The sequence below is a fragment of the Aythya marila genome, assembly GCF_965140915.1.
Source record: "Aythya marila genome assembly, chromosome: 2".
NCBI lineage: Eukaryota > Metazoa > Chordata > Aves > Anseriformes > Anatidae > Aythya > Aythya marila.
In genome coordinates, this window is record NC_139043.1 from 112,469,000 (window position 1) to 112,757,357 (window position 288,358).

Genomic DNA, 288,358 nt, shown 5'->3' on the forward strand with positions numbered 1-288,358 from the left:
TCTGAAGGTAGGGTGAATCTCACAGGTCAACTTCCTGCACCAGGCAGCTAAATTTCCTTAGCAGCCAGGCGACGAGGCGCAGCGCTCCTGACACGATCGCCCTGAAACGCGCTTCATCTGCTAGATGCGAGCGTGCAGGGGGCTTTCCACCAGCCCCAAGGAGGCCACGACCTGCGCTGGGATCGCCCGAAAACACTCGCACACACCCCAAAACCACCCCCACACGCACTCGCGGGGCTGCGCCTCGGGGGAGCGCCCGGAGGGTGGAGCGAGAGGGCTGGGCTGGGCTCGGCTGGACTCAGCGCGGCGGCGGCGATCCGCGCTCCCCGCCGTGCGGCCGGGCCGGCACTTTTTCCTTTCCTTTCCCTTCCTTTCCTTTCCTTTTCGGAGCGGGGAGGAGCGGCAGCTGCGCAGGCGTTGCTCGCACCCTGTTGATTAGTCAGTGCCGGGATGGCGCTTCCTGGGCCAGGCGCGGCGGCGGCGGCGGCGGCAGCGGGCGGCCCCAGCCGGTGCCGAGGGGCGGCGGGAGCAGCGGCAGCCGCCCGGCCGGCCTCCCCCTTCCCCTAGCCCGGCATGTCCCGCATCAAGCGGAGCTGAGCGAGGCGAGCTCCGTCCCCCCCACCCCCCCCCGACTCCTTTTTCCCTTCCTTCCCGTCCCGCCGGCGCTGCCCGCCCTGCTCCGGGTGGGAAGATGGACCCCGGCCCCTGCCCGGGCTTCAGCCTGAAGGACGTCAAGTGGAGCGCGGTGGCCGTGCCCTTGGACCTGCTCGTCAGCACCTACCGCCTGCCGCAGCTCGCCCGGCTGGACAGCGGTGTGTGGGGCGCCGGGGTCGGGAGCGGGATCGGGATCGGGATCGGGCACCGAGATGGCCGGGGGGGAGCAGCGGGGGGCAGCGGTGCCCGGCAGCCGCCGTGCTGCACGGGGGATGCTGCAGGGGGGCGGCAGATCCCGCACCGAGGGAGGCTGTAAAGCAGCAGGGGCGGCGTGAGGAGCCCCCGGGAACTTTCTGTCGGCGGTGGCGTGGCTGCCCACCTGCAGTTTCCAAGTCTGCGTGTGTCTCTCTCGCTGCTCCAGGACGTAAGCCGGCAGCCCGGGTGCTTGCTTTAGGAAGCAGCCCGGCCGGGGGACTGGGGGGGCTCTCCCCAAAAACTCAGACGGCCGCTTGGCGATAGCGCTGCGTGGCGGCTCCCCGAAACCCCTCCGGCCCTCCCGTCTTTGCGGGAAAGCTGACGATAACTCAAAACCGAGATTTTTGGCCGGGTTTGGTAATGGGGGGTACCCGATGGAGTGGCCCTGTCGGTGCCCGCTGCCGTGGGTCTGATAAAGTTTTCTCTTCGTTTGCAAAGTGACAGGAGAGTGTGGGCATTGTCCCCTGTCACTGCCCGTTGTGCCAGCGAGCCCTGGGCTGGTTTATTGCCTACCTGCAGCTCCCGTCATCCACGGGCGATCCCAGCCAGGGCTTTGGTGACTTTGTCCCTGGGTTGTGCAGTACTGGTGTTTCCTCAGAGCTGGTGCTCGGGAGCAGGTTAAAGGAAGGCGTCTTTGCCATCTCAACTGCAGCCGGCTGTTTTGGCACATCGGTGAGCTTGTGCTGTCCGGCGACAGCGGCCAAGCTGCCGTATCAAGGAGGACCTCCTGGTAAAACCTCCTGTCACTGGAAGCAGCTAAGATGGCCTCCAGTCACTGCACTTCAGGCTGTCAATTTGCTTGAGATTCCTGGCAGTGATTCAGGCTTTGACAGGGTGTATGTATATTGATGACTTATTAATTTGCCTCTCTGTGTCTTAGACTTCTTCCCAGTCTTCCCACTCCTCTTGAATCTCTTCATTGGGAGGGACCTGGAAGAGCCTTGTGTGGGTTTTGAGGAGAGGAATTTCTCCCCTCTGCCCCTTACATGGCCTTTTTTTTTTTTTTTGTTGGGGGGGGGGTGGTCTAGTGTCAGACCCAGTGAGAGGAATGTCTCTGAACCGAGACACGATGTTGCTGAGCTTGTGCATGGGCTGTTTGCTCCTGGTGTGCCTTAAAGCACGCTTAAAGCACGCTTAGCTTTCTTTGGCTGTGTCCTGGGATGGCCAGACGGGTGGCAGCTGTTGGTGAGCTGTCCTGTGAATGAAGTTTGACCCTATGCTAAGCCCTGCTAGGATAGAGCATGGAGCTAGCGTGGCAGAAAGGCTTTGGGCTGGAGCTGGCCGAGGTGTGGCCGGTTCAGAGCATGGGCAGAGGTTCCCGGGTCTGCTTTTACCTACTTGTACAGACATACCTTTATAACCCAAGGGACTACAGACGGCAGACAAATCAATACTTCGTAGAGAACATAGGCGCCGTGGTCTCGGTGGTGCGAAGGGGATGCTTTTCCCATTTCCAAAGGAGGCTGTCTGGCAATAAGAGGCAGCAGCCACGAGTCAGCGCATAGTGTCCCAAAGGAGACAAGTTGGGAATTGCTTGGTGCAGTACTGAAGGAAACACACGTCAAATCCATTCCAGGTGCATGTCATGCAATGCTTCAGCAGTTTAGGGCTACCCCTATTAACAAAGTAGTGTCTTCTGCGGCTTTTGTCGGGGTACAGCCCTGGTCTCCACATTGCTGAAGGCACAGCTTGCAGATAACCAACACACCTGAGTTTTAGTTGTGTGGAAGTGGCCTTGTCTGTGCTTTAAGCACTGAATTCCTGCTGAGACCAGCGGACGCTGCAAGTGTTCGGTGCTGTTGGAAGTCAAACCACCTGTAGATGTCTGTCTTCAGTCACCTTTCGGTGCTGTAGCTGGCTACCCTGTCTGCTGCAGCAGGTTGTTTCGAGACTGGTTGTTTCAGTCATGGTGAGGTTTTGTGACAGTCAGAACTTATTTCTTGTGGAGGACCAGGGTGTAGACAGAAAAACTGGAGACGTATTTTCTTAAGAAGAGGCCAGCCTTGCTGTGGTGTTTCCATACTTAATGGAGTTTAGCAGTGTAGGGGTAATGTTCTTGGATAATATGCACGCAAAATCTCCGTTTTTTCACCGTTGCCTCACCTTCAGGCCTTTCAGCTTGAAGGGGGAGGATGGGTATGATGAATGCAGTTTCATACTTCGAGTCTGGATGTGCAGCTCCTGGAAGAATGCCCTTAAGTAGTTCAGTTTGATTTCTTGACAGAATGAAGTTATGAAATATTTATGTGCACTAAATTTGGTCCTCTGCTAGGAAGGGAGGATTTTTCTTGATGATATGGGATAAGGGAGGAATGGGAGGAAGTATTCTCTTGTGCTACATGAAGGTACAGTTGGAAGTAATTAGGCAGCAGTGCCTACCTATCTGTCTATAAATGATAAATACGTGAACTTCTGTTTTTCAGGTGAAATTTTAGGACTGTACAGTTGGGTTCCAGGTTATTCTTTTGGATGCCAAGCTAAGTTTCTTAGATGGCCATTTTGAAGACGGCCTATGCCTCCAAGTTTGTTTGAATCAACTTTGTGTTTCACTATTTTGCTGGTGAATATCGTTACGTTAATTGGGCAAAGAGAATACAGAATGAAAATTCTGTCACTCCTGAGAGGAAGCAAATATTTTTCCAACATATAAACAACTTAAATATTTCCAGGGGACGGCTCAAACGCAAAGCTGCTGAAAGAGTACTAAGCACCATCTGAAAGAAAATGAATGAACTTTATGTAACACTGCATAATTCAGAGTGGGCTGCTGCAGATGAAAAGAAGCAAGATCCAAAGAGCGAGAGGCGAGCGAGCTTTGTGCTGTGTTTTTCCTGCCCTCTTCCCCCGGCTGCCCCGAGTTGCATTGTCACAGCGCAGTCCCACCCCAGTGACACTGAGAGGCTTGTGTCCAGGGTCAGCAGGGAAAGGATTTCGCTCTGGGATCCTGCAGCAAAAAGAGCTCTTGTCCGAGTTCTTGGCCATTGCAGGAGGGCAGAAGGTGCATGTAGCTGGTCCCTGGGAAGGCATGGATGTGGGTGCAGGCTTGGGCTGGCTGTCTTCAGGTTGTCGGCAGGAAAGGCAAAAAGTGAAAACATGACTGTTTTTTGGTAATTTGTAATGCTGAAATGATGCTGGCTATGATTATCTCAAGGCTTTAAATTTCTGATGATTATTTTTCTAAGGATAACTTTGGAGGGTAAAAGAGAAATGCTATCACAGTTAAGATCTGGAAAATGTCGTTTGCACAGAGCTGACCTTCAGGCCAAACTTTTCTTTGTAAGCTCCCTGCTTCAGGCTCCAAGAGTCTGTTTTCTTGTACTTGGTGGGATTCCCTTTCACCCTGCCACGGCTGCTGTTTCTGTAAGCAGTTGAAAAGCAGACTTTGCTAGAAGATAGTTTTGACCCACAGATTGGCTACGAAGAGTTCAGGCCTTGTGTATGAAGGCTAAAGTTTATGGGATTAAGAGGGCATCCTCTGGTATTTTATTTTTTTCACAGGGCTTAAACATATTTGTACATGCCCTAAAAATGTGCTTGGGAAACCAGTGCTGTAGGGATCAGACGCTGTGGCACTCAGCTGCCTAGGGGAAGACCTCAGCTTGTGGAGAAGTGATTCCCTGCTGTGCGCTATGAAAAAATGATGGTGAATTTTTCTGGAAGGGAGACTGAGGATCACTGCGAGCCATTAAGACTCCGAAGGAAATTCTTTTCTCTGCGGCATAAATGTGTGCTTGCTTTAAGATGAAATGACAGAAATAGTGGCTATTTAAAAAAAAAAGAAAAGATCTATACAATGGGTGACAATCTATTTTTAAAAAAGTGGCTTCTTTTTCGTACCCCTCACTAACCTCTTGTGAAGAGCAGTGCTGGGGTGAATAGTGAGTTTGTGCTGCTTGCCACAAAGAGATTGTATTTACTGTAGGTATTCAGGTTCCCTTTTTCTCTCCTTTCACTGTAATATCTGTCTACTCCAGGCATTTTCAGTGGCTCGTTGTTCCCTGCAGCACGTTATTGTAGGGCTTATTCCAGTTCTAAATATCTTGAAACCGAGCACCCTCGCATCTTATCAAAGACATCGTACTACAGAGGACAGCTTGGCCGTGCACATAATGAAAATTTCATATTGCGTCACTCCACAAACGCGGGTTATCTGTGCAGCTGAACAATGCTTGGAAACTACAAAGAATCTTATTCTTTTAAGGTCTGGGTGCTGCTGTCCGTGCTCTGATTGTCTTGAATGACCTCCTTCTTTCGAGAAGCTGTTACTGAGTGTCTCAGTATGCCTGCTGTTGATACAAGGGGGTAGGAATCACGCCGGGGTGGGACGAGGCTTTCAAGTAGACCAAAAGAAGGTTTCAGATATGCTCAGACTTGGGGCAGATGCCACGATCTGACTTCCCACTCTGGGTATGGCTGTCTGTTATCTTGGTAGGTGACACTTCTCGTATACTGTGCAGATGGACAAAATACCTATCTGTGTGGTGGTTTTGTGTTGTTGTTATTTGTTTTTTTGTAGCCTTCTGATCTCACAATATGTTTTATCCATAAGGCTCAATTTCATCCTGTTGTGCTGAGCAGCTTTGAATCTCCACCTGCTTGCTCTGTATGTTCTGCCATTAAAGCATCATTTCGGATCATCATTTTCTTGCTTTCTCTTCTTTCCTACTTTACCTTGTTGTCTGTTGTGTCTCCATCAAGACAATTGAATGAAAAAAACAGTTGACAGGTTGCCACTAACCACTGCTACTGTTTTGTGTTTTTTTTTTTCCTTCCCTTTTCTCCGGTTGGCAGAGATGTGTTCCAGAAACATTTTAGTGAAAAAGCTTTTAATTCATTTAAAATCTGCAGCTACCGAACGGTGTCTGAGAAAATTACCATGCCCTCCTGGAGATGGAGTCCAGTAACTTGGCAACACCCATTCCCAGGAGTAACGCTGGCTTCCAAGTGAGGCAAACAACAGTTCAGCAGCATACCTGTTTTACACCTAAAAATCTGTGGTGTTTTTTGAGATGCTTTCATGTTTGGCACTGGTTTCACGTGTACTGTGTGCTCTCTAGCCACTGTGCCATTTGCACTGCACCAGGTCTTTGGTCGTGCTGTAGGGCTGCTAAGATGCAAACAGTTGCCTTCCTCTTGTGGCAGACTTAATAAATGTTCAGATTTCTTACTGATGTGCATGATGATCTTGATATTGGCTTCCAGATTTCTGACCCAATTAGACAAAGCCTCTGCATATGTACCAGAGAAAACTCTTCCTGGACAGTTAAGCAGTTCAGGTGTTGGCTGGTGAAGTGTTGCTCTTCTTTTCCTAACTAGAGTTCAAGACCCGTGTCTTTCAATCCTTGGCTGAAGTCCTAGGGGAAGCTTAGTGTCTTGGCTTTTTGTTGTTTGTTTGTTGTTTGTTTTTTTTTTCAATTTAAATTACTTGTAGCTTTTAGATAAGGCACAAGATGTACATAAAATGAAAATAATTAAAGTGTCCTAAATGGTTACTAAAACCCTTAATCTTAAAACAAATGTGGTGTGATGAATCATACGCTGTTGTTACAAAATAAGCTAGTGAGGAATGGTACACGGCTGGTGTAGGAGAGAAGGGCTTTGTTGTGCTTTTTTTTTTTTTCTTATGCTTTGTCTGTAAATGCTGTTCTGGGACTAGGTGTTCCTGCTTCAGTGATTACACGGGTTGGCACTCCCTGTAATGGCCCAGTGAAGGCATCCCAAGGGAGTATGCCAAGAAGTAGTGCTGAGAGATACTGGACAACGTGGTCTGGTGCTCCAGGATTCGATGTGACCTGGGAGGAGAGCTGCGTTGTGTTCCAGTCATTCCTGCAGTGGTTTGTCAGCAGCAAAGGGCATGGGTGTTGCTGCATTTCCTCTTGGCATTAGGAGCAGTAAGTCGGTTGGATTAGGGAAGCTTAAGTCTCTCCCCTATAGGAAAATATTCATCAGCGTAGTGTGCATTGCATATGAGTCAAAAACCAACCTCCGTAAAACGCAGTGAGCCAATATTTCACGCCTGAAATTTGGGCTTGGAATGATGCTCCCCGTTGGAATGAGTTTTATGTGGCATGTTCAGCCTGCTTTTTTCATACCATTTATAGCAGGAGCAGCCTGGGGAGCTGACTTCGCTGCACCTTCACCTGTAAGCCAAGGCTGCTCGTTAGAGCAGCTGATGCTGGGATCTGAAGGCACGGTGCAGGGGCATGAAATCGAGCTGGATGAGCAGATTGAAGAGTCAGGGCCACGTCTGCCTTGCAGTCTTCGTGGTGGTGCATGCATGTCAGCATAAAACTTTTAATGCTGTGTCTCTGCCAGAGCACCTGAGCTCTTGGGTGAGGCACGGCATCAGCCAGAAGAGCTGCTCTGCCTCCAGACCTGCAGCACCCCGCGAGTGCATCTGTTATGGAGGCTGCAGGTGGTGGGGAAGAAATCCTGTATCCTACAAGATTTGGCTCTGGACCATATCCCTTGTCTGAGAAGCGATGCCTCCAAGCCCTGCAAAACACACTCAGCATCTGGATCGGGCCCCGGCACGGACCTGATGAGGTTGCTGTGAGGAGTTTTGGTGTGGCAAGGTGTGCAGTGAAGACTTGTGCTCTTTGCTCTCTGGGCTTTCTGGTGCGGAAAGGCGTGTGCCGATTGCTCTCGTGGGGCTGCCTCCGATCCCTGTTTTATTCCCCTGCGCCCAGACCTTGCTTCTGGGTACGTAGCCAAAAGGGGCAGGTTTGGTCTTGGAAGAACAACAGGGAAGGTGCTCTGGTGGTAGTGTACGGTTGCTTGGAGCTTCCTCCAAGTGCTCATCTTCAGGAAATGCAAAATTGTTTTAAAAGTGCTTGTTGTTTGTTGGGTTTATCCTTCCTGCTCTAATTTGTGCAAGATGTAATCACGGAGAGCTTGGACTTACGTGTGTTTCCGTGACCTGTGAGCATGTCATTGGGCTCCATTGAGAAGAGACATGAATCCTTGGTTCTCTTTAGAAGATTTAAACGCCGTCTCAGAGGCTGGAAATGCCTGAGAGCTCGCTTGGTTGCTGAAGTTGATCCTGGAATTGCCTCACAAGTTGGCTGAATCTCAGTGACACAAACATAGATACTATCTAAAACACAGCACGCTGCAAGAATACCTGCAAAGAGAGCAGGGGAGGCTTTAGTGGTGGCAGTGAGGGAGCTGGGGGGTTTCTCTTGGCAGCCCAAATGGGGGAACCCAAGCAAACCCAGAGACCGAGATCCCTCGGGATCACGCATTGTTCCACTTTGTGTCTGCGCAGTCAGGACAAAACTTGCAGCTGGTTTGGGCGAGGAAATAACTCGCTAGGCTGCAGCTTTTCCAAAAAGGACCCCGGGGCTGGGGCTGCTCGCTGGCTGAACAGCAGTTGCCCGTGCCGGGGTGCTGTGCAAGGGCATGCGGTGCCGGGTCATGGCTCCGCTCTGCAACTCAGGCAACTGGGATATTTTGGGGAGGATGTGGGCTGATCGGAGAGCATGGGGAAGTAACAGCCCTGAGCTGTTCATTCACAAGATGTTTTCTGCACTGCTGGTACAGGAAAAAAAAGAATAAACTGGTCTTTGTAGGATGGCACAGGGAACTGAGAGGGCTTTAGCTGTATTCAGATTTAGGTTAAACATTAACCACTTCCAGAAATTCTTTCAAAGTGCTAAAAGGCTGAATCCTGCTGTGCTGGGATGGTGCTCAGGGCACACATGGTGTGTTTCTCCCTCCTCCATGGAGGGGCCGAGCGCTCGGGGTGAGTCTCTGGGTGCACCCCGGGTCCTGCTCTCCCCTGGCCTCTGTCCCAGTGTTGTGAGGCCTTGAGAGTCCCAAAAAGAGAAAAGAACGTGTTTGACCATATTGTTTTTTGTTTCTTTTTTGGAGGTCTTAGGTTGCTGTTTGAGCAGCATGTAATAGGAACCTCTCAGTGATGTGATATTTAAAGGGCTGTCTGCCAAACGAAGCAGGTGAGAAAGCTGCCTGTGGTTTTCTGGACAAGTTCTCTGCTTTAAAAAAAAAAAAAAAAAAAAAAAAAAAAGTAATAAAATAAAAGCCACTCCATAACTGCACAGTAGTTCTCATCCTTTAGGGCAGTTCAAGAACACTTTCTCAACTCTGTAGGAGAGTGGAGAGTGACTGGCTTCCCTGGGTAATGAGTACAGTAAAGTTAAACTATGTTCATTGTGGGTCACTGTGGTCCTGGATCAGATTTTTTTTTAATTATTTGTGGATGTGCCATAGTTTTGCACGTGCTGGCCTCTTTACAGGATAGTATGTCCAGAGCTCTCTGGGAATGGAATGAAGAAGTGTTCAGCCTCTGTGAACTGGAAAATCTCCTTGTACTATGAGTCCGCCTTTCAAGAACAATCGCTTTGAAACTTTGTTGGCCTCTTTCCTGAGGAGAAAGACCGTGCATGCCCAAAACTGACCTGAGAGTGCAAGTGGAGAAAGGTAGCTGTGTGTGCCTTCGGCAGCCGTTTCCAAGTTGTGCCTGCTGGCCTTATCCGGGAGCCTGTGCCCCTCACTCGGCTGCTGAGCCTGCTGCTGGGCTGCTGGACCCAAACAGAACACAGTCTCTTTACATCTAGGTTTGTAAGAATCATGTAGTCTAAATACTTAATTACTAGATTACTTCCAGGAACTATTTTAAAGTAATCCATACATCCTCAGATACCCCCTGCCATGCATTAGTTTTTCTGTTTAGCACCTTTTTATTTTTGCCTTTCCCCCCCCCCCGCCAGTGGCAATTTTCACATAATTGTCCCAATAAAAGCATGCACTGAATATTTGTGTTGCTTTCTGGCACTTGAGCATTTTGAGGATGAAAGAGGGAAGGTTGTGTTTGTGGGAAGATGCCTAAAGGAAACCTTTTATCTGCAAGCAAGAACTTTTTTCCTTAATAGGTATTAAGAAAAAAAGCCAAAGGTGCACAGATCTTTCCTTCTTGTCCAGAGATCCTGTTGCCTCTTCTGATGGCTCCATCTCAGAGCATGGCTGGGTTCCAGGAGCTGCTGGCTTTCCTGTCAGCACCATTCAACCTATGCCCTGCGTTACTGTCCTGCACTGGTGGGCTTCCAGTAGGTGTTAGGAGATATCTGCAGGCATTTCCAGGGTTGCTGTAAGACAAAACAAGCAGTACAGTCTAGCCGTAGCAGAATGGAGCAGTGCAAGGAGCTGCTGCAGGTTTTCTGTTGCCCTCTCTTGCTTCCAGATAGGACATTCCTCCTTGTCACCTCTTCCAGCAGTACTGGTACATTGCTGTTGGTCCTGTCCTGTCCTCCAGCTTCTTACAGCTCCTGTGCAAACTCTGCTTCTTATTCCCTCTGTGCCCTCATCTTTTCCTCCAGCTTTGATAAGATCAGGGATGAGCATCCAGAACTTGTTTCTTGGCCCAGGCAGCAGCATGGTGCTTGGCTGTGGGTGTACCAGGGGTGATAGCTGTGCCTGTGCTACCACAAGTGAGAAAGCGTGCAGGGAAAGTCCTTTCAGACACTGCTAGAAACTTGAAGGCTTCTAGTCCCTGTGACCAGAAATTCAACCTTCAACTGGTTGCTGTGGGAAGGAAGCAAGTATTCTGGACCTTGCAGCAGAGAGGCGGTATGTATCAGTGCAGATAACATGGGATCTCCCTTGGCTTCTACTCTTTTTCATATGTTGACCTGCTGTTTGGTGTAACGTAGTAAAGGCGATTTTGCTGGCAGGACTCAAGCATGAGTTGGAAGGTTTTGCATGTTGTGCTTCCTTTTCTCAGCCAGCACTGGCTGCTTGCTTGACCTGCAGCGAGCGAGTGGAGATAACTGTGTGTTTGTAAGAGCAGTACTAATCCTGGTCCATTTGTTATGTGGTGTGACTGGCTGGAAGGAGAATTTGGTGTGTGTAAGCCACCACTCTTCATTGCTGAGAGGCCGGTTACTAAAACATTCAATTATTCCTGCTTCTTTCCTAACAGTTCTGCTCAGGCATCTATTTAGCAAAAGGTCAAAACGCCCCTTTTGCCCTCTGCAAGAGGCTATCAACACACATACTGGCGAATTCCCGTGCTCCTATCTGAGATGGGTTTATGTCATTTGTTTTATGGTCGGACTATTCCTGCCCTTGTCTCCAAATATGGATCTGCATTATACTGATACATCCTGTGTTTTCCTGCTGTATATGTGAGTCGCAGAGCTGTTGGGGCTGTGTATGAAAATACAAAATGTGACCAGCTACATATGCATGGTGTTGCAGTCAGCGAACCCAGGATGTGGCTGCAGACAAATAGCAAAGCTGCAGTACCACTGCAGCTGAATGTAGGGCAATCCAGAGGAAAAGATCGTCTTTGTTGCGTGCTTTATGGGTTTTATTGTCAAGTATCATTTGTGTTCCTGTCAATATGTAACGAAATATCTTAAGACTGTGTAGCCTGTGGGCAAAGATAAATTTATCCTCAAGGGGAAAGTGAGGCATGATGGGGTTTTCTTAACTGTCATTTCTGTATGCTGCTCACCAAACCTAGAAGCTTTCCCTCTTCACAGGAGGTACATTCTTTCTTTTTGTGCATTGTGAAGATGATCAAGGTATCACCAAAGGGACAGCGTTCTCTTATCTCTTATGTTTTATTAAAAAAAAAAAAAACGCATTCTTTTTATGCCTTACAGTTGGTGTAGGTTTCTCTGACACAATAAGAATTAATTGTGCTCGGGATTAGGACTGTTCTTGGCCGGGAAAGAAGGAGGTGCAGCTCTGGCTGCCTTTCTCACGTTAGCGTTCCCATATCGCTCAGATACTCCTGTACCCGCACGTAACCAAAGCGAGCAGGTGGGTACCTAATTACCCTCGAACACCTACAGTCTCTGCACACGGTCAGTCCGGCTTTGAAGAGGAGGCATTGCCCTGCTGTTGGTGACTCTTGTGTTTTACCAGGAGGAGCAGGACTGACGGAGCTGAAGCACAGAGACAGAGAGCAGCCCCCAGCGAGTGGGCGCCGCGTCCGTGCCCTCGATCGATGCCCGGGGAGATGAGGCGGTCGGCTTGGATAGCAGCCAGCGGGCAGCCCAGCTTCGGCACGGAGCTGAACTTCTTGCTTGCTTTCTTCCAGCTGGTTTTATTCCTGTCCTTAGCCCGGATGCAGAAATCGAAGGCAAATTGGAAGATGAGTTCTTTCAAAGCCAAAGCAAACTATGCATGAGCAGCTCCTGCGTTTTGGCTACTTGCTTTTTAATTGGGAGTTTGTCCAAGATGCCTGAAGTTCAAACAGGGATCACTGCCGTGCAGCACAAAGAAGCACAGTGTCTCTTTAGGGCTTGGATAGATAATGAGAGGACTGAGCATGCCTACTTGGCTAGTATTTTAAAATATCATCTAATTATAAATAACTGACAATAGGCAGCTCCCTGGCTCTCATGCTGTGCCCAGGAAAAGTCTGAATGAATAGGCTGCTTTTCTATCTGCCAGGGCAATCTAGAATCACATTCTAGATCTTAAAGCCAAGAGGTTGGCAGGGTTAAAGGTCTCTTTGTGGGCACCCTGAACCTAGAGAGCTCTAGCCAGACTTCCCTGACCAGGCTCCAACCATCCCACCTGGGGAGAGACAGCTTCTGCAGCAGCAAAGTTGTGCAGCTGCCTTTGGTTCCTCAATTAAAGCAACCATTTTGTTGCTGTACTTGGAAATAAATAGGAAGCTAGTGAAAGCGTGTAGTGCAATGCTAAATGCTGACCTCCCACCTCTAAGTATTAAGCTTCTCCAACTAGGCAGCCGATGTTAAACAGGCACTTGGAAGTGTATCCTCCAGTGGCCCTCTCAATATTTATAGATGCTTCCGAGCAGGAGCTTCCTAGCATGAGGAGTGCTTGCCTCTAGTAAAGGAAAACCTCAGCTCTCTCAATGAGGTATTTAAAGGAGCTGCTTTGGATGGCACCGTGCTGCTCAGATGTCCCATTGCTGCCGTGCTTTGCTTTTGGTCAGGTAGTGCTGTCCTTCTCTTAACCATACTGATCAGATCGCTTGTGAAAGTTACTGTTTGGGGTCTCAATTTATAGATTGCCTGATTGCAAAGCAAATGTTTTAAATCTCCTTTCCTTTGTCAATGAGAATTAAAAAGGGAAAATAAACTAAATGTTATGTCTACATTTAAATTCCTGTCTCCTTGTCTCTATACTAACACTAAAGTAGGCTGGAGCCTGCCTTGCATGCAGTGAAAATTGTTCAGCTTTTTCATTCTCAGTACTATGAACCTGTGAATATTTTAAGTGTAGTTAAAGCAGGGTTCTCTGCTCTTAGTCTTACAGCTTCAGATTTGTGAAACAGAAAATTTTCTTCCGTAAGAATCTTGGTTTTCAATTAATTGGGTAATTCTCAGATCATTTTTTCCCTTCAAGTCTAAAATACAATGATAAATAGTTAGCACTATTCCACATGTTTTTGGGTATTAGAGCATTTTAAAGAATTGCTGAGGCTTTCTACAGTAGTTCATAAGTAACCAGGGTAATGGACTGCTCTGTTGGATCAATCTTACAGCTAAATCTGTGATGCAGGTACAACAAATATACAGTTACGTTTGATGTTCAGCATTAATAAGAGTAATTACGATAGTGACAGAAAGTTACTGTGTTTTGGAATGCACATGTGAAGAAATTGTTGTTCTGAGTGTTGTTTTGTTGTTATTTTTTTCCCCCATGTGGGGGTGGAGAGCAGGCTGTGTTGAAAGATGTGCTTTGGCTTGCTTGGCTGCAGTTCATAAAAAGTAAGGTTTCTTGTTCTGGGATGTTTGCTCTGAAGGCTTGAAACAAACGCAAACAAAACTCGGTGAGATCTGTGGTGTTACCCTTATTCTTTTTTTCCACTGGTTCTTTCTGAACACAAAGAAAGCACCATGCCAAGGTTCAATCTGTGGGAGTGATGAAGTCAGTGGAGCATTCCTCACCGACGGCAGTGCCACCAGCATTCAGCTTTGTGTTTATTTGAAGTATTTGTGCTCCTCTTCCCCGCAGTAGGTCGAACAGGTTTTCTGAGACTCTCAGAGATGATGTCTCTCTGCATTTGCAGCTAGAGGAAAGCTTGTATTGGAACAAACTGGATTTTTCAGTGGATTAATCTGTCCCGTAGCCTTATAACAAGATTATGGTTTATGCTGATTTGTTGCAACAGTACTGGTATATCTAGTTGTTCCAATAGCAAAATGCTAATCCTGAAGAAATAAATCTGTCTTCTTGCTGGCAGGCATAAAAAGAATAGGGGGATGGGAGTCTCTGCTCTCTTTTGGGGTATTAGTGGATGATAGCCTGAGTTCAGCATCAGTTGGATTGAAGCAATTTGATTGTATCTGTCTTTTGCAGAGGGATTGGAAATTGCAGAAGCAAAGCCTTATCTCCTTTCTCTTGATTGTGAAATATTTAATGGTCACCCAAAGCAGTGTTTGATCACAGTGCTGTGAGGCTGAGGGATTACAGAAACACAGGAAGCGCTGCAAGAAGTGGTTGGGCAGTCTGAGGGCAAGGCTGTCCTTGCCCCTTGCTTTGCAGGTAGGGTCAGTGAGGCAAACTGGATGCCCTGTTCTTGGGATACCGCCAAAGATTGTTGCAATTTGGCCGCCTGTAGCCAGCAACAGTTGTTCCAGCCAAAGCAAAACTCCTGGGGAGCTTGTCCTAAAGCAGCAGGAAGATGCGGCGCCTGTCCTCCCACAGAGAAGCATCGCTGTGTGGTGTGCATTCGCCTTGATGCTGTGTGTTGTGGTGCTTGAAGCCAGGTTGATCCAGCATTAAGAGAGAGACAGAGAGACTTTTGTGGCCTGTTCCCAGCCGTGCTGCGGGTGCAGCCTGCCGTGGACAGCTTCGGAGCTGTCTGACTGTGCTGCAGAGGAGCGGTGTGCTGGGAGCACTGACTGACTGTGGGCCAGGCCTTGGCCTGCTGCACTCCCTCCATGGCCTCCCTGGCAGCGAGCACAGTGTTTGAGCTTTGTGGCCTTTGCTAAAATTGGGTTTGGGATTATGGATACCAGGCACTACTTGGCATTCAGCTCGTTGAGTTCTTGGCTTATTTGTGCCTTGCTCGTGAAACGAACACAGGTTCCCTTCCTCCGCCATCCGAGGCCGAGGGAAGCGTCATTGCTGGTACCGGGCCGTGCTGCTCTTGTGCTGTCAGGGGAAGCCTGGAAGAGCTGCTGGAAGATGTGGATCTGTGCAGTTGACGACACTTCAAATCAGCATTGTATTTCTTTTGAGAAAGAGGGGTTTGATAGGAATTTGAATCATGACAGAAATAGTTCTTGGTCCAGGTAACAGGAACCAGTACAAATGAATGTGCTGCTGGGATGAAATAGTTGAACAGAAACATCATCAAAACTACTCAGCAAATTAAGAAAGGAAGCTGAAAAGTGAGGTTGATTATCAACAGTCCTTGATAAAACTGCAAATTTTATTCCAGATCTCCGTGTTGCTTGCTCAGAAGGTTGTGCAGCTGGGGACAGAGACCTCTACTCCCATCCACTGTGCTCAGACACAGATGAGACCACAGTCAGGCTTCCCTAATGAATTGGCCCACTTTAAATTAAAAATTTAGTATACTACACTTTATATCCCAGAGATGATTAAATGTTAATGTGTTTTTTTGTTGTTGTTGTGTGTTTTTTTCTCCACCTTGCTCCCAGAAACTACAATATTTACCCTTCTAACTCACTGGCAGTCTGCATTAAGATTACACATGATCCACCCCCATGCACGTTGTTTTGCTTTTCTTTAAACAAAGAAGTTTATCTGATCAGCTAGATAATTCTTACTTTTTTTTTTTTTTTTTTTTGATGTCTGTATGGAATGACAAAGTGAGACTGATAACATGGAGAGGCTTTCAAGGAAGGTGTGTTTTTGTTTTGTTTTCCCAGTAGTAGTGTTTTCTACAATTCAGTGCTCTTTTACTTTTCTTCTATTACACATTTAATGCAACAGTAACTCTTCCAAGCCTCTGTTCAGTCATAGTGACAAAAAAAGTAACATTTTCAATCCTTGTAGATTTCCTGTTCGCTAGTGTTGTTAAAAGTGGAGTTCTTCATGTACCAAAATAGTTGTGAGGTTTTCTTTCATTCCTTTGTTAAGAAAAATTAGAAGGATGTGAAATTTTTCCATACAAAACCCTATTGCTGCTTCAAAATGGAAAATTCAGACGTTGTTCTCATCCTATTGAACTTTTTTTCTCTGACCTACATTTAGACAAGTTTTATTTTTGCAGAAAGAATAGCACTGGCAGGCTGAACAGCTCATTGAGATTTGACTCAGTAACCAAATACACTGCCAAAGTTAAAGCAAGCAAACCACCCTAACTTAACACTTACTGCTCTTTGACATTGAGTTATGTCCCTATAGGTGTATTCCCAACAGATAGGCTAGAGTATGATGCAGCATGCAGAAAACAAAATGTTTGATTTCCTTCCCCAACCCTCCTTCAAAGTTCAGATAGAAGTTATTTGCCATGAGGAGTATTTCGGTGAGCAGGTTGCATGATCTGGTATTTAAATAAATATATATGTGTATGTATATGTCATTATCCTAATTTGAATATTCAGACTTAACAAGGAGTCTCTGTTTCTTCCCCTAAATGTAAAGACCAAACTCAGCATTACAAAAGAAGAAAGCTTTAACTGTAGGAGAAGAGGCACCTGTTCCAGTAAAGTAATATGACTGAGAGTTGGGGATGAAAGAATATATGCTGTGGTAGCATTGTGGTAGGTTGCAGGTTGGATTGATCTGTCCCATGTGCTGGTACAGCTTCAGTCTGTCTGAAACTGTATGACCGTGAGATGACTTCAGGTGAAGTCAGTGCTTCTGAAGCAAAGAGGACATTTGCTCACTTGTTTCTCTCCTCACCTTGATGGTCTGTTGACAGCTGCCTTCAGATCGTCATGCACCACAGCACTGTAGGTATTTGGATAACCAGTAGCATGTAGTTTAGTTCGTCTTTTGAGTTGTCACGTCTCATTTCTTTTATTTTTCCTCCATTGCATGTATCTAAACCATCTTTGGAGTGGGAAGCACTGTGCTTGTGTGCTGGGAGGAGCTGCAGCTTTTACCTGCTGTGAATCTGCCAATGACTTAAAAAGAAACCAAGTTCATCTTAGGATGCTGCCTCTGTAGGAGCTATGTGACTAGCAAATATTGGCAGAAACACAAGTTGGCCTTTTCAAAAAACAAGACAACTTTTACTAGTTGACTGGCGTACAGTATTGTAGATTCTTTCTTTTGGAGTGGAAAAGCAGGGCTGGCATTTCTATTTGTGCTAGCAGTGTGACCTCCCTCTGACCTGAAACATCTCTGTGCAGAGCCATGAAGTCAATAATGGTCTCTCTCTTTTTTTTTTTTTTTTTTTTTTTTAATAACAATGGATTATAATTTCATTTTATCCTGGCTGGAGCTATGCTTTGTTTTTCCGTGGTGCTGTAGGATAAAGTTGAGGTGTATATTAACACATGGCTTCTTGTTTGGCCCTCAGCCAGGGAAGGAGTCCCTTCTGCTTGTCCAGTGCAGCAGATACTGTGCAAGTAATGCTCCTCAGTGCTATAATAGCATGATAAATAAATAAGCACCTGTCTTTTTATTTTTATTTTTTTTCCCAGTTTCTAATCATTCTGCTTTCTGTTAGCTTCCAATTGTGGCAAAATAAGCCTTATTTGATCGTCTCTCATGAAATTAGCCACGTGCTGACAGGTCTTCTTAGTGATTTCATAGAATCATTTGGATTGGAAAAGACCTCTAAGATCATCAAGTCCAAACATTAACCACATTTCACCAGGCAGCCACCTCTTCGCTTTCCTCAAATTGACCCCTCCGTCCTAGCAACTGCTGGTACAAGCTCCAGCGAGAGACACTTGAAGCTGCTCATTTGCGTGTCTTTTTGTAGTTACCTGGCTGAGCACCCACTGAAGTGATTTTTAATGTTGCTGAGATTTTCCTGTATAATGTTATGTTATGTGATTGTGGAACATTAGATGGGGTAATTAAAACCCACCACCTACTTAACTGACCAAGGCAGCCTGGGTGATGCACTTAATTGTACAGCAGCTGTTACCTGGATGCAGATGGAGTTCACACTTAATGAAAACACATGGCACCAAGTCTTGATGAATTTTCCCTGGGGTTTAGCAGGCATCTTCTTCACCACCTATTTCACAGAAGTGATCTTAAGATTGTCACGAGCTATTTTCTGTAAGCCTTTTTGTTCCAGGAAGAGCAGATTCTGCATGCTTGAACTAATGTGCAAGGGACAGCATTAAGCTCGCTTTACAGTCCTCTGTGATGAATGAGATGAGAGGAATGTCTCCGTAACCATCTTCCTGGCAGGAGCTGATGGTATCCAGTTCATCTGGCATGTGTAAATGCTATCTGTTATGTTGATGGAAGCTTGCATGGACTTCCTCTTTCTTTGAATCGCTCTTTACCTACTATTCTCATGCCTCCTGATGAAAAGCTTGTGTTTTAAAGGGAGTGATGTCAACTCCCAGCCAGGATGGCAGTGTGTGGCATTATAAAAATGTTTATATTCGTGTAGATTGCTGCTTATTTTTAGAAGTGTAGTTTCTGTGAGTGAATGAGTCATGGTATTCTGCACATTCTGCAGTGACTTAAATGTCAGCCTCTCAATACTAGAATGAGAACCCTAAAAGTTTGTGTTTTTTTTTTTTTTCTGGTGTTTTTTGTTTGATGTTTTTCATTTGTTTCATTATTTTTCTTTAGTGGTTAGTGTTGAAAAGTCACTGCTATCTTTGGCAAATGAGACTATGTGAAACCAGGGTGAATTTTCTTTTATGGGACTTATTTAAAGCTTGGCCCGTTGTTGATCCAGAGGGAGGTGAAGAAGAGATGGCAGTGCTCAGACCCTTCAATACTGGAGGGTCTTCAGCTCTACCTCAGAGCCTTTACCCTAAATATTTAGAAATTGGGAAATACCAAAGGAAATAAAAGTGCACGTCCTCAGAGGGTAAGTGGTTACTACAGCTTGCAGGGAGGTCGGTTCTTCCTTGTGTGCCGCAGCATTGCCACGTACAAGGTCAGGCCCAGCACGCAGCCAGCTACTGTTTCCTCATCTGGTTCTGAAAAACTGCAAGTGAGAACAGAAATTCATCTCTGAACTTGTAGATTGTAGCAAGACCGGGAGCAGGATAGCTCAGCTTTTAACTGTTCATCTGAGAGTGGAGTGTTTACAGTGACAGAGCCAAGCTTTGGCAAACGCGGATGATACCGTTTTGGAACTGGAAAGAATTATGAAAGGTGTATTGGCATTTAATGTAGGTGGTATTTAATAAGCATGGGAATCTAGATTAAGCAATTACCTTTTTTTATTATTATTATTTCGTTTTTCAACTGTGCCAACATGTGAACAATTTTCCTTCCGTGGTCAGCATTCCCTCTGCAGTAGCCTTTGAACAGCAGCGTGCTTTGCAGTATTTATGGTTTTCAGGAACTGTGCGGAAATGAAGTTTTGCCAATTATATAACTAAAAATGGCAACATGCCTGATTCAGAATGAATAAATGAGCAGCTGTTGCGATGCTGCTTAGGTGATCTGTGATGAAATAGCCTGCATCCTGCTCTCAGTCGCAGCGCTTATAGGATGACAGCTTGTTTAGGAACACCGGCTAACTTCCCAGCTCAGAGGTGTGAGGCTCTTATTGCAAGGCACAGTTGGGTGCCGATGCTTTATTTAGGATTTACACGCTGTTAGCGAATCATGGGTTTCTTAGTGTCGGGCATTATTATGAATATAGGTGACTCATGTTTTGGAAAGGTAGGGAACTTGAGGAGGGGTGGGGAAATGCATGTGATAATTCATTGCTTCTGACTTTTATTTGGGAGAAAAAAAAGTACTCAAGTATTTGCCTGTAGATTCTTTGTAGTGGTTTAATTATATTGCAGGCATTCGGGGTGGGGAGGAGAGGGTGAGGAGATACAGCTAATCCATATTTGATCATAAGAGACAAAACTGTTACTAAAGATGAGTGGCCTGTGCTCTATTTTCTCATGGCGTCTGGCTTTATGTAAGCAGTCGTGTAGGAGGATGTTGAATAGGTGAGAACCGAGTTGCATAGCTTGTGGATGGGAAGCCTGCTGACTTCTCTCCCACATAGCTGAAATGTGATTAATGAAAGGCTTGCATAACCTGCGCTACTGAGACGGGGGAAGATCAGATTGGATGCGTGTGGCTGTTTTGCAAGGTACGGTTTGCTGAGAGAAGTGTAGAGGGCGAAGCCTGGGCTGTGCTTGAGCCGGGACCTGAGCAGCACAGCCTGCTTCAGAGACATCTCCTGCCTGAAAGGTTCATCTCTCCAGGAGGAGACTGGTCTAAAGGCACTGAGCAAGTCAACGGAAGAAAACAGAAGAGCTTGCACCGCCACACTCTGTTGTCTCATTCATGTTCAACTCTTCCTTGTACTTGTGGTTTTGCTAGTCCATTAATCCCTACAAGGAGCATCTTTCTATAAAGCCACCCCAGGCAGCTGATCCACCCACAGCTACAGGATATCAGGACGTGGTACTGACAGACCTGCCCTTGTGCAGGAGGCTTGCATCCACCCCCCTCCTCCGCTCCAGCTCCATGGCAAAGTGCAGAACTCGTTTCCGACTTAATCAGCGTGAGCGAATGATTGTTGTAACAGGAATTGTGGTTTCCAGGGTTCAAACAGGAAAAAAAAATGCAGCTACTTCCAGCTGCAGACTTCATTAGGTAGTCACTCGTGGGCCTGCCTTGGTAATATCTTTTTACACTCACCTGTCCCACCCAGTTTTCAGAGTAACCACTTAAGCAGATCATGGCTTGTGAGCCACGGCTGGAAGCTCCTTTTCATAATGGGTATTTTTTTGTTGTTGTTTTTCCTGAGAACGTCTTTCTCAGACTCTTGGAGGATGACCCATACTATAATTATTTCCCTGCAATCCTGGCTGGTACAATTCAGCCTTTCTTTAGGTAATGGCCTGAAATTACAACTACAAATTGTAAGGCATGGAAAAGCATACCAGAGATGCTTTGTATTTTCTTCAAAATTTGTTTACCATTGTCAGTGAAACTAGTAAAATACTAGTTCTTCCCTTAGGTGTCATTGGTTTTGTTTTGTTGTGGGATGGAATAATTACTTGTTGCCATGGATTATAGAAAGCAGGAGCGTAAGTCTCTGAACTGAAACAGGAGTTTGAAGTAACACCATGTATTATTATCATTGTGTTTTCCGACAAAATTTCGACTGTGCTGCAGTAAGACGAGGAGACTTTTTATATCTATTAGGAGTCGCCTTGTGAGCAGAGAGCAGAAGATGCTCAAAGGCAGGTGATTTGGTGAAATGTAGCAGGTGTGTGACTCCTTTAACAAGTACCTGACCGTCCTTCCAGATACTGGAGGGACTGCAGAGCTTTCCTGTGCTGCCTGGCCCTTCTGTCACTCAGCCCTAGGCTTTCCGAGGTCCCCTCCATGCTCCCAGCACGGTGAGGGTGCCGGTGTGGAGACATGGTCCCAAATAGCTCTTGGAAACCAGCTCATGAAATATTGTGCTTGTGTTGTTGGAAGCTGCACTGTCAAAAAGGAGCAAATTTGGAAATGGGACCTCCACGGGGCAAAGAGTAACTGGAACTGATGAGCTCCATGTGCCTTGGGGTTGCCCACCCACTCCTTTAAGTTGAAGCCCCACATGTGCAAAATGGGAACAACTTGTTTTAAGGTCTAGCAGAGCCTGGGAAGCCCTGAGACGGGTCTGCCCTTAGGTGACCCCCATCCACGTTTCTGCAGAAATCAGCCAGAACCTGGCGGTCCGCGGGTGGCAGAGCAGTCGGTGGCAGTGGTCTCTCCTGACATGAAATCCAGCAGTTCTCACACCCGCCAGCTGCCGTGTTTTGATTCGTGTAGGAGGGCATTTCTTGATAGAATGAGAGCATGAAATCAGGCAGGAATGGAGGGTGCAGTAACCACCGCACGCGGGGGAAAAGATTGCCTGGTGTGGGCAGAAGGAGCACAATGGGAAGTCTCTCTCCTGGTGTCGAGCCCGAGCGGGGAAACGTCTGCTGCTTGAGACAGAAAGCCTGATTCTTCCTCTGCCTTAAAAACATGGGAGGACAGGGAGGAAGAAGTGCAGTTTGCTGCGGCAGCTGAAGGGAATGGGTTTTGTCCAAATGTGATGCCAGGGCTAAACCGAATGCTTTATTTCTGGCTGCAACAGCAGAGGGTCGGTGGGGGAGAGCAAAAATAAAAAGTAAAGCTTTGTTATTCTTGGCCTGTGGTTAGTGTCTACCAAGTGTTTCTGAAAGTTCATGTGAGTGCTTTCAAGACACCTTGAGAAAGGTGTCCTGTAGTCTGTATGTGAAAGACCAGGAATGCAGGAGAGCATTCTGCTATGGTATCCCCTGCTCTATAAAATTTTGCGCCTGTATCATCCTTGGTATGTATATCTAGTACTTTGAATAGTCTAACGTGGCCCTTGCAGTCACTGGAAAGCCAAGTGAAGCAGTGTTGTCCAGGTTAGGCACTGCAGTCAGTGGAGGAGGAGAGGAAGGTGCTTGTGGAAATACAAAAGATTTGGGACAGATACGTATAAAGGAGAGCCCTCTGTCTTGTGGTGCTTGGGATGGACTTGGCAGGCACCAGAGCATGAGAAGGGGCATTGCAGGGGTGAGGTAGGCATGATCTGTGGGGGCTCTGGGTTGCATTTATCTCTCATTTATCTCGACTTTGGTGTGTTAACATTTCCCACTCTGCTCCTCCTTGTCCTATCATTATCTGACCGAGCAAAAAGTTGCCTTCCATCTTTTTATAAGCCCCCTTAATTAATTTTAGATATATGCGAACAGCTGACTACCTAGTGACAGAGCTGAGATCGCTGTATCTGCAGGTTAGGTACCCAGTTTCTTAGTAGTGATGAACAAGGTTTGGCTTCAGGTGGCTATAGGTTAGTGTGGTGCCGATCTTTTAACATACAAAAAGGTACTTTCCTCTTGATACCTCCAAAACCTCATAACTGATATGTTTATTTATAGCTTTCCTTTATCTGAAAGTTAAGAAGTCTCGAGTATATGTATTAAGCGAGATAGGCAGACATAAACAGGGATATGAAAAGTCTGTTCATGCAGAAAACTGAAAAAGTAGCCTGAGAGCCGCTGCTGAGTAATCAAGAGTACATCTCTGTGGTGCTTGTAGGCAGGCACTGTGTTGTGTTGGGTTTGTTTCTCTTAAGATAAAATGCTTACACTGCAAAATGAATACTGCTTAGAATTAAACTTAATTGGATTTTTAAATATCAAAATGTCTGAAAAATGTGCAGTAATAAGAATATAAAATGCTTCTTGTGAAGTTTTCCTAATTCTATATGTAATTAATTAAAAAAAAATACATCTGTTTTGCAGGAGAAACTGTAGAAGGCCTTCGAGAGAGTGATTACCTTCTGATTCATTCATGTCGGCAGTGGACAACAATCACAGCTCACAGCCTGGAGGAGGGCCACTATGTCATAGGGCCAAAGATAGAAATCCCTGTACATTATGCAGGTAAAGTTGTTGTTAACTTGAAATACAAATTCAAAGAGAGTGAATCACCTACCACTTACATTGGTCACTTTAATTGCTGGAGTGAAGCTAAGTCTCTGGTATCGGTGACCATGACCTTTTGATAATGCTACTGAGCACAAGAGAAACTGATGTACTCCCAGAGGTACTAAATAGATGTTTGTCATTGGGCAGCATGCTTAGAGAACACAGCTATGTAGAGTAATCGGGTTTAATTTGAGCATAACAAATTGCCAGCCTTTTTCATCTGTGAACATGGTAGCAAAAGTATGGAAGTTTGAAAATGCACTGAAATATCAGTCATAGATAGAATGGGGGTTGTGATTAATTACATACTTGAGCTGGAGGAGATTTTTACTTTTTTTTAATATATCTGTGTTAAAAGGTAGGGAGCATTCATAACAGTACTGCAGGGCGCTCCTTGACATTTCTTTGTTGCTGCCTGCCTTTTTGGATGATGCAATAATACCGTTGTTCCCAGTAGGTAGGTATGGCACCACTAATCAATATTTATTTTACAATTTCAAATTAGTTTTCCTTTCCTAAGAAATTATTTTAATAACTTCCCACTGCTTAATGTCCTTATTGACAAGCTGAATAGAGCAGTACTGTCTGATTGGGATGTACTTATCTTGCCGCAGTTAAGATGCAAAAATGTAAAAGGCTGGCAAGTGTAAACTCAAGGAGCCATGGCTACAGAGCAAAGGTGTGTGCTTAGTACTGTGCTTTCTCTTTGTCTTCCATACGGCCAGTTGTCAATTGATTAATCAATTCAGTTGTCTTGCTGTCTCTTTTTTAGATGTTGGTGTAATGAGGGTGGGATGAGTTGTACGAGAGCTGACTGAGATTTGCTTTAATCGCACCAGTGCTGCAACTGCAGTGATGCACTGTATTTCGGTGATGGAACTTGCACTGTTTTTCCTTGGAGCTGGCTTCTGGAAGGTTAAATGTTTTAAGACATGTTTAAAAACTTCGGTCTGTTAGCACACAGCGTCATAATGTACATGGCATTAAAATTCTATGAATTTAACTTTTTTAGTATAAGCAGTTTCTAGTGTATGTGCTTAGTAACTATTCTTTTTTCACACCTCCTGACTCCATAAGCTTCAGTGCGATGGCCAGAAAAACACCTTTCTTCTTTCAGACTGAATGGTGCATTTTAAAATTCTCACTGATTCCTGGAAGAACAGAAAATAAACTGGTTTTTGGTGTAGAAGAAGGCTGGACTTTTAAGGGGTTTACTAAAGCTTGGTTCTTAATTTGTAAAGAACTTAACAAAGATCTGCGAGGCAGGGTTTCCTGGTTCTTCGTGTTTCGTTCATGCTTGGCTTGATTTTGCTGATATCTATGTAAACTCAAAGTCTGTTCCTTAGGATATTGCAAAAGCCATTGATGTGGTTTTCTTCCTGGCTTGCGTTAATGCAGGAAGAGTGTGTTTAGTTGACAGAACACATTTTGCTGTCAAACGATCTCCAGAAAGTTCCCTGCTGTAAACTCCTCATTTATGAGACAAAAATACAGGAAAACTTCAGAAGTTGCCATGTAGTAAAGGCTCATACTAAATAAGTGGTGCGATCCAGTGCTGCCAAAGGAACCTCACAGAAATGCTCAGGGCTAACTTGAGGTATCAGATCATGCAATACAAGTTTGCCTCTGAGAAAGGAGAGATGTGTCTAAGGATGTGAAGGCTGAGCTAGAAGAGCACTGCAACCAGGTGCTTGGGTGCTAACCTCCAAAAGCATTTAGAGGTATCTTCCATACACTAAAAATTTATGCTGTCGTGGAATATGATACAGGGCTCTGTAAGGTAACGCTAAGTGAGTTGTCAGGGCTGCATTGTGCAGTGCCTCACAGCATGGTTTTGGGATCCAGAACCCCACAAGAAAGCGGCCACGCTTCATGTTGCTGCTGCAGAAGGCTTCTTAGGCTGGGGACTGCCCTGATACATTTATGCTTCTAGCTCAGGAGCCAGGCTGGGCATCTGCTCTGTGGTAAGCCATGAGAAGGCTGGGCAGTGGGAGCGCTCCAGAATCATGGACAGGATCTGAGCAGGATGTGCTGCTACCAAAAGGCTGGATGTTCAGCTGGCCAGAGCCTTGTGAGCTCGCTGACACAGCCCTCCGTTTACATGCAAGAACTTCCCATCTTTGAAGAAAACACAACTGGAACAGTTGACAAGCTGTTTTTATGGGGTTCAGCCATTAGTATCTGGTTTTAGGGGTGGGATTTTTGTCTTCATACAACAATACAGTTTACACACATTTGCCTATAAGTTTTGGATTATGACTGCTGATTTTTTTTTTGCACGCTTTCACTTTAAACTTCTGTCAAGTAAGACATCAGCTACAAACATGCAGTTGGCATTGTTGCTTATACTGCCTACCAGAAAGGTCTTTAGACATTGAACATAAACATTTATTAAATGACCTTCCAGGTTTCTTTTATATTTAATACAATAATTTAATTCCCCTCCAGATTTTAAAGTAGCAGATCGTAGCATCATTTTGGTTGTTACTGTTTAGCAGAAAGGGAAGTTGAAACTGATTTTATTCCCCTGAGATTATGTGTTTAAGTACCACAAAGTCATCAGTCTCATATATAAATACTAGTATAACGTAAATCTTATTTTGCTATTTGCTAAATCGGGTTTTGGTACATTTATTAGACCTAAATATAATAAAGCCTTGTTAAAGAAAGAAAATGCTGTATTTCACATTTATGTGAAATTTCATTAGCAGAACCTCTGTTCTGCAGTCCTGTTACTGGGAAGCTACTACCCCAGTTGTTTCATTTGGGGGTGACTTACATACAGTTAATTTTTGCTGTTGCTGTCAGAGAAGACTCATATATGACAGCTGCTAGTCTAAGCATTCCCTCTTGAATACTCTTTCCAGTCTGCTTCTCTTTAGAGTAAAAGCTAAAGTCAATGTAGCATCAAGTTCAATTCTCATGTAATTAAAAACGAATGGCTAACGTGTTTCTGACTCCTAAAACAAAGGAGGTCTTCACGTGTATGTGATATGAAGAGTGGATCAAAATTACTGTCCTGGTAGTCTCCTGCCTTGCTGTAAGAGAGCAGACTTCACAAGAGTCCATGGCAAACCACTGCGGCGTACAGGCATTGCTTGGGTGTCCTTTACTTTCCCTCCTCAAGTTCCCGTAATTCACACCTGATACTTCTAACAAGGCCTTACCTGCTCGCTGTTTGAGCTAGCTTTATATCGTTCCTGCTACTATATCCCTAATATTAAATTTCTACTCCAGAAATGTGTGCATCATCTATACCCTCCAGCTGACAACAAATGTTACCACTAGTTCAGGCTGAGGCAGCACAGATAAACGTCTCCTGTAGTAACCTCAGAAAAATGCTGTTGTATGATCTGAATTTGGTATCTTACAGAATTAAAGTTTGCTGTGCTGCTTCTTGTCAAGACAAATGCCTCTTATCCTCTGTGCAGAGGTATCTGTGTGGGGAGCTGCAGGCGTTCGTGGCTGCTGCTTGCATGTATTCTGTGATAACTGAAAGTGATTGAAGCCTCCGTCAGAGGGCTTGAACACCATGGGCCTCAGGTGATGTCTGATCCTTCTTGTGTCAGGTTCTGGGGCTACAGAGCTCAAACCAAAAGCGTTATCACAGAATCACAGAATCACAGAATTTCTAGGTTGGAAGAGACCTCAAGATCATCGAGTCCAACCTCTGACCTAACGCTAGCAGTCCCCACTAAACCATATCCCTAAGCTGAGGTTTTATCAGCTCAAGCCCCAGAGGTCCCCTGCTCTGACTCTAAAGAGCCCAGGTTCAGGCTGTTGTATGTGCCTGTGCTACGTGGCCACAGTTTGTACTGGGTGCAGATCACTGCTTCGGAGTTGGATGGAGCTGGATGTGGTTACCTGAACTTGCTGTACAGGTAAAGCAGCACGGAGGGCAGCGGAATGAGACATGAGCATGTCCGTACTCTTATCTACAGAGCACAGCCTTTTCTTTCAGAGGCTGAACTAATATTGGTGACCATATGCAGTGAAAGAAGAAATACTGTGGGATGAGCTGGCAGCACTGAGGTTACTTTGCCCTAGATACTCCCATGTTTAATCAAATCATAACAGGGCCTTTACTGTTGTTTTCTAGTGCCTTATCTCTGTTGTTGTAACTGATGGTTCATTTGCCCTCTTGTCCTGTCTGTTAGAGGGTTTTCCCTTCTGTCAATCAAAATGATGACTTTAAAAAAAAAAAAAAATTCAGCCTCCCTACCACTTATTTTTCTTCTAATCAGCTTTGTCCAGAGTTTGGAGGGAAATAGCTCTTGCATCAGTGCTGCCATCTGTGTGTTCGTACAAGGCAAGTAATAAAGAAAATACTTCTATTAAGACACTAGAAAGTAACACCCTATTCCAGGGTGTGCCGTGTTGTAACATATCCGGGGTGTTGGAAATACTCTTCCTGTGACCTCATGCCTCCCAGCCACAAAGTGAAGGTGTACAATTACTAATACAGAGTAATCACTTGTGCCCTGTCCGGCTGCTTGCCTAAGAATACCGATAGCTTTCTTAATGTCTTTTACATGAAGAAATACACGGCCTCATCGTGTGAGCCTTCCCCAGGTGGGGCAGCTGGTGGGAATGAGTCAGAAATCCCTTCTCTGGTTTTTGAACCAGTGTGAATGAACATCCTACTGAAACCTGTTCCTACTAGTTTGATTTGTTAATCATGGCTGTGCCTCGCTGCATCCTGTTAGCACGGAGGAAGGCTCTCTCTGCAGGTCTTCTCAGGAGTGAACTTGCCTTTGCAGCTGCGGAGCTGCAGGACTCCCTGAGATGCTGCAACGTGCAGCAGCAGTTCCTGCCTCCTGTCCCAAGGCATGCCCGCCTCTGAGGCAGTTGTGCAGTGCCACCAAGCCTGCTGCCTGCTCTGGGATGGTCAGAACATGGACACAGGAGAGTGCTGAAGTGTGGTGTGAGTTAGGCATCTCCTAGTTGTCTTGAGGTGTTGACAACAGGTCAACCCTTGAATCTCCTCTACCCAAGATGTGGAAGAGTGTGATGATGCCAAACGCTGTTAGGTGTTTAGTGGTATGTTAGTTCTGCTTATTCATGCTCTGTGGCTCTCTTCATGGCTTTGGAGAGAAGAGCAGACTCTAGACTGGTGAACATTCATTGCTTAATGACTTTAGGGTAGCTATTGGCAGCCTGAATCCCTTTGGGGACAGATGGGGTGCTTTGCTGGCCTAAGTTCAGTTCGGGTAGTGATGGACATAGGGCCCTTTTACTCACCTTTGCCTCACTGTAAACAGAAGATGGTGTCAGGAAGAGGTAAGCTTGTTCTTTTGTGTAAGTGGGGGAGTACAGCTCTGATGGGGTAACTTTTAAGTTCAAAGAAGTGGGTGAGAGCTGAAACAGGGAGGGACACTGCTTTGGAGTAGGGAACTTACTCAGGTGAGTCCTCTCCAGCAAACAGGTACACCACTCCCTGATATGAAATGTGTTTTGCATTTTAATTTGTGTTTTGCTTTGAACTTAACCTGGCACCCAACTGTTACGTAGTTCTGGGGCTTTTATGCTGTACAACGGCATACGGCTTCTAGAGAACAGGGCCTGAATTCAGCAGCTCTGAAAGAGGCAGGCTGCCATGTGTGTATGGGCTGGTGAATGATTAATGAGTGTGTGTCCTCAGAAGAAAACCAAGACAAAAAACAACCCCCACGTTTAACCCCCCCCTCCCAGTACTCAAGTTTTGTTTTCGTTTTGTTTTCTTCAAAAAGGTTGTTTGATCTTAAAAGCAGTCAGAGGTATGAAAGCTTTTTTTCACAGGTACTGCTAATAAAAACACTGCCACCAGTATATGGTCTTCATGGGTTTAAAACAGAAATAGGAGGCTTGTAACACTAGATACTTGATTTTGTGAAGTTTCCTGAGAACTGCGACCCTTTTATCCCCATAACTGAAGAGAAAAATGTATCTTCCTTATTCATTTAAAAGTGTCATTGTAGAATAGTGCCTGGGTATTGCAGAGTTTGTCTCTTCTGTTGGTTAGTCTGAGAACAGCAGTCTCCAAAACACTGCTCACAGAGCACCATTCCCTGCTTTCTCTGACAGGGCAATAACTATCTTAATCTGTATTTATCTACTTAGTTTTCTTATTTAGTTTTTCTCTTCTTTTTCCTTGCCAAAGACTCTGTTTTTCTATTCTAGGGAATCGAGGCCTTGAGGTCTGTCAACTGTTTTCATATTCCTGTTTTTTTAAATCTGTCATTGAGGAATAATGTGCGAATTGCTCTTCCATACATGAACAAATCTCTATATTCTTAATTTTTATGGTGTTATTTTTTTTTCTTCCATAGACTTACCGTAAAGTTAAGCTGATGTCAGACTTGCCATGATTCACCACAGCCCTATCTGTTTGTTATTCTACATTTCTGTGCCTTTTAACCTTTGGCAGATGTTTCTCCATTGACCATCAGTGCAATGTCAAGTCACAGGATAAAAAATGCAGGCACAGAAAATTCTGGCAAAAATTTCCCATTTCTTTCACACCTCCAGGATCGTATTCTCCCTGTTCCATCATCCTTCCCCGGCCCACCAGCACCCAGGCAGATGAAGTAGCAGTATTATACAAAAGTTTTAATGAAATATTCCCCTTTTGTCTGACCACCTTTATTGGAGAATCTCTTTTTTTTTTTTTTACCTATTAAGAATATGTACAGGTGTTTTAACACTACATTTTCATGCTGGATGGATTTTTGTTGAGCAGTTGTATGTCCTGAGCCCGAGTAGTTAGTTCTAAGCATGTACAGTACTAGCTTTCTAGTATCGTGTGCTGGCAGCTTCCCAGGATGCACGCAGAGGTATTTCTGTGGATCAGAAATATCTCTTCTGTGTGGGGAGATAGTTCAAATGCAGCTTCTAGTGGAACAGCAGTGTACCATTCTTCATCAGGTTGAACTGCTGATAATCTTCTGAAGTACTTTCAACTTCACATCTCTGAAGTCAGCCAGCCTTTTTTGCAGTGTCCAGTTTCTTTAAAATTATCATCCTTATTAAAATTAGCAGACCGTGACACAGACTGCTTCTCTCTTTCTATATATACGATCTAATTTCTATGAGAGACTTGTGGAGTCTCTCACCTACAGAATCTGTAGATTTCACTTGATTTCCAGGGTGGTTGATGGAAGTATCAAAGTTCATATTCAGCATATTGGTGAAACCCCCTTCAGCTCTGCCTGAGCTCCCATCCACCTCCAGTCCTGCTACCTGGACCAGCTGAAACATCTGAAACTGCTGTGGAGTCTGCAGCCATCGCTGCTCTGTGGTGCAATCCGAAAGGTCAGGTTAGTTCACGGGGTGGGATCTCTGCCGGGGATGGACGGAGAGTCGGATTATGTCCCAGAAGTTCACAGAGAAAAAGCACCTGATTTTTCTGTCCTCCTTTCCAACCTGGGAGAAGAGTTTGTGTTTTGTAGACTCAAGTTTGTATCAAATTTAATTTGTTTCATGGGATTTGCTTTGTGCCTCAAAAGAAACAAAGACTTGTGATGATAGTGATATTTTTCTATAGTGTTTCAGTGGCATATTAGGCAGAAAGAGGTGTTTGTCTTTAGCCGTTTTCCTTTTCTCCACTTTGTCTTCTGAGTGCAGCCTTACCCTTTGTAAAAAGCCCGAGGTTTGCCTCGGCATTGAACTTCATGTTTTATTGGTGAGAGGGAAAGGGAGTAGGAGGAGAGAGGAAAACTTGCAGCTTTTACAACTGCTGATTTGAAGTATCACATGTTCTTCTCAGACTTGCACGCTTCTTGGCTGTTACTCCAAGTCTGCAAACTAGCAGCTTGCTGAAATTCAGCTGTGACCTTAGAAGCATTCACTGTGAGGTTTTTGTTTGTTTGCTTCAGATCTCTGGGGGCAGCAAAGAAACTGATAGGAGCTGCATCAATTAGGAGAGAACTCCAGAGGCTTATACAAAAGAAATTAACTGGGGAGGATGACTTCTTAAAAGATTGCAGTTGAGGGAAGGTTAGAACAGCAGCCAGGAAACTGGTTCCCAGAAGACTGGGAGATGGGCTAAATCACACAGGATTTGCTCAGCATTGCTTGAATTACTTTGCCCTAGCTCTTGGCTGGTACGGTGGAGCACTGGGCTCATCTGCATGGCAACAGAAAGGCTGAAGTGCTCTTAAAAGTTGCCTAACACAACTGCTAGGAAGCTCAGGGGAAAAGGCTAATCCATGCCAAATTTCAGGGTGTATTTAGGGCTATGCTGGAGGTTCCGGTCTGCTCCCACGCTTCCAACCACTTGAGACAACCCAAAGTACTGGCTACAAGGAAGCTGGAAACGTGGCTCCTGAGTTCCCAAGAGGAAGCTGTTCTCTTCTTCCGTGAGCTGTAAATTAAGGCTTTAAAAGGGAGGAGGTACGTGAGCACTGCAGCCTACCTGGTTGTTAACCTCCTGCTGGTTAAGCTGGGGAGGGACAAGCATTTCTGGATGTGCATAGGTTTCCAGATAGGACAGCTGGAGATGGAGATACACCTGCAAAGCAGGACCCTATGTTCTTTGCCATAATACCTCCTTCCTGCATCCTGGGAGTGGGATAGGTGGAAAAAATGTCTGTTTTAGGCGTCATTTGGGAACAAGACATGAACTAAGTGCGAAGCTGTTTCATCCTTTCCTACCCTGAAGTAGATCTTTAGGCAGGTTTAACCATACTGTTAGAAAACTTGAAGGATAATTAGAAGCTCAAAGAGAGAAGCTAGTCTGTAATTCACACTAGTTTTCCTAAAGTAGAAGAGTGCGTGCACGCGTGTGTGTACATGCCTGTATAATATATCACAGAGTCAGAATGGCTGAGGTTGGAAGGGACCCCTGGAGATCATCCAGTCCAACGCCCCTGATCAAGCAGGGTCATCTAGAGCACATTTCACTGGATCAGGTCCAAGCAGCAGGCTTTGAATATCTCCAGAGAAAGAGGCCTTCTGGGCCTCCACAACCTTTCTGGGCAACCTGTGCCTGTGCCCTGTCACCCTCGCAGTAAAATTTTTCCTCATGCTCAGACAGAACTTTTTGTGTTTCAATTTGTGCCTCTTGTCCTGTCACTGGGCACCACTGAAAAGAGTCTGGCTCCATCCTCTTGATGCAATTCCTTAAGATATTCATATACATCGGTAAGATCCCCTCTCAGTCTTCTCTTCTCCAGGCTAAACATGCCCAGATTCCTCAGCCTTTCCTCATGAGAGAAATGCTCCACTCCCCTGATCATCTTCGTAGCCTTCTGCTGGACTCACTCCAGGAGCTCCCTGTCCCTCCTGAACTGGGGAGCCCACAACTGGACCCAGCACTCTAGGTGAGACCTCACCAGGGCTGAGTGGAGAGGGGAGGATCACCTGCCTCGACCTGCTGGCAACACTCTTCCTAATGCATCCCAGGATACCATTGGCCTTCTTGGCCATGAGGGCACGTGGTTGACTCATATAGGCACCTAACTTTTCTATACCATCTATCTGGCCTCAAAGATGGATGGCCCTTGATGAAAGAAGAGAATGAAGAGAAGTCAGTTGTAAAGGCACAGTCACAGTTTAATCTGTAAAATACATTTACCTTCTCTTCTGTGCAAAACTTGAATTTTTGTTTGTTTGCTTTTTGTTTGTTTGTTTTTTAAAAAAGACTTTCAGCTGAAAACTGGTATGTTTTGAGTTGATAGTTTGTCTCGATAATGATGTCTTTTGTTAATCTCTTAACTCCAGTGCATGAAGTTGGGTTCTGTGCTTTTGTATGACTAGAGCAGCAGGTGCAGACTGAAGAAAGCAAGCACGCATGACTGCTGTAAAATCCTTGCAAAGAATGATGCAGTCACCATTTCGACTGTCACATGACTCTTAATCTTACCTGGATCGTACTGCATGCTGGTCACAGATTAAAATTTTTGCGGAGAAGTACAATCCTTAATGTTTAGGGGATTGCGATATGGTTTATTGTATACTTTTTATTGTATACTTTTTTTTAAACAAACAAAAATAACTTTATTTGGCTGTTTCTTCTGCACATAGTTTTACTTTGCCTCAGGTTTGTCCCCTCTTTTCCTTTTGCTGATATTCTGACTTGTTGCACAGTCTAAATCTACATGGGAATTTGGGATGGAAGAAATTGCCGTCAGGTTTTGCGATTACTCTAGGAGATCCTATAGACTGAGTGTCCCTTTGCTCCTCAGGCTTGGAGAGGAACTGTTGTAGCTGAGCTAACATGGCAAATAAGCAAGCCAGAAAATATGAATGTCTTTCCCTTCCTTAAATACACAGCCCAGCTGGCAGGAATCTGCAGCAGGGTTCTCGATAGGTTGTGTGCGCTCTGGGGGGAGCAGCAGAGAAAAATGCTGCACAGGATGATGTCATCTTGTGAATTTCGGGATGCCAAAAGGCATTTATTTTTTTCCCTGGAGCCAGTATTTGCCGCTCAAAACAACTGATAGGAAGTGTGGTAGGAATTCTTCGGTCAGCATCCTCCCCATGGAAACCAGCACACTCCATGTCTGGGAGCGAACACTGGTCGCGTCAGCGCTGCCTATTAAAGCAACTGACATCACGGACGGCTTGGGCTTCGGCTGAACTACTGTACCTATTGGTGCCAACAGTAAAATAAAACCGTGCTATTTAAGCCCTGTATAACTCTGTTTATATGGAGAATGTAATTTGTGTGTTTAATTTAGCCTGTGATTCAAGGCGGTAGTTCTGCTGTGTCAGGGAAAGGCACTGCTGTGAGCTCTGACACTTCGAGGAGTGGAAGAACTGGCTTTTTTCTCTGCTGTGAACCGCTGTGTGGAGACTCGCTCTTCTCAGGTGGCAGAGATTAACTTGTTTCCAGGGTGTGCTGGGAGGGGGGAAGCTATTAAAGCTAATAGTAAAGGTGACCGTTTTTACCTGACTGGGAGCAACAGAGGTAATTATCTTCTACTTCTGAGGGACCTAAGCAACAGCTGGAAACTGCAGCCTGTGCCTTGTTTCCTCTGCCATGGGACTTAACTTTTCTTGTGAACCAGAGTGTGCGGTTTGATCCCAAAGGAAAGCAAAGCCAGGACAAAGAAGGAAACACAAAGCACCTGTATATATGGTATGGGGGCTTTCACGAGGGTCCTCAAACTTGGAATGCCTGCCTGGTAAGCCACCGTAGCCTACATGGAGTAAAAAGGACCATCTACCAGAAAGGTTATGTTTTTCAGGGGAGTCACCTTCATTGCAGTCTCTTTGTCACTTGTTCAACCTTTTCTGGTCCATCTCACACGAATTTCATGCTGCAATAGACTGGGAATAGCCAGCCAGGGCTGGCTGCCTTTGGGTGGCTGGAACAATTCAAGGCTGTTCACTGTTGCCTTGTAGCACCGTGCTCACCTGATCCCTCTCCTAGCAGGTGTGTGGACCAGCTCGCCACGTGAAAGGTCCTGTTTTTGTCACAGTGGCTGCACACGTGCCGAAGAAAAGAAGAGGAACAGGCTATTAGGGTGCACAGTCACACCTGAAGGTTTCTGAAGGTCTTCATCGAAATGATGGGAACCACGGTTGTCATCTTCTGCTGGAAGAGAAAATTTTTTACTTTATTTTTGCATTAATAAACTTTTAAGCAGAAGCGAGTATGGGATGTATATCTGTGGGGGAGAAAGGAAGGAGGAAGTTGCAACTGGGGAAACCATCTCTGATAAAATACAAACCATCTCTGATAAAACGCTGCCCAGGCCCCTGCTATGTAAATAAGGGCTGTGTAGGCTCAGTGGGACTTCTGCAAAGCTTGATAGGAAAAACGAAATGTTGGTGAGATGGGCGTGCAGGGGAGCTTGCATAATCCAGTTCTTTAGCTACTGTGTTCCTGCTCATTGCTGGGGTTCAAAGGGGAGTAGGGGTGGGGAATTACGACACTGTGACGCTTGCTGTACAAATGGCATCGCCAAAGAAAAATGAAGCAGTGCTGCCTTTGACCTTGGTGTCTGAGTTGAGAGATTACTAGGGGTGTGACATGGAAACCCAGATCCAGCTACTAGGAAGGATGTGCTCCTCACACAGAGGAGGGGAGGGAGAGCAGTGTATCCTGTGGTGTGCGATGAGAAATACTATGAGTTGGAGTCTCAGTGTGACAATAAATCAGCTCTCGGCTTCTCTAGACATTGCTGAGATGTTAGATGGGTGAGGTGGTCGTTTCTTGTAGCTGTGCATGGTATCGGTTTTCCTGTGAAGCACTTTCAGATCCTCCAGGAGGACAGTTGCTATAGAGACATAACAGGAATTTAGACAAACTTGCTAACTGAAAATTGATGGAGAACCCGAATTTGACTTCAGACTGGCAGTGTCTTAAAACAGTATGTAAATAGAAGAGACTGACATTTATAATAAGATCTAGCGTGCATATGCTCCTATCTGAAAAACTGCCTTGTCTTAATCTAAAAAAGAGGCTTAGAGATGTACTTGAAATCCTAGGGTGGATTTTCTATGCTGTTTCTGTTGTTGTTATTTAATTTTTTAATTTTTCTTTTTGACACTTATTTGTGATAATTGACAGTTGCAGCAATCCTATGGATGCCTCTGAGTTACCCGTGTTTCCCCGCTGCTGTGGTGATACCCACGCTGCTGGAGATGCACAGGGGGGACCTGAAGGCCCACCAGAGCTGCTCTGGGTGCACGGTTGGGAGCAGATGTGTTTGTGCTGCCTTCCCAAGCCGGGAGCACAGTGTGCAGGCTGCTCGGTGGCAGACGAGCTCAGCTGATCCTGTTGGCTTACACTGCTGCAGTCATCGTGCAGGGTGTGGGAAAGAGCAGGGGAAATGCTACAGCGGTACTGGGGAGGGAGAGGGATGAAAGGGAGGTGGTGGTGGTGGTGGAAAGAGACAAAGCAGCAGTCTGGGTGGCGATGGAGAACAGGAGCAGGAAGAGGTGGTGGGACTGAAGCTCTTTTCTGGTACCGTTTTAACAAAAAGTGGCTTTGCTAATCTCTATTTCTGGTTGGAGCTCTAATGACTAGAATTAGTCTTGTCTAGAAGAAAGAGACATATGGCAAGCAAATGGCCCTTTTTAATGAGCCTCCCACTCAGCAGTTGGCTGCTCATCCAGTTTGTGTGTGGCACTGTTAGAGCAGCGTCTTATTGCCAGGAAAAAAAAAAAAATCCTGCAACCTTTTGGTGGGTTTTCTTTTGGGAAGAGGGGGAACAGATCGTAATACATGTGTTAGAGGGAAACAAAGCCTCATACTAGCTTCTTCAGCAATTCACTACCCAAACTATTAAAAAAAAAAAAAAAAAAAAAAAAAAAGATCCAGAGTGTAGTTTAGAGATCTGGAAAGCACACATTCTTTACCTCTTACTGATCGTCAGGTACTGTATGTACCTTTTTACAGCACGTGGGGTTTTCTAATGATAAATAAGTAACATAATGCCTGACTTCTGAAAGTCACGGTAGTCCAAAAGGGCTATGGGATTGCAGCTGGTCTATCGAATCATATTAAATCAGTTCATGAAGTACTTAATGGAAAATATGGTATTTGTTAGACAGCAGTGGGTGTGGAAAATTGATGGGACCATTGTTCCTAAACTATAGGTGCCACCAGTATGGGAGAATAAGATTTATGATGACCATTCTTTGCTTTTGGTAATAGCTGGGTGACTGAGCTAAGAGCAATCCACTGCCAAGGTGTAGCTGCATAAGGAGTCATGCAAGTACCAGCGTATTTATTTATTTATGCCAAGCTTCCTCATTCGGCCTTATGACTTTATCTGAACTTGTAGCAAGGTCAGGCTGTCCCTCAATGCTTAACCTCGCCTGGTAAGGAATATTCAGTATGCCACACACTATGGCAATGGCTTTTAGTGTTGGATCTGAGTTTGTTCTCCAAGTGCAGAGAGTTTGTGTGGAACAAACAGGGAATGCCATGCTCCGTCACCCTGCTGCTGCCTCCGAAGCACTGCTTCATCCAAGGTTCAACAATGTCACTTTTCCTTCTGGTTGTGGTTTCTAACACTTCTCCCTGCCTCTCAAGGATTGTGTTAAAAGTGCAAAGTACTTTGCCACCTTCTGCTTGCAGCTGGGGGCTTCCCAGCCCTCGGCTACAAAGGGAGGGCTTGTTTTGCAGGCTGCAGCTTTGAGCAGTGCCACCACATGGCGGTTCACTTGGGTCCTTTGTCACTGCTAGGAAAGAGCCTGGGTGGGTATTTTTACAGGAAAACAAGAGTTATGGTTCAAACCTGTGTCAGTGGAGCTGCCTGTGAGAAGAAGGAGAGGTGTGGAGTTGAGCTGGGTGACTGGTGAGTACGCGCCATGAATAAAATGCTTTTTGTTCCCTCACGAGAAGATGTGAAGCAATTAACAGTGGTGATTGTGCGCATCCCGCTCCCTTGATAAGATAGGCACTAGCTGTTGCAACTCAAAATAACTTCTCTGAGCCCATCTTGTTAGCCCTGTGGTTGTTATCCGAGCAGCCTGCGAACGGAGCTGTGCTGCTGGCCTCAGATGCTGCCAGGGCTAGCGTCTGACAGACCGCTTTGAAAGCTGAGGACGAGATTTCAGCTGGCCAACACCGTCTGGGTATGTTGTTGTTTTTTGTTTGTTTGTTTGTTTTTCTTGGAGGCTGCTAATCTGCAGCCTCGCAGGCTTTTCTTCTAGCTGCATGTGACTTCTGTGTGCTGCTCAGCTCTGCCTCCCCAGACCTTGCCTGGCTGTGGGCCAGCTGTGCGCGTACTTGCAGCCCTTGCTGCTTCAAACTTCTGGTGACCGATTACAGCAGGGCAGCACGGAGGGGAGGGGGGGGAAGGCATTTGACTCCGTCTATTTGCCAAGTCATATTATCATAGTAAGGTGTGAGTAATAGCCACTATATATATACACACACACACAAATGCCAGATCGCGCTGTGATTTGATTTCCAAGGTATCCGTATGCCAGAAAGCGGACTGCTTCCAGATACCTTTTCTTCATGCTTGAACAGTAAAAAACATCCAGTGTCAGTGGGTTGAGATCTGGGGGACTGAGACGGGGGCAGGTGTTTATAAAAAATAAATAAATAATAATTTTGTTTTTAAGGAAGTTACGCACTTCCCTCTTAGGGAAAATTGACAAAGCAATACATAATTTTGCCGGTGTGGCTGAGATGAACTGTGCTTTTTTGCTGGGATGCATGTAAGGATTTTTTTTATTTATTATTAAAAAAATGCTTCTTGTTCCATTGTAAACCATAAAGGGAATGTACACATTGATAGCAAGATAAGTTAAATAAGATCAAGGAGGAGTTGCTACATCCTTACTGTAACCTAAGTGGTAGAAAGTCTTAGTAGTGACTGATTCTTTCCTCTCTGGAATAAACTAATCAGGAAGCTTCAGTAGTTTATTTCCACTGCCCTAAATTAATCTGAAAAGGGCAGGATAAACTTAATGCAATACAAAAACAGGCTTTTAAATTTTCTGTATCTGTGGTTACTCAAAAATAACCAGAAGAAGTGTCTTTGATATGCAGTTTTCAGTAAAACTACAGTTCTTCAGACTCCTGGAGCTAAATGAAATCCTAAAATTCATTAATGTCAAAAAACTTTAAGAACTTAATTACTGTGTTTGGGGGCTATGGGCATCATAGGAATCAAATGTGTGCCATCTGATATTCACTGTTATCTGTGTTGATGGTTACTACTGATTGTTTTTAATAGTTCAGCATACTGGATAACGTGGAGGAGAAAAATTACAACTACAGATGGAGGTCTTACCTTGGAAACAAAAAAAAAGCCTTTAAAATCTGAATTGCAAGTTTCAGCTATTGTATTTGGAAAGGCAGCACTAGAGTAATACTTGATCATGGTCATAGTTTAGTTGGATCAGGTTAAAGCAAACTTTTTAAACGTGGGTTTAGGTGTTTTCAAAGCTCAAAATCTTACCTGGATAGCTATTTGGAAGACTAAAATGTGGGAACTAATTGGTTAATATTTGCCTTAGGCTGCAGTGTCATCGACTTCAAAAGAAATTAACAATAGAAATGACTTGGCTGGTTTTGGCAGATGAAGTTTTTGTTTGTTGTTCTCCTTGGTTGGAGGGATGATCTTGGGAGCTGAGAACACTTGTGACTAGTGTTGCTATAAGTGGTGGTCTCCCCTCCAGGAATTCTCTGTACCAAACAAACAAACAAAAATGCTTTTCTTAAAGAAATGTGCCCTTTTATGTGAGGAACCATTAAAATGAATACAAAGATGCGTTGTTACCAGTGTCCTCAAATGTGTTTGTGTTTTTTTGAGACTGATTTTAAAATAACCTTGTGTGCTGATTTCTTTTATTTGAGGTTTGTTCTCTGTATGCAGCCACAGCCCTGTGTTATTGCATGATAGCACATGCCATATCACGGTTTCTTAGACAAGTTTCATGAGTGATTTGTCTACAATTAATAAATGCTGTAACTCAGAAATCGAATGATCGTTTTTGTAGTTCTAGGGCTTACTAACCCTCGTTGGGTAGTTCTTCATGAAGTATAATCTTCATTTAAATAGTTCATGTGTCTTTTATCTTGGTCATTCCTCTTTGGAGGAGAAAATTCTTCTTTTTTCTTCTGTAGGAGGAGAGTGATTATGGTTCATGCTTCATGGCAGAACTCTTGGATAATATTTGGAGTAAGTGAAAAAATAAGCAGCATTAGGGAGTGATTAGATGAAGCTCTTAGCTGGCTTCTCAGGTCAGAGGAAAGCTCTCTGTACTCTCTCTCTTGTAAGTAATCTTACAGAAGTATGTTTCCTGAGTTGAGCCATGGATTTTTTTTTTTCAATAGAGTAAGAAAAGTCTCTCTATTTTCCCTGGGAGCAGAGCTAGGTCACCAGTAAGGGCTCTCAAGAAGAACTTCTTTCTGAGTATTTGAAAATACTTGAGTTCTCTGGCATTCTGGTGATACTACTACAGTTCAGAAAGTGAGAAATGTAAGGAAGCAATGTGGATGCCTTTCGGTTATTTGAACATGCTGCCCTGGATCTGGGGGCTTATTGCCATGAAAGGAGGGCAGAGGTTATGAATGAGAAGGTTTTCAAATCTTTTTGAGAAGCTATTAAGATTTGAAACTTAATTGAAGTTTCAGATTACTACTTCAAAGTTTAAAATGATCTAATCTAGAAGCTACAAAAGAATGTCCATCTGTATCTATGTAGAAATAAGTTGTAGCTAATCAGTGTAATGCATAAGGAAGGGTGTAGCAAATACACATACAGTTGTTCAGCTGATTCCATGCTAAATGCATTTCAGATATAGTGGCAACAAGAAAAACGTGTGCCTACGAACTAAGTACAATTATTCCTTTTAAATGCACTGAATTAGTGACTCCCCACAACCCACAGTCATGGATTTTTGGGTATTACGTTCTGGAGCACCAAATCTATGTTCCTTACTCTTGCTTCTGCAGCTTGGAGATGTCTTAGGAGTGAAGAATAAATGTATTTTCCATGGAAAAGAGCAGGTGCAACAGCATGTATAAAGGACTCTTATTATTTAGTAAGAGCACCTCTTCTCATAAGGGTTGGGCTGCAGACTAAACCATATCCAATCAAATATTTAGAAACAGATGCACTCCCCTGTTGTGGCTCCTCTCTTCCAGTTGATGCAATTGCACATATTAAAATGAGGTGATAAAGATTATTTCGATGTATCTCTTTAATTGGGGGGGCATGCCAGAATGGTGCTTTACATAAGTAGTCAAATCTGCTTGTTTCATGGCCATGTAAATTATTACAAATTTTATCATGAAGGGAATGTGTTTGATACAGAAGTTATTAGACAGTAAATGTAAAATCCCACAGTACTGTTTCCATAGACCTCTTTCAATCTGATGATAGATCTTTGGATGGAGATTTTGGGTTTATATTTTCAGTTTCATTTATGAACTTTTATTATATTAGGAACATCTTTTGGAGTTTCAATTTGTGGACACCTAATAAATACAATGCTTGACTATTCCAGAATGTCTGACTAATAAAGATGACAAATTTGTCTGCAAACAGTCACAGATGCAGGAGTTCACACTAACATGAAAATCAAGCTTTGGGTGTTGACACCAGTATTCTTTTAAATTGTGTAAACAGCCAGACAGATTATTCTTTGTAGTGATTTACAATCCCACCAAAAATTTGATTACATCCAGATTATAATGCAACATACCCCTTTGAGCTGCAAAGTCAGAATTATTTTATTGCAGAGGTTGTTAGATTATCGCTTTTTTTTTTTTACTGTCATTTTGAGCATGTGTGTGGTATCACGTGAACGTTTTTGACTGTGCAACAACCTCATGTTAACTAATACTAAGCTAAAGATGTGAAGAATGGCTAAAAGATTGCTAGACTTTGTATAGAAATTTGGTAAAATATCTCGAAAGAAAGAAAGCTTTTCTTTTCTGTTTGGCAGACCCTTTTACTAGAATTTTTCCACCTTATGCTATCAGATTGTTTTTTTGTTGTTGTTTTTGTTGTTTTTTTTTTTTTTCCCTGCAGTTGTATTGCCTTCAGGCATCTGCGACTGACCCGAGTTATATTTGTGGAGTTGCTGTCTGTATTGTATCGATTGTGCTATTCCTAAATATAGCAAAGTCACTTTTAGACTGTTCTCTCCCGTTTGTTTTGAAATCGTTCAGGGATGTATGTTCTGCTGTGATCTCTTAAGCACCACCATCCTGCACGTTCAGTACGTTACTGGTTAGGTTTTAAGTAAAGGCATTACCTTGAGAACTGTGAAAGGTCACAGATTAAATAATATCTTTACACTGTGGCTGATTAGAGAAGTTTTTAATGATCTTTCTGAATAGCCGTTAAGTGTGAGAGTGGTTTCTAGGCCGCTCTCACGTGTAAAAAGATTAAACACTTCCCCCTTTCACTGTGCAGTTAACGAGACCTGTAGGTTATTTGGGCAAAGGTCATTATTACTTCCCTAATAAAAATAAATAAATAAATACAGGGATATGGTCTTAAAGGCTGCTTTGTGTTAGAATAAAACCTGCTCAGGTCCAAGATGTTGTCAGTAGGTTTCCCGTGGCTTGTTCAGTTTTGTCAGGCTTTCCAGTAAGAGACTATTTGTTGGTGCAGTCTTGCAGGGATGGGACGGGGTCGTTCTCGATGCTCTTTGCCGGGTGCATTGCTTCCTGACAGGGAGCCTGCCTTGGAGGTTTGGATGTGGATGTGTCTCAGCCAGTGGGAGGAGATGGAGAACTTCGAGGGGAAGCAGGAGGGTGGACGAAACTGAAATCCCTTAAGGCTGGACTTTTGTAGCAAGGGAGGGTCATAACCCATATCTAGAGATGTGGCTTCTTGAGGCTGAGAGGCTGTATTTTTGTACAGCAGGTGGTGAAAGATGAGAAGGAATTTCTGACTTTAAACTGAAGTATTTATGTGTGCTTGTGCTGGAGAGACCCAGAACTAAGGATAGCAACTAAACTAGCCTGATCTGAATGGAGACCTGATGTAGAAGCGCTTAGTCTAGAGGGGAATATTTGTGAGAGCAGTTACAATCTGGCACTGAGTCACAGAGCATTCATGGACACAAATGAAAAACTAGCATTGTCATCACATAGCTGAGAAAGAAAATGTCTGTCCAGCCACCAACATCTCAAAAGCAGCAGGAGCTTTTGGCTGCGTAGCCCCAGGGTCTGGATCGGAGCTCCGTTGGCGCGCCTCATCTCCATCGGCATCCTGCAGCAACTGGTCGGCAGAGGTGCCCGGAGTAGGACACCTGTTACAAAACCTTCGTGTGCTATTTCTGTTTGGTAAACAGAATGTAAATCACTAGAGGAAGTAGTAAAGACAATAATTTATAATCTTGAATTCATGATGTAATCAGGACGCATACAAGAGGGGATTTTGTAACCGTGCTTCCTGTTTTATTAGTATTATCTTGTATTGCAAAACTGTTCCTATTACAGCATCTGTTTGTAGGTGTGTTTATTCTGAAGGGTTGGAACTTTTCTTTCATCCACAAATTAAACTGTTAATGTCTGGTGTGTTTAGGTTACACCCATTTTGCCATTTCTGAGTTCTTGGAGGATTCCAGTCTGCGCTTTAACATTGTCCACCAACCACGTAGCTTCAGAACTGGTTTAAGTCTGATATATACAACATTCTGCTTTCAGAATAACAAATAATCTAGACAGTTAATTTCCTCTAAAAATACTTAATTCCAGACCCTTTTCCATCCCTTTCTTCCTCCTGCTGAAGCTGGCCAGTAAAAAGCCTTCGGGTCTGTATGGAGCACTTGCAAAAATAATAAAAAACTGTTTGATGTAGCAGTTAGTTACAGCCTGCCTTATGCCAAACATGTTGACAAAGTTTTTAAGCAGTGCTAAAATCTACCCAACAAGGGCTTAAATCATACAGCTAAAGTATATGAATGTAAAAGGTGTCAAGTTGTAGTCGTAATTTTTAAATAACCCTTTAAAAAATGTTGGTGATTTGCTTGCAAGTTTTTCTTGAGGAACTTCTTTATTTCTACAACAGAAAGTTCAGGATTATCCTTAATGGGAAAGGTGTTTGGGCTAGATTTTATTCCCCCCAGCTTGGAACCTAATACGCCCAGAAGTACAAATACAGTGTTGAAAACATTCTAACCTTGTGCTGTGAAAAATTAAGGCTGCCTGGAAAAGTATGGTTATGTACCTTCAGAAACCTCTTTAATTAAACTGTGAGTGGTCTTAATTTGTATGTAGAGGCAATTTTCAAATTAAAATAGTACTTTCACAAGTGGGTTAGAAGATAGAGCTATGAAACTGTTTTTAATGACATGTGTGGACCCTTTGTGCCATAATATGTAGTTATTCTTTTTAAAGAGAAGTGAGCATCTGTATCACATCTGATTTCAAACTGGATTTTAGTAGAGAGTTGGACAAAGCTTTATTATTTGTCTTCACAGAGCAGTCATAACATCTTAAGGACCATTTGGATACATGGGCAAATAGTCCTTGTGGAGCAGCCGTATCTTGAGCACCACTCAGATACACAGGCAAATAGTCCTTGTGAGAAATGTCCACCCCACGAAAGGCACATGACATGGAAGAGGAGGTGGCAACAGAGTACATCAACGTAGTGCTCTGGGTGCTGCGCAGATCTTGTTTGAGTGCCTGTATAATTTGATATAAATTTTTTTTTTTTTTTTTTTTTAAAGCTGGCAACCTCTTCAACAACTGAGTGATGCTTCCTGCCTCCCTTTCTTGGTAGGGAATCTGTGTGTTCTGCCAGAAAGCAGCTGTCATTTGACACAATCTGTTCTGTGCTCTGGCGTAGGCTGGGTGCTCAAAGGGGAGCTCTGTTGATTCTTACACATTAGGAGATTAGAGAGTGACTTCAACCTCCCTTGGTTATTAGGGCTTAACGACCAGCTGCAGAGTGAAATATTTGGAGCCTGTTTCACTAGCTTGCTGCAGTGAAGTGGGTCAGGGTTATGTGTTGAAGGAGGGAGGGATATGCTATTCTGACATCTACAGATGAATTAAGCATATCACGGTGGGTGTGGAGGTGGGAAAAATTGGGGGATTTTTTTTTTTTAAGGGTTTTATGAAGTCGGATATTTGGTCGAAGGGCTAGGTCTATGTTTTTATATATATGTGTGTGTGTATATATGCTTGTGCATATATAAAAATATCTAAGTTTGTATATATATATATATATATATATGTAACTATGATTACTAATTACTGCAACCTCTTTTAGTGATCCTTAGCAGTTTGCAGTTGTGTGATGCTGCTGCTGAAGACCAATTTTTTGTTACAGAGAACTGACAAATAACAGGGTAGTAATACCGAGAGCTTCCTTAATAATAACAAGTGAAGGAAAAAAGTATTTCTGTAAAACAATTAAAGCTGTTGGGAAGGTAATCAGCAGCAGAATCACATGCTAAAGCCTCGTTGCAGACAGTTTGAGTTACAAAAGACACTTGGATATGAGCTTAATTCTGTAAAGTAAGCCTCAATTAATAATTGGCAGTATGCAGAATTTTGCCATCTACCAGAACTTCTGAGCATTCTGTCTAAAGTGTTTTTTCAGCACTACTTTGGGAGAGCCATTAGCACTTACCCTATTTGTACAAAATTAATTTAGTTAAAGGTTAAAGGCTGGGTTTCAGTGACTCCTAGAAGAGTCATACCTACAAACAGACTTTCAAGTCTGATATGAAAGTAGCAATTTGGGGGTATATTAGCTAAATTTCTCTGCAAGTCAGCATAGCTGAATGATATAATGAAAACTGATTATTCTTTGGCACTTTTGTCACTTCTACAGCTGACTGAAGAGGAATTTTTTTTTTAGTCTTTAGACACCCTTACATTTGCAGTGTATGCGGTCTTAAATTGAAGAAGTCTTGTGATGAAGACACCTTTTTATGCTTAACATTTATTTTTCTGTGCAGAGAGAACATAGGTTAAGTGTACTAGTTAAACTGAAATGATTTGAGTAAGTAATGTGAAAAACCATATGTTAGATTGTTTCAAGTTCTCCATCAGTCTTAAAGATGACTGTATAAATTTGTCCATTTATTCCATTAGGAAAGCTATTAAAGACAGTGAGTGAATGACTTTTAACTTGGAAAAAAAGATGGAAAATATACCACATAATGCAAACAGCTTAACAAAATATAAGTGTTATTTTCATTGACATCCTCATGCCTAAATGACAAACTGTGGCATTTGCTTGACATCTTTCAAAAGAAAAAAAAATAATCTCGGTAGTCTTCATCTCCAAGTTGTGAAATTGAAGTTTGTCACAATAATTCGGAAAACTCGTGAGTTCCACAGACATTGTCTGTGAATGGCTCAGCTGTTCAACTTTGTTAGAGATCACGAGATCAAATCCTTCTTGCCTTTCTCCCACCCCCTTCCTTCTCTTCTGTCTGTAAAGACTGTTTTGTTTGTATAGTTTCTTGGAACAAAATCCACTGACAGCAGTCTATGCAGTAGATTTAGTAAGCAAATACAGTGGCTCCTTCTGTAGCTTCCTTTCCTGTATCACGCCTGTGACCCTTGGAGTTTTTCCAAGATAATGTCAGTCCTAAGCATGATAGTTGGATACATTAATTATGCTTATGTGGAACCGGGTGTCTTAGACTTCATTCATTCATTGCTACTCTTCACTAATCTACCAAGTTAACTAGTTCTGGGAGGTGTTGGTTCCAAAGCAAAAGGTTTTCAAGTTACAGCCTGTGGCACCACTGACTTGGTGGTCTCTGGAGAGTTACCAGGTTGGTGACACCATTCTGTTCCTCGTTTCCAAACTTTACCTAACATTTGGAGGTTAATAGTAGTGCTGTTGTCTCATTACCTGTAAGTGGCAGCTATGCTTGCTGTATTCTACAAGATAGCAATAGGAAACTGGTCTGGGATAATTTTCTACATTCAGCAATTACCCATTTTGTGGCATTGGCCCGTTTTACCATTGTAAGACGATTGCACACCATTGCCCAATGTAGCTAGTGAATTGTTTGACTTTCATGCATATAATTTTAATCCTGTGAATCCTTCATGGATGGCCTGTCTTCCCTTCTAAGGAAAAGCATCTTTCATCAAACCCGTGAGGGCCACCCAGGAGGCTGTTTCAGTACAGCAAACTCATTAAGTTGGCGGGCAGACTTGTGGAGTTGGATATGGCTATTGTAACTTCACCAGCATGGCCCGACCTCTTACCTGCTGCTGAAGTTGTACAGGATTCTCCTTTTAATGTTGTGTCTTTGTCGACCTATCTGAATATTTTTCAGCAAAGATCCTGGTATTTCTGTGGATAGTTTAGGCCTAATGACACAAAAAAACTGATTTTCACAATTGTCTTAAATGTGGCCAATGGACCATTTAAAGCCTTTGTTGCAAACAGTACAAACTTGGAAATCTTCCCTTTTCCTTAGAACTCACTTGTGTATTGAACTGTTCGTGCTCCCATCAAGCATCTTCTCTACGCCTCTGCAGCAGAATATAGGTAATTGGTAGAAAATTAAATACAAAGCAAAAATTAAGGGTCACACCTCACTGATTAAGCATACTTGAAACAAGTATTTTATTGTTAAGCAACACGATACTCATCAGCCGATCCTCAAGCCAGTTAAGTAGGGTATTTTCCCCCCTATTCTCCTGTGGTAGATGTGAGCTATTTAGTTTTAGACAGTCCTGAAAACCATCCCCAGCTGTGTCCGTTGGGTATATTTTCACTACAGTACTGTATCAAAGTGAGAATTTAAATGATAATAAAGTTGAGATAGTGATGGAGATGGAGAAAAACTGGCAATACTAAATGTTGACATGGTGAGAATAGGAAGCCTGGCAGAGTAGGAGGACAGAACCAGATTTCACTTGCTAAATATGTTGTTTGCTGTCAAGCTCTCTGCTAGTCTGATTCTTCCTTACTGTGGGAGTAGGATGTAGAGTTCATTCTTCTTTAGAGTATTTAATATATCAAAACTGTAGCTGCTGTGCAGGCTGAAGTGTGCCTGCATCAAGAAAAGGATTACGCTAGTCTTGGATCATGAAACTTTTGTTTATGAGTATTCTTGATTGCATATTGACTCAGTTATGCCTAGCTGATTGAGATGACACTATACCAAATTAAAGTATTTGCATATTACTTCCGGACTAATCAAGGATAGCTTTAACTACCAAGTACTTGATTTTTGTCACGTCAGTACTCTGAAGCATAAAGTTTTTGTAGTGTGTGTGCTAGCTTTTACTTAACAGGAATGGAGAAGGGTACATTTCCTAGCTCAGAGTTTTTCTGGAAAAATCATTTGAGAGGGGTTTTAGCTGAAGGTGGTACTTGTGGATACTGGATTGGCTTTATGACTTTCAAGGTGTAGTTGATGAGGCAGTCTGTGGTGTATGTTGATTGCTGCCAGTAATAGGAATTGTTGGGGGCCAGCCAAAACACTGTTATCTAGCTTTTTCCAGGTGTGTTTTTGTTTGTGAGTTCTCTTACTTTACTAAATGCTTGCTAAGGGCTTTGCTGGAGACTGAAATGGTGTCTGTAGTCTTATAAATCAGTTTATAAACACATTTAATTAAAATCTGTCTAAGGACCTAAGGTTTATAGGTAATTACAACTGTTTTGCAGCAAATAAGAAAGATGTCTAACAATTTTGCATGGGTGGATAAATATAAGTAGACTTGTTAGAGCATCCACAAAGAGCTTAAATTCACTGATTGTCCTCAGTCTGAATTGAAACTGGGTGGTCATGGCTTGAAAGTGATGCATTGGTTCATGCACTTAGGCTGGAGATCCTGTCCAGGTGAACCAGATTGAGGAATATGTGCCATAGTGAATATTAACAGGAAAATAAGCCTTTGAGGGGTGGCCACCACCTTGTTGGAAGAGGTGAGGAGGTCTTGGCCTGCTGTGGTCACAGGAGAGACTCCAGCCCTATGTGTGGGGCTGAGACTTCAGGATGCTGACAGGTTACTCTTACTTGGCCTGGTTGTAGGACAAGAGTGATGTCAGTGTGAAAATAAGGCTTAGGGAGGTACATCTGGTCTGGTAACAGTGGTAGGGACCCTACCGTAGGGACCCTACCGTAAGGACCCTCTAACCCTGGTCGGCTCCCCCTTCTGAAGGGTCACACAGTTAGGGTTGGCAGGCTGCTCACAGGCAGGCCGTGAAATCACTGTGGCTCTGCAGGGAGAGTGCTCCTCCTCTCTGGGAGGCAAAGAGATTCCTTGGGATAATGTGGGGGGATACACTAATGAAATTTGGAGCATAAACCTGAGCCATTTACTTCCCTGTTCGAGAGCTACATCCCCTAATTACCTCTGTGGAAAACAGAGGTTGGTACCGCTTTCCAACAAAATGACCAGGAGAATCATTTGGGTCCTTCTGTAAACTATAGGGTAGTTCTCTGCTGGTCTTAGAGAAGCAGGTGCTACGATGCTGTGATGCTCCATAGTTGCTCAAAGATTTGAACTTTTAATGGCTCAGGTGACTCTTCTCAGCCCCATGTATCTGTGGATGCTGCATCTAGCTGGTGGATGCCTGAGGTAACAGCTGGCAGAAGGCCTTTGGGTAGCGCTCTGAGCAGCTTTGGTCCATGCTCTCTGGTCAAATAGCTGACAGATTTTTGCATAGCATTCTGAGCCCTAACAAAGTTAAAACGTGGATACCCTGGAACAACTTCTTTCTTCTTTCTCTGTGGAAAGAGTGAGAAGGAAGGAAAAATACAAGCAGAAGAGGGCTGGTAGCTGTAGTGTTTGTAGGTACGTTGTTTCTCTGCAACAACAAGTTAGGCAGTGAGGCAAAATATTTTTGTTAGACCAGCTGGAATTGCATAAGATACAGTTGGAAAAAGCAGGCAGATTTTTGGGCACACAGTCCTTAGGGAGGAACAGCTATTTTTGCTGTGCATGGGTGGGATGAGGCACACAGAGTCCTTGGTGGAAGGAAGAAATGGAGGATGGAAGCATTAAGGAGATGGAAAAAGAGGTGCTTGCACGTAGCCTCTGATACAGAGGGAAAAGGAGGGCTTAGGAAGATTAAGAGCTCCTAACAGCCTCTACTGCATGGTGGGGGAGACAAGGAGTACGTGGGGGACCTCTGGAAATTTGGGAATGTGCATGCAGAGAGCTGGTGTCAGATAGTGGAGGAATGCGTGGTGGTGCCAGTGGGTACGTACAGCTTGCAGAGGCAATGAAACGTGCCTGCTGCCAATTCAGATACCTAAATTAAATCTCTATCTTAAAGGGTAAGACTTGACGCTGGTTCTGTGTAACTGGTCATTGTTGCTACTGAACAGACAGCAGTTTGGAAAGAGCTCAGGTCAGTGCTCTGCACACCCCCTTATTTTTGTCGTAGTGCATTCTGCTACGGATTTCTCTGACTCTTGGTGCTCTGACATCTGGGAATTTTTTCTTTTGTGAGAGGGAGGAAGAGAGAAAGGGAGGCTTCCTTTTTTTATGGGCAGGAAAAAAGCCCTGTTAGAGACCTTTGTAGAGAGTAGCCAGCAGTGCTCACCTGAACACAAGTTATCTACATCACAGTCCCTGCTCTGGCAGGCTGGAGACGTAGACCTCTTGTATTGCAGGTGTGCCTACTGACTGCCTGGTTTTAGAGGCATGGAAGAGGGATGTAGCCTGTAGTCTCAGATCTAAGTACTGCGAGGAAGGATGTGGTAGGATTTGGGACCCAGTGGCTGTAGTAAAAACATACAGTGAAGATTTCTTAGAAATAACCACATTATATTTTGGTTTTGAAGTTAGAGATTTTTATTTTTTTTCATTAATTCTAATAGCTTTGGGGGAGTGGAGGGGGAACAACCACTAGTCTATCTCTGTACTGTAATATGTCCTGGTCTAACTGGATGTACCTTCCTAACCTCTAATCTAAACCACTTCCTGCTTCAGAAGGTTGAAGATGGTTGTTTACAGTTTAATTTTACACTTAACTGATTGAGAATGGGTTAAAGAGGACTTTTGTTCTTCAAGGACTTCTCAAAAGCATTCATTTACTAGCTACCAGTAAAAGAAGGGCTCATAGAGTGAGCTAGGTGCATGATCTTACACTGCATGCATTCATCATCTCTTGATTAATCTGGATTAAAGAGGCCACAAATGCAAGAGTTTAATTTAGGCACTTTAACCTTGTGAAAAACCTTATTGGTGTCTTCTAATGAGTCTGAAGTTAAATCTACTGTAAGAAAATTTCAGTTCTCTAAATAGCACCCTAGCACTGTTTTACTTCTGATTGAATTCAAATGGAAACACTATAGCTGTGATAAGCATTAGGTACGAGGGAATGAAGTGTGTAAAGTGTGTGAAGATGAGTGTGTAAAGATGCATTATGGGCATATAGAGCTACTTAACGTATCCATACAGGAAAAAGCACAGCCGTGAGTCTATGCCAGAAAGCAAGTATTTGACCTTTCTAGATTTCTTTCATTAGTCTTTACTGGGAGTCGTAGGTTTAGTCGTATTGAAGTTTAGGCAGCATCCTGAAACATCCGATGAGCCTAAAGCTTCTTAAAGCTTGTTGTTGATGGATTTTGAGGGGAAAGAAGGGGGGCTAATCGCTTGATTTACAAGAATATTGGCTAGTCATCTATAAATATTTATAACTCAGAGCACTTTAGTATGTTGTTACTAGAGAGGATTGCTGTTGAAATTAGTAAAGTGTTTCTCTTGGTATACTTAGCAAAATAACATTGCTTCCATGAAGGACTCTGAAACCTTAGCTAAAGTTAGGTCATTCCTGTCCTACAGCTGAGCCTGGGAACACAAGAAGCAAACTGGAAAAATTATGTTTGTAGTAGAAAGCAGTGTTTAGTAACATGCAGAAAAACATGTTTGAGGGAAAGGATAAATGACGTTCATTGACAGAAAGTGCAATTCATGTCTGCTGCTCTCATGTAAGATAGTAGCATCTTCCATTATGAATGAGTATGGTTTTAATGGGATTTACTACGGTTTAAAATTGCCCTTCCTTGCCCTGTCAGATTTGAATGCTGTTATGAAATACTCTGTTTGGAGCTATTCAATGAAGTTTGCCTTAATTAGCCATTCAGAAATCAGCCGGGCTGCACTGTTTCTTAAATGCTGTACCTTTCTAGAATCAAGAGGACTACTACCCTAATTGCTAATATTTGAAAGCAGCTTTGAAGATGCAAGCTGTTTTAAGGATGGCCTCTGCACTCAATGTACCAAGTGCAGGAGTTGACTCACTTACACTCCTTCCTGCTCCTCTGGCTTACTGCTTTTAAAAGAGAAATACAGGGATTTTATTTCTTTACAGAAAGAAGGCTACAGCCTGGCACAGAGCACCTTCCAAAGCTTCGATAGATACATGAGGCAAGGAAAAGATTAATCATTACTTGGGAGGCATCACTGAGATGTCACATTTTGTAGTTCTTAATTTTCTGGCTCATTTCTGCCTTTTATGGTATTACTTCAGTGTTTATTTCTATAAACTCTTACGTATTCTTAATACTGCTTGTGACTTCTTTCCTTAGGAGGGGAAAAAGAAACATATTTGCCTGACACCTTTCAGAAGGAGGATATTAACAGAGCTTTCTTTGTTTTCTTGATTTCTTCTATTAATTTACTTTGTGAAATTCAAGGCCCGTGTCCGAGCTTAAAGTGTATCTTAGGAGGTGACAAGTAAAGACATATATTTGACTACTTCAAGCAACAGATTGTCATTCACTACCAGTCTGTCTGTCCAACTGCACTCAGAAAAATTAGGAACCTTTTTATTAAAATTAAGACTTGCCTCCTAGATTTTGTTCATCTGTTCTTTAGGGTCTTCAGGACCCTTGCACTAACAGATGCATAATCTCTCTCCTGCCCAATTGCTTCACATTTTCGGAACATTTCCTTTGGCTCCTCCTCAGCTCCCTACACATCTTGTGTTGCCTTCACTGCTCTTGTGTGTCGGCACCCCGTATGGAAAACTATTGTAGCGATAGATATCATCTATTCTACCAAACAGTTTTGGAGTGAATATTTTTTATAAGCTTTTCTAAAAGATGGGCAGTATCTGTGGGATGAAGACAGTTGTTCTTCTATATAAGGAAGCTGTCTAAACTCAGGAATGTTTTAGGGAGTTGTAGTCTGAGTGCTCCCTGACTGGGTTTTTACAGTCTATTTTTGTATTGCTACAAAGACGGAAATCAATGTGTGCAACTGAGCCATTTGCTTGTTTACCAGAGTGATCATTGCAGGTGACTTTTTTCCCAATTATGGTCCAGTTCTCTAAGATGTTCTACCTCATTGAAACTTCAAAGAATAGGGCAAATAACACATTTCTTTTCCTGTTTCATACAACACTTGAGGTTTTTTTTTGTTTGTTTGTTTTTAAGCTGTGTTTGCCATCAGCTGCTGTGTTGTTGGGTTTGTTAGTTGTTTGTTTGTTTGTTTTAAATGGTAAATTTTCTTTTTTCCTTAAGAAGTGTCAAAGACATTGGCCATGCTGAGCTGATTGGGGGTAACCAAAAGTAAATCCTTCCCTTTCACCCATGCAGAGAATTGGGATTCAGGCAAGTAGTTTTTGTGGTGTGTGTCTACCACTCTGCTATGCATTTATTTATTTGGAAAATGACCCTCTGATATGTCTGAAAATCAGCCGTCCCAGTCACTGATGGTTGCAGTTGGAAAATTGTTGACAGCTGAGAGGGAATCCACTTTAGAACGAGAGCGTGAAAAAAGGTTGAAAGGCAGGCTTCAAGAACATTGCTGGCAGCAGACTTCAAAGACCTTATTTTAAGCTGGATATTTAAGTATGGAAAACAAATTCAGTAATAGTTTACTTCTGTTTATAAATCTGAACATGAGTCAACGGAGTCGTGATGTTGCCTCAAGGAAAGGGGAGGGGTGACGTGTCTGAGATAAAACTTTTGGTTTGCAGGATGATATCATTCTGCTCTCTTCGCTGTTGGCAAGGCATCAGCTCAGTAGCGTGTTCACTGTGCACACTTAACCTCCAGAAAAACGCAGAGAACTGAAAATCCAGAACACAGCAGCAGGGATAATCACAGACTAGGAAATGCAACCTCTGAGGGAGATTTTGGCTTGCTCCTTCTAGAGAAGGAGAGAGTTGTGAAGAGGTTTCAAGGATGTCAGAGGAACTATTCCCCCACCCCTTCCTTTTGCTGTGCATAAGACAGCACAGAGGACTTAAATTCTAGCAAGGGAGATGGAACTGAGTTATTCCAGGTATTCCAAAACCTTTACCAAATGTGATGATGCAGCATACTGGCATGAATTGTCTAGACAGTTTGAGAAATGCTCCATACTGGATGTTTTTAAGAAGAGGTCCAACTTTTACCAGAATTAATTTAGAGACAATAAATTCTGCATTGTAAGTGAGAGAAGGGAGGGAAGTGAAAGGATAGAAGAGAGAACCTGTAGACATCTGGTCTTCTGTTGTTTAAGAACTGGGGTTCTATAAAGCTGCGTTTATACCCATTCGTTCTCATCTTTGTGTTTTTAGTATTTTTTATGAATGAATTTAATGGCTGGGGAACAGGACGTAAGAAGTAAATGAAATCAGGTTACATATCGATCTGCACTAAAACGGTATTTATTTCAGTACAGACAAATATAAAAATTATATGTCCAGGAACAAAGAAATGCAAGTTATGCTTACAGAACAGTGGAACGCTATTTTAAGAAGCACCAGTTCCAAAAACGGCTTGATTACCCACTGTGAGATTGTCTGATTTCTGTGGTAAGTGGCCCTAATGTAATCAATGGGTATATAAAACAGAGGCATACACAAATCTCCTTCTCTCTTTAGGACCAATGTGACTGCAACTGGCATACAATTTATGGCTGATTTTCACAGTGGAAGAGACACTGGGGGAAAAGCAGGATTCCTAGAAGAGGCATAAACATGATAGGCTGGAAAATAATACATTGCTTGCAGACTCCAGGGGTTTGGAAGGGAAGTTAGTTTTATTTAGCTGTGGTCTCCAAGTGCTTTCCCTTATCAAAGCTGTGAAATTAAGCTATGTAATGTAAGAGCTGAGTGTGCCTGTTATACCAAGTCATGGCAGAACTAGTAGTGAAAGTGAACAAAATGTTAGCAATGAACTTGAAAAAAATGTGACTTTGAGTGTAGAACTTCCTTCCCTGGAAATATTTCAATCAGAATTGAAGGAGGAATATTTTTTTCCACTTTGGAAAAAGCAAAAATCCATAAGCATTAACCCCGAAGAAATAATACATTGCAATCCTATGGCTTCTGCTATCAAAGAGATTAGACTTACATGATTACATTGGCTCCTTCTGGTTACATGATTTATTTTGCAAAATGGTGGGGGAGTTAAATGAGAGATTAGGAGCTCTCATGAGAGTAGAAAGAGGGTTTTCCCATGACTGGCATTCTGTAATATCTCTCTAAAAGTGTCTGTTTCAGTCTTTCTGCTTGTACTTTTAAGTAATTTTTTTTTTTTGATTGCGATGTCAGAGGAGCATCTTTACGCTCTTTTCTTCTTAGAGCAAGGAGGGGATTGTTCAGTTACCATCAAAGAAATTCCTGTCAGCTCTCTTGCTTTATTTATTTTATTTTTAATTTCAATAATTGTTTCATTCTTTACTTTGTCTAACACCACAGTTTCTGGAGTCACGAAACTACCAATACAAGTTTTAAATCATTCTTAATGAAGAAAAGCAAGAAAATACTGTACAAATGCATCATGAAAGCTAAAAAAATAATAATAATAATAATAAACTATTAAAGAAAACCTGGAACCAAGCAGTCAGTGGTGTGGATATTTCTCATGTTAAATATATATCATGACTTATTTTGGGGTAGAGGAGGCTTGGCTTACATTTCCAGTGTTTGTTAACCATTTATAGATAGAAGCATGAAATTATGACCACTTCATCCTGAGGGAAATGGCAACAACATACTGTATAAAGGAAACTGGGGGATGTCCAGGAAGATTGTTGACTTCGAAATTATCTCGTTGGCAAGCTTCTTTAGCCATGGAGAGCTCTCCACAGATTTTAGTGTGCCTGGGATTAGTGACCCACAGAGTCCAGGACAGTCAGTCGGATAGCCAGGGGCTGTTGCTTGTGAAATTTGAGGAAAGCCAGAGGAAAGTCAGCCTGGAGAAGAGGAAGGTCAGGGGCGGTCTTCCACCCGCCAAAGGGGGGTTGTAGAGAAGCCAAGTCAGGCTCCTCTCAGAGGTGAAGAGGCGATGTATGAGAACGTGTCTGTGTTCAGATTCACTTTCTTTCTCTATTTCTGCTAGGAGCTGGGGATTTGTGTGGGAGGTTTCTCTCCCCCTCCCTTCTCCTTCCTTGTATCCCTCCAAAATAGCGCTTTCTAAAGTTTACAAATGCTGCCAGGAGAAAATTTGGCATATGCATATAATTTAGCTGTTCGCTTATTCCTAATTGACAGGAATATGCTTTTAAAAATACTAAGAATGTTCTCATTTTGCAGTTTGTTGTAAGGTTTATTTTCTATGTAATTTGTGACTAATTGGCTATTGCACATGGCGAAACTATTTTGAAATGAGATGCTTTGATTTTTAGTCACTTTTGTTGATGTAAAGGAATTTTTCTGCTTAGCCGTTGGTGTTTTCCAGCCATTTCTATGAATGTTTTAAGCCTAGTATGGGCAGGTCTCGAGTTCATAGCTGAGGTTCACTCAACAGATGGCCTTCCTTGGCTAACTTGCTTGCTCTCCTCCCCCTCCCTCCCCTCCTCTCCGAAAGGTCTCAGTGCTCGTGGCTGCTAACTTGTGAAAGCTGGATCCTGCGGCTTTACGTCCTCCAGCACCCAACTCAGGAACACTCAGGCTCACCCGAGCAGTTGTCCCAATGAGCTTGGTTTTCTTCCTTGCTGTTCTGTATTTCCCTTAAACAAGGACATAACATAGTTCCTTGGGAGCCCGTCAGTGTGATCTGGCGGCCTGGGGCTTCAGGCAGGCGTGGAAGGAGAAGACTCAGTGGCCGTCTGGAAGAGATGCCAAATAGCTTCCTTCCTCTGAGTCCTCACCTCTCTTTTAGCCCTGTCCCTTGGGGTATGATAGATGTACTGCCACCAGGCAGTGTAGACTTCCCTTTTGTAAGCTGAAGGATTGTTATTTCAGAGCTTCATAGTAAAGGTTCTAGTTTGTGAACTTAATTCCTTGCTGGGTATTACCAATAATATCCCCAATCTTGCTTTATCCCCTTTTTTTATCTTCCACGATTTCTTTGTTACGGTGCTGGTAACACCACTTGCTAAAAATTGTTAGAAAATGAGACAAAATATCTCTCAGTGCAGAATTTCCCAGAAGAGTGAACTCTGGAGTGCTGCCCCATGTCTCACGGCCATGGGGTCGCTTAGACATACATCCTCCTCTGAGGTGAGTGTGTGGAGTGCCAAAACCATGTTCTGGCACATTTGGGCTCTGAAACCTGGAGCTCACAAGCACCACTTTAAGATGACAAGCTTCTTAAGTGAAATCTCGGTGTTCAGGAGGTGTTCACGGGACATGCTTGCTTTAGCACGCTTGAACAGCTCTTCACTGCCTCACACCTGCTTTGTGCACCAAAATCCAGCTTTGCAGCAAATGGCAGAAGTGTGACATCCTGAACTTTTTTGTTGAGCAGCACCTTCCATCTTGTTTAATGACGTATGAACAGAGATCTCCTGATAATTATGGTTTTCTTTGCTTGAAATTAAGATATTTTTTTTTACCTGTTTACTGTACGGTACTTGAAAGCAGTGTCATTTTAGTAAGCCGGCAGTCTAACTTTAGCCTTTACCATCTAGAAGTGCCCTGAACTATTTAATATTAACTGAACCATTTTACTAAAAGTCCTATCACAAAACAGATTCAAATATAGCTTTACCCAGCAAAGCCATGGAAACATTTTATTTTTTTTGTTCTTCAGCTGGAAACAAATGTTCTGTTCTCGTACCATGTGAAACTGGAATAGGTTCAGGTCAGGCAATGCATTTTCATTCTTGGAGGCTCCTTGACAATTTTAACTACAGGCACTTCCCTCTCCAGCCCACTCCTTTCACTTCCAGCTCTGAGAATGAGAATTCCTTCATCATCTGGGAATTGCGCTCGCATTTCTCTGGGCCTTGATGGATAAAAATCTGCTAAAACTTTATCGAAGTGGAACACATTTAGTATGTGAATTGTGTCCTTGGGCGTTAGATATAAAACTATTGACATGCACCAGAAATGGATTTTGGTGGGAATTTTTCTCTGGGACCCTGTGGGTGCTTTTACATTTCTCTCTGTATTACTGACTTTGCTATGGGGAATATTAATCTGTGTGAGTCATGGGAGATCAGCAAGCTTCCCTTGACTGTCATCTAAAATGTCACTGATGAACCCTAAAACCTTGTGCTCAGACAAATGCAGCTATCCACTAGGCTGCAGTGGATGCTAATGAGCCCTGTGAAGCAGACCCTTGGTGCCTTCCTCTCCGACCTTCACCCAACGTCTGACTGGGAATCTGCTCGGTATGCTGCTGTCTCTTTCCTGGAAAGCAAAGAAATGCCCATACTGCATGCTTCTATAAACTACCAGGAGTGGAAATAATTAAGTAAAAAGTTTTTACCATCCCTTAGCAGGAACGAGGCGTTATGCCCCAATGGGACTAAGATGAGTTATTTGCTTTATTCCTTTCAAAATTGTCCTTCTCTCGCCTGCGTACAACTTGACAGTTCAAGTGGCAGCGAAGGCCTCAGAAGGCTGTATTGTGCTGAACAAAATGAGGGCTGTTCTCCGGAGCCCGTTCCCTGCTACACAGGGTCCATCTATACTGAACGAAAAAGAATAAGTAACAACAGATTAGTTGTGCAGGGAACCACTAAATACACTGCCTATATGGAAGATTTGGGCCTTTTCTCAACATAGAATTCAGCTACTGCAGCTAAAGCTCTCCCTTCCCCCTCCAGTAGTGCTCTGTGAACCCACACCTTATTTTTTTCCCTTATTAATGTTTGTTACAGAGGCTTTCTGTGCTGGAGGTAGCTGGATATTTTTCTCATTAAAATTTATGTTTTGCATACTTACCAGGTCAGCAAACTGGCTAAATAGAAGCAAGGAGGACTTAGCAGCGTCTGAGCCAGCCATTTACAAATAAATCTCTTGGGGGTCTCTAATCGCTAGTGAATCTAGCCATCACTTTGACTTGAAGGGAGATTAAGGATTATAAATATTATATAAATCTATTTTTAGCTTCAGTGCTACTACACAAAAGCAAAAGATTCGGTACTGCTTTTTGGTCCTTTCCTACCTCCTGCAGCAAGCTAGGAAGGTTCAGGTTGTAGCCCTGTGTTCTTTAGCAGGGGATGTTTGTGTGAGTAGCCTGATGTGAGTATTAGCAGCCATCTTATCTGAAGTCTCAACCTGCTGTTAACGTGCACGGTGACACTCCTGGATGTGCAGCTGCCAGCAATGCTGGGTATTGGGTTCCATGAGTGACACCTGAACCCAAAAGGCCAGACTCAAAAACTTGCTGGTTTCCCCATCTCCTGCCCCCAACCTTTTTGTGGTGTTTGTTTTGTTTTGTTTTTGAGGGATGAGAGTATCAAACAGGTCTGAGATACAGACCTCACACTAATGTGAATGAAAAGGTGGCTGTAATGGAGGATGGGGAAAATGTGAAGTATTTCTACACTGTTCATACCTAGTGCATGAAAAGACCTGTCAGTGATGTAGCAGGTAATGCATTGATACAGAAGTAAAGAAAATCACAAAATGAGACAGTGGAAAGAGAGCATTTGCCTGGTAAACTCTTAATTCATACGATTGCTGGATGGATATTTTCAGCTTTCATAGCTCTTTGTCTTAAAACAAGTCTACAGACTATTGAAAGCCCTTCCCTTTACACATTCTTCTGGCTTCCTCTTGTACCTGGTATGGAAAAATGCCTTGCTGTGGTTTGTCATCACCTTCTTAGGCACAAGGCTTTCAAATGAGTATAGCTGTTGCCAGGGTGAGTTTATGTAGGAGGAATTGGAAGAATTAAGTGCTTGAATAAAAGGTGATGGACTTCATGGCTGGACACACTCTCTCCTACTGGAGGTGTTTTGCCTTTTCGAAAATTCTCCCTTGCCTCTTCCTGGCAGCCAGGAACTTTGCAGGGACTCTGTGGAGCACGGTCACACAGAAGCCCTGGGGATGTGCAGCAGCATCCTTTACTTCCACCTTTTACTCTGTTCTCCTCTTTGTCTGTATTTTTCTGCTGTATATTGCTGCTTTTTTCCCTGCAGTTGTGACTGCACTTGGCATGCTCCCTGAACATTTTTCCTCAAAGTTTATTAAATAAATAAATAAAAAGTGTCTCTCCTTGTTTTGCTTTGCCAGGTAAATTTAATTCAGTCACAGAACAAAGTTGGCATGGGGGGAATGTGGCAGTCAGTCACAATGACCCGTGTTTCTCTGAAACCTTCATTATTTGGTGATTTTAAATATTAGGAATAAAATTCTGGGAAGATATGTAAATGTTAATGAAACTTAACTAGGGTAAAGGCATTGAGGTTAGACTACAAATGCTCTCTGTCAGTGCAATGCTTGTTCTTTTTTTTATTCTTACAGCCTGCTTTAAACTTTTTCGGTGGCTTCTGGATTTCCCCTTGATACACAAATAAATGTTCAGTGCTGTTCCTCCCTTTGATTCTCCATATCAGTTCTGATGCCAAGTGAAAACAAAACTCTGGTGCGTGTAACAGCATAACCGTGTCTCTGCTCCTGCAGGACGAGTCCTGACAGGGTGGGAGATGCAGCCACAGCCCTCTCCTTGCCACCAGCCTTGGGGTGAGTTTGTCGTCCAGTCAGAAGAGCCCAGAAAGTTGAGGACGAGACCTGGTCCTTGAAACCTGTCTCCAAGGCGTCAGCTCTGGCACCCAGAGCAAGGAGAAAAGCAGGGCTGAGGATGAATTGCAGCTTGCCCCTTCCACTGCTTTGTACAAGGCCTTTGAACCCTTGCCCCAAGGGGAGCCAGAGTGCCCCTGCGAGGCAGGGGGGTTCTAACAATGTCCCCCTTGTGCTGGCTGCCTGCTCTTCGCGCTGCAAAACCGAGGATTATCCTGTACATTGCCTGGTGAGAAGGAACCCCCTTCTGGTTTAAGAGTGATCTCCTACTCTGGATAATGGATGGTGCTGGAATAAAGCAGTTTAATTTTTAGAAAACTGTCAACCCTGAGAGGATTGAACTATTATTTTAATTACTGTAATGAGCAAATACTACTTGAAAGTCATTAAAAGAACATATACATAGCTCTGGATACTGCTGCCTGACATGTATTGATGAAACTTTTCTTTAACCAGAGGGATGCAGGTTAATTTTTTTTTCTGCTAAATCAACAGCGTCATGGGTAAGATGTTTTGCTGTTGCTTTGTATTGCATTTCCATCACCAGGAAATTTGTAGTCAAATGCAGGCTATTCGTGTAAGTATGGGTGAATGTTGCGAGTGAACATACATAATGATCTCTTCATAGCAGTTTGAAATCGGAGTTGGCAGAATTAATTTCAGCCACACCATCTTTTTGGGGGCATGCTGGCCTGTTGAAACTATTGAAGGACCGTATTGAGTTCAATTTGAAGTTGGGTGGGTGTTTGTTTTTTTTGGTTTGTTTGTTTTGTTTCCATCTTAATCGAAAGGCTTCTCAGATCCATAATGGAAATTCCACACAATAATCAGTGACTGCAAGCTGCATGTAACATGTAAGATGTCTGTACTCAGGCATTTCCTGCCCTGCTGCATTTGAAGCAGTGCCTTGAAATTTGCTTCCCACATTCACGGTTCCCTGACCATAAGGTTGTGTAATCAGCTGCTCTACCCCAAGGATTATTTGGAGCAGTTCTCCCTCCCTATTTGTGTATATACGGTTCTGACTGGGGCAGAAAGATTGGTTCTGTAGCTGGGATGGGAGAGACTAGATTCAAATTGCCATCTCAAAGCAAACAGTACAGGTGTAGTGCAAACGCAACTTGCTCAACAATTTTTAAAGTTATTTAGCCCTACTTGGGGGCACCAAGTGCACATGCAAGTATGCATCTCTTCTGTGGGGACTGAGAAAGCATCTCAGAATAGTTTGTTTTCTGCAGCAGAACACTAAAACTTCGCATCTGCACAAGGGGCAAAAACATTTAACTGAGCTCCTGAATTTTGTGCACTCAGCAAAATATTTTTCATAGGAAGCTTAAGATCCTTTGGAAGGACACTGCTGAAAAACTGGACAAACAAATTGCCAGAGTAAAGTACAGATGAGATATGCAGGCTTGTTTTTCTCCCTCAGAAAAACATTACTTTTATTGGTGTAGAAACTTTGTAAAAATAACACTTACAGAAAGAATTGTTGGTTGAATCTACTCATATGGTTCGCCTTAGTGTGGGTGTTCAGCTCGTAGGAGCTGGAGTGCTGTGCGTTGCCCAGACCCTCATGATGGGAAGGCTTCTAAAGCTGGTCAGTGACAGCAGGTCTCGAGGATGACGGGTGAGCTGATCCAGCAGAAATGTTGTCTCTTTCTTGTCTTTACGTTGCAGATGTGCAGTCCTTCTACATGTTTTTCTCGAGGACACAGCCCGAACTGATGAGCTAGCACTATATAGTGTTGGAGGAATTACTTAATGAGGAATGAGCTCCTAATTGTGAAGGAAGAAGCTGAAGAAAATTTATGATATCGGGGGAAAGAAATTCAGATTATTCTCGCATCACCATAGTGCCTTCGCCTGTACAGAAAGAGTTGTCCTACTCTAACACATTTTTACTATTTAGAGGTTGAACTCTGCTGTAAGGATAGATCAGATGATCCAGCACTTGCTCATTTTCCCTCACGTAATTTCCATCAACCCTGTCTGAGTTCAGCCGTGGAGGTGGGATCAGATTTCATAAGGGAAGTGAAAATCTCATTTTCAGACAGATGTTGGATATCAAAAGCAGAAACATGTTAGAAAGCTTGATCTTATGAGCTATGCATATGGTTTAATTTTTCAGTAGAAAGTGTAATTAAATTATTTGGTGTTCCTGGATTAGCCCATAGTGCTTCGTGCTATAATCTTGCATAAAGACTTTAATTGTGTGGTTTTGCTATTTCTGTTGTATGTAAGCTGCTAATTCTGTAGGTTTTCTGTTGTGAAGGATTAGTATCTGGCTCAGTTTATTTTTGTTGATCATTACAGGGTGATATGGTCATAGATAAACTCATTCTCTATTATTATCTGGGAACAAAGCCTTTTAATTTTTATTACTCTCAATAGAAATAATAACTCTAAAACTTTTTTAATAGTAGATGAGAAAGAACTTTTTTAGTGGCATAGATTTCTTCACTGTAAATTTCATACTTTTACATACTTTCACTATGAAATTTGTGTCATACCAATTTCCAGATATACACCTTCTAGAGGAGGATCACAGACAGTATTTTCAACATACTCATTTGTTTACTTTTTCATTTTCTTCAGAGGAAAATAATTCTGCATGAGGGAGAGGGGCAACAGGGGCAATTGGCATGTCCCATAATGTCTTTCAGGGAAGAAGTAGCATATAAAAGGCAGTGCTAAGCCTTCAGCTCTGCACAAAGATGTGTGCAGGCTTTACAGATCAGCTTTCTGATGTGGCCTTAGACTTTCCCCTGGTAAACCCCGAAAGTGAGGCGTTTTGGGTCTGCCCACACAGCACAATGAACGTTGAAGATCACAGCATGTCCTGGCTTGCCTGGTTCACAATAGTGGTGAAGCGGGAGCAGCTCAGTGTGTGGTAGCAAACAGGGTCTGCATGCCTGGAGTCCCTGGAAGACTGACTGCACTGCTGAGGATTAAAGTCCGTGCTGCTGTATCTGCGTTGCTGCTGTCAGGCATGCTAGTTCAGGGAAGCAGATGTCTGTGATAGTGTATGTGACGCTTATATGCCTTCAATCTGTTGAGATACACCAGTCATCTCTGCTGTGGAAAATGGAAAATAGCCACCTTCCTATCACATTGCAGACGTTTGTCACTTTGTGGTGTTGGGCTATCATAAGGCTCGTTTAATGTGAATCAGATGGAAAGTACATAGAGTGGTTTCCTGACTCCTGTCCAAGAAAAATCTTGGGTCAGCTGGCATACAGCTTTGTGAACGTTGGCTCAGCTGAGCCTTCTTGGAGCTGCCAACTGAGATGCATGGTCAGCTGTGAAGAGCTTGTAGCACAACACCAGGCTATGATGAAGAAAAACCCATAAGAGTTTAAGTAACTTCAAAGGTATTTAGTCTCCCAATGACTTGGGCAATTCAGACTAAAAAGTATTTGGGGAAGCTTGCATAATGTGCACAAAGAGCAAGCGACTGCAAGGAAGAGAGGTGAGGACCCTGGAATTATGCCCTTTGACTTCCCTCAGCCAGAGAGCATCCTGCTCGTAAGGTGACACGGGTCCGACTGTACCTGACTTAGCTGAGCTGGTCACTGTCTGTCCAGTGACCGACCTAAATATGCTGTAAAATTAAATCAATTAAATGGACATCAAAACTGTATGTTGATAAACTTGTTGGCCGTAGGCACAGGCCATGCTAACTGACTACCATGCCTCTGACTACTTTCTGTGAACCCAGCAAGTACTGCTGGCCAAGTTTACTGGTGGTAGACTAACTTTCAATGGCAGGGTTTGGTGCCAAGGCTACTCAGTGTAGTAGACTGCATCCAGCTCTGGGGCCCTAAGCACAAGACCGACATACACATATTAGAGCAGGTCCAGAGGAAGGCCACAAAAAGGATCTGAGGACTGGAGCACTTCTTCCACTAAGAAAGGCTGAGAGAGCTGGGGTTGGTCAATCTGGAGAAGAGAAAGCTCTGAGGAGACCTCACTGCAGCCTTTCAATACTTAAAGGGGGCTTATATGAAAGATGGAGACACTTTTTACAAGGGCATGTAGCAACAGGACAAAGTAACAGTTTTAAGATAAGAGATTAGACATAAGGAAGAAATTCTTCAGTGGCTGGTGAGACACTGGTTGCCCAGAGAAGTTGTTGATGCCCCATCCCTGGATACCTGGTGTTCAAGATCAAGTTGAATGGGGCTCAAAGCCCCATCCTGATCTAGTGGAAGGTGTCCCAGCCCATGGCACGGGGGTGGACTAGATGGTCTTTGAAGGTTCCTTCCAACCCAAACCACTCTGTGATTCTATGAAACTGTGAGAAAAGTGTTGGGGTGCTTTCTTGAAGCAGGTGATCCTTCTCCAAATGATTTTCAGCATGGTAATTTCTGTACTGCTGCGCGTCTGTGGAGACTCAGTGCGTGGGAGGACGTGTGTTGTTGGGCTTTGCTCTTGCTGGATGTGCAGGAGTGTATTTGAAAAAGAAAGGAAAGGACGTTTTTATGAAATTACTGCTTTGAGGAGTGCAATTCATGTCACTTGAAAGATATGGTTTCTCACTGTGTCATTGCAGCTCTGCTCCCTATGTTCAGAAAACTAAACTGAAATAGTCATTTTTCTGAAAGGAGCGTTAAGCTGGTGAGGAAACTATGATACTCTGCGATAACACTAGTAAAGACTGCTCTTTTGACAGTTCCGTGTTTTGAGTTGCTTTTAGCTTGATGTACCAGTCTTTCTGGTCTCTAAACATAACCTGTTCTCTCTTTCTCTCTCACAACACATACAGTAACCAATTCTAAGTGTCTGAAATCCTACTCTATTTTTTTTTTCCCTCTGCATTCATGGCTTCTTCACCACTTTAAATCTGTGGGCTCACATAAACTGCCTAGTGTTGGTTTTGTTTCATTGTTCCATGACTAACGTTTTTTGCAATCCAAAGGTATTAATAGTATTTCTTGTAGTCCAAGAGGTAGCTTTAGGATTACCTTGTTTTAAAGGAAAAGTTCTTTCATAGAAATTTAATGCACAGAATTTCTGTAGAGTATTTGCAGCTGCTAATGTTAGCCTGTGTACTTAGAAATTAGTATGTAATAACATATCTCATGATAGTCTAGCAGCTGGGGAAGTCCATGTGATTTCAAAGACAAGTAGGGGACCAGCCACCTTGATAATTACCACTTCACAGCCCTTTCTGGGAAAGACTACAAAATGGAACTGGTGCAAAAATGGCTTTCAGACAGAGATGCCCCAAGCCAGTATTAATGAAAAGGTTTCATTGGAAATACAGACAAGATAAATATTCAATATAATTTCAGAAAGCATTAGCAAGGCATAGTACAACTCTTAAATCATGAATTATCATTTACATGGAAAAAGCAAAATCACCTGAGTGCTTTTCTAAAAGCAATTGTAAAAATTAAAGCACCCAGTGTGTAGTCTGTAGCATTTATTTTCTGTCAAGCAGTTTTAGGCCAGGCTGACTCTGCTCACTGGTTTCATTTGTCTCTCAGCAAGTTGGCAGACATCTTACAAGAAGGAAAAATTTGCTGGGCATCCTGTTTGTAGCTGAACCTTTTGGGTTCAGCTATAATCATGTGAACTGCAAAAGAGAGCTTTAGATGGTAACCAACTTATTTAAGAAATTTTATTGAACCAAGTAATGAACTAAAATGTGTGTGACGGAATGCATTCAGAAGAGCTGTGGCAGATGCATATCTTGCCTAGATCTGAATTTTAGATTTATTGTCTTCATTGCTTTTTTTAAGGAGAAATGGAAATTAAGTGAGGTGACAGTGCTGAAGCAGTATGCTCTTATTCACCATCTCTACACCCATCTTTTCAGCCCATATGAATATTTTTTTTTGGTGACACTTTCATACATGCTGTGAACATACGCCAAAATGTTCATTCTTAAAAGCTGCCTTCATTGAGCTTTCTTGACTTTGTATATAAATTGTACAACCCTGAATCTGTGTTATCTTATACTGGAAACCAGACAAACGATTCTGACAGACTCTACTGCGTCTATACAGAGTGATTGAAAAGATGGCTTACCACATGCAAAATACAAGGTGGCAAAGCACCTTCTGCTTCTCAGCTGAGGTGATAAAGTAAATGTGGCTGCTGATTGTAAATAAAAACGTTAGAAATGTTTGCTGTAAGTTACATTGCATGCTTAATAGATGATATTACAGTTTACGGATAACAAAATATTTGGGGCATAATTTTTATTACATGTATTTCATTACAGTGATTTTCAGATTGTCTATTATTTTGGTTTTACGCTTGTTTAAATTCACTGTAATATAGTTTTAGCTGTAGCATTAATATATTTAACACTGAATATTCTCTTTGACAAAAGACTTCAGCTGAATAAACCAGATCTATTGTGTAAATAAGGAGTTTCTTTGGAAATTGGCTTCCTTTCAGTTTGAAATATTTTGTCTAATTTGTTCCAGAAGTGAAGTGAACTTGTTTTTCAGAGTTTGCTCATGATTGCTGGTGGTCAGAACTATAATAAATTGCATTCTCTCCTATTTTATACACTTTGTAAATATATAAGCTAAGATACAGGCTGTGCTGGACATTGAAAAATAAAAAGTGATAGTGTCTTTCATAGGAAAATTGCCTAGAAAAACAAATTGCCTGCCTTCTGTTGTTGATACCCAAATGTTTGGAACTGTTTGAGCAACAGGTTCTCCAGTAATTTGCGTGAAATATTTCGGTAGATTTAAGTTAGGGTCCGGTGGAGGGGGGGGTGGAATGCAGAGACTCTGCTAGAGATTGTAAACCACATGTGTATTCAGCGAGTAAATGAGATACGAGCTTTGAAACAATAAGCTGCTCTATAATGCACAGACGTTCTTTCAGGCTACCAAGTCCAAGCTCTGAAGTCTCTCTCCACATTGATAAAAAAAAAAAAGTCTTAACTCTGAATGAAATATGTTTATTCTGCCTCATAAAAAGCCCTGTAAGTTACTAAGAGCTGGAGCTGCTGACTCAGTCATTGTTCCTGGTTTTTAAAACTCCTCCCATTCAGTTAATTAAAAAACCTGTTCCTGAACATGAAACAAAAGCACTTTTTATACGGTACTGGGCTATGTACATTTTCAAGATTTCTGCTCCGTGAATGCAGTTTTTCTTTAGCTTTGTGTCTCGCGCTGAACGTGCCTGCCAGAGGCCGGGCTGTTTACATGGCTGTCCTTGTCAGCCGGGAGGCCTTGCTGCGCACCGGCCTACACTTGAGCCACGGCCTGTGTAGAGGGGGACGGGGTCAAAACCTGAAGGGCACAAAAGGCTGCTCAGCAAGCGAGATAGCAATGAATGAAGTTAAAGTCAGGCCATAGAAATTGAGATCCTGGTGTGGGAGTAGCAGAAGGAAAAAGGAGCGGAAAGAGAAGGTGGTGGGCTTGTGACTGCAGGCAGTGTCTTTGACCTGGGGCAGAAACACTCGTAGCAGTGTAGCTGCATGTTGGTGAGCATTAGCTTTGTAAAATAAATAAAAACCGTTCTTGAGTAACAAGAAGTTAATGATTAAGCTTAGCAGTTGCTGCTGTTACTTCAGCAAAAGCTTTGACTTGCCAAGAAGATCATGTATGAGGTTTGGAAAAGCCACTTCAGTTCTGTCAAATGCACAGAGATGGCTACCACATCCTGAAACTTGCGTCTGATGTAAATCCACAAGTTGCTTGTTTAGAGTCTCTCAAATCCATGTTGTGACCAAAAATGTGCTTCTTCATTCCAGCACATCTTAATTTCTTCCTTGTAACTGCAGCTGTGATACAATTCTAAGCAAGCCTCATACGACGACTGGGACCTGGTAGTTTCTATTGCAAAAGTTTGCTCTCCACAGTGCAATAAACTTTTGGTCCTCTAAAATGATTAGCCCTCTTTCCAAACTCAGTTGTTCTTCTGGGAATGATGTCTCTTCTATATGTCCATATAAGATATCTTCACGGCCAGTGGTGGGCAAAATTCTTTTTTAATGCTGTCTTTTCTCTTAGCCTCAAATAAACATTCTCACTTACTTGTGTCCATTAGTAATAAGGATATACATTGAACTATTTGTAAGGACAGTCTGTGTTTAAAATACTCTAATTCACTATCAGTACAAAATTCCTCTTTACGCTTTTTAAACAAATTGAGATACCAAAAGTAGAAGAACACTAATAAACTGAGCTCAGGTTGGGAAATACTGCTGCTTTTAAAAACCACTGTAGTTTCTCGTCTTGACACTTCAGTTGCATAAGAAACCAAAGTCCATTATACCAACCAAGATGGTAAGAGTGGAAGGGAAGAAAAACTTCTTCCCCTGTGGATTTCCCATGAGAAGGGGTCCTCTGAAGGGAAGGAGAGAGCTGGGTTTCTGCACTCGTTTTTTACTTGGAGTCACACAGATTCTGAGCTATGGCTGCACCATTGCTGGTGGCAGTATCAGCTCAAATCAATGTTAATGAGGAAATCTGTGATAAAGGTAGAATTTTTTTTTTTTTTTTTTTTTTTTTTTTTTTTTTTGATGCAGCTGTGATACAAAACCTCCAGCATGCCTGGCTAACTTGTAACAGGTATTCTAATATGGCCTGTTGAAGCCTGCTTGAAACTAGTAATATTCATTTCAAATGTTAACCAGGAGTTTATTCTGTTACTCTCATCTTAGCTTTCTTCTGTGCATTAATTAAATGTTAATCTATTGTAGACAGCCCTGTTCTTTTAATGAATGACTTGAGACTGGTGTATACTGATGACTGGGGAGGAGATCACCTAGCTAAGAACAAGTCTAAAGGGAGATTAAGTCTGTGCTGCCCCTTAACTTTAAATGTAGGTAATTTCTTTCAGTAAAATTGAAAAATCTACTTGGGCAGAATAATGCAAAAAATAGTTTCTGAAGTTACAGTTTCAAAAATCATCCATATTTTCCAATAAATATTAATACAGGGTTTTGGTGGATTTGTTTTGTTTTGTGTGTGTGTTTTGGTGATTTTTCTTCTCTTTCCATTCAGTGTCATATCTGTCATGTTCAATTTTCTGAGCCAAGCAAGGGTCTGTTAAGGGACTTGTCTGCCATCCAATGCAAGGTTCGATCCTAAACTCCGACTTGACATATGTGAGCTGAGTCACCACTCGTTAGGACTGATCTTTAGCCCTAAATCAGTGTTAATGTATAAACAAAGGATGTATTTGCTAAGTAAGACAAGTGATTCAAAGTACAGTAAGAACTATTCTCACATACTTTTTCACCTTTGCTTCTAAGTCATTTTCCAGTCCTTCAAATAGAAGACAGCAATTTTTGGTGGAGGCTTCTGTTAAGTGAGGGACACGTTGTCTTTACCTTCGTTTCACATCTCCTCTGGTGGCAGGCAGTTCCAGCAGACATTCTCATAAAGATTCTGGATGCTACTGCAGTAATCTGAGCTGTCAGCTTTTGGTGACTTACCATTTTCACAACTGAGGTGTAGGTGGGCCTCCACTGCAGCATGGAAGGAGCAGCACTAACAGTCACATAAGAAAAGCTTTTGTCAACAGACATCTGCTTCTAAATAAAGTCATCTCAACACTGTGTCACATAAGCTCTGGGTTGTTTCAGTTGGGCTTTCTGTAACTTTTTCTCTTGATGCCTTGTTGTGCTGCAATCTGAGTTCGCCCTGATGTTCACCAGGAGAGCATGCCATCTTTGTGTGTGTACGATCTTACTTTTCAACAGGAAGCCAGCAACAGCTTTTGTTAGTAACAATTAAGAAAGTCAGACAGTGCAGTAGTCACCAGACTGCTCTGCATGACCACTGGAGTGTGTGAACTCACACGCAGACAGAAAGCTGCCTATGGAGTATTCATGGTGTCTGTTGGCAGCACGTGGGAAAGGAATGAAATTATGTTAATTACAAGTTAGATCGATGCTAACCCAGTGAGTAAGTTGAATTTAGTTAACTTCTTGCAGTCCAGACACTCCAACATGTGGCCCCACAAAATGGAACGTTTCATTGTGGTAATCTAGTATTTGTGATGATAATAACTTACGAAACAAAGGTTAGAGGTTAGACTTGTTTTCCCTGTCTGTCTTTTTACATAATCAGTAACCTAAATTTCCCTCTCATGCAGTATCTGTTAGTTAAATCTACTTTAAAGTGTCATCAGTCATCATTTGAACTGATTTTTCTTTGTTATGCTGCCAATAGAATCAGATTTTTTTGTTGTTGTTATTCCACTTAAGAGTCATAGAAGTAAGATTTGGAAAAAAAAAAAACACTGGACTGTATCATCTCCTTCACTTTAGCAGCACAGGATTAGAGGTTTTGATGAGAAATGCAAGCATTGTGTTGCTGTGTGGGAAACTTGGTTGGATTCCCTCCCTTGATCTCTCAAACGGTGTGCATACGTGCAGGCGATGCGTCAGTGTGCTGATGCTCTGCTTCGACATGTCTCACTAGGTTGTGATGCTTGACTCATTCTGCCATGGTTGAAAGTGTATTTGTACAGCAGACATAACACAGAGAGGAATAAAGGCATTTAAGGCTTCGAAATCTCGATAATACTTCCGAGAAGTAAAACTATTCATCCAATGGTCTCCTTCCCCATAAAGCGTTGCACAATCTCTGACTGAATGTGCCATTGTGCCTTGCCCTCTGCTTTGCAGGGCCATAAGTTTAGCTCCAGTTCTCTTGATGAATTCTAATTGTATTGTGTTTACTTAGATATGGCCCTAGCTCATGTTTCATCTGTTGTTTTTTTTAATCCATTCCCAACATTTCCAAAAGACTGGGGACAGATGGGGACACAGGAAGTCCTTTGCTACCCCCTCCTCCCCTCAAGAAAAAGTACAGACAGGCAGCTCTTGAAGAACAGAGGCAGTACTTCAAAGCCTGTTGGATAGCTATTTTATGGTGATTACAAGGGAAGAATCAATTGTAGCTTTCTGGTTTGCGGCCCGGTTGTTAGTCTTTGGAAGTTGTGTACCTGAGACTCTTGTTTTTTCCCACTGTATCCTCTACCCTTCCAAAGCCTCCTGCATGCTTTCAGTAGGCCACAATACACAAATAAATAAATTCTTATGAATAACTCAGAAAAACTTCTTCCCTCTTTGCACCCTCCCTTCCTGCCTTTTTTAATATAGCTCTCGGAACCTGTCAGTGTGGCAGATAGGGATGAATCCATATCATTAGATTGACTTCCTCTTTTTTTTTTTTTTTTTAATTGAGGCAATTAACTTACCATAGCATCATACCCATGTTAGTTTGCTGGCAGGTCCCAGTCTGAGGTGAAGCTGGTAGTTCCTTTGATGGGAACCCCAGGTGAGGCAGCAGGGGATTAGCTTTCCTGTCCTCTCCGTGGGCACTGAGCTTTGAGCCTGTCTGAACAAGTTGACTTGAGGACTACTGTCTGCTCCCGTTGTTGAACAAAGCATTCTGTAATTCCATTTATACTTGGGGTTCCTCTCCATAATGAGTCTTTTCTCCCTCCGCTGTCTCCTCTGCAGTGGGGTCTGGGGGTTCTTCTGCTCCACAACACCTGAACCCAGCAGTAATCTTCTGTCCTGTGGGGAACTGTGAACAAGCTCTGGATTACAGCAAACTGGAAGATGACAGAGTCAAAGAAAGGCATTAATTTCCCACTCACTTCTGCATGTCTGCCAAACCATTTCTCATTTAGTAACACATCCCCAAAAGTGGTACAATACTAACTTTACACTGTGGTTCCAATCACACAATAGCTGCATCACAGATCGAGACAGGTTCTTTTTGTTTCTCCCTTTTCAAAGGTCTAGACACCTACAACCGCTGTCACACCAACGCTCCTTGAAACAACAACATGTGGGCTCTGTGCAGGAGCATTTGGGCAATTGTCAAATTAAAATAAAAAAAAAAAAAAAAAAAAAGGTTTAAAAAATATATAAGGAGGCTGGAGTGGCTGGGGTTGAGACTGTGTTCAGTCTATTATTTTAAAGTCTTGGTTTGCCATGCTCATTCTTGACCAGCTGCCTTGTCTGAGGATTAGGTAGGGACAAATAACTCTAACATGTGACAGCTGATGGGGTGAAAAGTGAGTAAATAAGCTGACGTTCTCCCTGGCATCTAGTGAGCCACCTCTGTGCACCCTCCTTTACCATGTCGTATTTACTCTCTAGCTTTATCCTATTTATATCTGCCGAGTTTTATCAAAGATCACCCTTTTGCAGTGGAAGACAGTTATTTCCTATTATCGTGATGCATGGGAATGCTAAAAGATGCAGACAGAAATTGTCTTTTTCCAAAATGGTGGTATTCTGGCAGGTAGAGAGCCTTTTCTCTTTGAATCAAGTCTGCTATTCTTTGAAATACTGAAATGCAGTCAGCAGTCAAGAAATAGTATGAAACATAAACCTCTGCAGTACTTTGGCTACCCTGCTGTGCTGTCTGCACATTCTTGGGAAGCACGGGGCTGTGCGTGTAGTCTCACATAGAGAGATGTGAGACTTGCTAAATAACCAAAGCTGCTGAAAGACAATACAACTCCTGCCTCCTTAGAGAAACATTTACCCATGAACGCAGCTGAGCAGATGTTTTGGTGACCTTCCATGTTTTCTACAGATGACATGCAGCTACTTTTTTTTTTTTCTTATTATTTACAGAACAGGGAGATTTTCTTTTTGGATTTACAAGTGAGAGCATGTATAACAGCTGGACTGTTTGGGTGTGAAGAGTAGATTGGGGCTAAAACCAGCAGACCTTATGTTACAGAAATACCTGAATGAGATGGATTGCACTTGCAAGAGCCTAAGCAGTGGAAGTGGCAGAAGCAAATGAAAGTCTGGAAGAGGCTAGTTAATGACCCAGGGCAGATCCTGCTCACAAATGTCTGACTTGTGGCAAGAAGGAAGATGGACTGATCTCCTTACTCATTTTTAATAAACACTTCCATAAACTGGGGAAAAGCCCCGGTTTAGATCTTTACCCACATTTTATCTTTCCATATTCATTTCCATCAGTAGTGGATTTACCATCTCTGCTGTAAGTACCTTCACACGGAAATAAGATTTCATCATCTGTGTAGATAATATATACTAGAATGAAACTGTTCCAATAACCTGTCTGCCAGAGGCCAGACTGAAAGATAAAGAGATATAAAGCTTGCAGTAGTAGTTCATTACTCCCTTGCACTTGGCTGCAAAGGGGTAGCCATACCTGCTCAGTGGACCATGCAGATATAACAAATCTTTGATCTTTCTGAACCTGCCCTGATTTACTAGAGGAACATTTCATTACTCTTTTTCTACCAGTAAGAGTGGGGAGGGGTGCTTCTATAATTGTATAGATTTTAGATTTTTCTTTTTTTTTTTTGTTAAATTCCAAATTGACACAGTTAAATTGTACCGTGATTTGTTTAAGCTTGCTGTCAGTCTTGTAAAGTCTCTTGATGAAACCTTGTCTGTGGTGAAGGATGATAAAATTTCACTTCAGCTTGGAGTTGAGACAGACTTGCGTCCATTTGACTTGTATTTCAAACGGTTTTATGGCACTTTGAGTAGAGGCTGGGGAGGAACATAATCAGAAATTGTCTCCTTCCTCCCCATTAGTTAGTTACTTGACATCTGGCTTAAATGTGTGTTGCAGGCCCCTCTTCTGCCCTTCTTTCTTTCCTTCCAATAAAACAGTCTGCCTTTTTCAGTGAAGATATAAATTTGAAAAAAGCATCTACAGAAAATCTGGAGTTATAAATGATCTTTTCCAAAGGCGAAGCATTTTAACATCCAGTCCTGACAGCTTCCATGCACAGAATGCTTCTTGATTTCATAACAGGAGGAGATTAATGCTGCCCTTCTATTATGTGCTTTGGGATCTGTATGTACTCCTCTGTCGTCAACCCCCTCGTGAACTGCTGCTTATTAGCAGTGAAGGCACAGACAGCTTTGTGTTTGTGCAGCTCAGCTGAAGGAAGGGGAGGATGACACAGATAGCTACATACATGGTTCTGAGCATCTCTTTGTAACGAAGCAAAGCTCCAGCTGATTTTTTTTTTTATGAGGACATGTGCAAGTCTGCGGTAGCTAGCAGGCCCTGCTCCCAGTTGCTCACAGCCCTAAAGAGTTTGTTCTGTGTTGAGGAATTTGGGACTTTCTGTAGAGAAGTTTAGGCTGTGGTGGCTGACTGCCTTTTTTTTTTTTTTTGCCACCAAACTATCTATTGTTAAATACATCACAGTTGTAGTAAAATAATATTAGTATGCTTCCAGACAGAGGAACTAGGAAACCTAGGATTAAAGACCTTATTCAAAGTGCTGGGTGAATATTGCTCGGATAACACTATTATTCAAGATGATATTTTCCTTCATTATTCATGTGAATTCCTTCTTACTGCACCCAACTCAATTCCAACTTTCAAGTGAGACTTCCTAATTCATTTCTGGACTATTAAAATGTTATCACCGCAATATCTCACAGTTTCAAAAACTTCTGGAGCTTCCATGCAGTCTTGTATTCAACTCATCTCTGTCTGTAAGGGTGTTAAATCAGAGGTACCCCACTGGGTTTAGATCTGTCTGAGGTGACTAAAACTTGCAGTGGTGTTGTCTGTGTTTTTCCTCAGGGGACTTTAAATATAAAACACTGTTATAAATTGTAATCACAGCTTGCCTTGAATAGTGGCTACAGCTGGGAATCTTGCAAATCAGACTGCCAGATCCCAAACTGGGCAGTCAGTTAGGGTCGCAGCCAGGTTGTTAGCTGAAGAGGACAACAGTGCTCCCTGAAGAGTAATTCAGATGTAAGCAGGAAAGAGCAACAGCCTCTGGTCAACCCATGGAGACCGCTATGTGACAACCTCTGTAACATTTAAGAATGTCTTGCCCTTAGTGAGTATCCATGAAATATGGGCTTGGGCTCTGTGCTCTGGTGTGGTTATTTTTCTGTGCTATCAGGCTTTCCCTGGTGCAACTCATAGCCCCTCTGCTGCGTGATGTCCTGGATCCATGCAGGTGTGCCTGCACTCGGTTCCCCCACACACCTGAATTTCCTTTATAGGAAATTCTCCTCCATCCTGGAGGGAGGAGGACCTGCGGAGCTGGGGAAAGCATCTTCCTCCTAGCTAGGATGTGGCTGACAGGGAAATCCCCAAACCAGGCCTGCCTTGTCTGTATGGTGGCATGGGGATTAAACAGTGTGGTTCTCCTCGCTTCATCTCTCCTTCTCCACGCCTCGTGCATCAGTCACACCACAAGTTCAGCTTCTCTTGCCAGAGCACCTCCCTGCTTGTTGTCCAGGGGTGCATCTGTACAGCCCCTCGATTGCTCTGCACCAGGTCAGGCTCAGAGCAGTGCACTAAGGAATTCAGCTGGAGGATGCTGACAGATTTCTGCTGAGCATGTGAGGTGTTTTTTTCAAGTGCCCATCTGCTGTAGATTTTCTTGGGCTATCTGGAGTGTCTGCTGGGCAGAATTAGCTCTCCTGAAGTTTCTGCCCTCTATGTTAGAGGCACTGTAAAGCCTGTGGAAGAAGAGTTTGCAATAATATTTTCAGGTAGAGAGCCCGTGTATGGTGAAAGTTTTAGACACCTTCAGTAAGCAATTAAGCTTACAGGGAAGAAATTTGGAGCTACTAAGCCCAAAGGTAACTATTCCCTGTTCTGGGCATCCTTGAGCCACAGGTTCCTCCTAGAGGCATGGAAGAGGGAGTAATTGTTCTCAGAGCCCTCCTTGCACATCTGCTGATGACCTCTGTCAAAGACAGATCTTGCATAAGGCAAACCTTCGGTCTGACCTGGTGAAGCCATTCCTCGCTGTATTACAGCGATGTAGATCACTACAGGAATGGCTTCACCAGGTCAGACCAAAGGTCTGCCTGTTCCTGCTACAGAAGCGTTAGCGTTGGTCTTTGAAGTACTTCAGTTGTCTTGGCTGAACTTCAAATAAAAGCGTGTCCTGAAGCAGACACGGAGTTAGTTAGGAAAACTCCAAGGCAACTGATTTTTGAAGTGTGGTGAAGCTTATTAACATTTGCAAAACAGCAAGTGGGAGATGTCAGCATCTTCAGCTGTTCTATACAGCACCCCAAGCCCTGCTAATAATACCTTAAAGTTACTGTGGTCACTTCAGAAAGAAGTAATGTAGAGAAGGGAATTAAAGGAAGTCTTTTGGCTTAAAAGCTGCTATTCAGGCTACAACCACTGCGTTCAGGCATACCAGTTAAGTGTGCCTCGGCCAGCAAGGTGCTGGAGCTGGGTGAGGAGCAGGGCACTGCTGGCCTGTCCGGGTGCGTGCCTGTGCCCATGCCTGGCCGGGCTGGGACAAGCCTTTCTCATGGGGCCTTGGGACCTGCTGAGCTCCCGAAATCCTTGGGTGTGGGTGAGTCCTCAGGTCTGATGGGGATACGTAGGAGCAGCAGAGTGTGGTGCACAAAAATGCTGAAGGAGCGAGAAGGTATTTCTGTAGGTGGCTGGCATCCTGACGTACTGGGAGGATTTTCATGGAGTTGAACACTGTGAATAATAATCCAGGGGCTGGGTGCCTTGCTAATTTTAAAACGCAATTTACAGAAGGTGTGCAAACCATAAATTTCAGTCAGACTTTTACTCATTTTCTCAAGTTATTTCTTACAACGAGTCCTGCTGTGCTCGATTACTGAGATCATCCTTCAGCCTAGTAGTAGCTAATGTCTCTGAACTTGGGAAGATCCCTCCACTGATTTGTGTCATACAAACAGCAAATGTATCTGCCTGAGCTTTCCATTAACACTGTATTTATAAAAGAAAGTTTTTAAACTTCATGTTCATGACATGCCAGGAGCGACTGAAGTACCTTGCTGTCCCGAGCCCATGGTGCTTCCCTCTCTGCTGGTTCCCAACACTGAGAATATGGCCTTGCTGGGGGGGAAGGCAGTGAGGAACACTTTTCCTAATGTTTTTCCAAAGGTGACCACCTGCAAAAGAGTTTTAAGCGTGTAAGGTTTCATTTCTTGCTGTGTTAAAAGTCCTCAAAGGCCTTAGCTCATGACCAAGGAAAGCTCAGTGCTGTTCCAGCGTTAGGGAAACCTAAGGGAAAAGGGCTGTAGCCCCACATTTTTTCATAGCTGTTTGGTGATGCTAAAATATATATTAAAAAAAAAAAAAAGGAATATGTTTACTGTTTTGAGGTTTTATTGTAATGGGTGTGTTTTCTTTCTGTAAAGCTTCTAATGTTTGGGGCCAAAAATGCTATCTGTATAGATACTGCGAGAGGGAATTAAGTACACAAACACAGACGCCTCAATAGTTATTTACTATTTCTAGACAGCATGTGATAGAAGGGCCTTTTTAAATTTGAGTTCAACTCCCACACGCTCTTCTCAGCCTGCCCTGGTGGAACTGGGTGCCTTTCATGGCAGGTTCAGAAGGCTCTTTGCAATCTTTCATTTCGTATTTTGGCTGCTAATAACCGGAAAAATTGACCGAGCAAAATAGTGAAGAAGTTGAGCCAGCAGTTGCCACAGTGACAGTTGTCCAATGTAAATATCTTACAACTCTTCTGTTTATCATCTGTTTTCAGGGCAGTTTAAGCTGCTGGAACAAGACCGAGATATTAAGGAGCCAGTGCAGTATTTTAACAGTGTGGAGGAGGTGGCTAAAGCATTTCCTGAACGAGTTTACGTCATGGAGGAAATAACATTCAACGTTAAGGTAGTCCCTGAATAAATATTTATCTCTGTCTAAATGATTAACTGTTACAACCTTTATATACATGGCAAGAGAGCAACGGCACTGTGTGGGAAGTGTGATTTTTAAGACAAACGAGTCTTTAGTTTTGCCTTCTGCAGTGGTGCTCTTCAGGATCATTTTTGCAGTGCTAAATCAACACGTCCTCTAAGGGCTCTCCTATCCTATGGCACTTCGGGGAGCAGTCCTGATGATCTATCCAATAATTCATCTAATTGGGATGCTGCTGCCAGATTTTAAACAAATGTTGCTTGTTGCCCCTTTTCTCCTCCCCCCTCCAGCAGTCTGAATTTTATTCTCTGCTAGCAGCAGCTGCTCAAATCCCTGTCCAGAAAGCCTTATTCTCAGATAGCCTGCAGAGTGAAATGATGGGGTTGCTTCTCTCAAAATCACTGCAGCTAAGTGACATTATGAATAAAAACAACAACTCCAAAAAAGACAGGCTTGTTCTGTGTGTGTGTTTGTGCACACACACCTCTTGGGCTCGTCATAGGGTCAGCAAGCCCACGAGAGGGCTTCCTGTCACCAAACATTGTTGTGAGGTGGCACAAGACAATGACAGAACATGCTCCTCTCCCTTGCCTGACCTATATTTCCAGTAAGACACCACACAAGGTAGGTCAGCTCTGGGAACAGAGCAGAGTGGCCTTCAAATTCACCTGTTTTGCTTCTGTTGTTACACCACCTGAGGCTGGTTGAACAGCATCTTAGAGCCAGGATGCACTGGTGCATATCCGCATTGCGTACTCCACGAGGGAAAATTGCTGATGCTGCTGGTGCAAAACCAGTACGGAGTTCCTCGTTCCTGTGTAGTGATGTGGGGTTTTATAACAATCTTTTAATGTCTTTTTCTTTTTCCTGCACTGCTAGAGCTGGGGGACATCAGCTAGTCTGCAATTTTTATAGGTGTGAAACAAGATTACTGAAGACCGCTGTAACTGTAAAAGCTCATTAGTTAATTCATTTGGTGACACAGACTCGTGCCTTTCATGACAGTAGGTTGTTTTCATTTATGCTGTCAATTAACCTGGAGCCATGTAACGGAGCCTTTCACAAATGAAGACTCCAGGAGAAAGTTAAAATTATTTTGTATTTTAGGATATAATTAGCCAAATCAAGGCAACAAGAAAATTTCATTTCTACCCAGGAAAACAGTATTATCTTGGAGCTGCTAGCTCTATCCAGTGCTGTGCCAATACTTCTCAGTTGATCTATGACCAAATCAAGAGTGTGGCACAATAAAATACACATCTATGATTTTATAAGGCTGTTTTAAAGTTTAAAACATTGTGTCTTGAGTTTAGCACAAGTGTCCTTAAATCTCTCTCATTTAGCAAACTCAGGATTAAGCATAGCGTACTGTTAGATATCAAATCCATTTTAAAAGATATTATAGTCATACTCTTTCATGTAAATAACAGCAATAATAATCCAGGTTTAACCTAGTTAAACAGTTATCTTGGCAGTATTTCTCCTGGCAGTTTTTCCAGTTTCATAAAAGTCTATTCCAAGGTTGTCATCTTCCAAAAAATGAATGAACGTAACCAGACTTGTTAAGTGTTTAATAACTCCTTATATGCAACAGAATGACATACGCTAAAATTTTAGTATAAGGGAGATGGTGTCAAAGTGATTTGAGCCAAGGGAAGAATACCGAGTGCAGTTGATTTCTGTCCAATGCAGTGTGCTGGTTTAAATTCAGAGAAGCATGTCAGAAGATAGCTAATCTGATGCAAAAACAAAAAATATCTAAGATGTCTAATGAAGCACTTAAGGTGAGGAGGAACCCTGAAGTCTGGGAATTCTTTCTTGTTCTGAAACACTTCCATGGATAATTGTTGAAGAAAGAGCCTGTAGAGTTACAGGATGCCACCGGACAGTCACTGTATAATTTTGTCTGTGCTTGTTGAGGTCTGCCTGAACATGGCAATGTGCCACTGCTGTGGTTGACTCTGTGTGAACCTTGCTCTTCCTTGTAAATCCTTTGCTGCTTAGGCAGGATTTTGCAGCAAGCTCTGTAGTTTAGAGACCTACCTTCTCATTATGATGTGCTGTGGCATCTTCTCTATGGGGATGGTTTTATTTTAATTTGTATATTCATTGTTAAAGGGAAGAACGAGCCACCTTACCCTAGAGGAGGCAGAGGAGATGAATCTCCTTTCCCTCCTTGTTTCCCAGCTGGGCAGGCTTTCTGGAAAGTGTGCTGGGGCAGGACATTTAGGACCTGTGCTATTTTTGAAGGAGTGCTGTAATGGATGCTCAAGCAGAGCTGGGAGTAGAAGGTAGAGTCCCAAGTACTTTTCACAAAAAAACAAACAAGAATTTTAAATTAAACCAACGTTTTTGTAACAGCTAGAGCTACTTCTGTTAGTTCCTTTGGATGTGCATATATATCGGTACTGTGCTTGTATACCCAATTGGTTGCCTCAAGTACCTGGTAGCCAGCGGCATCTACAGGCACAATAATTCAGAGTGATCTGGGGATAAGCTAATGGCACTCAGTCCATAGGTATTTGATCTATTCCTGGTTGAAAATTAGAGGCATTCTGTCGATTCTTCACTGAACAGATAGCTGATGGCCTTTTTTGTGTTAATAGTCAATGCATAATTGCAGGGAATTTTGTGTACATAACAACATTACGCTACAAAGATGAAGTTTTTCTAATTCATTATGCTTGGAAGAAAAATAGTGAAAGAAGGAAGTTGAGCTACCCCAGGGCCCTTGCTTTTGCTGAACCAACAACAGTAGGTTTCTGTGGTTTGATGCTGGGGTCCCGTGCAGATATCCAGGAAACTATTTGTATTAAGACAGGGGGAGAACAAAAACTGCAAATCATACTGAGGTAATTCACTAAAAGTTCTCCTAAAAAGGAACTGTATGTCTGACAGAACATCAGACAAGTCATGAAAGATGCTCTCTAATCATCCCACTCAGTGTTCCAGGATCCTTTAAATATTCTGGGATATCATTTTTGTCCTGAAGATACCACTCCATCTCCTTAGAGAGGCTGTGAAACTGTTTGCAGAGCGTTTCCAGGATGGAAAAGGTACATGAGTTTGAGTTAACTAGCCCTATCGGGATTCTTTTCTTTCCCATCAAAGATATTTGGCTGGTGTGAACTTTGATAGCTGATTTGTTTGATGTAATCCTTTTTTCACACTGATCTGACTGTGCTGGTCCGTACAGTGTATAGGTGATCTCCTGATTTGGTTGTAGTCCTGCTGGCCCTAATAAACTTGCCCTGAGCTTCCAAGGAGCACATACTCAGAAGGCAGTAACCTACACTGGCGTTTTGAAATGCTGCAACAGTGGCTTTATGAAATCAGCCTGTGTGCAGGTTTGCAGGCATTTGGTAATACTGCATCTTGGGAATGAATGCTTCAGTCCCCTCACCGCCCTGCGGCTTCATGTCAGCGTCAGCACCAACCGCTTTCCTCCAGGGCCTGGTGCATAGTATGGGTTGAGAGAGAAGCAGAGCTGCTGCTTCCATTGCCTTGTGGTGCCTTGTGCTGGCCTTCCTGACATCCCACGTGGAGAGGTGTGTCATGTCAGAGCTCTGCAGTATTATCTGTCACATTTCAGGTCATTATTTTGGAACATTGATTTGTTTGAGACACCCTTAAAACAACACCAAAGCCAGCTTTTAACATAGTAATCAGGGCAAAGTCCCTGCCAGCTGAGAGAGAAGCACACATACACTACCACAGAGAGTTGTGCTTGCTGCTTCTGTCTTGTGAGGCAAACACTTACAAAAGAAAGGAAAATGCTGTCTCAGTGAGTTTAATCATCTTCCTTGAAAAAGTTTGCTTATTTTTGCTGCTTATAGGTCTTCTGAACACTGTCTATTTTATATTAAACTAAAATCTTTATCCACTTCTTACACCCTGTAAAAAAAAAAAAAGTTCTAATTGGTCCCTTGGCTTTAATAGTAAAAACTGTATGCAGTAACTGTGCATCAGAGGCTTCATAGTTAAAAAAGAAAGAGCTCTAAGAAGAAGTCCTAACTGTGGATTTTTACTGGCAATGTGATGCTTGTGTTGCTCTAATAAGATCTAGCAGGTATAACAAGCTGTATAAAACTACAAATCATTTTTATAAGGAGTTCTTACATGCCCAAGTGATTAAAGACTTCTGCTTCAAACTATAACAAATTAGAACAATTGGAGCTCGAGACAGGATATTGACTCAGGTGTTACCAAAATCTATTTCTGAGTTAACCTTTCCTTAAGCAAAAGAAACAATATGCTTGAGCTTTCCCAAAAGAACATGTTGCCTAAATAATCATTCATCATTTTGCTGATGCCTGTCTTCTGCAGTAGATATAAAATTGGCTTCTGAATGGTTATTGAATTGCAAGTTTAGAGCATCATAGTGACTGAACCCGCCGCTGCTTTGGAACATGTTTGACAAGACGTCTGTAAGCCAGCAACCTTTCTGGTCAGCATCTTGGCATCGGTACAGGACCATTAGTATGGATCAGCATCTGGAAGGTGGAGGGTAAACATGGTATGGAGTAGGCTGCTTCTGGTTGTGTGGGTCCCCTCTTCTGTTAGGGGTTGATCGATCGTAGCATCTAGTGATTTCTAAATGGCTTTGCAGGGTAATGTGGCAGACACTGCCTCAGAGCTAGGAGCACTGATTGCTCTCACCTATTACCAGAAAGTGAAGATTGGATGGGAAGGGCAAAAAAGAGGTAAGGGAGGAGTGAAACTAAAAGACTCACTGGTTTGATGTGTAAAGCAGCACTTGTAGAGAGAACAACTGGGAAGAGAAGTATGTTTGGGGAAGGGTTTATTCCAGGATGCTCCCAAGGCTAAATTATTAACATCAGGGTGGTCGAACACAGGAAGAGGTTGCCCAGAGAAGATGTGGATTCTCCATCTTTGGAGAAACTGAACATTTAACTGGACATGGCCCTGACCAGTCTGCTGTAACTACAGCTGCTTTGAAGAGCAGGTTGGACTAGGTGACCTCTGGAGGTCCTGTCCGACCTAGAGGATTCTGCAAGTCTTACCCAATAACCTGTGCTGAAGTCCATGGCCCTATTTTTAATAGTTTTGAAAATTTCGTGGCCACCAATAAATTAAAATGTTTGAGTGAGCAAGGCAGATCAAGTTGGATTTTCATATGTCTTTAGATGATTTTCGAGGGTTTGCTATGTATGGTATGAATGAGGGATGTGTTTGTTGCTAATGTTCTGCAACAAATATTTACCTACCGTGAATTGTTTGTAGATGTTAACTAGCATGTGGTAAATATAAAAATGAAAAATTAAACAACCTCGGACAAGAAGAGAGGAGTTAGCTTGCTGGACTTTCAGGACTTAAATTTTAAAATATCCTTGGCCTGTTGAGGCGTACCTGTAGCCTTACTTTCAGCAGAGCAAGGCTTTGGGAATCGAAGTGAAATCAGAGTTGTGCACTCGTAGACTTTTGGTTTCACTTTTTCAGTTCTTTGTTACAGATTTGGACAGCAGCTGGCGCCTAACAGATTTTTGTTCATTAAGAAGAGTGCACAACAGTATTTTTCTCAGCGTGCCAAACTACAATAGTGGCACGATTCTTCTTTTGCTCCAGCATGGTAACATTCAACCACATTTTGCTTATTACCCTTTTTTGCATTGCAAAAAAGGCAATAATATTTTCCAGATTTGGGGATTTAGAGAAATTTTGTCTTTAAACATGTCCAACGTAAAAATCCCCATGCTCCCAGCTGGTAGAAACGGATGCCTCTAATAAAGCCCACGCTTGAGGAGCCCTTCGAGGTGAAGCTCTGCCAGTCGATCTGCTCGCTGCCTGCGCGGCAGCGTCCTTGTGCAGGGGCTGTTTGTTTGGGGCTTGCTAGGGAACCACCAGTCAGCAGAGCAGCAGAGCAGCAAAGCTGGAGGTGGTGACACCTCCCTCGCTCCATGCAGAGGGCGAGAAGAAGCCGGGACATTGCTGGCTCGTGTGAAAATTGCAGACGGCGCTGCCCGGAGAAGCCACCTGTGGGGATTTGTAGTTATTAAAAAACACTATTCTTACAGAACGTGCCCTTGCAAGAGGAGAAGGGGGGACTGAATGGAACGTGCACAGAGCCCTGTGTGTCCTCAGCCTTCCGAGGTCAGGGCCACCTCACCAGCAGAAGCGCTCGGTTGCGGTTTTGAGGAGAAAACAGCAATAAGCGTCATCCCGCTGTTATCGGCAAAGACATCCGAGCCCCTTCCTTTCATGTCTCCGCGTTTCAATATATTGTCTGGCCGGTGGTGTAAGCTGTGAATGGGTATTATGTACGATAAAATCCTAGTGGTTTCCTGGATTAGACCAACCAGTGTTTGTTTAGATAATTCAGGGCTTGAATGGCTTCCTGTCAGGAAGCGCTGAAGCTGAACGGCTCGGGAGGCACACCTCTTCTGGCCATTTGCTGGGCGAGGTCTCCGGAAGATAACCATGACTTTACAAATATGCAGATCGTGTCTTACAAGGGGAAGATTATTTACAGCACTTCTCAATTATTAACTAATTGGAATTACAGCCCCGATTTCATGCAGTGGCTGGCCTGTGATGACATCCAATTCTGAAGGCTGGAATTTGGACTTCACACAGCTACATGAAGTCTCTAGTGGTGGTGTAGATGAGGAAGGAATATGTTATTCTACCTTATTTTTGCACTTGCATTTTTTTTAATATGGCCAGTATTCCTGAATAAAACAGTCTGTAACAGGCCAGAAGTACTTATCTGACGCACCTTCCTTTATGATTAAGCAGCTGCAGCTGCTGAGGAAGAGCTGGGCGAGTTCTGTTAGGTCCCTGAAAAAGGCCTTTCACATTAAGCCACTCAAATAGGAAGCAGAGCAATCTTGTGCATAAAGAGTTATTCCAGTGTTAAGGAAATAACTTCAGGAGCAAATGAGCCTTGGACATCTGTTTTGCTTTTTTTTTTTTTCCTTTCCAGTACAATTTCCATAGTAGAAATGCACACACATGGCTGTGCATATGTTGTTTAATCTCTCAAATTGTAATTATGATCAAAAAATGAGGAAGGAAGTCTATGACTGGGAGAGCAAGGCAGAGGGGGAGTTAGGCATGTGGGACAGAACCAATATCTTTCACTTCTCCTTCAGGGACTAGATGTCATCTGTCATTCGCCCTAGCCTGGAAGAGATTATATCAAAGGGATATGCTTCATCTGTAATGATGAGATCACCTTCTCTGCTCCTCAGGGAGCTGAAGATGGTGGAAGAAAAATGTTTGCTTCCCTCAAGAGCCTGGCAAATAAGTTACAGCAAAAACAAGGGGGGTGGAAAAAGATATGCAAGTGAATCCAGACAGGCTCTCTCAAAGCTGTATGATACAAATGAATTTGAATTGCTGGGATATGTCTTTTGTTTAGAAGTTGGATATGTTTGTTCTCATGCCTTCTTTGACAGTTCCAGGTGGCTGCTTCTCCTAAACTAAAAAGCAAGAAAGTGTAAAACAATAAAAAAGTTACTGGGCCAAGCTTTGGGTTAAACACTACACACTTGACTACTCAGCTGTTCAAATGAAATTGGTTTCTCCTAAGTCCAGTCCTAGTAGGTTTGATATGATTTGGAATATTGTCTTCAGTGAGGGAAAAACAATTTTTTATTGTTATTTTGCAGGTGGCTTCAGGTGAATGCAATGAAGACACTGAAGTTTACAACATCACCCTTAGCACCGGGGATGAGCTGACTTTAATGGGGCAAGCAGAAATCCTTTATGCAAAATCTTCTAAGGAGAAGTCCCGACTCAACACCATCTTCAAAAAAATTGGGAAACTTAATTCAATTAGCAAGCTCGGCAGAGGCAAAATGCCCTGCCTCATCTGCATGAACCACAGGACCAATGAAAGCATCAGTCTCCCGTTCCAGTGTAAGGGCAAGTTCAGCACCCGCAGCCCGCTGGAGGTGCAGATGCAAGAAGGTGAGCACACCATTCGCAATATAGTAGAAAAAACCAGGCTGCCTGTTAACGTGACTGTGCCGAGTCCTACACCGAGAAACCCTTACGACCTGCATTTTATCCGTGAAGGGCACAGGTACAAGTTCGTCAACATTCAGACCAAGACTGTGGTGGTTTGTTGCGTGCTTCGTGGCAACAAAATTATTCCCATGCATTTTCCCTTGCACTTGACGCTTCCAAAATTCACCCTACCTGACAGTCTTGTGAAGGGGGAGCTGTGGCATGAATCCCTCATCCAGCACTGGTTTAATATATGCCAGGAACAGTTCGACATAGATGAGTATTCCCGGGCCGTGCGCGATGTGAAAGCTGACTGGAACGAGGACTGCAAGAGCCCGAAGAAAAGCCGGTGCAGCGGGCACACCCACGTGCCCAACTCGCTCAGCTACGCGCGAGACGAGCTCACGCAGTCCTTCCATCGGCTCTCGGTGTGCGTCTACGGAAACAACCTGCACGGCAATAGCGAGGTAAACCTGCACGGCTGCAGGGATCTGTGTAACGAGTGGGCCCTCTTCTCTCACGATGCTCTTCAGTACCAGGATTCTGGGGACAGTAGCAGCGACTACCTTTTTCCTGAGGTTAGCGAGGAATCGATGTTTCTGCCTACGAAACCAGAGCTTCCTTACGAAGAGCTGTGGTTGGACCAAGGCTCTGGAAAGCCTGGAGAGCAGCCTCTCATTCGCTCACTAAGTGAGAAGAGCAAATGTGACAATTACAGAGGGTCTTTCCGATCAAAGTGCGGTACTGCATCTCTTCCTGTGCCTGGGACCGTCGGAGCAACAACAAAGTCTTCGGATGTTTCCCTACCTCCACCTCCAGTGCCTCCCAAATCTGAAGCAGTAAGTCAGGGTTGTTTATGTTGGTTTGTTTCTTTTTCAGCAGATGTTTGCTTGGGAATTCTTTAGAGAAGACTTCGATGGGGTTGGGGCACATGCAGGGCAAGGAAATGGTAAGAGATGTGCACTCTCCTACCAACTGTAAGTCCTATAAAGCATCAGATTATATTTAATATAAGTGATCTTGTATCTTAAACCTGATACTTCCAAGTGATATTTACTGCTTTTTTGCTTCTACAAACAAGATCTAAGAATTTTAAGGTCACTGCCTTCCCTTTCTTTCAACATCATCTCTCTGCATGTGTTCTGTTTTCTCATATTTTCCATGGCTGAAGTGTGTGAGACATGAATATGTGTGTGGGACACGAAACCACTTGGAACTGCCACAGGTTACCTTAGTGTGTGCGTCTCTGATTAACGGGCTGTAATAATGACAGCTAGAATTTTTACAGACTTGCAATGTTTGTCAATGAGAGATTGTCTTCCCTGCTAAATTTGAGGAAATACTAAGTGTCGTTACCCTCAACCACATTTTACCAAAACAGAGCTAACATAATCACTCTGTAGTGTTTATTGAAGGAAAGTATGTATAAATAGGAACTCTGCAGAGTTCAGAAATTAGCCTTATAGAAGACTCAGTTTTAAACAGAATGTGTTTCCTGCCCAAGGGTTTCAAATGAAAACTCGGGAGAAATCACTTTTCCAAACCTGAAATGTTTTGGAGACTTCAGTGGCAAAAATATAAAAATGTTGTGCCTATAGGAGCTTGTGTGGGTTTGGTGGAAAATCCACCCATTGCATTGTCCCTTGGTATTGTCCTACACATTATTTTAAAAGAAAAAATTAAAAAAAAAAAAAGGAAGAAAACTTCCCCCAGAAAAGAGCGTCTAGGGATCTTTAGCAAGATTAAATGATACACACTCAGATCAAATGAATCTTGACAGAAGTTATTATTTAACAAATCGGTAAATCAATTTTGCAGTTTTTTGATGGAGTTTAAATAAAAACATCCCGCTTGCAAATTTCGCACTATTTCCAAGACCATGGCTGAACAATAAGCTGGGGCTTACCAAACCGCAGCACACTGTGGTGACCCCATCCCTTTGCTGTTGCAATCTCACAGTCTCGGCAGTGCTGGCAGCAGCCTTTCCATTGTCAGGCAGGTCACAGCCAGGCTGAAAACCTGATGTGGCTGAAAACCGTTTTATTTCTTTGTGCTGGGTTTGCTTTCAGTGGACGAACGTGCTGCTCCCACCACCAGGCTGTGCAGCCGCTGGGGAGCTGCGGTGAGGAGAGGGGAGGCACAACAGCCAGCACAGGTGGGGAAAGCACAACTGCAGCCCTTCAAAGCTTCCCCAAAAAGCATCCGCAGCAGCTTCAGCAAAGACAGGGAAGTCAAGACACTATGTCTTCTTAGCACAAAGAGCATTTACGTGTTATATCTGAGTGCTGGAGCGCAAGAGTGCTTCCTTGCCTTTGAGGTCAGGTCTGAGCCGAAGCTTTGTCCAGATGGTTTTGGAGGAGCGCCCGCTTGCACCGTGTTGGGACGAGGCTCCCCGGCAGCCTGCGCTGATGTGAACCGCCACGGGGCTGATCCTACCCTCCTCCTCCTCCTCCTCCTCCTCCTTTCCCAGCCTCATGGTCCTGGCTTCTGTTTTGCGCTGGCTCTGGCACCCCTGCGCCTGGGCAAGGAGCCAGGTCTGGATCTGGAAAACGATTAGTTCCCCGCTGATTGCGAGCTGACCCACTTCGGCGTGGGGCCGCAGGAGCGACAGGGCCAGGGCCGAGGAGCAGAGAGGAGGGCGAGGAGGAAGGCCGGCGGCTTGCAGCACAGCGAGCTCTTCTGGGGGCACGGGGTGGCATTTGGGGTACACGCCTGTCTCCTGCATTTTTGTCATGTCTGTCTTACCAAAGATGAGGTGATGGCTGTGAGTGCTGTCAGCAGTTTCTGCACAGCTTCCTCGCCATGCAGGAGAACTGATTTCTGCTAACGCTATTAAATGGCATTTAGAGGTGGGCAGGGCTGTAACCTCGTAAAATGAAGTAAGAATCGCGCCTCTGTAGATGGGATAATAATTCAGAATTAGTTCTGTGGCTTCCTGGGACAGCGTTGGAGTGAGTATCAGTGACAGACCGAGTTCATCAGTGGGCTGGGGCTGACAAGATGCTTGCCTGCTTTTCTTGCAGGGTATTTATAGAATAAGTAGATCTCGGTAGCTGCTGGTGAACATGAGGTTTAGTCATCACTCCCTCCAGAATGATATTCCATAGTGTTTCTGTGTAAAGGTTGGCAGGCAATTGTATTCTTGCAATGCACTAAATTTAAAATATGCATGCAGGAGCTATTTGTAGGAGAAGAGGAGGTCCAGGTGTTTCGGGATCTCTTCTGTCTTTCTGCTCACCTGCTGGGTGAAGCGGCCTGATACAATGCGTATTTCCGAAATACCTTTCAGAAAAATCAAAGTGGCATGAAGGGGGAAGAGAGAACGAAAATGCCCTCTGAATTCAGGCCTGTAAATCAGCAATTGCTGCAGTCCCAAAGCACTAATCTGCATAAAACCAGAGGCTGTTTTCCTGATGGATTTACGGCGTGTCCGGGCTGGAGCATGCCGTGCCGGAGGTTCACGCTCCCACAGGCGAGTGTCAGCAGTGGGGGGGTCACCCAGACGGCTCCCTGGGGGCTTGTGGCACCCCGGAGGATGAGACGAGCTGCAGTGCTGCCTACAATCCTTGCGGCAGCTTGAGCCATCGGGATAGATCACCATCACTGGGATCGCCACCGAAAGGAGCATTGGAGGCTGGGAGTGAAAGTCCCAGGGATATCGTTGCACATGCACTTTATCTGTGTCTGGCAGCCGCATGGCATCGAGTGCTGCTGGGTGAAAGAGCGTTTCAGTGTAGCAACAGCAGTCACCCAGGCAGTCGTCGTGTCACCCCGCCGCTCTTCCCCTCCTCTCCCTCCTCGGTGTCCTTACTTCTCGTTTGGACCCTGCAAGCGCGGATCTCCTGCGAAGTTTCCCCTTGCTCTTGTCGGTTTAATCTGCAAAATCTCCTTTTCAATCCTCTGCTGCCTTTCCCGAGGGCTGTGCCTGGCAGCTGTAACTGCAGTCTTGTGACAGGGACCAACTGGGACTGCAAACTGGTATTATTTACGGCCCAGTTCTGATCTGCAATCTAGGTCAGCGGAGGAGCTTGGCACAGTTCGCTCTGCCAGTACCTCTGAATGCCAGTAGTCTTCCCAGGAAAGAATTTCTTTAACCCCTTGACCGTCCGCTCTGCTCCAAGAGCTCCCCTGAATGGTCTCTGTAACCCCACGGGCATATATTCAATAGCACGCAATATTAACTTTGCCTAGTCTGACTTGGGAAGAAAAAAAGAAGTCCTTAGGCATCCTTGGGGCACAGCACTAAAATGGTTGAAGAGTTTTATGCCTGAATTCAATAACAAACATGAATAAAATTGATTCTTTTTTTTTTTTTTTTTTTCTTGAAAGAGCAAATAAGAACCCTCAGAGCAAGATTTATGTCAGTATTTTTTGTTGTCAGGCAGTTCCTCTAATTTTGTCTTGTTCTGAGTTAGGGAAAAATGTACTACAATGTCCCAGTCCCCGATTTTCCATTTTACTTAAGCACTAAATGGGTTGTTGCATTCTGAAAGCACTGAAGTGGATTGCAAAAGGTTCCGCATTTATTTTGTTTTTAAATAAATTAAATCACTTTAATTGCCAATTATGTGTTGCAGAACTGCTAAGATAACTTTTAGTTCTGCAGCGTTGTTAAATTTAAAAATAAACTCTAACTTTTCAACTCAAAGAGAGTTTCCCCGTTCTGGTGCATCTGAGATGATGTCAACCAAGGAGACCATGGAGATCTGCTGCTGCCTAATTCTCAGTACCCTCACACACATCTAGCCCTGCTAAGTAAAGCTGCTCTCCTTGGTATGTCCTGACAAGATTAAAGTCTTCATCATTTCTATTGTGGGGATAGATCCTGGCATTTTGTTCCTCCCTAGGCAGGACCAAACTACATTTTCTGTAGTCTACGGTCATGAGCTGGAAAGTTAGCTGGCTACAGTAAGTAGACCTGTTGGCTCTGTTCCTAGTGTTTAATGTTAAAGTCAGTTCTGAAGGAATGTAGACTGAAGACCTGCTCTATTTTCATAACGCAACTCATGAGTAGTTTTTGCTTTATACAGCTTTTCAGCAAAAGTCCTTGTAGTCCCCAATCCATTTTGTTTGCTTTACCAAAACCATCCACTGCTACCAAGAAGCAAGGTTTGTGAGATCTGGAAATGTGGCTAGCAACAAGAGGTCCTTCTGCTTGAAATCCTTTCGGGTGCCTTATTTGAGCAGCCTTTTCCACTCCGCACCTTTTACCTTGTACAGTTTGTAGTTAACCTTATCCTGGACTGCTTTGGCAGTGGCAGAAGGACTGAAGCTCCAGATTTGAATGCCAGCATCCAAATAACTGGAACACTGCAGTCTCCCAGTTTGAGCTCATGGTTTATACACACAGAGGAGGGTGAAGGAAAAGGGACTTTTCGTTGTTTTTGTTGTGTGGTGTGTTTTATATATATATATATATATATATATATATATATATATATAATTTACATAGTGAAAAGCAGCTCCACACGCCTGCTACATCAGGTTGGCATTAGAATTATGCCAGGGACAGGGAGCACGGCCAGTGGTGCCGTGGCCTCTGCTGGGAGGGGAAGAGCAGCCCATGGGAAGGGAGGAGCAGCCCAACCACCACAGCACTCTCAGGAGGAGCAAAAGGCAAGAATTGAGAGTAGCCACCAAGATCAAGTCTGTTTTAGCGCTCTCCTGCAGATAGATAAGTCCTGGGTGCATCTGGTAAATACGTGATGCATGTGCTAGTCCTTGGGGAGGGATGCAGGGAGTTATCCTAGAGCTGGATGGCTGCGTATCGCTGGTTAAATAAGTCAGGAAACATCGGAGTCTGCTGAGATCTTTTCATTACGTAAGCTTGGTTTATTACATCTAAATAAACAACACTAATAGAATTTAAGCTTAATGAATTGCTTCTTACAGAATGTAAAATATCTGGAACAGTCCGTCTGGTTTTGTATGTTACTGGAAGGTTTTTTTTATATAGTTTCATTGCTGCTGCTTTTTAAATGAGTGGATATCAAACAACTTCAAAGTACCCAAAAGGACTGTTAGTAGCTCTGCTGGTAATAAGGCATTCTTTTGGTCTTCCTTATGACAGCCACATACTGTTGCAAATGTATATACTTAGCATCATTTTTCTTTTCCTCTCCCTTTTTAATTATTTCCTTTCATAGAATAAGCCTGAACCAGATGTGCTTCATCTGGCTGAGAGTGCTGTTGCCCAGATTTTCTAGCTGCTTACTTACGTGTTCTTCTTTTGTACAGGTGAAAGAGGAATGCAGGCTCCTGAATGCTCCCCCTGTCCCTCCACGGAGTTCAAAGCCATCCTCCACCAGTCCTTCCATCCCTCCTCGCACAGTCAAACCTGCACGACAACAGACCCGCTCTCCCAGCCCTACTCTGTCCTACTATTCTTCAGGACTGCACAACATGTATGTGTGTGAGCTGTGAGAAGCCTCATGCTAGCACTTGGCATTTTGAGAAAGTTACATTTAGCAGTATTGAAACTGGGGGAATCTTCCTGAAGGCTCTTGTTTATTATGGCACAGTACTGAGGCAGAGTTGCTGACTGTTCTTGAAGTGGGTTAACCTATCATGTTACTTCTAAAAACTGAAGAGGAAGCAGAGCTCCAGCGGAAACTATGTTTTATAACATACAACATAGCAATTTATATTAAATACCTGCACATGCTGCTGTAGCTAATCTCACCATACGATGGCAGAGACTGTTTGAGTGGAAAATCCCTTGCAGTTTATGTATATTTTTGAATGGCATGAATCTTCCAACCAGATCAGCTCAAAGGTAGTTTTCAGGAAGAAATTCAGTCCTATATGCATCCAGTGCAACCAGCTCTTGCTAACTGGGGGCACAGAGGGGCATAGTAATCAGGAAATGTTTAATGCCAGCTATATGTGAACCTACAGATGGGTGTGATGGAGTACAGAGAGGTCAGCAGACACCACTGAATGCAAAGCGACGTAAAGCAAAATGCAGCCACGCAGCCTGTAGATCAAACCCACTTCAGGACAAACTTAAACCACAGACTGGAAAATCCACTCGGGCTAGTCGAAAATTGAGGGTGGATTTTGAATTACATGGCTGCATGTCTTTCCTTACCGTTGCAGTGTTCTTCCTTTGCCTTGAGAAAGCATATATGCCTTTTGAAGCCTTACCTCCTTTTAGACTTTAATGTCTTGCTGCCATTAGTTTTGGTACCTCTTCAATTTTGTCTCTAAGAAAGTAGAAGGATAATGCCTGTCCAAGTATTATGAATTGATCAGAAGTGCCACTACAGTTGTTTCAGTCTAGATGCAATTGGTATAACAACTTGTACTGGAATTGCCTTTCTAAGCCATACTGCATATTTGCAGCTTAGTGTTGTGTATCTGGCAACGATCACTCTAGATCAAGGCTACTCATTTATTTTTATGAAAGTCTGTTGGGTAGTTCTGTCAAGGTCTACTCCACAGGAGGCTGAGCACAAGACCTCCCAGAATTTGGGGCCCACCAAATGCTGTTTTCTCTCCTCATAGCTAACAGTACATCTGCCTCCCAAGAAACCAGGAAAACAATGAGAAGTACGGTTTCACAGGAATGCAGGTGATATTATTTGCCTGTGATTTCACAAAATTTGTATTATGTTCATCTGCAGCTTGGGTCCAGTCCAGTCCAGTCCAGGTATCTCCATTTTGGTGGCACTGACCTAGTGCTGCAGATGAAGCTGCTAGAAAGTTGCTTTTCAAGTCTTGCCATTTTGATCAGTGATTTATTCTCTAGATCATGAAAGGTTGCAACCAAAATGCCTGTAAATGTAAGGTTTCTCGTGTCCTTTGGCACTGAGTCCCAGTGGGTTAATTCTGGTGAAGGATGAGTAAGGAAGCACTTTGAAAATGTTACTTATGTTACTTCATCAGTTTTTGGTGATTCCATTAATCTTTTAAATCATTAAATATTCCCAATTCTAATATTGGATTAGAGAACAGAAGCAGGATCAATCATTTTAATTCCTGTGAATGTTGTTTATAACACCTCATTGACTATCTACTCTGAATTGAACAGCCCAATACCCAGATCTGTGATAAAATGCTTTTGAATGTGCATGTTACACCAACTGGCCTTTAAATGCCAGAGATGACCAGTGGATGGCGTATCCTTCGTAAGAGTTTTAAAAAAGGTCTATTCTTAATGTTCAACTTTTTTAACTGGCAGCCTTATGCAAGAAAAAGAGAAAAGTTTGGAGAGCGTGGAGTGGAGAGTGAGTGGTTAGAGAGGGAAACTGCCTATGATGGAGCTGAGTTTAATGACTAATTTTCCAGTGATGAAGATTAGATCTGCTTTTATGTGTCTGTCCTTAGCATTTGAGCTGGGCAAGTCCAGGTTGGCTTCCTCTTTCACTCTCTGAAAGCTGTGGCAATCTATTCAAAACCATGCTCTTTTTTGAAAGCTGCTGCCCTCTTCAAGCAGCTTTCATTGAGCTGTCACAGAATGGCTGCCTAGTTTATTCCTTGAGTAATTAGTTTCCAGGAGAGAGAGGTGAGTAATTAAAACAATTATTTCAACTGTTGTTTTCCCTCTGTTGTGTTAGGTAAGGATTTTATAAGTCTGTTAATTGGTTTTGTGGTGTTCTGGCTTAATTGGCCAGAATTCCAAAGACCAACCAAATCCTTCAGACTCTCTTTTAGAAAGTGGCATAAAAGCAGCAAACATTTGCTTTTGGAGACGGATTGCATGCTTCTGTTAGCATCTAAGTCTTTTGGGAAAACCTGGATATAAACCATCAGTTTCCTTGGACAGGCTGAGCTTAATTTACCGTCTGGAAGTAGGTCAGGCGAACTTTCTTTAGGTGCCTTTGAAAAGCAAGTGTTTCTTTGTCATGACTTTTTCAAGATGAGGACAAACAACTTACTGTGGGTTAAGCTTAAAGACTGGTATTTCAGCAAATGCAGCTAGGTCTACTTGCCCTTCTGGGTAAAAATCTTCCTCTGGCAATAAACAACGATGTCCTCTGTGTTACTGTACTGTACACTGGTGCAATTCCGAATGAAAATGCTGGCCCCAGAATGCTGGTCATCTCTTAGGTTAATCAAGCTTGTGTCTAGCACAATGGTAAACTTCCCCTATGGTGAACTTTTGTCTACTGTGACACATCTGCAGAGTATAAATATAGAATGCAGGATTAAAAAATCTTCAGTATACATGAGGCTGTTCCTTTACCGTAGTGATGTCCTTCAGGAGTTGAGCAGCGGAAAAAATTATTTGGGAGATGACACAAAACTGAATTGAGACATCTTTTCTTTTTCTTTTTTTTTTTTTTCTGAGCTTGAAGAAGCAAGACATGAGTCTTCCTCATGAGGCTTTTGGGTACATCAGCATCTTGTCAGGCTTGTAGGAAGAGTAAAAGACCTGTCAGCGTGGAATTCAAACGTATTGTTAATTCAAATCTGAAACATTTTGCTGGAGGAAAAAAGATTCTTTCCTTGTGACAGCCACCCTCTGATTTTGTCAGATGATTTATGAATTTATTCAAATGCCACATTTATTTATTTTTTGTACTAACTACATCCTTTCTGCTTTGTTCCTTAAGCAATGTCACAGAGAACGACAACGCGAACCCAGCCGAGAGCAGCACACCTGTTTCCTGCTACCCTTGTACCATGATGAAAACCGAATCCAAAGAGCCTGAGAACACGATGCCTTTTGGAAGCCCTTCAACTGAAGCTCTGCCTTCTAGGTTATCTTGGCCAAACCATTTTTCGGGAACTGCGGAGGGCCTGAATAGGAGCGATTTCCTGCTCGATCCAAGCAGGAGCTACAGTTACCCCAGACAGAAGACTCCAGGCACACCAAAGAGAAACTGTCCAGCACCTTTGACTTTTGACTTCGATGGGTGTGAGCTCCCTGCGGGGTACTCCCAGCTGACTCCCGCAGAGCTCACTAACACCATCTCCAGCTGCCCAAAGTCAGCAAGTTACTCTCTAGACTGCACTGATGAGAAAACTCTGGGAGTCAGCAACACAAAGCAGAGTCATTCATGTCCTGCCTTACCTCCTCGGGCACCGAAGCCGAGCGAAGAGAAACCAGTTACAGACATGGGTCCTTTGCCACTAAAAATAGATGGTGCCGAGGAGGAATCGAAAACTGGTTCTCCGGACCTGTTGGAAGATCAGTATCTCGTTAAAAAGGGCATGCAGGACACATTCTCTGTGTCCTATCCCTTCTCGTCTCCCCTCCACCTCCAGTTAGCACCAAGGTCTTGCGGGGATGGTTCTCCCTGGCAGCCACCCACAGACCTTTCTGGACTCTCGATAGAGGAAGTGTCTAAATCGCTGAGGTTCATTGGGCTGTCAGAAGATGTCATATCATTTTTTGTTACGGAGAAGATTGATGGCAATTTACTGGTTCAGCTTACAGAAGAAATCCTGTCAGAAGACTTTAAACTAAGCAAATTGCAGGTGAAGAAAATACTGCAGTTCATTAACGGCTGGAGGCCCAAGATGTGATGCTGACTAGTTTTTAGTGGAACTGTACAAGATGTGCTAGATGCACTTCAGCTCATGCATCACTTCCTGTTTTTTGCACTAAAAGCCCCTCCTGTAAATAGTAGTAGAAAAATTCTTACTATGCAGATAAAAGTTTTTGAGTGGTGAACGGATTTTTTTTTTTTTGGTATGTCGATAATAAAGGTAGAGAATCTGCAGAGGTGTGCCTTGTGCATCCCTGAACATTCAACAGCTGCTAAAAACTGGACACTAAAGGAACTTACTCTGTAGTCTGTTAAGACTTACTCGTATTTATTACTGAACAATTTGATGCTGAAAGACACATACCAATCCAGTTTACAGTTTTGTGTTAACTGCAAAAAAAATGTATTTCTTACAGGATTGTTTCTGTTCAAATAATATTTGGCAACATGCTGTGACTTTTTTCCTTTTCTGTTAACAAAAAGCATGTTCAGATATACAAAAACATGGTTTTGACACTACATCTGAAAATGTTAAGAATTGCTGTGAAGTGCCACTAATACATTACTCTTGCAGCATATTTTTATTAACAGTATCTTCCTGACTACCTGTAATGTGGACGTTTTCCATGTTACTTTGAACAAAAAGAGTTAATTGTTTAAAAAAGAAAGTCTTGCTTAGCTCAGTGCCCAAAGGGGAGGGAGAAGGGGGATTTTCCTACTGAGCCACTCTGCCCTGGCCAATTAAAAGTTTATGACCTGTGGATTTCAAAAGTTGCTTTTGTAGTCAGATGGCTGCAGTCAGCAGCACGACTTCGGGTCGTGCAGCTTTCTCATGGGAAAGGCAGTTCCCTGCACAGACCCTTCCCAGCAGATCCTGCCCCTCGCAGCTGCCAGCACATCCATCAGAGGAGCCTGTTAGTGCGGCCCTTCCACACTGGCCAAAGGAAACCTGTTACGTTTCCTCTGCTGCTGTTACAGTCATCTGAAAATGTGCTCCATGTGCTGTGCTATTCCTGGAGTCGGATCTGTGTGGGAAGGTGATAGTACTCCTGTAGGATGCCTTTGAAATAAAACGTTGGAGAGGTGGGAAGGAACAGAAGCAGTACATGCCACGCTGATAAGAAGGGGCCAAGTGAGAGCTTGGGCCATGCCTCGGGAAATGCTTGTGATGTTCACCTGTCTTACTTGCAGTGGGCTAGGAGAACACGGGTGTCAAAGTGGAAAGACTGCAGCATCACTAAGATGTGTCAACTCAATTGCCCAGTTGCAAAAACTCGCTGCAATAGACACCACACAGAAGTTGCAGTCAGAAGTGAGGGCAGACATGGGAAGGGGGTATGACACTGCCCCTGGAGACCTTCTGAATTTACATGCAGAAGGCTAGAAATAGGATTGACTTTTGATAGTCTGTTGCTGTTGGTTGGCAGAGCTCTCAGAAATATGTCTAAATAACCTCAGAACCCCAGGATCCCCCGCCTTTGTAGTGCTGAAGGCAAGGATTTGTGGAGGCCCTCAGGAAAGTCTGCAGAGTCCATCTTCTGCAGCTGCGTATCCCAGGTCCTCAGGAGTCAGAGCCAGGGAAGCTGGAGCAGCTTCACCTTGCTCTGGCTCCTTCACCTGCTGCAGATCAGAGCCCTGCCTGGGGTGACACCATCACCTGCCTTTCTTGTTTGGAAGGACAAAGAGTGTCTCTTCCTCCAGGGCACACAGTGGGAGCGTCAAGAGAAAATAGAGTGCAGGGACAAAAAAGACAGTCTAATTTTGCCTGTTTTCTCAATTAAAATGTGGACTCATTAAAACAAATGTGGAGCAAGTGGAGCTTTCTGTTGCCTGGGCAAATTTCATGTCATGTCTCCATGCCGAAGCCAAGACGCATCATTTGTCTTGCAATAATGCAAACCACCAGTTCCCAAGCAGAGAATAAAGCACAACTGGTACTAGAAGGCAGTGAGCCAAAATCTATCCCAATAGAAAAACCCCAAGAGTTCATAATCTTAATCTTTTTGTTAATGTATTGACTTTTAGCAACAGATCGATAGCTTTTTCTGGATGCTTTTTAATTACTGTCCTAAAATATTTTAACTTCAATTAAGACTAAGTCAAATTCAAGTACTGTTCTGATGTGTGTGCTTGTTGGTAGGCACATGCAAATTAAAGTCGATTTGTTTTTTAACCCTCAGTATGTCTAATGAACATTCAACATGCAAAAAAAAAGAGCCTTGGTGGAATCTGCATTCATGAGTTTGCTGCACTGACATCCTGTATCCACAGACCAAAATAAAGCTGACCTGTAGAAAGGCACAGCAGTGTACCACGATTTCAGAAGCAGATCTTAGGTACAAAACTACAGCTGAAACCTCTAATTGCACACTTGCTATCGATGTCCTCCCAGTAGTCTTGTTCTGGCTTGGCGCTGCATACTTACTTTTATGAATAGTGTGTTAGCATTTGACATTTACTGTAACCCTGAGCAGCCCATCAGCTTAACTTTCCAAACCCCTTAAAGCTATTTAGGTGTTCCCAACCTCAGTGTGTTGTGTGAATGATGGGACTGCAGCATCGTGCCACCTGCACAAATGCCCAGGCAGGACTGAAGCTTCTGTTCTGGTGCCTTTGGCACTGTAAAAGGTGGCCTGAATACAGGAGCCCAACTTAGCTACATCAGTCCTACAGCAAGTCCCTAGTGTTAAGGAGAAGGTGGCACTTTGGAGATGGGGGAGGAGCAGAGAAGTCCTTCAGGCCGCAGCAGAGGAGCACGCAGTCTCTTCATAAAGGTGGGGTGTAAAACCTGGAGACTTCAATCTATAAAAGGTACAAAATGCTGCACTACTTACGGTACTTCAAGATGGAAAGTCACTTCAGTGTTCCCACTGTGATTGGAAAGATCTGCAGGCTCTGAGGAGTATCCCTGTGGTACGGACTTTCTGCCAGCTGATGCGAGTAGAGGAGACAGCACTCCACGTTTGATCAGACTCGCCTTTGGTGATTGTAGTGTTGGTCGCCTTGTGTTGGTTATAGCCGGTCTGCTTCCTAGTTCCACACGTGCCTTTAAGGGCGCTCATGATTTTAGAGGCATTTAATGATTCGTGCACTCATGCAAGTTACTGACGTGTTTTGAGTCTAAACAAGATGCAGGTTGTGGCCCTGTTGGTGTTTAACCTGAATAGCGCACTCAGCCAGGTCTGTGCTTTGAACACAAGTTCATAATGGTATTAATGACTCCAGTTTGTCATTGGCAAGTGGTACTAGCTCTGTTCCTAGCCATCCAGTGGTCTGTAACTCACCTCAAAGACCAGCAGCGCTTCCAGCTTACATCTGTGCCAGTAAACCGAGTGGTACCCTCATGGCAGCCGCTTGCTGTTGAGGTGCTGATGTGGGCTCTTGCATGGCTTTGGTGCGAGCCAACCAGCCCATGCACGGGGTGATCCCAGGCAGCACAGCCCCGGGGCTGGCAGTCACTGGTCCCTGGGGTATAAGTCTTGCTTTGCAGAGAGTGGAGTTCAACCAGGTTGGTGGGGGAGCTGTGCTGGGTGTCCTCAGGGTCCAAAAATGGGCTCCGGCCTGTTTGGTCTGCTACTAGAGGTGTAGCCATTGTGTTCAGAGAATGCCTGTCATGCCGCAGTGGGCTGAAAATCCCTCATGTTTTAGAGATGCCCTGCCAGCCCTAACTTTGGATTTCTTTCCTCCTTTTAAATAAATGCAAGGCCTCTGGTGCTTATTTCATTAGTGGTATCTGAAGTTGTGTATTTTTGTCAGGGTTCTTGCTTGTCTGGGGGGCTTGGTAGCAAAAATTCTGGCCTGTCATTATGTAAGGAGTTGTCTCGTTATCCCACACCAGGAAACACATCCTTTCTATGCAACATTCTTGTGGCACAAGTACTGATGTCGCCCTCAGCTGCAAAAGCTAGATTCTAGCAAAGGGGCTTTTCTGGATTGGAAACAGAATGGGCAACAGGGAGAAGGAACGGGGAGAAAATTTGAGGGGAAATGCTTGTTTCCTTTAAACACTCGTGCCTAGGATTAAGATTCTTTGTATTGCTGCCTGCCTGGCTAACCAAAGTTATATTGACATCAACTCAAAATGCCTATTTGCATTCTTGCTGTGTTGTGCAAATTGCCTACGGCTAGAAATTTAGAGACAGAAAACATTTGGTCCATCAAAATTAGAAGGAAAATGTGTTTTGAGGTGTTCTTGCAGCTAGAAGCAAGGGTTTGAAATAAATGTGTATCGCACTTTTTTTTTTCAAAACAACAGTTTTATTTGCCATTTTAATTGACTTTATTCCACAACAGCTTCAAGAAAAACAGTGTAAATAGCAATACTGTTTCAAAAACAGCATATTTTCATTCTGTCTGTAAATACTTGAAGTGTTTTCTCCTCTGTCTTCTTCTTGAATCAACTCCTCGACTGCCTCCCCGCTACATAAAGCCTGCTGGCACCAGTTTCTTGTGTGCAGGGGGAGAGTGGAGGCTGTAAGTTCCCGGTGGGGTGCCCATGGGCCAGGCTGCCTAAAATCCAAGCACCAGCCATCTGGGGAAGGACAAGGGCTTTAGCCCTGCTCTCCTGTCTTGTTTCTTTGATGCTCTGCAAGCTGCAGCATTTCCGTGTGCGAACTGGAAGGTACGAATGAAATCTTAATCGAAGCAAGGGGTTGTCCATTTTATTTGCGGTGTTAGGGATGTCAGGGCAGTAAGGAAATTCAGGCCCCTTGTCGAGACCTAGCAATAAGTGACTCTTTGTTTGTTATGTCTTAAGCTTCTGATAATCTGGAAGTTGCTCAGACTTCGCCGTTTCTGTGCATAATAACCAAATTCTCAGAGCAAAAATCTGCAGAGTGATTCTCTTGACTTGGACAATCTTCTGAATTATATTAAAATTATCTGTTAGTTCTTAGTTCTTTAGATTCACTTTGGGTAGGTCAAAAAAGTAACATTTGGGAAAAAAAAGAAAAAAAAAAAAAGAACAAAAAGAAAAGAGAAAGCCCCAAAACTTCAGCTTAGTACATTTCCGTTATAAAACAAAGCATGGTTTTTGTGGAATTCTGTGCTGTTTTGGGCTTTTGTGTAAGGCTGAAGGCAGATTATTATTTAAACCAGGTGCAAATAAATATCCCTGTAATGTATATGAACAAATTTAAACCGTGTATTGTAAGTATATAAACTGTATATTAAAGACACTATTTTCATGATACTTTAAACGTGTACTGAGTTTGTTATACTAAATCATTTGGGTTGCACATGCTACATAAAATGGTGGTTTTTCCTTCAGTAATTTCACTGGCTTATCCTCCTGCTCATCTCAATGTAAGTCAGAAATAACCGCTTCTCAAACACTGAGTTCACAAAGTAGGATGGGGGCAACTGAGAAGTGCAATCAGGCTTCTGTGTGTAACCTCTCAGGACGCATCGCTGGTTTTCCCTGTCTTTTAATTTCACTTGATCCCCTGCGCATCAAGAAGAGCTGTGCATTCCCCGAAGAATTTGTTGCCACACAGCTTTCCTGTTTCTAGCAGACACTCACCTAAAACAGTATTTTCCTGAGCCCTCGGTCTATTATCTATATTTTAGAAAATGTATTCATTTGTAGTTTGGATACGCTTTTAAGCATGAGACCATGTACAAGTATTTCTGATTTGCATGGTCTCTAAATCATGTATTGGCTGGGGAGAGAATTAGAGAAAAAGCAATGTTCTCCTCTAGGTTGCCTGTTTATGTTTCCTCCAATATCAGCAACAGGGGAAAACGTCAATTCCACAGCCATCCATGTGTCGTGCGGATAAGCTGCTTGTCGTGCCAAATTCCCCTTCGGCACAAAGCTCACTGATGCTAGGCCAAAAGAAAAGTTTTCTCCAGCACAGCGGTAGTTGTGGAGGGTTTTGTGGTGGGACCCGTTAATATATGTTTATGAGAAATAAAGCAGGGCAGGATCTGCCACGGTGGTTGCCCTCAGATTTGAGACAGATGGGGTCTGCTTGCCTCCAACCTTCACATCTGGGACAGGCGAGCAGCATGTGTGGAGGCAGGATGCGCGCAGTGTGGGGGCGGGAGGCAGAACTGCTTTCGGAAGTCAACTAAAACCTCTTTGCTCACCAAGAGCAAAGCTGTCTAGGACACATCTCTGAAGAGGGGGAAGGAAAATATTTAGATTTTTTAATGCTGCCACCAGTTTGCTCCAGGCTTGTGTGAAAGGGTCTGATGGGAAGTGTTCGGTGCATGAAGTAGAAAGACTACCCGCTGCAAGATGTGGCCGTCTCCCTGTCAGGAAAGTGCTGTTCGGAGGGAGGCATTTTCTGTGTACGTGTGTTACGGCTGTCATCAGCCCTGATGCCAATCTCCTGTCTGCCTCTCATCACTGTGTCTACCTGTATATACCAGTTGGGATTGTAGGCTGGGGAGCGACCTGAAAATGTGGCCCTCTTCCTTTGGGGAAGTGCAAGCTTAACACCTGTGGGCATACCTCCCCTCTTGGTACAGCACACTCGCTAAGTAAACCTCCTCTAGGTCTCTCAGGAGAACAGTTAACCCATTGTCCCTCTTGCAGGGGCTCCTATCCTTGAGCTGTGATGCTGTGGCCTTCAGGATGTGGCAGGAGCCAGCCGTCCCATCATACCACGCCATGACTAGAGGCTCAAGTGCCTTTCTGTGTCTGACTGTGCTCCCTCAGGTCATCGCCAGCCTGGGACACACATCATCATGCTCTGTTGCCCTGGTACGAAGATGCTGCATACCTCCAGATGCCCGCAGCCTACACAACTGCCTTCTCCTGTGCGACTGATAGCTGCAAGCATGGACACAGCGATCCTTAATTCTGCTTCTTGACCCACCTGACCTAGTGGTGGCGTCCCTGCCCATGGCAGGGGGGTTGGAAATAGGTGATCTTTGAGGTCCCTTCCAACCCAAGCCATTCTATGGTTCTTCCATGCCACGAGCAGATGGTGGGATTTGCAGCTGCTGAATGAACAGCAGAAAATCTGGGCTGCCCGGGCGGCTGCCATTAGGTGGTTTTGCCCAGGCCCTTGGTGCTGCTGGACCAGCTCCCTGGCAGCCTTGCTCTCACTCCAGCATGGGTTTTAGGGATTCCCTTGGGATCCCTTGCTAAATGCTGCCTCTGCCTGTATGGTGGGCATTGAAATGGCAACTCCGGTGGATGCTCAAAAAGTCAAGATTAATTTTAATATATTCCTTTTCTCCTTTTTTTTTTTTTTTTCTTCCCCCTCTATGTTCAAATAAGGCCAGTTTTTGTTGAACGTCGTCAGTATTTATATTTTTATTCAGTTGCCAGGAACCAGTGCTTATCATTTGCCAAGATAAAGCATTGCTACCCATTTTCACTCAACGCAGTGAAAAACTGATATGAAGAGTGGGTTTGACAGAAGGGTGTCTTTCTCCCCATTCTCACTGTGAAATTCAAAGGTAGAAAGCTCAAGATGGGCATCCAGGCCACCACGATGTGAGCAATAGAAATATGACCCAAGTCCTTATGTATTGCTCAACGAGACCTCAAAATGCCCTTGACTCGCAGGCGGGACAAAAGAAATCTAGTGCCAAACACTCTTGGATTAAATGAAAACCATTCCTCTGAGGGAGTCTGGGGTAGGAGGAAGAAGAACAAAAGAACAGAAAACCGGGAGGAAGAAGAAAAAATGATATATGCCAAGTCTGAGGAGGTGGCAAGGAAGTGGAGGGAAGCGTGCTCTTGCTTCATGTATTACTTGTACGTGCCACGCAGGGTCAGACCAGCACACGGCTGCCGGGAGATGAAACCTGCAGTAGGGGTGGTGGAAAAAGACAGATGGGGTCAGGGAACTCATCAGGACTCATTGCCAATCCCATAAATGCGCTGCCACAAGAAGGATCTGTTTTAATTGTGCTGCTGCTGTTCCATTACACAGCAGCAACAATTATTCTTAATGAATACAGGGGTCAGTGAGGCAGGATGCCAGGGCCGGGTTTCCAGTGGGTTCATGCAAACAGAAAGCAGGAGGAAACTCTAATGGGTTGACACTGGCAGAGCCCTGAAGAACTGCATATATCTTGGCTATCCTTATTTGTTTAACTGCAGATCTGCAAACGGGAGAAACATCTGACAGATAAAAATGATCACAAATGCTAGTGCCAGACAGCTTCTGTTCCTGGCAGGCAAAGCATGGGCCATCCTTGTAGCCTCCCATCCAGGTTCCTCCTGAAGACAAAGGGTATATTCTTGTTCCTCAAACAGTTTGGAAAATTGTACTGGATTAGCATTTCTCCCTTTGTTAGCAAATTGGTGGGACTGCAATAGGGACTAGCATATCTACATCTACATCATGGATGTCCTCTTGCCTTACTATTGATTACTTGAATGTTTGTCTCTTCTCTTTCCTGAAATGAAAGGCAATGGCAGTTAAGCAGTCTTCTCTTACCTATCCAGTAAGCTTTGCAATAACCATTCCTTCCTTCCTGGAAAAAAAAAAAATCTTAGGCACATATTGTTTATTCTTTTGATTCTTCTCTAATACAGCTTTACAGCTTTATTTTATTTTTCTTGAAAGAAGAAAGTGTGATCTCCCCATGAACTGAGCTTTGAGCTTAACAGAGCTCAATCTGATCTGCTTGTGCAGTGCCAAAAGCTAGGGCTTGGAAACTGAACCTCTGCAGGAGTGCAGTGGACCAAGCATACAAAGCCCTCTAACTGGGAGAGCAACAAAACAATACAAAACAGTAAAAAAAAAAAAAAAAAAAAAAAAGTACTTCTTTCCCAGTTCTTCATGTAAAAAATCAACCCATCCCCAAGCCTGCTATATGGCATGATATTTTTGCTCCTACCGCCCTGAAAGCAGTTTGTTTTTTCCCCACTCTGGGGAATATCGAGTCGTCCCCTGCTACCATCTAGCTGCATGGTGTTCAGTTTCACAAGCACATATCACTTCATTTATCTTTGATAGCTAGCAGCTGGAATTTGATTTTTGTAACTTGGCCAAATAGCTTGTGTTCATATTTCCTTAAACCAGTGTTTTTACAAGAAAAAATATCTACCTGAAGTAAAACCATATAGATGACCCATGAAAATTGATATCATTCCAACTGACGGTTTTAAATAGAAAAATTAAAGGACAAAACATAAATGAAAAGGTTATATTTAGGCCTCAGGTTCTTATTCTTATGCCTGAATCCGCGAGGCTGATCCAGAACCTTCCTGGAGCCATGGACTTCCATATACAAGGTGCAACTTTGCAATTTCTTTTGGAAAGTCTTATGTTTGAAGTGTGGCAGACCAGCAGTGAGGAGGAACTTCCTAAGAGGGATGAGAGACCTCTCTGCCACACTGCCACCTCTGAGTGCAAAGGACCCCCACACAGAAGAAAAACAAGCCTAGGAGAAGCAATGGAGGCCCAGCCCGAGACGCATGGACATAGCACTAAGGGACATGGTTTAGTGCTGGGACTCAGTAGGTCAGGTTGATGTTTGGATGATCTTGAAGGTATTTTCCAAACTAGATGATTCTATGATTGTATGACTGGGGAGAAAAAAGCCCTCCCGGTTCTCAAGAGAGGTGCTTTATACCCACTTATTCATGTGGTTCTGAAGGAAATGTCCCAAATACAAGGATCAACATAAACGTTGTCCTAGACCCCAACCTCAGCACTTCTCAAGTTGTTTGTGAAACCAAACTTTCTGCATGAGTTTCCTCTGACAAAATTCACCCTGAAATGAAATAGGATCTTTTGAAGCTAAAGGGGATTCCAGCCAAGAAGCTGAAACAATGTTCATCAGCAAATTCTGACCCAAGACGTTATTGAACCTCTTAGGCCTGTGTTATACATCAGGAAAATTGTTTCCAGAGAGCCATTCTCCATAGCAGCCACTGTTTATTGCTCTCCATTTTGCCGCAAGCCAAGTTCATAAATGCATTTTAATTGATGTAATGAAAGATTCGGATTTTTTTTTTTTTTTGAAAAAAATGGATTATAATTCCTTCAATTTTGCTGAAATATTATTTCTGATATCGTTTTAAATAGTTTTTGTCTAGAAGGCTTTGCAAGTTCTTAATTTTTAATACTTACCACAAGCTGTTTGACATGAGAGCTCTTTAAAAGTCAGAGCATCAATAAAAGCTGGCTGGCCCCTGATTAGCTCATTTTCTGCTAAAGCTGTGTTGCATTGCTGACTGCAGGTGTGTGTATGTGTGTGCACCTGAACGTATGTGTGCATATGCATGTAAGTAAAAGAAATGCATGAATAAAAAATCAAATGCTGCTTGCCTGCTACTTGCTGTGCAGCTCGACCACTTCTGCAATACTGAAAACACGAGTTTTTCTAGTGTGTGAAAGCAAGCAAGTGAACCTGCCTGACAGACAGGAAGCAAAATCTGTTTGTGAAGACAGACTGACAGTTCAAGAGCAGGGGAACAGGAAAGGGCTGATCCAGCCTCCCTTTCAAGTTTGCTTAATAATGTTTTTTTCTCTTCTAAGAAATCAAAGATTACATTCACACAGGTAAAGGGCTTTTTAATTTGATTGTTTTAACTGAGCTTCTTCATGCAATTCTCCATTTGATTTAATTCTATTTAGTATGATAAATGCTTTTGAATCTGATTTTTTTTTTTTCATTTTCACGTATGAAAAATAGAGATGAAAGATTAGCTTCTGGCGACCTGCGTCAAAATCTAATTTGGCTGGAAACAAAATGAATTTGGATTTAGCTGTATCTCCTGGATAGTTCTGCTGCAACAACAAATCTTCATAAAGTTAAGCTGTCTCTGCTCAGGGAGTGGAAGAGGTGTGTGTAGCTGAGTGGGGAGAAGCTGGCTGCCTGTGCCTGACTGTGCTCAATGCCATCAGATCCTCAAAATGTAAAGGAATTTAGGATTTTAAAGTAAGATTACTGTAGCAGCTTTTCATGGTTTAATTATTTTATATTGGAGGCTGTTGAATGATGCATTCGGTGAGCTGATTGCTTTTCAGAGAGCATTAAAAGATTTAGTCTCTCCCTATTTCAAACATTTGGAAATGGTCGTGTTGGGATTGAAAGAAGCTGTGGAGCAAATCATGTCTCTCCTCCTACGCCAGCAGCTCGCTTCCTTGGTAGCTTGGGCCGTGTGGAAGGAATTGTGACAAAATGTAATTATTTTGGATTTAAGCTTTGTTGTAGCTCCGTCTGTGTTTTTTCTCTCAGCTGTGTAAAGGCAATATGCACCACTTGTCGGGGTTTTTAATCAACGAGTGTTGGTGTGGCGCTTTCCATCTGCGCTGCTGCTGCCGCTGGTCCTACCCAGAAGAAGGGAGTTGGCATTTGTCCCTGTGGGAGGGCATCCTACAGGCTTGGGACCATTTTGTTCCTGGGGTGAGTTCCAGATCAGGGTAATGTAGGCATGGAAATAACAACACAGGCAGCTGAAATGCCATCATGTGCTCTGCTCCTTTCCTCGCCATATGTGTGACCACAACTATGGGAACCGACATCCGCCCTCGTTGACACAAGCAGGGAAATATCCGAATATCACCTATCCCAAGAGCAACCAGATCTGCTTACCACATTGCACAGACTGCATGGAAGGTACTGACTTTAAATTTATTTAGGAGAATGTGCAGGAGGAATACACGATCACAAATATCTCCTTGAGTGCAGGTGCTTTTGGCCGACCAGCCCTTCCCAAGGCACTGCCGGATGGCACCGCAGGTGGGCATGTCAGCAAAGCAGCTTTCCATGAGGACCATGGTGTCAAATAGGTCAATTATTACCAAAAAATGTTGAGAGTTTTCTCTTAAGGACCCACTCACAAAGACCCCATATGTTTTGTAGCCAGAAACAGGGCTTGGTTCCTGTTCGAAAGGGTGACGTGCTGGGTCTGGCTGGGACAACCTGGATGCCAAGAGCCAGGTCCCTCAAGCTCAGTGCCCGAGCAGGATGATGGTTTCACAAAGCAGAAGCTGAGGTGCCATTGGTGGCATTTCCCTGTTTTCTGTTTTACAAATTAAATTTCCAAGATGATTATTTTTTTCTCACCCTGCGGGTTTTACCAGACTTCTCCAATCAGTGTTTAGGAAAGCGTCTGACAAAGCCCAGCAGCCCGATCAACCTTTTGCAAACAAAACAAAAAAATCAGTTGTCTTCTCTCATTCCCTCAAAGTTAACCCTAACTCCAAAATACATCCTTTGGTGGGATGTCCCATGCTTCACCGAATACAGATAACCAATCTGCTAGCATTTAGGGGTACAGAAGGAAGGAAATCGCTTGTACTCTGCAGTTGTGCTGCATCGTTCTGGTTCTTTTGAATTCTGATGTCGAAACTTCATTAAATCCTCTTTTAGTGTGTATTTCACTTGCTAAGCCATAGTAAAATGGATAAACCTAATAATTTCTTTGAATTTGATTCCACTTGTACATTCTCTTTCCTAAGCAGCTTTCGGTGTCATGAAAACAATGGTCCAGTATTTATTTAATAGTTAACCTATATAATAGTTAATCTCATGACATTTCTCTTAATCCGAAGGAAAATACCCGGGACAATAATGCTGGCTAATAATATCAAACTGATGAGCAAAGAAATAGCACCCACATTCTCAGCTGATGATGTGGCAAAGATCAAGAAATTCTGCAAAGCTCAGACTAAAGTAAGTTATAAATTGCACTAATATCAGCTAATGGATAATGAGATTCCACTCTAATGTTGGTAATGTGCAATGTAAGTGTTTGCTGTTTCTTAAATAGGATATCTTTGACCATTTAAGCAAGTCTTTAGCACCAAACATTCATGGCCATGAGTATATTAAAAAAGCTATTTTGTGTATGCTACTTCAGGGTAATGAGAAAGTTCTCAACAATGGGACACGCATTAAAGGAGACATCAATATCTTATTATTAGGTAAGAGCATGTAGAGTTAATAGTGCATTGATAAGTTATTTTATTATCCCCCCTCCTCATCATGCCAGTGTAGTTCTGTTATGCAATATTAGCAAGAAAATAAAAGCCAAACCAGTACAAAGACTCATTTTGTCTCATACAAGAATGTTTGTTAGTGTCTTAGGATCAATTTATTTTATCCTTGGGCACATTTTTACAATTATTTCTGTTTTGTCCCACACTTCCCTATTTACTTGACATCTGTTCTATGTTTCCAGCTAGTGTTGGCATGAAGTGCAATAGAGTCTAATCCTGCACTGTTTATTCGGGCAAGACACCCACTGCTTTCACGAATGGGCTTTGGTTTATTGCTCAAGTTGATGGAACTGTTCTGCTTCTGTCACTTGTAGGCATGTTGGCTGTTCAGTTGTGACTTCATTTCTAAATGCTTTGTGTTCAGTACTCATAATTGAGTTACATTAACCTGTCAATGCTAACCTGCTAACAGAGAAACTTCTGGCAGATGTACTGGCTTCCCTGCAGAAATCAAGTTCTACTGAGATTCAGTCAAATTTCTGAGAACTTGCTTTACAAAGGGAGAAACCTAAACCAAAATCCTCTATTTGAATACCCCCTTTCTCTCTTGAAGAGAACAACTTACATGCTGACCTACTGGTAGCACTGAAACAACTCTTTATCCACTCTGCACTACATTTTAGACATGTCAGTACAGACAGAAATTGCCATGATCTGTTGTTACCCAATGACTTCATGTCAAAAGAGCTCACTGAGTGCCTGAATTACCTTGCCATGTCTCCAAAAATAGTGTGCAGAGAGCCACATTTATAGACTGGCACCCAATGACATGCTGGGCATTGTAATCCAAAGGACTATCTAGTAAAGCTTAATAAAGCCAAAAGCTCATCCCTTAATAAAACAGAGTGTTGGATTGGACACCGACATACCTCTTCAAAATTTGGAATGAGATCTTAAAGAAAAAAGAGGGTAAAAATATTATTCTGGGAGGATTTTGAAGCAAGAACTTGAAAAGTATAGTTTTATAGAAAGCATTTCTCTCCAATTTATTGAGACAGCAGGTTCTGAGGAAGTCTGTACTACCTACCTGTATTGCAGTGATGTCTAGAGGGGTGGTAGTTACATAAAAATAGTGTAGTAATATAAATACTTAAGAAAGCAGCTGTGGTCCTTTTAAATATATGTTTATATTCTTTATCTTAGAAATGCCAGCTTCTCCTTCTTTCCTTTTTTTTTAGTATGAGGCCAAATTGAGCAACTGTAATATTTCTTATACTCCAGTAGTGTTGGTGTAACCCTACCATTAGCTAATGCAATTTAGAAACTAATCAGCAGTGCAAGATTTTCAAGTTTGTTAAAAATTGGGAGCATTCTGGGGAGGAAATGATGGGAAAACAAACTAAAACTTAAACTCTAAATGCAAAGGATTTCTTACAAGAGCCTTTCAGCTTTGGGAACTTTAAGGCTCAAGCATGTATCTCTGTAATACTTTGTCTACTTCCAATGGCCTGAACCTGTGGTTTTGGAGATCCTGGTGGAGCCTGGCAGGCTCCTGCACCTGCAGTAATGAAAGGTGCTGATTTAATTTGTTTGCAATTTTCTTCTGTTCTGAAGTTCAGCTGGAGTTGAAAATTATACCTCATGATGTTTATATGGAAGCTGTGTTTTCAAATAACATATGAAATAAAAGGCTGCAAATTTTTTTTTTGTTGTTTTTTTTTTTTTAAAAAAAAAAAAGAAGTACCAATAATGTTTTATTAACAAGGTTTAAGTGAATGCTTTAAACTTCAGAAGTTTTGATCTTTGTTACTTGAAAAACAGAAAAACTCTGCCACTTCTCAGTATCCATCTCAACATTCAGCTCTCACCTAATACTAATGATGTTCTTACAACACTTTCAGAGTCATATAACTCCTTGCAGGAGGGTGGTTAGAAACACTAAGTAAAAAAATGCTTATGACAAATATCTAGTGGTAGCTTGTCGATGTTGGCTGCCTTGATAACTGCATGCTGGTTGCATCAAACTCCTCTGGAGTTTGCAGGACCAGGGTTAGCATCCCCTGACCCATCAGCAGGGACAGAGCCACTGGCCATTGGGGTTTAGTGACAAGGGGCAAGAAGTGTTTCAGGGCCAGCCAGGGCCATGTCCCTGCTTGTGCAGGCATGCCTGGGCTGAAAGGCATTGCTGGGGCAGCAAGGATCAAATGCACAACCAGGCACTGGTGCGTTGCCTTTTCTCAATCTGAGTTGCTCTGAGCTCTTACTTACATCTCCAAATAGTCCTGACTTAGCTGTCTTTCCAATAAATTGAGGAAACTGATTTCCCTTTTCCCAGGGACACTTGGACAATTAATTGCAAAAATACTTTGTAAGTGAAAGAACATTTATCTCATTCAAGTCCATTCCTTCCAGAGCTTGAATGTCCTGATTCATGTTTATTGGAGTGTTTAGCCCCTGCCATCATCAGCAAGTGGATGATGATTGCCCCTCACTCCCAGCTGAGAGGTCTGGGCCTGCATCCTGCAGTCCCTGACTGGGATGCTCCTCCCATTTGTGTCTCTTTTGCACATCCATGGAGAGGATTCAGGGCCCCATCTGCTGGGACCCACAATGTTTCCCTCTCCATAATAGCTTCCTGTGTGTTTGCATAGGGCATGCTGGGTTGTTAAACATCACCAGAGCTTCAGGTTTGAAGATAAACAGCCCTGCTGCAGCTGGGACAAGACCTTTGGCAGCAGGAGTCCTGCTAATGTGTGGCTCCATCTGATACTACCCAGGCCCTCAGGAGTTCGTGGCCTCTTTGCACACAGTGACTATTGGTAGGGTGAAAACATGCAAAACATATTTTGACTTCATTGGTGCCTGCTTATATTTCAAATGCTTGCAGCATCTCTTGTGACAAAAACCTAACACAGTGGGGAGGGAGAACATGTTGCAATATTTAATGACATAAGAGAAATAAATGGTGCACTCATGGATACTCCACAAGCCATTCAGCAGAAAATAATCATTCACATATATGCTGAATAAAATGGTAGCAAAGAAAGGAAAGGATTTCTCTACCGCTTACTAGGCTATTCCATTTTTGCAGTGCTCTGAGACTAGTGTGCAAAAGGCCTTGACCCTGCAATTGAGGGATGGCGAAGAGCTTTTTGTTCCCCTTTAAGAGGTGATCTTTGCATGGCAACATATTCCCTAAATCGCTTCCACCGGGAGCAGGGGGTCCCCAGGAAGGCAGTTGACAGCAGCTGTAACTGCTGATTAAGAAACTGATGCTCAGCCTTGCATTTCCAAAGATAGCAAACTTTCTGCCTTTTGAGCTCTACAGCCCTCCTGTTGTGTTCCAGGCCCCACACTGATGGCTGCACACTTTGGCTCCTGCACCATGAACCTGTCTTGGTGCCACCAGAGTGCCCATCCCTTCCTATGGAGATGCTGCCCAGGGAAAACCTGGGCTGCTGCTGCTGTAGGGATGGGTTTGCTACACCCACAGTGGTGTTTCTGCCCCAACGAAGGAAAGTTATAGCTGGGCTCAGTCTCAGATGTCACCAGACCAGACCTGGATGCTAAACTTGTTGGCTATTCTCTGGCAGCGTGTCCTTGGTATTTTGTGTAACGCCTTGAAATAGTCCCAGTGCCACCCTATTAAGGAAGATGAAAGGATTTTACAGCCAAAGAATAGCTGTGGAATGGAGCAAAAAAAAATGTCATTTTTAGCCCAGCCCTATTCCACCAGGTCGCTGAGATGCTGTGGGAAGCAAGACAAAAAGCAAATGTGCAAGTCCATCCACAGCCAGTCTGAGAGTGATCTGACATGCACTTAGAAAAGCAAGTGGCACCACCACGTCTGGGCACCAGGGCAGGACTGTAGTTAAATGAAGGCGTTTATACAGCTCTGCTAGCACAAAGGTCTGGATCTTGCTCATCTGAATCCCAGCCTGCTCGTGTATTCAAAGCTATTCTTGTGCTCATCCCGATCACCTTGGGGGAAAAAAAGGTAAGTAAACCTCTGTTCCTCCTTTCCCCACAGCTCAGTTCAGAAGTACCTTTGAGGTTGCTGGGACTGCATTCAAAATGAACGCGTCTGTGGCAATTTGTATTTCTCAGAAATTCAAATCTGTTCCAAAGTTCAGGCTCCATTCTCGGGGGGAAGGCGGCTGCACACTGGTGCTCTGCCTGCCTGTTGTGGGCAGGGCTGTGGGCAGCAGAGGAGGGCTGATGGCAACCCACGCAGGGCTGCCTGTGTGACCACTCAGGGACACGGCCAAGAAAGGCGGACAGCTCAGGGTCTGGCAAGGGGGAGTAGGAGCGGGATGGTGGCTTTCCTCCCACAGAGGACAAATATTTATATCTGCCCCTGCAGCAGCCTGCGGAGGAAAGGGTGCTTCTCAAGGCCAGCAGAGCTGGCAGCACAGGGTGCCACCACTGGCTTTCTCCTCAGCAGAGGCCTTGGAAGGTGTTAGGCTTCCAAGTTTTTCTTCAGTCTTGCAGCTTCCAAGGATGAAATATGTTTTTGTGATGCTTGTACCAGTGCAGCCTTCGAGCCGTGGTGCCTGCAAGCCTGAGAGGTGTGCTTTGCTAGAAGCTAATGGAAATGGGTTTAAAATGGAGGTGCATAGTGTCAATTGCTGTGAGGTGGGAACTTATGGAAAGGGGACCAAACCAGCAGGCTCCTGAGTAGCAGGAACTGTTTGTGCTCCACAGTGCAAGACAGCGTCTGCTTGGGAGAAGTGGCCCATAAACTACCAGGCAGTGACCCACAGTGGTGGGTTGCTATCTTAATTTTATCCTCTCTCTCTCTCTCTTTCTCAATGTCTGTCTTTCTCTGTCTCTCTCTTTTTCACTTAAGAAAAAACATATTTTCTTTTCCCAGTGGCTTTTCTTTTTCCACATCCATGCAATCACAGATGCCAAACCTTAAGCATGATCACTATTCTTTCGGCCAAGGCAAACCTGCAGTTGTCAGAAGTGCCTGCAGAGATGACCCTTTACCCAGCTGAGGTAATAGATACACTCATTTTCTGCTCCTCTCCTTAATTCCACCTTACACAGACAAATCTTTGCTAGGGAAGAAGGCATAAAAGTAGCAGTCTGACTTTTCCAAGTGGCAACAGAAACTCTTACCACAATTAATAAACTGAAGTTTACCAAACAACGTAATAACTACCAGGCTTAATAAAATAACAGCTTGCTTAACAAACTGAGCTGAAGTCCTGACGTTATTTTGTGTAACTCATCACTCTCTGTTCTGAATGAGCAAACATCATTTACATGAGTGAAAGCTGCAGCCAAGCTCTGGTGTTCACAACATGATGAAATGTATGAAAAAAAAGCAATCACAGATGAAGAGGGAGACGTGTTGCTAACAGGATTTGAGATTTTTTTTTTTTTTTAATTCCAGCATAGATGACATGGATCCAGATGGTGCTAAAATAAAAAAAAAAAAAAAAAATCAAGGACAAATGCACACACAGAGCTCTAGCAGAACAAGATGGCTGGTTCTAGTTACATATTAGTAGCCTCTCAGCAGAAATGCTATCATTAAGATGTTAATCAAAATGTTCCATCAAATTGTTCAGAGATAAGATTCAAATCTGATAAAGAGCACACAACTACATTTTTCCCATGAGTATTTCACTGGAAGAGCAATAATGTTTATGTATTGTATGATTAAGCACTGCAACCTTGGGAAACAGTGAAGTTTGGTTTTGTTCTTTTAAGTTCCAGACATTCAAGTTAAACATCTTTGACATTATTTTGTCTTCACAGAAGGTGAAGTCAAAGGCAGAGATCAAGCACAGAACATTTCATCCCAATTGGAGGGAGTTTAGGAATTACGAGCAAGTGAAAATGAAAACCTGTCTGCAACCTTTTTGATACCAGCTACAGTGTGCTTGGCGTAAGTAATGAGCTTGACTGGCAAAACAAAATTAAAACATGATTTTTGAAAAAGAAATAAGGAAAATAGACAAAGAAGGCACCAGGGATGATTTTGAAGAATTTTAACACAAAGGAGACCGATTTGTGTGTGCTCCAGCAAATTATTAGTGTGTAGGTGGGTTGATCAGTCTGAATTGGCGTGGTAATAGTTATTTTTACCCAGCTCATTCTGTTGATTCTCAGAAAGAGGAGAGGACAAGGATAGCAGCCACATGGAATATGTCTGCTGCAAAGAATTCCTAATCTCCTTGCACAAAGGGAACTACTAATGCTTGACTTTAGCTCTCTCTTTTTGTAATAAACTAGAATATGAAATTGATAGAAGTGGGAAAATGAGATCATCATATATTTAATTTCTTCATAATTTCCAAATACAATCAGAGCATAATACAGATATTTTGCCATTGCTGCATCAAATGCTACAAAAGTCTCTAAGCAACCACTCTAGACTTAAGAAACAGCAATTGACAGGATGACTGTTCAGAAAAGGCAGGTTGCTTGGCAGTTGTCTTCTTTTGATACCTGACTGTCTGTGCTATTGGCAGTAAAGACAGATAGGCTGAAAGTGCAGTCCAAGTAGATAGGAGACTTCAGCTTATATTTAAGAAAATCAAAGGTTTTTTTGTTTGTTTGTTTGTTTGTTTTTAACAGATGGATAGCATCTGTGTCTTAGGATAAGTCCCTGAGCTCTAACAGCGAAAAAAATGGAGAAATACCACTTCTCTGTTCTGATATCACAAGGCAGTCTGCACCTAAAAAAATGACACCTCCTGACTCCAGCCCTGCATCCTGGAACCTCGACTACCTGATAAGTGTGGTGCTAGACACCTGAAATTCCTAGCTGACATAAGATAACTTGTGTCTAGGATCAGTCCCTTTTCTGCATTTAGGCAGGGCAGTGCCAGCCAGAGCATTATGATTCAGTTTTCTTTACTAGTGCAAAAGCTAAACTGAGCAAGCCAATCCATCTGTGTGATGCAAATAGCACTGAAATTGGCCTGGTTTGCCTGTAACGGGAATAGGAGGCTGTGCATAATGCTTTGCACTGATATTAGGTAGCATGACTAGATTTTCTGCAATGCTGAGATCCTTGAAGACGGACGAGTAGATAGAGCAACCTACCTTTGCTTTTGTGTGTGTATATGTATGCATGTTTTTTTCCCCTCTAAACCTGAACCACTGACTAGAAATGTATGTATTTGTATATTTATTTATTTCTAAGCTCATGCTGTAACTCCTGATAGACTCCACACTGGGGGATGAGTCACAAACACAGCTCAAAGTACAACATGGATATACTCTGCTGGCTCCGGCTGTGCTGACAGCCCCGAGCCCAGAGCAGGAGGAGCAGAAAAGAGCAGAGAAGCTACCATTCCTTTAAGCTGGGGTCTCTGCTAGGGGGTTCATCACTGGGTACCAGCTGAGACCTGTACTTGAATGAGGAACAGGAGCAAGGTGGTCAACCTAGGACATCAACATCCACAGCTCAAATACATGATGAGAGCCCAGCAGTAGACTTTTACACAAGTCCTGATGGGTAGAGAGTGGAGTGTGTCTGCTTTGCATGGCTCCAGGGACACAGGCAGAGCAATTCCTTGTTAAAAAATTTAACCTGAATCATCAAAGTGTGAGAAGGATGTGAAAAAAAAGAAGTGGAATTTTATGGAGCCTTAATGCTGGTGGGGTTTGGCACCATATTGGTATCTATCATCTCATTGTTTTCATAAAGAGAAGGTTACAATAAAGATTCTGTGAATTAATCTGCTTTAGGAAAAATAAACACGCAGTCTTTCTGCAAAGGGCTGCTACCCCATGGATGGCTTTCCAACTGGCTAACATAGTACCTGAGCTGTGGTAAATGTCCATGTCATCTATAAAGGGGCCATATGTATGTCTCCAAACTTAAGCTGTTACATTAGAAATAATAAACACAGACCTAATAACCATGTAGGCAAAGTCTCCGTAAAGCACAGAAGTCAGTTCCAGAGGAGGGCATTATGACACAGGCTGGTGAATCTTGTTTTTACATGTGGTGACCTCTACTGGGATATGGTAATGTCAACCAGTTAAATCACAAATCCAAGTAAAACATCAGCTCTTAAAGAAGAGTCCAGCTGAACCACTTATATGGATTTTTAATGTCTCACTTTTCTTCACAGAAAATGCCATTACTGTAATTCAGTTGTGCTACAGCTTTTGTAAGAAACAATTCTGTGTTCAGGAACTTGAGCTAGTAGTATAACTTTTCTGATATACAAAGAAATGCAACGCTGAATCTGATACAAGACTTCCTGAGTAGTTTTTCTGCACTGGAAGTGAGAAAAAAAATGTATTTTTCTTTTGCATATTTTTAGACTTCTTTCTTTTTCACAAAAATCAGAGTCTGATTAAACCCTTAGCTCAGTTAATGCCATTAATAAAATGTCAGTCCTTTTTGGCTCTACGGAATCTGCACAGAAAATAAGTGAAAAGTGAATTGTTATTATTTGGACTTTGAGATTCAGTTTCAGCTTGTGCTCTTCACTGATTCCTGTTTGAAATGAATAAGCAGAAGATTAATGTTCTTTTTTTTTTTTTTCTTTTTTCTTTTTTTCCATGGAAGTTCACCATTTCAGGATATACTCTATGGAATTTGTATCTTAGACAGCGTGTTGTAATGTATTGTTCTATGTATTAAGCTTTCTTCTCGTGACAGCACTAAAGCCTTTACAATTCAGGTAGTATTTATGCTACTTCATATAATTTGGATTCCAAAAAAAATCAAACAGTCTCTGCAGTCACAAATCCAGTACTTCGTGTTTGAAATGATGAAATGCTCACTGTTTATAATGCTAAGTATTTTAGCCAGGGTTGAATTTATGAACAGTCTCATTTGTGTCTTCTTAACTCCATGTAAATCTATGTGCATATCTTAATTGAAGGCACATTTGGAGAATTATTTGCATGAAAACTGCTGATGAAGACATGTCAAAATAGGAAAGTTATTTTAAGACAGCTATAGTAGGGTATCTCCCTATCCAGGATGTTTGTCAGCTCTGACAAATCTTTGTTAATTTTGTCTGACTGTTTTCATGAATCTTTGGGTTCCAACAAAAGCTAATACAACCAGCTATGAAAGCTTAAAATATAACTACTTTTCACAGAATATTAATCAGAGGACTAGAAAAGTAATGTCAGTACAGAACCATACAATTTGTTGCTTTGTATTGTGCAGTAGCATTCAGAGGAAGACTAGCTCCATATATTCCACATATTTTAACTGCTCTTGCCCAGAGTTAGGGTAAATTACACAATAAATGTTATGATAATCAACATCCATTCTGGGGAATCAAAGTAGCTGCTGACCTTTAAATGTGAACATATTCACATACCAGTCTACCAACCATCTGGTGTGACCTGACATTTCTATCACTAGCACTCCTGTCTCTTGGAGTCCCTTCCAAACTGCTGCAAGTGTGATGATCTTTGTCCATGGTGACTGCTATCTTACCCTGAAAATATCCTTGGAAAGAACAATTTGCTTCCTCTGTCCCTTCCATTTCCAAGCCTGCCCTGTTCTCAAACCCCCACCTGAATTGCAGACCACCCATTTTAAGGGTGCTAAGGGAGCCAACAAATTCATCAGACCTGGGACCCCTCCTGCCTGGATGCTGTGCCCAGCGAGGAGCAGTCCCAGACCCAGATGATCTCTCCATCCTAGTCCCAGGGATGCAGCTCCTCTTCCAGCTGGCAGGTCTGCCTGTAGCAAGGGTACCGTGCATCCAAGACACATAGTACACATACAGGCATATCCCTAATGCAGCTGGCCTCACAGACTGCAACACACACAGAGCAGTGTAGGCAGCAGCTCTTAGTCTGCCTAATATCCACGTCTGAACCCTGGGCTCCCTAACCTAACCACCGGCTCACACTAAAAGTCTTTCCAGATGTGCATTTCCTCCTGCTCGCCAGCTAGTCCAGCTTGAGGTTTGCTAACTAATTATACACACACAAATAAAGGCTTGAATTAAATGAGGAAATAAAGCACAGGTCTCTAGTTGCTAGCACTTAAGGCTTCTTACACCCTCAAATGCACCCCAGGCTCTCTGGTTGCTGCCACCTAGACCTACACCCATGGTTCCCATGGCCTCGGCTCCAGCTGCTGGCGCTCCGACATTTTGACACACACACACCAGTCCCTCCAATCACTGGCATTTCAGACCTCCAAGCTCTGCAGCCCACAGTCCCCCATTAAGTGGCACACAGACTTCTTGCATTGCCATCCCTCCGCATGCTAGCATCCAGACTCATGTGCCCTAAGACCTGTGATCTCACCTCCAGTTGTTGACACACAGATCTCTTTTGTATGCTGGTCTCTGCAGTTGCTGGCACCATTTTCTCACATGTATACCTCTCTGATCCATCATGATCCTCTCCTTTCCTTTGGACCCTTTTGTCCTTCCCTTAAATGTCCCATAACAAGTTTTACATAAACCCACAATAATCCACTTCTGATAGCCAATATCCCAAGAAGCCTCAAATAAACCATAATACTCATGCAAAGTGTGTTTCCCCCTTCTTATCAGCTGTTATTTATAGTTCAGGTTCACATTCTTCAGGACTATGCTTGAGTAGTTCCTTCAATGGCCCATCAATCGGTGGCTGAAGAGTTCTGAGTCCTCATTATTGTCTCCTGTGTTTGTGTGTCTGTGCGGTTAATGTAGCACTTTCCTCATTACTTCTTTTTATTTATTTATTTATTTTATTTGGTAGATCAAAACCAAATGACTTCGTGAAACAGATGTTCTCACACCCCCCACACTCTCTCACTGCTGACAACTGTAGCAGAACTTAGTACTCCTGGGTGTCCCTTGATCACAGAGCCCAGTTCCCTTTTATGATGGGCAACTCTAGATGGCAAACTTGGACTTTACTGTGTAGATTCAAAGTCAGGACACAGTTTAACATGCTTCCTTCATGTTCAGATAGACTTAAAGGACAAGACAGGCATATCACAAAACACATTTATATCTTTCTCCATTGCATGGCAACAACACACAACATCAGAAGTTTCACTGGCATTAGCCCAGTATTTTATCCAGATGATGCATTATCTTCCAGACTTTACAAACCTTTATCATGATGGCTGAGATTAAAACAACAGAAAGAATGATGACATAGTTGGGGTTTTTCAGTGATCTTCATCTTGTGTCTTTGATGCTTGTTTGAATTATTTTCAGAAGGATGTTTTATTCTAAATAGGAAAAAAAAACAACACATCTTAAAAGACAAGTACATAGGGAAGGGAAGTATGTGTATAATATTACTTTCAAAGCAAATGAAATAATTTTTTGGAAGACATAAATTAACAGTACAGTATCTGGCATTCCAAAGAGATACTGTACTTCAACAGGACATCATATGAACAATGTTAGGACAAAATTCAAATTGATCTCTGGAAGGCTATTCTTCATCAATTTGCTTACAAAATTTCTCCTGGGCCCTGTAAGACCCTCTAAGATATGTCATTCTTGCTATTTCCAAGACTAAGTCAGTGTTTAAACTAGGGGTCTGGATGCCTGAGACTTTATGTAACTTCCTATTAAAACCAGTCTGAATGTCTTATTCACTTCTGATCCAGTCATTTTTTAACCTGCTGTCTTTATTTTTACCTGTTCTTAAGCCATGATTTCCATGGCTACATTGTTCCTTGCATACAGAATGTCCATTGAATAAGGAAATTGATATTAATTTGCATCTTTGTTTTGGCATTTGGAGTTGGTTTCTTTTACTGTTACATCAAGGTGTTTTTAGGGGATATCTTTAGTAGAAAATGCAGTAATAGATGAAATACTAGTTCACTAAGTGAAAGACATAATTTAGTCACAAGCTGAAAATGAATACATTTGTTCACAATCTCCCACTCGATGTAGGCTCCCATCAGGGCAGTAAGATTGGTGGGGGTGGAGGAGGAGTTTTGAATTAAGTGGCTTTTTGGTGTTTGAAAAATTAGTAGCACTTAGTAGAGCTCTTTAATTCCTAAACTGGAGTCTTCAGACTTCAAAAATGTGACATACTCCAGTTTACATTTTACTGAATTTGACTGTTTACTTTTAATAAATATATATATCATCTTTGTTGAAAAGGCAAAGCACTTACTTCTTCTTCTTCTAGAGCCAGGTTCTCTACTTTTTCCTTTCCTTTGATGTATTTCTTTTTAAGGCAAACCGCAGTTGTGATAGTGACAATAAGCATAACAACAAATACAGTTATGCTTGAAGAAACAGCAATTATAGTGTTTTCTTGAGTTGAGCCTTTCCTTTCACACTTTTCTCCCATGTACCACCAGTTGTCCCCTGCTGGACATCTAGAAAGTAAAAGAACAAATGCGTGGCTTCACTTAAAGAATGAAGATATGAAAAGACTACCTAAAATATTGCATATCTGATGCACTGTTTCTATATCCCAAATAATATCCAGATTACGTATCTGGATAGACTGTGCCCTTTCTTCAGCTTCCCACTGTTTTACAGGTCATCTCTTCTACAAGACAAAGACAGCCTTTGCTGGAAAGCCTAAGCTTCAGCCTGTTTTATTTTACTTTATTTTATTTTTTATCTTTTTCAGGCTTGGCCACAGCTGATCTACAGAGCTGTTGCTACAGAATGGTCTTCTTTTGCTACCAACAGACAAGCCCTGTGGATCACTCAGTGCACTCATCTGCTTCCTTTTCCTTTAAGTTTATAGCACTTCTGCTGATAGAAAGCTCATTTTCCGCTCCATGAAACTGATACCTGTCACTAGGACCACTATATTACCACTGTAATATTTGCTTTCACCATACTAATTGCCCTCCTATCCAGATGCAATTCTGCCTTTTGGCACGCTCAGCTTTTACACAAAGCCCTTCTATCTATCACTCAGTCAGTTAAGAAAACCTTTATAGGTAGTAGTTGAATAAACTCCAAGGGAAACTGGTCCAGAAGCTTGAAACTGCTCTTATCCCATCAGGTCACATCTACCACCCTCCACGAAATCTCATCCTCCTGATTCCTCTTATGATCTTTGCCTTCTTAATTCTCAACTCACCTTATGCAGCAATTCGAACTTGCAAGATAAATGGGGTCAAGACCACAGGCCAGACTCTGCATCATCAATAGTAACTGAAGCAAAATTTAGGTGCAGGAATTCCCCCTTTCTAAGACTGACCCATCACATTGCCCTCTCCCTGCTCAGTACTTCTCTGTCAGTAGATGTGGTAAGTTCTGATCAGACTTTCTCATTGCCAGAAGGGGCTTGTTTTCTAAGAACGTGTGAGCTGTCTCTGCCTTCCCCTAAAGAAGGCAAGATTAACATTCTAGCAATCTTCTGGTTTTGTACTAAACACAGCCTCCAAGCCTTGAGTCCTTCACCTCACTCAGTATCACCTTCAGCTCTGAAACTTTTTATCATGAGCATGTGAAGCTCCCAGTGATGTAACTGAAAAAATATATGTGCAGTACTGCTGAATTCACACATGAATTCACATCTTTCTAACCCTTTATTGTTCTTTATGTTATTGTTTTTCCGTTGTCTGTCTAAATCATTTATTCAGAACTATATGCTCAGCCCTGAAAATGACTCCATTGGACTTTATGTGATCAGGCTTAAAGAGAGTTATTATCACATCCCCTCCAGTTTTCCAGTAGAAAACTAGAGCATAAAGTGACTGCTGGTCACACATTTCTCCAGCATGGCATGTAGGATACATAGGCACTTGAGCTTCAAACAGACCACAGATGTCAGAAAATTCTAAAATCAAGCATAAAGTTCAGATTTTTTTTTTTTTTTTGTCTTCTTGGAACAGCTTCTTGACATTTTCTCACACTCATGACCTGTTTCTGATGTGTTGCACAAGCCCCTTTACAGAATTGTTTTTTAAAAGGTTCCTAAATGGGGAGATATAACAGTGAGTCATACCAGCTCTTGTTGCTCTTGGCCTTTAGACATTTGCCTCACAGCACTCCCCCAGTCTACCTGCCTTGGCACTGCTTCACAGCATGTTGTTACTATCTTCAGTCTTAGAGTTTCTCTGAGAGCAGGAACAATGCTAATCAGCCAGGTGGGTTGCATAAATGAATCCATGGAGGATTAAATAAAAGTTGCTATTCATTTTCTTGCAGGGTAAACAAGCATTTTGGTACTCAGCCTTCATCACTGGTTTAAAAGGCAAGCAACTAGAATTGGTTAATTTGTTGTCATAATTTGCTCTACACAATATTTCTGAATAAAATTTTAAAATAAAGTTATTTTACTTACACTGCCTGAGAGATATTAAAAATACTTTCTCCTGATACAAATGCTATTTTGTTTCAAGTGTATTTATATTGAACTCCTGATTTTGCTATAGACTTCTGAGGAGAAGTGCAGTCCATTTTATAACATTGGACTAACATAACACTCAAAATAAGAAGTACATTATAAATATAATTTACAGAAAAGTCAAACAAAGTACATCAAAATGGTCAAATGTTAGGGATAGGAACTTTGTTGCCCAAACTGGTCATAAGTCTCTTGCAGTAATAGATTTTGAATATATATATTTTTAATTAGCTGTCTGTCTAGAAGCTTTCATTACTAAAATTGTATTTGAGTGAATAAAAACATTTACCTGCACACTGCTTTTCTATCTACAATAACGCAGACACCGTCATTTTTACATGGGTTGTCTGGACAGGAGTCTGGAGTATCTATGTCTGGCTCCTCGGTCTGGCTGCCAGAGGTTGTTGGGATGGATGTTTTGGTGGTGGTAGGCTTAGCTGTGGTGGTGGTGGTGGTGGTGGGCTTGGTGGTGGTGGTGGTGGTGGTAGGTCTAACAGTGTTGGCAGTGGAAGTATTCGTGACAAAGGTTGGTGAAACACTTGGCTGAGTTGATACTAGATGTGATATATCTGCATGAGAAAACACAAGAAACAAGGCATTTACTTTATGTGTTTTTTTTCTTTTTTTTTCTTTTGTTTGTTTTTTTTTTTTTCCTTCTTATTTTAATTGTAAGTTCTAATAATAAAGAGCAGAGATCCTGCGAACTACCCTACATCTTCCTCTAGTATAATGGATAAAAAGTCTTAACTTTCAAGAGCATGATGTATTTTGGAAATGTCCTGATTTCTTTAATTTTTTAAACAGACAATCTTATTTAAAGTACTCTATTCAAAATAATTGCACAGGAGTAGCATCATTTTATACACTTAGATTTCAACCTACACATGAGATAATGGATTAGAAAAAGGATGTAGCTACCCACACATTTATTTACACATGATTTGACTTTAGATACATAAGAAGCACCAAAATTGCTCATGTGTAAAGTACATAATGTATTTATATCTACAGTACTTGTGACTAGTTAGTATGTGACACTGTGTATCTTCTATATTATTAAGAATATCAGTTACCATTAATGTTCACATACCTTCCATTGTTAAAAGAATATAAATACTGTCTTCTTTAATAAACTTGCGACTTCTGAGTCTCTGATGAGTTAAGAATGCACTTGTTCCACTTCCTGGACCTCTCATGAATGCAGTTCCATTGGGAAAGAAAGCTGCTGATCCCACTTTATCTGGCCTATCCCAAAAATAATTTGAAGACCCTGAAAAGAAGAAAAAAAAAAAAAATAAATAAATAAATAAAAAGAGTGTGATCACTCTGGATTTTTTTCTCAAGAGGGTTCTTTCCTTCTCAGTTAATCTCTGCTGCAAAGTAGTAGTAAGTCCTCTCTCAACACTCAAGACAAACCATCCCCTATTTTGCCTGTTCTGCTCATGGATGTCATGAAGAGGGAGATGAGAATAAATTACCTGAAACTCAAGGAGTAGAAACAATGCTGGAACTGCCTACAATTTGTAGATTTTTTTGTTTGAGATTCCACATGGATGAGACACACAAGGAAATTAAGTTTTTCAGTGGGTTGGTCTGAGGTATTGAGAAAAGAGCCTGCTGGAGATGAAGTTACTGGAGTGCTGGTTGAAAACCTATTGTGTTATTTTTTCTTTTAGTCCATTTCAAGTATAGTGGGCAAGAAGATGAGTAGCACATGAGTCATCTGTAAAATGTATTAATTCAGTGATTCTAAAAAAATAAAATAAAAAAAAGCATCTGCTGATGTGGATGGAGGACAGAGGGTCCTTGAACAACACAAGTGGTCACAAGCTGCTGATGTCCCAGACATTTAAGGTCTTCATCAGACCTTAAATCTAAAATCTCAAAGCTGAGCATGATTGTCTAAGTATATGACAAGGAGATCAAACTGCTTGCCCCAGTAGGTCTACTGGTTAGAGAAAGGGTAAGAGTTACAAGGTTTATCTCGGGAATCTGGGGCTAGAAGCAATACATAAATAAACAAGGGGTGAGAGGCAGAGCACAAACAGACTGCAAATCCACAGCATCAAAAAGGGCTGAGAGCTGTGGCCATAACAGCAGAGAGCACGGGGAAAATGCAAACCATCTGTGGGGAACCTGGTGTGATCAGGGGGAGGTCATTTAGTCTTTCTAGTTTACCCACATTGTTTTAATGTAGAAACAGTGTCAGAGAATAATGAATGTCATCTATGGCTTATTATTTTTCAAATAATTCCAAGAAACAGAAATTTTAGTGCATTCCTTCCTTTATGAATATTGTAGTCAGAATTACCAGGAAACTAATTCAGGGGTGGAGGTGGTTTCTTTTGGCAAAATCCTTATATTGATGCAGAAAGTCATTTTGGCTTAAATTCAATCTTTATCCAGTGCTGAATATGTGGCTTTAATTTAATATCTCTCTTTATAGAGTTTCCTAACATTTCTCAGAGCTACACCTTTACCTAAACTGCCTCCTTCCAAAGTTATTGTGGGCAATTGCTCCTTATCTTGTCACACCTCAACCAAGTGCAGATTATGTAATATGAATCAGTACTTTGACCATCTGGTTTCTGGATTTGCGCTGACACCAGTTTCTTTTGCAAGGAGGGAGGTGATGTGTTTAATGGCTAAACTTTCATCTGCTATCAACTGTGCATATTGTTAATGCAGTATTTTTCTCTTCAAGCCTTCTGGAAGATTTGCATTATCATTAAAGCAGATGCAAATGCATCTTCATGGAGCATATGAAAAAACTGTTAGGCTTGGATGACCCATCTCTTTTTTATGTGAATCTACTTCAAAACCGAGGGTCCCAGCTTAACCTACTTACATGTTCAAATTTTTCTTGCCTGTGGATCAATTGTATTGCTGCTGCAAGGAAATGATCCATTCCAGAAGCTAAAAAAGCTGAACTAATTTACACAAAGAGAAAATTTGACTCCTTATCTTTTGGCTGTGTTTTAAATGTATTGGATAGCACATCTGAATTCAACTAACCTGATAATTTCTGAGGGTCTGTTGTTATACTTCTTTGGTTTGACATCCGATGACGAATATCAGGATGCTGGTCAAGCAGAATCATGGTACCTTGTTGCCATGCACAGGGCCATTGCAACTGATCATCATTTGCTCCAGAAATCAAATGCAAGTAGATTGCTAAATTAAATGGGCTATCAGCGGTACCATTTACATACAAGCTGACCTGAAAAGCATATCCTTTACTAGAGTAAAAAGGTGGACTGTATATTCGTCCTGCTGTCCCTGCAGGACTCGTGTTGAGGAGATGAGTGAAATTTCTGATATGCCAGACGTGGTGAGGACACTGGGTTTCTGACAAGTTGATGTCATCAATAGAGAGGCCTCCATTTGACAAGCCAGTTCCTCTCACACCTTCAAACACCACCCGGAATTTACTTGTGACATTCAAAGAAACGTGATGGAGCTGCCAGTAATTTGCAGGTGCACCTGAAAAACGAGAGTGGGGATTTCTAAGTAAGCAGTACAATCAAACACTGTATGGGTCTAGAGAGTCTATCCCCATGCTATGTATGAATTCTTCAGTTCCACTGGTGCTGAAGTGATGGAACATTTTTCTTCTAGATGTTACTTTTTTTAATTTCATTTTTTCACCAGATTTATTATGCTTAGCAGCTCTTTAGTTAGAGTGAAAACAATGGTAATGTCTTCAGACTGCTTTTTCTTTTATATTATTAAAAAGCATTACATTAAATTAGTCCAAATGTTGTGATAATTAAATTTATAAAGTGTCACCTGTAGTATTGTAAAGAAAAAAATCAGAGCCAAATATATTTAAATAAATGAATAACAACAGATATCAATCAATCAAAAAAAAAAAAAAAAAAAAAAAGCTGCAGAGGATTCTTGGTACCTAGAACTGCAAGATTTGTTCATTCATTATTACTTTTTTTTTTTTTTTTTTTTTTTTTAATATTTAAATAGCTTGCTGGAAATTTGCCTCTGCAGAATCAGTATTCACCCATCAAATGATATTAAGTTCAAATTAGAGCCAGGCAATTGTAAAACCTACTTCATGTGATAAAACCTCAGTGCAAATCTGATGGTGTGTCCAGAAGTACCTGCACTAGTAAATCCCACTTGACTGCAAGACCAGTTTGCACAGCAGCAAAGACTTCTGCACACAGGCCTTTTAAGGCAAGTGAAAGAAGTGAAAGTAGGACATCCTTTGTTAATAGTACATGCAGCAAAATAATGTCTTTTGCTGACTGGTTTCTGTTCACCTGAATGGAAGGTGAGGTTTTCAGCTACATTTCTGGACTAGGCAGTGCCAATCCCAAGTACAGAACTCATACTTCACTTTCCTAACAGTTCTAAACACAATATAATTCATCTCCGATACGAATCTCATTTTTTTGCTGTTTTTCATTATTGTTGTTTTAATTAGGAGGAGAAAAAATAAACCCAGAAATAAGAACAAAACACCCCGCTATTTTCCATCACATTTTCTTCTGCACTAAGTAACACCTATTTGAAGTGCACGGATTATATGCACGACTGGTGTTTCTGACTCATGTTCAATGAGCAAAACAGCTAGTGCAGTGTAAAATGTCCTGCCCCCATTGCCTGCCCTGCTCCTGGCTGAAGGCAACCAAAGCTGCTGCAGAACAGCAAAAACTGGGGTTTGTAAACAGGTATGAGTAGTAGCTGAGCCTAAAGGCACAGAAAGAGGCAGAAGAAGCAGACTTTATATCTACTGTGCAAAAGAGTTCCCCAAGACCTGTGTGTAACTAACAGACTGAATTAGTTGTAGCTGTAGTGGAGATCAAATAATAGTGAAATATCAGAGAATATGGTTTAATCAAAAGGTGACTTTGGATTAAGCTTAAGGACCTCTTATCCATTAACTGACATCTGTTGCTCATTTTGAAGACCATAGGCACCTAAAACTTCAAGAACTTGATTTTCTTCAAAATATAGTGAAAATCATGGTCTGCCACCCAAGGAGGTGGTAGACTCGCCATCCCTGGAAGTATTTAAGAGACTTGGATATGGCACTTAAGGACATGCTTTAGTGGTGGACTTGGTAGTGCTAGGTGATGGTTGGACTTGATGATCTTATGGATCTTTTCCAACTAAAATGATCTAAAATGATACTATGATTCTGTATTTCAGATAAGTCACTCCAAACCATGCTTTAAAAGTAAGCTGAATTTTACTTTTTTTTTTTTTTTTTAATCTTTGTACGTTAGGTATTCCAGGGCACTTATACTTTCCATTTCTTTATTACTTCTTTCTTATTCATTGTAATTTAGTCTAATGACCAACTTCATCTGTTGCTATTGATACCAGCAATTCTATAACAGTCAAAATGACTGCTCATGGAATTTTAGCTATTTTGGTGAGAAAACTATCTTCATAATGCAAGAGTTTGTAATTTGTTGTAATTGATTATATTATAGGAAAATGGTTGACTGAGGATCCATCAAGTATAATTTCACCAGCAGAGCTTCAATTACATAGTCAGAGAAGAAGCAAAAGAATAAAACTAGATGAGTCACTTTGATACAATATTTTCTCCCAAACTTTGAAAAGGATACCGAGTATAGATTAAACCAAAATGAAACTTTATTCCATACCTTTTATCTGTTCAATGAATCTCAAAGTACCATTTGGATCGGCTGAAGAATACTCCCTGACCCAGACACGGAGCAGATCGCTTTCATTTCCACTGTTATAGAAATAGAATTGCAAGCACTGAAAGCCTCTTTTGGGATACAGAATCCGGCTCTCCAGGAAAGCTGTGCTTCCCTGTGTGACAGCACTGGTATTGAAATGCATGAAGTAGCCCGAACCTGTCAAAATTAAATGAGAAATGAATGGTAGAGGGGAGTGAAAACAAAATTTTCCTTGGTACACGTGTAGTGTTAACATCATATTGTAACAATGCTACAAGACAGTAAAGTTAGGGTTATGGTAAGCTAGATCCTGTACAAATCTTCTGACCAAGGGCTATTACTCGTTCATGTTCTTCGGAGGCAGAACTGTTCTTCAAACTTTTTTTTTTTTTTTTTTTTTTTTTTTTTGGTCTGTCTCTAGAAATTTGTACTCAAAACTTGGGTGCTCTCATTTAACTGTTCACCCAGAGCCAGTGATTCACAGTTGACATTCTCTCTGGAGGACTGGTTTATGCTCCTAACTCACAGTTTTATTTGACAAGTTAGGAAATAACTGGTACATTCTTTTCAGCCCCGAGCAGAGCAGGCTGAGGGGAGGCCTCGTGGCAGCCTGCAGCTCCCTCACAAGGGGAGCGGAGGGGCAGGCGCTGAGCTCTGCTCTCTGGGAACAGCGACAGGACCCGAGGGAATGGCATGGAGCTGGGACAGGGGAGGGTCAGGCTGGGGGTTAGGGAAAGGTTCTGCACCCAGAGGGTGGTCGGGCACTGGGACAGGCTCCCCAGGGCAGTGGTCATGGCACTGAGCCTGCTGGAGCTCAAGAAGCATTTGGACAATGCTCTCAGACACATGGTCTGGTTTTGGGTGGTCCTGTGTGGACCAGGAGTTGGACTCAGTGATCCTTGTGGGTCCCTTCCACCTCAGGACATTCAGTGATTCTATGATTCTATGATTCTCTGTGGATTGCTCAGCTGAGCCCTGATAATATATGTAATTTCTAAATCCCAATCCTTTCCAAAAATTTACTGAGCAATTATTCAGAAAAGCAGCAGTCTTTCTGATGTGCCTGTACCATAGGACACTTTACATAATTCTCTTCTGAGGATGTGACACTAAGACTAAAGAACAGAGCAAAAGAGATAAGAGCATTGAATCTTCTCTAATAAGCAGAAAACAGAATGTGTCACATGGTGTCCCTAACTATATAGTTTTATATTGCTTGGTTCAAAAGTTAACTGTAGTCTGTCAACTAATAAACACAGAACAAGGCCAAGAGCAAAGTCAATTCACTTGCCTTTGCAGAAAAAAACTTCCCAGAGAGATAAGAACAGTGTTTTTTCATACCTTCGCACTCTCCCATGTTAGTATGATCAGTATGAGGCCCAGTAGGAACCTGAGACAAACGCTGCCAATCACTGCTATCATCTGAACTTTGAATCATGCCACAGATGTTTTCAAGTTCAAAACTGCACGTGTCCATGAAACTTAGGGAGGAGGCTATAATATTAAAAAAATAAATAAATGAAAGTGTGAATCTCTGTTACACGGCACACATTTAGTACAAGATATTCAAAGTCAAGAGCAGAGACAGACTAAGAAGTGCAAACACAAAATAATCAGTGGCTTCAGATACCATCAGTATTCATACATCTAATGTTCAGGAACTCAAAGCATTTGACAATTAACATTGTACTGAGCTATTTTGTACTGTCCTCATAGAAAGCTAACAATACTCTGTAAGATAGCAAGGCTATCAGGAGTGTTGTTAACTGGTACTTTTTAAGATACAGTATTTATACAACGCTGTAAAAAAAGGGGGGGGGGGGAAGGAGGTTTTCACAGTAAATGTTATATTGAAGGTTGGAGGAGGAAAATAAATAAAAAACCAGCAAGGGTGTCAGCAAGAAAGTAAGAACAATTGGGAATTATTAAATGAAAGAACTCTTTGAAATCAAAACATGAAACCAGTTTGCCCAAACAGGAAAGCTGTACCCTAACTAATTAAAAAATGCTGGCTGGCATGGCATTGAAGGACAAGAAGAGAGAAAAGCAAGACCCAACAGCATTTGATCCATTTCTTAGATTAATTAATGACACAGGAGAAGGGTTTTTTTGAACGACAACTGCACTAAAACACAGATACTTTCTCACTGTTTAGTGAAAGGCTGGACTGGAAGACAGTACATGGGGGGATGAGTCCTAGCTTCCAGTGGCTGAGGAATGTCATGATCTTTTCTGTTACTTAATATGCTAGAAAGGGAAAACATTCTGAAATATATCTTTATCATATGTCCTGAAGAAGAAACCAGAGCAGAACTAAAGTACTAGTCAGGAATATTTATGCTGTTGGTTGTAGGTTGTTGTGTTTTGTTTGTTTGTTTCAGTTTAAGAACCAAATTTTCGATTTTTAATATAAATTCCTATCCTCAAAGGCATTTATCAGGAATTCAGCTTAAAGTTTTCCTAAAATCCTGCTCAGCAAAAAAAGCAATCTTTTGATTCCTCTGGGAAAACATTCTTGATCTTTCCTCTAACTTGAAAGTATCAGTTTAGCAGCTGGGTGGGTGAGAGCTGGGACCCATGAAGAACCTGTCTTCCATGGCACAAGGGCCACTTGAGCAAACAGTGGCTGATCTGAAGACCACTTATGGCTCTGTGAATATCAGACACCCTATACTATGCTAAGGGACAGAACAGGGAGAAGGGCAAATCCTGATTGCCCTGAAGGTGGTGGGAGTTTTGTCACTAGTTCCAGCATGTATGGGGCTTCTTTCACTAAGGAAATGTGATTTTTGTTTAAGAATAAAGTTATAATGTGTCTTGGTTTCAGTTTATAACTGAAACCAGGACATAATGTCATGAAGCTTTTACATAATATGTGAGAATGATGGAAAGCATATAAGATTAATAGAGAGTAAGAAGGACCCTGTCTGCTATTAAAGACATCCTTAGCTTTAAGCACTTACGTAAGAGCTAATTGACTGTGCGTCAAGTGCTGGAAGCTAAGGCTGCGTGTAAGTGTGTGTTTGGTTTAGACCCATGTGAACAGAAATATTTCCATCAGAACCATATACTCATAAAAGTATACTGTTTTAATTAACTGGTTTGATTAATATTTAAAGTATCAGTTTGAGGTTTAAATTGTAATTGCAAGACCTCACTCACTTCTCAGTATACTGAGGTAATGAAGTAAATGTTCTAATCTGAGTGCCAAGGCACAACTGATGCAGTCACAATTCAGAATTATATTCCCCAATATAGAATTTTTTCACACATTCAGAATTATATTCCCCAGTGGAATTATATTCCACTCAACTTTCTAAAAGAAGTCCCATGCAAGCAAAACCACTCTTTTGACCACTTTTCTAAGGGGCTGATTTGAAACTAAGACCAAAAATTTTCAATGCTCACATTTTCTTCGTAACAGCATCCATAAGCTGTTTGCATGGACACATATTCTGTCTCACAGACTGCATGAGAGATGAGTAGGTATGAGAGCCACAGCAAAGACACTCATTTCTGTATGCTGTCTGAACAACAGCTGTGGAATAACGGGGGTGAAGAAAAAAAAAAAAACCTTTGTTCAGAAGCACATATTTTAAACAGCCACCAAAGGGATGAACAAAATTAGCTGCTGAGAGAAGCTGGTTTTTAACTAAAGGTCAAATAGAACTGCACAGAAAACTCAGCTACACAGCAGTGTTTCCACAGGAGGGCTACGTTATTTCTAGCTGTACCGTTATTTCTGGTGTTTTTAACACAATTCACTTCTCCAAATATGTTTGCATATCTTTTACTTGTGGCTGGATGAGTCCAGCATGTAGGTATCACCCTTATTTCTTTCAACTACCAGAAGCAAAGAATTTAAAGGAAATAGAGAAACCTACAGCAATTGTACAGGCGATTCAGTTTCTGGAGATCATAATCGCTGAAATCCATTCGCTGCCCTATTACATCCATGAAGTCTGGTATGTTCGTTACAATTGTTGGTTCAGTCCCGTTCCTGAATGCAGTTTGGCTATAGTGCATCACAGACGTATAGTCATAGGGAACGTTCAGGGAGTCTGATGTTTTATCATCATATTTATTGAAATTATGTTCTTTACCTGAATGGGAAAAATAAAAGGAAAAATTGTTTATTGCTGAAGATGACCAAGTTTGGTGTACATACTTTAAGTGTCAGAGAATCTCCCAAGTGAATTTTGGTAATCATTTGCTTGTATTTACTCTGTAAAACTATATTATTCCTAGCCTAGATTTATTTAGCTTCCCTTTTCAACCACTGGAATGTAACATGATGACTTCTGCTGCATGAAGGAAGGATCTTTCCTATCAGAAATCTTTTCACCATGAAGCTACTCATAAACATTGATGGGCTTGCAAGTCCTCTGAGTGTGCCTGAGCCAAGCCAGCACCATGTCCAGGCTCAGGCTTGTTTTCAAAGCTGTCTGGAAGCCACAGAGGATTGTGGTGTGCTGAAGAAGCAGGCATCGATCACAGCCCTAAGGAACCCTGTACCACAGGCTGGCTTGTGCCAAATGGGCCACAATGTGCTTGTAACAGGGAGCTGTGTTGCCGAAATAACAGCTTGCATGATGGGAACCTAAAAAGGGTCTCTCCAGGCTGCATGCCCTCCCCGGACACATAAGCAGGGGAGAAAGAGAAAAGACAACCCCTTCCCTCCAGATTTTCTGCTGGTTTTGGTTACACTCACTAATAGCGATTTTATGGTATCAAACAAATGAAATTACTTTCTCTGTTGCTTGCCTGTATGGCATTTAGCACAGTAGGCCTCAAATCTCTGGTTAGGACCCTGGGAACTGCCGTGACATGAGTAATAACCACAGCAACAACAAATGAGGCTGTCTGTCCCAGACAGATGCCACTTGACATTTAATTTCTTGATATGCTGGCCTTGAAAAATAAGTCAAGGTGGGAAAATATTTCAGCCATGGTATGAAGGCAGGAAGAGATGTTCCACACCCAAAATGCATCACACCAGAACCCAAATGGGAACCCATGGGAGTGACTGACCGGACTGAATCCTGTCCCAGATGATGGACACGTAGTCATCCCGGTCAGACCGCGACTGCTCGTGCCAGAAGCCCAGCGCATGAAGGAACTCGTGCTGAATGGTCCCAATCCTGTCACAGTTCTCTCCGATCGAGAGCTGCTGCAAGCCCACCTGGCGGTTTCCCACCGAGGACCAGCAACTAATGTGGAAATAAAATTGAAGATAGATCTGTGAAGCACGTGCCACCCCTGTGCCACACGAACTCCAGATTCAGTCTGTTCAACAGGTACATTTTGAGTGCTAAAGTTACATTTTCTACAGTGAGCACTTTTTCATTGATCTTTTCCTTACTGGATCCCTTCCTCCCACACTTAGCTCTGCTTCAATGAATAAGTAGTTCTCCCACTCTGTCTGGAATGCTTTTAATGGGTTTTCTTTAGCAGCAGAAAAAAAAAAAAGAAAAAAAAAAAAAAAAAAAAGCCTAACTACTTGTAACAGAAAAAAAGCAACAAGGACAATCATCAAAGACTATGGCAACGTGATTTAAAACAATTTGCAGTAAATCTGCAAATTACCAAGTTGCTGCTACTAAGCTGGACCACCACAACTGACTGCAGGCACACTTTGGGCCTGCCTTATAGCCAAGCAAACCATGGCCATGTCACTTCTCACCCCTGCCATTGCAGCTGCCTCTCCACATTGTGCTGGCCTTCTGCTTTAGTGTTGCGACTGTCAAGCCAGGTCCACCCCAGGGGATTGCACTTCTGAAAGGCTGGTGGGTGTGACAGGGCTTTGCATAACCTCTTTTCTTTCCTGCTATTTGTGAGAGGTGGTGCTAGGGCACTTGTTGGTGACACACACTCGCAAAACAGTGCAAAACCACAGCTATGCTAGAAGTTTTTATTAAGGAATAAAAAAATAAATAAATCTGTGAGCTATCTGCACAAGCCAATAAAATGGCACCCCATGTCCACAAACTAGCAAACACATTTAAATTGATATTTTACGCAGCAAATAAATCAACACCTACCCAATGAAGTCCATAAAATTAATAGGGCACAAAATACACCATAGAATTTGCAGTCCCATCACCCCAGAAATGTAAAAAGCAAGCACACCAGGCACTGTAGGAACCTGCAACTTATTAGTGCAAAATACTCTACAGGATTTCTCTTTCCACAAACCAGCACAGGCCTTAGCTATTGATTACTCATTAAAATCACAGCACGAGGCCTGGGAGGGAGCATATACAGCATACATAATTTCACTGGCTTCCCTTGAACATGGCCTCATATTGATTATGTATTTTTTTCTGATTGTGCGAAAGTCTAAGAAGTCCATTATAGTTCTGGGCCCACTTTATACCAAAGCAGACACCTCTGGCTTTGCAGCTGCTGTGCAGAGCACAGCAGGCTACAAGCACATCCTGGACACCTGTTGATATCAGCATCCAAACACCAGAGGATGCAGTATCGCCTTGCCTTCAGTCTGCCAAATGCTTACACCACCATCATTCTGCAACCACAGGAGTAAATGTGCACTCTGCATCACTCAGTGCTGAGAATAAAACCATGCAAGTGGGACAAGGGACACCTGGGGCCGCCCCATGGGAGCGATGTCTTTAGGAAGGGAGAAAATGGTGGAAAATGCCAGTTTCTCCATGCTTGTTAGAGCCTGTTTCACCAATTTGATGCTTTCTGCACTGCTAGTTGCTAGAAGAGCATGGATATAACTGATCACACTAATATCACCAGCCTGCTTTTTGGAAGACACGTGATAAGGTGATACATGCCATCAAGAGTGATGATACTGTCTACAAATTATTAGTATCAGTTATTCCAGGCACATTTTTACACCAACGTCCTCCTAGCAAATGACTACCTGTAGCATCACAGATCACCAGGTCAGCACACAGACTCTTTGACTTACCAGCAGCAAGCTGGTTAGCTTCTTACAGATGGTTACCATCTGTATCAATCCCCTTTCGTATGGGTTCCTTTGTCCTGTGCCACAGTGGCAAAGAGCTGAAGTGAACTCCTAGGACAGCTCCATGAAAACCTGATTTCCCATCTGGAAATACTAGAGACAAGGGTTGATCCTCCCTGGTCTGCTAATCATTTGACCAAACCGTGCTAGTTTTCTTGCTGAATAAGTCCTGTTTTTCATGAGAAGAGTAGAAATGTCACATCCATTGCAATTTTCCAGATGGTTATGTGAGCTTTGTGGGTACATGCCACATCTGATGCTCCTGCATTTCTGTCATTCACAAGCTTTCCTCATGTATTTTGCTTACCACAGGGAAGGAAGAAAGAAAAGATCTTTAAATAGATCCATAGTCTAACCTCTGCTGCAAATGCATAGACCTGAATAGAGGGATGAGTTGACAGACTGTATGATAGAAAACCTTACATATAACTCTACTTGCTTAGTGATATAAATATATAAATCTGTAAACATAATAGAAGTGGTAGCCACATGCTACCATATGTTAGATAAACTATGTAGACAAGGGGAGGGCTTTTTATGTAGGGTTTGATGACACTGTGTATATATACCAGAGACTGCAGGATTGTTTTTATACAGGGCAGACAACAAAATGACAAGTGGTTTCCTTTGTGGCTGACTTCATTTGAATTCAAAAAGATAATCCATAAGGGGATTTTGTGATGTACTAGGAAAGTTTCCTCACCACCTTCTGTACTTTTCATAGATGCAAGCCAGATCAGAAAGGTGAAAATAATTTATCATCTTTTTGTTGGTGCAATAAAGCTTTATGAATCTAACTGTGGTTGCCAGGACCTTTGTGCTTCTATGTGTGCTGTACCCTCTGGACTGAGTTCTTCAGCGTGCAGCCAGGGGAGACAAAAAAAAAAAAAAAAAGTAGGAATGGCAGAGTGGAAATGGGTTGTTTCATGTATTCTTTAAATTGTCCATACCAGACCATAGGAATGGAATGAAATGTAAGGCAGTTAATACAGGGTTTGTTCTGGTAATTTCTTTGTACAGCCCAAAGCTAGGTCACTGAAACTGGACAGCCATTTTCAGGAGTCTGCAGATTTAGCTTCAGGCTTGTAAAAAGTATGGTGACCATGGATAATTTTAGTGCTATGATAACTGTGATAACTGAGATAATAGAATCATTTCAGGGCAAGCAACACGCCAGGCAAGAAGGCAAGACACGTTACCCAAATAATGTGACTTGTTTTAATCACCATGACTCATTTACTTCTAATAGGAAATAAATAATAAGTTAATAAATGAACCATAGTGCAGAAGTTTCTGAATTGCCATAGGCTAAATATTGTGGTTCTTTTTTTTTTTTTTTTTTTTCATGTACAATTACTAGAAAATGTGTGATTTATGTGACAAAGAACTCTAGAGTTTAGCTACATGAGTTTTCCATTTGGCTTAAAGAGTAATTAAACAGGGAAAACACATTGCTTCCCAAATCTCTGTTTATACATCTTTTAGGGTTGAGTTTCAATGTCACGTGCATAGCGCAAAGAGTAGAAAATGTAAAGAGACAGAGACTGAAGAAATTTTGAAACAATTATCTGCTACAAATATCTCAGAATGAGATAAAGGGAATGGGAAATGTTTCAATTATCAGAAAACCTTTTCCCATTTATGAATGCATTCTTGTATCAGGAAATTATTTTCTGAAAGTAAATTTCCTCACAAGGCTATCAGGATTTCCCTGTTCTCTTTTCTAACATGAGAGAAATATTCCAGCATTACTTGGGGAATATATTTGTTCTGTTGCACTATTTGGTGGAGACTATCTTAGAAACTGAGAAAGTGGATACAATTTTGACACCTTTTCTAGAATCTTATTTTGTAAAACTTGAGGTGAAATTGCATAACTATTGATCAAATAGGTAAATAAACTGAAATCTCCATAAAATGTCTCAATGTTGTGCAGCATTTAAAAATATATGAATGCAGACCTGACATTGTTCAAATGCAATTCCATTTGTAATAGTGAAACAAATTTGTTGTCCCACAGTTAAAACTATCACATTTCCACTGGGAATATTTATTTTTTAAAAAAAAACTAAGGCATGCTTTTTATGGCCATGTGAAAGTGACAGTCCATATAGTCAAAGATCAGTCAAGAAAGTAATTGGCTTGTCTCAGATCTTTTGTCATGCCAAGAAAATTACCTCTTTAAGGACTTAATTACTTCTTGTATTTAGAAATAAACATCAGCCAGAAATTGTTAATTACCACCAAGGTAATACCTGTTTTGGATGCTACTATGATTTCAAGTTAAAAAAGAAAAGAAAAAAAAAAAAAAGAAAGGAAAGGAAAGGAAAGGAAAGGAAAGGAAAGGAAAGGAAAGGAAAGGAAAGGAAAGGAAAGGAAAGGAAAGGAAAGGAAAGGAAAGGAAAGGAAAGGAAAGGAAAGGAAAGGAAACTAGTAATAGGACACAACAAAACTAGAAAATAGCAATCAGATGAGTTTTATAGTGAATATTGGTCATCAAAACATTCTGTAGCCAAAAAGGATTACAATCATATTATTCCTCTTACCCACTTCCTTTGAACACAGATATATAATTCTCCTCTCCTTCCCAAGGTTTGAAATCAATACAGGTTTTGAGTCGATACTGTTCAAATGCCTTGAGGATGAGTCCCTTAGCATTCATTTCTGCAAAGCAAACAGAGTTCTTGTCAATACTGAGCCAATTGGTTTGTCCTGCTACCCATATAGAGCAAGTCCTAAGGGTGGATATTGCTTCAGCAATCTTTGATTAAAATAGCCAAGCTTTTTGCTAGATTAGGACCTGAGTAGGAACCTAAAAACCATAAATTAGTCTGTTGTGGCATTTTATCTTTTTCCTGGTTTGTTTCTCTGTAATTTTGCTTTGGTACTTCAGTATAAAATATGATATGTTGGATATATAATACATCATAGCACGTGGATCTTAATTTTGTAAATTCTCTCACTTTGCTGAGATTTATCTGAGCAAGTGTTAAATAAACAGTGAACGAAGACATTGGATTTCACCTCATGCAAACTGCAAGCTACATATCTGTCAAGGAATCTCCCCAGGCCTTGAACATGCTTACTTTGTGTCTTGCTTATCTCCTCTGAGCACCTTGCATGGTTTCAAACCCCTCAGTGTTTTAGCTCCTAACCTAAGCTGAGGGTGGGTGATTTATTTTTTTTTCTGACATAGACCAGAAGGATGACCCCACACTATGTAGTGAGGGCACAGTCTCCTCACCTGGTATACAACAAGGACTCGTACTCCCTATCTCACCACTCACCTCTGCCATGCAATGCCACAGCTGGGTGGAAGTGAAGGGATGGAGACCAGGGTCTCCATCTTGTGATGTGTGCCAGGCCCCACAGTAGGGTGCTCATAAATGTGTCATTGCAAACTTCATTGCAGGCCAGAATACCAAGATGCCATCAGTGCTCTAAGTGATATAAATGACCAAGTGAGCTTTCTGGCTTTAAACAGATCTTCAGTGCCATTTTATTTCCTCTGCTTAGTACAGTTTCATGTCTTAGACACATGCCTTCAAAGCAAACCAATCTGCTGGGTTATGGCAGGTTAAGAAGCATCCAGGTTAAGAAAGGAGGTGGGACCCCAGCACAAAGACCAAGATGATATATCCTGCTGGTGCATACAGAGGCCTAATCCTGCAGTGGGAAATGCCCTGCTCTAGACTTACAGCATGGCAGTGGGAAGAGGAAAGGATGCCACAGATCTTTGCTGACCTGTATTTAACATTTCAATCAACATGACTTAAACACATTGTCAAGAGCAAATACTGTACCCAGGCTATCATCAAGGACATAGGGGATAACGTGGGGCCACCGATAGTTGTCACCAATGATAGAGTTTCGCTCCTGCATATGAGAAAGAAAATAGGCATGCAGTTTTCAGTACAAACTGATCTATAATCCAAGACGAAAACAGTGCTAATGCAAAATGCTAATGCAAAGCATGCATTATGTCTCTTACAAGTCCATTTTAGACATATAAGGAATCAAAGAATCCAAAAAGTTTGACAGATCACTCGGAGGTCTATGACTCGGGTTTAAAGTCCTTTTACTCTCTTCTACCAATGACTCTGATTTCTGCAGCATTTTCTCCATACAGATTTCCTGAGATTTTGATACATTTGAGCAGAACTTTAGGTCCTGTGGGAAGCATTAAGATCTAAAGTCCTGAAATGAGCACAGACATCAATAACTCTCTAATTTTTCATAATGCAAGGGCTTGTTCCTGTGCCCTTAACCAGTGCTTTCTTTGCTTCCATTGATATGCCTGGGCAGAAGCAGTTCACCAAAAGGGAGAGGAAAACTCTACCCCTTTTAGGGGTATAAGACAATTGTGGTGTTTTCACTAGGTATTTTTGAGATATGACTAGCTATGCAAATACTTTTGATGTTATTGATTGGACAGGGATATGGGGCAGATGATTTAAAATGTGGTATTACTCACAGATCTAATTTTCCAATGGCTTTGGTGAATCTACTTATATGATGAAGGTTTTGCAGCACTGGTCTGTAAAGTTAATTGGCTTATAATAAATATTGTGCACATAAATTAAGAATCTTTTATATAACCCTGTCTGGATGTGATCTGTGCTGCTGAATATCTTAAAAGTAAAAATATGAAAACCACAGTGAAGAAAACACAATGCTAATAATAATGAGTAATGGCTAGACTGACCTTATTCTGGATAATGTTTCTGCAAATGCACCCAAATCCTTCATTGTCTATGACATTTGTAGAAATCTATCCCCAAACATTTTCAGCTTATTGTAACATAAACAGTATTTACAGTTAGTATGAGCAGGATGCATCAATCACTTTCATGCTACTAACACTTTACATTGCATAAGTTGATGACACAGTTCTTGTTTCATATATATATTTGAACTCACCCCATCAAGTTTGATGTCTCCCTCAAAAAGGTCTAGTCCTAAAGCTAAAGGGAAGAGGAGATTAACATACAGTTATTCTATTGATCTATAGCTGCCCCCCCCCCCCCCAAAAAAAAAAAAAAAAAAAAAAATTAAAGAGAAAATGAATTAAAAAAAAAAACCTTCATTGATGTCAAAGATGTCTTGATCAATTCCTCCATCTACGTCTATTTCTGAAAAAGAAAAAGACAAGTGAGGTAGGATGTTAGCCCTTGCTGTTTTCTTTATGATGTGTGAAAATCAATGCAATAACAATAACAGTAATTATAAATCTGCATCTGTCCTAGTGATGTTTATGACCAGCTGTTTTTTTTTGACTGCCTCCTATGCATACAAATAGATCTGTAAGCAGAACTCACCAATAGTCTCTGTAGCAGGCTGGGGAGAGGGAAGAAAAAAAAAAAAAAAAAAAGGTATTATTAGAAAGGTACACAATGAAATGCAACTATTACTCTCTCAACAGTTTGAGTATAACAGTATAAGTTTTATGCTCTTAACAGTACTTAACCCATGCTTTGTATTGGGCTGATCAGACCATCTTCTCATTTGACTGGAGATGCTCATTTGCTTGTGACAGCTTTGCACTCTCCTCACTCCAGGTTGCCCAAAAAGCAAGTCACCCAGTACTGATCCTGTGAAGTTTTCTCAACCTATTACTTCTATGAAATCAAATACTGCTGTTAGTCAGGTCCTGTACAGAACCTGTGGAAGTTATGCCTAGAATTCCATTGTAAAGCTGAATTTGGGGGTGAGTGGTCCAGCACCATGCAGCAAGTCTTCAGTGCCTTGAGAAATACCAACTTAAAGACTGTTCCTGCAACGTGCAAAATCCAAGCTCCATATTGCAGCAAGACCACAGTGAGATAAACATACAGCATTCATTTTGCCTTACCATGCCCATGGAATATAATTGATATTCTTTTCTTGGACTAAATGCTTTGTTTTGGACTCTTTAACACAACACTATTCAACTATTCCTCATGCAGGTGGTAAGATCATGAATAAACTCTCGAAACGGTTCTTGCTGGGTGGGTTTTCCTGTTTCTCATCAAAACTCTTATATTTGTATGTTTGAAAAGAAGTTCACAAACTGAAAATGAACAACACTCTTAAATTTTAAGACCTGACAATATAGGTTGTGGATACATCAAATAGTAAGTTATAACTGCAGTTCTATATAGCAGGGTGGGATTTTTACATTCATTTTTTGCTATAGTTTGACCCCTTACTCCTGACTGATTTCTTTCTCTGTATAAATAATTTGCTACCTTTCCTATATGTATTTTGCATGTAACATCTTTTTAGAATGTATTTTTCCAGTGTGATATATATCTGCAGCCTCCATTAAAAGCAATGAGCAGTACAAGCTCAGAATATTGAAAAACTTCAAAAATCAAGTCCATGTAGTTCACAAAAACATTAAATTTTGGTCAGTTCTTCCATCTGTATAGTGGATAAGAAAACTGTAGTGCCAGAATATTCAAGAGAGATTTAAATACATGTGTTCATTTTGACATGAATTTTGGCACATAATGATAGGAACAATTTTGAAGGCAAACATAACTGAGGGCCCTAAAACTGATTTGATTCATATAAAAACAGTAACCAAATGCAGAAAAAAAAAATAATTTCAATGATTTTTTTTTTTTTTTTCATTTGGGAATGTTCAGGAAGAAAGCATTGAAATTGCCAGAATGTCCTGTTTTGGCTTTTTAATGAAAGATTCCTTTTTCAATCTGAAATGACTGTCTTGTAAAAATGTCAGTAAATGGCATAAAAATTACTGCAAATACAAAAGCCTGAAATCTCATTTTATCCTTTTGACTCATCTGAACTAAAATGATTTCAAATTGTTGCTTCACCATTTTTCTCAGATTTTAATCATTTATTTTGATTGCCTAAGGGTGGAAAAACATTTTTTTTGGCTAACCAACTGGAGGCTATAATTTAGAAGTTTAAGATTTTTTACCTGAATGTGTCAGTTCCAGAAACCATTGAGTAGAATCTGTTTCCTAACCCAATTTCTCCTGAAGCATCCACGTTATTAGAGAACAAGTACCTCACAGTTTTGGGTTGTTTCAGATTTTGGTAGGTTTCAACATACCTGACTCTTAAAAACCTAGTGTCATCATGGAAAAGTGAATGAGTCCATTGTAAAACCCTTGCTAGAGTTGTGCAAATGCAAAAGCACAAATGCTGAAGGATTGATATTTGATCTCATATTTCACTGAGTTAATTGGTATTATTCGGGTTTACACTGACACATGAGAAATAAGGACAGTGACTTTAACAAAAGAATAATCATGTAAATACATATGGATACAGTTCAATAAACCAAAATACATTTTCCAGACAAATCACCCATAAATATGTAATGTCAATAGATGCCTCTTACATCCTGAAATTCTATTGCATTCATATCCTATCATTATGTTCCTTTATCACAAGATATCTGTAAGACAGTATCTAATCCATGTATTTGAGATTTTAAATGAAACTGAAGCTTGTAAAACAAGCTGAAAGTATGCAAGCAAAATGTGTCATGCATGCTTTGAGCAATTTATTTGCTTTTAAACTCCCACTCATACAGATTTCCAGGTAATGTGAAAGAAAAACATTGAGAAGTAAACTTTGCAATATTAAAAAATTAAAACACATTGTGGTCTTTTCTGCTAAAGATTGTTGACGGAGGTCGTATCAGATCATGGCCATATGTATTGAATAACCTTTTAACCATTAACAGGGAGAAAATATTTTTACAGTTTCAATAATTACAAGCTACAATGTTCCCATATCTGCTAATCAGAAAACTTAATTGCTCTAAAGATAAAAACTGGCTAGCTCATGGAGAAGCTCCTCTGTCTGCAGCCAAAGCTCATAAACTGAAGTAACTGTAGCTAAGCCCAGTGGTATTTATGGTGCATAAACCAAAGTATGAGTCCATTACTGAATGTGAATACCACATTCAGCAATCAGCTGAAATCCAGGCTGGTCCCCCATATCTGAAAACTGTTGCTGAATGTTTTACGCAGAAGGAATTCCTTTCATCATTCCTTTCTACTTGTTTCTGAACAAAATTAGGTCTTTAGGCATGTGAATCCGAACAGCAAAACACTCAGTTCCCAAAGGAATATCTGTGTATTACTTGTTCGAGTAGTAACAGCTTCAGTCTCAGCACCAGCATGACAACTGAGACCTATACGATGAATTTCTAGTCTCTGAAAATGTTGTGAACAAAAAACAGATTCACAGTTCACAGTTGCATACAGGAGGTTACAGTAACTCAGGTTTACCAAAGAGGAATATAATTTAGTCTAACCAATGTTACTTTTAAATCTACCCAGAACATTTTTTTCTGAACATTTATAATATTTTTCCCTAACTTTGGCAAACAACATGATTCATGTGAATTAAGTTACTTTAAAGGTGGGTCAAACCATGGCTTGTCAGCACATTTAAGTGTTTAATAATTCAAGTGCATCTTGAACAGCTGGGAAAAACACCTCACCTATTTTAGTCATTAAAATTAGACATGTAATCAGTGGAGAAATAAATGGGTAATTGTATATATAATTCATCTCTCCTGAAAATAGGCATGGCACCACCATGATGTCCTGGCATGTCTAAAAGATGATGTACCTCACTGAGCTTCTAGTCAAAGTTGTGATGAATCACCTGATGAAAATTTCCTGGTCTCACCACAGATTTCAGGTGGGATATGGTCAGCTAGTTTGGACAAGACGTCCTAACTTACTAGTGTTTTCTTCAGACTATATAATTTATAGTATTGGCATCCAGAAATACAAAAGGAGCTCTTCCTGGCTATAATGAACATGTAAAATAAGTAAGTAGCCTTGGTGATATTAAGCTCCTGTCTCACAGAGGAACTGGGTATTAGGAGTCAGCTTGATGTGATAGCTTGTAGATCTTGGTATCAGTCTGCACTGCCTCTTATATGCTTTACAAAGGCCTTCAGAGGAATCTAAACAAGGCTGAGGGTTGAGTGTCCAAAGGTTTGGGAACAGGGGAAGAAGGAGTTGTGATGAGTGGGGAAATAGAAGTGTAGGACTCAGGTAGTGGGAAATACAGGGAACTATGTAATTTGGGATTTTGGAGTTAAACTCTTGACTTAGGGAGATATATGAACATCTGTTAATGGAGAGGAAGAATATGTGACCGCCACAGCAAGATATTGGAGCTGGATTCACAAAATCAGACAGTTAAGTTGCATAAATTAAAATAGATAAGATTATTCCACTTAATGGAACATCTTACTCTGTAAATTACCCTGAAGCTATTAACAGCAGAAATGAGCTTACAAAAACCCACTGTTTTTTGTTGTCCAAACTAATTGATTATGTATCACCAAAACACCTGGCCTCTACAATGAATTATCACAAGATCAGCAAAATACTACCTTCTCTACAAAAGACAGGAAATACAAAATCTCAAAGTTGTCATTGTTATCTTTTGGCATTAAGTAGTTTAGCTAGACTGGAGGAACAGAGAGCGGTCTTTAAAAAGCAAATCCAGCAGCTAAAAATGCATCAATTTCAATACAAAATATATTGTGTTGTAGATAAAATAAAAAAAAAAAAAAATGCACACTGTATTTCTATTCAGATATGGAGTAGCAAAAATAAGTTTTAATACTTATCTTGGCTCTAACTCTGGACTTACCATTCTGGTAAGACTACTTTGAATGCTAATGGAAATTTTGCTCAAATGGGGAGTGCAAATTGGCTCTTCCAATGTATAGCGAAGCCTATAAAAAACAGCAGCTCTAGGATCCCAAGGAAACAGAAATCTTCTCCTGCTCCACACAAAAGACAACAGAATTCTTATTTTGCAACAGCCATACTTAAGTCTTTTCCTCTCAATCTCACCTCAAGCTGCATCATTTACTTGAGCATATAAAGGATATGGATTTGTTTTCTTACCTGGCTCCAGACCACTTGCAGGAGAAGCCACGTTAGGAGCACAGGCACAGAAATCCAGTCCATGTTGTTATCCAGTCAGCAAGCAGGTGCATTGACAGAATTTGAGACCAACTTGGTACTTAAGATGACAAATATCATAAATCAAAACCTTTGTCCTTTCATCAATGATTAACTTGCCTCCCTCTACGTTGTTTTAAAGATTAAGTCCATCATAAGTACATCAAGGCAACTAGCATATTCTTTAATTATTTTTAATCACTGCTGTGAGAACACCTATCAGGCACAAACTGAAATATGGGAGGAAATGAACACAAGAAAATGGAAATACAGAGGAAATGGGCACAAACAGAAATACAGAAAATTACATTTAAACATAAGAAAACTTTTTTCTTTTTTTTTTTTTTTAATTATATGGATTATCAAACACTGGAACAAGTTGCCAAGAGAGGTTGCAGAGCCTCCATCCTTGAAGATATTCAAGACCCAGATGGCCACAGCCCCGAGCATCCTGCCGTAGGTGACCCTGCTTTGAGTGGGGGGGTCACGGCAATCTCCAGAGGTGCCTTCCCACCATTACATGTCTCTGAATAAAGCTGGCACTAAAACACTCAGAAAAGCTAAAAGCTAGTAAGACACTTGGCAGGGAAATCTTTAATATATGAATTATGTGGTTTGTGACAGAAAGTGAAAATGGTAAATGTGTGCATGTAAAAAAATCTGCCAGTAACATGGTTTCAGAATCTTGCTTTCAGAAAAGGAAATGCTGTTTCTATTGTTGATAAATGTGAGACACTGTACTTGTCAGTAAATCAGGTGGTGGCATTCTCCTGTCTTTATGTAAAAATTCCTTACAAATTAATATATATTTTTTTAATGTTGCTATAGCTATTGTCCTATCACCATTGTCACTGCTTGCAGTTTTAGCTTATTCCAACTTCATTCTTCTCTCCTCTCTACTAACAGACAGGGAGGGCTGAAATTGCCACTTAAGTTCCTTCTTATGCTTAAATTTTAGGTACTTGTAGTTATTGTATGATCAACTTGGCTAGCTGTTTATTTTCCCAGAACAGCTATCTGGCTAGAATTTCATGAAAACTAAAATGGCATTTAGATTTTGTAATGTAAATGAAAAAAAAAAAAAAAAAAGAATTTCACATGATTATATAAAAATTTCTCATACTAGCATCACTAGTATCAGAACTGATAAGAAACAACTGGTTGATCGCAAGCAATTGCCAAGCCAAGCCAGTTTTTAGCTGCCCAGATCCATGCTTATTACACTGTTGATTCACTGGGAAGCAGCAGTTGTTATCATTGTTCTTACAGGATTAGCTTTTTTTTTTCTACAAAAATTAATACTAAATATTGTAGTTCTCTAGCCACCAACAATGACACTGTCAGTTGTTATCAGATCAGTAGTACCTGGAAGGCTAAAAAGCTTTTTTTTTTTTTTTTTTTTTTTCAAGTTCAGCAGTCCTTGAATTCTGCCTGCTGCCTTCTGCAGCTGCTGGGTGAAGCCAGTAATTCCCCTTCTGGAGGCTCTGTAGGTTATACTGGCTATGGCTATAGTAACAACCACTTTGAATCAACTGGAACAGATTTCTAAATCGAAGGATTTGGTGCTAAGAACCTGGCATCTATGCTGTACACATTTCAAAGGGTTTTACTCCAGCCGAGCTCTGATCTGATCTCAAGGATTGCAATTCAGTGGTGGCAACTGGACTGTATTAAGCAAGGATTTGAAGCACATATTCTGGTTTAGTTTCAGACCAAAGGAATTCAGTTTGTATGCTCCTACACTGCTTTGTGATGTGAACTAAAGTATGGTGAGGATGATTATGATACTTGTTTAAAAAAATACACTTCTGATCCAAAGTAAAAGACTACCGCCATTATTCCTTGATTATAGTACCTTATAGATGCCTTGTAATGAACTCAAAAAAAAAAAAAAAAAAAAAAAAAAAAAACAGTTTTTGCTTTGGTCACAGTGTTGGAAAAAAGCCTAGAAGACTGTTTTTCTACTTCTTTGGTACCTCCTACATGTAACTAATCAAGACAGTCTGCTTTCTGTTCCCACATCCCCACCTGTAAGATGCATCAACCAGCACTGAGACCTCACACCAACCTCTTTACAATAGGAGATGCAAGGATGATTTTCTGGTCACAAAGAAGGGCTCAATAAACCTCTATGTCATGATGAATCTGCTTGGAGGACTGGATAAAAAGTGTGCTACCCAAAGAAAACATTACAAAGTGTTGGAATTGGCGTATGGTAACATGAAAGAGAGAAGGCACAGACAAAGTTAACCATTGCACACAGTTAACCAATGCAGCTAACTCTGCATTGTTATACAGCCCATATATATGTTTTTCTTACAGTTCATTCAGATTGTCAACCAGTTATCTAGTATAATAAAACAAGACACAATAGATAGTTAAACAATAGGTGAACAACAGAGTGTGTGAAATTCTAAGTCAGAAGTTCTGACAATGTAAAGTAGCTAAATGGATTTTTAATACATGCTTTTTAATGGATTTTTAATACATGCTGAGACAATGGTAATAAGTGGGAAGTCTTCATGAAGGTTTTGTTTGTTTGTTTGTTGTTGTTTTTTAATCTAATTGGCAAAATCTTTTCTATGGAGCTTATCTACTTTTGTGACCATGTTCTCTACAATGACAAACACCTTGCTTTATCATTGACTTCCTGTGTTCAGGCAATATACCTACCCCTTATTTTACATAAGAGTTTTGCTACATGACTCTGTATTTTACTTTAAAGATGAAAAGCACTATGTGCTGTATCATACTTCTAAGACCGAGGTCCACAGTAGGAAGTAACTGAGTATTACTCAGAAGAATTAATGAGGGATAGTGAAACTTATTTGAATAGGTGGTGTGAGTTTTCAGATATGTAAGAAGAATGGCAGTCTTACATTATGAATTTCTTCTACAATTACCAGGACATATAACAGCCAAAAGTAACACATATCCTTTCTTGACACAGTCGGGGAACTGTGGATTCAAAGGATGTTGTTTCCATCCTATTTTAATCTGCAGGTAGTGTCCACTGACTAGAAGCTCTGTATTTGAGGAAAAGAAAGAAAACAGAATGAGAAGGTCTGGTTGATTCTAGTCAATTAGATTTTGCCCCATAGACCCACATGCTCCTGTGCTGGTAGTACAAGCAGTGACAAGGAAAGACATCAGAAATCAATGTGGAGGTTGCTGCAGAAGTCCTGCAGTGACCTCTTGGATCTCTATCAGCAGGCAGATGGGCATCATCACAGAGCAAGCTGCACATTCCCTTGGACAGGCAGTGACTCCTGGTGTCTGCAGGGCAGCACCATCACAGGTGGGCACTATTGAACCACAGGTAGTAATGGTAATCCTGCAGTCCTTATCCTGCTGCCTTGTTGCAGAATAAGCAACATTCACCAGGCGTTGTTTGCCCAGTGCAGATGGAAAGCTGCACCTGCTTTAGACTGCTTAGTAAAGCTGTATCTGGGAGTAAGAACCCAGGAACAGACAGTAATGCTGGTGGACATACTGGAAAAAAAAAATAAGTGAAGTACAGGAGAGCTATAAAAAGTCCTATTTTGCTTGCAGGTGCTATTTATAAAGCCAAAGGAACTTAATTTCCAAATGCAATCTCAGCTAACTACAAAGAACCATAAAAACAATAAAAAACAGCTCTAGATGGACAGAGATTTTCGAGCATTTTTGATAGGCCGTTTTATACTTGGTTAGTTTTGTTGATCTGTGTTTCAGCACAGATGCTTTGATAATTTTGCTATCAGTATACTGCTCAGTGAACAACTGTGATTTGTGGCTGCTTATTGACATTTGGGTGAAACTTGACTGACTGTGGGTTTCAGTGTGAACTTAAGTGATATGAATTAATTAAGTTATCTTAAAAATTGCTGGCTTGTAGAGCATTTAGCAGTGCTTGTAGAGCTATTGTTAAAGAGCAGGAGGATATTCAAATGGTCTATTACCCTCAGATAGCAGATTGTTCCTTGCCCCATCTCAAACTTCCTGTGTTATCTCACACAAATTAGCTTCACTTTTTCACTTAAACTCATGAAAGGGGATAACACTGAAAAGCTATCTCCTTGGCTGACGAGGCACAAGTACCAATAAAGATAAGGGCTGTCAGATAAACCTGCAAGATAAGAGACCTTCATCCAAATCCAAAATGTTTCAAGTTGAAGACATAGGTATTTCAAGTTAAGAAACTCCAATGTCTACAAACCCAGCAGGTGTCTAATGGAAATAAATGTAAGAAAGTGAAAATTACAACAGATACCAAATACAGGTGTTCTGTCTTCTTGCAGGGGAGCAAACCTGGCACAGGCTGCCCAGAGAAGCTGTGGATGCCCCATCCCTGGAGGTGTTCAAGGCCAGGCTGGATGGAGCGTTGGGCAGCCTGGTCTGGTGGGAGGTGTCCCTGCCGATGGCAGGGGGTTGAAACCAGGTGGTCTTTAAGGTCTCTTCTGACCCAAACCTTCCTATGATTCTATGAAATACAATGTTTGCTTTCATTAAGAGTTACCGAGAACATGAAACAAACCTTCAGCTTCCTCCCACTACTTAGCTACAGGGGAAATAGGACATTAAAAAGCACCCAGATGAAGCTTGGGTGTACACCATTTCATGAGCCACATCTGACATGTTTTCACACACGTGCGTTTTAAGGTAAGCACAAATGATGTTACCGTGCGAAGCAAACAGTGAGTTGCGTGCAGCCCTACAGTGGCTGGAGCTGGCCATGAAACATCACGCCGCTCGGGGAGACCACTCCAGGGATATTTTGCTCTCTTTCAGATGGCAGACTGTGAGACGTGGCTGGGAGAATTTTTCTCTTCACTCCGGAGGCCTGTGGCAAACCCAAACTATTGAGCATGCAGGCAGAGAGCAGCTTACCAGGCCTAAGTAGTGCAAGGGGGTATCGAAGCCTCCCTGCACCTGGCCACCGCAGCAGTTGTGAGCAGCTCAGCCCAGGTGTGATGGGCGAGGTCGATGGCATGGGTGCAGTTTAATAAAGCAAGGAGTCAAAAATCAGCGATATTGCTCATTAGCACAGAAAGCAACAGTCCTCAGATGCCCCCTTGTGATTCCTGGCTGCACTACTACAACACTTTCATTTTAAACACCTCTAAAAAAGGCATTCGGGGAAGGAGGGGACTTGCAAGGGAAGAGCTTGCATGACCACGCTACTTTCTGTGTCCACTTGTCACCTGGGGAGCACTCAGTTCTTCCCAGGGCACTGTCCTGGGTGAGTACAGCTTACTTGTCCAGGTGATGAAACACACTTTATGAGTTGCAGGATTTCAAGTAAATTCAAAATATTCTTAGTGGAATCATTCCAATCTACAGAAAGCCTCTCAGCCCCTAAAATGTGTAAAAGATTTATTATGTTTTATGAAATGTCTGGATAGAAATTTATCTAAAAGTGTCTAGGAGTACAGCTACTTAGTGAATTAGCATCGTTAAATCCTACACTTACTCAGAGACAACTCAAAAATATTCAGTGCCCTCTTGTGGCTTGAAATATGAAAGAAGAAAAATTCATAAAAGAAGCTATTGAAGTTTGAACAGTCTCACAACTGAAGCGGCACATAAATTGCACCTTCTGTGGCACCGCAGCTTCAACAGCTACCCTGGAGAAGGGCCTGGTGAAGGGCTTGGAGCACCTCTCCTGTGAAGAGAGGCTGGAAGTGCTCAGCCTGGAGAAGAGGAGGCTCAGGGGGAGCTCATCAGTGTCTGTAAATATGTGAAGGAAGGTTCCAAGAGGATGGAGCCAGGCTCTGTTCAGTGGTGCCCAGTGCCAGGACAAGAGGCCATGGGCACAAACTGGCCCACAGGAGGCCCCCTCTGAACACCAGGCAGCACTGCTTAATGTGTGAGTGATGGAGCAATGGCACAGGTTGCCCAGAGAGGCTGTGGATCTCCTTCCTTGGAGATCTTCCAAAGCCACCTGGACATGGGCCTGGGCACCCTGCTCTGGGTGGCCCTGCCTGAGCAGGGGCTATCTTCTTATTTTCTTTGGTCCGTACCTGCAGAAACACAAAATCCAGTTCAAGTTCTTTTGAAAAACAAGTGCCTGCTATGGGGAATGAGCTGGTCTGCATGAGATGCTTTGATTTTAAACTTAATCCTAATCTAAAAAGATATCACCACCTACCCCCGCCCCCCCCCCCAAGGAGAACAACAAAGCAAATACTTTTAGCATGATGAGGGGACAGGACCGACAACTTTGAATATCAAATCTGACTGGTAAGACTTTCTGAGTCTTTCAAACTGCAAACACATTTTGAGAAATAAAAGCTCCAGCCGTAGCAGTAAATGTAGCAGGCTAACTCTGGGAGGTATTGATGTCGAGTTTGCTAGATACTCTATTTACCCCTGAGGCAGACATCAGCCCCAGGATACTGAGGGTAGAGCCACAGGTACTTATAAAGTATACAGAATATGAGACAACGCTCAGTAGCTAAGTAATATAATCTTAGCTATTTAATTGTTGATTACTTTAAGAGACAGAAAGGAGAGTGGGAGGAATACTGACATGGGGAAAACTTCAGAGAGTTGCTGCAGGGAAAGACATAGAGGGAGTAAAAGAGAAAGAGAGACATCCAAGAACACAGAAAGAGAATATAAAGTAATAGTGAGGAATGCTTTTCCCGGTGACTAAGTGTTCCCACAAGTTTAAGCAAATTCATACGAACAGTATTTTGTCACTAAGCCCTGGGCAATGACCTGCAGCTTCATGGAGTTGAGGAACGCATCTCGAACGTATACAATTTCCTACAAAGATTTAAAATGGAATTAGGTGATTTCTGTGGAATGTATTTAACAGTGATGATTTTTTTTTCTTTCAGTCTAACATCTTTGGGGGGTGGGGAGTAAACATATGAATATTTATTTTAATTTTTTTTTTTTTAAAGCTCTTTCCTGTCCACAGAAAAAATGCTATAGAACTGGGAAAGGGGAGTGAGTGGGGGGAAGTGTTACAGACAGAACAATGCTGCTTGGGGAGGGAAAATGAAGAGGTAAAGAGTGGCCCTTTCCAGAGCAGCCTTACAGTTTAAGCACAGTAACACTCCAAAAAAAAAGTCAACCAGAGCCTGGTAATTCACTGGGAAGTGGCAGTTTTAACACTATTGCAAAGCCTTTTTATAGTAGAGGTCCTGAATTTTGTCTTCGACATGTATTCAATTATACATGTAACAGGACATCGAAGAGCTTTTTAAAAGTGAGTTTAAATGTGTTCCTTACTGAGAAAAAACTATATAGTGTTTCTGTCCTTTCATTGCTAATTTCCTACAATTCTAGAAGAACCTTGAAGATGCTTTTCACAGAAATGGCAGAGGCTGGAGGGGACCTCTGGGGATCACCTGGTCTGGGCAGGGCCACCCAGAGCAGGGTGCCCAGGCCCGTGTCCAGGTGGCTTTGGATGATCTCCAAGGAGGAGATCCACAGCCTCTCTGGGCAACCTGTGCCAGTGCTCCATCACCCACACATAAAGAAGTGCTGCCTGGTGTTCAGAGGGGGCCTCCTGTGGGCCAGTTTGTGCCCATGGCCTCTTGTCCTGGCACTGGGCACTGCTGAACAGAGCCTCCATCCTCTTGGCACCTCCTTTCAGGTATTTACAGACACTGATAAGACACTTAGGGGGGAGGCTCCCCCCTGAGCCTCCTCTTCTCCAGGCTGAGCAGTCCCACCCAGCTCTCTCAGCCTCTCCACACAGAAGTGCTCCAGGCCCTTCAGTACCTTCACAGCCCTTTGTTGCACTTTCCAGTATGTCTGTGTCTTGGACTGGGGAGCCCAGAACTGGACAAAGTGCTCCCTGTGTGGCCTCACCAGTGCTGAGAAGGGAAGGATCACCTCCCTCGACCCGCTGGCCAGGCGTTGCCTGATGCAGCTCAGGATACCGTTAGCCTTCTTTGCTGCAAGGGCGCATTGCTGGCTCCTGTTCAACTTGGTGTTCACCAGAAATCCCAGATCTTTTTGAGCAAAGTGTTTTCGAGGTTGGTGGCCGCCAGCCTTTATGTGTGCAAGGGATGGTTCCCCCCACAGGTGCAGGACTTTACACCTCTGCTCGTTGAACTTAGAGGTTCCTATTGCAAGATATCCTTGTAGCTCTGCTTGTCTGCAATAAAACAACTTTGGCTGCAGGTTCTAGTGTCATTTCACAAAGTGCATAGCATTTACAAGGCCCAGCAAAGAGCATGTGCATTAAAGATCCATGAATTCATGTGTGTGTTTCGGCATAAAACACAGGATATTAAAAAATACTATAGAAATATTTATAGCACACTCGTGTTCAAGTATCACTGGTCTCAACATCTGAAGAGGGGACTGAAAAATGCCTTCCAAGCACAGAATACATGCTAGCCCTGACGACCTGTCAGAAGACAACCTGGGTACACAACTGATCCCTTCTCTCCTCAGGAATGAAGTCCTGATTTAGGACTAGAGCAGGACAAGGAGGAGTTCTACAGAGCTCACTTATCCTATTATGAACGTGCTGCCAATGAGAGCTAAACACAATGGAGTACATTCTCTCTACATAATGAAATATACTTTGCTACAGTAAAAGAAAATTAAATGGAATCTCTAGCAAAGGGCTTATAACCAGATTTAGGTGGTACAATAATCTGTTTAGAGCTCACAAAACTACATTCTAAGGAGAACAAACAATAAACTAATAAAAACTAAAAGGTATGTATTTTGCCATATTCTATCATTCAAAATAAGATATTAATTCAAACGTCTTAACCATCTTATCATGTGTATGATCCTAGAATGTAAAAACACAAAAAATAACCAAGTTTTTCTGCTCAAAAATACAGGGGCAGAAGGATAAACCACCTGCATGCCACCAAGCTGGTCCAGTAAGTCAGCCAGCCCAAACCTATCAACGAGTCGTTCCTAAGAAAAACATTAACTCTTTTCAGTAAATCTACTTTCAGATAACAAGGTTTGCTACCAGTGCCAAGCGTTACGTACATCTTTCCTTCTTTTAGGAGGTTATTTTTCTGTTAACATCACATGGGACAGCAACATACTAATATGAGAGGGAGGAAAAGATGCATGAGTAACAGTTTTGTCCAACCTATCATCATTTTTGCTTCGTGGAAATATCTTATGATGTGATTTAAGGTAGCTTGTCAGCTCATGAGAGGATCATGAGCCAAGGCCAAACTCATTAGTTCAAGCAACATACTATGAAGGCATATGAATGACAATTAACTGAAGTTTAGAAAGCATCTGGAAAGGAAGAAGTAGTGCCAAAGGAAATGATCATCTTTATTATGCAACAAAGAGACAAATAGAAAATAAAATAACTTTAATCGAAAAAAAACAGAAGGTAAAATTCCAACATAATGTAGCATATTGAAACCATACACAAGGCAACATGAACATGAAAAACATTGTTCAACAGCAATGTCCCAGTAAAGGTTTTTTATGTTCTGAGTATAAGCATGACCTATTACAAATACACAGCTTTTTTGTGCACGTTTTAAGTTTCAGTGAGAAAGATCATGACCAGCAGCAGCATATTTAATTAGATGGTTCATTTTCATTAAACGCTTACCTAGTGAATGTACTGGATGCAATATCTTCATATTAGAAGTATAAAACATTAAGCAAGGCAACGCCTACCAGTACAGATCTTAGTATACACAAATAAAGAGGATAAACAGTTTGCAAGTTTTTTATATTTTGTTTGTAGCCTTTTGGTGCTTTAAAATGTGCATTTGAGTCTTTCAGCATTTAAACATGACCAAAATGCTACTTCAGCAACTCTTCACCGAGTGACAACTAATTATTGCTATAGAAAAACATGTTTTCCCAGAGTTTTAAAGTAGATGTAAATATATTTGCAATTCTCAAGGTTATGTTCAAGTAACAGAAATAACTAGTTCCAGTGTCCAAGAGGTGTTCTGAATCTGTATTGGCTACACGCATTTTTTGCCAGATCAGATAAATATTTCACTGAATCTAAAAAAAGTTTAATATAACTATTAAATCCCTTAGAACATTTATGCAGCAATAAAAACCAAACACCACGGTCATTTTATCTTTAAAAATTACAACTTTAGTATCAGGCTACCTTGAAATTTCTTTCTGTTTAAGGACGCTATTTCACAGCTAGCTTTATAGAGGAACAGAGAAAAAAAAATCTAAAACTTTTCAGTTAGATCACATTTGGAGAAAACCACACCAAAACAGTATGTGGTCAGAACAAGCACTAGAGCTTACAGAGTGAGAACACTCAGATAGGAATACGAAGGCAAACAAGAAAGGTGGAGCACCAGATCGAATTCTGGCCTTTTGTCAAAATATCATATCAAGACAGTAAAAAAATACCACTCATGTTTTATAAAAGGGATCTCTGAAATAGCTGATTTTAGCTGTATTTTAGCCAGCTATGATTCCTTCAGTGATGTTTTAGACTTTTTGAAAATAGAAGATAGAAATTTCAAGTTACAGTGTATTAGCGTTTTAATTCCAACACTCAACATACTATAACTAGGGTTCAGTTTTGAAACCCATTACATTGTAGAATGAGGCATTTCAACCTTAACAGAATAAGAAATGTTCTAGTATTTAAAGAATAATCAAAACCTTGGAGAGCAAATGGGAGAGAGGGTACAAGAAGCAGAATGTACTTCTGCTGCACTACTGATATTATTACATATAACTCATTAACTAGACCAGAAAAATTACTGGGTATGCTCTTCACCACATTTGCAGTACACATAAGAACAACAGTTTGCCAATGGATGATAGTAATGCAACATGAAGAGTCACTCCTAAAAGGTACATATTCAGAACTCTCTCTGTCTGAATCTCAAAAAAAGTTATCTGTGCAGCTTTATTTCCCATTCCTCCCATCAGTATTAAATATCTGAACATTATTTAAAAAAATCGATTTTCTATTTAAATTCAAAATTGCCTAGGTAATTTTTTTCCTCTGATTTTAATAACTGTCTTGCTGGGGTTATGGTTATCTAGAATAGGAATATGTTGGTAATTATTTTAAAAGAAGTTTTTCTTCTCAACTGTTTTTTCAAGTCTTTGGATGCAGTAGGTGTTGAAGTTCTCATCAGTTTTACCAAAATAAACAAGTTCATTTCTGAGCACTGGTAGGTCTGAAGCCAATTAGTTCTCTACTTACACAGTCTCCCAAGAAAGGCAGGACAGAAGCAAACCCAATATATCAGGAGGACGGTCTTCAGGAATAGTTGGGAGTACAGAGAAAACTCTTCATCCAGTTTACTAAGTAAGTGTCCTACTTTAGTTATGCTCAAAAAGGGAAAACACAGATGTAATTATTCCCAGGCAATGGCATCATTCTTTCTCAGTGAAAGTGAAAGAAACCTCCTCTGCACTGCTGATCTACGCAAAACAAGTATTCTGATTTCTTACATTGGCATTATTTTCATTTACATAGCAATGGTAAAAAACAAACCACAACATCAAATAAAACTTTGTCCTTAGGCAGGAAGAAGAAAAAATTATTATCTCACAGCTATCTTAGTAGATGAAAAATGAACTTAAAAAAAATTCAACAGTGCAACAGAGCATCTTTGCATCGCTTTCCAACATGCTGTTTTCAAATTGTTACTGGTCAGTTAAAATATCTGTCATTAACATAAGAAACTGTGTAATTAACAGAGTAGTAAAAGTTAAAGACAATCATGACAACTGTGAGATGTTCCAAAAAGGTCCCTAATTCCACAGGGACAGATCTCAGTAAAAATGTCTAGTTTGAGTTTTAGTAAAATCACTTACGAAAAGTCCTTATCGGCGTGGAAAAATTAAGCCTGAAAACTAGTTACTGGATTCTATTTTTATTAATATATGCTTCAGATTACCAACAGAATTAATGCATTTTTTTTTCTCTCAGTCAGTAAGATGAAGGGGGCCTATACTTTAAAAGTTCACATGACAGGATTCTTGAACTGCGTTTTGGTATTGGGCTTCTTCATCAAGCTGAAGATTCTAAACAAAATGAAAACATCATCAAAATACTCAAATATTCAAATACTCAAGATGCACCAGAGTCTTTACTTTAATCATTCATTTTCCACAGTTTAACACAGGAATTGGCATGTGATACTTGGTGGTACTTGACTGTTTATGTTGCACAGTACCTTTTATTTAATCAAGTAAGTACAAGATCCACGAGACAGGAGAAGAATCAGATGACTGGGACAAGGCTCATTAAACAGAAGGGTCCATCTTCTTTTCCTGGCTCAATTACATTGCAGAAGAGTCAGCTCAGGAAAGCTGACTGTGTCATACAATTCTTATACCAGGGTTTCCAACAAGCAATAACCTTCTCCATTAATAAACACTAAATGTGATCCCCAGACAACAGTAATCACAGGTTGTGAAGAATATACTGCTTAAATTGAGAAAGCAAACCTGTATCACAAAAGATGGGTGGTTAACCCTGCTACTTTTGGAGAGCTGTATTCCAAGATGTTAATATGCCAGAGTAATACACCTTTTTAGTGCAATTCTGGCAGCTTCCTCAAACCATAATTCCAACCACCAGTTCTATATCCTCAACCAAGCAAGATGCACTCATGTTGAAGAGCCCAGTCCCAAGTCAATCTCCAAGCTCTTCTTATCTTTGTCACAGATCACTCAACACAAAGAACATACCTTATCTTTGTGTTCATTAACCTGTGAGGGTGCCTATGCCTCAACTACGATGTTTATCCCACACAAGGCTAAAGCAGTGCACCCCAAAGTCTGTTAAATACTCTAGAAACTACAGCTTGAACTCTCCAGAGACCTGATCCCACATGGAGGACTCATCTGGCTGGCTTGACTTACTATCAGCCCAGTGACTAACAATCTGCTTATGTAGTTTTGCAACTACTCCAAGGCCCCTTACTCCAAGTGAGCCCTGAAAGAAGGCAACCAGACCAGTGATTTAATGTCACGTCTCTTTTTCATGATGCAGCCCCTCTCACAACATATTGGAAGAGAGGCTGTAGCAGCACAGCAGCTTGTAAAGCTGCACTTTTAAGTCCTGAGAACAATGGTTTAGCCACTTCTGCCACAATAGCTACAAAATGTCAATAAAACAGAGTAGCATCTATGATTCCCTCAGAAGCAAGAGACTGTTTTAAAAGAACAAATAGTTCAGACTGAGAACACTAAGCTAAACACTTAAGTGACCAGTTTGGAGCATAGCTTAACTGTTGACAACACCTACTCCCAATAGCATTCCATGCAGACAGCACAAAGTTAACAACAGACAGGCCTATTTCAGACTTCTGCCCAGAGCAGCAGCATAGTGTGTTACTGCTCTTAAGAAATTTAATTGACATTTGTATTTCTAGAGAAAAAAAAAAAAAAAAAAGTTACTATTTGTTCCCAGACATATCAAAGCCAAGAAAGCTTACCACAAATTCTCCATAGTCAAACTGGTGTCTCAGATTTAGATGGCTAACAAGATTTCTGGTGACCTGGTTAGCATCTGCCCAAGGAAGAGATACACAAATAGGACAGATCTGAATTTGGGAGAAAAAGAGAAGAGTTAAAAAAAAAAAAAAAGTTACTGGTAATGCAGAATGCATTAAAAACATGTTCTATAGGAATAACTAGACTATTACTCATCCACTATCAAAATACAGTAAAATTGTTTACAGAAAATATAGTTTGATGTGATCCTTTCCTCAATAGTGTAACATTCAAAAATTAAATTTCAGCTTGCCAAATTTGTTAGTGTTTCTCTAAGAAGTGAAGGATTATTACTTCTGTCTGTCACTCCCTTTGCCAATTTCCATTACTTTCTTTACTAAATTTTAAGCAATCACTGAATCCTACTTATTGTTTGGAAGGATTTTCATAGGGCTGAGATGACCAAGTAGGTGAAAAGAAAAAACAACAGTTCCTAAACAGATGAGAAGACTGGAAAACCAAACAGATTTTTCTCCTCCACTCCTGATAACCTAAGTAGCCTTAGATTACTTCCCAAGTAACTGTAGGTTTCACATGAAACAATAACTATGTTACAAATGAGATTCTGTAAAAACAGATCTGAATTACTAAGTGAAAAGGAACTAATGTCAAGCTTAGAAACTGAGTTTGTTTCAACTTGAGATAAATGAGGCAGTCATGTGAGAAATGTCTTAAAAATGACCAGAAGATGGCCAAGTGTTTGAGTTTAAACACACTGTAGTAAAATACAGTGTTTTTCTGAAGACTACAGCAACCTGTGTAGATACAGACTAGTTACTGCACACTTAAATTAATTTTCACATAATTAAAATGAAAGTAGCAAAGTATTAAAGCATTAAACATTAGTAAAAATATATTTTAAAAGGGGGGGGGGGGTGACTACTTACAACAGGAACTATCTGATAAAGATGTCTATTATTACAGTGATCCAACAAGCGCTGCCTGGTAAAATTGGCTTCCTGACACAGGGGGCATTTGAAGGTTGGATGTCCACTGTAAACAAAAATACACAGCATTAAACAGCAAAAAAAAATGTTTTGGAAATAGTGTTATGAAAAGCTTAACTCATCTGTTATAAGAACTTGGGAAAATAATGACAAATCAACAACAAAAAAATGCCATTAATAACATAACTCTGGACCTAACGGAGCTCCACTGATACTTCCAAACTGCAAATTTAAATCAAATTTATTACTTGTACATCTAAATGCATTCTTTTGAAACTTGGACTTCAGAGAATACTTTTTTTTTTTTTTTTTTTTTGCATTGCAACTGCATCCTGTTCTTACTTACTGGTAATATCTTTTAGTTCAAATCCTTCAGGAAAGTACTGAAAAATTCCGGTATATGGATGCAAATGAAGAAGAAACAAAAGGTTTTTGATTTTTTTTTTTCTGTAGCTTATTTTTTTTAGTTAGTAGAAGCTTACACTGATTGTATGGATCTGTTGTAATATTAACTATCAAAAAAAAAGCAGCCTACCTTGTATCTCCTTGAAGTATTTGATTATTAGCCATCCCTCCGTTATCAGATATTGAATCGTTCCTGCTACTTTATGTGAAATAAAAAAAAAAAGTTAGGTTATTATTGTCCTCCACTATCAAGATTTCTTAAAATTTAGTAATAGCATAGTAATATATAGTTATATATTAATTTATTATATGTAGTTATATACTTATTACTATATTTATATATTTATTACCACGTAGTATTAATAATATTTATTTATTTATTATGTATTTATTACGTATTGACTACTAGGTAGTAATAAATATATACATGGTAATATATAGTTATATATATATTTAGTAATATATATATATATCCATATCCATATACATCCATGTATAGTCCCATGAATTTCAAGGCAAAACACAAAATGGCACATATGTTAACTTCTACAACTTTTCTTTTGGATCAAAGCATGTCTCAGTATCTAGTTACCATGGTGACCCTTAGTGGACTACCATATAATTTTATAGGAAATTGGTATACCATAAAATAAGCATTTAGTCAACATGAATGGTAGTGGAGTTTACAGCCACATAACTCAAAAGGCATTTTGAACTATAACAGCATAAGACAGATAGCATTTTATAAGTTTTTTGACTTATGGCTATGTAAATAATCATTTAACTATCACGTGTTTGTCCAAGTCATTTAAAATTTTCAACTACAGCAAGAAAAATTTCCTCATGTGGTGCACAATATCAATTTCCTAAAATAAGAGTGACAAACAGGAACATTTTATAAAGTACATTTAACCATATATGCACCTCAAGTTATGCCAGAAGAAGCTGCTCAGATATACCGACCACCCTAAGAACATGAATATTTATGATCACAAATCTGGTCACAGTACATTTTTCGTACTTCTATAATGTTACAGGCAAAGGTATTCTACAGTGGCATAATCAATAATTGTATAACAGTATCCAGAAGCTACAGTTAAACATTGCTACAACTAGTTCTGGTAACAGTTTGAACTTCTGCTTTCAGTATACTGGTGGATTGAAAACCAAACACACAGAAGTTCAGTGTGCTAAAAAGAGGATGTCAATACACACAGTAAATAAAGCACAAGCTACATGCAATAAAAACTCCATGAAACTAGTATGTAAAAATGGTCTTCAAAAAACCTCCCTCCCACTGTCCCTTCTCCCCCCCCCCAAAAAAAAAAAAAAAAAGCGCATCAGCCAGAAGGTATGAGGAAGAAAGCTCTTTAGCTTTACTGTCTGAAAGCAAAGTGGTAAATGGCATTTGATTTTATGGTGTATAACATGCTGGCATTCCTTATACCTCTCATAAGAGATCTGTTCAAAACAAATTCAACCTGAAAACAAAAGCTTGCACAGTAGTGTTTTGAAACAGGATAACCACTAAAACAGACTTATGAAAAGGGAGGGGGGAATAAAAGAAGGGAACTTCCTTGGGGCTAGATATTATCAGATCTGTTGCAAAGCAAGCTGCTCAAATGCTGTCAAAGCAAGGAAAGTAAGTTGGAAATACTACATGTTTTTGTTGTTTGTTTTTTAAAGAGCCCCTAAAAGACATTCCAAGCCATCATGTAGAAAGGTTTTCTCCTGTGTGCTGAGTAAAGAAAAACATCTGGAAAAACTGTAATTTTTTGAAGTGTAATATAACAGAAAATAATTATTACTAAAAGAAAACATGTCCTGGGGAAAAAAAAAAAATTCCTTTGGGGGGAAGAAAGATGCATAGTTATACATAAAATACCCTGATTACCTGTTCCCTGTTGAATCTTGGGAAATCTGTAAGTTTGGAATAATAGAAGAAACACCATATTCATCCTGATACTTCTTACACGTTTTATAATGCTGTCTCATCCATGAAAATCTAACCTGTAAATGAAATGCCAAATTATTCATATTATACTGAATAATCCAGGGACAGAAGGAAGAGAATTCTGCCAACAGAAAGCAATGCATGCAGGGATTATTTAGACATGATATGCAGCAAGAACTCTTAACTTGTGCCTCCACTCTCAGGATGAACATTTTCCTCCCTCGCATAAGATCTTCAACTCCTTTTTTTCCTATAGAGCTTCTATCACTGTGAGACTGGAGAATGTTTCCACTCCCCAAACCCTCTACAGCCAGACAACTGAGAAAGCTCTCTCAGGAGTGCAAGATGTGAGTGAACTCCACTTGACTGAAACAAAACCATGGGAACTACACCTCTCACATCCAAGATCAATTACTGATGAGCCACTGTAGGGAGGGGCCCTGAGGATGTCAGCACCACCGCTCCTTGTCTTCTCTGGACCACTGTTACTCTATTCAGAGCGAAATCTTTTTGCATTAGGTGTGTTCTGACAATATACAAGTTTTCTACTTAAGAAGAAAGAAAAAAAAACACAACATAAATGGAGGTAGATGAACAACAGCTTATAGCTGCCTATCCACTTTAGATGCAAGTAAGACAGTAATGAATTGCCTAGATTTTGTCAGAACAAAGCTGCACTGGATATGGCCTAAATCAGAATCTCAGGTCCAGCAGCACTCTCAGAAATGCTTACAGGTTTACAAGCTGAACAAGACCACATCTCATGAGCCTGTGCCTAAATTTCATTAAAATTCTTCTGAAGATCTGCTTCATTCTTCCTCTTGATTTACCAACTTGTTACTGTTTTTTTCTCCCAGTTGTTCCATCTGGACATATCAGGTGGAACAAAGCAAAAAGCCTACCTTTACATACTGGCAGACCCAAGTCCCAGCTGAAACCCAACTAACATAAAGACTACCTGGATCGGGTGAAATCTGATGTAAATAAAATGGGTCACTAAAATCCTGGATCCGGTTATAGCAGAAGGCAGATTATTCTAGATTTCAGTGGGGTCAGGATTTCACCCAAAGTTCTGATGATAATGCCCCCATCACAAAATAAACGGACTAATGTTCTGTGGTGCAGGGAGAAACATCCACATGATTGTATGTTATGTACAGAATTAAATTACAAACAAAAAACACAACTTGATTAAGTTTTGAAGTAACCCTATGCACTTTCATTTCCCTACTGAAAGTGTCTGAGGTTTTCCATACATTTCTAACTTTCATTTTCAGTCACCTAACTTTTATTTTGCCAGTTTTATAGCTATATCCAGTTTTCTCATTGTTTTGGAGGAAAAACTGGCACCCCACTCAGAAAGTCACTGTAGACAATACAAGATCTTCTTTCAGTTTACATGTTAAGCATACCTAACAGGTAGCTAATGGTAGGCATCGCGTGCCTCATATATACAAGCCAAATAAAACTAAGTCCAAACTACTACAGGCTTTTTTTTTTTTTTTAGCTCCCAGACATGAAAAGCACACAGTACAAGTGTGTCTGTTTAAAAATAAGAACAAGGTTATTCAACTTTTTGTAAAGTTTTACTCTACCTGCTTCTCACAGCATCTACAGCCCCCAGAAGCTTTCTTCATATTGTTTTCAACATCTAGAGCCCTTTTGGGATAAGATCTTTCTTTTTTAGTCACACTCCCCCGGCAGAGAGGACAATGTGTTCCACTTTCTCTGATAGCTGTCAAGAAGCACTTCCTGCAAAATCTAAATTGAAAAGTTACCACAAACACAGATTAGCAAAGTGAAAAAAGTTAGATATTTGTCCTTCAGAAGAAATGAGTGATTATTAGCAAAAAAAGCGATACATCGCAGACTACTGAACAAAAATCTTTAGAAGATAGACATAAGAAAAATGAACAGTGCTTACAAAGAAGTATATAGAAATTAGGGGAAGCTGGCAATGAATTTCAGGTAAAGATCTTACTATTTTCTGTCTAGTGCTCCCGAGCTGTACACTGGATTGATCATTAATGAGATATTAAATGGTGCAGCAGGCACGTGACACTGGAAAATCTTATCATAGTTAATTCCTGTTTATTGTCCTTAAGTGGAGCCAAAAACACCGCCAAGCCTCGTTTCTGTAGTTTTCCCAAAGATTTCAGTTCGTTCACTTCTGCGTTTTTCCTCAGGCTTCTTCGCGAAGCCTTGTACACCAACTATCAAGGGTATCTTGCCTTTCTACTGTATGTAACCTGTATGGTTAAGTAGAGGAGTAAATTGTGATTAAACGTTCCTCTAGGAAGGCATGGATTTCCACTGGGAACGGACGAAGGGAAAGAGGGAATAGCTGACCCACGCTCCCGTCGGGAAAGCGAACGGGGGGCGGCACAAACAAAGCCCAGAAGTGCTGGGGACACCTCAGCAGGAGCCAGCCTCGCACCGAGCCCTTGTCAACCTGCCTCACCTCGGGGCGCTGCCTGAAAACCGGGCTGGAGGTGGTGGGGGGGGAGGGAAAGAAGGAGGGCAGGGAAATAAAGCGCGGCGATACCCACACATGCTGGCAGTTGGCGGTCCTCACGGGCGTTTTGAACACCTCCTGGCACACGGGACAGTAGAAATCATCCTCGTCGAAGCGCTGCGCGGCCGCCTCCCCGGCCATGGCGAGGCGCCGGGGCCTCGCAGCGCGCTGCGGGGGGGGCCAGGAGCCAGCACCCCCCGACCCCCCGCGGCGCCCCCCGCGGGGCCACCAGAAGATGGCGGGCGGGCACCTGGCGCCAGGTGGGCGGCGGCGGAACGGGGACGGGAACGGGGACAGGGACGGGCCCGACACGGCCCGGGCCCGGCTCGGGAAGCGCCGCCGCCGCCGCCGCCGCCGCCCCTCAGCGCTCGCTGCCCGCCCCCCGGCCGCGCCGCTCCCCGCCGCTGCCCGCGCTGCAGCCGCCGCCCTCGCCCTCGCCCTCGCCCCCGCCGCGCAGCCTGCGGGCGGCTCAGCCGCGGCTCCCCCGGCCGGGCTCCACGCTGCGCCCAGGCCCCGCTGCTGCCGCCGCCGCCGCCGCCACCACGGCTTCGCCCGGGGGACAGGGGCGGGACCGGGGCCTGGGGCGGGCCTGGGTTTCCATGGCGATCGCCTCCCGGCCCGGCGGGACTCTTGTGACACGGCGGGGCCGCCTCGCCTCGCCCCGCTCCGCTCCGCTCCGCTCCGCCCGGCACGGCACGGCACGGCACGGCCGCCCCTTCACCCTTCACCTCTCGCCCCGCGCTTCCCGGCCCCGGGCTTGGGGACGGTGCCCATGTCCCCAGGGAGTACGGCTCCCCCCCCGCCTGGTGCCCGGGCTGTGGTGGCGAAGGGCGGCTCGGAGCCGCTGCCCCCGGCCGCGGGGCTGTGCCCGCCGCCAGGGGGCTCCGCCGGGCCCCTCTGTGGCCGTGGGTTTGGGCCCCTGGGGTGCTGCGAGCTTCATGTTCCTGTCCTCACCCCTGTTTTGAGTACGGTGCGGCTGCAAACAGCGGTGTGGAAAAGCATAAAGCGAATGCTGGCCCCCCAAGTAGCGAGGGGAAGCGCTGCAGGTCTTGTATGGGCACCCTGAGTCTCCGGGAGATAATAAAAACCCACAGCCAACCCAGCTAAGTGCAGACATTTCATCCATGTCATAACATTCAGGAGCTTCAATTATTAACTAGGTGAACGCTTTCCAGTTATGCTGACTAGCACTAATAAATTTGGGACTTTGCGTTAGGAAACTCTTGAGGTATTGAATGTTCTGCAGCTGGTTCAGCATTGTATATTGACAAAGCTGGCTTTTGCTAATACCTCTGCCTAACGAAACTCGTAGCCTACGCAAAACAAAAACTATGCGTGTGCCCTTTGCTCCGCTGTAAGGCATTGCTGGTGGAACACACTGCCTAGTGCTGAGGTGACTGCGCCAGCAGCATCAGCTGCAGAACAAGGTTCAGAAGATGGCCTATAGAGGTGGCCCCATGCGACCTCACACAGGCTATTCAGGAAGGCACCTGACCCCTCACTGTGGCCATCTGGATGTCATCCAGCACGAGAAACACATCAGCTCTTTAGTTTTGAGCAAGAAAGACCATCAGGATAACCCAAAATTAGTTACTTTCTGTGATACTTTACTTCGTGTATGGAGTGCTTTCCATATACACATACCCATCATTATAAAAAATAAATAAATCAATCAATAAATAAAAAAGCTGTGTTATGTCTAAGAATTAATTTCTTGTGATAGGAAAAAAATAAATGGCAAGTACAATATATATAGAGAGAGAGATAGGTAGATTTACTAACACTAGCCATATTTCTATGTGTAGTTTTACTGGCATTAGTAATATTTAGGTCACAATTTCTACTTACTGAATCATACTGACAGAAACTTCTAGCAGTAAGCCAGCAGTATGACTGCACGCTTTTATTCCACAATAACAAGTTGTAAGAATATAATTATAGTGATACAACTATGCCAACAAATTACTCTGTATTGAGAAGACTTTGGACCTGCTAAGCCCATCTAGCATTGACCTCCTCTGAAACATAAACCTCCTCTTGGCAGATAAAAAGCAAACAAAATGCTGGCAATGCTTTAAAAAGAAACAGATTCATAGAGATTGTATTTGTTTGAGAATATATTAATTTGTAGATATTATATTAATTTGTAATAAAACTAAGATTCAGGTTGGGCCTGGTCTCTCTGGGCTGAAGATAAATGTTTCCTTCACCTTCATGTTCCTTTTCTCCTTGGGACTGCAGCTGTCTCTACCACAAGTAGATGTCTAGAAGAAATTGCTAGTTAGGAGCTCTCTCTAGCCCGTGATTAAATTTTTAGGGAAGAGAGAGTACAAAACACTAAGCCTTGTGGTTCACATATGCCTCCAGCTCTTCAAAACAATTTAGGCTTCAGACATCCATCGGAGCTATTTATGTTGTATCTTTTGGTCATCAGCAGTAAGAGGCGATGCCCCCCTTGTCATCTGGGCCCATGGCTTGGAGAGGAAAGAGGGAACCAGAGGAAACAGCAGTTGGTGGCAGTGACCTCTTCGGTAGTGTAAGAACAGCCAGAAGAAGACATCCGACTACACCTTGAGTGGTAAAAAGCCTGCAGAACACTTTTTATATGTCTCTGTGCACCTGTTTGGGCTGTACACAGCTGCATAACCAAATTGAGATAGGCCTTACTCATGCCATGAAGCTACATTAAACAGGAAGAGTTATAGAAGGCCCAGTTTAGGCACTACAGAGCTGCCATGTGTTATTTGCTGGGAGGGAGGTAGCACGGCCTTCAGCCTCAGCAGGTGAGGCTTCCACACAGCCGTGGGCCTCCCAGCCTTTTCAGGTTCCCTGTAGGACTTCAGGTAAGCGTGTCATCAGGCCTCAATTCCTCAATTTGTAAAAGGGGAACAGCTTTTAATCACCAAATAAGTCTGATGTGAAGGTAAATTAATTACCACAGGTAAAGAGGGTTACGTTCTCTGAAGGCAGGTGTTAAACAAAAGCAAAGATTTATTACTAAAGGAACATGATAGGTCCATTTGAACTTTGTTCAGGAGACCGCAGTATTTATTGATCAGTAGCTTTTGGCAGGGAGAGAAATTGTGCTGGTGACCTCAGAGAAGTAAACCACAGGAAGACGTGTCTGAAGGCATTCATGCTGCTGCTAACATTATTGTAAATCTCAATCCTTTAATAAAGCTGTGACCTTGGAGTAGACAACTAGTATGCCATGGAGCGATATATAGCATGGCACCAGCCTTGTAAATCTTACGTAGTTTTTGCCATTGACGTAGACAACATGTAAAAAGAAATCAGGCAGCTGAAGTTTATGAAACACATTTATTTGAAGGAAAGCATTTTAAATCAGAATTTTTAGATTAAATGAAATCAATGGTCCTGCCAACTTTTTATTCCTCAAGATAAAGCGTGTTTGTGAAATGAAATTTTGACAGTGAAAACTTATAGAATTGCTCATAAAATTTTGCAGTTTGCTGGGGGCAACTCTCACTGAAAAGGTATGTTTTAGACCACCTTTGCACAGCTGTTTTACAACTTTGTACAACTACTTTTTGTATAGTTGTTGCTTTGTGTAACTGTTATTTTCTTTGCTTTCCTGGCAATGTTGCTGCTGCAACAGTGCATCTCCTTGTCAGTATGAAAAGGGCAGCTATCTGGAGTTCTGTGGGAGCTGTCAGAGATAAGACATATAAGCAGGAGGGGAAAGAGAAAACTGTGTAGCTGCACAGTGATCAGGAGGTGCCATGTGCAAATCCTTTTCTTTTGCCAGCTGTCTATCACTACCTACAAAGAATGCTTGCAGCCTCTGACAAAATTAAAAAGAACATTCCTCCAGAGGGAACTTAATTCCTACATACAAAGAATTCTCCATACATTTTTTTGAGATATGTAGAAGCTGTAAGTCCAATAATTTATATACTAATCAATCTGACTACTTTGCTTCTAGCAGAACATATTTTTTTATATATTTTTTTTAAGTAACTACTCAAATGTTCCCACAAATTTCATGCTTTGGAGCAGCACTGTCCATCTTTCTGACTAGGAAGTTTTCACACCCAAGGACAGTTCTCAAAGGGAAAGGGAAATAAATTTCTCAACCTCATGAAATGTTGAATCTTTCTCTGCCCAGAAAGAGTCCCTTTCTGATTTCAAGAAGAACTTGCAAGGACCTAAAGCCTGCCAGGCTTTTCCTTGTTAACATATTACCGCTGAGCTACTTTAATCACTATACATGCTTCTGTGCATGAACATGAATTTTAATTTCTTACAGGTCAACTGCATCTGTGAAAGTTACTATGTTAAAGTGCACATATAAAAAGAGTGTTATTAATCTTATAGTCTTATTACCCCGTTGATATCTTGAATGGATTTCTATTTTCCAATCGTGAACATAATATTCACTCCTTGCTATTCTTTCAAGATGTCTTTCACTTACTTACCTTGCAAGTTGTGAGCCTTATCTTTCATATGCTGGAAATGGAAACATGCGTGCATGCTTACAGGGTCAGTAATGCTGTTCTTGACAGTAGGTAGTATGTCTGATACTGTTTTGCTTTTTTTTTTTGTGTGTGTGTGTGTGTGTGTTTGTGTGTTCTGATTTGTTTAGTACTATAGCATCTGAAAAACTGTTCATCTACCTCCAGCATTGCATTGCAAAAGGATAAATGTTATTTTCACTTTTTATCTACAGAACATGTTCTTCCACTGCTATTCAGTACTCCTTATGTGCTGCTTAGAGTATTGACACACACATATTCTGAGAATGACCCATCTAGCACACTTGCAAACAGAACTACTCTGACACTGTTTAGAAATAAAGAATAAAGGGATATTATATTGAAAATCAAGATACTCCTAATTAATGTTTTAATATATTTCATTTTGACTGTTTGGGTTACCAGTCAACAAAATACTGGTGTCAATGGGTTTACATTCATGTTCAAAGTTTACTGTCTAACTTTCTGCTCTGTAGGCGTAAGCAATAAAACACAGAGCAAGACAAATCATTATGCAACTTGAAATAAATGAGAATGTCAGCTACAGAAACAGATGAATTAAGTGATTCTGCAAAAGCAAACAATGCTAACACTATTTGTTAGAGTCCAATTTGGTGATGCATGTTATATTATTGTGTATATAAATAAATACTCAAGTAATACGAGCTATCATTAAAATGCTATCATACATAGTTCTGCTTCTGTTATGTGCTTTAATTATAGGTTCAAAGTATTAAAAAGGTTCTTCACCTCTGCCCTCCACTTGGACATCATTTTATTTAATGCTTTTGCCTCATTTTAAAATAAAATATTTATCTCTTCCTTTGGCATTTTGTTTACATGAGTATCAAACACAAATATAGGGAAGCATTAACTAATATCCTTTAGAAATTCTAAGAGCATGTTAATGCTTGTGATGCATTTTCTATCTTACAGCCCATGCAGCCAACAGCTGAAACTCCTTTCTTAATTCAAGTACAACTGTGTCATCTTTGGTTCTTACAGAATACAAATGGATTGTTTAAACAAGTTTCATTTCAACTGTGTAGGGCTTCATTTGAGGATCTCCAAATACTTTATAAACACAAGTAATATTCATACTTGTTTAAGAAATGAGATAATCAAGAACCTTTGCCTTGCCACACCATTAGGCAACAACAGAACAGAGGACAGAAACCATATCTTGGTATCTGTGAGTACCTGACTATGCTATCTCTGTAAGCATCTGCCACACTTTTTGACTTCATGGTGCAGTTACCTGCTCGGTACTTTTCATGACCTCTTGTTTGCAAAAGGTAAGATATACATACGGAAATGAAGCCCAGTAGCTTCAAAATATGAAGACTCACTATGTAGCCTTCATAATGGAATATATATTTTGGTTGAAGATGCCTTATAAAATTTCTGCTGAAATTACTTGGATCTGTCCCAGGTGTCAAACAATAAATTGGACAACACTCTAAATAAATGGAAGGAAGTATTCAATTTCCATCTTGGAGTTCTTACAAAAGAACAAGTCAGTGTTTAAAAAACACAAATGTAAAATAAGTGGGTCTGTTATGGCCAAATGGCATTCTCTGAGCAACGTGAATACTGCTAGGGACAATGCACTTTCAGGTCAACATCAATTATGCTAAACTCAGCTGTGTAATTTGTGCCTCCAGACATCCCAGGGATTGCTGGTCTCTACATTTTATGGTTAATGTATTTACTTCCTCTAGCTAACAAGAGATTAGACATGCAAATACTTTTGTTTTATACCAAACAACATTTGTTTGTCACCCAAACCATTTGTTTATCCATTTGTTTATCATCCATTTGTTTATCATCCCAATAATAAATTAGTAAAAAATAACCCACATGCTTGTTGAGATGAGTCTGTACACTCAGTTGGCCTCAATCCTACAAAGACAGTCACAATAAGACCTTTCAACCTTCATAAACATTCAGAATTAAGCTATTTATGTGAAGCTATCTTAACCTTAAAAAAATAATAATAATAATAAAAAAAAACTATGAAAGACTGCATACTTAAGCAGTTCTCAAATTCTCAAATTCTCAAATTATAACCCCAAAACCCAGATTAGAATACACAGCAAATGCTGCACAGGAAACTGAGTTAGGTCACTAGAGAGAAATAGCACACACGTGATTTTAAAGCAAACAAGTCACTGTAGCTAATAATACTCATTGTATTGGCTGTAAGTAAATATTTTAAATATTATGTGCATCCACGCTTGTCTGTGACAGCAGGGGAAAGGGAAAAGATAGGTGTGGTTTTCCTGCACTGTGTAAAAGGATTAAGTAATTAATATATTTTATGCTTGTCTATTTTCTCCTATCAGTAATGGTTGCTAGAATTAATCAGTTTAGCATGTTAATACAGTAAAATATCTAAATATGCACATTACCACTGCTCTCCTTTCTGATGTGCAGTGAGACAAAGATCCATTAGATCATCCTCATCTATGTCACACTGGCATAAAGAACAAGAATATCTGGAAATAAGAGGTAGGATAGTGTTTGTGGCAGCAGATACAAGATACATTTTTAGTAGTACAAGTAATAACAAATGTGTTTAGACTTCTTTGGCAAGACATCATTATACACTTCTTTTGCCATCGCTAAAATGTAGCATGGGTGTATGACATGTAGCTAGGTGTGACGTATGCTGTGCTAGCAAAAGGTCAGCTTTGCTAATGTACACTGTGCCAGCATGTTAGGATGTTGATCCAAAAAAGCATTCTGAACATTCATGACATTAGGAAAGAATGGGTGAAAATACTGAATGCTACAACTATAGACATTTGATAAATGCATCATTTAATTGCTGTGATACACTCGGAGCATGTGTGACCAAACTACCAATTCTCAGGAGCCCACATTAAGCATCAACACTTCCTCGCAGAGGATTTCTACATTATTTTCTGTACAAAATACGGTTTTGTTTCTTGGTGGAGGCACAGTTTTCAGGTTACTGAAATTGCAAAATCTGTGCAGATAAAACCTCAAGATTTTCTGAGTATCAAAAGAGCAGTAACTGAAGAGCAGATATGTTTTCTTAGCTAGCAACCTAAATAAAGTGTCATTTAAGAATTCAAATAACAAAAAAATATAAGGACTTTAAATTCTGTAAATCAGAAAAACAGTTTAATGATGATGTCAAAATTGCTCCTAATATTTAATAGACAAAACTAAAGCCCTTTGAACTTCAAGACCTCAATCAGTCTAGGATTGTTACATGTCTGACCTGCTCTAACAGGTCCTACCCTGAAAGAGAATGAATGGGACAGAAAATCTGAACTTTCGACATAAATGTGTGTATATAAATATATATAAATATGTTTTATAAAAATGTATGCTGTAAATATGTAAATAAGAAAAGCTGTCAGTCTTCTTTAGGGAATTCCACCAATCTCTCACTATTTTGCTTACTAACAGTGGTTATACCTGAAAGCTACTTCTGAGGAATGGATTATTAGAAGTGAACCAACTGCATTGACGTTATTAATGTCTTATTCATTCTGGAAATAACTAACATTTTCAAGGACTTTTTGAAAGCAAACCTATTTCTCCCCAAGAAAAATAACAAAAAGCTACTTCACTTGCCAAAACACGGTTGTTTCTACAAAACAGGTCACACGGAGCTAAGTTCTATGAAGAAAAACGTAACAACTGCAAACAAAATGTATTGTTTTGTGATCATATGCTAGAAATATCATCCATTTTATATACCATTTAAGTATTATGATTTTAAAATACTAGTAGTTCATCTTGAATTCTACAAAACAAAAATAGGTTCTAATAAAAATTAAATAAAAAATTAGAGAATTCTTCTGCCAGTTTGACTTTACTAAATTGGGATAATAAACTCAAAAGCACTTTTGCAATGTCATCATCTTGTTACAGCATCTCCAAGCTCCTGTACAGGTCCATATTTTTCTATACATTGTTCACAAGTTCTCCAATGAGCTCTAATTTTACTCAGACATACCAAAGAAATGAGAAGCAGCAGCTTGTTAAGTTTTATACCATGCACTCTTCATGTATTGCTCTGAATGTTTTTTTGGTTCAAAGCATTATTGTGGCTGTACCTAGGGAAGAATATTCATTTCCTTCTACTACTGCAATTCCTCAAGCATTATGCTATTGGTTCAGTTTTATTCAAATATATTTTATGATAATAGCATTCAGTTTAAGAGGCTAAAGGGAGTTAGACAGAAATAATTTTTAGTTTGTGGTGATTTTATTTGTTCCTTACATTGGCCCTTAATATTTTGGAATTAAATCTGGGAGGCAGTAGGGATACCTTTCTAGTTTGTTGAGAGCTCCCGTTTCACATCTTCTGTTTTTAATGGTGAAAATCTAGACCAACTCCATTAAAACCAAAAGTTTTCCAAAGCAAAGGCCCAGTTCTGACCTCAGTGAAGCTTTTCATTGCTGCTGCTACAAGCTCTCCTGTTTCCTTTAACTCAGAACTTCTATATAACAAATCTTTGAAACACAGTCATGAGGTATTTCCCATGAAGAGAAACAATATGAAATTATACATACTCACCTTGCTGAGATAATAAATACTAAGTATAATATTGTTATTCTATATTCATAACCTTTAAACATTAATGAATGGCCTTGCTGAATCTCAATGAAGAAATTTCAAATAACCCTGACCCACATGCTTGTGCCATCTCCTCACTACAGATGATCATTCTGACTCCAGATGCAGCAGAATGAAACATGCTCTTGCCTCAGTCACTTAATTGCAGTTTCCATTCTCCACGCGGAAACTGCAAATGAAATTAGGTTTATACCAAAACAGCAGTCCCTGCGCTGATATGTCTGAGACAACACATGAGCATTTGCCAAGGGTAGTCTGCCAAATATCAGAAACAATACACAGAGATACCTTGATGCTATTAAATGCACTCTCCATTTCAACATACCTTAGTGGCCTCACTGTTGGTTTTACCCAAGAAATACAGTCAACACTTTCTGCAGCCATAATAAAGATTATGAACCACTGCAAATATCCATACTCAGGTCACTTGTTATACTCTACCAGTGACCGGTGAAAAGCAGTGCTCAAACTCTACCAAGTACAGAGAAGCTCAGCTAAGCGATACAGGGCTCAGCACTATCCTAACCCCCCTGTTACATTTGTGTGCTTCTGCCAAACCTGATTTTTAAAGCATTGAAAGCAAAGTCAGTATTTAACTACTGTTGAAAGGTATTGGAGTTCATGCATTTCATTGTTAGTTTTAAACAAATCTTTCCCTGTTACAAAATCCATGGTAAAGAACCAACAGTGTTAATAACAAAACAAACAAACAAACCCCCCATTTTTGCTGCTTTCCTTATGCTCTCTGTTATTCCCCACAACCCTAGAAATAGTCTTCCTGAAGTTCTCATGTTTACTTGCTGGTTTACGTTTTGCATTATTTTCACACTGCTGCTGACAGACAAGAAAGATTGAAGGGTATTGTTTCGCAGTTAGCAAGACAAAGGAAATGATAAAAGCCAGACATGAATCCAGTCAGAGAAAAAAAAAAAGTAAGAGGAAGTAAGATGTAAGCTGCACAATCTCCTCCCACAAAAGAGCCCAGGCATAAAAAATAAGAGTGTGAATTAAATCTCAGTTAACTGTTTTTCCTATTGATATATGCCCTGTCCTTCACCACAAAGTCATCTTTACATTTCTGGTCTGCACCTCATTTTGATGAACGTGTTATTTCCCAGTTCAAAGAGCAGCATTTTCAACTTTGTTTGCATGAGTAAATGAAGTTTCACAGGCCTTAAGAGAAAAGGCTCAGTGTAGGTAGCTTTACAGAAAGGTAGGAATAAAAATAATAAATTAAAAAATAATCACAACATTCTATATCATTATTCCCAATTTTAGCAGATTCCCAATTTTAGCAGATTCAGGATTTTTACAATTGGGCAATTGGAGTATTAAAAAAAGCCATTTGCCCTTTCTCCAGCCAAGCTAATGGAGTCAAGAAGATTCATTTCCTGTAAGTTTAGGCTTGAGCTTAATATTTGCAGTGGCATTGGCAGTATGCTTTAGAGCACTTTTAGATAAGGATCTTGGTAAGTCTAGCAAAAATCACAACATTTATTCTTCCGTCATCATGCTGGTGGAGATTCTCTGTTTAGACTTGCTTTAAAAGGAGTCATAATAATGTTTGGTTCTTGTGCATGGGTAAATCTCTGGAATTATTTAGTAATTAGTTCAAGGTTGCAAACCAGTGTTTGATATTGGGAGCAATTTTGGTATATCTTCTTCATTTTCTTGGCACTATCAGGAGCTGGAAATTTTTCAGAAGGATATTAAACATGGCAGTAAGGGCATGTCCATGCATTATTCTTTAAACTTATAGAAATAAAGGAGTGACAGAATCTATATAGAAAGAAACAAAACCAAATGTGATAGTCACCCCAAAACACGCTTAAAATCATTGAGTATATATAAAAACAAATCAAAAATTTTCACCACATAATGACAATCCCAGTGTAACATTACAGGATATTTGTTCTTCTTATGAAATGCTGTTAAGAAAACTCCAGGTATTGTTCCTGCAGCGGCTGTGGAACTGGTTACTGCAGCTGCTTTTAGAAAGCTTTTTGTAAGTTATGGACATGACAGATGAGCTTTGGCAAGTCCTCCTGTAGAGATTTAAGACATTACTGCTTTTTCACTATCTGAGCACCATTGGAGAGCCTCAGTGCTAATGGGACAGGAGACAATTCTTGCAGTAATTGTCAAGGTGATTTGTATCAAGTCAAGATAGGCATCAGAGGGGTCTCAGGGACTGTCGCAGCCTGGGGCTGCATGGAAGGACAAAGGCAAGCATGCACATTGACTGCCAGCTGCCCTGGCTTTGGCAGAGCTGGAAGATGCTATTATGTCAGACTGCAACCAGCAGCGAGCACATTGTTCAACCTGGATGAGTGTGGGATCAATGAGCAGATGAGCAGGGTGGTGGCAGAAGTCCTTATACCTCTGCGATAATTCTTCACGTGTGCTCCAGTAAGATGTTGGCATTGCACAGAACCAGGTTAAAAAGTAAAAAGCAGGAACATCTCCTGTTTAGGTAGTTCTGCTTGAAGATTTAAATGCAATAGCTTTCAGAAGGCAGACACCTAAAGCCATAAATCACTGTGCCCATTTGCCACGTACACAAACTAGCCAGTACCAGTGGTCATGTTGAGTCAATTTAAGATGCCGCCACTCTCACCTGCCTGTGCTGCCCCTGTGCTGAAGATCACCCACCTTCTGTCACCTCTCCCCATCTTCCAAAGCAGCAAAAGGTTTCAAGTGCTTCTCTCTCTGATACTCCTACTCAGTTTGGTGTTTTAGTGCAAGTCCACCTGCTTTCGCAGTTAAAGCTAAAATGCTGATCTTTGCACTAGAGCTGCACAGTCACAAGTCTGCCTTCCTCCTGCCAGCCCTGCTGTGTAGACAGCCACTCCAGCAGAGAAGTGAAGCTGGAAGCTGAGGCAAAACCTAGAGCCACTATAAAACAGCTTTCCAAAGCTTGTCTGCCAGTGAAGTCTACAACAGCATTTCTAACATGTCTAACAGCCTGTGATCCATTTCCAGGAGGATTCCAGATGTGAGCTCTTCTTTGGAAGCCTTCTTCAAATAGCTCCATGGAGCCCTGTCAAATACCAAGTCAGACAGAAGGTGGTATTTTGCAGTTACCTCACAGGAGTATAAATGATTACACAAAGTGCAAAGAGAGTACAGCCAGGACCCAACATGCTCTCTGTCCAAGGATAAACTGAATTGTTATACATGGTTTGCCCATGGGCAGGTTTTAACTTGGATTAGTCCTGTACTTTAGACGGGGTTGAAAAGGTTTCCTTGTTTTCCGCCAAATGAAATAGTCTTCTCTAAATACCCTGTACAAGGTTCACTCATGCTGTCTGATGGCTTTCCCCTTTTAATGTCACAAAACAAAATCAGATTACCCTTGTCAATTTGTTCATCCTCCCCTTAAAACATGAAAAAAAAAAAAAGTAATGTAAAGGATACAAGGAAAGATGAAGAACACTTACATCCATGTACTATACACACAGTCTTTTATTATTAGTCAGTGATTTATTCTATTGACTGTAAAAACAATTAGAATGAATTTCAGCACCACCAACGAAAAATTTTCCACCTTTAACCCAGTGTATCTCTCTAATGTATTTGCTCATTGCATACCTAGAGGTAAATAAATAAATAATTAAATAAATAATAATAATACAAAAAAACAGTTCATGAAGAAAAATTAAAACTGAGCCTCTCAGGATATTTCCCCTGAACTATAAAGCCCCACTTTTTCCCCTTCTGTATGGCCTCCAAATAACTGACTCAAGGCTCTAGTTAGAGGCTTCATGGACACTTCTCAAATCCAACAAAAGCTAATACACTAGTTCTTGAAGATACTGAGGGTGTTGTAAATAGCTGCATTTCTAGGCACACAGATGTGTGCATGTCTCTGCCCAGAAGCACATAATTTTCCAGGAACTGTGGCTGGAATAAATAGTAAAAGCAAGTCTTCCCAGATGAATAGTGGAAAAGGTGCTGTTTTTTAAGCTGCATTTCTATATAGAAGGAACTCTGCAAAGTTGCCTGTAATTTCTGGCACAAACAAGTGGCCCTGGAAAACAAGAAAGGGCACAGGAACACAGTAGGATGCTTGTTACAATTTTTGGAAATTATTCCTAAACACTGGCTTAAGCCTAACTTCTGACTGTTATTATCACCAGAAGGATGTCTGTGCCAGAGGCCACGACTGTAAAGGGAGTCAGTAGCAGATGATTCTGCTGACAAGAGCCTGGCTCCATCCCCTTTGCAGCCTCCCTTCAGATATTTATAGACACTGATGAGATCCCCAACCCAACATTTCTCCAGTCTGGACAGTCTCTGCTCTCAGCCTGTCCTCATGGGAGAGGTGCTCCAGTGCCTTCCTCATCTTCATGGCTCCTCACTGGACTCACCCCAGTGGCTCCATGTCTCTCTTGTACTGGGGAGCCCAGAACTGGACCTCCACACACTCCAGGTGTGGCCTCACCAATGCTGAATGGAGGGAAGACCTTAAGCAAATAACACTTACCTGGATGAATCTAGACTTATTTCTTGGCATTTAACAGGAAAAATGTATGGGTGCACCTTCTCTCTGCAGTCAGCAGAGAAGCAAACACAACTTGCTCAATGTAATTCAATGTTAAATCCAGAGCTGCTTACCTCTGCTCTGTCCTCATAGGCAAGCGTGCAGTGTTATTACCCTTACATATCTGGAAATTACCTATGACAACAATTACCTGGTTGATTCAAAGTAGGTTTTTCCCCATCTCCTTCCATTATTTATTTATTTTTTCCTCAGGCCTCTCTATCCAGTCCAGGTGTCTGCACTTCAAATCATTTCCCTACCACTGGCCCCAAATGGCCCTGTTACCTCAGAGAAAATCTGCCTCACCCAAACCAGGCATACCTGGGGATACCCAGGGTGGGCTGGAGGCTGCAGGGCTGGTGTTGTGCCCGCTGCACTCCAGCCCACCCTGCTGATGTCGAAGCATGGAGCAAGAGCTCCACAGCCCCGGCTCAGCACCACCCAGAGCAGCGGTGGTGCCAAGGAGAGATGGCTCATCCTTTTACTACCTGCATATGACTGCGTGATTAGTCTCCTGTTATGGGCAGGACACTGAGATCTTGAAGTTCTGATGTGTCTTGAAGTCACTGAAGGTCTTAGGTCTTGAGTTTTTTAGTGTAGCAAGTGTCAAAATGAAATAGGCCCAGTGTGTTTGTTGTAACTCCTTGTGGTGCGCATTTACAAAATGATAATTTTTTAAGGGACTGGAGCACCTCTCCTTTAAGGAGAGGCTGAGAGAGCTGGGAAAACTCAGCCTGGAGAACAGGAGGCTCGGGGGAATCTCATCGAGGTTTGTGAATAACTGAAGGGATGGTGACAAGAGGATGGAGCCAGGCTCTGTTCAGAGGTGGCCAGTGCCAGGGCAAGAGGCCATGGGCACAAATTGGCACACAGGAGAGGAAGCTCGCTCTGAACACCAGGAAGCACTTTATGTGTGGGTGATGGAGCACGGGCACAGGTTGCCCAGACAGGCTGTGGATCTTCTTGATCTTTTTGATGATCACTTTGGAGATCTTCCAAAGCTGCCTGGACATGGGCCTGGGCCACCTGCTTGGGGTGGCCCTGCTTGGGCGGGGTGGTGGAGCAGGTGACTTCCAGAGGTCTCCTCCAACCTCATTCTGTGATGCTGTGACTTTTTCTGAATTAGGAAGCTTGCAGTGATGCTATATTAACTACTAATTAAGCACAAGTGTAATCCACAATTTTCTTGAAATAGTGGTAGGCAGCAGAAGTTTATCTCAAGACTGATAAATCGGACAGCTGTTACTATCTAAAACAAAGTTCCATTAGCATTGGAGATGGCATTGTCTCAGATGTGGACAGCAATGGTCCAAACTGATTGTTGCTAGCATGATGGACCCTCTAGTACCATTGTCAAAGAAAAAAAAAGATAGGGAAATACTTGATGGCTAAAAAATATAGTCTCTTTTAATAAAGGTTATGAAAGGCCTTGATTTTCTGTTTTACCTGTTTGCATCCTCTTTCTTCACCTGGTATTCTAGTGATAGTGACACTGAGGATGTCTGTGGCAAATAACATAGGGCAATGGAAGCCATGAGGCATATCCTTGTGTTAGCGATTGCTAGCCAATGGACATGAGCCCACATTCCCCATCAGTGGATTAATTTCAGTGGAAGCTAAAGTGGTGATGGAGTGCTGAGCTGTAGAAACTAAGCTGTGATTATTCTTGCCATGTTCTCTCACAGATGTGTCCCCATGCATGGAGCTTTTCTACTCTTGGTGGAAATGACTGCTGGATGACTTTGAAAGACCCAGGAGAAAATCCTGGTAGGAGCTGAACACCTACAAACATCACACAGTGGCCTTAATACAACTGTCAAAGCAACCTACTAAAGAAACAGGTTATTTTTGCCTGTGATGAGCTAAATTAAACCAGATTTCTTTTAGGTGTCCCCAGTTATGTGAACACTTCAAGAACAGTAGTAGTATTCCCAGTTATTTCTACAAGTATTGGAAAATTTGTAACACATTTGGTAATGCAAATAAATTAATTGGAATCTCTCTAGGTTTTTCTCATTTGGCTAAAAGTTGTACATGCTATATTAAGGACAGTTAGAATGTATTCCAGTATCTTTGGGGCAGTGTTATCTATTATGAAAAATTATTGTTTTTAATATTAAGGAAATCTAAATATTGAGCAAATCTGAATATTACTCAGTTAGAAAGACTGACTGAAGACATCTGTGCATGTCTCAGGATAATTGTATATTTTCCACTATCTAATGCATTTTCTGTAACTTAAATATTTTTTACTGAAGCAAAATCAAGTATGACCCACTTTTGAGTAAGAAATAAAAAAGGAAAGGCAGTAGATTTGGCAACTCCAAGATGAAAGCATCTGCATGTTCAGTATCTTTCGGTTTGTGTCTGGCCTGCAGTAAAACTCGTAATCTTCTGTCAAGTGATTTTCATGGAAATTTCCATCACAGATTTGCTTCTGAAGGAAGATATCACCCTTTTCTGGACCCAGAATCTACAGTGATGATTATCTCCACTGAACATTTAAATATAAACAGCTTTGACAGTCATGTTATTAACTTGCCAAATCAAATATGTAACGGCAGCAGAAGGATAGCAATATTTCCTGTGCATTTTCTATTTACTCGTATGGTACCTACTGATGAGCAATAAAAGCAAATGTAAGAAGAATTGTATTTTGTCTTAGGTAAAACAACAGCATTAACAAAAATCAAAAAACACTACGTATTTTTACAGAAACTGCAACAAAGTATGTTCCAGCATATGTGAAATCTTGTCAGCCAGAATCAAATCAATGAATTTCCTTTGTCAGTTACTGTTTATCTTTAGCATCAAATAAAACACGAGGAAAATTGTAACACCTTGCCATTGGCTGAACTCCACTCTTGTCTGTTGTTGGGTTATTTTTGTTGTTACTTGGTTAAGAGTTAGATCTCAGTTATACCCAAGTTTAATTTCTAACACTGCATTAATAATACAATGTGATAAAATGTCACTAACTGCTGTACGATAATTAAGTACTAAAGCTATGAAAGAAAATCAATCAGGGACTAAAACTGTAGTTTTTCTGGTAAATCACACATGAATTTACAGTCTGACAATGTAAATATGAATAATGTATGGAAAACATTAAATCATGAAGGATAAAAGCAAAATGCTTTTTTTAAAGGGCATAAAAAAAAGCAAATAAGCCCTTAAGTGCTTGTCAATGATATGTGAAAATAAAAACGGTGTTGTCATCATTGACTTATGGAGAATGGAAGTCTCATGAAGACAGTGGTAAGACTGCATTAGAGTTTTCAGGAATTACTGTCAATAATTTTCCAGCACAAAATAGGTACCCTGCACATAGACCTGAGTGTGGTGGGTAAAGATGGAATGATCGCAAGGCTGGAAGCTTGTTCTTGCCTGAAGACCAGTGGTCACAACCAATTACATCAAACAAGGGCAGATAGAGTGCAGACTCAGCCAAGCTCTTTTACATGTGCGCATGTTTACAGCTGAGTAGTCATTACCTATGTGTATGTATTTGTTTAGATATTGCATACAGATAAATGTCTATGTCTGCATGATTAGTTACCTGCAAAAAAATATTAGTTAAGAAATATGAAAATCCAATAATGTATGAGGAGAAACTTAGCTATATTAACAAAAGCCAGAGTGTGTATCAGAAGATTTTATTGTGTGGTAAGTGTACATCAATATTTTAAATATTAAAAAGCACTATTTTATTAAAAGGTCTTTCTGTAAAAGGAAGTAAAGACAACAATTAGAAGTAGATAGCAATCATAAATATGGCAATAAAAATTACCAAATGAAGCCAAAGAAAATTCAAGCCTAGTAAAAGTAGGGAAAATGAAGGAAATCTAAAATATGAAAAAAAAAATAATAAAGTAAAACAGCAGTTAAGGCTTGGTGTTAGATTAACAGGATAGTGCTAATGATACAGAAAGTGTTCAATGGTTAACTATGGCACTTGGTAAGGAGTAGAATGATGTATTTATATCTGATCAGAATATTGTGTAATTTCCCAGTCTGTAATGACAAGGCAAGTGTTAAACCACATTTATTAGGAATAAATACGGTAAAAAGAGGGCACAGTTACCTTTCAGACAACAATCCTAGAAGATTTGGCTGAGGAGATTTCTGTCGTGCTGATAATTATTGTTAAGAATTCTGAGCATACAATGGAAATCCTCCAAAGTTGAACTCAAATGACACAGAATTACAGAATCACAGAATATTCTGTGTTGGAAGGGACCGACAAGGATCATGGCATCCAGCTCCTGTCTCCGCACAGGACCACCCAAAATCACCCAAAACTCGGGAGCCTGTGCCCAACTTGATGTGGTTGACCTCAATGGTTATAAAATGTAAAAGAAGAAGTTCAGTCAATAAAAATAAATGCCCTCTAACATAGTTCTAGAAATTGGTCTTGTCAGCTGAACTGAGGTTGTTCTTTGCTGAACTTACAAAAATAATTGATTTTGGTGACTATGCAGATGTAAGATACTTCTGTAGATTATTTAACTTGGTATTTCATGCCCGTCAAACTAAAATGAATTAGTATTGTATAATATTAATAAGGTGCATAGGAAATAAGAAATACTATATGATAGGTCTTACAAAGTAGTGTCAAAAACATACATACCTGATTTTGGATAGTATTTTTATGAATAATCTGGAGACAAATATAAAATCATCAAGTGACTGTTTGCAGAGTCAAAAGCACAGATGACAGTGGACAATGAAGAGTATAATCTGGTTTCCAGGCTAAATTGGACCCATTCAAAGAAATTGCATTCTAAAATAGCCAAGTGCATGCTCGTATACTCTATTTCTAGAAGAGTAAGTCAGGGCCAAACACAATGGAGCAGCAGGGTGGAGAAGCAGCATGCGCTTCCCTGGTAGCACTACTATCAATGAAAGCAGATAAGCTCTAATGGGGATAGCAGACAGAAAAAGTGGAAAATGATTATATTTATTGCATTAGATTCACTGCTCTAAGTGAAGGACAAGTGAATGAACCTCCGTTTAGTGCAACTTGCTTTTTTTTTTTTTTTTCTTAATAAAGAGATGGAACTAAACCTTTCGGCATAGCTGATGTTTATCTGAGTGCTGTGCACTTTTCACACAATTTGAAATAAATTACATCACTGTTCACGTAGGGCAAAGTTGGATATTTATTGATTCATATCAGACAGCTTTTTGTACTCAGACATAAAAATCCAATATTTGTAATTTTTTTGTTGTTTTTGAGGTCTTTGAGCATCATTAAAGTAAATATTCTGGAGAGGAGAGTGCTAGCTGCCGAGGGACAATGTTGTTCATTCATGAGATTTTAGGCTGGTTCCCTTAAGAAGTTAAACAATATCATCTTCTCTGTGTGTAGATAAATCTGTCTGTTTTCTCTCATTCCCTCAGGCCTGATGTCTTGTTTTTAGCAAATCTCAGAGCAGGCATTGAAAGGGATGATTAAGAAAACAGTGGAAAAACCCAAACATAACCTAAAATAGTCTGTCCCACAGAGGGTAGACTGCAGAGGAGACACTGTAAAATCCTGAGCAGGAGGAGAGGAGGACTGCAGCAAACCCTACATCAGTTTACCCCTCCTGCAGGCAGGGAGGATGTGTACAGTAAAGCTTCCATGAGAAATGAAAATGATCCTTACCACCAGAAAAAGGTCTGCCAAGAGAGCAGGGGGAGGTCCTAGGTCAGGCAGTGCTTGCCCTTTCTAGCACCTCCATGTGACCACAAAGCTGCCCTGATGAGACATGTGTCGCCTCCTATATCTCACTCAGATATGGTCACAGCTTAAGATGAGGATGCTCTAGTAGGCAATAGCTTGAAGATGCTGAGCTCTACCTGCTAGTGTGACAACAATAATGGCTACCAAAGCCATGATATTTGCAGCACATTGTCTCCTCTGAAGGTATATAAGCATAACTTTGACAGGGAAGAACTGGAAATATCAAAACCTCACCAGACTGCATGTTAAAACGCTACACATTTTTCTGTCTTGGGCTGTTAATGTAGCTTCACAGTCCCTTCTGTCAAGAATTACCATGCTTCAGATAGGACATGCCCATGGATCATCTGTGTAAAACTGCACTATGTACATGGGGACAATAGATGGGGATTGGATACATGGAGGCTGTTCCAGAACACCAGCTCTGCAACGAACTTCCCATTGTATAATGTGGACATGCATGTAGTGAACACTGCTCCTGAACCGCAGAACATTTTCCCACCCACACATAAATCATGGTCTTACAATTGAAAATACATGTTCAGGTACAACAATGGGTGTTTGTTGACTGGCCTAGAAGGAGCCCACTGAACTGCCTTTCCTCCTCATTTCCTGTCATAATAAAAAAATGCTAAAATTGTAGAGGATTTCCTCACTTGAGTTTCCTGTCATTTGTGCAAGTCAAAATGACACAAGTATTTTCCACTCCCAAAAGGGAGATAGTAGAAAATCCACATACGGAAGACAGCAGTGCTGTTGCCTTGAAATATGAGTTTCAGTTTCAGTGAGCTTTCTTACAGATGACTCTTCATCTATTTACCTACTTTTAATGAAGCTATTATATGAGAAAGTAATCTCCAACAGTGATATTATTCATCATAGCTTTCAAAAACATTAATGTCTTAACCTTTCCTGGGGTGAGTCATAAAATTAAGTAATTGAGTAAGATCAATTAGAGTAGACACATACTGCCAGATGACAGCATGTGTTGCCATGAATCTGCTTTTATAAAATAATTGTGTAATCTCTAATATGTGCAGGTATCTTGAAGTACTGTACAGTTTCCCCAGGGAAAACCCTTGTACAGATATTTTTAATTGCTAGCATTTTAGAAGAAAGACTAAAATATTTTATTAGTTTATGAAATTACTTAGTTTCCATGCTTCTTTCATGGAAAAGTGAAAATGAAAAACAAAACAAAACAAAACAAACAAACAAAAAAACAGTATCTGGAATTTATTTCTGATTATTGACATATAAAAAATAGCCTACTGAAAGCCAAATAACTTCAAAAGTCTCCATTAGTATTTTGAGTATTTCAGTTCCTTTTATCTGATCTTCTCTGTAGCTGTGGCTTCTACACATCATCACCAAACTTCCCACTTCAGCCACATGAACCTTCCTTCAGGTTTAATCTTTCTTTAGCCTGAAACTCTTGCTCTGCTCTGCTCATTTAATCTAACTGAGATTTGGGTCCAATACTTTTTCCTGGCAGTATCACACTTCCAGATCCAACTTTGTACATTGATTTTTATTTTTTTATTTTTTGTTGTTTCATTATAAGCTAGCAATCCATGCTGGCTTAGCTTCCAAGGTTGCTCCCTGATCTGTAACAGTCACTGCTTTCCCAATCAATTTGAAGAAGTCATTTATTATTTTTTTATTATTTTTTTTTTTCTTTCTCCATGATAGAACGTATGCTTGAGTGAACATTCAATTTTCAGTATTTCCACCACATTTTGCCCTAAGAAAATTCCCCTGAAAAGCAGGGGAACAGCAGGTCTGAGCCAGGGTTAGCTGAAGAGCCTAGACAGCATGCTGCATCAAGCCATGCTTTTGGAAAACAGGTTTGAGAGAAAGGAGGCCTCAGAGGCAGTATGAGCAGGAAGCAAATGGGAAGCAAGCTATTGCAAAGCCTTTTACATAATTTTAAAGGTGTGAAGCCACATAGACCACACTCTAATTAGAGACAACACATCTCTTTGCAGTTGGGTTCTGCAATCATCTTGGACCTGCCTGTAATTGCAAGAGGTGTGTTTGTGAGCCTCTCAGTTTTGACCATGGAAAACTTCTGGATTTTAACTTGTGTTACAGAATGCCCCATTTCAAAGCAAAGGGCAGTCTTAGCTCAGGAGTATGTGATGAATTTGGTGAAGTAGAGTAGGTGCAGATCTAACAGGTTACTGGAATTTCTGTTCCTCAATAAATGACTCTATTAGTTCTCTTTTTTCAACTTAGACTGGAACAGAAGTTGAAAATTGGAAATATCCTACTAACTGGCATCTTTTCAGGGAGAAAACAACTTTGTCTCGGGTCAGATGAAATGTTCAATTTTTAAAAAGCTTCTATTTTGACTTGTAAATATCATGCTTTCAGTGTATAATTTATGCTGTAATGGGAAACAGCTTTTCCAATTAAATGGCATTACTAAATGTAGAAACTGAAGCATGCTGTTTAGAAATGCTGGGAATGTTTGGACTTTACTTTAGTACAGGACACAAGAAGTGGAAGAAATAGAGATTACAGACTGTCCAAATAGAGATTATAGCTGTCCAATTGGGAGCTAGCACTGTCAGACTCAACCTAGCACACCTTTCCTTCCTCCGTTTTCCCTTTTTTTTTGAAGAGAAAAATTATAATTACCTATTCAGTCACAGTTCTTACCAGTGAGGATGGCTCTCTTATAGGTATTGTGCTATCTGGAAGCTGCTGAAGTGGGATTTTGACTTTGTTTCCTTGCCTTCCGTCTCTTTCCAAGAGACAAATAATGGAGACAAAATCATACTTGTACTAAATTCAGAGATTCCTGGTTTAATTCAAGTCAGAATTAACTATTTTATGCTTCAGATGAGAGTGCATCAACAGAATTTGAACAACATTTATATTATAAATATATTATATTGTATTATTATTATTATATTGTATTATTATTATTATATTATATTGTGTTGTTACTATTATATTGTTAATATAACAACAAGTCATATTCTATGTATTATCTCTGCATATCCACTTTATGCTGTCTAAGGAATATTTCATCAACTGCAGGGTGACTTTGCAGATTGCTTAAATCACTCATAGCCCAAACATCCTTGGAAAGGGCTGGTCCCAGCTCCTGCCCAGAGTCACTGCCCCTTTCTTCTCTTGGTACAGATTCTTCGGTCAAGTGGTAAGCTGGACCACTTTTTAAAAACAGGATTAATTTTTAGATCTCTTAGTTCATTACTCCTGCTGATTAAATGTCCATTTGAGAAACAGTGCCAGATTTATGGAGGTACAAAGAGGAGTGCAGCTAGGCAGCTGTGGAGGGTGGACTCACTTTCTTTTTTCCTTTTTTTTTTTTTTTTTTGGCAGGCAGGCCTAAGTTGGCTTGAATTACTTTGTGAATCTACTTCTTAAGTAGATATCCACATGGTGGCTCCTAAGATAAACAGAAACACCCTGTAGTTATTTTTATTTTTGATTTTGTTCAGCAGGAACTAGGGTTGAAAAAATTATTAAACTGGGTAAAACTCAAAGGTTTTACATGCTATTTGGACTGTTCCTAGCTTTCTCTGAACTCTCCAGGCACAGAAAATGAAAGGAACGTGGAACCTAAAGGAATCTTTTCCAATATAATTTTGCATCATGCCCTTTGTATGAAAAACCTCTCCCAAGTGTTTATCTTTCCCTATTCTCCTGCTCTTCAATTCTTTTTCCCAGCAGTGACATTTTATAGTCACAGAGTCTAAGCAGGGTACTTGAAATACTGTTAATTAGAACCTGAATATCAAAATGTTGATTTGAAAATATTACTTGTCATACATTTGTGTGTACAATAGGTTGTACAAAGTAGGTTTTTTTTTTTTTTTTTTTTTTTTTTTTTTTTTTTTAATTCTTTCTCCTCAGTCCTCCTGTGGTATGATAGATGAATTGCATCTACCTGACTGTTATGACTATTAAATTCTAGTAATCCTCAGATGGCCTTTCTGTGACTATTTGCAGTGTATTAAAATATGTTTTACAGTCAAAATCTGTACCACAACTCCAAAGACTGAGCTTATTGTTTGTTTGCTTGTTTTTTAATGATGAGGAAACGTTTATTTAGTCCTTTTGGTTTGTTTGGTCTATTTTATATATATATATATATTTTTTTGTAACGTGGTGAAAAGAAATTTGTTTCTGGAAAGACAGGCGAATCTAATTGTACAAAAGAGAGGAAATCTCAAATAGTTTATCCCCAGGAGTAACATCTGGCAAACAATAGAAAACTCTGCTATTATTGTCCCAAGGCTTTTATTATTATTGTATGATTGTGCAGTACGTAGCACTTTATTTATGTAACAAAATACCTAGGAAAAATACTCTTTGTTATGCAGAAGATTGTTGACTGCTAAGTGAGAATCTACTGTTTGGATAATTTTCATAGAATCATACAGACAAAAAATATCCCAATTTGGAAGGGACCCATAAGGATCATCAAGTCCAACTCATTTGGACTTCATTTTCTCCTTATGTCTCCAGAAGTAATTACTAAAATATATAGAAAATCAAAATTATAAAATATATTTGAATAAAAAAATAGTTTGACAAAAATGTGACTCCATTCTCTTGTCAGAGAATCGATGAGAAAATTTACTATTAAGATATCTTCTCCTCTGCATTAAGCACTTTGCCATTTGACTCAAAATATTAAATTTTAACTGAATAGCAAAACATTTATAAATTTAGCATCTCAAATCTTTTAACAACATAACTTGTGCAAGTTCCATGAAAATTTTCAGCTTTTCTGTGGACTTCAGTAGCAACAATCCATTTGCTAGAGATACCGTATCTGGTCTTAAATCAGAGTCAAAACTGACTACATTAAAAGCTACAGTATAACTCAGGGAAATTACTGCTTCTAAATTCTGCTCTTCTGCTTTTTGACACAGTGTGTCAAACTTAATTTTTGTCCTGTGGGTCTGGCACAAATCTGGGACCCTGTACACGCTGCACATTGCCTCCTTCCTGAAGAGAAAATGAGGCTGGAATATTATTTTTAAAATTCACGCTCACGAAGACGCATCTATAAAGCTGTTACCTCTCACACAGTGGGAAGCTGGCTTAATGATGGTGATTGCTGCAGGCTGGCTAATATTTGTACTTCTACTTTGTCTTGAAGCAACAAACAAACAAAAACACACACAAAGCCAAGCCAACCAACCAACCAACCACAAAAAAAAAAAAAAAAAAAAAAAAAAAAAACAGAAACAAAACCAAAACACTTTACTGCTTCCTCCCTGTCTCACCTCTATACTTACATCATTTGTGTCTATGTCTTATATCTATCTCCCATCTTGTCCCATCTTTTTATCTATAGACTCTCTGATGTGAAGACATGATTTTGCATGACAATTCACATGCCTTTGTGTGTGCATGCAAGAACCACGGGTGCTGGGGTGCTGGCCTCTGCCCCAGCTTTTGCAGGGATCAACACCTCAGCTGGATGAGCCCCAGCTCCCATCCCAGTTGCCTGATTGGACTTGCTTGCTAAATCGCCTGATTTACTTTATCTGAAGTACCCTTAAGTATATCATTTCTCACATATGGCATGCTAGGGTCTAGTTCAATGTATTTTTTTTTTTCAAACTACACTGAAAAGTTTCTGGTCATGTTATTTAGTATTTTGCTATATAGCATAATATACAAATGAGATCTTTATGGTATACGGAAAATACTGTTTATTTCCAACGCATAGCAAGGAAAAATATATTCTTTTTCCTTTAATATTAGAAGATCTTGATGTGAATTTATCTTAGGCATAAGACATTGATATAAAATATCTGAGGTATAACCACAGCTTGCCTCATGCCCACATGGCACATACCTCTCACCACCTTCATTTCCAAGCTGTGTACTACCCTTATTCACCGGCATACATGTTGATATGGGGCCATATTAAGTGTAGGGTTTTGCACATGACTAAGTGCCACAGGGACACTTACATGTAGAGTGCAAAAAGGGAATTGATTTGTGGAAATTAGTTCAAATGGTACCTAAACATGAAGAATCTGTTCTTTAGTTCATCCTTGTTAACATCAATAACTCTCAGTTTCATCAAATAGGAGCTATATCCCCAGGAATTCCCCTGGCTAAGGGCCCTTCAAAATCTGGAACATTTTTCAATTACAGTTCAGAGAATCTTATAGCAAGGGAGACTTACTAAAGATAAAAGTGTCTAAGAGCATTCCTTCAAAGGAAGCTCTGAGAGCTTTCCTTCAAAGAGAAGGAAAGAGTGTGAAGAGTGTGTGTGTCTGGGGAGAGCATCCTCTTCACTAACTTGTAAGAGCAAAGTGAGGAGCATTATATCTGTCCCTCAGTGCTGTCGTGAGTGGAGCCACCATCCCCAGTGCTGGGTTTGGACCTGCTCGCTTTCCTTCCTGTCCTCTTTTCATCTGCCTCTCTCCTTTGATAATGTGCAAACCTTATGTTTATATTAAAAAGTTAAATTAATTCTTATCGAGTCTTTTTTAGACTTACATCTGTTAACAAAAAGGGGCTCTTAGTTTAAAATCTCTGCAATACTGCAGAGATTGCTGTTAATCCTGGCTGAGACAGGGAGTGGTAGATGCCTTCCCCTGGGAACAAAGAGGAGGTTCTAGAGAGCCATTACCTTGGAAATCCAACCCCAGATCAGGACTATCAAGTGCTACCAGCTCTTCCTTTATCTCTCTAGGTGATGGGAGTTGCTCACAGAAAGATCTGGTATCATCATGCCTGGAAGGAGAATTGCATTATCACACATTCCCATCCCATGCCCAAGAAAGGTGTTGTGATCCTTGAGCTGGGACAGGAGAGTGCCCAATTGATTCAGAAGTGCTGGAGATTGACTGTCTAACATCATCTGCTCTTCTTTATAACTCTCCCTCAGGTAAGGCAGGGTAAACCTTTCTTATTAACCACTGTAGCTGAAGATCTGACCTTCTTTAGCCTGCACATGTGAGCGTCAGAAGGTTGCCTGGGTGCAAGCTGGGAGCAGTGTTACAGACACCACAGGGCTGGAACATACTTGAGGCTGTGCCACTGTTCTTACTGCCTTGCTGTGTAAAATCTTCCTTCAGAACAGAAAAAACAAACGAACAAACAAACAAACAAACAAACAAAAAACCACAAATGTGTGTGAAATACCACTTCTATAGCTCTGCAGAAGTCTGAACTGGGCAAAAACTCAAATTTGGCCTTTAAGTTTGCTGGGAGTTGGGAGTCCATGATGCAAACATTCAAGGGTATGGTTAAACCCGTAACAAACTTATAGGAACATAGACCTGTTCTGTATTTGAAAAATGACAAATGAGAGCATTGGACTCAGCTACAGATTGCAGCATTTGCAATTCTATATTCTTTGTTCTCTATGTTAAACCTACATGATAACACAAGTATCCTTTTATTAACAGGCAAAACAAAACAAAACAAACAAACAAACAAAAAGCACTAAACCCAAACCTAACCCAAAACAAAATAAGCCTTTAAACCTTTAAAAAAATCTTCCTCAGCAGCAACTCAGTGCAGCAGAAAGTTCCTAATGTCTGGCTTTGTCATCTGCACAAAGGAATCAAAGAAATTCCAAGCTCAGAATGCTTCTAGCTCAAGGGAGTCAAAACACACTCCTGTCAGAAGCAAAACACCACAGAAGAGTAGAGGCTATACACTTCTAAGTCCAAGTTTTTTTTTTTTTTCAATTGAAACAGTGGATATTTTTTTCTGTTTTAGTGATTGTGATTGTTTTGTTATTGCCAGGCTTTGGAATGATATATGTAATTAGAGATGATATATTATATTCTTTCTAATGTACCTTCTGCCTTGTAAATAAAGATAATGTTATTTGAATCCTCTTTGAGTAGACTATTTTTAGCACCAGATCTGGGATACAACACCCTGAGCTACTGTGTCCATTGAGGATGGGGTTGTTTATCCTTTGGTAGCAGAGCAGACAAGTCAGAGGCCGAATCAATGGTTCTAAGCCCTGGGAAAACATAAAACTTTTATTACCATAACACAGACCGTGAGACTGAAGAAAGACACTGAGATGTTCAAAAATTTAAAATAGCTTTTAATATCAAATTATTTGTGATCAGGATTGGGACTTCTTCTGATCCACTTCAATCTACAAGATGTAATCCATGCACTGTTCTGAAGTAACAGATTAAGTGGAATGGGGGAAAAGCACCAGTGTTTCAAAGTGTCCGTCTGGAGGTCATATTTTATCTCTGGAAACATTACTTTTGAATATCACTGTGGAATTTACAGATGTGGACAAGCCATAAATATTTGGAGAATGTTGGCCTTCCACTTGTTCTAGTATCTGTCAAAGCCAAAATATTTTTTTCTGCAGCACCGAGTAGCTTTTGGGTAACATTCCCAGGATTCAAGCCTGGAAAACAGTGAGTAATCTGGCCTATTACATTTTTTTTTTTTTTTTACTGCCTACATAGAATCATTGAATTAAAAACTAATTTTTCATCCACAGAGGAAGTAGCTGACCCAACTGGTGTAGATAGATAAGTTAACACAAATTTCCAAATTACTGAATCTGTTAGGGAAGACAATTAGATATTCTTTTTCCAAGTTTTATTTATTTATTTATTTTTCAATCAGGATGCACTCATTCCGTAGTATCAACTACAGAAATAACCACATCCTCTTTTTATTTTTTTTTAAAGGATCTTACACTTTAATGAGGCTTGGGTTCTTACGACTTTGTAAATCATGCGTATGAAAACACGATGTGCAGTCTCCCTCTGAACTTAAGTGATACAAGATCTCTCTGGCATTTGTGATTAGGAAGGAACAATCTTGTGCTATAAATCTTCCATCAGGACTGGCTCTGTCTCTTGTACCTGCTTCACTTTATAGCAACTTTCTACCTCTTGGCAGGCCTGTCAAGTGCACAGAAACCAGCAAGTGATTTCCAAACCTGAGTACTGAAATCATAATCTATTATAGTCTGCTCAGCATTGCTTTCCAAACACCATAGGGCTTTTTCTGTGGTCTTGACAAGTCCCTGACAGCACGTTAAAACCTAACCCTACTATTGCGATTACTCGTTCTTAATTATCACTGCTCAGCACTGTTGCCTCCCTTCCATGCCATGTCCTTATGCAGGTTACAAATTCAAAACCACAGAATTGTAGAATACCCTGAGGTGGAAGGGACCCACAAGGATCATTGAGTCCAACTCCTGGCTCCACACAGCACCACCCAAAACCAGACCCTGTGTCTGAGAGCATTGCCCAAATGATTCTTGAACTCTGGCAGGCTCAGTGCTGTGACCCCTGCCCTGGGGAGCCTGTCCCAGTGCCTGACCACCCTCTGGGTGCAGACCCTTTCCCTAACCACCAGCCTGACCCTCCCCTGTCACAGTTTATTTGGGCTGAAATCAGCAGAACTTTGTACAGGACCACGGGCAAAATGCCCACTCAATGTTCGCTTCGTGCGTTCAGCCGAGCAGCGACAGGCCCGCTAGCCAAACCCCAAACAACTCTTTACGCCTTAACTAGTCTTTTATTTATTTATTTATTTATTTATTTGGCGTGAGGGGCGGGTCCTTTTTATTTATTTATGTACGCATTTATTTATTTGGCGTGAAGGAGGGGCTCGTGCCTTTATTTATTTATTTATTTACGCCGGTGCGCGGGGGCTGCCCCCTCACGCCGCCCAACGGTTGGCAGCGACGGTTGGTACCGGCCCCCCACCCCCCCCACCCCCCCCACCCCGGAGCACACCAATCCCCCGCGCATGCGCAGCACCCCCCGCCCCCTCCCCTCCGCTCCCCCGGCCCGCCCCGGCCCCGCCCCTCCGGGCCAATCACATGAGCGGGCGCGGGGGCCGCCGGGAGCGGGCGCTACCTGAGGGGCGCGACATGGCGGCGGCGGCGGCGCTGGGCGCCTGCTGCTGAGCCCCCAGCGGGCCGACAGCGACAACGACAACGACAGCGACGAGGGAGAGGACAACGAGGAGGACGAGGAGAAGCCAGCGGGGCCTGGGGGAGGGAGGTGGCGGGGCTGGGTGTCGCCGCGGCGCTCGGCGGCGATGGCCCAGTGCGTGCAGTCGGTGCAGGAGTTCCTCCAGGACTCGTTCGTGCCCTTGGTGGCCGCGCTGTGCAGCGAGGAGGCGGAGCGCCTGGCCCGCAGGAACAACCTGGGCTTCGCCGAGCTGCTCAAGCCCTTCTGCCGCCTCACCTCCGAAGGTCGGTACCCGTGGGGGGGGGGGGTGGGGAAGGCGGGGCCGCTCCCTGCAGGCCGGGGGGAGGCGAGGACGCAACCCCCTGCCCCCTTTTCCCCTTTTCTTCATCCTTTTTTTCCCCTTCCCTGGGTTTGCCCCGGCTGCCTGCGGCTGTTCCCTTCTGCTCCGTGGGGTTCGGGAAGTTGGGCTTCTCCCCGAGGCGCCGTGAAGCAGGAGGTCAGGGAGGAAGGAGGGTGTGTGTAAAGCCAGCTCTCCCCGGCTGGGGTCTGCCTGGTGCCTGTACCTGGAGCTCCTGCTTTAGCTTCTCTCGGGGTAAGGCTGTTTGTAAGCTGTCTAGATATTGAAAGTCACACAGCTGAAATGACAGCTAACGTCACGAAACCCTGCCTCCTTTCGTCTGTCCTGTTGAGTATACATCTCTTTTTTTTCTCAGTGCTTCTATGAGCAAGACTTGCCACAATGAGGGGGAGCACTGAACTGATTACATAGCATAGATAAAAAAAAATAACCATGGAAAACAGTAAAACTGGGAATTGACCACTGGAAAAATGATTGGGGTCTTTTACTGTAGCACCTAAAATGTTGCAGGTAATAACTTGAAGCCGTGCTTTTCAATTCACTGCTTGTCAGAACAGAGCTGCAGGTCTGCTCATCAGCATAGTGATGCAGTGGCATTTGTCAAATTTGGTTTCTGGCAGACACTTGGCTCAGAAGGACTTCTTTCTTGTGTTGAGAAAGCAGTGTAAGAAACTGAAACTTGTACTGTCACTTGAGCTAAATATTCTGCATTGTTGAGTGAGTGGCAACAACTTGAAAGCTAGTGTGTGTGAAAATCTACCTTAATTTGCGGCGATCCTTCAAAATGTATAAAAATGCGTTTAGCAGTGACTTCTCTATAGCTATTTTTCCTTGTCTGGTAACTCTCACGAATCATGTGAGACTGCAGAACAGATATAAATATTAAATGCAGAAGTTTCAGTCCTTGGAGTTCTGAAACTGCTGATATGTCTTAAACATCATCTTAGGTTCTTTGGCAGAAGGCAGTGCATCTAGAAAACTAACCAGGCAGGCTATTCAAAATGAAGCATCAGTTCTGATGAAGAATGCTTAGTTTTGTTGTTCCTCAATAATAAAGTCTTGTCTGACTGTTGTAACAATTAAGGAGCTGTCAAACCTGAATCTTTCTTGGTGTTTCCTGTGTAAATGCAGAGCTCTGTGCCGTAGTGTGTCAGTATTTATAAATCAAGCTATTCCTTCATCCTGTTTTGAAAGTTTTACTCTTTAAAGGAGTTGGTTACAGCTAAAGTTTAGACTCCGTCCCTCAGTACACCCAAGGACATTGATTTTTGTTACTTGAGAGACTGATACTGACTGGATTTTAGTATTCTTCTGATAAATGGCAGGAAAGCTCTGCCACTTAATGATCTCATCATGATTTCTGATGTTTCTGTGATAGGTATTCTGTAAGTTCTGTAGTGTAACTGTATAAATAAACATGCCTGTGGACTGCATCCAAATCCCCACGATACTGTTTTCATTTCCTAATTTCACACCTGTGGCTGTCATGAGGAATCTTTGAGAAGGGGCATCCTTGCTGGTCTTTCCAGGCTGCCTAACTGACAGTCTGAACTGCCCTTTTCAAAACCTGGCCCAGGTTTGGAGAACTGAGAAGTTGAAGCTCAGCACGGTGGGTGTGTGGCTACCCTGCTCGGGGTGTTCTGATTCAGCACACTGAGCTTGACTGCAGCTCTTCACTCCAAGCGTGACTTCCTCTGCTAGCTTCATGGAAAATGCATTCCTGTGTGCTGTAAGTAACTTCTTGCAACGAGAGCCAGTGTGTGTGAGGGTAAGCAAAGTGGTAGTAGTCATTTTCTTGAGGCAGAAGACTCATTAAGTGCAATAAAGTTTCTGTGAAGTTAGTGTAGCAGTGAACAATTCCCGTAGCTCTGGAATACCAGGAGCTCTGTGACAGGGAAACCCGTCTGTGGCAGTTTGTACATGGTGTTGCATTAACAGTCACAGCATAGTGGCACTGTTAACTGAATCCCATGCACCAGACTCTGGAAACTGTACATTTTTTGTGAGATAATAAATTTGGCTAGACTTAGCATTACATTTTTTTCTGTGGTCACATTTTTATGCCCAATAAAAGGAGTGGCATTATTAACGATCTGATCATTCTACAACAGAACGTGTGTGCGCACACCTTTCTCCAAAACTGTGTCTTACGGTTCATGATTGTTTTGATGTCTTCAGACTTAGCACCAGTTTCCTTAATGGAGAAGAAAACTGGAGACCAGATTACATCTAACTTCGGGGAGAACCCCACAAACATGATGTAGGTGCAGGGGGCCTCTGCACTAAGTACTAATCAGAGCTAATCTATTGATCGACTTCTGTCTCTGAATGACTTGCTAATGTTGACATAGCCAAAAATACCTTTACAGTCTAAGGTTGTGATGTTAAGAAGTCCTCACTGCACTTTCAGAATTCTCCAGTGTAGCTATCAGAGTTTTGACTTTGATAATTAAGTCACTTACTGTTATTGAAGGAGAAATCAAGACAACTTTATTCTCCCAGTGAAGTTTTGACTTCACAGGAAAACAAAAACAAGGCCCCCAAACGTCTTTCGTCATGGTCTTTAACTACTGTGTTTGTTACTAACATTTGCTGGCTAATTTAAGTTACCTATACAATATATGTTTTCTTTAACATTGCATCCCATTCCTTTGATATAATTTAAAAATACTATCTGAACTAGTGCTGCTATGGTAGGAGAATTTGAGTATGCTTCAACTAGCATGTGTCACTTTGAGATAGCTTTTATTACACTTTGTTTATTTGAGTTTAGTTTGTTAGGAATTCACTGTTCATAAGCGTCTTAGTCAGAGTTTGAATATCCTCATCTTCTTATTGGGAGGATGTTCTGGTACGCACCACTTCTGCTTTGGGGAAAATACTTTTTTTTTTTTTTTTTTTTACTTAAAAAAAAAAAAGGCTGAAATTTTGTGGTTCCAAATATGTCCTTTGTGTCAGCCCTTAGGATTGCATCTATGCCAAAAATGTCATCTACATCCTGGATGGAAACGTGCATGTTTTTATTATTATGGCTATTATATTTTAGGAGAGACAGCGAGGATGAGTTTTGTTATAGCTGCAATGGGAAAACAAATTGTTCTCTAAGTTGGTTGTCCCTGCGACTTCCTCTTGCATTTGATCTTTTCAGTAATTCTGTAGCTGTAGGGTTAGTAATTTAAGGGTTGAAAATTCACCTCATCTGATGAGTTGGGGGAAGGGGGGGGAATGAACCCTACAGTTCTACAACTGGAACTCTGTATTTACGAGTCATTTAAAGCTCAAATTATTGCTTCTGGTAAAATTATCTGTAAGATACAAAAGAGTGATTCTTTCCCTAAAAGTGATTGGGCTATGAAGAGCTAGACCTTTTAACTTTTACACTTATCTGTAGTGGTCCACCCTTCTGTTTATTTACTTATGATGAATAACTTTTTGCTTTTCAGAAGACTGAGAAGTTGCTGAACTTTCTCCTACCCTACCCCCTCATCATGTCCCTCCCTTTCTTTCCTCCCCAGCTCTTAGGCTGTGGTCTTGGGACTGTTTCATTCTCAGTGTTTTCTTTTTGATGGCTTTCTTGGAGGAGTTGGTAGAGAGGGAAATCATTTTTGGGGATAAATATCCCAAGTCAGCATAAACCACTGTGCGCTAATAACATAAGGTTGGTATCATCATTTTAAAGGCTCATCTTAATATTGCATCTGTTGCTTTTTTTGAGTATTGTATGTATTGGTGTCTACTTTCTGTAAATAAGCAACCTTTGTGCCAACTTAAACACTTGTCAGCTATTTGTAGTTCTGTCATAAACATGATCTCCATATGGTATGAACCGCATTGTCAGGATTTTGTTTTTGAGGCTGCCTGCAATAATCCAGGTATACTTACGCGTAATTCTGAAATCAGTGTTTTGTGTTCATAAGATTTCTTTCTGTTTTCAAACAAGGATTTAAAAGTGATTCAGACATGCAGGTGTTATTAACGTCGACTTTTTTGGTTAATCAGCTAAAAATAGCTTATCACTTGAGAAATATAGCTTTCAGTAATGTTCTGTTAAATCAGTTGCGTGGTGTCTTTTGGAGAACAGGTGAATTTAAAAACCATTTCTTCAAGTTAAGGTGATCACACTTTAGTGTTAAAAATGAAAGGGTACATTTGTTAGGATGAACAATTAGTTCATCCTAAAAAAAAAAGTTGAGTTTCCTAAATGCTGTTATTGTGTGCTAGATTTTTCTGTCAATCTTAGGAATGTGAAAGATAATGTGCCTTCCATGTGGAGTTCCTATGGGCTTTCAGTAGAAGTTCAGCATATTTCTCAAGGAAGAGGGTGTGCAGCAGTGTAGGCTACAGATCTTATGGGTACCTTCTTACTTAGAGTGGGTATTTTTTCTAAACTAAGATCCTGCTTATATTTTCACGTGTCTACCTAGGTGAGCTTAATGCTGAACATGAAATAACCCTCCCCCCCTCTTTTTTGATACTCTAATATTATGGACTGAAATATAAAATTAATGGATGGGGTTTAATGAAGTACATAACCTTTAAAGAAGGAAGTCTGGAGAAATAGTAATTATGGTAACTATTTTAACTCTGTTATACTTCTCAACAAAGCCTCTTTTTTTTTTTTTTTTTTTAGTTCACATGAGAGATCCCAATAATCAGCTTCATATAATTAAAAATTTGAAGATTGCTGTCAACAACATTATTACTCACCCACCTCAGCCCGCTGCCATTCGAAAGCTTCTGAATGAAGTGGTATCCGTCAGTCAGCCTGCTGAAGGACTGGTAGCTAACGTGATCACCGCTGGGGATTATGATCTCAACATTAGCGGTATGTAACTGTATTTTCCTGTAATTTAAGCTGGAATTTACTGTAAGGTTCCTAACCTTGATATCAAGTTTGTGACATGTATTGAAGTTGATCTGAGGGTTGATTGGTTTTGAGTCGTTGTTGTACTGAAACTTAAATTAGTAAATATTCTTCTAGCATTTTATAAAAAACAAAACTAATGCAACTATAACTCATAACTTTAAATTTGTTCCCCAGTGTTGTGGTTCTTGCGAACTTCTGTTAAAGCATCATATTATTTTAAAATTGAAAATACTCTTTCTTTGGTTTTATGATTACCTTATCAGATTAGAGGTTTTCCTATGTCATAATTGAGACACTAACTTGGTACCCTTGCTTGGATAAATACGAGTACTGTTGGTACTAAAGTATGGGTTTACTTTAAAGTTAGTCCTCCTGTCTTGTGTTTGTCTCTTTTTGCTTAATGCATAGAGTTCATAAAGTCACTGTAAACACTTGAAGGATAAGGAGATCTTTGGGAACAATGTGCAAGTCTCTTATTTTTTTTTTTTTTGCCATGAAACTCAGTGCTTCATATTTTACTGTCACAGTGACTAGAACCTTCTAACAATGACTTCTTTCCAATCTCTAGAGTAAAGACACTGAATAATGCTAATTGAGAACTGATCTTGAGAGCTGAGAAGATTAAACTCCTCCCAATTAAGACCCTAATCTATTAAAGCCTTTGAGTACATACTTAATTCAAACCATGTATGCATTGCCCTATTTAAACACGAGTAATTTATTTTACGTAGTTAGATGTGCAGTAGGGAATTTGGGTCTGTTATAGGGAAGGACAGGGTTTCTGTATACTTTCTATGAAAAATTCATGAGGATTAGTAGCTGATGTCATAGTATATTTTTTAACGTTGATATTGAAAAATGTGTAATTCTACATCTGCGATTTCTAGCTTGCAAGCTGCATCCTCAACTGGATGTGAAACATCAGTAGTAAAGGAAAAGATTTGACCCTGAAAACTCTAATTTTTGAGCTTCTGCTGCAAGCTGTAGCCTCTTTCAGTTTCTGTGCCCATTCTCATCTGAGAAACTGGTTTATTTGCTAGCTATTTTAATATGGAAACTTTTTTTTGGGTTGGAAAGTCTGTTTGAATTCTAGAGATTAAAGCCATTCTGCTTTCTTGGGGTCATCTAATAAAGTGAATGTTCTAAACTGAGGCCCTTAGAACTATTACAGAAGTGGGGGGAGGAAGAGAATGGGTAACAGTGACTTCCTCAAACCAGAGAAGCTGTGGATGTCCCATCCATGGAAGTGTTCAAGGCCAGGCTGGATGGGGCTTTGGGCAACCTGGTTTAGTGGGAGATGTCACTGCCCATGGCAGGGGTTTGGCACTGGGGGACCTTTAAGGTTCCTTCTGAAACCATAAGAAACTACTGTGTTCTTATGATTATTTGTAGTTTTGGAAGCAAATAGATCTCCTTTTGTTTTCCTTATTTGCTTCTGGAGCCTCAGATGTGATAATTCTCACATGACTGTGTTCTGTCTCAATGGTTAGGTTCTTATTTCTGTTCAAACTGGGTGTGTGCTTGGTTGACAGAGGAGGGAGTATAATCTATTTAATGTTGTGCACAAGGACAGAAGCACGTGATAATTTCTTAGTTCTGTGGTACACCTTCTTAAGATTTTAGCACAAAATACGAACACAGTGTCCTCGATCGTGAAATTTGAATCCCATTATACTGTAGGAGGATGTATGGAAGTCTCTATCTTGTCAGGTAGAGTTCTTCTACTTAGAAAAACTTTGAATGTTTCCTAAAAATTTTTTCTACCTTGTTAGAGCATTTTATTAAAAAATGATGGAAGCATTCTTTCCTGGCCTTAAAAACACACGTGTGTGTATATATATTTTTGCATGAAAATGTAAAATATACTGATCTCTTTAAATGCGCTGCTTTTTTTTGGTAAATTATTTTTTTAGGGTGGCAATACTGAAACATATTTCCTTGATCTTGAATGATGCAATATATTTGGGAGGAATATATAAAGAGAGGGCTTGAGAAAACTATGCATGGGTATTACCAACACTGGGATCACGATACTGCTCTTTTTCAGAGAAGTTCAGGGACTGCTGTAGTGAATGGTTTTAATTGGTTACAATCATTCTTTGTTACACTTGTTAATAGTTGCATTCATAATTCCATCATCTTCTTGTGCTGATGGACCTCTTTGATTACTGGAAGGGTACTTGCCTTCAGCCATGTATGCCTCTCCAGTGTAGTTGTGTGTGTGTGTGGGGGAAAGTGATCCTACTAAAGGACTTGCATTTTTCTTCCAAATAGCTTTCAGCTGGATCACTGCTGTGACTGTTTAGGGCATGACGCTAACTCTGGTGTACAGCAATACAGGAATATGACAGATACAAGGGATAATGTTGGAGCAATTGTTTTCAGCAGTGGACCTCTTCAGTTCAGTTGTAGTTCATTACTACAGGCTGAGAAATCTCACAAATTAGTGGCATACTCCAACTAGAAAAATAGGAATATATTTATATAGAATTCTAATTTTCTACTGCTTCATAGACTTACGTTATTCAGGCCTAGAATTTGGGTGGAATCAGAAATAAATACTGGGTTCTATTAAAGTACGTTGTGAAATGTGGCCTGACAGGGGTTGTCTGAAATCAGATGCCTTCAGTCTACTATGGGCATGCATGGTACAGGTTTTCTACTTCATGCTACCAGACAGTAAAAGCCAATAGTGTTTGCACCTGACCCTTTTTAGTATAATAATACCATGTTTTTTCTGTCAGATCGCTCAGTTAAGGCTAGTGTTCCTTGGTACAGTAATTGGAAAGAGACACTGATGGAACTGAACACATCCACGTTTTATTCAGGTATTTTTTTTTTGTGGTTGGTGCCAATTTGCCAAGTTGCCCTTTATTCCTTTTTCCATGTGCTCCATCCACCTTTCCTTACCATCTTCTACAACTGTTTAGCACCTCTCTTGGCGTAGATGTGCATTCCTCCATTTTTTCCCCTAAAATAATAAAAAATAAATAAATAAAATTGTGGTGGTGGTGGTTTTGATTTTTTTTTTCTTTCAGTTGCATTTCTACTGCTGTTAACCTAAATTGTTTGGTCTTTCCATGGAGTCCAATAAGTGCCTAGCTGGGGCAGGGGAATGGTCTGATGCTGTAAAAGCACTGTCTTGTTTGATCCTATGGGAACATCTGCTATCACTGTTCTGTATTCCAAATGCAAATACTTTCCTACTTCTTCCTAGAATTTCCTTTCATGGGACAGCGGCACTCCTTCAATTGAAACTGAAGAGTTAACTGTACTAGAGCTCATGTGATTCTGCCATATTGACACTTTTTCTGGTGTATGACTTAAAAACAAAACACTTTGTAGCATGTCTTTTAAGATCTGTTGCTTCCAAAATGCATTGGCTGTTGACCTCTCAATTTGTAGACCACAACATAGAGATTCACTGTAAAGTAGCCAAGTTCTAATGTTCTTCAGTTTTAAACATTAGCAAAGCTTATGCCTTCAGTTAATAGTTAACTGTCCTTTTGTGGTGTCCATTCAGGTGCTGCTAAATACTTTCTGAAGGTACTAGCATACTGGTATTTGTGGAATTCATCTTAGTGAGGTAGCTAAAAAGTACAAAGCCTAATGAAGCAGACTTCTTATTCTTAAGCTGTTATGTATGAACAGAAAGTATCAATTTCTGAACATGGTAGCAAGTTATTTAAACTTCAGTTCTTCTTAATTAGCAACCTATAAACATACACTGGAAAAATGCAGAGCATACAGGTTCCTAAATGACAGTGTTGCTATACACTGCTGAAACTTGTATTATATATGAAACTTATATATGTTACATTTGAAATTTTTCTTGGGCACTGTTTTTGTTTTGAATGTGGTGTATGTTTATTTAAATTTTGAATGTGAATGATTTAACAGTATTCACTCAGAAACGTTTTAGGACTGTGAAGTTTGTTGTGTCTGTGCTCAGGAAAGTCAGTTGCCTTTATAGGCACTTCAAGGTTCTTACTAGACAGAGGGGGTGAAAAATAGATGCAGTTCGTTCTTGTTTGTGGATGTGTCAGACTTTAACTTGTTTGCTTGGGTTCAACAGAAATAGAAAACTGAGAATAGAGCTTCAAAGTAAAATCAACTTAATGTTTTTACTGTAATAGTTTAACATTGTTGAACTTGAACCTGAATTATTATAAAGCTTTGTTATATGTGTGAAATTTGTATTTATCACTTTGTTGTGGTTTGTTTTTAATAATAATCTGTTTTCCTTTTATTTAAATAGCTGGAATATATATACTTGTTAGCCTTAGTTAAAGCCAAATGATTGTTCACGCCATAAATGAGTGTTCAAAGAGCAGTTGGTTAGAAAGACTGTAGTCAAAAGCTAGCTGTTTGCCTTCTATTGATCTTTTTATGAAGTTAGATGTGCTGACTACTAGACTGAGTTCAGATGTGTAGTGTGTCTGACCCTTGTGTGGATGAAGCTGATATAAGATGGCCAGACAATGTAAGATTAAATGAAAAGCATTAACTAAACGCACTACAAGAGAATTCCAATGTACAAATTAAACTCAGTTTGTTGAAGTTGGCTAGGAAATCAAGGGTTTGGGAGGTGGCAGGGGGAGGCTAACAAAGCTTTAGAACTTGTTACACGAATCAAATCAAGGAATGTACTGGGGCTGTATGTGGAAAGCATACCTTCAATACCTTATTAATGCATTTTTGGTACCAGTTACTGTTTTCTAGTTTGCAGGTGAGTTTACTCAGGGTTCTAACTGCTCATTGTGAAACCTAGTTATTAAAAATGGATTAACTTTTATCTGGTCTTTTTTTCAACTTAGGCGAAGGAGTTGCAGAATTGAGATGGCATAAAACAGGCTTGAAAGGAGAACAATTGGCTAGATTGTTGTTGTGGAAAGAGACAAGATTAAATTCACATGTTATTTGTATGTCCCAAACATGCTTGGCTTCCTTTGACTTGATACTCTTAAATGTTAAAGTCCCCCTTGTAAAAGGCCATTTGAACATGACAGGTTAACATTATAAGGCATTAATGGCACAACTTAGATCTGAGATTTCAGCTTTTTGGTTCTCTGCTTGGCCAGCTAACAATGAACTGTTGCTGTTTTTATTTATTTAGTAGAGAGGAGGAGGGGGACTACTGTCAAGCCAATTTACAACACCTTGCAAAAAACTGGCAGGTTAGGGTTTTGGTAATCCTTAGTTCCTTTGCATAGTCAAAAATTACTTTTACTTCTCAGTCAATTGTTACATTCCTAGCCAAGACAAATATAGTGATCATCAGAATAACTTTTTTTTTTTTGCTTTCCTAAGCCTCTGTGGTTTTAGAGGGGTGTTAAGGTTCTTTAACAAGGACTGAATATGTGAGCCTGAAATACTGAAGAAGTTGGTGCTTAAGATGCTATTCAGTTTCACAGGATTTAATTCCAAGTGTTTCTCCTACTTGTGTATATTTTTGATTTCATTTTAGACTGTTTCCCCTTCCTTTCTGTCCCATGCAAATCTTGTCAGAGTTTAGGCATAGTATTTTGTATTTCCTTTTTATAAATGACTAAACGGTGGTTTGGCTAAATACTTAAATTTGGTCTTATTTTGTGTTTCAGCTACTACTCCTTGGTTTGAGTCTTACAGAGAGTGCTTTCTTCAGTCCATGCCTGCATCAGATCATGAGTTCTTAAACCACTATGTTGCATGTATCCTTTGAGCATTACAGACATCTTTGGTGGAGACTATTACAGATGGCTGCAGAAATGTAATGCAGGAAACTTTGGAACAACTTTTTGCCACAGTGCTTTGAAATGTACCCTTTTCAATATGTCCAACTATACAGACTAATTTTGTAAGGGGTCCAGGTTTTCTCTGTAGTAAAAGCCACACTTCAAACTGAACTCTGAGCTAATATGTGTAACACTTTAAGATGAGTGAATTTCTGCCATAACTCTTTAGGTCCTCAAGCACAACAGAGCTTGTGTGGTTGGGATGCACCTGCAGCCTTTATAGCTTTTGTAGCAGATGGATGAGGGAGGCTGGGAAGGGTGTGTTGAAAAAACAGTGGACTCTTAGCTGTTTTGGACAAAAAGAAGTCTGGAAAGATGCCTAAATGCTTTCAGTGTTTCTGTTGCTGTGACTTAATCTTGACTTGTTTGCCTGCAGGAAAAATAAAAAATATACACTGTTTCATGGTGTAGCTGGTGTTAAGCTTCACAATAAAGATAAGGCTGCAGGTTTCATAATACTTTGTTTCTAACATTTAACTAATTCACAATTTCAGCATGGTATACCTCTGTATAAGATTTGACAGAATCTTGTACAGAATTAATTTGACAAAATATTGAATCTGGCCTTTGCGGTAGTGTGAAGTACAACTTGCTTTCTGGCCTCTCTTATTTAATTTGGTGAATACATGTGGCAGAGCAGGTTGTTCCTCATTAATGATAATGGAGTTGCATTGAGGTAAAAGAACACATCTGTTTTTTACTTAGTAGGTGTTGCTGTGTTTATGAACACTGGCTGTTGTTGCGCAGGTGATGCCCTAAAAAGGAAGTTCCAACTCTTTGAACATTTCAAAGTGAGCATTGAAGTGAACTTCAGCTATATCTCTACAAAAAAAATTTCATATGGGACCTGGATTTGAAATATAATGAACTACTAGCTGTTATATGTCAAGTTAAACTTGGGTTTAGTTTCAGAACTGGAACTAGTTACTGTTTCATTTTAAAGATGTTAACAGTTACTTGACTGTTTAAATAGTGTGTTTTTTTTTTTTTATTGAGACTTAGGCCAAGTTCTAGTTGCACTTTTATGGCAGTATAGTTTATGGGCTTAGAACAGAATGAGTGAAGTGTTTATATGCTGCTTATTTTATCGTCAGTGGCTGTTCCTGGGCTCTTGGTAAATGTCCTTAACATGAATTTAGGTATGCTTGTAGTTTCTTCTAGTGAACCGGAGCCTGTGGAGCAATTTCTGAAGCTGTCTCAAGAACAACATAGAATTCAGCATAGTAGTGAATATATGTATCCAAAATGGTTTATACCAAACACGCTCAAATACTACGTGTTACTGCATGATGTAAGCACAGGAGAAGAGCAAAGGTGGGTCTTCTGTTTTCAGTGAACTTAGAGATAAACTTTTCGACTGAAATGCTTGCAATTCTAAATTACTGTTGAGATTAGGCATATGACAGAATGTATTAACCACTATGCAATTATCAAGGCAAACTTCATTTAGTATTTTAAATCTACTTATTGTGTTCACATAAAATAAAAAGAATCAGTCCCAGGTTCTTGAAGTAGAAGCTTTCTTTGCTAGCTCACTGAGTAATTTGTCAGAGATAGTTGGTTTAACTCTTGCATAAAACACCACTTTAAATTTTTTTTCTTCTTAAACTATACGTGTAATAGTCTAGAATAATTTGCTGTGGTAAACACCTAGAATTGATTTAATATCAAATAATGTTGCTGTGTTTTTTTCAGAGCTGACTCCATTTATGAAGAGATGAAGCAGAGGTATGGAACTCAGGGTTGCTATTTGCTGAAAATAAATTCTCGGGTGTCTAACAGAGGAACAGATGAACAGATACCAGATCCTTGGAGCCAATACCTTCAGAAAAACACTATCCAAAACCAGGTATTATAGTGTTAAAAAAACAAACAAGCAAAAAAAAGCTAGTAGGTAGAAGAAATTAAGGCAGTTATGTAAGATTTCACTTTTTTAACCTGCCTTTTTTGTGAGGGCATTAGGTGAGTCCTTTTTCAGAGAGCTGTCCTCTGTGGTACTTAGTGACTCTAAGAAGTACAGAAGTGCTAGACTGAAAGGAACATGGAAATAGTGGATTCCTGAGGTTGCCTGCAATGCATAAAGCAGAAGTCTTTTTTGTAGTAACCTTTTACCTTCATTTTGACTAATTTTCGTCACTTCCAGAATGTTTCTATTTACAGGTCCATGTAGTTCACTAAACAATATGGCTATTTTTTTGTGGTAATTTCTTGCAGTCAAGTATAGCCTGTAATCTGCTTAGATAGCAAATGATAGTGTATGTTCAGAGTTTTGGGTTCTGTTTGCCATGAATGTCTATTTTTGACTTCAAGACCAAAAAACATGCCTTCTTGAACTTACTTTTGACTGCCCTGCAGTTCTAACAGTATCTGATTAAAAGATGTCTGTGGAATCATAGTTCTTTACCAAATCTAGCTGGCATTGGAAAATCAAAGCTATTCATATTCTGTAAGCTGTTAAGAGGAGCAGTGAGTAATGTTCCACCATAAACTAGTTAATCTTTATTTTTTTATTTTTTGTTCCATGTCAACTATTCCACACTGTAGGTTTTCTGAGTTTGTCCAGGAGTTGCTTTAGGGAGCATATTTTTACGGCTGTGGGCATTGCTGTGTAAGAGTTCCAATCAGCTGCTGGAACTGCTTGCTTTAGTTGACCGTGAAGCTATTTTGAGCAAACCAGAAGCAGCTTGCTTCATCTGTTGGTGATTATAAGTTTCATCTTTACAATAGGGTGGGACCTTAAAGGCTCAAAACATGTTTCAGTGAATATATATGAACATTAGTTGAATGCACTTTCCTAATCTAGTTAACTGCTATAAAGTTAACAATTACCGTTGACTGGTTTTTGTGTGTGTGTTGTATTATTCTTAAAGTGCTAACTTTCCCTTCCGGTAGGATTGCTATGAAGACTGTTCTTATGCTGTCATTTCAAACAAGAGTACCGATCACTTGATATCGGATGGCTTAGATAATGAAATTAAAGGTATTTATATAGCTTTCATCAAACTTCTGGTGTGATAGCTTTTATAGAGCTGCCTTGTCTGTGATAGTAATTCTTTGAATGCTGGGCAGGTTCTGCTGTGACATTATATATACTGCTATGTTAATTGTTAACTATATTGGTTTAAAACTCATGAATATTTTAAAAATTAATTTTAATACATTGTAGATTTATGGAACTTTACCTCAAACTTAATCAAGGTATAGGATAAATATTAGGTAGCCCATAAACTGAGATTGGAAAAAAGTTAGTAATTATAAACTTTGTGTTTTGTTAGGAGATTATAAGTAATTTCCTCAATGCTCAAAGGTAGTAACTGTATGTCAATAAATGAAAACATGGTGTTGATTTATTAGACTGATATTAACTGGAGAGTGTGTCTGTAATGAGATGGGTATTGAAGTTTTAGGCTTGTCTTTAAGACTGTTGTCACTAAACTCTGACAATTAATAATTTGCTTTCACAGCTCAGCTTTGCTTAGAGCTAGCAAGGCCCAGAGGAAGCAAACTGATATAATGGAAGGAGATTATAAATTTGAGGATTATTAAAATCTGAGTGAGTAGGTGTCTTGATGTAGATTGGCTAGCTAGATGCAAAAGTAGTTACCCTTCTTATTGAAGTAAGGTGACTTCAGAGGAGGTTCTTTTTCATCATGATTTCTCAGAAAGGCATGGAGAACTACAGCTTTTAACCCTAGAAATAGAAAAGAATAATTGGATCCATGTTGTCCACTGCATCAATTGATGCATTTCCATCTTTTCATGAATATTTGACTTAAACTTATTGTTTCATTGTTTTGCTTCTGTACTTTTGATACTAATCAGCGTATTTGGGAATTGTTTGCACTCTAGGCTAGAACTGAAAACATACTTTCTGAGGCATGTTGCGTTTCTTAAGACTTCCTGAACTTTAATTTAATGAGTGACATAATAATCACATAGTTCTCTGCTGATACTGATCTGTAGTGCAGAATGGCTGAATAGCTCTGCCTAACAGAGGAAATAATAAGGAAAATATTAAGGTTAAGAAAAATAACACTTAAAACCATAAATATTTCAATAACTTCATACAAGGATTTTCATGTTTCAATCTCTTAATAGATGGTCTGTCAAACAACTTCAAGACTCATCCCTTACAACTGGATCATCCCAGCGGCAGTTTGGATAGCACTGATTATTTGAAGGCTACTACATCACTGCAGGAGTCAAAGAAATTGAACTCTGGAATGCCTCATGGTGCTTGTTTAACACTCACAGACCATGATCGAATTAGGCAATTTATACAGGAATTTACATTTAGGGGGCTTTTGCCACATATAGAGAAGACAATACGGCAACTCAACGATCAGGTCAGTTCACTCTTACATACTCTTAGTCAAAAACAGTTGTGGTATAAATCCAGTTACTCAACAGTCTGTTCTGAAATTAGTACTTCCCTGTGCATCTAGTGATTCAATAATTTTACTGAAAGCTGTAAGCAAATTTAAGAGAAGCCTTTTGGCTCCATTTGTCCTTAAAACAAAAAAAACACACACACCAAAATCCAACACCTGTGTCAATAAAACTTCAGTACAAAGGCTTGGTGAAAGCCTGTCAGAGATAACCCTTTGCTCCTAAAATCTTTGTTAGGCTTTTACTGGATGCTTCTAGCATGGAGAACAAAATGTACTTTCTTAATACTTGAATGCACCACTAAAGCTAAGAAATGTATCTTTGTCAATATGTGTCTCCAGAAAAGCTGGACGCTTCAATTGCTGCTTCTTGGCAAGGAAAGGAATGCATGGACATCTTAAATCATGCACTTCTGTTCTGATATAAGCAGTTTTTGCAGCCAAGTATTTGTCTCTTTCTTCCAAAGTATTCTTTGGAAGTATGCTATTTAACTTCATGCCTATTTCAAGTCATGGGCATGCATTAAATTTTTTTCTCTCAGTAAGATCTTTTAAGAGAAAAGTATTTCAATTCTATGTGTCTTAAAGAGCTGAAGAGACTGACTTAAGTGTAATCAAATTACTGGATTTAGCAGTTGACATGGACCCAAATATCAGTCTGTTATCTGAGCTGTCTTTTAGCTGAATTGTCCAATTAGGCTATAGTTTTTAGTAGAGGGTTGTTGAGAGTAATACAGTATGCTGTGAGGAGCACAGTCTCCCTGATTAGACTTCTGGAACATAGTATATGCTGACTGTGTTTATGTTAGGAAAGCTTTATGGTTAAATAAAGTGTAACCTTATGGCTAGGAATGTAGTAAAATATTCCTAATGCATTTAAAAAAAAAATTTTTTTTACGCTACCTTTAAAAAGAGATGTAGCTTTTCTTAGATCTGGAGGAATGGTAATTCTCTGTGGAGAACATCTCATTTGTGGGACTTCCTGAAAGAATAACAAGGTGTAACCTTGCTTGCAGGTATAACTAGCACACTTGACACTGCAAAAGTGTTACAATGTGGTGATGCTTCCCATGGTGATAGGGAGAATGCTCTCTCTTGAAATATACCAGGAAATAGGTGCTCTGTATTCAAACAAATGCATCAGACTTTTTTTTTTCTAGATTGATATACCTGAAATTTTACAGCAGCAATAGACAGTTTTAGACAGCTGAAGTTCATTAAATATGGATTACGATGTATGTCAGTGATGCACTCCAATGATGTGTGGTTTTTTGCTTTTTTCTTCTGTTTTCTTGAAAAAAATAGAATTTGGGAATTATTAATGGAGCTTGGATCTGTAGTTGGGTGTAACTTATTCATATCCTTTGCAGTCTAGCACTCTAATTTGTTTTTTTTTTTTGCAGTTAATATCCAGGAAAGGCTTGAGTCGATCATTATTTTCTGCTACTAAGAAATGGTTTAGTGGCAGTAAGGTTCCAGAGAAAAGTATAAATGAACTGAAGAATACTTCTGGTTTGCTGTAAGTTATTTCAGTCATTACCTCTGAATCAAAATAAAAATGTACCTCTTTCTTGGGGTGGAAGCCCATGTTTATTAACGGTATTCCTCAAAGTGAACTAAATCAGCAGTACCATAGAAGGCTTTGATTGGTGGAGGAATCATGCAAAGCACTCTGCCTTGTTTATAGCTTTATATTTGTGTTGTTTGTCTTAATTGTCTGATGGCTCATAATCAAGCTGTTCTTCATTTCAATTTTCTATTTTGAATTTGTGAGTATGGTTTGCTTCTCACAAACAAATGTGTGTGAAAACATACTGAATTTGCACTAAAGATTAGTATATACTGACTGACCAAAAGTTACTGATACTAGCAGAAGACAGAAAATTGCTTTGTGTTTTGGCATAAGGCATAGTTTTTCTAAAATTCTTTGTTGAAGAGTAGTGGGGATAAATAACTACAGCTAGGTGAACAGTCTGTAAAGTCTTATTTTTCCTTCTCCTACAGGTTTCTTTAGCTCTAGCAGTTAATCATAGTGAGCAGCTTCAGTGATAGCTGCATACTTGTTTCAGTATTTCATTCAGAGGAATGCTTTCTTTGAATATTAGTGGGATAGTGAATCTTGTTAATCAGAAAGTAGGCTGCGAAACCACGTTACACATGGCAGAAAGGAAGCAGCTTCACTTTTCTTAGTAAGTTGTTTTTTGGTAATGTTGAAAGTAATGCAGATTATATTCCTTCTCTCTGAACAGAAATTAAGATGAGAATGAAATATGTTATGCTCTATATATTGAAATCAGGGCTTTAAATTGAAGTGTTTGTACTTACAGGTATCCACCAGAAGCACCAGAACTTCAAATCCGGAAAATGGCAGACTTGTGCTTTTTGGTGCAACACTATGAGCTTGCATATAGCTGTTACCATACAGCAAAGAAAGACTTCTTAAATGATCAGGCAATGCTTTATGCAGCTGGAGCGCTGGTTGGTACTTCACATTCTAAATATCCTATGACTTTTTCACTATAATTTCTAATATGTCTGGAAGTAACAAAACACAATCTCTCCACATCCAAATTTGTAATGGTCTTGACAAACTTACTGCATATCTTCGGCAAGTCCTAAAGTATTCTCAAAGCTGTTGGCTGCTGTTTTACGAAGGGAATAAAAGCATGAATAAAAATAGGAGACTCAATTCTTAAAATCTAAAACACAGAAAGGAGAATGCTTATAGTGTAACCTCTAGCAAAATGGGTCTTTAAACTTGTCTAATAACTCAAGTGGGTCAGAAGCAACTTAATAGTATATCCTGTAATAATTAGTCTTGACTTCCTGGCAAATATATCACTAAATATGGTGCTGTACAATTTAGAATAAATACAAATTTGATCAGAAATATTCCTGCAGTAGATAATTCGCCTCTTAGACTTGTAAAGCAGTACTGAATCATCATTGCTGCATACTGTTGAGGTGTGCTATCAACTGAACAGTTGTGTGAATGTGTATAACTTTTGCTGCTGTTTAGTTAATTAAAAGCAGAGCTGTTAAGTAAACTATTTTATTTAAGTAAGCTATTTTATTAAACCTTCTATCAGTTACAGTGTGTACGGTGCATTCTTATATGCCAGTAACTGATTACATGCATATTTTGAGACAGTAGCTGTTGAGATGTGTTCATCAGTGTTTGGAAATTTTCAACGTGTTGAAAACATCTGCAGTGACAGTACTGACTTTTCCTCGTAGGAAATGGCAGCAGTATCAGCTTTTCTTCAGCCTGGAGCTCCTAGACCTTACCCTGCTCATTATATGGAAACAGCAATTCAGACTTACCGAGATATCTGCAAGTATGTTGTTTACTTTCATGGTGATCCTATGAAAGATGAATTAGTTGGTAGCTTAACATTCTTCCTGCAGACAGTGGCAGGTAACTGAAAGATCAGAAGTTGATAACCTGTTTAAAGAGTAAGTTACGTTAGCTCATCTAGGAACGACATGCATGCTGTTCTTAACAGAGTACTTATTAAATTTGTTTCTGATAGTTGGACTTCTTGTTTTTCAGATCTAGTTGTCAGTTGCATTATTTTAGTTAGTGTTTTATAAATATGATGTACTCAAAGGTTTTCTAGCTTTGACTTAAAAAAGCTGCTGTTATAGGAAGATGAGACACTTAATGGTACAAGTTCTTCCCTTACAAAACAGGTTGACACTTATCCTTTTATCCTTTTTTAAATTCAAAAAGGATAAATAACACCAGTCTGTAATGTGGAGGAAACTTGACAGACTTGAGGTGAAAAGTTTTCTGATGTTTCTTTTCAATAAATATTCAATATATTTGTTTTTGCTTTAGGAACATGGTTCTAGCTGAACGCTGTGTACTTCTCAGTGCTGAAATCTTAAAAAGTCAAAGCAAATATTCAGAAGCAGCTGCTCTTCTGATTCGTTTAACCAGTGAGGTAAAATGCTAGTTTATTCCACTCATGTCCTCCCTCTACTTGTGTACTTACTGAAGTGCTTTTAGGTGACACTGCTTTTTATCCTGGGGTACTTCCTATCCAATGATGGCAAATGGCCAATTAAAGCTTGAAGTGAAGAAAGCTGTTTATGCTGCAAGTGAAAAAACAAGTACTTGATTTTTTTCTTTCAAGTCAGGTGACTTACTTGATTTCTTTAAACAGCTGCTAAATGTGCATTTGTTGTCTTCGGCTTTGGAATTAGTTTTCTTTAATATCTGCTCAGCTTTTGTGTGTTATATTTTGAATTTAAGAACTTGTGGGTTAAAAATACTAGCATGGCTTGCCAGAGCTGTGATGAATACTATCTCTCATATAATCAGAAGTTCTCAGTAGTTTAAGCAATGAAGCCATAACTGCAGCTTAGCTGCTATGAATCATTAGAAGCTTACTGGGTAAGTGAAAGCTAGCCTGAACACTTTGGTAATACTAATTGGTTTAAATTAGGCATGGAACTAGTTCTTAACAGCCCAGAAAGGGTCTGCTAAACTGTTACTGGTATTACATCTGTTTCACACTTTCTCAAGCTGTGTAGCTTGGAGGAAAGTCTATCTAGCAGTTAGTTCTAGCTTTGTAGCAAGCTGCACCAAATTTGATGCTTCCGAGAATTTCTGGAATTTATTAAGCATGGAATAAATTTACTTAGTTTCATAAGTTATTCTCTCAAGTGTCTTTATAGCTTCATTCTTGCCCTTTTACCTTAAACTTGGAACCAAATTTCTATGTGAGCAGTGTAAGTTACTTACATTTAAATACTAGTGGCTGTGTGCGATCATATTTCTTGAAATTATATGTAGTATACGTTCATTGTCTTTTGCCAGTTGCAAGGAAAATATAGGATACTGTGAAATTGTCCCAGAGTATATTTGTAGTCCAGGCACATACTTAGACGCTACTGATAACAGACTTGAGTGGTGGTAAAATCAAACAGATTCTGTTCTTATTGCTTGAAGTAATGTAGCTGTCTTGGCATGAGAAGAGGATAATAGTAAGGAATTGTATACTGTAAGGAAAGCATTCTGGTTCTTGTGATCTAAATTCAATAAGCTACATTTCCTTTATTTTCCCTTAGTCTTATTTTTTATTTTGAGGCTTAATAAAATTATCTGAAATAAAGGGAGAGAGGGAGGAAAAAGGATAGAGTCCTTCATAGCCTGAGTAACTGAAGTGACAGAACATATTTATATTAATCCACACTGGAGCTGGTTGATAAATGGGGATGGAGGCAGGTGATTGTTAACAGCACTTTTTGTGATCACTATTTGTTTATCACTATGCATGTGACAGTGAAAAATACTTCTAGTCTTCATTTATTTTTGTGTTCATACATACAATGTTTGCATTTAACTTTTCAACTTTACAGCAATGTTACATCTTTTTCCTGTTAGCATTAAAACAAGCTACTGTTACAGTTACATTCATATTTGATTTTGAGGCTAATTCTCCTTCTCCCTTTTTAATAGGATTCGGATCTTCGTAGTGCACTTCTGTTGGAGCAGGCAGCACACTGCTTTATAAACATGAAAAGTCCCATGGTTAGGAAGTTTGCATTTCATATGATATTAGCAGGACACAGGTTTAGTAAAGCAGGACAGGTAAGTCTTATCTTTCCAGATGGAAAATATGATAAGTATTTGATACTTAACACATTTAACATGCCATTCAGATTATTAGTTAGGTAAAAGACATGGAGCTTCTGATAGTTTTGTGTTAGAAGTGTTGAACTCAGTGATCTTCTGAGAATGATTCCTGCCTTGGTCTTTTATATTCACTGGAGCAGGCTCCCCAGGGAAGTGGTCACTGCACCGAGCCTGTCTGAATTTAAGAAGAGATTGGACTGTGCACTTAGGCACATGGTCTGAACTTTTGGGTAGACCTGTGCGGTGTCAAGAGTTGGACTTGATGGTCCTTAAGGGTCCCTTCCAACTCAGGATATTCTATGATTCTATGATTCTATGATATTTGTATTGTAAGTAATATTGAAGATCACTGGCTTGAAATTCAGTAATGCCTTTCTCATTTCTTAGTCTCAATTTTATCCCCAAATAAAGAGTTGTATTTTGTTGTGTAAGGAACTATTTTTATTCTTGAGATGTGTGAGTTGCGGAAGTTAATTTTGTTAAATGCTATTAGAATAATACGAAGCTTAAATATACAGCTAAAGCAGGATACTTTTCAGTGGAGTTTTAAGTGTATGAATAGTACAAGACAAACCTTAGAATCTGGTTATGGATCAATTCTACCAATTAAACCACTACAAACTAATTCTACTTCCACTCACATTCCTGGGCAGGCAGCTCTAACTCTGTGATAAAACTCAATTTGGACACGAATCAAGTGCTTTATGTGTCTCAGTTGTGCAGTAGACTCTATGGACATCTTGTTTGATTTCTGTTGAGGTTAACCACTGGAATTCAGTTATGGGGTTGTCCACAAATAGTCGATTTCTTTTTACTTAAAAGCTGCAAACCTGTGATACAAGGCATCAATACAACTTGTATTTCAAGTCAATAATACAGGAGAACCTAGGCATCAGATCTACATTTGAAACAAAACTGTATGTGTATAGAGGTGTTTTCAGACCTCCCCCTTCTTCCCCTCCGGCAAAAATAATAAGAGTATTCTCCCACTTTGTTCTATTCTTGCAGTAGCTTCTTTATCTGTAGTTCTGACAGTGCTGCTGATAACTAGCTGCTGATCATTTTTTTCTATTTTAATTTTTTTAAAATCTCATTCTTCTGCCTGGGAAACTGCATAAGTTTTGTAATGCTTTGAGTCAATATTCAGGTAACAGCTTGTTTAATTCTTGTAAAGATTCTGTTTTCCAGGAAATGCTTTTCAGTGTTACAGTAAACATAGGCTATTTTTTTCAGTATCATTATAAGCACCAAAATATTAAAAAACTACTGAAAACTCAGCCAGGCTGCTCAGTTACATACTGCAATACTAAATATTACCATATTAAAATATCCTGATGCTAGGCTGTTACTGCTTGTCCTCTGCTGTTGTTGCCATGCTTATTTGAACTTATCTTGGATTAATTCCCATTAATGCTGTAAATAAGGGAATGTTTTGAGAAGCTGTGACTTGCCTGTATAGTGAATACCTATGAAAATGTTCAGTATGTAGACTTGGGATTGAATGCCCAGGTCCTGATGTATCCAGTTAAGGAGCTGTAGAGGTCATTGGGAGTAAAACATATATTTCCCATTGGCTGATGCTATTGGTAATTTTGTCCTGCATGTACTCTAGGGGCTGTTTGTTGCTTTACTTGGTGTGAATTTTGTCCTAAGCATCTTTTTTTTTTTTTACTGAACAATTAAGTGGAGACGTGGCATGAAGATTCAGTTACTAGAGTGAGATGTAATAAATGTAGTTTACTCTAAGGCTTGCTAATAGGCCTCTACAAGCTCCTGCAGTCAGTTCAAAAGTAATGTAGAACAGTATTTTTAAAACTAGTCTTCTCTTGTTTTCTAACCCTACTGCCTGTTACTGATATTGGAGAACGTGAACTTTATCTGCAAGCTAGGCACTGCACTGTAGGAGCCAACACGGAAATAGTGTTTAGATTAATGCTGACCATGTTCTATGAGGTACAGTTCTGCAAATGTTGTTATGCTTAATATAGTGGGGATTGTGGTAAAGAACTTGCTGTTCAATCTTCCTGGTATTACAGTTGCAGTGCTTGGTTAATGGGTCTATCTGAGAAATAATCTTTTTATTTTTCTTTCAGAAAAAACATGCCTTGCGTTGCTACTGTCAAGCCATGCAGGTTTACAAGGGGAAAGGCTGGTCTCTTGCAGAAGATCATATTAACTTCACTATTGGTCGCCAGTCCTTTACGCTTCGTCAGCTTGATAATGCTGTGTCTGCATTCAGGCATATTTTGATCAATGATAGTAAACAACCTCCAGCTCAGCAAGGAGCTTTTCTAAGAGAGTATCTTTATGTTTATAAGGTAAATGATTTTCTTTTAATTCCTGAAGCGGTCAGCAATTTCATTAATGGTAATTTTTTATTACATGTATATTACTGAATGATTTTCTGTCACACCTGCATTGTTCCAGGCTTGTTTTTTCTAGTTGATATGCTTATGTTTTACTTTAGGCTTCAAAAAGCAAATTCGCTGCATCTGGTGTGTGTGTGTTAAGTTCATTTACTTAACGGATGTTAATTTAAACGTCCTAACGGAAGTTTATTTACTTAACGGATTTACACGGATGAGTGTATGTTACAGGGTGTTTTAGTGCTGATATCTCCACACAACTTGCGGTCTTCCAGTTGCTTAGTGTTCTCTAAAGCTTAAAAGCAGAATGATTGTAGTATTTGCTATTTTATGTTAGACCTTTTTTTGAGACTGGTGTTTGAATCCACAGTGTGGTGAAAGTCTATCAAATAGTGGTGGTGTAGTGAATGTAGCTTATCAAATTCTGAGTTAGGCCTTGCATCATAATAAAGCTGGCAACAGCCATGCAGTCACACCACTGGTTAGATTACACAATGGAGATTTTGTTTAACTTTTTTCTATAGACTTCATGGACTTTAAGATCTTATTGAGAGAAAATACTACCTAAAACTGAGACAGAATGAGCTCTCAGAACAGTTGATTGAAATGACTCATTTCATATTTAATAATAATTCAAGTGTTGAATGCTTAAAACTTGGTCTCCTTATCATTCAAACATTAGTAACATGCAGCATATATATTATGCACTTTGATAATGATTCTTTTCTTCCTTTACTCTAGAATGTAACCCAGCTGTCACCTGATGGTCCTTTACCACAGCTTCCTTTACCATATATTAACAGTTCAGCAACCCGTATTTTCTTTGGGCATGATCGAAGACCAGCAGAAGGTTAGAAAGCTTTATGTAAACAGCTTAAAATTATTATTTTTTTTTTATGGAACTAAAACCTATGCAACTTCTCTTCTTAAAAATCATTGTTACATAAAAATGTAGCAAGATAACTTCTGAGGTTGGATTTCAAAAAGAAAAGCTTCAGCTTAGCACCTGCTCTCTAAACATATCTATACAAGGAGTCTGAATATGAAATCCTTAAAGGCAGTTGTACTGAGTTTCATTAGCTTTCATAGCTTGAAAGTTTCAGTGTAAGTCTGTAATGAACTTCATGAAAGGGATTTAAATGCTTTAGTAAATTCTAGATGCTAGTGTCAGAGCTAGAAATTATCTTTACAGTTTTCTCTAAGGTGATGTTTGAAACACTGATTCGTGAATGGAAAGCATGTTGAGTGAAAATTCTTATTTAAACTGGGTCTGTACTGCTGAGTATAATATATAGCATGCTAAAATCATAGAATTCCAATATTTGCGCGTAAAAGCGTTCTCAGTCCTTGGTATCTTCTACGCGTGCATTTCAGAATCATATGATCATTTAGATTGGAAAAGACCTCCAAGGTCATCTGGTCCAACTATCCCCATACTACCAATATCATCCACAAAACCATGTCCCTAAGCACCAGGTCCAACCTTTCCTTAAAAATCCTCACGGATGGTGATACCATCAGTGCTCTGGACGACCCATTCCAATGCCTGACTGCTCTTTCTGAGAAGAAACATCTCCTAATTTCCAACCTAGCCCTCCCCTGGGGCAACTTGAGGCCTTTGCCTCTAGTTCTATTGCTAGTTATCTGTGAGAAGAGGCTGACCCCAGCTCCCCACAACGAAGTCTTTGGCAATCTGCTGATTGGTTGATTAATTGACTGAGAACTGAATCTTTTTAACATTGCTTACCAAATTGCCAGTGCAGCCCTCTGCAGTTGTATGCCGAATGTTGTCACTTTCTAAGATTGCCTTACTCTTATTAGGTGAAAAGCAGGCAGCAACACATGTAAGTCTGGATCAGGAGTATGACTCGGAGTCATCACAACAGTGGAAGGAACTTGAGGAGCAGGTTGTTTCTGTGATCAACAAAGGAATAGTACCTGCAAACTTTCAACCAACGCAGTTCTGCTTAAATCGCTATTCAGATAACTCCAGATTTCCCCTTGCTGTGGTAGAAGGTAAAGCTGAGATTTATACAGTTAGCTCACTTATTTCTGAAATGAATTTGTACAGTGTTTTCTGCTCTGTTGTAGATTTAAACCAATTTTTTTATTGTTTTGGCCTTCTGAGTTAAGTGAGCCTTCAGAATGATGGGGGTAGGCTGTTGTCATAATTTTCTTGTACTTCTTTAATAGAACCAATAACTGTAGAAGTCTCTTTCCGAAACCCACTGAAAGTTCCACTTTTGTTGACTGACCTTTCATTGCTGTGGAAATTTCAACCCAAAGACTTCAGTGCTAAACATGATGAAGCAAAAGAGCCGGTAAGGAAAGCGTTATCTTTTTCCAACCCAAAATAGGCAGTTACAGTTAAGGAGTTATAAGTTTGGAAATTTAATTTTTTGAAGTTTAAGAGTGTGAAAACAGCTCTTTTTTTTTAAAACAAACAAACAAAAAAACCTGTTTAGATTTGAAAGGCGGAAGGTGTGGGGAAAGGGAATTCAGAAAATCCAAGAGGATGGGCATGCAACACTGCCAATTTTTAAGTCTGTAAACTGGAATGTGTTTTTTGTCCCTGAACACTAGGAAAGCTGCAAGAAATAGTATATATAGTATTATATATACTATATATAGGCAATCTTTCTGTCTAGGAGTAATATCTGAGAAGGTCTGCCTTCTTTTTCAGGGAAAATGCGATGATGATATGATAGGAACCGAAGCAATAGCAGAATTTCTAATTAATAGCGAGGAGACAAAAGTGGTAAGTACCACTTTATATAACATTGATAAGACTATTCTAAAAAAAAAAAAAAAAGAAAAAAAAACCCTTTGGGATAGGATGGAGTTCAGCCATGTTACAACCTGAGCTCAAACTTAGAGGAAATGTTACTGTGTGTGAAGAACTGGATCTTTTAGATCTCATCAGTGTGTATAAGTAACTGAAAGGAGAGTGAGATAGGACAAGATGCAATGGGCACATACTGAAACATGAAATGTTCTGTCTGAACATCTGGAAGCAGAGCTTACTGTGTGGGTGATGGAGCATTGGCACAGGCAGCCCAGAGAGGTTGTGGAGTCTCCCTCAGAGACATTCCAAACCTAACTGGAAGAGGTCCTTGGGCAAGCATCTTCAGGCTTGAGCAGGGTTGTCAGGCAAGAAGACCTCCAGTGGTCCCTTCAAATCTTAAGAATTCTGAGATTGTGCCTCTGTTCAAGTTAAGTTTGGTTACAATTTAGTATTCTTTTCTTATGTAACAAGTACTTTCCAGTGAATGGCCTGTAGTTACTATATATAGTTATATCTAATGCAACTGTGAAGTAAATGTAGCTATGAGTGTCTTTAGTAATTGGACATTTAAATGTAATATTACTTACTTAGTAGCAACAACACCAAAAATTTAACATATCTCCACAGGCAAGACTAAAGCTCTTTCCCCATCAAACAGGGGAGCTACATATTCTGGGAGTCGTTTATAATCTTGGCACTGTTCAGGGTACTGTGACATTAGATGGGATAGATCCTTCTATTGGATTACAGGAAGGTAAGTGTATTATTCCTTCAAGTGTGTGTGTCTGGAAGGGGGAGTTGTGAATTCCATTGAGTAAAAAAGCGTTCAATGTTTTGACAATGTAAGGCCTTTCTTTAAGTAAAGATATAGAAACTGGAAATAACTGGAATGGGGAGATAATGAATTGGCACCTATATTATTACCATAAAAAAGGAAGTAACTTCTGCAAAACCTGTTCTTACATTCTTTTCAAATCTTTAGAAATTCTGAAACCCTTAAATTCATAAATTCTATCTATGGCGTCTATAACAAATTTATTGACTCCTTTACCATTTATTTTTGTTCATTGTTTTACTTTCTTTTAACTTCTTTGTGTTGCACTAAACATCTTGGTACAGATTCCCAAATACAAATTTAGCTGATATAGATTTACTTATCTTGACTTTTTTGCTTGTCTTTCCTTTATATTAACATATAAATTCCTTAATTGCATGTTCATTAATCTGTTTTGTTGTTTCATTCATCTGAAACTGTCTCCCACAGGGAAAATTTAGTTCTTGAATTAAGTGGGGATTAAAGTACGTACTTGCAAATGTCTAAAAGAAATAAGCTTAGTTAACTATCTATGAATTGGAAATTTGTGGAAAAGACTTTGAAATAAAAATCGTTTTGGTGGCCTGTTTTTGAAGGAAGAAAGTGTTCTGAGCAACTTTTCCCTAGCTTGGCAGAAATGAAATGGATCACCTTCACTCAATACCCTTTCCCACTTTCCCAGCCAGTCTGGTATCCCTATTCTCTTTACTGCCAGAACTTTAAAGAATTGAAGTATAACTTAAAGGGCAAAACCTAAATGGATAGAACTTGCTGGCTGTCAGAACTTGCAATAGCAATGAATTCTGTGTCACAATAAACCGAATATTTCTTTGTCAGTGACACTGCTTAATAAGTGAACACTGCATGTTCACAGTAGCAAAAATCAAAATGATGTGTAAGATTGGGAAGGGAAGTTCAGATTACTTTCTACAAAGAGTTGCTTTAAAAAAAAAAACTTTTTAAAACTGTTTCAGGAAAGTTTGTCTCCAATGGGTTATCTGTACGAGGACGACAAGACTTAGAAATCCAGGGGCCTCGACTTAATAACACAAAAGAAGAAAAAACATCTATTAAGTATGGACCTGATCGACGTTTAGATCCCATTATTACAGAAGAAATGCCTTTGTTGGAGGTATGTAGCTTTTTCTACTAGTAATTTTGAGCAAATTGCTGAATCTAGAACTATAAATATAATTGCAACAATGAAGTCTTAAACTTTGTTTATGTTTTTCCAGTTAAATTTGGCACTGACAGGTCATAATTTGTTTTGTTTTCCAAAGGAGACTCGAAGCCTCCAAATTAATATAATTCTGAAATTGTCATGCTCCCTTTTGAGTTTTTAGTTAGCAACAGCTTTTGTAGCCAAATTATAACTATAGGTAGGGAAGAGTCAAATAGGTGTTTTTGTTTGCCGTTCTTTATCTAGAATACTACAAGTTCGTTGGTTAATAGAAGTGGTAGCTTTTCTTCCTAGTGCTATTGAAGTACTCTTATCTGGCTAATGACAGCACTCTGTAGTTTAAATATTAGATTTTTTTAAGATCATTCATAACTTTACTCAGTGTTCAGTTTTTTCTCCTCCTGTTCTCTCCAATACAGGTGTTCTTTATAAACTTTCCTACAGGGCTTCTCTGTGGAGAAATCAGAAAAGCATATGTGGAATTCGTGAATGTAAGCAAGTGTCCTCTTACTGCGCTGAAGGTTGTGTCCAAACATCCAGAGTTTTTTACTTTTGGTGGAAATACTGCAGTTCTAACGCCACTAAGTCCTTCAGCTTCTGAAAACTGTAGTGCTTACAAGACTGTTGTGACAGATCCTACCTCTGTGCGTACAGCACTGCTATCTTCAGCTTCTTCTGCAGACTTTGGGGTTGGCACTGGAGGTCAGCCTGAGGTAATACATGTCCCACTTCCTGACTCAGTGCTTCTTCCTGGGGCATCAGTGCAGCTGCCAATGTGGTTACGAGGACCGGATGAAGAAGGTGTTCATGAAATAAACTTTTTATTTTACTACGAAAGTGTTAAAAGACACTCAAAAATGTGGTAAGCTATCTACCTTTTTCTCCTACTTACTAGGCTGTTAATAATAAACACCATAAGCATAAATTTAAAACCTACTGAAGTTCTCTGAATTGCCGTGAAGATATATGTGGCCTATTATTGGCTGTTCTAAGCAGTAATTTTACTGTATGATGCAATTTTCATGTGAAACTATATAGCCTATACTTTTTCCATCAGAGTGCCAATATTTCTTAACAGAGGGAGAGTTAATGGAACTGTTTAATACAGACGCTGTTCGTAGTTTGGGTTTCTGGGAGCACATCACTCTGTGAGATAGAAGAAAAGCTTCATGACTTTTTTTCTGTACTTTACAGAAAAAGTCTGCTTTAAACCAAAGATTTTTTTTTTCCTAATTAAAATGTGGCTAGTGCTTGTATTATGATACAAGGGGCTAAATACCAAGTTTGACTTGCATGCTGTTGTATAGCTCTTCTTTGGAGCATTCCTGGGACGATGAACAGTTGAGTTTGATACTAGAGACTAACAATAGCATTTTTAACTTTAATTTTACTATTGCTTATTTTAAAGTCCCACATGTTTCCTAAGCTAAGGCGGCTCAGGAGAACTTATTTTGAGAAACCTGTTTTTCAAAGATTCTGGGGTAGATATGCCTTTGCTCAGAAAGTGAAGGTATCAGCCTTTAGGAAGGCATTTCTGAATTTATTGGTTTACTAAAGCTTCACTATGAAGACTGTCTATTCTCTTCACCTCCTGCCCCTACAAGCTGTCTTTCACTATTTTATAAGTACTGTGCTTACAACATTATTTTACAACTGTTAAAGTTCAAAGCTAGAGCAGAAAGTTTTAATAGGCTTTATCTAGATTTAGTTTTCAGTCCAGTAAGAAATCTGTTTGTGGACTTGATAAATGTTATTTTGTGGGGGAGAATTTCATCAAGGAGATATGTGCTACATTGATTTGTCTGGAGAAGTGCATCTCAGCCTTCATTAAGTAGCAGTGCAGGCTAGGAGGAATGCATCTGTAGCATCAGGGCTGAGGAGTTGCCTCCATATGGTAGATATTAAGGATGATGGTACCTTAGGTGAGCTCTAGTCCCATGGACTTAAGCTCCAGCCACAAGCTGACATTGTTTTTCAGGCTAGTTCTGAGAAAGAGCAAGTGAGCTTGGCTTCTGAGACTTTTTCATCCTGTAAACCAAAGCAAAGTAAGTTGAAGACTGTCAAGAGCAGATCAACAGCATGTTCTTGAAAATCAAACTACAACTCATGTAAATGTACCCTTTAATTCCCAGTTCATGGGAATTTGTTGAATGTGGTGGTGTTTCAGTAAGTGTTTGTGCAGGAGGTGTGATCCACTAGTGGGCCTTTTATGGTTTACTTGCTGAAAAACTGTATTTCCAAAGCATGTGGTGATGTTAAATTGCATCCCTCTGCCAATAAATGCCTGTTTGCTTTCATTATGCCACTTGTCTTATAAGAAATATTAACAAAGTATTTTTTTTTGTCATGGTAACTTCTGAACTTTTTTCTGGTATTTTGAACTGGATAAGAAACTGTTTGAACAGTGCCTACCCATTGCAGCATGGTTGTTTAGCATCCTATCAAAATGATATGTTGAAAAGAAAAATGCCTTTTTGGTTGTTGAAGGGAATAAATTGTTTAATAGCTTGATATTGAAGAGAAATGTAAAAGCTAGACTTGTTGAGAAGCTATGGATGGCAGTCCTGGTTCTTCAAAATGTTTTTTCTTCCATTTCTAGTCATAGAGTATTAAGGCACACTGCAGTTATTTGTACTAGTCGATCTCTACATATTCGAGCTACTGTCTGCAGAAGTAATGCACTTGAAGATGATGAAGGCAGAGGGGACAACATGTTGGTGTTTGTGGATGTAGAAAATATCAATACTGTAAGTTCTTTTTCTTTTAATGACAGTACTACTCTTAAGCTCAGCAGACATGTAAACATCTCCAGTAGAACCAATATTTAATTGAGAGCTTTTATACTAGCACTCTGACTGGAAATATTAAGTAAGCCTTGCATATTTAGACTTTTCAATTAATGTTGGAAAGAAAGTACTAACAGTAAGTAAGTTATGACTCAAAACTAGCTGTGGATATCTGCTAGAACCACCTCTACGTTAAATGTATGTGATTTTGAATTCGTCTTCAAGTTCCTTTTGGAAGACTTATTCCAAATTCATGGAAGTTCCTAATGCTTGCGACTTCCTGAATGAGACAACCTGTGTTCCTTCTCTGTGCTACACCCCCGACAGAATTAGTGATAATCTGAAGGAAGTTTCTGTGTCCGCATTCATTAATAAACTCTCACATTTTTGGAAGCACAATCCAAATGCAGATATGTCTGTTGGCTTAGCAAAGCAAATGTTAAAGCTGCTCTCATTTTTTTCAACAACAAGGCCAGGAAATCAAATCCTCTGCTTATTAGAATTCCTGGACACTTAAATGGTAGTGGAATCACAAAGAACTTTGGAGCTGATTTGTCATTTCATGTTAAGTGTGTAGTTCTTCAGATATTAAGGTGAATATTGCCAGCGTTCTTTGAGGAGGAGGAAGTGTACAAAGCACTCAGTCAGTTTACAGATGATATTGTGTAAAAGTTAACTTTCCACTGTCATTTCATTCTTTCCAATAGAGAAGACGATCCCAAAAGCTACTTTCCATCATGTGTATATATACACGTAATTTTAAGAGTTGTTGAATTTCTGGGGTTTGTTTTTTCTAAGAATCTTGAAGTAATCTTAGAAATTAAGTCCCCTTCTGGACAGTGGTCTGCACTGGAGTTTAAACAAGTCTAGGTTTTATTATAGTCATGTTATTCTAAAATGCCACCTCATGGGAGTTTTTCCATAGGATTTTTTTCATCTTCTTATAGCTTTGCTTACTGGAATTTGAAGTTCCTGGGAGCTGGGACTGTTTTATATTACAGTGGGTCTTCAGTCTGTTCTTGTCTCCTTAGTACTGTATTGCAGATGGTGTGAATGAGGAGTAAAATGAAGATTTCAACAATACCACTTTGTGATGAATGCTTACTGTGCAATGAAGAACATTACAAGTATGACTGGTCTTATTTGACATTATTTTTGTCTCTTTCTTAGAGTGAGGCTGGTGTTAAAGAATTTCATATAGTTCAAGTTTCGAGTAATAGCAAACACTGGAAGCTTCAAAAATCTGTTAACATCTCTGAAGACAAAGGTGTGTATCCTTAGTACCAAAAGGATAGCAAGTCCAGCTTCTGCCTGATGAGAAAATTAAGCTTCTAAGAAATTGAACTTGCATTTCAGATTAACCCAGCTATAGGTGTTTTTGTGTTCCTTTCAAGTGAAATGTTTTTTAACTTTCATTAATTAAAAAATGGTCTTAAAAAAATGGTCTTAATTTACAGGTAAATTATTTTAAGTTTTGTGGAGAAATCCATGTTTAAGTTGGTTGATAACTTGCCTTACAAGAAAAATGTCTCATGGCATTTTTTGTTTGTTTATATCAGTGTAATCAACAGAATATTTCACAAATGCTCTATTCAGTTATTAGAAATATACCGGAATTGCTAGTGCTGTGTATCCTGCCTGAGCTAATATAACCTAATAATTTTTGAAAAGGCAACCCAAGAAAATAGACATCTATTACTGTATCTGATGTGCTATCTTTACATGCATGCCTATGCTTTATATATTTAAAGTAAATCTAGACAAATCTTCCTCTTGCATTAGTATTGAAGGATGTGATTTTACCTTCTGTTCCTTCTTTCTCTTTATCTGCTTTACATAGTAAAGCTTGTTTTGTGATAAACAAGTAAGTGGAATGGGTTAGCAGAAGGTCATCTTTACTTTCTGCTTGTTCAGACATGCTATGTAAGTGTCAGTGTGGTTTTATTTGTGAAGTTCAAAGGCTGACTTATGGCTAATGTGTGATCCTATGTGATTATGCTGAGGGGAAAAAATCTTGCAATTTTTTCTTTCAGATACTAAACTTGCTAGCAGAGAGAAAGCAAAGCTGTGCTTTAAAGCAGTAAGATGCAAAAACTCAGAAGGTAGGTTCTCTTTTGAATGAGGTAACACTTCTGAAGGGGAATACACTTCTGAAGGGGAATACAGTTGGGATGTTGTATACTGCAGTTGACTCTGTGATGCTGAAATAACGCCTTCTCTTTTTATCCCTTAGAAAACTACACATTTGCCGATATTGTCTTTGGAAATGAGCAGGTAAGTTAACTGGTACAACTGCATATTTTGTCTTTGCGAGTAGCCTAGTGAAATCCTTTTTTACTTATCCTATTGCTTTTTTTTTTTTTTATCTTTTCACAAAGATAAGTTAAAAATTCTAACTCCAGATTATTGTAAACGGTGGAAACCTCTAATGAATGTAGGTACTGAAATTTCAAAACCAGTAATTTAGCTTGCAATCAATTCAGGGAGTCTATTTCTCTGATTTCTTGAAAGATGGTTAAAATTACAGGCTACCCCATCCTATTACTCTGTTTAAGCATACAAATGTCTGAAGAAGAATCAGTTTAAAAATGATCTTGGTACATGGAATATTTTTCCAAAACCTGAGAAAATAAGACACTGTATTGGATCAGAAATTACACTAGGATAGTGAATTTGGTTAGTTGGATGTTAGTACTAGGTTGCTTGTTTTATGTTGAGATTGTATTTTCCATGTATGCACCTGGCTTTTAAAAGCCAAAGAAAAGCTACTCAATGCCATTTCTCTAATAGATGTATAGACATATACTCAATTTATGACTGAAAATCTGGATAGGCTTCATGAACTTGCGCTTTCTTGTAAGAAAATATTCTCCACTTGGCCTGTGGGAAGGGTTCTTTCCCTTCTAGACAGTTACTTCAAAAAGCAGTTTTTCTCCTTGGATATAAGTATTCTGCTGATGAAAAAAATAAGCATCTCTGCAAGAGAGTATTCTCAAATGTCTAACACTTTTTTTTTAAATGGAGGTAGTCTTATTTATCATGTTTGTCCAGGCATCATTGATGTCTGTCTTAACCATCACTTCCTTAACAAGCTTTTGATATTTGTCATAGCTTATGCTAAGCTTTTCCAAACTTGACAAACAGCACAGTACTTCTGTACCTGTAAAACAGGTGGAACATGCTATGCAATCTCTAATTTTTGCTAGTAACGTGTACGTTCCTAACTAGCAGTTAGGGTAATTAACTGGAAGAATCTTATTATTAACCTAATAATTAGTCAAAATACTAATCACTATTAATAAAGCAATAGTGATTTGCGTATATGTTAGTTCAGAGGAGACACTCCAGCTCTCTCCTCCACACTTGATTATATCTTGGTAGGCTGTCTGGTAATAATCAAAGACCTTATTTCTAAGTTCAGTACTTACGATTTTAGACCAGTGATCTGTAGCTCTGTTCCCGTATGTTGCTTTGGAAGCTTCACTATGTAGTGTTGATGTCTGTAAAAAGAGCAAGTATTGTAACCAAAATGACGTATGCTACATATTTACAAGAGGTTGTTTGAGCATGGAACTGAAATACTACAATGATAAGTTCTGTTAGAGAAACGTGTAACAGCTTGCATCTTTTCCTGAGAGCACTTTCTTTCATCTTCCAGATAATAAGTTCAGCTAGTCCTTGTGCAGACTTTCTTTTTCAAAGCTTATCCTCTGAATTAAAAAAAACACATGTGCAATCTCATACTCATGGATCTCAGAGGGCTGTGAAACAATCATTTGATGAGGCAGTCAGATTGGTACAAAGATGCAGTGAAGTGGACTTGAATGTCGTTGTACTGTGGAAGGTACGTATAGTTGTAAGCTCTCTGGAATTTGACTGAGTTTTAACATGTAGAAAATAATGTGGCATCCTGAACTTTCCAGCATACTTGTACAAAACTTGCAGATGTAACTTTTTAAAACCAGACTAATGAACTAAAAAAGTGGTAAGTAAACAAAACAGTCCTAATACTTGTAGTAAATCACTTAAATGGTTTTATGCTGTCCTAGATGCACCCAGTTCTTATCAGCTCTTTTTTTTTTTTTTTAAAGAGAAAATTTAACAAAACATACATTTTAAGTTTTCATAATGCTTGCTTTTATCATAGATCTGTAAGAGTGACCCCGTCTGCTTTGAAGAGGAAGACCCAATTTACCAGAATGCAAATCTTAAGTAGTGGCAATTAGCAGTGTGAACCACAGTTGTTGTCTGTGCTTGCAAAGTTTAAAGCATAAACATAAATATGTAAGTCAAGTTAGTATTTAGGTTTTTGACAAAACATCTTCTAGTTAAGGAGAGAATGTTGACTATAAAGCTTAACATATATATTTTGGTCTGCTAATGTCTGTGGTCTCTGCTCTGTATTTTGTAGGCATATGTTGTGGAAGACAATAAGCAGCTTATTTTGGAAGGTCAGCATCATATTGCTCTTAACACAGTTGGGAAGGAGGCTTTTTCGTTTCCTCAGAAGCAGGTAATCTACTATGAAACTTTCGTTTGCAATTGCTTCTTTCTCAAACTGTATGTGATCTATTTTCTTGTAAATGGAAGTGGAATCATTTTGTGTGCTTTTTGTAAAATCTAATATAAGACCTCAGTGAGGTACAGCTATGTTGTTTTGTAAACTGTTCTGTGGTATTTCAGACTACATCTAGCAGCTTATTAATGGATTAAGTCAAAGGTAAAACTAAGTAATGAAGTGTTAACAGGATAAAAACTTTGTGAATTCTACTACACACAACTAAGTGAAGGCCTTTATTGTAAAATTTTAAAAACAAAAGCAGAAACTCTGGGGAAATTAGTTAGACATAGAAATATTTATTTGAATATATAAACTAATAATTCATTTTCAAATTTTATAGCCTGTGTGGTTATACAAAGAAAATAACATCTGCAAGAAATTTGTCTCTTGGTACACAAACAGTAACAGTTATGAGAGTTAGGTTTGCATAAAAACATGTGTATGACAGATACAATTTGTGTATGAAAGTGGCTAATGTGTAAAATAAAAACCATAATTATTTAGTTTTCTGTTGACCAGTACAATGCCGTTCCTTCTTGCTTTGGTGCTGGTTTCTTTGTTTTTACCAACATTGCATTACATATACAGCTTTTAGTGAGCCCTCTTACTCTTCTCCGGTAAGAAAGCATTAAGACAAATATGACTTTCTATAGAGATTGTTATAGCACAAATAGTGAATTGCTTGGATATCTGAAGCTGTGCATTTGGCTTTGGTTCATAAGCCTGTAAGTATTTTACATCAGTAAGACTTTGCCATTTAGTCCTTTTATGCTATGAAATTTAAATAGATCAGAAGGGACATAAGTTTGATCTAAACCGGCTGCTGTTCATTCTCACTGAAGAATCAGAAAACTAAACCCAAACTTCTGAAAAAGCTTCTCTTGCAAAAATAACAGAAGCCTCTGCATGTGTGGACTGAAGTTATGGTGTACAATATTATGCTTTATTAGTCTGACTACTTCCCATTCTAATATTCTGTCCTGTATTTTAAAGTTGTATGTAGAACAGTAGATCATACTGTAAACATCTGAAGTTCCAAGAGAAAATGCTGTTGACTTTGCTCCTTGATCTCATTGAGGTCTTGTTCTAGCAAATGGATGGGGAGAGAAGTAGGAATGAATTGCATCTGCATCCTAAAATAAACATATCATCAAACATTAGACATGCTAGGTATAGGGGTTTTCATTTTTTGTTGACTGTATCAGAACACTAGATGTTTGCATTGAGTTCAGTTGTTTCAAGCTAAACAAAAATGATCACAACTTGTTTTGAGGAATGCATGCTACCCTCTTAAAGATTAGAGGCTGTATTCTCATCAATATTTTTGTTACAACTACAAATAGATGCTACATTGATTGTATGTACCTTCTTAATGAACAAATTCTCAGAGCTTCTTTTGAACCATTCTGTTCTGCAGGAGCAGAAATCTATCTACTGTCATGCTATTGAAATCTAGTTTAAGAATAGGGGTTTGTTTTTAATAAATGCTTAACTCCTCTGTCTTCATGGTAACCAAAGCTCAGGTTGAAATTGGACTTTAAGAGCCTGTAATTTCAGGATGGCAGAAGGAGAGACTTTGTATGCTCACATACAATTTTATATTGTGAGAAGAGAAGACAAACTCTGAGTTCGAAGGTTGGGAAAGACCTTCATGATCAAGCCCAACTGTGAGCCTGACGTACGGAATCCCTACCCTGTCCTTTGGTGTCCATATGTCTCTTGAATACCTCCACTACTCCTATGGGTGGCCTGTTCCAAAGCTAGACCACCCTGTCCACGAAGAAATATAAACCTCCCCTTGTGCAATTTGAGACAGTTTCCTCACATGCTGTTATTTGAGAAAAGAGATGGACACCCTCCTTATTACAGCCTCCTTTAAGGTAGTTGTGGAGAGGAATGAGGTCTCCCCTCAGCCTGCTGTTGTCCACACTAAACCCCGGTTCCCATGGTTGCTCCTTATAAGCCTTGTTTTGTGCTCCCTTCACCAGCTTCAGTGCGCTTCTCTGCATACACTGGAGCAAGTCAACACCCTTATTGTAGTGAGGGGCCCTAAACCAAACAGTATTTGAAGTGTGGTCTCATTGGTGCCCTGTGCAGGGGTCCAATTACTTCCCTGGTCCTACTGGCCACGCTTTTTTTTTTTTTTTTTGTATGGGTCAGGATGCCTTTGGCTGCCTTGGCCAGCTGGGCACACTGCTGGCTCATGTTCAGCTTGACAAGCACCCCCCAGGTCCTTTTTTGCCAGGCAACTAGCCATTCTTTCCCAAGCCTGTACCACTGCTTGGGGTTGTTATGACCTGGGTGCAGAACCCAGCACCAAGCCCTGTTGAATGTCATGACTGGGATCCATGTTGATTTAGCCTATTGAGAACCCTCTGCAAAGCTTCCCTTACATTCAAGCAGATCAACAGGCCTGCCTAACTTGGTATCATCTGGAAACTTACTGAGGGTACCCTCAATCCCCTCACCAAAATTTTGATGAAAATGTTAAGCAAAACTGTCCCTAAAACTGAGCCCTGGAGAGCACTACTGATGACTGGCCATCAGCCAGATTGAACTCCTATGCACTGCGACTCTTCGGCCAGTTCTTCACCCAAAGAACTGTACACCTGTCCAAGCCATGAACAACCATGTTCTTCCAGAGAAACTATAGGAAACAATGTCAAACGTGTTACCAAAATCCAGGTAACATCCGCAGTCTTGTCCTTATCTGCTTATTAGGTCATCTTGCCTCAGAAGGAGGTCAGGTTAATCAAGCAGGACCTGCCTTTTATAAACCCATGCTGGCTACTTCTGATCAGTTGATTGTCCTCTGTGACAAGTTAAATGAACACAGACTTTGCAGCAGTTAAATATGTGGAGCGAATGAAGTTAAGAATTAAAGAATACCAAAAAATCCCCCAAAATAGGATTAAATGAGGCTATGCAGGGAAAATAATATACTTCATCTGTTAGTTAAGGCTTGCATATTCTGTTTAAAATATGTTGCTCTTTAGTTAAAGTTACACAAGCAGTGAAATGGGGTGGAGGAAATCACGAAGTCAAACAGTACTTGTGCCATTATGTTTTCAGTACGTAGTTTCTGGATTTGCAACAGTCATATAGTTTCTGTGTAAATCTGTGTTTATTTTGTATAAGTCATCAACAGGGTTGGAAACTAGGCAGTTTGAGTGACTTGGGCTGACAGTATAGCATTTAGCTGTTTTCTGTCGACTAGACAGCAGAGGGAGATGGAGATGCATGCTTTCTACCACCAGTAAATGCTACTCAGTTCTGGAAAGTAGATGTATGCAGATTTCAAAAGGTGGTCACCTAGGATGCAAGAATCTGCTCCACTCCCTGCATTTCTTGCTGTGTTTCTGCTTGTTGCTTTTTGAGTGGCTTTTTTTCCTCTTTACTTGAACTGCTTCTGTTTCATGGTGTTGTAACCACCAACGAAACTGTTGCTTCTGGCAATACAGCAACTCCCAACAAAGAACAATTTCACAGACTTCTAGAAAACATGAATAAAACTGTACCCCCTCCCACTTTGTTTTGTATTATTAATTTATTTTAAAGTAAACTCCAAGTGATTCCAATCTTAATGGAATTCTTCAAATAATTGCATTAAATAAATTTGGATAGCTTGCTCTTGGGGGGAGGGGGTGGGGGTGGGATTAACTTCTCTGTACTTGCTGACCTCTGCTTTGTCAGTTACTGACTGAATAATTCTTTGCTAGCCTTAAAGGGTTGTGTTTGGAGTTGTTCAAACTTGAATGACTTGTCAGAGAAACAAAGCTTCAGTAAAGGTCCGCATTAGAGAAGCGCTGGATATGTATTCATTGACATGTTTCTCAATAGATTGGTAATTGCGTGTGCTGATACATAAGTCATCTTAAGGTTTCTCAGCTAAAATGTTAAGTCTTCTGACCGAAATGCAAGGACAGGTTACTTCCATTTGGTTCATTGTGGAACAGACAACAGGATGCGATTATTCCTGTAGCACAGCAACATAACTTGGCAAAACATTTGATTTAAAAAAAAGTATGGTTTCCACAAAATACAGGATAATGTGGTTAAGGGAACGCTTAAAATGTTTCTGGCTAAAATTTCTCTATACCTTCTCTATAAAAAAAGAGAAAAAGTGAAATTCTATATGAACTTTATTTGAAAGCTCAAATGCACATGCTTTACTCTATTCCCATGTGTGTTCAATATATAATTACAGACGTTAAACTTTTGTCATTATAAACAAGGCAGTGATAACTACATCTTTGAAGCTTACTGGTTTTCTGTCACTGTAGAGAGACTTTTTGTTTACACTACGATGTTTTTATCTGCAAAATTGAGTAGGTGATTAAATGTTTTTGAGCATAGGTTGCTGGACACAGTAGGTATGTCAGGTGATGTGAGGAGCTACTTGCATCTTCTAGAACTTCAGAATTGGAACACAATGCTGACAGAACGTTTAACGAATACTGATTCTGTTAAACCAGAGGAAAGTTTTTATATAGAGGACTGTTTTTTATATATTTATATATAAGTATATAAATAGTTTTATATAGAGGAATGTTTTTATATGTCGTATAGAAAGCTCTCTGAACAGTGCAGAAAATGTTTATCTACCTGTCCTTTCCATCACACGTACTTTGAGGGGGGGGGGAAAAAACTTTTGCAAAAGGTAAGAAAAAAACTGCTAAATACAGCTTTTTGCTGAATCAGAAACTCAGAGGTGCAACATGGTATGTGGCCTAGGCAAAGTAAGACCCTCACTAATAAAAACTAACTGGTACTTGTAGATAATGTCTTTTTTTGACAGCAATACTGCTAGGGAGTCTGTTTCTCTTTTGAAGTCTGTTTTCAGAAATTCAGCTGTATTAAATGAAGGTCAAAATATGACTGCATCTAAAATACAGCTATTCTGCCACTTGAGTTCTTTACCATAACTTAAAGGATAGAGTAACTTCAGATTTCTTCAAACGTCCATTCTCAGCTAGGGCTGTTGCTCAATACTACTTTCTATTTTTTTCTCCTATTTTTTTTTCCTAATCCAGTCAATTCAAGCAGAAAGGTTCTGAAGCAAAAGTACAGTGCAGTCAATATAGTGGGGTTGAAGTAGCATTACAGGCTGGGGTGTTTGCTGTAATTTTGATTAACAGAGACTTGACCCTGACTAAAGATGAGGAGCAGCCTAGTAGAGACTTAGCACTTTAGAATTTCATCATCATCTTACACTACTAGCACCCATACTTGTGGAACGTCTTAGCTTATGAGCGTGATTTAGTTCTAACTTGTTTACGTGAGGTTATGTATGTATGAGTGCCTTAAATCAAGCATACTTTAAGTGATTCTGTTCCCATGTATGGCTCTCTCCTTTTATTGTGGAGGGGTCCTGTAATGCACAAGCTTATAGATTTCTTCCAGAGAGGAATAATCTGCGTACATTCCAGGACTGTGCAAGATGTGCTTCTGGGTTGCTATTTCAGTTCTGTGGATCGGACTAGTGCTAGCCCAAAGGAAACTCCATGAAATACTTAGGGCATGGATGAAACTTCAGAGATGATCGCTTTTGGTAGCGCTGCTTCTTAATATCGATGTAACTCGGGAGTTAGGGTGAATATAGACAAATCATGTGGTAAGGAAAATCAGTTTAAAACTGAGATTTAAAAATGGCACTCTTTTATTTTTTTCTAATATCTTTAAGAGCACGTTGACCCAATCATTGGGAAGATTGTCTCTGAACTTGAAAACTTTAAGTTGTCCAAAACTCCTTAAAAGAAAAAATTTAATGGTTGCTTGTAAGGATACCGTAGTTTCTGCCCATCTGATGGAAAGGAAGGACTTCGTACTTCAAAAGTGCCTTTTAAAGTTAAAGGATTTATTATGGGCAGACCTATCTATTACACGTATCATATAATGCAAAAGCTATGTTGATCAGTGTGTAAACTTTGAGTTTTCTAGCTGTAATTAGTTTATTAGTGCAGTTTCAGGAGAAATCAAAAACTGGTGTGAATAGTACACAATTTCAGAAGTGTAACTAGGGATAATACACTTCTTTGTTTCAAAGAAGCAAAAAACCTCACTCTAATGGTCCTTTTTTTTTAATAATTACAGAATAAATAGCAAAGTTATGAAGATTATTCTAGTTGGAACAGTAAGCTTGTGTTTATAGGTATATGTTTTAAGCTGACCTTTGTAGATGACTTTGGACAGTAAAAAGGTTTCTATTAACAGAAACAGCTTTTCTAGTACCAGTCGTACAGTTCGAAGCTATTGGAAGGCACATGTGGGAGCAGTGCAGTTCTGTTGCTGCTATCTATTGAATGTTTCCATTAAAAAAAAAGTCCAACTTAAAGTCGAACTTAAATGCAGCTATAGTACTTGGCAGGGGAAAAAAGGTTCTGCTGTAACTGTCAAGTTCAATTCTTCCAAACTCTTTCTATGATGAAATCCGCTCCGTTCGAGCTTGTCTATATTGCTACTGTTATAATGTTGAGATCTTCAAATTGCGCCTAAACTATTATTTAAAGGGAGCATGCTGAATGTCGTTGTGGCCTTCTTGTATGGAACACACGGTGCTTGCTGTGTACTGTGGCCCACAGAGGCTTTACAAAGAACTATAATGGGTCAACAAGCTGACTTTAGGTCTCAGAACTTTAAAAAGGCAAAACTCCATTTGGGTTGGTGTTCTAGAATTTGAGCAACAAAATACCACTCATTTAATTTTTGGTCTTGTTTTGCTTTAAGTGTGACTTGAGGCTATTATCTGTTTGGTGCATATTCTTGAAGGGGAGGGTACAGGTACCCAAGTGAGTATGGGTTTCTTTTTTTGGTAGTTTTGATTCAATTTCTGAAACTCCAGGGTAGGGAAGGAGTTTAATGCATCTTTAAACTTGGCATTTCTTACTAGATATCTCTAGGTAGCTCCATGATCTGCATGCAGATCTTCTTGGTTACCATTTGTAAGTGTTTAATTCCCTCCTGAAGCATTAAGTAAGAGAATCGTGCTAAATATCATACAGCCCTTGTTACAGATAGATTGGAAAAAAAAAAAAAAAAAAAAGACTTGAGCAGCTGAATGAAGAAATGAATGAAATGAATGTCTTTAGCTGAATCTGACACCTAGAGCGTGACTGGAATTAAAATTTAGCCCTGTTATGGTAAACTGTTAATCTTGCTATCTTCCAGTCCTTCAATAGAGGTGTAGTGTTAGAAATAGAGATTTGAAATATTACTAGTATACTGCACTTTCACCAGTAAATGTTCCTGCTGCATTTCATGATGTTTTTGTCTATTTGTAGAGATAAATCTTCGTATTTGTCTTTTGTAGGGTTTTAAAAAAATACTCGGGAGTTCTGATTGGGAGGACTTGGAACAGGTAATTAACTCTAGGGCAAACTACAGTATGTAGGATATTGGTGTATGGTCAAAGAGGTTGTTATAATTTGAGATACATTCAAATGAAAAACTATAATTCGAACTCTCAAAGGCTGGTGTTTTTCATGCTGTCAAGTTCCATCAAAATAGGTACATATAAGGTTAGGGTGGAACTAATAAATTCATTCAGGGCTTAAAGTAATTTGGGGGGAGAGAGACTACGCAGTAACAATGAAATATATTTTAAGAAAGCTACTTGTACTTCCAAGAAGAAAGGGGGGAAAAAAAACCACCAAAAAAAACCTGGCTTATCTGGGAAATCAGAGGATAACATTGATGTTTACAGATTGCAGAATGCTTGCAGATTTCACTGAGCCCCGTGAGTATGTTTGAGTCAGGTTTTATTGCCTTTAGTATTTCTGTTCAACTTAGAAGGTATAATTCCCCATCCTTAAATGAAAAGTATTACTTTGCGCAGTGTACTGTCTTATTTGTGTTTAAATCTTTCCTCACTTTAAGTAGTCACATTTATTGCTGTAAAATCTATTTTTTCTAGAGGTGGACTTTTGTAGAATAGTTTCTTAAGACAATGAAGAAGGTAGCCCCTGCCTCAATAAATCCTGCTTGCAAAACAGATTAAATGTTGATCAGAGTTCAGCATTACTGTAATGCTCGACCAAATGTAGCCAGATTGTCTCATTTGGTATTGCATCTTTGTCATCTGATTTCTTCTGCTTCAGAGATTGATTCTGCTTGTAATGTTAGGATGAATCCCAAGTAATGACAGTGCTTTACTTGGGCTTTCAGCTGGGGACAAGGAAAGGCAACTTCTGTGTCTACAAGAGCTTGCTATACAATTCTTAAGATATTCTGTGTTTTCAAATCCTCCTGTCACTGTTAGCATGTTTTCCATAAACTTGTTTGCTTTACTTTGGATCTGTTCTGGGAAACTTGGTTATTGGCTTTTCTGTTGTGAACTTCCCAGGGTAGGTGATGGTTTTTTTTTCTAGTTACAGCTTCTGAATTAGGGAACTAAATGCTGTCCCTTTTTCTTCAAATAATAGAAATAAAAGAAAATAAAAGAAAACAAAACCAAAACCAAAATGCATCAAATTACCACAACACTAGCCTGCTTTTGTGAAACTTGCACAGATAGTTTTTTCACAGTCAACTGTGAAATCTCTCTCAAAAGAAGGTAACTGATAACCATATCATTTCCTTACTTAGAATGCTTAAATACAAAAATTGGAATAATTAAGCTGTAGGCATGTCCCTGGAATTAGAGTTCATAATAAAAACTTGTAACTTCTGTGACTGGATTTACTGTGTTACATGGTGTTTCATGCCAATGTTTTAAATGTCATTCTGAATTTGTTTCAGGAGTTACCGGAAATGGCTCTCTTAAAGTTTTTTCGACCAGAAAGTACACCAGGACCTGCAAGACCAACACCAGAGCAGCTTTCCAGTCTTATCAAGACGAGTCTTCATTACCCAGAGTCTTTCAGTCATTCTTTTCATCAAAAAAGGTTAGTGGAATGCTTTCTGCAGAACCTTTTGAAATATTGTTAATTTGATGTAAATCCTGTTGAGAGATGCAATGTGGATTATAGTACAGAAGACAAAACAGCATGAAATCTTGCTGAGTTCCTAAACTTGCTGCTTAGGTAATACATAAGTAAAATGGAAGTTTAGAGTAGAAAAAACAGGCTGTAATATCACAGTTTGCAGTTTTAATGTTAACTGGTAACTTACTGAAAACAAAATAAATACTCTGGTGCCTTTGTGTGCATTTTGGTGGGTGTCAAAGGAGGAAACAGCGTAACTGCTCTGAGGAGCTCAGCAAAGCTACAGTACTCTTAAATTAAAAGAATTGCTATGTCTACAGTATATGACTTGTCAAGATCAGCCATTGTTCAGACTTATGTCAAAAATAAAGATGATAATGGTCTAGATTGCTTGGGCTCCTGGAAGAATCTCAAAATTAACCTGTCAAATAGACGACTACTAGGGTGAATTAGTTGAAACCTGCAAAAATGCTTGACTCTCCTAAAATGGAAATGATCCGAACAGAATTGGCTTAATTGGCTTGATAGTTTTTTTACATTGAGTAGAGTTACTGACACTAAGTGATTGTATTATGTACACTGTCTCAGACTGTTGTATAATAGACAACTACATGTTAATTTTGCATGACCTGAAATTTCTTTTGACTACTTAAATCTTATTCTAGATAGTCTTTAATTATACTTTTTTTAATTGCTGTGAAACTATTTGTCTTTGCAGCCTCTGTCTGGTACCTGTCACTCTCCTACTTTCCAATTGTTCCCAGGCTGTTGTAGATGTGATGATTGATTTGCGGCATAAAACAACAAGGTAATGCATGGATGTTAATCAAAACATTTCCTGAGATTGCTTCCTAGTTTTAGGAAGTTTTGCAGTTTAACTACACTGAATATCTAGAACAAGATCTTTATAATAGTGGCTTCAATAGAAGAATGCAAGGTGATCTAGGCTTCATACAGTCAAATGTCTGTCTTCAGTCACGTATCAATTTTTGTTTTGCTTTTGGCTGTATCTAAGAGAGGGCCAAGTAGTTAAATTAAACTTTGCAGACCTTTTCTGGAAAAAAAGTGGAAACATTCTTAAACTTGCAGAATACTGGCTTTAGCAAACTTCCATTACTAAACAGGTTGCTTTTTTCATTTTTAAAATATCAAGTCATTTGTAGAAAACAACTTTTGAAGTATAAACTTGAATAGTTTATGCTGTAATGTGATCTAGTATAAAATGTTGTCATAAAAATACCTAAGGTTCTAAGATTTCCCCTAGTATTTTACCAGCTTACATGTATTCTTATGACTGGCTTTTCAGCTAGAATTGGAGTACTATGTAAGAATACTACACTGGGGAAACATTTTGTGAATTGTTTCTAAAAGTTTTAGATATTTCAGTGGGATAGATTGAATTCAGTAGTACTGAGGTATTGTTAGTTTTCATTTCTGTTAATAAAAGGCAGTTTAACTCGTGTAAAATTCATGTGAACCCTAATCCTAGATACAATGCTACCTGATTTACCTTGATTTACCACAAAATAAACCTGTGGGACTCTTGATTTGAATGATCTTGGGGGAGGGGGTAGGGAGGGAGATGACATGACGGATTGAGAGACATTGAGGACTTGTTTATGGGGAATGCTTGCTTCTTGCCAATGGACTGTCTTACGTGGTAAACAAGAAATTAAAAACCCAGAGCTTAACACACGGGTTCAGAAACAAAGATTAGAAGGATAAAGTCTTCAATTTATTGGTTAAAACTGGAAAGCTATTCACTGAACTTCTTTGTTTTCATGAGGTGGTTGCTCTCTTAAAGCATTATAAGACCCAGTCTGACTGGGTATTGCAGTTACATGCCTTGACACTTATTTAAAAAAAATAAAAAAAGCAAAATACCAAACCACCTCCCTCCACCGTAACCACCAAATTACTGCAGTGCCTGTGTATATCCATGTTAACTATTTCTGTTGATGTCTGATGACTTTTTAAAAACTGACAATTGGTATCTTGTTATCTAGGCTATTGTTATGTCATGGTTCTATAAAAGCTGGCAGTACACTGGAATTTATAATTACAAATAGATATATCAAGTTTTGTGTATGGTGTGCAATATATTTAGAACTTAATGTATTAAGAATATATTAAGTGTTTTAAAGAAACTGGTCCATCTAAGCCAAAGGAAGAATAGTTGTAAAAGTTCATGTGAGTCTCAGAGCAGTAAAAAGGTATTTGGAAAGAAGTAAAGAGGACTCAGTTAAATGGACCCGATGAGTGGGCGTTGAGTATCTTAATGGATCCCTAAGGTGATGTCGTGGTATGCATGGTGGGAAAGAGGACAAACATGCTGAAAACAAACATCTTGAAACTGTGTTTAGCATCTTGGTTAAATGTTAAGCACGCTTCTGTCTGTATCTTTGATTGCTATTGCCTTTCAAAATCTAGGCTTGTCTTCCTAGAAAAATCATAACCTCTTAATGATAAGGTTGGGAGGGTGGAACAATGAAGTATTTGAGGAATGCAGTGATTTAAGGGAAAATATTATAGGCAAGTAATGAAAAAGACCCAGCAACTTCTAAGATTCCGAAGAAGACCAACGGTTCGCACTCTAGCATCTAAAGACTGCCAGAGTAGGAACTTAGTTGTCCAATTCCTGGTTTTCGGTTAGTTTTCAGAAAGCATAAATGAGCATATTTGTAAGGGGCTGATTGTGAACACACTGCGTTCGGAAGTTTTGGGAAAGCTTCAAATTGAAGGGTTCATGTAAACTGCTAATGTCTGAAATGCGAAGAAATAACTCCTGTTACCTTTTTTTTCAGCCCAGAAGCACTAGAAATCCATGGATCTTTTACGTGGCTTGGGCAAACACAGTACAAGCTTCAACTGAAAAGCCAGGAAGTCTATAGCTTGCAGCTAAAAGCTTGCTTTGTTCATACAGGTGTCTATAATCTTGGAACCCCCAGAGTATTTGCCAAGCTAGCGGACCAAGTTACTTTGTTTGAAACGAGTCAGCAGAACTCCATGCCTGCACTGATTATTATTAATAATATCTGACCACTTCTGAAAAATCATACTAAAAGACAAAATAAATGGGATTCTTTTCTTATATTGCTGGTTGACATTTTGCTGCAGTTTTTTGAAATAGCACCTCAAACATCTAACTTGTTACTAGAGATTGTGTAGGAAAGAAAATAGCAAAATATTCAGACTACTTGTCAATTTGTTTCTCAATGCAACGCACGTTGGACTGAAAATTCGTTTATCCTTTTATAATGTATTTCTTCTCCGGTAATTAAGATATTCATAACACAAAATAATCTTTAACTCCAAATCTGAACATATTTGTATGTCCTATGCCCTGTCAAAAACGCAGCTTGACTGCTGTTACAACTTCCAGCATGGTGTGTTTAATATTTGTGGCTGTATTAGGATATGGTTCAGGAAGAAACCATCACTGGCTTTTTCCTGTCTAAAGCCATTAGTCATGATAAATCCCAACCTTACTGTGAAGTTCAATAGGGTATCTCCAATCTGTTCCTCAATTCTTTAGTATAAAACTTTGTTTTGAGTTTTCATGTTTATGAAAGCTGATGACCTGTCAAGGTTTACATACAAGCCCCACCTATGGTGTTTAAAAAATAATTTCTTCAACCAGTTTGAGTATTTTTTTCTCATTCATCTCAGCACAGAATGCACTATTTCACAACCATGAGATTGTCATTTAAATTGTCACTTGCTTTATTATGTAACTAAAACAATTGATCTGTTTTAAAAAAAAATCTACTCAAGATTTTCAAGAAATGTATTATATTTATAACAAATGTACTGTAAATAGAATAAAACATACACCATATTCACTGTATGGACTGCTGCCTTTAATTGTTTTTCCTTCCTTTTTATACAGCTTTGGCGACCTACTAGTGCTGATTTTGTATATAAATTCAGTTGTGTACATTAGAATATGTTCATTCTAGTCCTTTTTGCTCTGAAATTTCTATCTTGTCATGTGTAGTGTTGGTATACATGGAAAATTGCAGAGGTTGCTATATTTGTCTTTTGAGTTCTCACATGGTATTTCTGGGAGCAAGTCTCAGGATTCAGCTACCTGGGGAATATCAGTTAGTATGTGGTGAGGATTTTTAATTTGAGTAGTAGCTGCTGACCGTAGAGAAGGCTGCGAAGTAATCGAGTGCAGCAAAACCAGCATAGAGTTAGGAGATGTGGTTTATGGTGGATTATCTGAGTACAAGGAGAAACAGAAGACTTCTGTCTGCTGTGTCATGTGGCTGAAGGAAATTCCATCACAGAACAACACTGACTTATGAAACAGTAAATCTGCCTTCAGAAGCTTTTTTTTTTTTTTTTGACACCTTTTATGCAGCACTACTGTATGTCTGTTTCCAGGACTTAAATTCCTGAAAAGTCTTTGAATTCATTCACAGCACGTGGCCTTTCATAGTAATACTTAATGACTATGCTGATGTATTAACAGAATAGTTGAATATTATAAAACAAATGTGCTGCTTCCGGGGCAGAGTTCTTTTCTGCTGTTGGGCAGCTTTCAAGGCTACACTTGCTAAATTTTTCTTGGCATTGCACTATGTCATGAGTGCTCTGTCTTGGCAATCTTTTTAGGAGTGAAAATGTTATTTATGCCAGCCAGCTATCCTGCTGTAGGCCACTAAGTAGTAAGTCACATCTGATGTGTTTTCAGCACTTCTTTGAATACTTGAGTGGCAGAAGTCGCATTATTCAGACAGAGGATGTTTCCACGTGAGTTTCGTGACATATGAGTCAGAATTTAACTGACTTTCAGCATGTCAAAATAAACTGCTAATAAATATCTCGTGACTTGGAAGTTCCACTGTTGTAAAGAGTAGCCTTACTGCTGACTCAATTAACTGCTGCCTGGCATAGTTTTTTTTAATGATCCTAACTTTTAGATTAAGTAAACCAGTCCTTGATGTTTCTACTGGTGTATATCTAGGTTTTTAAAACAAAGAAACTGTCACAGATCATGTAGCTTGGCTTGAAAGAACTACCATATGTAGATCAACCCTTCATGTTTCTCAATGCTTATAGGAACAGGGTGAGCAGGAGGCTTAAGGAGATGGAGGAATGTTTTATTCAGTATGGGCAAAATTAGCAGCCTCTTCATCATATACTTATGAGATGCTTTTCTATGTCTGTTTATGTAGACATGAGATTTTTTTTTTCCTGTGCATAGCAACTGTTCCCAAGGAGTTCTCAACTAAGCAAAACTCAGAAAACTCAGCATTCTAAGCTGTTTCAACCCTACAAATAAACCAGACTTTGATTATGCTGTTGATATAATATCATGTTGCTTTAAAAAAAAAAAAAAGCCACCAACAACAAAGCATTTGCTTTCTTTTCGCCCTTCATTGAAATCTCCCTTTTTTTCTCTTTCCCAGCATGCTGCTTAAAAAAACTGAGATTCTCAACTTGTCATATTCTAAAACAACGATGGAAGGGTGGTATCTGAGTCCAACTCTTTAAAGCATGTTAGAAAAGACTGTTATGATGTGTCTGCGGAATGACTCTATTGTAAACATTAAACCACAAACCAAAGTGCTTTATTTCCAAATCAGCATCAGTTCCTTCATGCAGCATTGTCAGTTGTATAGATCATGTTCTGTGTAAAGCATGGAGCTGACCAAAGAGATCAAAATCTCTAAATTCAGTAAAAATGTACAGTTTCACAAATTCTCTACCATGTTCAAAATGAGAAAATCAGACTTGCATCAAGTAAAACATAGGAGTAGTTACACACCTTTGTGTACGTAAATCCTAATTTATTTTTTTTGTGCTGTGTCACCAACTAGCATGGTCCTGGAACAAGGTGGGTGAATTTCTGTCATCTATTCCATATTTAGGAGTGTGCCCTTCTAACATCCTATGCTATGGGGAAGCAAATGATGTGAGAATTCAGCTAGTTCCAGGCTGCTTTGCCAAGATTTGTTGAAATGCTGCATTGACAGGTTACGATTCTGTGCAATGAGTATCTGGAATAATACGGTTTTCTAACGTCTTCAATACACGTAGGCCCTGAATATGACTTAGAAGGCACACAACACTTCTGAAAGGATGGTTTGAGAATGGTGGGAACATCAGGCCATGTAGTTGGTGGCTTTTATGTTTTATATCACTTCTGAAGCTTGAGAGGGAATTCCAATATTTAAATTAAAATCTAAAATTACTAAATTAAAATCTGAATTTCTTGTGATGGAAACGCATTTATAATGTCTTTGTCTTAAACTGTATTATTTAAATCTTGTTTAAATGTTCAGTATAATAGAGTAAGGTTTTAACTAGCAATAAATACCAAAAAGTAAGCCATATATTGCAAATGCACAGGATTCACAGTAATTGTCTGATCTATATAGAAACTAACTTTTTTTTGCTATTACGGTACTGAGTGTAGACAGTATCCTACAAGGAAAATGCCTACCAATTTAATTTAAATACCCAAGTCCATCCATATGATGGATTTAGAAATTCTAGAGAATGTTGGTCTTTCACAGTACAGTTATTAGGTGGTGTTCTGCTACTCATCAGGAGTGAAAAGCTGTGCTAAGCTGTGCTCTTTGTATGTTTTGTTTACAACTTCACATTTGGAAATTTGGAAGAATTGGTCTTTGTCACAGTCTTCATTCTTACTAACAAAAAATTATCTTCAGTCCACTTGATGTAAAAGTTTTTTCCTAAAATTAAAATTTCCTAAAATTAAACTGTCATGTTTCTGAAATTATATGCTTGAAAAAAAAAATAAATTATACTGTCTCTAGCCACACATGGTCAGTGATAAGTTTAGAATTATAAATGGGGGGAAAAAATGGGGAAAACTGGTTAACAAGTTAAAACCATTGTGAAATGAACTTTTTTTTTACAACTTCAAAATATAAAAAATTTCATTTTATAATTAGGAAGAGGACACTGGGTTAGTTTCCCCATCAGATTTTTTTAATATCAAAAAACTTTCCCAAACAAAAGAACTTCTGCAATTAGCTCTCCTAGAGGCTTTCAAAAATTGCAGTGAAAATACTTTGACTTTTTGGCATTTTTTGGCATTCAGTTTTTAGTGATAAATAGGGTAGGCAGTATCTTGTCAAAATCAAAAATAAAATCAGAATGCCTGACAGTGCTGTCCAAAAGCTTAGATAGCTCGTGGAAAAAGCACCATGTTTATATAATGAGGTTACAGATAAATCATAATACCTATACAATGTAGCCACTACACTGGCTTTAAAGATGTATAGACCATTATATGGAGGGAAAATGTTCTTATTTTAATCTTTATGAAGAATGGGATGCTTGATGGAGGGCCACTTTAACTCAGCTGCACTTCTATTCTTACAGCCCATATAGTTTCTTTTGGACCATGCAGTATATGGACTGTTCTTCCAGCAAAGAAGTCCAATTCTGAGTCTGAGAGAAGCACTTTGCATCATATGCAGTCCAAAGATAATCATAGTTATGCATTCTGTGTATTTCAAACATAAAGTTGGCAGAGATATGCTTCTGGTACTTACTATCTTCCCATAACTCAAGACCTGATGCCTGAAGATTTTTGTAATGTATCAGGAGAGGGCATCCCAGATTTGTAAAGCTTTGCTCCTTAGATTGTTTGGCTGTGCATTTTCTCTGGCAAGAAACTGTGAGTCATATATTTTTGGCTGTTTGTATAACTGAATTTACTTCTCAGTGCTGTTTCCTGTAGGTGGGCAGGGCGCTGCAGTAAGTGCAGTTGTGGGAGCCATATCAGTATAGCCAATGATATTGTCAGGGATATCCACAGTGACAGTAGACGTCTCTCCATCACATATGCCATCACAGAAGTCAGCCTATGCACAAGAAGAGACGTTCTGCTGCTCCAAAATTATATGCAAGAGTTATTGGATGTTTCTGTCACATATAAGTCCAATTTCTATTATATTTGCACTGAAAGCCAGCACATGTGAATTGCTGCCTGTCACCAAGTGAATGAACATCTTGTCAGTCTTGGGCACAAATAGAGTTTTCAAAGTCATATTTCTATGCATGTCAGTGTAATAGGTATTGTTCCCAAACTTTCCCGTGAGGATCTCCACAGTGCAGGACTGCTGAGATTTCCAGACTGCTAACTTCAAGTCAAGTTTGCATTTCTTGGTCATACAGCTGAGAAAAATTGCTGATTACAGGCCTGAGCATGGTCAACCACCCTCTTTCTTCAAATGATACCTGTTTTTCACATCCATGTTCTCATCCATGGCAACATGCATCAGGCTTGTCACTAGCATGATGCTGCCACAGGAGATGTCCGTTCTGGGTCAAGGCTACAATTTGGGAGACACCTGCAGTTACAAGGAGGAAACCACTGTCAGGAAAAGTAGTACTTTGAAACTTCTTTGAAGGCAGGACGGCCACTTTCTTCCATGATCTAGCAGGATCGTGGAAGGATATAAATAAAACATTTGTTGTCCAGAGAATGATTAAACTCCTTGGGACAAGATTCTGGATATTCCAAAGCTTATTGGTGCCTGTGGGCAGCAGGTGAAAGATGGGAGAGGTATGGCTGGACATATGTCTGTTCATGGTGCCATTGAATCTGAAATTGGTCCCTGCTGCTACCTTCCCTGCCTCATCCTCTCCAGTTCTGCTGATAAGCAAGCCGGTCATGGCAAGGGAGATGAAGTTGTAAACCCCAAACAGTGCTCTTTGCTGTCTTATTTTGCTCTTGATAGATGTAAATGTGTAACTCCCATCCTTTGAAACAAAGATGCGACTGTTGGAGACTGAGCACCTGGTGTCATAAGCAAAAAGGGTCCAGCTGAGCTCCTTGCACTGGGAGTCTGCCCCCAAGTAGCAGCAATGTGTGTATGAGTGTTCAAACACAGGGGAAGTGACTCCTGCTGGTGGGATCCATCTGTCAAGGCTCTTGAAGTACAGGTAAATGTGACCATTGATAGCTATCGTGACTGTGTGCGCACAGGTGATGGTGCTGATGGCAGCTTCTTTGGCCTTAAGTTCTTCTGGGATGGGGAGCGGGGAGAGGCTGCTCTCAGAAGCATCCATGCTGATGAAGACATCCTTCCCCAGGTGTGTGGATACCCTTGGCTGCCTCTTAGAGCCAAACCCTTCATGGGGGTGCTGCAGGATGGTGGGGCTGGCACTGTAGTAGCTCATATAGGTTCTTCTCATCAATGTCACTGTGAGGCCAAAAAGTATCGCGTATGCCAGCTACATGTGGCTGCAATCCAAGGTGTCCCTGCTGCCCTATGAGCAGAGCCACAACCTGGCCACCAGTGCCCACCAAAGCTAAAGCACCATGTCCCTGGCTCCTGGAGGGCTGAGGGCCGTGCTGAAGGGCTGGGACAAGTGGCAGTGGGGGCTGTGCAGAACATGGTGGCAGCCGGCTCCTCCCCTCCCGGTGAGGTTTCTCTGTCACTAGCCGCATGTGGCAGAGGCAGCTGCTGCTGAGGGGTGCCCTGCCCAGGGGACCCTGGACAGGGACAGAGTCTGGCTGGATCGGGGTGGGGATGTGCTGAGGAGATGAGTTCTTGAATGAAGAGGAGCTGCTTTCATCAGAGTATTTCTCCAGCAGCAAGGTTTCCTCGTGGACTTTCTCTATCATTGTCTGAACAAAAAGCTCCACAATCACACTTTTTCAGTAGGTCTTAAGACACTTCAACCATCTGGAGTTTAAGCCTTATCAAAAATAACCACTAATTGCCATTAATTGCACAGATGTTGGCAGTCCTTGGCACTGTGGGGTTTCTCATGTGTCTTCCTCCTTCTCTTCAGCAGCAACAGGGTAGTGCTGGTGCTGCCAGGGTAGGCAGGCAGAGGGGAGAGGGGTGACATCGCCCAACCAAATGGAAGTGGGAGGTAGATGATGGGACAGAATTATGTACATGCTTGAAGTGACATAAACCTCAGAAGGGAAGAAAGAAAAAAGAAAAAAAAATCTAAAACAAACAAACAAAAAAAAAAAAAAAAAAAAAAAACTTGGGAGCTTTAAACTTTTAGGGGAAGCAGTACTTCTGTCAAACAATGTTAAAACTAGGACAACCATTCTGAAATAAAGCAGCTGTCTATCCAGGCAAGCAAGGTGAAGGCAATAAGGAGATGTCGTGAGAAGCAGAGGGTAAACACAAAGAAGCATCTGATAGGTCAGGGAGTGCAGGGTACATAAGGCAAGCTTAAAATACAGGGAAATGCAAAGAACTGGAGACAGCTGAGGTCAAGTTAACATGAAAAGCAAGAAGGCCTTGAAATGGATCACAGGAAAATGTGATGAAGCAAAAAGATTGAAAAAAACGATGATGGACGTGGGAACAGGCATGAAAAGAGAGTGGAAGTGAGTATTTATCTAGGTATGAAGGAGGGTAGAGAGCACCCTGTCCCAAGAATGTCCCCATAGAACCAGTATTTCATGGGGTTCTTTGAGTCTAGGCACTTTGTATTTTTTCTTGTCTGTATGCAGGGTTTAATTTAGGAGCACTGTATTCCAGTTCTGCAATATTTTTGTCTCTGACATTGAAAAATGCATTCAATAGTTACTACTAAATTGTTACGTCATGTCATATTACTACTATTCCTGTTTTACATTGGCATGAAGTTGGAAAATCTCTTGATTCTGCTATTGCCTTCTGTATTCACTGGCATTTTATCAACAGTTTTGTGAGATTTATCTACATTTTCTTTAGTTCGTGCCTCAGGTGCCATGGGAAATACATAGAAACTCCATTGTATTGCTGAGTGTGGGTGGCTGCTCTCCTACTTTTGGATCCAAATTATATGAGTTAAGCACTGCTGCCATCTAGTGCTTTCAGCTTCTAAACGTGTTCTGTCTCATCAGTAGGTGGACGTGACTTTTTTATTTTTATTTTCAGGGAAAGTCTAATTTGTTAGGTTATATGATAAAAGACTCTTCTCCACAAAAACAGAGGAGCAGAGAAGACCAATGGCAGGTGGAGGAGCCCCAATAATCTAACCAGAGAAATGAGGCACCATGACTTGGCTTCTCCCAGAGCAGTCCAAGGTGAGCCAACAGCCCCATGGTCTGTGTGTGATGCCCACTGAGATAATGGGGCAGGTTCCCCAAATCCCCTGACAGATTGAGAGGGGTTACTGCCTAGGGCTATGGAAATCTCTATGGGATACAAGGAAAGATCTTCTTGGGACTGTACAAAACTCATGATGGCATATTTGGAGAGGGGAACCCAAGGTGGGAAAAGAAAAGAGATCACAGTGATTTGTGGAGGGACAAACATGGGGAAAAAAGGACAGAAGGGATCAGTCTAGTGTAAGCAAGCTGCTGGTCAGGGTGCATGTCCAGCCATACCCAGTGCCTGACTATCACAGTCTGTCCTGCATTGTTATTAACTCAATTTCTAACTGTTTTTCTAGGTGAGGAGATTCTCTATTCTGCATATATGTATTTGCAACTCCTGACATCATGTTGCTATCGTTCAGAGCTTCAGGTAAAAGAAAGTAAAAAAAAAAAATAATAAAATGCTTGATTCAGCAATTAGAAAATTTTCAGGAGAGAGGTTTTGGAGATCTATTTCTCTCCCAGTGAGACCTTCTGTAGAGAGCCAAATAATAGTCTTCATTCTTCTTGGTGTCGTAGATCATAGATAAATGTTACCTACTGTCAGGATTCAAGATTTAAAGACAGCAGAGAATGAGTACTGATTTACTTTGAGTAAATCCTTGTCAGTCAAATTAAAGATACAAATTTTCTACTGACTTGTGCCTTGAAACATCTTTTTCATAATGAGGATTATATATTCCTTGGTTCAATGTGTTTAAAAACTTTTGTTCTAGCTTTGTTTACTAAGTAGCTTGGGAGTCCTGAAATTAGCTGTCTCTACTCAGGATAAACTACATCAAAATATACCTAAACCATGTTAATTAGTGTAATTTCTTGTCCTTTGGGCAAAGTTCTTAGTATTTGGAAGTGAATGCATTTCTTGAAACGTATTCAGCTACACTTTGATTTCACTTTTGAAATTGGCTTTTGCTAAGGTCAGCAGCAGAATACAGAGGTTTAGAGTAATTGTTCTTTGACACTTGCTTATATTGTGTATTGCTCCAGGACAAACACAAAAGGTGTCAAAATAAAAACAGAAGATTTTTCACATTTAGTGTCTGTTTATTGACAGAATTACTGTGCAATAGAAATAATGCTCAGTACCTGTGGCCTTTGTGGGTCCCAGTGCACAGTTTGTGTTTTGAACTGTTACCAAAAGGATTCTCTTTTCTGTTGCCATTTATGTACAACAAATTTGTTAAGATAAAAAGATAAGTAAAATCAATTGTTTTAAGTTGTAAGAAACACTCTGCCAAAGTGGTAGAATGAGTGGAAAATACCTATACTTTGCTGAGGGAGCTTGTATTATAAATAATACAATGAAAATAACAATAATAAAAAATACAGGTTTTGGATGGCTTACATTATTTAAACCTGAGGTCATAATAACTGAACATTTTGAGGAAGCTCAGTAATAAACCAAAGCTTCCTTCCTGATTTCCTTTTCAATCCACCGATGAAACCACAAAATCAACATTTCTAATATTCTTCTTTTTGAAAATGGAAGTGTGGCTGCTTTACTGGCAGCAGCCGTCCTGTCAGTGAGACTGCTTAAAGGAGAATGGAATCATATGTGGTAAAGTCATGGCTATGATCAGGTTAATGGGGACAGAGTTTCTCTTCAATATTATTATTCTCAATTATATTTATGAAATACATAAAACCTACCTTCCAATTTTACTCAAAAGTTTTGATTTTAAAGCTCTTCTGTTTCAGCATCTACTGTGATACAGAGCTGTCTACACGGAAGTGTCGTCTAGCACAGATAAGAGAAATCAGGTCTCTGAATTGCAGTGGATATAGCAATGACTCCTGGATCTTTTCTGCTTATTCTACTGTTACTCCAGTGAGGTAAGAGATTATTTTTGAGTATTGTAAAATATATTTGCAGTAGTGGAAATCCACCAAAGGAACTTCAACCTTTCTTCATATGCATATTGTCATTATCTCAGTCTCTTAATATTTGCTGTCCTTTCAAACTTATTACCCTTGAATAATTTCATGGAAAAGAAAAAAAAATAGAGTAAAAAGTAGGCTGGTGCAGAGGATAATCATTTTCTCAACACTTCTGTTTTAACCATGAATGCTGATTAAATGTATTCCAGGACTGAGTGATTTCCTGATCCCATTTAAATCAAGATTTATTTACTATGCATTTCTATCGGTTTACAAGAGTAAATCATCAATTTGTAAAATGTCACTTGGTTAATGACTTCTGCTAATTGCCTTAGTAGTATCTGAAAAAGTGAAAAATTAATGTTTTAAAAATGTTGCTTATAGACTATAGCAGTGTATAAATCAATTCAGCTGATGCTTGTGAATTTAGTCTCTTTTTAAGTTAGAATAGATGTGGTGTTCTCCTCCTGATAACTGTGGCATACTTCCTTATCCTGTTTCCTCCAGGAAAATGGAAATGCTGCTCAAAAAATAAAATAATAATAATAATAAAAAAATAGAATTTTACTTACTGAGGGAAATAACTTAATGATAGTCCTTAAACAAATGTCTCTGGGTATTTTGATGCCTTAGGCCACAGAAGAGATTTTTGTATGTTGAGGAGATTGCAGAGAAAGTAACAATTACTTCTGACCAAGAAAATAAATACTTACACTTGAATACATGATCTGAGTGTACCAAAAAGCTCAGCAGCCACAAGACAAATTAAAAATAAAACAAACAGGCAAAACATTGCATCTCTCCCTATTGCACTGCCATGGGCTACCAAAGGGAGCTGCTGTAGGAGGGAAAGGGCAGTGGTGGCTCAAAGCACTTCTAGCTCTGCTTGGGAGAAGGAGTAGGAGGAAAGAATACTCCAGAATGTTTTCCTGTTGTGACAGAACTGATTGAATGCATCACTTGAGTTCAGGGGATGTGGCTCAGGAATCACAACTAATACCATTTTTCATCTTAACATCTGTCCTTAAAGATCACAGTTTTGTTTTCCAGACTGCAGAGGAGAGATGCCTTAGAGGTTCATGTTCTGTTTCTGGCTGTTTTTCAGATCCTCCCTGGTTATCTATAAGTCAAAAGAGCCTCAAGCATTCTGAATGAATTGTATTCTCAGCTACACAAAAAACAATATTATAATCCTTTATTCTTTTATAGACGTATATTACAGCAGAACTTGCCTTTAACTTACTGAAATCCCATTTAGAAATATTTGTATTTTTAGAATAATATGTAGAACTTTTACGTAACAGGACCTTAAAAAGTTACAAGGAAAAAAGGAATATTTTATTGTTTGTCTGGGTCTTTTATTTTTTTTTTTTCCTACCAGGTAAGGAATTTCTTCTGTACATGCTAGGGTTCAGAGAAAATGAATGGGTGCTGAACATACTCATCAGAAATGTTACCTTTTCTTCTGTTCGAGATATTGCTATAGTTTTGTTCAGTATTTTATTAAGCTGGCTACTGGCTGTAACTTTTCTGAAGACTCTGTACCTATTTTTAGTATTCTATAATATCCTTTCTGAGGGTGTGAAACGTGGTGTTGATGAAGACTGCCAAGAAAAATCTTAAATTTTCTCAGTACTGATAACTTGCCATTGAAAACAGGTTGTTTAAACCCCTTTCATTGAAGATCTTTGCATATTTATATGCCTCCGCTACACAAGAGGAATGAGAATGTATGCATTGGGATGACAGTGGCAGGGCAAGTATGTAATGGAAACTTTCTTCACTATGCTGCCATCTTCCTCATTACTTTGGCTGCTAATTATTGATAGAAATTAGTGGTTTTTTTTTTTTTTGTTTGTTTGTTTGAAAAAGCAGCACTGCTGCATATTTTCTTTTGTCTCAAACATAATATTTACAATGAAAATCCATAAACTTAAGTGTGAAGGTTTAAAACTAAGAGACCTTATCCAAGTGAATGTTCTGCCTGAGCTGTCAGTGCTCTGTATCTCAGTGTGAATGAGGACACTGAGTGACAGGGAAGTGCCAGCCTTGCAGAAGCCCTGTAGTAGTGCCAAGCAGCTTTGGAAGAAGAGTATGGAAATAAGAACTCAAGGTCCTGCTCTTACATTGTTCATATATTGAAATGACCACCAAGCCAGCTGTACCAATCAAAGCACAAGTGTTAGCATCCTCAGGAGCAGATGGGACAGCAGTCCAGAAACCCATGCTTGCTAGAAGAGCTTACGTTGCTGCACTGTCTGGTGGTAAATGACTGTACTCTCAACAATTTTAACTAGTTTGAACAGTTTACCAAATAGAACTGTGTCCTGAATATATATATGGCTCTGCTCATTACGAATGCTGTGCACCAGCTCTTAATAAAAATCTTATATGCTGCAGTAGACAGTTAAGTTTGTTAAACAGGTAATTATTCTTGTCAGGAGGGTTTAGTCAGGTATGGCTTCCTAGGAATGATGATAATATTTCAGCACGGTGTTACTTAAACAGTATCTGCATGATAGATGCATTAACCAATGTAGCATTTCCAAAGACACCGAAATGAGAAATAGATCCAACCTTGACAGCCCCACAGTGGACACTGACTTCTGGCTCAGGAGATTAAAGTCTTTATTTCAAGATACTGCTTTTATGCATGAAGCATGCAAAAACAAGTCTTTGGCACTGGATACCATGTTCTAGAGTCCCTGTGTCTATAAAATGAATTTGAAATTTGCTATATTTCTTTAAGCAACAAGGTAGGCAGGTTTGGGGCTGAACTCCAAAAAGTGAAGGGGTAGATTGAGAACTGGGAAAAGTAGTGACTTTCCGGACTCCTGGCTTTCTGTCATTATCAAATGCAGTTGGGAAAGAAAGGTCTCCCTGATTTATTTATTTATTTATTTGTCATTTTATTTTTTTCTTGGTAAACCACTAGCATTCTGTCATAGTATTACTTCATTTTAATTATCAGTGCAAATCAATTACTTCATTTTAATTATCAGTGCAAATCAATCCCAATTCCCTGAATATTAATTGTTCAGGTCAAAAGTGCCAAAAGGTTGTATAAAGGTTCCTAGGAAATTCAGTTCTCTTTACAAATGCTGTTTTTGGAAAGCAAGAGAGTGTTTCAGCTACACATTGTAATTTTGCCAAGAACTGTTATTTTGTTGAATCCTTCTGTGGAGATTTTAGCCAGTTGCTGAGGCTCTGGAAGGACATTAAAGGAGAAGACTCTCTTTTCGCTAATCTATGTATGAGAAGCAGATGAAACTAAATTATTTTAATAAGAAGCTGATATTGTTTTGCAGCATCCTTTCAGTTAGTACCCAGAATGTTTTAAATGAAATACAATGTGACACTTCTGCTAATGGGATCTCTACTTAGTAGGAAGAGTATAACAGTACTCTTGTGGGTAGCATCCCTGCTTGTGTCAGTGGAGATGGAACTACATGTAGATGATCTTTAAGGTCTCTTCCAACCCAAGCCATTCTATGATAATGGGCAAAGATCTACATATGAGGAACAGACATATATGAAGAATGCATACTGCAGCTGTAGGAAACTGCACAAGGATGCAAATAAAAAATAATAATAATAATCTTGTCTGAAAAAAACTGTCCATGGGAGATCAAGGCATGAAAAGGCAAGTCAAGTTTTATTAGGAGAGAGAAATTATTTAAGAAATATTATTACAAAAATTAATAATTAAATGCTACCGTAAAGGCCAAATGATTACCTTTGAACTGTTCTATGGCTGCAGAATTAGATTTTGATGACTACAAACAAAACAAAACAAAACAAAGGATATGATTAAGCTGAGATCTGATACCCATGTACAAATATGGGCATGATATTCCCAATTAAAGACAGGATTGCTTGTGATACTTAAGATCCTAGATAATGCGCTGTTGACAGCAACAGATTAGACACTGTAAAAGAACTTCCAAATGAAAGGTTACTGGTGTTCAGATACTGGTTCAAAGTAGTTGCATTCATTAATACAGGACCAGATATATTGATTCAAGCCAAAAAAAAAAACCAAACACAAAAAGGCAGAGCAGAGACAGAGTGACAAAGAAATCATTTGTAACCAAGAAACTGTGTGTGTGTGTGTATGTACACACACGGAAAAAATATGAAAGATAGAAGAAAAAAAAGCAACCTGAATTGAGTAAGGATATTAGAGGTTACAATTAAGATGATGTGAGTAATCTACCCATAGTCTCTCAAGAGGTGCATGCTGCTTTATCTTCTTGCATGAAAAAAAAACAAACAAAACAAACAAAAAAACCCCAACAAACAACAACTTATCATGATTGGTCTATATCTCATGTTTCTGATGTTTTATTTAACTATATTATAAATATCAGATTTTTCCTATGATACTAGTGCTATCTTGGATAAATATTACACTTATAATTGGCAGATTTTATAGAATTCTCTTCAGCAACAAAACAGGGGAACTTTTTGACTAAAAGCCTAAAGAAAATTTATTGCAATATTTTATATAGGCAAAATATTTGGCCTTACAAACCACTACAGAAAGTGTTTCTGAGGCTATAATCCATTTTTGCACAAATGCCCTTCTCAGATATGTTATTTAAGTTATTGCTGAAAGCGGTCATATTTCTAAAACTATGTTGCTGCATGCTGATAGAGTTGTTTTAAAAAAATAACTTTTGTAGGCACCCATATTCCATTTCTTGTAAACAATGTGACTAGAGCTCAGTGCTTTCTCTTCAGTTTCTTTTTTCATTTTCTTTTTCTTTTTCTTTTTCTTTTTTTTTTCTTCCTTCCTTCCTTCCTTCCTTCCTTCCTTCCTTTCTTTCTTTCTTTCTTTCTTTCTTTCTTTTTAATAAATCTTTCAGGATCTTCATTTCATCTTGAAATTCTTCAGCAGTGCTTTGAAAATCTATCTTTCTAAATTTATTTGTAGTACCCAAAAATCTTCAGTTTCTCAACTGCATATTTCAACAGCTTTTCATATTACTGCAGTTGAGAAAAAAATGATGAGCACTGTTGAATGGTTCATGCTAAATGACTCACTGCACAATTTATTGTAATACATAAAAGCCTCTTCTGTGGTATGATATTTTGTTCCACTGGGAAAGATATTTTATAGTCAGAGTGGATCAGTAATTACCTATAGGTCCTTCAATTCCACTATCTTAATAATGTTGTGTTATATCCTCCAAACAATAACATCTCTGTATAAAAATAAATTCTGAGTTTAGCATTAACACATTTTGAATGTCTGCCTGTAACAATGATGACAATCTTGTTTTTGGGTTCTTGTGAAGAACACATGCATATGGATGCATATAACCATTGGTGTCCAAGGAACCAATAGGGCTCATTTCATATTGTGTTCTTACGTGCAAGTCAAAAAAAAATCTTAATTTGAAGGATGAAATTTAGGGCCTGGTAACTTAAATAACCACTGAATATTTAAATAATCACTATACACCCTTGCTAGTAGTGCCATATAATTGTAATGACATCTATAACCCCATAAGTGTCTCCTGAAAGGAGGTGGTACCTTTAATTTGAAGTCATACAGCTTTCAAATCCAGTAAGAGTATAAGAGAAAACTGATTCTCAAACCTGTATTTTCAAGGACCCATTTTAGTCATTGAGTTTGCTAGAAAAAGAATTAGAAAGTTATGGAACCTAATGTTAGAGATCAAGAGAAAACTTTAATTTTGTCTACATAATAAATCAAAAAACTCCACAAAATTACTTATATTTACTAACAAAATAGACCAGCAACTATTGTTTTTATTCCAGAATTTTGCAGAATCTGACAGTTAATCTGGAAAAGTGGTTAGTGGTTTTACTATACCTATTCTATATGAGGAATGTTTATTTTTCTATAATAATGTAAGCTTTTTTTTTTTTTTTTTTTGCTTGTATGTCGTCTACCTTTAATTGGACACCTAAATAATTCAAAGTATTTACCTAGGCAGTTGCTAAAATATTTAACAATATATTCAGCATTTATTCCCTAGGGAATTTTTCCAGTCCTTGCCCGATGCTGCTATTTTTCATTTCATATGTGTCATTTGGGCACAGGAGGGAAATCTAGAATTAATAGTTCAGATCCATGACTTTAAGATCATTGAAATGCCTCAAAGCAAAGAGTATACAGTATGTTTTCTTCTTTGTCTTGAGTAATGGATTGTCATTTATTACAGTCTACTTATTCACATCTGAAAATCGTCACTTCAGATGCCAGCTGTCTCATCATTTTTTGCATTTGGCAGACACAGATCCTCAGCTGGCGAAAGCTATGGTAAAATCATTCAAGTAAATGAAAGACCGTTCCATTAATGTCCTCAGTGAACATCGATGCATCCAACGGAGGTGGATGATGAGAATAAAGTGACAGTTACATCAGTACTGCTTAGCAGTAGGAGCAATGTGGATATCTCTCATCGTTTTGATTTCTCTTTAGAAGCTCTTCTTAGCATTAGGAAAATGTAAATGTACTAAATGAGAGAGCTCATACAAGACTAAACCACAAAACCTTTCATGGTGTATACCATCTTATTCTCGAAGGCTACAGAACACATGGATGGGAGACTTTGATCCTATTAGCACTGCATGAGTGGAAATCAGCAAGAAAACAAAACCTCGAGTTATGCCAATGGGAAAGTCAGTTACATAAGTAATTGTCTACAAACACAGGAAAAATGCCCTTTCTTTTACAAGGAACTAAGGTCATCCATGGCTAACTGGAAAACAAGGTTAGTCCTTTGTATCTATTGCCCTGCCTGTGGCATTTTTGGTCCCTAAGGACCATTCCTAAATATAGCCTTGTTCTTCAACCATACCCAGCTCCTGTCCATCACAATATGGTGTAGCTGTCTGGTGACACGGGCCACTCTGAGGGATCTAGTGTGGGTTCATGGCCTGACTCTTTGGAGCGCATCACAATTTTTTCTTTTTTTCCTCTTATGCAGAAAGTAACTCTCCAGCTGTGCACATCTGCCTAGAATGTGGTTACAGAACTTTCAGAATATTATTTCTGAAGTTATTTAAGGTCCAGAGGAGATTTAATGTGAGGATCTGAGTATCCCAAAACAGCCAGAACCACCTACTGCTGCTTACTGTCCAGCAAAGATTAGATAGACTTGGCAGATAGGACTCTAGACAACTCCAGGAGCTACAGAAACTTATGTCAAATAGAAAACCTAAGAAAAATACAATGGCCTGCGTATGAGGACTCACAAGCCACTGGCCAATTGGCTATCTCACATTGGGGCTGAGTCATGATGTTCATCCTTCTGAAACTTTTAACACAGTGAGTATTGGTGCCCTGTGTTACGGATGGAAGAAAGAAGGTGAAGATTAAATAACTTGATTGCAGCCACAAAAAAACTGGTGTCCAAGCCAGAGGTAAAGTACAGCAGACTTTATTCTCAGCTGACTGAAGCTCACAGTACCTTCTGGTCTTGAGCCAGTTTTTTCAGGTGCAGAGGAGGCATCCCCAAACATTCATCCCCAAATTCTCATTGTCCATCGGTGCAGCAGCAGCCAGCATAACCACATCTTGAGGCTACAGAAACTACCTGTCTTTTACTTCCCACATTTTAAAAATCTGTGGAGTGCATCCCAATTTCATAAATATAAATAGACTAAAAATTAATCTGATTTGACTGTGAAATATTTTAAATAGTTTTTGCCAGCTTGCTTGACTGAGAATGGTATCTATAACACCAGTGAAATAAAGGATCCTCACTCACATGGATTTTAAAAGCCAAAAGTGAAGTACTCTTGAGAGATGAACAATGGCTTTGTGTGTGGATATCCTCCCACAGAAAAAGCTAACAAATCTTAATTAAAAAGGGGAAAGACAAATTGATAAATATACCTGGACTGATAAGTATGAGGCCAAAGTTACACTCAATTTAATGAAACTACAAGATACACAGCTCCTGGATAGTTAACTGTGCTGGGTCTGAGATAAATTCATGGTCTGCAAGGTAGAAATATGATGACAGTTCTATTACAAAGTCTTTAAGAAGTATCTATGTTATTATGTTTCTCAGAACAGTGCACTGGATTATAAAATATGTTTTATGTTATATAACAGTGATTTGTTAACTGGTTAGAACTTACTAAGCAGTTATAGTCTCCTTCTTCTTCCACCCAAAGGATTTTTTTTTTTTTTTGTGGGAAACAAAAAACAGCATCTAACTTCTTTTTCTCTAGATTTCAATCCCAGAATTTCGGCAACATTACAGTAAAAAGAGTTGTTCTCACATAGGCTATTATTAGGCATTTTACTGTTAAGGAAATGACCTAAAACGTATATATGTCTTTCCAAATTACATTTGAAGAGGTAAAACTGCAAAACTGATTAAGAAATGGCAAGCAGCCATTGAATGCTACTCACTTAATTTGAGTCTTACATCTGTTTTATTCTCAAGAATTAACACTGACTTGGATTGAATTGCTCCTGATGCAAACTGGGGTGTAGTAACCTCCTAATTCTGCATTTAATGAAGCCAGTGGTAGACGTTATTTCAATGGGTACAGTGTCAGCCTCTGTTTGTGAACAGCAAATCTGTGTACCTGAAAGAGCAAAACTGAGAGGTGCAGCACATCTCAGGTACCAAATTTAAGATTGCTCTGAGCAGCTCTTGGAGGAGTGTGAAGGGCAAAGGCGCTTATCCAAAGTCAGAGGACTGCCTGCCCTTCTTGCTGTTATCCCACAAATGTTCTTTCACAATGTATAGCTGACTTAAACCAATCTATACACTCTTGCCTTTGGCTTCTTTTGCTGTTTATATTAATACAACTGTTTGGGACCTGTATGATAAATCAGAGATTAATTAAGGAGGATTAAGAAGACTCTACCTTTTTCTGTTGTACACCTGAACCAGTTTCATCTGAAAGCATGTGGTTGCACAGAGTCAAGTCAAGGCTCCTGCTCTCAATGAGATGTTTCAGGAGGATGATCTAGTTGCTCTTATAGTTTTGTTTGAATGACTTGAATTCTCTTAATCTTCTTGCAGCTCCAAGAGATGGGGCAGCACTGCAGCTGTGCTGCTTTGCATCAGCTTTAAACTGGTGTGGAACCTAATGCTGAGAGAAAGACCCCTTGGGGGCAGGGTTTTCATTGCCTCCTCTTAATGCTGCAAGGACCGGTGTTCAGAAACCACTAATAAACTCACTACAGTACCAAGGATGGACCACAGCCATACAGATATTTCCATCCAGGCCTCATTCATTTTATGAAGGGATGAAGAGAAGCTGAGCAGCCAGATTTCTCCTTCTGCCTGCTAAAGTTCAACACAGAGAAGCAAGTAGTGATCACTGCAGCTGCAGGGGCAGAGGAAGATGCTCTCTTAAGTTCTCAGGGTTTCTAAGCTGAGGAGCAGTGGCCTTGGAGACTGCGGGACGTGGAAAGGCTCTGGTAACAACAGGTGTGGAGGCATAGAGAGGAACTGGTTAGCATGCTGGTGTCCTGTGAACTGCTGCTAGAGAGTGCTTGGATATCTGCAAGGTGAAGTTCAGAGCATGATGGTGATATTTTGGAGGTCATCTGATAGAGTTGGCCAAGTCAGAGCAGTTTCTAGATGTGCATTAATTTTGAAAAAAGATTTAATTGTTCTGGGAGACGTGCTTGTATCTGGGAATTGTACACCATCCCATAGTTATGTTTGTAACATTAACAGTCTACGTGACTTCTTGCTTTGTGGGAATGAGAATAAATCAATATATTTAATATTAATATCCTGATGGAGGGAAAATAAAGAGGTGAGATCAGGTTTTGACTGGCATCCTCCTCTGTTTCAGTATCAGAGTTTTACAGGAACAAATGCGAACTATAAAGAAAATAGTTTCTTGTATAGTTTTTGCCACATTTGACCTCCTGTAGAGCCTGTGCAACCTAGAAGAGGTTGTCTTCACCAGATCCAGGGGTACTCGTGCTCAGGTGCTGCTGGAGACCCAGCTCCCTGCTGTGCAGCAGCCAAGCGTGGAGTATTTGGGCTTGCGGGGTGGGGAGCCCCAGGCCCCCGTCCACAACACAGGGAGTCCAAGTCCGAATCCTGTGCTCTTTAGATCTGCCTGGGTTGTTACAGCAGCCGGGCTGCCTCTTCCCCTCGGTGCGCAGAAGATGATGTCGAGGGATGGGCTTTTGCGAAGTGCTGGGAACATACCAGTTTTTATGGCGAAGATAAGGGGGCTGGTTTTATTTGGCTGTGTTTCACCCCAGTGCCGAGCTTTATTACTGCTGCTCTTCCAGCCAGACCAGCGCGGCCACAGCCTCAGTCGCGCCCGGCGGATTTGGGGCAAAGCATCCCCCGGAGGGACCGGAGGCACCTGGCCGGCCCCAGTCCGGTTTTGGGGCGGCCGGGCTCGGCTCCCCCTGTCCCGCGGAGCCCCCCGGAGGGCCGGGCTGCCCTCGGCTCGGCAGCAGCGCCGCAGCCCGGCTCCGAGGTGGGCGGCAGCGGGGCTGGGGCCGGGGGGCTGCGGGGGCTTCGTGGGGGTGCCCGGAGCCTGCAGGGGCTGTGGGGAACTCGCGTGGGGAGCCGGCGCCCGAGGCTCTCAGGTGCTCGTGTGGGGAGCGGCCGTGCGTGAGTACATCCCCCTCCTCCTCCTCTTCCTCCTCTCCTTCTTCCTCCTCCTCCTCCTGACTTATTCGAGCTTTGCAAACCCGCGAATGCCGGGTTTTAAACCCAGCTGTTTCACGTAGTGAGTCTTCTCCATGCTTTGACTGCTTTTTTTCCATCCTGCCACATTGATGCTTTTGGGCCACCAGTCCTAGGATTCAGGGAATTATAGGAAAATCCTACATTGAATTTAAGTAGGCTGCTACCCATTCAGTTTAGTCTCTCAAACCATTAGACAAAGAATGCAAATCTGGAATTTACTCTAAAAATCCCATGATCTATAAAAAATAATTATAGCTGAGGGCTGAACTGTGTGGATTGAATGCTCCTGAGGTTGGTAGGATGGCTGATTTAATTTATTCATTTTGTAGTGGCTTTGAGTATTTTGTTTTCAAATGTATTGCTGCTTGTGGCAGCTTAGAAAATTGTTTCTCTGAGTCTCTGGGAATTTGTTAACAAAGTTGAGCTTTGATTAGTGAAGGTATGGGACATGGATTTGCTTGTTTCTGCAGCCCCTCGTATACTGGTTATAGCTGGATGTGAAGCAAAAAATGTTTCTTAGATATGAAACAAATCTCAGCTGTGAATTTCCAACTTGCTTTTTTGTGAACAGCAGCTCTAAATTCAGTTCAGATGGCTTTCAATCAAAAGAAAGCTGAATACCAGGAAGAGTAGTTTTATTCTCATACAGAAATAGATTACTGGTTTTGAAATTTGTTCGTGGGTCAGCTTCACTTTTTCACTGGTAGCAAGGAAATGAAAGATTTTTAAAGAAGGACATCGTGTAGTACTGTGTGATGCAGCCTTTGTGGGTACTAGTGGCTTACAGAGGCATCTGTTATCTTTTGCATTTAGAAGTGGTTGCAGCCCAATCAACAACCAGAAGGATTCGGATATGCACTTTTATGCCAAGACTATTTAACAGTGATGCTGCTCAGTGGTTCTGAGCTAGTTTGATTACCGAAATTATCAGATACTGGGGGAATATGACAAGTCCAACATTTTTGTTGACTAAGGCTGGTGTCATGGTGTTTGCATCCTGGGAACAAGGCAAGATCTGTGGGGCAAAGTAGAGTATAGCAGAGTAATATGTATTTCTATATATATTTCTATAGCAGAGTAATATGTATTTTCAAACTATCTGCAAAAGTCCAGCAAAATGCGAGTGCTAGCAACTGCGCCTGCCTTCGCTTTGATAAAACTTGTCATACAGGAAAGAGATAATGCTATTTTTTTTTGCAGCAATGTGTTTTAACCCTTTTCTGCAGAGAGAAGCAAGATCTCTGTTGTGTAATACCGAGAAATGACGCAGCTGTGCCTTTGTGCATTTGGGCAGACTTTCCTTGAGCTCTAAAAAGGTTTGTAGAGAGGGACTCCTTTCCAAGAGCGTAGCCACCAGGCAGTGGGGTGCATGGTTTTGCTGCGAGTAGGGTGTGCACAGCCTCAGGTTCAGGCTGCAGCAATGATGTCGTGTGAGCTGTTTTCTCTGTTAGGGTGGGGAACTGCAAGTGATTCACTCTGGGAGAGAAAACAGTTTGTAAGACACTATGGAAAGAAACTTCTCCATAAAGGAGAATTACCTGGGGTGGCTTAAAGACATCTGTTGACAGGACCAAATCCAATCTTAAGTTTTTTCTGCTTTGTCTCACCATCCTCCTGTTCCCCAGAATTGAGGAAATACCTGGGACGAGCTATACCCAGATGGGATTAGTTTTGCTGAAATGTAGATCTGCAGCAGATTCTCTTTAGCACCCTGTGGTGTCTCCCCATAACACCAGGCCAGGAATCAGTGATGTCTCAAGAACCTCTGAACTGTAGAAATGGAGAAAAACCTTGAGGCAGCTTTCCAAACATCCTGCAAGACCTCAAGGCTGACAAAAATATCATGAGACGTAAGAAATGCTCCCTTGGGTCACACACAATTAGACTCCTTACTCCATACTTCAGAGCAAATGCATCTAAGCCTGATGCCACGAAGGAGATCTGAGGGCTCTTTTAAAGCTGCCCCTGAGGAAGCTCATGGAAGGAGAGCTGTTTTCCAGAGACTTGCTGTGAGTTTTGTAGTGTCAAGATACTACAGCCAATAAAAATTTGAATAAAACAAAGAGAGGAAGAAGGCAGGAGAGATATGTGATCTTCATACGTAGCTTTAAAACATGAAAAGGTGTCATTGGGAAAATAAAAAATCAAAATACGTCAAGAAGAGAATAAGGGACAGCTAAGAGAAACAGCTGAGGACAGTGACGGGCACAAAAATGATGCAGTTAGATGAAAGGCTTGTATCTGTCCTATTAAGAATTTGGACAAGCTAAATGAGAGACAACAGAAATCCTTAATTATTTAAGCAGAGAGCTTTGAGTATTGAAGAAAATCGAGTACCTTAAGCCTTCAGTGTGAAACAAAATCTTTTAAAGGGCTGGTGGAATCAAGGTGTGAGAGCAGCTGTGACTCAGCTACAGATAAGGAAGGATATGTCCTGGCCAAAGACAGATGTGAAAGTGTGCATGAAGAAAACCTTTTCTAAGAAAACAGCTCTATGTTCCAGAGAAATGAAGAAAAATCACAAGGATAAAGCAGATGTTCTCTGGAGAAAACTTACTTAGCAGAACAGGAAAGAATGGTTTCAAATAGAGGTTTTGTTGGGGTTGAAGCAATGAGTGTTTGTTATAAGTTTTCAAGGTTGATTTATAGAGACATCAATATAGACAGTGGCCTTAGTATGTTTTAACTGTCTGAAAACAACCTGCAGATTAATGTAGAGAACAAAGAAGGCTAGGGTAGCTGTTGCTAGCAGCCAGGTGATGGCAGCGCATATGTGGCTCCTCACTTCTTGGGAGTAAACCCACATCTTTCCCTCTGTGGAATAAGATGTATGAAGTGATTGTGGTGCAAAGGAGACAGATGTGACCCTAGACTGTGATGGGTATTTCTGATAAAATACTGGTAATGAGCTAACCACTGAAGTACAGGATGGATTCACAGCAGTAGAAATATGGCTGGTAGGGGGGGAGAATGACAGGATATTTCCACATTCTTCACAAGGTGATTAATCCTTGGAGAAGACTGGGAGAGAAGAGACAGACAAAACTACCCTTCTGTCATTTCAGTTGCTAATAATAAATGATCAGAGTAAAACTGACTCTGAAGCAGTGTGAGTAGGTATGATGGTACTGAGAGACTTGCTGGTAGACCCCAAAAAATTAACTTTGAGTGTGGAGTAAAGAGTAAATAACTATATGAACACCTTGGGGAACAACAGCTAGCTATCACAACTCAGAAAATAAGTTAGGTATTCCTAATGGTCAGTTCTCTTTAACAGTTATTTAGTGTCTAGCAGCTATCAACAAGAAAAAAAAATAAATTGCAAAACATCAACTAGAAAACAACGCAGAGAACTTGATTATTTCACTGCGCCGTTCAATAACGTATTGCTACTATTTGTGATTCTGGTCTCCACAGTTTTAGGCTGTGGAGCACTGATCCAGGCTTGCTTTATAATTAATTTGTACTTTTTGCAAATATCTTCAAATGATGACTTCTGTGAGTCTACAGAGACTGTATGAAATCCCTGCTGAGAATTGTTAGGTTTTCTTGTGGTGCTTCCCATCTCCTACATGTCAGGAGCTTCCTGAGCCCTGGCAGAACAGCGGTATGCAGAGGCAGCTTGGCCCTAGTGTGTGCATAATCGGTAAAGGGGGTGATTTGGTTGTTGGCATGTCCCTTTCATTACATTCAGGTAAAGAGCAGAAGACACTGTCAACTGCAGAGTTGGGTCTCATCTCACCAATACTATTGGCATGGGGAAACTGTTGAGACATGATGAAAATGAAAGGGAAAAAGCAGCCTGCAACCAACAGGGCCTGTGAGTTAGACAGGGATAAATAATAATAATAATAATAAAAAGTTTTAAAATGTCTCACTGTTCAGAAAAAAACAGACTTTGGTGGGGCTGTGGGCAAATGTTCTGCGTGCTCTCAAAGCTCTACACAGTGTTTATCTATCAGCAGTGTTAACTGCTGAGAGAGATGGCAATTTGATCAATTTGTGAGGTATTAGCATTTATAACCCCCTGTGTCTTTTAATGACCTATTTTAAACGTATGTGGGAGAAAAAAAGGTTTTACTCAGAGTGGAAAATCCATAAAAATGCCCATTTCCAAAGCCACCAGTGACTACAGAGAGATGCCAGTTTTTATAAATAGACTTAAAAGAAAACAAGCAAAACTTTAGAATTTGTGCTTGATTAAGGAGCAGTGCTAGTGTAACAAAGATTTTATACAGCATGAAGAGATTTAATAGATTCTATGTGAAAAATTTAAAGTGAAAAGAACTGTTGAATGAAAGTAACTAAGTCTAAAACTAAAAGTTTGCACCTGCAGAGATGGCAGCTCCAGCTCACTGATACATTCAGGAGCTCTGTGTATTCCTTTTGATTTTTTTTTTTTTTTTGGATGGATATTACCAAGAAGTCACAGCATGCCCAGCATTATGACTTTGTTTTTATTAGTGGTTCAGATCAGGAAGAGTATCACTATGTGCTTCAGAAACTTAACTGGTGTTTGTGAAGTAATTGGTAAAAATGCATTATTTTCTCCATGTTCAGTGATGGTTTTCAAAAACATCCTGAAAGAGTTTCCACTGTGCACTGAAGCTCTTCTGTCTGTGTACACCCTCATGGAGAGGAACCTAGGAAAATTCATTTTGTTTCCCATGATGGAAAAATATATTTCAAATTCCTTTATTACAAGCGAGAAAAGGTGGGACTATATAATGATATTTACATAAACATTTTTACCATTATTTTATTGAGGACAAGCTGACTTCATGGGGAAAACACGTGGAAGCAGATAAGATACATCTGGGTTATAGAAATGCAAATGATTGTTGGAAACTTAATTCTGTAACTTGTGGTGAGTCCACAGCTGACTGATGTCAAGATTTGTGTGTCTGTGCCCCCAGACAGCTTCCTGTTGAGGTCAGGACCCTGGATGTTGTTCTGGCTGCTTGAGGGGTCCAGACTTGAGAGGCGGAACTCAGAGTTTTTTCCTCATGGGCTGCAGGGGTCATGGGCAAGCTTTGAGGAATCTGACTGAAGGAAGGAGTCTGGAGTGCAGAATAATGCGAGGTTTGGGGTCTAGAGAAAATAGAGCCATTGCTGTTACTTTGTTAGTCACATCTGTGGGGATCTGACACACATCTGCTGTTTTCTTCCTAAAAAACACATTTCCTTTGACCTTCTTTGGCTTTATGGCAAAACCCCCTTTCAGAAGCATTTAGACCATTTTCTTCCCTTTCTCCAAAACTCCTGCTGCTGCTGTGTTGCCCCACACGCTGTCATCAGTGTATTCTTATGGGTGTTCAGGAGCTTCCAGCCCAGCAGCAGCAGCTGGGGTGACATGGATGTTGCCTTCCTGGCTTTTCTTCAGAGGCCATGCCCACACCACCATTGAACCAGATGGTGACACCATTCAGCCTCATTGTTTTGTTAAACTCTGGGCTGCCAGGTCTGAATGAGCCCTGGGCTTGTCATTCCTGGGGGCAGGCCCAGGTTTTGGAAAGAAACTGAAGAGAGAAACAAGCAGCAGATCTCTCCACAGCAACAGCATCCCTGCAAACATACCTGAAAAGGCTCTGGAGAGACCAGAAGGCAGAGCATGTTGATGGCAGTGCCATTTCTTGGAGCTGCATGCACATTGGTATATGCTGGCCACATCCATGTGCAGCATTGCTCTACCCCTTTTGCAACTGCAAGTGCATCCATGACAGGCCTCAGCAGTCAGCCACCAAGTGCTTTTAACCCACCTGGATCACACCAGGAGGTGGCTTCCATGACCACCATCTTTGCTAAAAACAGAGGCCCCCTGAGGAAGCGTTCAGTGTAAGGCATTTCCAGTTTCTGGCAGTGGGATCAAAGCCCAGGGGATGGTGTCTCTACTTGTCCCAGAAGCTGAGCCTCAACCAACCTCCTATCCCCACCCTCATGGGGGCCTCTTGTAGCACCCCTTTTGGGCCCTGTGGCCTGGAACACCCATCCCACCTCCCACCCCTCATTTGTGGCATCACACGTAGGCTCTGCCCTGAACTCTCTTTGGAGTACGAGCAAGACACTGTGTCGGAGTCACCGCTTTTATAGATTTTTTTTTTTTTTATTGAAAACTAAATGTGCCCTGCTAAAGGCGCCGGGGAGGCGGCCTCTTGCAGGGCTGGGGAGAGTCCGGACTGCTGTTGCACCTCCTCTTTGGGGGGCGCCGGGGCCCCCCACGAGAACTGTCCCTGCCCTGGCCAGGAGGAGAGGGCCTGTGGCTGCAGCCCTGCATCGCGGCACCTTCTGTTGCTGCCTGTCCCGGCTCTCTGCAGGGCTCCTCCTGCTCTGTGAGGATGGGTGCAGTGGGAGGGTGGCCAGGACCCCCACGCAGGGCGGCACTGGAGGTGCTGGGGAGCTCCTCGATATCAGAATCCTCTGAGCTGCTGGAGGACAGCACGATGGTGAGAGGAGCATCCTGGCAGGAGGCAGTGTGGACGGGGGTGGCTTCAGTGCTGTCTTCTGGCTCCCAGACTTGGCACCCCAGGTCCACCTCAGGGCCATTCTGGTGCTGGCTTGCAGGAGGGGGCTCCAGGAGCCCCAGGTCCACCTCAGGGCCATTCTGGTGCTGGCTTGCAGGAGGGGGCTCCAGGAGCCCCAGGTCCACCTCAGGGTCATTCTGGTGCTGGCTTGCAGGAGGGGGCTCCAGGAGCCCCAGGTCCACCTCAGGGTCATTCTGGTGCTGGCTTGCAGGAGGGGGCTCCAGGAGCCCCAGGTCCACCTCAGGGCCATTCTGGCGCTGGCTTGCAGGAGGGGGCTCCAGGAGCCCCAACTCCTCGAGGAACTCATCGCTGCACATGTCTACAGCTCTATCAATGAGCTGGTTCACAAAGCTCTCTGTATGGCCCTGCAGGAACGGCTGCATCTCGCGAACCAAGACCACCTCCTCCAGCCCAAAGCGGCACAGCCAAGCAACGACCTTGGCCTCTAGCACACCCTGGTCCCACCAGGCAGCCCCAAACAACTCCCTGGCTTGCTGGCGCACCCAGGGCCTCAGAGGACCGAGGATTTCAGGATGCTCCCTGAAGAGGGCCGCCCATTCCTCTGGCAGGAGGCCGCTCACGGCAGCCGGGGGCACCGGCACTGCAGCCCCCTGCTCATCCTGCTGGCTGTCCTCTTGGTTCTCTGCATGGCTGACAACTTGGACCTCCAGAAAGTCGTCTTCGGACCAGATGGAGTAGCGTATGGAGGTGATGTCCTGCCTGCAGAGGGGGCAGCTGACGCTCCTCTTGGCCCAGCGCACGATGCAGCCCAAGCAGAACTGGTGCTGACAGGGGCTGACGATGCTGGGCTCCTTCAGGGTCCCCTGGCACACAGGGCAGGTGACTTCAGCCTCTGTGGCCATGGTGCTGTCTCGCTGCGGCAGGCTGGGGAGAGCTGCGGGTGGTGAGCTGCTTTCCCTCGCTGGTGCCGCTGAGACAGGTGCTGCGCGCTGCAAGAAGGAGGGAGGCCAGGGTCAGCAGGAAACCCTCAGGCCCATCCCCAGCCCCGCGGCTGAGCCATCCCGTGCCCCCTGAGAGCCACCCCAGGGTACGTGTCCCCACACAGCTCACCTGTGTTGCTGCAAGCGCGCCTCACAGGGCCCCAGCTGCCTGAGTCAGGCAGGGCCGGGGAAACACGGGTACTGGCTGTGGGGACGGGCACTGAGAACAGCTGCCAGTGGCCCCCCAGCACAGCTCCACCAAATCCTTGCTCGTCTCTCCAAGCCTCGCAGACTTGCTCAGCAGGAGTCCAGGCACGAGCCAGGCTGGGGCGGGCTCTGCCGGCGCCCCTATATAAGCAGTGGGGGCCATGAGGTCACAGCCCATCGCTGGGTGACATCACAATCCATTGCTCTGTGTGACCCCCCAAAAACAAAATACATGTCTGAGAGACTTGCCCAGACACTTCGTGAACTTCAGCAGGCTTTCTGCCCTCACCACTTCACTGGGAGGCCTGATTCAGTGGCCAAGACCCCTGCCAGTGAAGAGTCTTTTCCTCACCTCCAGCCAGACCCTCCCCTGTCACAGCCTCATGCCATTCCCTCGAGTTTTGTCACTGTCCCCAGAGAGCAGAGCTCAGCGCCAGCCCCTCCGCTCCCCTCGTGAGGAAAATGTAGGCCACCATGAGACCTCTCTTCAATCTCCTGCAGGCCGAAAAAAAGCAGAGACCTCAGCCGCTCCTCCTCCATCTTGCCCTCCAGACCCTCCACCTCCTGAAGCCCTCCTTTGGACACTCTCCAATAGTTTTATGTCCTTCTGTTACTGTGGTGCCCAAAACTGCACACAGGACTCGAGGTGAAGCTGAAAGAGCACAGAGCAGAGCACGGCAATCCCTTCCCCTGACCGGCTAGCACTGCTGTGCTGGAGACACCCCAGAATGTGGTTGCTGCTCCTGGTTGCAGCAATTTGAGAAGAGACTTAAATGCCTTGCACAAGTCCAGGGAGATTACGTCAGTTGCTATTCCCCTATACACCAGTGCTGTACCCCAGTGGTAGAAGGCTCCCAGATTTGTCAGGCACAATCTGCCCTTAGCAAAATCATTTCGGCTGTCACCAATTATCTCCTTATCCTTGTGTCTTAGAAGAGTTTCCAGGAGGATCTGCTCCATGACCTTGTCAGACACAGAAGTGAGACCAAGTGGCCTGTAGACCAAAGGAATGCATGAGGTTGTTTCAGAAATGAGTCCCATTATCTGATTCAATTCTTTTGGGCATGCCATGTCACCATAAGACTTGCTTTTCAAGGCCCTGTTTGAACCAGAGCTCCTTTTCCCATTGAAGCTGCTACCACTTTCCCATGTTTCACTTTGGTCAAGCTGGCACTTTCTGACTAGAAGAAAAACAAAAATAATACCTGGTTTCCCCTGAAGACAATCCTTTCCCAGACAGCCTTGCTGATAGCGTGTACAAACTTACATACTTAGGGTGTGCAAACATCTGATCACCTCCCCATTTGGCCACTTCATTAAATAGGGACAGTTTAATTTCTTGTAAAAAGGCATGAAACTTCTGTGATATCAGGCTACTTCCGAAGTGAATCTCTTTTTATAGTAGCCACACATAACTAGTGCTGTGAAGCAGCAGTGATTTCTTTTTTAAAGACTATACATGCTATAAGTCTACCTTTCCCTATGCTCCAATGAAAGAAGAACTAAACAACTCCCTTCTTTTCCTCTGGTTTTGATTTTTTTTTTTTTCCAAGGACATTTTTTGTGGGAAATAAACAACTTTTTCATAACTATGTCAAATATGACCCTGTTAACAATAAGATTTTTTTTTTTTTTTTTTTTAATTTCTCAAAAGGTCTTTCAAGGATACCATTTTAATTGTTTTGGGAAGGGGAATTATAGAAAAAATATTTGAAACTGAATCTCTATTTCTTTTTTCCCCACATCTTTATTTTTTCCTAATGACCATTATTTCTTTAACGAAAAAATTCAGCTATACCTAACCCTTGCTAAGTTTATTAGTCAAGCCTGGTAAGAGCCTGATAAATATTTTAAGGTTTTTATTATTATTATTTGTACAAAACATGTTGCAAAATGTTTTTTGATGACATAATATATTTTTTCATGTACTTCCTCATGACTTTGTAGAACTTGCCTAGGTAGTGGTGTTAGGTTGTTGCAATTACAGGAGAATAGACTTGCTGAAACACAATACTTACAAACAGTGCTCATAGATAGGACTGCAATGTGCTTTAGGGTAGTACTGTAAGATCAGATAAAAGTAGAAACAGTCTTGGCTGCCTATGATATGCATTAAGTGTCTTTGTCAGACTATGTAAATACCAAAACCAAATTTTTGGGAACTTGGCATATTATCTCAAATAGTACTGGAAAGCAATTTTTTACCATCCAGTTTTAGTGTTACTTTTTTCCAAGTATAGGCATGCTGATTCTCGTTCCTACAACAGAGTGCCTAATGCTTATCTGCAACTAATGAGCTAGAGTCATTTTTATGGGCCTAATTTTATAAGTTGTAGATATCCCCAAACAAAACAAATATGAGCCAAACATTCTACTTCATGAGGTGTACCAATGATGTACCTAAGATACAAAGAAAACAGAAACAGACAGGGACTAGTGACCCAATAAACACACACTTCACCTCTATTTTTCTCACTTATTAGCTGGTGAACTTAACTCTCAAAAAGAATCTATAAGAAAAAAAAAAAAAGTGTATATTTTATTTCCTGGAAAATCTCAAAACCAGATGTTTTTAAAAATTATTTATTTATTTGCTTATTTTTTTTGTGGAACTGCACTTTTTTATATAATTGGAGAATTTTTTTAGGCCTGGTATTTCCCAGAGATGGAAGAAAATAGAGAAACTCTCTCATCCTCCTCCTAACCAGCACAATTTTTGGCCTCATTTTTGAGAAACTTGCCTGGATGGATGCAACTTAGATTTGTGTAAGTGAGTCTTTACCTAGAAGAACAAGTTCAGTGAAGAACTTGCTTAGGCTTCTGTGGAAGATTTTGTATTATGGAGTAAAACAAAACTCAGATTCTGCAAACAGGTAGCCATAATTCAATAACTAAGTTAGTATCACCCAACCTATCTGATGTTTTCAGCCAAAAATGGGATCCAAAATTTTATTTGGCAGGTGAAGATAGTAGGCTTTATGTCCTTCCTGCCATGTAATTGTACCGGGAGAGCATGTTAAGTTTGTTTGCAGCTTTTTCATAGGACTGATCTTTCTACTAGTACTGGACTCCTTATGCATTTGTATATGGAAGATGAGCAAGGAAAGGGATTTTGCTCTTTTTTTCTGGGAGAAGGTTTGCCGTCAGTTGCTTGCTGCTGTTAAACAATTAACTGAATTGCTTATTAGATTTGAATATATGAATTCAGTAAATAACTGTTAGGGTTTTCAAGAAGATTTCTTGTTGATAGCAATCAGGATTCATGAATGGCATAGATATTTTTTGTCATTCTCCAAACCTTAATAGCAAATTCTTGTTGATACCCAAGTCTTTTTTTTTTTTTTTTTTTTTTGCTAAATATGATATTTTTGTTCAAAAATCCAAACTTCTTCCAGACCTAAAACCTTTAGATAACTGCCTGAGATCTGCCAGTCTGTTACATCATGACCCAGACTGTCATAGAATAAAATCACTCTGTGCTCTTTTCCATCAGCTAAATGGAAGGAGAGATTCTATCTTTGCTGATGTCAGTGTGACACTCACTGCAGCGGGACTGAGATTTTTCGCTACATTCCCCTGGCATGGCAAGTTTGCCTATAAACAAGTGGCTTTTATGGTAAAGCCGAGACAGTGCAGAGTTTTCACATTTATCCTAATATTTCCTGCTTTTAGCTACGAGTCTGACTCTGCTAAAAGTAGCCAGAAGACCACAGACAAGTTAGTAAGTTTTGTTGAGAGCTGCATGCAGTCAGTAATATTCAACTGTAGTAGAGACTACATTTCCAAAAGATAATGGATATGAAACTTAGCTAAGGTTGTTACCATTCATTTGCACCATTGCACCGATTGTACCGTTCATTGCAGGAATTCATAAGCAGTCATTTTACACATGTCACGGTGTAATCCACCTTTCATTGTAACTTTGTGACTCCAAGGTTTGCATTATGTCAGATCAGAGAGAGTAATGAGTGAGGAAAATGGTTACAGTGGTTGTACACCTGCTACCATCCTCTAAATGAAAATAAGTTAAAATACTTTTTATTTATTTAACATAACCTTCTGCCTAAACCACAGCAGCAACAGCAAAAGAGATGTTAGACTTGCAGGACCAGCTGTAGTGTAACAGGTTTCCTGAGATTTTGAAAGAGTAGAGTTGTTAAGCAAAGATACATATAAAATGGGAAAGAATTGATAATGGATATAAGAGTGCAGTTAAATAAAACCTCATGAATCTATCCTAAGTGTAAAATGTGAAACAAAGATGGAATATATCAATAATGATTGAAGAAAAAAAAAAAAAAAGGCTAAATATACTTAAAAGTAGTAATAGTAAAAGTAGTATAAAAGATCCCCTAGTTCCAACTCCACTGCCACCTTCCACCAGCCCAGGTTGCCCAAAGCCCCATCCAGCCTGGGCTTGAACACCTTCAGGGATGGGGCATCCACAGCTTCTCTGGGCAGCCTGTGCCAGTGACTCACCACCCTCTGAGTGAAGAATTTCTTCCGCGTGTCTAATCTAAATCTACCTTCCTTTAGTTTAAAGACATCACATTTTTTCTGTCACTACACTCACTGACAAAGTGTCCTTCCCCAGCTTTCCTGTAGGCCCCCTTTAGGTACTGGAAGGCTGCTGTAAGGTCTCACTGGAACCTTCTCTTCTCCAGGCTGTACAACCCCAACTCTCTCAACCTGTCTTCATAGGAGAGGTGCTCCAGCCCTTCATGGCCCTCCTCTGGACTCATTCTAATACTTCCATGTCCTTCTTGTGCTGGGGACCCCAGGAGGATACCCTCAGGCAAAGGCAACTCAAGTAATCTTTAACAAAAATGAGTTGTGTATATTGAGATATGGCACTGATTCCTTCAGGAACAAAGAATGCATGTCACTTGAAAGACCTCCTTCTGCACATTGCTGGGAATTCTCCTTCCTTCCTTCCTTCCTTCCTTCCTTCCTTCCTTCCTTCCTTCCTTCCTTCCTTCCTTCCTTCCTTCCTTCCTTCCTTCCTTCCTTCCTTCCTTCCTTCCTTCCTTCCTTTCTTTCTTTCTTTCTTTCTTTCTTTCTTTCTATTATTTATTTATTTATTTTTATTATCGGTTATTTTCTCCTATTTTTGTCTGGTTTCTTTCCTCCAAGGAGTCATTCTAAACACTAGCAAGAATCTGGAGCAATAAAAATCCCAGGAAAATAGTTTAGTGTTTGTCCTTTGATGCCTGGCAAAAAGTAACAACTTTGTAAACTTTTGGAACAGAACCATGGTATTAAAACAATTTTAGAACCCCTTGGCATGAGTCACATAATCATGTCTGGTCTCATCATGTAACTGAAAATCTTGATTTCTAACAATTTTTCTTTGTGCACTGAAGTAATAACTCCTCCAAAGTATCTTAGCTGATTCATATTCCCAGAAAAGGTCCCCCTTTCCCTTCATGCTTGACCACTGTGTTACTTGGATACAAAGATAGTTTTTGAAAGCTATACATAAACAATGCCTTTGAATTTTTCTTTTGACCCAAACTCAAGGTTCTGGTCTGAGAAGTAAACAGCTTTTTCTAGCTGCTGAAAAAAATCTGTCTGAATTTGTAACATAAAATATTCCCAAAATGACAGCATTTGTAGATACGTAAATCTTGGCCCTGTCAACTCAGAAAAACAGTTAGAAGGCTGTCCCAGTCCATTTTCATTTTTCAATGAAGAGGTTGAAGTGATAGCAAGGAGATGTTTCCCATTCATTTTCCAATGTCAATTTATTTGTGGCAAATGGGATCATTAGGAACATAAATGACACTTGTGAAGAAATACTTTGGATCCATTCTCAGCTAATTCTAATTTTAAAAGACTAAAGACCTTTCATATATCTATGAAAAGTTCATCTGTCTGAAGTCTGAACTATCTATTTCTGCTTCAAAGTTCTTAGTTTCTAAACAAATTTGGTCTTCTGTGTTTGCTAGTTTGATAGTTCTGGGATTTATCAAAGAAAATGATCTGAATCAATCCTTCCCTCTGTCCCCTGGAGGCTGGTAGTACCTTGTCTGTGGTTTCTTCAAAACATTTATCTTCTACAGATTTACTGTTATCTATCACTGGAGAACACTGGCTATGAAAGCTCAGTGGTTTAACATATTTTTCTATTCCATCTACAATTGGCTGAGGTCTAGAATTGCTATGGTGTTTACTCCAGGTATCAGTTAGGCTTTGGAACAAGGCCAGAGACTTTGTCAGCAGCTTCTTGTAGCAGAGCTATTATTGTCTTATATTGGTGAGGAATACATGTTTGTGCAGGGATCCTGTGAAGGATGAGGCCTTCATGGCCTGGACACGCTGACAAGGCTGCCTGCACCAGGGGGTTTGGGCTGGCTAGCTCAGAAGTAGAGAACTTTCCCACTAGCCCTTTTTCACAAGATTAGACTTTCTAAGGAGATGAGCCTGTCTACCACATGTCCTTTCTCCAATTTCCTTCTCTAAGGTATCCAAGGACCATTTATATCTTTCTCTCAGTAACTGGAGGAGAGGTAGATTTTTAAAAGCAAAGATACCTCTTTCTGTTATCACTATTGCTAATAAGAATAGTGGGCTTATATTATACCTTTGTGTGTATGGAACCCATGAGGCGTTTGATGTATCCATTGTTCTTAAGGCCATGACCATCTAATGCAATTTATTACAGCTATATGGACACTGGAGTAGTGCTGGATTTAATTAGAAAGATGATATAAACTAAGCAAAATGAAAAGGTAAAGAAGACAGCATGGATATCAGGGTAGAGGGAGAAGAGGTAGATGGGAAAAGGGCTAAATTTAACATCCTCTTCTCTTCTCCAAGGCAAATGTCCCAAACACTAAGTTACAGAGTCAAGCTCGTATCTGCATGGATCATAGATTCTCCTTAACAGAGTAACCCTTCTCCCACCCTGCTGTAACCTGGTGGTTTTTGTGTTCCTCTCAGAAATGGGGAACATTGACTAAGAAGTCCCTAGGTCCTGAAATGCATGCCGCAGGTGTCTCTACCTGTAGCCATGTGACAGAGATACAAGAGGCAGATATTTTTAGAATCCTTGGCCTTTTACCATGGGGAACTTTTCATCAAAGTCTAGGGAGAAGGTAAAATTCATACCCAGGCCTAAGCTCACTCAGCTCACTCTTAACCTGTTCAGGCTCTAGGTATTTATGTATTACTCTCCATCATTTAAGAAGCTAACTGGCTCTTTAAATTGCTGTTCTGAAAGGGCCAGATACCAGCAGCTGCAGGAATTATGTTAAAGGCACTTTAATAGCCTCGTTGGATTTCCTATTATGTTTGCATATTTTCTTTTTCTTGTTTTATTTTCCATGGGATTTGTTGTTGTTGTATTAAAGAACAATCTCATAAGGAAAGGCTCTTGTGAAATTAAAAAATTAGGTGTTCTAGTACCAGAGTGTAATCTTCCTATGGACAACTTTACTGACACAAGTAATCAGTCTGTGTTCTCTGGGAATAATTCTCAGGCTCCTCCTCCATTGCTCCCCCTTTAAATCCTTGTTTAAAAGATTGTCTCCTTTTATGTTAGAGGTACCTCATGCAACTATTTTCTTAATGTTTTCGGAAAAAAGGCACTTGCACATACTTTTGACTTTTATAAGCACTGCTGCATAACGGGTTATCTCCTCTTGGCCTTGAGTAGAAACATGGCTGAGTAATACACATTGTTTTTGTGGTGTAGTAGTTGGTTGATCGCTTTCCTCATGCAGACTTTTTTATTTATTTTTTTTTACAGGTTAATTTGTCATGACAAGTTTGAGAAAGTGTATGTTGCAACTGGACAAGCTGGTGTACTTTATACATACATCACAGCTGTTAGGCTCAAAGACCTCTAAGATCATGAAGATAGGTTTGGATGATACTATTAACTATCTTAGTTGTAGTCGGTGTGGTTAGGAGTGAAATTCATATCACTTTTCTTCAGCAAATACTTCAGGCGTTTAGTCTGAAATGATTATCTAGATACCCTCAGGATCAGAAAAAGTGGGGTATCTTAGGGGTTATGACCTCTTTCTTGGACAAATAAAACATTCTGTGGCATCATTCTGTAACATTATTTCAGGTTGGAAATTAGGAAAAATTTCTTCTCTGAAAGAGTGGTTAGGCATTGGAGCAGGTTGCCCAGGGGGTGGTAGAGTCACCACACCTGGGGTTGTTTAAGGCTAGGTTGGATGTGTTGCTTAGAGACATGGTTTAGTGGGTGACATTGGTGGTAGGGGGATGGTTGGACCAGACAATCTTGGAGGTCTTTTCCAACCTTGATGATTCTATGTTTCTATGATCATTCTGCAAAGAGACAACCAATACATGACTGGTGGCATTATCAAAGAACACGCTCATACTGCAGATATGTCTTTTTCAGCTCAAAGCTGGCAAGCACGGCCTACTCTGGAGCCCATCATTCCAGCACTGGCATTGCTCTTTGGCAGTGTGTTTGATCCTTTCAGCCATTGGCCCCTCTATTTGCTAGTTTCCTAGTCTGTATGGTGGACTTGACCACCAACCTCCTGTCCTTGTTTTGACAGGCCTAGGATATAGGTCTGAAGTGGTACAACATTCCTCTCATGAGAGGGAGACTAGCAGTATGGAGTCAGATAAGAGATTTCCTCATATTTTTAAACTCTTAATTTCTAAGAAATGGTTGCCAGATTCTGTGAATATGTATGTGGTCATGTGTATATCAGTGAGGTACAGCTGGGTATTGTCAGCTGTGAAGTAAAAGAGATGTAACATTTTTATGAAGAAAGTAGCACTTGGGCTAATAACTGGCTGTTTTCAAACCACTTATCTTTTTCATTTGGCAACTAGCATCCAGCACCAATTGTTTTCCAACTGAATCTTGGTTGCAGGATTTTCCATTAGTAACAGTCTCTTAAAACATGATTTGTGTTTCCTAGAGGTACTGTGACAATACCAGAATAACTACAGAAGAGCCTGCAGGGCAGGGGCAGAATGAGAAAGTTTTCAGGTATTTATCCTACCCAAAATGAGAAAAGAAATTGAAACAGTAAGTTTCCACAAGGGTAACGAGGCATTTTTTTCCATCTATTTGTTATTGTCACCTCTGGTATTTACTCTTTTTTTTTTTTTTTTTTTTTTTTTTTTTTTTTCTTTTCCAGAATTAAGTTCTTCTCATTGAACTTCATGGCCTCAAGGAGGTTCTTATCATCTGAACCTGAAAACAGACTTAATTATTGAATTAAGAGCAAAACTGTCTTCTCTCAGCTTCTCCTGTAGGCCACAAACCCTGTTCTTATATTGATTTAGGGATCTATTGCATTTACATTGTGGAAGTAAGTTGTATCTTTATCTTAAGTATCTTTAAGTCATTTATTACTGACACACATCTGCTGTTTTCTTCCTAAAAAACACATTTCCTTTGACCTTCTTTGGCTTTATGGCAAAACCCCCTTTCAGAAGCATTTAGACCATTTTCTTCCCTTTCTCCAAAACTCCTGCTGCTGCTGTGTTGCCCCACACGCTGTCATCAGTGTATTCTTATGGGTGTTCAGGAGCTTCCAGCCCAGCAGCAGCAGCTGGGGTGACATGGATGTTGCCTTCCTGGCTTTTCTTCAGAGGCCATGCCCACACCACCATTGAACCAGATGGTGACACCATTCAGCCTCATTGTTTTGTTAAACTCTGGGCTGCCAGGTCTGAATGAGCCCTGGGCTTGTCATTCCTGGGGGCAGGCCCAGGTTTTGGAAAGAAACTGAAGAGAGAAACAAGCAGCAGATCTCTCCACAGCAACAGCATCCCTGCAAACATACCTGAAAAGGCTCTGGAGAGACCAGAAGGCAGAGCATGTTGATGGCAGTGCCATTTCTTGGAGCTGCATGCACATTGGTATATGCTGGCCACATCCATGTGCAGCATTGCTCTACCCCTTTTGCAACTGCAAGTGCATCCATGACAGGCCTCAGCAGTCAGCCACCAAGTGCTTTTAACCCACCTGGATCACACCAGGAGGTGGCTTCCATGACCACCATCTTTGCTAAAAACAGAGGCCCCCTGAGGAAGCGTTCAGTGTAAGGCATTTCCAGTTTCTGGCAGTGGGATCAAAGCCCAGGGGATGGTGTCTCTACTTGTCCCAGAAGCTGAGCCTCAACCAACCTCCTATCCCCACCCTCATGGGGGCCTCTTGTAGCACCCCTTTTGGGCCCTGTGGCCTGGAACACCCATCCCACCTCCCACCCCTCATTTGTGGCATCACACGTAGGCTCTGCCCTGAACTCTCTTTGGAGTACGAGCAAGACACTGTGTCGGAGTCACCGCTTTTATAGATTTTTTTTTTTTTTATTGAAAACTAAATGTGCCCTGCTAAAGGCGCCGGGGAGGCGGCCTCTTGCAGGGCTGGGGAGAGTCCGGACTGCTGTTGCACCTCCTCTTTGGGGGGCGCCGGGGCCCCCCACAAGAACTGTCCCTGCCCTGGCCAGGAGGAGAGGGCCTGTGGCTGCAGCCCTGCATCGCGGCACCTTCTGTTGCTGCCTGTCCCGGCTCTCTGCAGGGCTCCTCCTGCTCTGTGAGGATGGGTGCAGTGGGAGGGTGGCCAGGACCCCCACGCAGGGCGGCACTGGAGGTGCTGGGGAGCTCCTCGATATCAGAATCCTCTGAGCTGCTGGAGGACAGCACGATGGTGAGAGGAGCATCCTGGCAGGAGGCAGTGTGGACGGGGGTGGCTTCAGTGCTGTCTTCTGGCTCCCAGACTTGGCACCCCAGGTCCACCTCAGGGCCATTCTGGTGCTGGCTTGCAGGAGGGGGCTCCAGGAGCCCCAGGTCCACCTCAGGGCCATTCTGGTGCTGGCTTGCAGGAGGGGGCTCCAGGAGCCCCAGGTCCACCTCAGGGTCATTCTGGTGCTGGCTTGCAGGAGGGGGCTCCAGGAGCCCCAGGTCCACCTCAGGGTCATTCTGGTGCTGGCTTGCAGGAGGGGGCTCCAGGAGCCCCAGGTCCACCTCAGGGCCATTCTGGCGCTGGCTTGCAGGAGGGGGCTCCAGGAGCCCCAACTCCTCGAGGAACTCATCGCTGCACATGTCTACAGCTCTATCAATGAGCTGGTTCACAAAGCTCTCTGTATGGCCCTGCAGGAACGGCTGCATCTCGCGAACCAAGACCACCTCCTCCAGCCCAAAGCGGCACAGCCAAGCAACGACCTTGGCCTCTAGCACACCCTGGTCCCACCAGGCAGCCCCAAACAACTCCCTGGCTTGCTGGCGCACCCAGGGCCTCAGAGGACCGAGGATTTCAGGATGCTCCCTGAAGAGGGCCGCCCATTCCTCTGGCAGGAGGCCGCTCACGGCAGCCGGGGGCACCGGCACTGCAGCCCCCTGCTCATCCTGCTGGCTGTCCTCTTGGTTCTCTGCATGGCTGACAACTTGGACCTCCAGAAAGTCGTCTTCGGACCAGATGGAGTAGCGTATGGAGGTGATGTCCTGCCTGCAGAGGGGGCAGCTGACGCTCCTCTTGGCCCAGCGCACGATGCAGCCCAAGCAGAACTGGTGCTGACAGGGGCTGACGATGCTGGGCTCCTTCAGGGTCCCCTGGCACACAGGGCAGGTGACTTCAGCCTCTGTGGCCATGGTGCTGTCTCGCTGCGGCAGGCTGGGGAGAGCTGCGGGTGGTGAGCTGCTTTCCCTCGCTGGTGCCGCTGAGACAGGTGCTGCGCGCTGCAAGAAGGAGGGAGGCCAGGGTCAGCAGGAAACCCTCAGGCCCATCCCCAGCCCCGCGGCTGAGCCATCCCGTGCCCCCTGAGAGCCACCCCAGGGTACGTGTCCCCACACAGCTCACCTGTGTTGCTGCAAGCGCGCCTCACAGGGCCCCAGCTGCCTGAGTCAGGCAGGGCCGGGGAAACACGGGTACTGGCTGTGGGGACGGGCACTGAGAACAGCTGCCAGTGGCCCCCCAGCACAGCTCCACCAAATCCTTGCTCGTCTCTCCAAGCCTCGCAGACTTGCTCAGCAGGAGTCCAGGCACGAGCCAGGCTGGGGCGGGCTCTGCCGGCGCCCCTATATAAGCAGTGGGGGCCATGAGGTCACAGCCCATCGCTGGGTGACATCACAATCCATTGCTCTGTGTGACCCCCCAAAAACAAAATACATGTCTGAGAGACTTGCCCAGACACTTCGTGAACTTCAGCAGGCTTTCTGCCCTCACCACTTCACTGGGAGGCCTGATTCAGTGGCCAAGACCCCTGCCAGTGAAGAGTCTTTTCCTCACCTCCAGCCAGACCCTCCCCTGTCACAGCCTCATGCCATTCCCTCGAGTTTTGTCACTGTCCCCAGAGAGCAGAGCTCAGCGCCAGCCCCTCCGCTCCCCTCGTGAGGAAAATGTAGGCCACCATGAGACCTCTCTTCAATCTCCTGCAGGCCGAAAAAAAGCAGAGACCTCAGCCGCTCCTCCTCCATCTTGCCCTCCAGACCCTCCACCTCCTGAAGCCCTCCTTTGGACACTCTCCAATAGTTTTATGTCCTTCTGTTACTGTGGTGCCCAAAACTGCACACAGGACTCGAGGTGAAGCTGAAAGAGCACAGAGCAGAGCACGGCAATCCCTTCCCCTGACCGGCTAGCACTGCTGTGCTGGAGACACCCCAGAATGTGGTTGCTGCTCCTGGTTGCAGCAATTTGAGAAGAGACTTAAATGCCTTGCACAAGTCCAGGGAGATTACGTCAGTTGCTATTCCCCTATACACCAGTGCTGTACCCCAGTGGTAGAAGGCTCCCAGATTTGTCAGGCACAATCTGCCCTTAGCAAAATCATTTCGGCTGTCACCAATTATCTCCTTATCCTTGTGTCTTAGAAGAGTTTCCAGGAGGATCTGCTCCATGACCTTGTCAGACACAGAAGTGAGACCAAGTGGCCTGTAGACCAAAGGAATGCATGAGGTTGTTTCAGAAATGAGTCCCATTATCTGATTCAATTCTTTTGGGCATGCCATGTCACCATAAGACTTGCTTTTCAAGGCCCTGTTTGAACCAGAGCTCCTTTTCCCATTGAAGCTGCTACCACTTTCCCATGTTTCACTTTGGTCAAGCTGGCACTTTCTGACTAGAAGAAAAACAAAAATAATACCTGGTTTCCCCTGAAGACAATCCTTTCCCAGACAGCCTTGCTGATAGCGTGTACAAACTTACATACTTAGGGTGTGCAAACATCTGATCACCTCCCCATTTGGCCACTTCATTAAATAGGGACAGTTTAATTTCTTGTAAAAAGGCATGAAACTTCTGTGATATCAGGCTACTTCCGAAGTGAATCTCTTTTTATAGTAGCCACACATAACTAGTGCTGTGAAGCAGCAGTGATTTCTTTTTTAAAGACTATACATGCTATAAGTCTACCTTTCCCTATGCTCCAATGAAAGAAGAACTAAACAACTCCCTTCTTTTCCTCTGGTTTTGATTTTTTTTTTTTTCCAAGGACATTTTTTGTGGGAAATAAACAACTTTTTCATAACTATGTCAAATATGACCCTGTTAACAATAAGATTTTTTTTTTTTTTTTTTTTAATTTCTCAAAAGGTCTTTCAAGGATACCATTTTAATTGTTTTGGGAAGGGGAATTATAGAAAAAATATTTGAAACTGAATCTCTATTTCTTTTTTCCCCACATCTTTATTTTTTCCTAATGACCATTATTTCTTTAACGAAAAAATTCAGCTATACCTAACCCTTGCTAAGTTTATTAGTCAAGCCTGGTAAGAGCCTGATAAATATTTTAAGGTTTTTATTATTATTATTTGTACAAAACATGTTGCAAAATGTTTTTTGATGACATAATATATTTTTTCATGTACTTCCTCATGACTTTGTAGAACTTGCCTAGGTAGTGGTGTTAGGTTGTTGCAATTACAGGAGAATAGACTTGCTGAAACACAATACTTACAAACAGTGCTCATAGATAGGACTGCAATGTGCTTTAGGGTAGTACTGTAAGATCAGATAAAAGTAGAAACAGTCTTGGCTGCCTATGATATGCATTAAGTGTCTTTGTCAGACTATGTAAATACCAAAACCAAATTTTTGGGAACTTGGCATATTATCTCAAATAGTACTGGAAAGCAATTTTTTACCATCCAGTTTTAGTGTTACTTTTTTCCAAGTATAGGCATGCTGATTCTCGTTCCCACAACAGAGTGCCTAATGCTTATCTGCAACTAATGAGCTAGAGTCATTTTTATGGGCCTAATTTTATAAGTTGTAGATATCCCCAAACAAAACAAATATGAGCCAAACATTCTACTTCATGAGGTGTACCAATGATGTACCTAAGATACAAAGAAAACAGAAACAGACAGGGACTAGTGACCCAATAAACACACACTTCACCTCTATTTTTCTCACTTATTAGCTGGTGAACTTAACTCTCAAAAAGAATCTATAAGAAAAAAAAAAAAAGTGTATATTTTATTTCCTGGAAAATCTCAAAACCAGATGTTTTTAAAAATTATTTATTTATTTGCTTATTTTTTTTGTGGAACTGCACTTTTTTATATAATTGGAGAATTTTTTTAGGCCTGGTATTTCCCAGAGATGGAAGAAAATAGAGAAACTCTCTCATCCTCCTCCTAACCAGCACAATTTTTGGCCTCATTTTTGAGAAACTTGCCTGGATGGATGCAACTTAGATTTGTGTAAGTGAGTCTTTACCTAGAAGAACAAGTTCAGTGAAGAACTTGCTTAGGCTTCTGTGGAAGATTTTGTATTATGGAGTAAAACAAAACTCAGATTCTGCAAACAGGTAGCCATAATTCAATAACTAAGTTAGTATCACCCAACCTATCTGATGTTTTCAGCCAAAAATGGGATCCAAAATTTTATTTGGCAGGTGAAGATAGTAGGCTTTATGTCCTTCCTGCCATGTAATTGTACCGGGAGAGCATGTTAAGTTTGTTTGCAGCTTTTTCATAGGACTGATCTTTCTACTAGTACTGGACTCCTTATGCATTTGTATATGGAAGATGAGCAAGGAAAGGGATTTTGCTCTTTTTTTCTGGGAGAAGGTTTGCCGTCAGTTGCTTGCTGCTGTTAAACAATTAACTGAATTGCTTATTAGATTTGAATATATGAATTCAGTAAATAACTGTTAGGGTTTTCAAGAAGATTTCTTGTTGATAGCAATCAGGATTCATGAATGGCATAGATATTTTTTGTCATTCTCCAAACCTTAATAGCAAATTCTTGTTGATACCCAAGTCTTTTTTTTTTTTTTTTTTTTTGCTAAATATGATATTTTTGTTCAAAAATCCAAACTTCTTCCAGACCTAAAACCTTTAGATAACTGCCTGAGATCTGCCAGTCTGTTACATCATGACCCAGACTGTCATAGAATAAAATCACTCTGTGCTCTTTTCCATCAGCTAAATGGAAGGAGAGATTCTATCTTTGCTGATGTCAGTGTGACACTCACTGCAGCGGGACTGAGATTTTTCGCTACATTCCCCTGGCATGGCAAGTTTGCCTATAAACAAGTGGCTTTTATGGTAAAGCCGAGACAGTGCAGAGTTTTCACATTTATCCTAATATTTCCTGCTTTTAGCTACGAGTCTGACTCTGCTAAAAGTAGCCAGAAGACCACAGACAAGTTAGTAAGTTTTGTTGAGAGCTGCATGCAGTCAGTAATATTCAACTGTAGTAGAGACTACATTTCCAAAAGATAATGGATATGAAACTTAGCTAAGGTTGTTACCATTCATTTGCACCATTGCACCGATTGTACCGTTCATTGCAGGAATTCATAAGCAGTCATTTTACACATGTCACGGTGTAATCCACCTTTCATTGTAACTTTGTGACTCCAAGGTTTGCATTATGTCAGATCAGAGAGAGTAATGAGTGAGGAAAATGGTTACAGTGGTTGTACACCTGCTACCATCCTCTAAATGAAAATAAGTTAAAATACTTTTTATTTATTTAACATAACCTTCTGCCTAAACCACAGCAGCAACAGCAAAAGAGATGTTAGACTTGCAGGACCAGCTGTAGTGTAACAGGTTTCCTGAGATTTTGAAAGAGTAGAGTTGTTAAGCAAAGATACATATAAAATGGGAAAGAATTGATAATGGATATAAGAGTGCAGTTAAATAAAACCTCATGAATCTATCCTAAGTGTAAAATGTGAAACAAAGATGGAATATATCAATAATGATTGAAGAAAAAAAAAAAAAAAGGCTAAATATACTTAAAAGTAGTAATAGTAAAAGTAGTATAAAAGATCCCCTAGTTCCAACTCCACTGCCACCTTCCACCAGCCCAGGTTGCCCAAAGCCCCATCCAGCCTGGGCTTGAACACCTTCAGGGATGGGGCATCCACAGCTTCTCTGGGCAGCCTGTGCCAGTGACTCACCACCCTCTGAGTGAAGAATTTCTTCCGCGTGTCTAATCTAAATCTACCTTCCTTTAGTTTAAAGACATCACATTTTTTCTGTCACTACACTCACTGACAAAGTGTCCTTCCCCAGCTTTCCTGTAGGCCCCCTTTAGGTACTGGAAGGCTGCTGTAAGGTCTCACTGGAACCTTCTCTTCTCCAGGCTGTACAACCCCAACTCTCTCAACCTGTCTTCATAGGAGAGGTGCTCCAGCCCTTCATGGCCCTCCTCTGGACTCATTCTAATACTTCCATGTCCTTCTTGTGCTGGGGACCCCAGGAGGATACCCTCAGGCAAAGGCAACTCAAGTAATCTTTAACAAAAATGAGTTGTGTATATTGAGATATGGCACTGATTCCTTCAGGAACAAAGAATGCATGTCACTTGAAAGACCTCCTTCTGCACATTGCTGGGAATTCTCCTTCCTTCCTTCCTTCCTTCCTTCCTTCCTTCCTTCCTTCCTTCCTTCCTTCCTTCCTTCCTTCCTTCCTTCCTTCCTTCCTTCCTTCCTTCCTTCCTTCCTTCCTTCCTTCCTTCCTTCCTTCCTTCCTTCCTTCCTTCCTTCCTTTCTTTCTTTCTTTCTTTCTTTCTTTCTTTCTTTCTTTCTTTCTTTCTTTCTTTCTTTCTTTCTTTCTTTCTTTCTTTCTTTCTTTCTTTCTTTCTTTCTTTCTATTATTTATTTATTTATTTTTATTATCGGTTATTTTCTCCTATTTTTGTCTGGTTTCTTTCCTCCAAGGAGTCATTCTAAACACTAGCAAGAATCTGGAGCAATAAAAATCCCAGGAAAATAGTTTAGTGTTTGTCCTTTGATGCCTGGCAAAAAGTAACAACTTTGTAAACTTTTGGAACAGAACCATGGTATTAAAACAATTTTAGAACCCCTTGGCATGAGTCACATAATCATGTCTGGTCTCATCATGTAACTGAAAATCTTGATTTCTAACAATTTTTCTTTGTGCACTGAAGTAATAACTCCTCCAAAGTATCTTAGCTGATTCATATTCCCAGAAAAGGTCCCCCTTTCCCTTCATGCTTGACCACTGTGTTACTTGGATACAAAGATAGTTTTTGAAAGCTATACATAAACAATGCCTTTGAATTTTTCTTTTGACCCAAACTCAAGGTTCTGGTCTGAGAAGTAAACAGCTTTTTCTAGCTGCTGAAAAAAATCTGTCTGAATTTGTAACATAAAATATTCCCAAAATGACAGCATTTGTAGATACGTAAATCTTGG

General features: G+C 40.8%; 4 protein-coding genes across 8 annotated transcripts; 2 read left to right on the forward strand and 2 right to left on the reverse strand.

Annotated features, from left to right (window-relative positions):
* The first annotated feature begins 316 nt into the window (after positions 1–316).
* Positions 317–101,929, forward strand: GAREM1 (GRB2 associated regulator of MAPK1 subtype 1). 2 transcript variants are annotated; one of them, XM_082755247.1, is made up of 6 exons: positions 317–812; positions 23,241–23,381; positions 78,098–78,228; positions 85,887–87,065; positions 92,464–92,630; positions 95,784–101,928. In XM_082755247.1, the coding sequence occupies exons 1-6, from the start codon at positions 692–694 to the stop codon at positions 96,697–96,699; spliced, it is 2,655 nt and encodes an 884-aa protein (XP_082611373.1). In that variant the 5' UTR covers positions 317–691; the 3' UTR covers positions 96,700–101,928. The 2 variants fall into 2 exon arrangements, with proteins under 2 accessions (XP_082611373.1, XP_082611374.1); XM_082755248.1 differs by lacking the exons at positions 317–812; positions 78,098–78,228 and having other exon boundaries at positions 23,266–23,381; positions 95,784–101,929.
* An 18,706-nt stretch (positions 101,930–120,635) lies between these two features.
* On the reverse strand, positions 120,636–166,487 carry MEP1B (meprin A subunit beta). Its single transcript, XM_082755386.1, has 21 exons — positions 165,717–166,487; positions 164,763–164,928; positions 163,108–163,223; positions 161,344–161,412; positions 160,749–160,854; positions 159,804–159,911; positions 158,329–158,385; positions 144,576–144,648; positions 141,553–141,603; positions 141,392–141,435; positions 140,275–140,347; positions 139,018–139,135; positions 134,506–134,684; positions 133,359–133,577; positions 130,816–130,968; positions 129,436–129,651; positions 126,818–127,285; positions 124,893–125,072; positions 124,092–124,371; positions 121,601–121,808; positions 120,636–120,695 (listed from the first exon to the last, which is right to left on the reverse strand). The coding sequence occupies exons 1-21, from the start codon at positions 165,821–165,823 to the stop codon at positions 120,678–120,680; spliced, it is 3,009 nt and encodes a 1,002-aa protein (XP_082611512.1). The 5' UTR covers positions 165,824–166,487; the 3' UTR covers positions 120,636–120,677.
* A 3,459-nt stretch (positions 166,488–169,946) lies between these two features.
* On the reverse strand, positions 169,947–176,749 carry RNF125 (ring finger protein 125; the record flags this gene model as incomplete). Its single annotated transcript, XM_082755387.1, is given in 8 exon segments — positions 169,947–169,975; positions 170,122–170,152; positions 171,489–171,635; positions 172,590–172,606; positions 172,609–172,676; positions 174,078–174,193; positions 176,422–176,505; positions 176,509–176,749. Coding segments are annotated over 8 exon segments (618 nt in total). The 5' UTR covers positions 176,635–176,749.
* Positions 176,750–195,001: 18,252 nt separating this feature from the next.
* On the forward strand, positions 195,002–243,275 carry TRAPPC8 (trafficking protein particle complex subunit 8). 4 transcript variants are annotated; one of them, XM_082753357.1, is made up of 31 exons: positions 195,002–195,274; positions 199,979–200,173; positions 202,960–203,043; positions 205,816–205,905; positions 207,129–207,303; positions 207,685–207,838; positions 208,882–208,969; positions 210,088–210,335; positions 211,781–211,896; positions 212,705–212,855; positions 213,615–213,715; positions 214,219–214,324; positions 215,845–215,976; positions 218,115–218,339; positions 219,129–219,237; positions 220,209–220,403; positions 220,581–220,708; positions 221,071–221,145; positions 221,800–221,926; positions 222,961–223,118; positions 223,586–224,028; positions 225,766–225,913; positions 227,123–227,219; positions 227,986–228,054; positions 228,186–228,226; positions 229,611–229,796; positions 230,364–230,465; positions 237,823–237,870; positions 239,250–239,395; positions 240,153–240,242; positions 242,239–243,275. In XM_082753357.1, exons 1-31 carry the CDS (start codon positions 195,118–195,120, stop codon positions 242,471–242,473), a joined length of 4,419 nt encoding a protein of 1,472 aa, XP_082609483.1. In that variant the 5' UTR covers positions 195,002–195,117; the 3' UTR covers positions 242,474–243,275. The 4 variants fall into 4 exon arrangements, with proteins under 4 accessions (XP_082609483.1, XP_082609484.1, XP_082609485.1 ...); XM_082753358.1 differs by lacking the exon at positions 237,823–237,870; XM_082753359.1 differs by lacking the exon at positions 202,960–203,043.
* Positions 243,276–288,358: the final 45,083 nt, after the last annotated feature.

What these genes read in the sequence shown, in the direction of transcription:
- GAREM1 (XM_082755247.1), top strand. Translation starts at nt 692, where the DNA reads ATGGACCCCGGCCCCTGCCCGGGCTTCAGCCTGAAGGACGTCAAGTGG. An exon ending in AATCCCTGTACATTATGCAG is followed by an intron (nt 23,382 to 78,097) that starts GTAAAGTTGTTG and finishes ATCTGTTTTCAG; the next exon opens with GGCAGTTTAAGCTGCTGGAA. An exon ending in TCTTCAGGACTGCACAACAT is followed by an intron (nt 92,631 to 95,783) that starts GTATGTGTGTGA and finishes TTGTTCCTTAAG; the next exon opens with CAATGTCACAGAGAACGACA.
- MEP1B (XM_082755386.1), bottom strand. Translation starts at nt 165,823, where the DNA reads ATGGCCGGGGAGGCGGCCGCGCAGCGCTTCGACGAGGATGATTTCTAC. An exon ending in CATCTTTGACATCAATGAAG is followed by an intron (nt 141,436 to 141,552) that starts GTTTTTTTTTTT and finishes TCTTCCCTTTAG; the next exon opens with CTTTAGGACTAGACCTTTTT. An exon ending in TATTCTTTTAACAATGGAAG is followed by an intron (nt 124,372 to 124,892) that starts GTATGTGAACAT and finishes TTTCTCATGCAG; the next exon opens with ATATATCACATCTAGTATCA.
- TRAPPC8 (XM_082753357.1), top strand. Translation starts at nt 195,118, where the DNA reads ATGGCCCAGTGCGTGCAGTCGGTGCAGGAGTTCCTCCAGGACTCGTTC. An exon ending in AAAAGACACTCAAAAATGTG is followed by an intron (nt 224,029 to 225,765) that starts GTAAGCTATCTA and finishes TTCCATTTCTAG; the next exon opens with TCATAGAGTATTAAGGCACA. An exon ending in TTTCGTTTCCTCAGAAGCAG is followed by an intron (nt 230,466 to 237,822) that starts GTAATCTACTAT and finishes TGTCTTTTGTAG; the next exon opens with GGTTTTAAAAAAATACTCGG.